The sequence below is a fragment of the Aedes aegypti genome, chromosome 3 (genome assembly GCF_002204515.2).
Source record: "Aedes aegypti strain LVP_AGWG chromosome 3, AaegL5.0 Primary Assembly, whole genome shotgun sequence".
Taxonomy (NCBI): Eukaryota; Metazoa; Arthropoda; class Insecta; order Diptera; family Culicidae; genus Aedes; species Aedes aegypti.
The window spans coordinates 222687382-222975739 of record NC_035109.1 but is presented as its reverse complement, the minus strand read 5'-3'; the positions used below and the strand labels follow the sequence as shown (position 1 = coordinate 222975739).

Below are 288358 nucleotides of genomic sequence, written 5' to 3'. Positions count from 1 at the left end.
GTCTAACTTTCTAATAGATGCTATAATAGTCATGAATAATTAAATAAAATATCATGAAAACAACTTGTTAATCTCATGTGGTACCCTTAACAAAAAAATCAGCAACAATCTGCGGTCCTAAAAAAAATTAACAATGAAAAAAACAAAATTTATTCACTAAGTGTCAAATTTGTGAAATATTTGAAATGTCATAACTTTTTTGTTTATTGGCTTACCATCACCAAATTTTTATGGTAGATAGCTAATATAATGGACCGTTTTCCCTCAAAAAATTACGTTGGTATTCCGATAGGGTTTTGAGATATTTAAGTTTTTGTGACAAAAATGATGTTTTTAATGCAAAAAATTTTTTTACTGTGTGTATTTTTTTTTTTGGAATCTTTGTTTAGTTGTCTAACTTTGTTTCTTTAGTTGTCTAACAATCGAACGAACCGTTCTTGCTGTGCAACTTTTTGAATATTATTGAACCATTTTCACATACACCCTTTTGAAAAGTTAGTCGTGACTCAACTTGAAGATTTGATATCGGAAAATGACGATTTAGATGGAACTGAAAAACTGTGCAAAGTTTCAGATATTTTTGAAATGGTCGATCAGAATCGACTTGCATGCCTCCGTGGAATCCCTCAAATGTTAATTAATCTTAAATTTGTTTTACCAAATTAGGATGATAGTGTTGTCAAATAACACAGAACACCTAGATATAAGAAATGAATGTAATGTTTGGAATGATACTAATAAAGAAATTAAAAAAAAAAAAAAAAATCGACCACGTTCTGATTGATGGTCGGCACTTTCACGACTTCCCAGGACATAGAGTATCTTCGTTCCTGCCACACGATATACACATGCAAAAATGGTCATCGGCATAGTTAGCTCTCAGTTAATAACTGTGGAAGTGCTCATAAGAACACTAAGCTGAGAAGCAGGCTCTGTCCCAGTGGGGACGTAAACGCCAGAAAGAAGAAGACCTATCATGGCGCTAACATCGACTCTGACCACTATCTGGTGATGGTCAAACTGCGCCCAAAACTCTCCATCTTTAACAACGTACGATACCGACGGCCGCCCCGGTATGACCTAGAGTGCCGGATGTCGCAGCGGCATACGCGCAGCACTTCGAGGCTGCATTACCGGAAGAGGGTGAGCTGGATGAAGTCCCTCTTGAGGACTGTTGGAGAACAGTAAAAGCAGCCATCAACAATGCAGCTGAGAGCAACGTCGGGTACGTGGGATGGAGTCGACGGAACGATTGGTTCGACGAGGAGTGCCAGGAGGTTTTGGAGGAGAAGAACGCAGCGCGGGCGGTCATGCTACAGCAAGGTACTCGGCAGAACGTGGAACGCTATAGACGGAAACGGCAACAGCAGACTCGCCTCGTTCGGGAGAAAAAACGCCGTTAGGAGGAGACGGAGTGCGAGGAGATGGAACAGCTCTGCCGGATTCAAGAAACGCGTAAGTTCTATCAGAAGCTCGACGCATCCCGCAACGGCTTCGTGCCGCGAGCCGAGATGTGCATGGATAAGGCTGGGAGTATTCTGATGGACGAGCGTGAGGTGATCGAAAGATGGAAGTAGCACTTCAACGAGCACCTGAATGGCGCTGAGAGCACAGGCAATGAAAGACGGGACAACGGAGGAAATGCCTTCGTCAGTACTGCGGAAGATGGAAACCAACCAGCCCCCACTTTGAGGGAGGTTAAGGATGCCATTCACAAGCTCAAGAACAATACAGTAAGGAGTGCTGGTAAGGACGGTATCGGAGCTGAACTCATTAAGGTGGGTCCGGAGAGGCTGGCCATTTGTCTGCACCGGCTGATAGGCACAATCTGGGAAACAAAACAGCTACCGGAGGAGTGGAAGGAAGGGGTAATATGCCCCATCTACAAGAAAGGCGACAAGTTAGGTTGAGAGAACTTTCGAGCGCTCACCATTCTAAATGCGGCCTGCAAAGTATTATCCCAGATCATCTTCCGTCGTCTGTCACCTGTAGTAATCGAGTTCGTGGGAAGTTATCAAGTTATACCGCAGTATCGACCGAGTAGAGCTATGGAAAATCATGAACGAGAACAGCTTTCCCGGGAAGCTCACGAGACTGATAAGAACTGGCGACGATGGAAGGTGTGCAAAATTGTGTGAAGTTTTCAGGTAAATACTCCAGTTTGTTTGGATCCCACCGGGGACTACGACAAGGTGATGGACTTTCGTGCCTGTTGTTCAATATTACGCTAGAAGGTGTTATGCGGAGAGTCGGGCTTAACAGCCGGGGTACGATTTTTACTAGATCCGGTCAATTTGTTTGCTTCGCGGATGATATGGACATGGTCGGCCGAACATTTGAAAAAGTGGCAGACCTGTACACCCGCCTGAAACGCGAGGCAGCAAAAGTTGGACTGGTGGTGAATGCGGCCAAGACAAAGTACATGCTAGCTGGTGGGGCCGAGCGCGACAGGGCTCGCCTAGGTAGCAGTGATACGATAGACGGGGATACTTTCGAGGTGGTCGACGAGTTCGTCTACCTTGGATCCTTGCTGACGGTCGACAATAACGTTAGCCGTGAAATACGGAGGCGCATCATCAGTGGAAGTCGGGCCTACTATGGCCTTCACAAGAAGCTGCGGTCAAAAAAGATTCACGCCTGCACCAAATGTACCATGTACAAAACGCTCATAAGGTCACTAGCCCTCTACGGGCATGAAACGTGGACGATGCTCGAGGAGGACCTGCAAGCAGTTGGAGTCTTCGAACCGAGTATTGTGTTGATTCAGTGTTATCTGTGTAGATGTTAACTAAATAAATGAATAAAAGGAGGAAAATTTCCAATAAATGTTTAAACAATCAAAATAATATATCTGATGAACCTCAACCATCAACTTCTTTTGACGCGAACTTACCTCCCCTTAAGACATCTGAATCTCACAAAGGTTTTCAAAGATTTGATCCTGATCACTCATCCAAAACTAATAATCTTAAAGAAATCAATATTTCTAATGAACAAAATGACGAAAGTTCGAAGAATTCAATATTGAAAATTTTAGGGGAACTTGTTGATTTTTTGGGATTTAGTGATTTAAAAAAAAAAAATATTGAAATGATTTTACCATTTTTGGCCTCTATTTTGGATAAATTGAATTCATTTGTTCCCCTCATTGCCTCATTTTTCTCGTTTTAATGGCTTTAAACAATAACAATAGTTTGAATATTTTACAATGGAATTTCCGCAGTGTTATTCCCAAAATTTATAGGTTAAAAGCATTGTTATTTTTTTTAATATAGATATTTTTTGTTTGAATGAAACATGGTTAGGAACGTCAAAATTTTTTCGCATTCCGCAATTTAACATAATACGGAAAGACAGGGATTCGTCATTCTTAAGGGGTTTTGATCGGGATTCGTGATAACATTGAATTCAAATATTTAGATTTATCTTTTCAATCACAAGTAGAATACGTTGCTGTTGCTATTAGAAAGGATAAATATGAGTTGTCTATTATTTGTTTTTACATTCCTCCAAATGATATTACCGTGTAATGCCATTAAATATTTAGTCCAATTTGTCCAATGCCCAAAACAAGACGTCAAGATAGTCATCAGAGACGCAAATGCGCAGATCGGGAAAGAAGATTTCTTCCGACCCGTCATTGGAACGGAAAGCATTCATTCCGTTACCAATGATAATGGTCTGCGGCTAGTAACCTTCGCTGCTGCTAGAGGGATGGCAATCAGCAGTACCTACTTCGGACGAAAGAATATCCGCAAACACACCTGGCGAGTGGCGATGCCTGCTCCCAAATAGACCACGTGCTGGTTGATGGGCGACATTTCTCAGATGCCATGAATGTCAGGACCTTCCGAGGCCCTAATATCGACTCGGATCATTATCTCGTTGTAGCTAAAATTCGGGCGCGGTTAACCAGCGTCACGAGTTCCACAACCAACAGAACGCTGCACTTCAATATACAACGCTTGTCGACTGATGGGGTAGCTGCAGAGTACCGTAAGCAACTAAACGAGTAGTTGGGAAGAATTAACGTTGCTGGATACGTCGACAGCCTGTGGGACCCTATCCACGAAGCTGTGACAACAAAGGCGCGGGAAATGATTGGCACTGATCAACGACGAAGACGAAACGACTGGTTCAATGAAGAGTGCCAGAGAGTGACAGACATGAAGAATGTCGCCAGAAGCCGTATGCTTGTTGCCGGTACCCGACAGAACAAAGAACGGTACAGGGCAGCGAGAGCTGAAGAAAAGCGAATCCACCGCAGAACGAAAAGGCAGTACGAAGAAAGTGTGGTAGCTGAAGCTTAAGAAAGCATGAACCGGAATGATATGCGGAGATTCTATGCAACGGTCAATGGTGCGCGGCACAATACCGTATTAGTGCCCGCCATGTGCAATGATCGAGAAGGGAATTTGCTGGCTGTCAGGTGGAAGGAGCACTTTCAGCAATTGTTGAACGGTGAAAATGGAAATGTAGCGAGGAGCAGGATGAACATAGATGATAACGATCAAGCTGTGGATCCACCGACCATAGGAGAGGTTGATAAGGCTATCAGCGAGCTGAAGAACTGTAAGGCTGCTGGGAAGGACGAGATCCCGGTCGAGCTTCTCAAGTACGGTAGCGAGCAGCTTTACCAGTCAATCCACCGAGTACTTCTGAAGATATGGGAGAACGAAGAATTGCCCACCGGCTGGTTGAATGGCCACATCCGCCCTATCTACAAGAAAGGGCACAGATTGGAGTGTGCCAATTACCAGACCAGATGTTTAGCTTGTGAATGATCCTAGGCAAATTCCGGGAGTATAACTTGCAGACTCACCATCTGTTTATTGATTTCAAGGCAGCGTACGAATCAGTGAAAAGAAATGAGCTTTGGCAGATAATGTCTGAAAATGGTTTTCCAGCGAGACTAATTAGGCTGATACATGCTACGCTGGATGGTTCGAAATCAAGTGTTCGGTCGCAGACGAGGTGTCACCCTCGTTCGTGACGTTAGACGGATTGAAGCAGGGAGACGCACTTTTGAATTTACGGTTCAACATTGCACTTGAGGGTGCTATTAGGAGATCTGGCGTGCAGAGAAATGGCACTATTATCACAAGGTTTCACATGCTCCTTGGCTTTGCGGACGATATAGACCTAATTGGAATCGATCGCAGGTCAGTGGAAGAGGCCTTCGTGCCTCTGAAGAGGGAGACAGCGAGGATAGGACTGACTATTAATTCTACCAAAACGAAGTACATGGTTGCAGGTAGAGATAGAGTCAGGCATGGTGCTGTAGGTGCAGAGGTAGTGTTTGATGGGGATGTGTTTGAAGTTGTTGAAGAATTTGTTTACCTTGGAACACTTGTGACATGTGACAACGACGTCTCCCGCAAAGTGAAAAGACATGTTGCGGCTGCGATTAGGGCCTTTTACGGACTACGTAACCAGCTTAGGTCCCGCAGCTTGGAAACGGAAACAAAATTCTCCCAGTATAAAACATTGATTCTTTCAGTGGCTCTCTACGGGCACGAAGCGTGAACGTTGAAAGAGTCAGACCGGGAAGCTCTCGGTGTTTTCTAGCGTAAAGTGCTGCGGACAATACTCGGTGGGAAACTCGAAAACGGCGCAGACGCATGAATCACAAGTTGTATCAAGTGTACAAAGATGCGAATATTATCAAGCGTGTAAAATACGGCAGACTTCAGTGGGCTGGTCACTTAGTGCGAATGTTGGAAGAAATAATTGCGAAAATAATATTCAACAGGGAACCATGTAGAGGTCGGTGGCTTCGAGGAAGACCACGAATACGCTGGCTGTACGCAGTAGAAGAGGACCTGGCGACCCGGGTTGTTAACGTTAATCAACGATTAACGCCGTTAACGTTAGTTTTTCTCGAGATCAACGTTAACGGCGTTTCGTTGATTTTTTAGATTGTTAACGTTAGCGTCAACGGGTTGCGTTGAATTAACGTCAACGAACATCGTTAATCTTATCGTTGATTACTGGGTGACCTGTGAAGATGCAATGAAAATTTTCGATACGATGATAAACAAGTTGTCTCCATGCAAATACCGTAACCAAGGAAATTGAAAATAAAACCTTGTTTACGGGATGCAAGCAGCAAGGGTCAAGATCAATTTTGTACGAGTGGAAGAGAAATACGGACGCGTTGCAAATCCTGTCAATGACGATGAAAGGGGAAAAAATGAAGATCTACCGATTCATGTCGCCAAGTGGTCCTTTCACCGAGGAAATTTTCAAATACTTGACACTGGTTTCCGGGAAGTAAAGGCGTTTTCAAATTATAAATTTTATGGTTGAATGACTGCATGGATAAGGACAAATGAAAATTCTTGCCGCTCACATCCCAGACCAGCAATTGAAATGTGTTGCATAGGCTTGAACATACACATGTGGAAAATCATCTGGTGGTCACGAAGCTATTTCCTGCAAAATTAGTTCATCTAGTCAGTGGCAAAAGTAAGTAACCAAATACTATTTTTCCATACAAAATGCCTATGATTTGGGACCTGTATCTCAACTTCTGGTAGTTCGAATTGACTGTAATTTGAATGCCGAACTACAAATGACCTGAAGTTTTATCTATAGCGAATTCCTTATATTGCATTGCAGTCATTTACCAAAGAGTTCCAGAGGGTTGATCAAAGACAAAAGCAACTGAGAGATTCTTTTACCTAATTCAAAAACGATATGTTCTGGGTGGTTGATCTCCAAAGTTCACCGAAGTTGTTCACATTCAGAAGTTACGTATATTTGCAGAACATACCACTTGGGCATTTCCATGAAACACTTTGGCATGGGGTTTTTTTTTTTCTCGGCCGAATCGTCTGAAACTTTGCAATAGGAAGCACTTCAATACGACTCATATTGTGGCCAAATATGAGCTCAGTAGCTTCCAAAAATCTACTGCTCAAGTGAATCTAATAGGAATAGGATTCGGCTCCTTACCGTTTTTAATCGAATTAAAAAAATCTCGGCTCCTTACTTTTGTATTTGGACAATCCTCTGGAACTCTTCAAAAATGACTGCAATGTGATAAATTCACTAAAATTAAAACCGGTTATTTATAGTTTGTCATTCTTATTTCATGGCAATTCGAACTAAACTGAGATACAGTGCCTCAAAGTTGCTAATTTTGTACGAAAAAACAGGATACAAGCTTTTGTCTTTGACTGAATTAAAAAAAAAGTTTACTCATAATGAAAAAGAAAATGCAATATACTACATGTTTTTTTTATTAAAGTATGAGTACAACAGATAAATAAATCGAAAATTTATTTTTAACTTATTTGCTGTTTTATTTCTTGCCTCTCGCTACATTACATATCCTTCTTGAAACAAACTCTGGGATTTGCTGAAAATTTGGAGTACAAAGTTCATAATTAACGCAAAAAAATTACGTTGACCGTTAACGTTAAATCAACGCCAAGCGTAAACGTTAACGTTGATTAACGGCTCCGAAAAATCAACGCAAAATTCGTTGATCGTTACAATTAACGTCAACGAATCAACGAAACGGCGTTAATCGTTGATCAACGTTAACAACCCTGCTGGCGACTTTCTTTGACGTTCGAGGCAACTGGAGAAGCTTCGCCCAAGACCGACTGGATATGATTTTTCAGTGTGTTTTTTGAAAAATGTTACAATTTTAAGTATAAATTTAGCATACAAAATTAAAAAAAATGTCTTTGGAAAAATACATACGAAGTAAGAATAACTCTTTGCCTTTCGAATGCGGCTTAAAGAGTTTGAATTGGACTTGTAATCACAGAGATATGCATAGAACACTTTTGTATGTTTTTGAGGGGGTGAACCCAAACTTTTGCACGGGAGTGTATGTCTCAGAAATTTACACGTTTCGTTCGAACTGTGCATAACGAATTTCAACAACGATTTCTGTCAAGAGAATCGTTTCATGGAGTTTCCCAAAAAGGCGGATGAGCTGGAACCGAGTCTGGACAGACCTTTTTTTGCGAAGTTGAATATTCATCGGTTGGGGTATGTATCACTCTAATTTGAAAATGAGCGGTTTCGCATGTTGCGAGCCACTCTCCAAAGCGTTGATATTGGAGTTTCTCGCGAGAGGCTATCAATACAAGGCCGCCAATAACTACGCTTCTTCGCTTTGATTAGATTCTTCAGCTTTTTTTTTTCGAGCTTCGGGTACTCTAAATAAAGTTCTGAGGTACCATATCTACGAAAAGCATTAAAGGCAATAATTTTTTCTCGGTACAACTGGGTGCATTCATCATCCCAACCAGGTGTGACTGGTCTTCTTTTCAAGGACGCACTTGGAACTCGTTGTTTTTGAGATTCTAATGCTCTTTTATAAATCAATTCTGTTAGAAATCGAGACTCATCCAACGGGAGAGTGTTGAATGATTCAATACAAAAAGTTACCGTTGATTCAAATGTTTGCCAATCAATATTCCTAGTGAGGTCAAAAGGAACCTGAATTGACTATACTGACCTTTCACTATTATTTCTGATAGAGGTTATTATGGGCAAGTGATCACTACCATGGGGATCATCGATCACCTTCCACATGCAATCGAATGATAGTCAGCTTGAACCCAAAGACAGGTCAAGACGGCTTTCTTTGCCGTTGGATGTAATTCGTGTCAATTCACCTGTGTTCAAAATGTTCAAGTTGAAATCGTCGCATGACACTGTTCGACAATTTTTTTTGTGGAGGGACAGGGTTTATATGGGTCTCGAAGTGCAAGAAAAGTGCAGAAAGAGGCCGTTTTCAAATGATTTGCAGCAACTTTGGATTATTTTTTGATATAGTTTGAAAATTTGGCATTTTTAATCACAAAATGTAATAAGCAAAATATCCATATCTTTTGAAATTCAATTATTCAACCATTGGAATTGTCAAATCGATATTTTTTTTAGCACTGGATGACTTCAGGGAAACGTGCACCATTTCAGCAGAATATTGGCATCAATTTTGTATATGAATTTGGAATGTTAACGATCATTAAGTAAGTATGTGAGTATGTTCGCCATAAAAAATACTACTTTTTTCTATTTCACACATCTGGTCCATTTTATAATAATTATTATAGGTTCAAGAAGACGCTTGATTAGGATTTGATTCTTTGCTCCATTAGATAAAGCAATGAGCAATGCAATTCAGTAACATTTGATTTCAACGACTATGGAAAATTGATGTGTCTGTTATGTTTATATGGGCTGATTGGTCCAATAAACTCTCAACAGAAATACAAAATTTATATAGGTTGGACACTGACATGTAAGTTATCTTACATGCGCTAGCTGGTTTATCAGGAGACGACGTTTTTAAAAAATGTGGTAACATTATTATTTGTGATTTCTTAATATTTTGATAGATGCGCGAGATTTTCATCAGAATATCCCTAGAAAAATTCCAGAATAACATAAAATAGCAACAAATAATTTAGTAATCAACATTGTCTCAGGCAAGCATGAGCTCTTTTTGATTCAGATTGTGCATACTATTCATTTGTAAAAATTAATTTAGTGGTAACATGCCTGCTTCTTGTAAGATGAAACAATTTTTGGTTAAACCATTGCCGATATTTGTTTTATTTTTTGGTTCTACATTTCACATATTTTTCGGCAATTTTAATCAAACTTTCAGTTTTGAGATTCAGAATAAATTTCACAAATAATTGCGATATAATCTAAATGACTAAAACACTTGCTTTTCTATGTCTTCCTGTTTAAAGAAAGAAAAACAGACATTACGTGAAGTTTCGCAAAATTGTTTATCACAAATGTATGGATAAATTGTTTCTTCACTTAATCGAAAAGCATTTTAACTCCTTTAGAGGATATGGGAATAGGGGTTCCTATACGGACACGTTTGGCCTCATATGGGAAACAAGTTTAAAATTAACCTTAATGGACGACTTCTTTAGGTTCCAATATGCTTACAACCAAACCATTGAACAAGAAACTAACGCTCCATTTGAAAGTTTTATTAAAATTGCCGAAAAAATATAAAATGTAGAACCAAAAATAAAAAAAGAAATAGGAAATGGTTTAACCAGAAATTGTTTCATCTTACAAGTAAGAAGCAGGCATGTTACCACTAAATCAGTTTTCACAAATGATAAGTATTGTGCACAAACTGAATCAAAAAGAGCTCATACCTGCCTGAGTGGCAATCAAGTGGTGCCACAAAAAATATGAAAATGTTGATTACTGAATATTGGTTTACGTTAGTCTGTTATTGCTTGGAATATTCTGATAACAAATGGACCTCACGATAGGTAATCTATTATTAATGAGTACCTATCAAAATCTTTATAAAATCGTAAACAACAATATTATCACATTTTTTTTTACAGACTTTGCCATCGGCCCCTGATAAACCGACTAGCTCATGTAAGACCACTTACATGTCAGTGTCCAACCTAATTTTGTATTACTGCTAAGAGTTTATTAGACCAACTAGCCCATATCAACATAACAGACACAATAATTTTCCGTAGTCGTATTCTTGTTGAAATCAAATGTTACTGGATTGTATGGCTCATTGCTTTATCTAATGGCGCAAAGGACCAAATTCTAATCAAGCGTCTTCTTGGACCTATAATAATTATTATATAATGAACCAGATGTGTGAAACAGAAAAAAAGTAGTATTTATATGGTGCATATCCTCATATGCTTGTTTAATGATCGTTAACATTCCAAATTCATATATAAAATGAGGCCAATATTCTTCTGAAATGGTGCACGTTTTCCTGAAGTGATCGAGTGCTAAAATTATTGATTTGACAAATTCAATGCTTGAATAATTGAATTTGGAAATATATTGATATTTTGCTTATTATACGTTTTGTTATTGAAAATGCAAAATTTTCAAACTTTGTCAAAAAATAATCCAAGGGTGCTGCAAATCATTTGAAAACGGCCTCTTTCTACAATTTTCTTGCACTCCAAGACCCATATAGATGCATCCCTGATCCATCCAAAAAATTTATTTTGTCGAACAGTGTAAGTAATAGAAAATGGCCGCTCTATAATCGTCATAAGATTCGCCCTATCCAGTACCATGTGATATCATATCACCCAGTGTTAAAACAGGGGATGAGAGCTTGGAGACTGTATTCCAGAGATGCTGGCGGTTTATTAAAACTCTTGGTGGAATATAAACAGAAACTACGAAAAGATATTAACCCTTTACATTTATTTGGCAAGCAACGATTTCTATGCCTGGATGAGTCGGGTTGGGGAATCTGTAGAATGAATGGCACTTTTAGATCCCTTAAAGCACACCCCGTAATTATCATTTCGATCCTGGCGTATAATGTTAAAATCGTAGAAGTTAAGATCATCTTCAGAAGAAAGCCATGTTTCACAGAGTGCAAATATATCACATTTTTTTAAAAGTTGCCGAACTATTTTTGATAGGTTTCTTGAATCCATTAAAAGGGTGAGGTCATAAATTAAGCGAGAATTGTATGAATTATGGCCTGTATTATTACAAATCACTCTAAGTGCTGCAATGATTACATGAAACATATTCACTACATTTTTTCTCCCATGATTCATAGTTCACGCTTTCATTTACAACAATTTGATAAGATAACGACCTCCCTCTTTTAAGGGCGATTATCCATACCAACAAACTCCGTTCGACTTCGCACAGAAAACACGAACCACCCATTTCTTGCAACTTGCATCCAGCAGCTATAATAACTACTAATTACTGGTCATCTCCTGAAACAGTTCAACTTCCTGTCTGTGGATTTTGCATGACTGGCCCTCATTGCCTCCAGCTGAGCGCTGTTGCGTTGATAGGCTTGTCACTGACTGCAGCTCGCGGTATTAGATAAAAGCCGTCGTCGTGGGAACGGTTGGCGCTTTGCGTAGCCTCAAGATGCAGAACATAAGTAATATGGACCGCTAACAAAAGTGAAAATGAAACGGATATGATCTTCGCAGGTTAGGCAATCCAGTCGATTAATTCTGATTTAGTGGTACTTATCACACGATAAAGATGAAAATTGTATTAATGAGGATATCTACAGGGTTAATCGAGAAACCACCCATATCAGATACTATTTGACAGTCAGAGTGAGAGTCAGACGAAAACGATATTTAGTTTGAATTTTTCAATTATCTTTAAGGCAACGCAATGTTTTGCACTTGCAAATTATATATAATTGCGTAATGATGAACTTCTGGATGAATTTTTGGAGTCTGCCAAACTTCTTTTTTTTCGGCATTACGTCCCCCAGTAGCGTAGCTAAGGGGGTGCGGTGGGTGCGGTCCGCACCGGGCCCCAAATTCATAGGGGCCCCCAAATTGTTATAAGAATTTCATTTAATATTATGATATGGATTTCTAGAAAACTAACACGTAAACAAGCAGATAAAAATTCAGTTTGAAGGTGACCTTGATCGGCAATGTTATTAGTGATTAGAGTAGCCTAAAAACCTATTCAAAATTCATTCTCGATTTTTTTTTGTATTCGGTTTTATTTTGTAATTAAGACGGATCTACCAGATAGGGGCCCAGATAGCCGTAGCGGTAAACGCGCAGCTATTCAGCAAGATCAAGCTGAGGGTCGTGGGTTCGAATCCCACTGGTCGAGGATCTTTTCGGGTTGGAAATTTTCTCGACTTCCCAGGGCATAAAGTATCATCGTACCTGCCACACGATATACGCATGCAAAAATGGTCATTGGCATAGTAAGCTCTCAGTTAATAACTGTGGAAGTGCTCACAAGAACACTAAGCTGAGAAGCAGGCTCTGTCCCAGTGGGGACGTAATGCCAGAAAGAAGAAGAAGAAGACGGATCTACCTAACTGTGCGGGGCCCATTATTGTATCTGGAACTGATTTGGAAGTATGTTATAGACCATGTTCTCAAACTATCCGATTTTCATTTGAATCATAGTTGAACAAATAAATCAGTTACCATCTTTGGAACATGGTTCGTACATATTCAAGACTGGTAATAAATCTCATTTTAGAAGTTTAGTCTCTATTTTAGGAAAAAATTGTCTTTAAAATCACTTTTTTCTTTATTCTGCTTGCAGTGAAACTACTTCGAGAATTTCCAGGGATACCTTCGGAGAATTTTACACGATTTTTTCACAGGTTCTTCAGGAATTTCTTTTGAAATTCCTCGAGGAGATTTACACAAAGATCTCTTCAGGTATACTTCTGGGATCTCCTTCAGAAATATCTCTATTGATTCCACCACCTCCTAAAAAATCTTCCAGCGTTGTTTCAAAGGATGGTCAGAGGGTATTTTTTTGCGATTTTTTTTAAAGACACTACACGTTAATGCTTCCAGTGGGCTATTTGCCCTTTGAAGGAAGCACCACACTAGACAACGGACTAGCATGCAACGCCCAGTGGCACAGTCGGAAAACATTCCTCTCGAAAATTTTTTCGACCTGATGCGGGAATCGAACCCACACTCCTTAGCACGATGCGGCTAAATGCCTCGGTGACACTACCCGTACGGCTACCAACCCCACAAAGCCCACAAGCTCAGGAAATCCATGAGCACTACAACGCTTTTCTTGACTATTTTCATTTCCCCAGTTGTAACAATAGAAGATCTTCCAAAGTTTCCTAAAAGAGTTATTTTAAGAAAAAAAAAAATCATTCTACACTTTCGCTTAGAGGATTTTTCTAGGAAGTAGATTTTTTTTTCTTACAATAAGTTCCTATGCCATCTAATTTTCCTTTCAGGAATTATATAGATTCTTTAAGGCATTCATTCACATTTTCCCTAGGAATTGCTCCCAAAATTCCTTCCGGAATTATCCGAGGGTATATATCTCCAGGAATTCTTCTTCTTTGACCTGAGATTCCTCATAAAGCTTCTTCAGAAATTTCTTTAAAGATTTTTTTTAACATTTCATGCGAAATTACTCCTGCAGTTCTTCCAAACAATTTCTAATGTATTTTTTCAAGTAAAATCTTCATGGCTTCTTCAAAAGTTCATCTGATATTCTATACTACAGCTAATACTACAGTAAATATTCTAGTAATCATCTTAGCAGTTCAATTATGAAATCTCCCAAGACTTCCTCGAGAGCTCAAGAGTTCTCTCAGAGATATTTGTGGGAGTTTATCAAGGGTTCCTTTCAACTTCATCGGGTTTCATCAGATAATACTTTGAGATTTACTTCTGAAATATCTCCCGGATTTTTGAAAAATATCATCGATAATGTCTGAAAAAAAAATCATTGATCTCTTTCTGGAGATATTCCTGAGAATATAACTGGGGAATTCTTTGAAGAAATCTTAATAAAATGTATCTATAATTTCCAGAATAATTCCTGAAAAATCACTGGAATAATTCCTGAAGGAGTTCTCTGGTTGAAATCTGAACGATAATTTTGAAGGAAATTCTAGAAAATCCCTGGAGAAAAATAATAGTTGAAATCTCGAAGATGTTGTAAACGAGAATCTTGATGGACATTTAAAAAATATTGGTAAAATCGATGGATGCATTCCTTGCGCACTTATGATTTTCAGAAATAATCTTTGAAGAAATTCGTGATGGAATCTCTGAGGTGACTTCTATGGTTACCCTTCAAAAAAATTCTACGTTCAATTTTTGAAAATTTTAAACGAAATCTTTAGGAAGTCCGTGAAAATAACAAAATGTACTCCTGAATCATTGGATTTCATTGGGTAATTTATTTTAAGCAAACCTTGGGCAAATTTATCGACCTTAAAGGCAATTAATTCATCAAGAACTTCATAATAAATCCCGAATCAAAAACACAAAATTGAGAAAATGTTCAAACTTTTTTGAATACCTAATTAAAACTTAATCATTGCTTTCTAGCGCTACTTCGCCAGCTAATATTTTTTCTTCCATGTCAATTCACTGGAATTCCTCTCGATAATTTTCAGTAAGCTAATGCACGCTATGTCTGAACCAGACGATTATAAAAATCTAATGTACATCGGATTTTTTCTCACTAGAGTTTAGTGATTGGTTTATATTTTAATAATCGAAAAGTTTTAAAATATTCCATCGGTGAAATTTTGATTTTTTCCGCTTTTTAGCCATTTTTTATACTAAATCCTATGAAAATCACGTTTTCGACGCATTTCAGCCCATACAAAATGTATGAAAAAAATTTCACCGATAGAATATTTTAAAACCTTCCGATTATGAAAATATAGACCAAATACTAATCTCCAGCGAGAAAAAAATCGATTTTAAGTTCAGACATAGCATGTAATGTGTTTCTGAACAAGAATTATGCAAAGAAGAACTGTAGGCTCATTAATTGACATTTTTGCCATTAAACTACTACAAAACATATCAACATAAGTTCCATCTCTTTAGTCATAATTCTACAAAAGATATTTGTTCAATGTTTATTTCAACAGTTGGTTGCACATTAGCGTCTCAAATTTAGACGGCGTTCACCTTAATTTTGAGGGCCCCTATAAAGAACTCCGCACCGGGCCCCAAAAACTTTAGCTACGCCACTGACGTCCCCACTGGGTCAGAGCCTACTTCTCGGCTGAGTGTTCTTATGAGCGCTTCCACAGTTTACAGAGAGCTTTCTTTGCCAATTGACCCTTTTAGCATGTGTAATACATTGTGTATATAGTGTGGCAGATACTCTATGCCACGGGATGTCGTGAAAATTTCTTGTACGAAAAGATCCTCGACCGGTGGGATTCGTACCCACGACGCTCAGCTTAATCTTGCTGAAAAGCTCGTACCTCTACGGCTATCTGGGCCTCTCTGGTCACTCATTATAATTAGCGGAACGAGAATAAAATTGGCTTAATCTAATCACCATATCAACATTTTCTGTAAAACATGCTTTTACCTGCCCCTGTGCAGTGGCATCTCTGATATAAAGCTGCCGAGCAAGTTAATACCATCGCATCGTCTCAGTCCGAGTATTGATTGCAGAGCGCTGCGTTTATGACTAATTATAACGTGGGAAAACTGAACCGTTCGTAGACATTTTTCCATATTTCAGGCTACCATCAACCAATCATGCTCTGCAAGTGAGTCTACAGTAATACCATGCATATTGAATCTAGAGGAAATCGCTGAGCTAAGCCACAGGCGGGAATCTTATCGAGCTCGCGAAACGTGTGATATGCAGAAGGGTGGACACAGTTTGAATCCGTCGCGTTGTCTTGCAGAGAAGCTTGTCGCAGCTACTTGTAAGGGTATGCGTCCTACCATTCGAAACGAAATTCCGCGGAATTTCATTTTAACAATAAGGGAAAATTTCGCTGACATTTTTGGTAACACACGAAATAACGAAATTTTGCGATATATCGATTAAGATTACTGTAGAAAAAATATTTAAATAGAACTACAAATATTACAGAAAAAAATTCATTCCTTTTATATGCGCTAGTTTAGTCTCATTAATATTTGTCAATTAGATTGAAATGGCATATATGGTCATTCAAGAAATTTACAAGAGGTTCCCAGTGCTTCTAGTGGGGTTATTCAAAGATTCCTAGTGGAATTTCAGATAAGCTCATAGAAGTTTTGCAAATGGTCATTTGAAGGTTTCTCAGAAGTAATCTCAAACGTGATTTCAGGAAGCTCACTAGAGATCTCCAGCGTTACTATCTGATTTTTATCCCTGTTAATCGAAAAGAGTTAAGGACAGCGACGAACTAAATTTGGGGAATTCAAAGTCCTGTATCTTTTCAAATAGCTTTATTGCCATTCTTCATATGTTTTTATGTATGAGAACATGCTTCAGAATTATTGTACCATGAGCGAGAGATTTGCACTTTCTATTCAATTTTTGACTAACTTCGTGAAAATCTTTGCCAAAAAATTCGCAACATGGTTTTTTTAATCATTTGCAACAATGAGTCTATGCATGCTATAAAACGTTTGACCTTTACTGTGCACCCTGTTTTCAAGTTACCCGTGAGAGAAAGCGAGACAGCACCAACACACGGCGCACAGTAAAAGTCAAAAGAACAAAAGGATTTATTGCACGTACAGAGGCTCATACTAAAACAGTTTCTTTTGAACTTTCGCCAGCTTAATGATGATTTTCCTTTGCCCACTCTAAATCAATAAGCCTGAAATGTGAAACAATTTGCCGTTGCCGAAGTATTCGACTCAACTGGTAGAAAAGGTACCGATGATTCGATTAAGTTAAGGTGCTCGGGAAGATTTACGAATGCCAAATCCAGTAGTCTACCATTTGCATTTGAGAAGTGATTAACTTGCTGTAGCTCTGAAGTAAACATGGTATGGGCGCGTTAACCGTGGCCAACTCCGGTCGGGTCGAGTGGACTGTATATTTCGGGATGAAAGGAACAACACCACTGATTCTGCTAGTCACTACGCACTACTTTATTTCATTATACTATTTACACTGCACTGTTCACTAGTTACACAACTGTTCACTTTTGGACACTTCACTCGATGTATATTTCGCAGAGGTTAAATCAATACTAACTCACATGGTGGAGCGGTCGCGTATTTATATGATTGTGCGATATTTGCCAGAAAACCATACGCCAGAAAACTATTCGCCAGAAAACCATTCGCCGAAATTCTCCAGAATTGACCAGCCCCTAGAATTTTTTTTTAGGTTGATTGCAATTGTAGAGCCTTAAAAAATGTGTGAGATTATGTTGGTTAATATTCTCAAAAAAGTACAGGGTCTCTTGGACACAATCTACCGTTGACTTAGTGAGTCAGCTTCATTTTATAAAAATATTGATATTTCGAGCATTCAACGATCAACATCAATATTTGAAGTTTTCTAAATATGAATTGAAAAGGCAACACCGTGGGACTAGAAAGAAGAAAATATACAATAGAATAACAATTGCATTCATTAAAAGCTGCTTCACTATGTATGAAAGATACTGCTTACTGATGTAAAGATTTGATATATAGCATGACGGATAGTAAAGTAAGTTATTTTTTAATATATGTTGTCCCTGTAAAATGGTATTATGGTTTGAAAAGCTTCACAAGAGGTTCGCCCTTCTTTTCAGCATAAGCTGTTCTTCAAAGTTTTGTTGCTTCTTATGGACTAATTTATTTATTATTTACGAGATTTCAATATACGTTGCGACTATCGTTCTACAGATGTTATAGCATGAGATTATGATATTTTATAATTATTAAATTCCATCTTTCTGTTTTTTCAGTTTCAATTAAATGTTTTTTTTTGTTTAATAAGTTTTACAGGGAATTGTGGTTTGGAATATTTCACAAGTGGTACTCCCTTCTTTTCATCATAAGCTGTTCTTAAAAGTTTTGTTGCTTCTCAAGGGCTAGTTCATTGGATATTTACAAGATTTCGATATACGTTGCAACTATTTGTGTCGTCCGTTTGTTGAAGTAATGAATGCCTGCACTCGCTAACCAAAGTTACATTTACTATAACAACTTTCAGGAGCTTTTAGACAAATAAGACAGTTGTAAAATTGATAAGAACATCCTATATCTGGAGAATGGAGAATTCTTATTTGCCAAAAACCATGCCATGTCAAGTAGCGGTAAGCAAATTCTCTTTTAACGTTAACTACGTCTTACGGCAATATACTGGGTGTCAATTGAAAATCTAAAATTTTGCGACCGTCACGAAATTATGTAAGATTTTGAACGATAATAACTCAATCATTTATCGATAGATTTTCAATATTTTCCCACCAATCGATCGGAAATGTATACAACAATTTCCTCGAATGGAGAAAACTATTGAATATCGAAAATAAACTATTGAAAATTGGGAAAATGTCGACCCCTTTCTTACGCAACCAATCACGTGCAAGCAGTTTTCCACGCTTTCTTTGCGTTCCGCTTCGCACTATAAAAGCAGACCGATTCCTGCTTCTTCACTCATTCTTCTTTTTGGTGTCAGACTGTGAACATGGTCGGCGAGCAAGTCTCGAGTGCCTTTCGCATTCTCAGCTCAGTTTTCAATGGAACGCGAATGGAACAACAACACGCCGCCGCGACTGAAGCCGCTTGTTGAAGCGCCCATCGTCATCGTCACCGCAAACCTCATCGGGCGAGAAGGATTTCTACCAGTGCGCCGTCAGCTCCTCGCTTCCAGAGGCACAAAGCGATCAAGCGGCGGGAAATCCAGCGTCTGGATTGTGGAATCGCTCAAGATTGCTTAATGGACTCGCGCTTCCAGAATTGGCGCTGCAGGAATCGGGGCGCGAAGGAAAGTTTGTACGAGGTGGCTGAAGAAAATCGACCAAAGCCGCCAAAATGTGTCCGTGTTACGCAAATTCAACAATTCAATCGGCCCTTTTCAGAGCCAACAAATGTGTTTTAAAGAGTTATTTGTGTAATATTCCCTAATGTGTTTACCACATACTTGCTATAATCTCTTAATTCATCTCATAGCATCATACAATAATTGATTTATTACGAATAATTTACAATACGGTAATTTGAGGATGTTTCCGAGGACGCTGCTGCAGTGCCGCCGGAATGCAATAACAGCATAATGCTAATCTTGTACATCCCTTACCTAGTCATCAGTTTCATATAGCCTATTTCCCAGATAAGAAAACGAAGAATTTGAAAGGAGCATCACCTGCTATTCTAAGGGTATAAAGCATCGCTCCTTCGTTGAATTCGGTTTCATTCTGTTTTCGCTTTCGAGCTGGTAAGAGCTCCTCCAAACCTGCTCAGCTCCTCGCTACCAGAGGCAAGCTGTTGATCACCAAGCGGCGGAAAGTTTGTACGAGATGGCTGAAGAAAATCGACCAAAGTCGCTTGTTGAAGCGCACATCGTCATCAGCACCGCAAATCTCACCGGGCGAGGAGGATTGCAACAAGTGCGCCGTCAAAATGTGTCCGTGTTACGCAAATTCAACAATTCAATCGGCCCTTTTCAGAGCCAACAAATGTGTTTTAAGGAGTTATATGTGTAATATTCCCTAATGTGTTTACCATATACTTGCTATAATCTCTTAATTCATCTCATAGCATCATACAATAATTGATTTATTACGAATAATTGACAATACGGCAATTTGAGGATGTTTCCGAGAACGCTGCTGCAGTGCCGTCGGGATGCTATAACAGCATAATGCTCATCTTGTACATCCCTTACCGAGACATCAGTTTCATATAGCCTATTTCCCAGATAAGAAAACGAAGAATTTGAAAGGAGGAGCATCAGCTGATATTCTAAGGGTATAAAGCATCCCTCCTTAGTTGAATTTGGTTTCATTTTGTTTTCGCTTTCGAGCTGGTAAGAGCTCCTCCAAACCTGCTCAGCTCCTCGCTACCAGAGGCAAGCTGTAGATCACCAAGCGGCGGCAAGTTTGTACGAGATGGCTGAAGAAAATCGACCAAAGTCGCTTGTTGAAGCGCACATCATCATCCGCACCGCAAATCTCATCGGGCGAGGAGGACGCAACCAGTGCGCCGTCAAAATGTGTCCGTGTTACGCAAATTCAACAATTCAATCGGCCCTTTTCAGAGCCAACAAATGTGTTTTAAAGAGTTATTTGTGTAATATTCCCTAATGTGTTTACCACATATTTGCTATAATCTCTTAATTCAGCTCATAGCATCATACAATAATTGATTTATTACGAATAGTGGGCAATACGGCAATTTGAGGATGTTTCCAAGGACGCTGCTGCAGTGCCGTCGGGATGCAATTACAGCATAATGCTCATCTTGTGCATCCCTTACTAAGACATCAGTTTCATATAGCCTATTTCCCAGATAAGAAAACGAAGAATTTGAAAGGAGGAGCATCATCTGCTATTCTAAGGGTATAAAGCATACCTCCTTTGTTGAATTTCGTTTCATTTTGTTTTCGATTTCGAGCTGGTAAGAGCTCCTCCAAACCTACTCAGCTCCTCACTACCAGAGGCCAGCTGTTAATCATCTGGCGGCAGATCCAGCGTCCGGAATGTGAAATCGCTCAAGACTTGGACTTATTGGACTCGTGCTTCCAGACTTGGCCCTGCAGGAATCGGGGCGCAAAGGCAATTTTTGTTCGAGATGGCTGAAGATTAATCGACCAAAGTCGCTTGTTGAAGCGCACATCGTCATCCGCACCGCAAATCTCATCGGGCGAGGAGGACGCAACCAGTGCGCCGTCAAAATGTGTCCGTGTTACGCAAATTCAACAATTCAATCGGCCCTTTTCAAAGCCAACAAATGTGTTTTAAAGAGTTGATTGTGTAATATTCCCTAATTTGCTCGAGATGGCTGAAGAAAATCGACCAAAGCCGCCAAAATGGGCCGTTCAGACCATTATGGTGATATCTGTGCTGTAGAGATAACTATAATGGGCCAGCAACGATTCTGTTTTGCGTGTTTATTGAGCCGAACATCACAACGAAGCAAAAGAAGTTCTTCATGACGCGGAATTTATTCGAGTACCAGAAGGAGCACAGACCAATGATCGTGACAGGAAATTTAAACATCGATCTTACCAACCAGGAAAATATCGAGTTTGTGGATTTCATGAAGAAGTACCTGAAACTCAAACTAACTTCGGATCCCTCTAAGCCAACCAATCTCAGCGGTTCTTGTGTCGACATGACCTTCACGCGCAACATTCGGGTGGAAAACAAGAGTTATTATTCTTGTTTCTTCTTTCATCGACCGATTCTTTCGGTGCTACAGTGTTAATCAAACAAACGGCCCTTTTCAGGGCCACCGAATTTTCAAAAAGAGTTATTAAGCATTGATAAATTGCTTTAACAAAGAATCAAAACTACAAACATATATCTTTTCTAAATTCACAAACCATTAAATTCTGGATTATAACTAAAGGAAGGTTGCAATTATGAAATTTGACTATAATACAAATGCAGCAAATTACATGGCGTAATTAACGTCATGCGGTCGTGTCTTGTACACAACCCCCACTGATTTTTTTGAATACTTTTTCATGTACTGAAATTTAGGTGACCATTATTACTAAAAACCTTTTGGTCTATTTTTACCCGAATGTTGTTCCCTCGAATATCATTTCCCCGAACGCAAGATACCCGAATGACACTTTTTCTTGCAACCCATTCTCCCGAATGACCCAAAATTTGTATGGATCGTGGTATTATGATAGAACCACCCTCTTCTACTCCCTCTTGAACGACCACATGGTTCATAGATGCAGTTCAAAATGGATAAGAGACAATCTTCAGAGACAGAGTGGTGAACTAGAAAGAACGATAGAGAAAACAAGAAAACAAATGCTGAGTTCGGAGAAAATTTAAAGAACCGCTGTTCAAAAAAGAAGGGTGCATTTCATATGAACAGTTCATCACCCTGAAATAATCAATGAGTTCTGATAATTATGAGTGCCAAAACATTTTCGAGGAAATAGGCGACTTGAGAAAACGGGGTATTCAGGGAAGTGGTTTTCAGGGAAACGACATTTGGGGTATCGATATTCGGGAGAAAGTAGCACAACCCCAATAAACTGTCCTTTGAAAAGCAAAAATTATCTGGTAGTTGTACGAGAAATTCTGTACAATACAATATTCTGATGAAGAACAGCTCGTGGTGACAGGAAATGAAATTTTCTTTAAACTAGGTAAAACAGCTTAGAATATTGTATCAAAACCTCATAGCCAAAAATTTCGCAAGAGATGTCGAATAACAGTGTTATGTTGTTTCCGCTCTGTGCACTTGCAGAAAGCTCTAAATGAGAAGAACGAGATAGTTACCGTGATATTTATTCAATTTAGTGCTTTTGAACATGTGAACACAAAATCGACAAGAAAAATAATTCTGGGGAATGGTACTTTCTGGCGAATGGTACATTCTGGCGAATGGTTTTCTAGCAGATGTCATTCTGGCGAATAGTTTTCTGGCGAATGGTTTTCTGGCAAATATCGCACAATCATTTATATCAGTGCGTTCGTTTTACTGGCTGCTTGGGCACGTCAGGAGTTAATCATCAATATTAACCTCCTTTTCCCGAGCAGCCTAGATAGCCGCGTAGTGTCGGTAGCGGTTGTTTCAACTGGCTAAGAATTAACACTACGGACTGCCTGTTCCAGTGGTAAAAGTCCACTTCACAGGTGACCCCTAATTTATGGTGTGATGCGTACCGTGCCTAAGAATGAATGGTTAGGGGGGTCTAAATAAAACCTAACCGCAAACGGAGCCTGTGGGGTACCAGGGCGCCCTCCACAGTATTGAGTCCTTCCAGTGCTACCCGGAGCAATGGTGCAGGTGACCTTGTGTTTCTCCGAGATAATCGGCTGCCCTTCTTCAGTCTCTATCTTGAGGCTTAATAAGGGTGGGATTATGAATATGTTGACATTTAATTTAAATTATCACCTATATGGATTCGCATTATGCGTTTTACACAGTGTATTCTGTGCTCTTTCGCCTTTGGCGACTTTAAATAGATACCGATCTGTTTTTTTCGTTGCTGGTCTTTTTCGTGCTGAGATTGCAAAAAGCTTAATCCTGCCTAGTTTGGGTAGTGGCTACGGTTAGGTTAGCTCAGATCAATCTTCAGCATAAAAGAACAGCAACGATCAATCTTTGCAGACTCATGCAAAATGGTGCAGCCCAAGTGGCGCTAGTTCAAGAACCCTACTTTCGTAGAGGGAACTTCTATCTAGGTAACCTTGTGGATCCAGTTTTTGCTACTTTTAGCAAGCTTGAAATGGCAAACTCGCGCTCCATGCCCCGCGCATGCGTGCTCGTTAATAAAGCAATCGTTGCTACACTCATTTCTGAGTTAACTACCAGAGATGTATGTGCTGTCACAATCGATGTTTCTGTTGGTGACCTCAACAGGAAATACGTCTATTGTTCGGTATATTTACCACATGATGAACCATCCCCAACGGATGACTTCAAACGAGTTGTCGTACACTGCGTAACAAAAGGCTTTCCGCTGATTGTGGGCAGTGATGCCAATGCTCATCACATCATCTGGGGCAGCTCGGATATCAATTTGAGAGGCTCCAGTCTGATGGAATACTTAAGTAGTACAGACCTTGGATTACTTAACATAGGCAATCGCCCAACCTTCATGGTTTCTAATAGAGAAGAAGTGTTAGACATAACGCTCTGCTCGAATAGAATCAGTCACGAGTTGACGAATTGGCATGTATCAGATGAGGAATCATTATCTGATCATCGCTACATCTTCTTTGAACATTCAAATGTAACTGCGCAGACTTTGCGTTTTAGGAATCCCCGGTCAACAAACTGGGAACTCTACATTGAATTGGTTGCGACCAAATTTCATGGATATTCTCCGTCCATTGAAAATCCAAGTGATCTGGATGATGCCGTTGATACTACAACATCCTACATTATGGAAGCTTTTGAAGAAGCATGTCCTCTGCGGTCTGTAAAGACTACATGGGGTCCCTCATGGTGGAATTCCGATCTGACTAGACTCAGGAAACAATGTAGAAGGAGTTGGAACAGACGCCGTTCAGCTGGATCAGAGTCGTTCAAGTCAGCTCGCAAGGCTTACAAGAAGGCTCTTCGTTCTGCTGAACGATCCGGCTGGAAAAACCTTTGTACAAATGTTTCCAGTTTGAGTGAAGTCAGTCGGTTGAACAAAATTCTTGCAAAATCTAAGGATTTCCAAGTGAACGAAATTCGCTTACCAAATGGTGACTTTACTTCTTCCGATGAAGAAGTTTTAGAATGTTTATTCAATACACACTTCCCCGGATGTGTGGACATAGCATCTACGGATGAACCAAATGTCTTTTCATGTAGTTACGAGTCTCTGGCCTCGGCTCGCAGTATCGTAACTACTGAATCGATTCAATGGGCACTTAATAGTTTTGCTCCTTTCAAATCTCCAGGAGCGGATGGGATTTATCCTGTTCTGCTCCAAAAGGGATTTGAGTCTATCAAACATGTTTTGAAAAAGCTACTTGTAAGCAGTTTTGCTACCGGGTACATTCCCAAATCCTGGCGTGATATTACTGTAAAGTTTATCCCAAAAGGAGGACGTGCGTCGTATGAGGAAGCGAAGAGTTTTAGACCAATCAGTCTGACCTCTTTTCTTCTGAAATGTCTGGAACGCATTATCGATTATCACATCCGTGATGTTTATTTAGCAAACATGCCTCTTCATGTGAATCAACATGCTTACCAATCTGGAAAGTCCACTGTGACTCTTTTACACAAAGTTGTATACGATATCGAGCAAGCATTCGCTCAGAAGCAATCGTGCTTGGGTGTTTTCTTGGATATTGAGGGTGCCTTTGATAACGTGTCTTTCGATGCCATATTGGAAGCCGCACGAAACCATGGGCTACCTACAATGATTACCAATTGGATTCATCAAATGCTCAAAAACTGACATCTCTTCTCGACATTGCGTCAAGCAGCGATTCGAAAATTGAGTGTTTGCGGATGCCCCCAAGGGGGAGTCTTGTCACCACTTTTGTGGAATCTCGTAGCAGATACGCTATTGAGGCAACTCAATAATTGCGGTTTTCCAACTTATGGATTTGCCGACGACTATCTAGCTCTGATAGTTGGTATGTGCATAAGCACCCTATTCGACCTCTTCAGGTAGTCGAGAGTTGGTGTCGCCAATATGGCCTTTCGGTTAACCCGAATAAAACATCTATTGTTCTTTTTACGGAAAGACGAAACCGCGATGGAATTCGACCTTTACGTCTTTTTGGCACTGAGATTAATGTGACTGATCAAGTAAAGTATGTCGGAGTCATTTTAGATTCCAAACTTTTATGGACAGCTCACATTGATTTCAGAGTCAAAAAAGCTTGTATGGCCTTCGGTCAATGCCGGCGAACCTTTGGTAAAACTTGGGGCCTCAAACCCAAATATATCAAATGGATTTACATAACAGTTGTTCGACCAATATTGGCATATGGATGTCTTGTGTGGTGGCAAAAGGGCGAAGTGAGAACAATCCAATCAAAATTGGGCCATCTCCAAAGGATGTGCTTGATGGCGATGTCTGGTGCGTTCTCTACAACTCCCACAGCAGCGCTCGAGGCCCTTTTCGACGTTGCGCCACTACACATATATCTTAATCAAGAAGCACTTTCTTGCTCTTACCGTTTATGGGTACTGGATCTACTGGAGAAAAATCCAGTGAATCGTAGATCTACACACACTTCGTTGTTTCCACTTTTGGTGAATTGGGACAAAATTGTCCTTGGTCCAAGTGATCTCACAATTGCTTGTAACTTTCCTTACAGGACATTTACCACACAATTCCCTTCACGGGAAGAGTGGACGTCTGGCTATTTGGAAAGAAGTATATCAAACAATATAGTATGTTACACTGATGGCTCCCTTCTTGAAGGTAGAGCTGGTGCAGGAGTATATTCTCGTGAGCTAAGGCTGAATCAGTTTTACTCACTTGGTAGAAACTGCACCGTTTTTCAGGCGGAAATATTTGCTCTTATGTGTGGAGTGCAATCAGCACTTCAACAGCGCGTAATGGGTAAAGTCATATACTTCTGTTCAGATAGTCAGGCTGCTATAAAAGCTCTCGCTTCGGCCAACTCAAGGTCGAAGCTTGTTATCGCATGTCGAACTCAAATTGAGGAACTGAATTCAGTCAACTCTGTAAACCTTGTATGGGTACCTGGCCATTCTTCCATCGCTGGAAATGAATTGGCTGATGAGATAGCTCGCGATGGAGCATCGCATGACTTCATTGGCCCTGAGCCGGCTATTCCAATTTCGAAGTGCTGGGTGAAGTTTCAGATAAACTCTTGGGCGGCAACTCAGCACAAGCAATATTGGAATAGTTTGGAGTCGAGTCGTCAAACAAAATTGTATATTACTGAGCCATCTCCAAAGGTGGCGAAGTATTTAACAAATCTGTCAAAGCAGAATTGCAGTCTCTTGGTCAGAGCGTTGACAGGCCACTGCCGACTCAACTATCACATGGCAAATATTCAGCGTGATGACTCATTTGTGTGTGATAGTTGTGACTCCGATTATGGAACTTCGTATCACCTGATATGTAACTGTCCAGTTTTTGCGCAAATGCGATTCCAATTACTTGGTAAACACTTATTAAGTGAAACTGAATACAGAAGCCTGAATCTTCAGGACATTCTGTTATTCTTAACCCGCTGTGGTAATGAGCTATAGGCTCTCTTTACGCTCATGCGTTTTGCAGTGCCCTTTTTAGGGCGCTGTTCGAACCCATTGTGGTATGGAGCTACATGCTCTCATTTCGCTTATGCGATCTTCCCTCTTCAAGGGACCCCACTCCTATTTCCTCCCATCTTTCCCTTCCCTTTCCTCTCCCATCGGGTAGATGATGAAATAGGCTCAAATATGGCGATGGCACAAATCTCCCAACTGGTGGGGAACGTGCCTTTGGAGCCGGTCTTCTGATACCTGATACCATAGCCAAAAATTTCGCAAGAGATGTCGAATAACAGTGTTATGTTGTTTCCGCTCTGTGCACTAGCAGAAAGCTCTAAATGAGAAGAACGAGATAGTTACCGTGATATTTATTCAATTTAGTGCTTTTGAACATGTGAACACAAAATCGACAAGAAAAATAATTCTGGGGAATGGTACTTTCTGGCGAATGGTACATTCTGGCAAATGGTTTTCTGGTAAATGGTACATTCTGGCGAATGGTTTTCTAGCAGATGTCTTTCTGGCGAATAGTTTTCTGGCGAATGGTTTTCTGGCAAATATCGCACAATCATTTATATCAGTGCGTTCGTTTTCTAGAAGTTTCGACGGTTCTCATTCTCGAAGGTACTCATTCTCAAAACTTCTGGAACAGCACTCACTGACGACACTCTCGTTGTGGATATAGTCACTCACAGGGAACTCACGGCATTTGAGTTCCTGTTGGTAACTCACATGGTACTTACGCTCACTGTTTTCGAGGCTAACTTTTAAATAGGGTCTATAGCGAAATAATAAGTTTTGTTACTAATGATGTATATAAGCCATTTATGCGATTAACGTTGTGCAAACTATTAAAAATATTATAACTAACAAAGAAATGATGATATGAATGATTTTGCGATATTCAACCATCATCTGAATTATTTTTTAGCTGTTTTTAATGAAAAATGGTTAAAAATATTAGACAAATTCAAAAAACCCTAAATCAAAACAGTACCCTTGGAAGTATTTTTTAGCCTGGGACAACTTGGGACAAAAAAGTATGGGATGTGTAAATTATCGCTAAAAAATCAATTTTTTTTTTCAGTGTACTCCCCGCATTTTTCCGACCTAAGGTACGAATTTTTATTTCATTTTATATTTCTAAGATAGCTTATTGAATAAGTTTTTGGACAGTGTATAAAAATCTATATAAAAAAAATACAATTATGCAGTATATTGTACTCAATGTGTATCTTGTGTTTACACTATTTTTTTTATTTGTCTTAAAAAACTCTAACTTTGACATACTGTATCAATTAAAATGTGAAAAATCTTGCCCTTATATTCCTGGAATATCTTAATAGAAGTGTTTACTATGGAATGATGTACAATAAAAACCTATCAGAACAAGTCATTTTTTCGATTATTGGCCACCTGATCGCCCATAGTGCAGTGGCGTAGTCAGGGTGGGTCGAGAAGGGGCCACATTCGGATGCACTTTGAGTCGCACATGTTTACGGCTCGTTCCGTACGGAACATACTCCCCCCGGTTGACACGAAGTTTCAACAGTACGGTTTCGGGTTTGTGGTTCTCCAATGACATTCTCTTCGGTGGGCGGAATCTGGGTCGGATGAGTCGGAATTCTGTCGCATCGCTCTTACTAACGAGCGAGAGTTATTTTTAGACATCGGCTTCGTAACCAAATCGTCTCCTACCAATCACTTATTGGTCAAGATATTTAGTGCGTGGTCGTCGTTCGACGAGATCGGATTACGGTATAGATTTTTTTTTGTGGGCACTTGGAAAATAATATTTTGTTTCTTTTTGAGCAAAATAGCTATTTCGCGAATTCTATATTCCGTTTCATATCGCTATAATTTCCGTATTTCGTGTCGACATTAAAAAAACGCATATCGCATACCCTTATCACCTTTAGCATGCTAATAATAACCATTTCAGATGCTAAGTTTCCTCAGGTGGTTCAGTCTACCCGGCTCGGTATTATCAGCGCCCAATGAGCTGATGGCAGTTTAATGCGTTTCAGATTGATTAAAGCGTATGCGTTTATCATTAGAAAGTTGCAGCATACCTTGATCCTGGAGCAACTGACGACACCTGATGGGATGATGGGTGATGGAATGATATCATAAGTGATGTGATGCTGGAGGGTCAGACATTGAGTACCTCCTCCATTTCTGTAGAATTCGGTTTCACTTTCTGTGGGGTGAACAAGTTTCAGATAAATACTAGTTTTTGAGCATAGCACAATAAATTAACTGAAAAAAAATTAACACGTCAAATTGCAGCCATGGAAGCATAAGCATAAGGGAAAAAGTTATGTTCCGGAATAGACAACCTTCATGCAATCTGTAGGTTTAGTCCTATCAACTTTCAAGCCACTCCAATATAGGTAATCCCTGGTAAAAATTCAGCAGCACATTGAACACAAACTGAAAAATGTTTGGAAGTTATTATATTTTTGGGTCTATTTGTTGATATTTATTGCAGCATTGCTGCTAGTTGACCTAAAGTGGACATATCTGTCTATTTCAGTGATGGTCATCTTACGGCCAGCAGGCTACACGTGGCCTTCGAAACCCAAGAATGGGGCCCGCAGGATACTTTTAAAGGAATGAAAAGTGATATTTTTTATAAGAATAAATACTTCAGTACCGTCGTTGGGGGTGAGAATGGGTCAAAAAAGAATTTGTACGTATTATTTTTTAAATAACTATCGCAAATTAACTTCAATAAACTTCAAATTTGGAGTGTATAATCTTTGATGGTACATTAACAATGGTCCAAAAAATTAAAGAAAAATATTTATTCACTACGGCACTACAAGTAAATTGAGACTAACTGAGACTTACGCTGATGCAGCTCTATAGGCTCACGGCAGAACCAAGACTCCCGGATATCTACACACTTGGAAATAATCATGTAATTTTGTGTCATAAAAGCCCGACATATTAAAGCGAGCGAAATGACACAAAATTACGTCTAGTTTTAGTTTTGCGTCAGGTCTTGGAAGCCAGAATTGTAATTTTACTTGCAAACAACTCGCATCTTGTAATTCCGAAATATGACGTAATTTAGTATAAACATAACCTCAACTCTCAGAATACATACCATTCCCATTTCTTTCTAATATTCTTTATCGATTTCAAATAAGCAATAAGAACACTATGCAAGTATTATAATTTATTTTTCATATGTAGAAACTGCAACACAATTCATATTTCACAGAACGGATAACGAATCACTTTACCTACAGTACACTTTTGTTTCACTACGCGTTAAGGATTCGAAGCGGTGAGGCGATCAAGCCTGCACTCCACACACACGGCACTGATGATGACAATGTGAAAATCAAAAAACAGCAACTCAATTTCTTAAAATTACTTCAGCTAATAATGTCGTAAAATAACTAAGAACGTTGCAACAGCAAACAATCTGTTCAAAACAACACTTTCAACTTGATTCACATTCCCCCGACGAAATCATATGATTGAGTTACCGTTCGTGTAATTTTCTGTTTCTGTGATTTAAAATCAAGTCAGAGGATGAAATATTGCAATGATTCGTTGAAGTTCGTGTTTACATCACCAATGATTCAAAAATGAATCATATTTTGGTTTATGGCACGATTAATTGTGTCAAATTTAGCTATTGTGATATTTTTTTAGTGTGTAGCTCAGTAGCATGAAACCCCTGAACTGTGTCGCAGGGCCGGCATGCTACTGGGTAATTCGGAGAGGCTACGCGGATCTAAGTGTGCGGGAACTATGGTCTTTTTTTGGCTATGGATCTATGCACGTGTTCACTAATTTGACATTTGAGCGGTGCCGAATTCACTGGTTTCCATGGTCACATAAATAACATGGCACTGCTAAAACGTCAAATAGTGAACCCCTGCATAGCTCCATTGAGAAGTGTGTGTACGCAAACAAATTTTCTTGTATAATCTACCAAATCCATGGTAGAATTAAGAACTGCACCAACGATTTTCAACCGACTACAAAAATCTGTTAAGTTTACTATAATCTGGTGAAAATCACTGAGCAGTGCAGTAAATTTGACTATGTCCATAGTAGCATCTACTACAAAGCATTGTATTTCAATCCGAGACACCCACCGTACAACACAGTGTGGTCAAAAGTATGATGCTAAACTTCTCAAATCTAGAATGTTTCTAGTCATAAATACTGCAACTCTGGTCAAATTGACAGAAGAAATTTTTGTTGTGTAGTGATGTTGACTATGTTTTGGTAGAGTTAACAGATTAATGTAGTCGGTTGAAAATCGTTGGTGCATTTCTCAATTCTACCATGGATTCAGTAGTTTCTACAATAAAATTCATTTCAGTGTGTGTTTGGAGGAAAAAGATCAAATTTATTGCAAAACTACTGTGGAGTGTCTATTGTGTGTTTATTATAAGTACGTACCGATGCGATGGCGAGCGCTCGCTGATGACTGCTGATGGCAATGGCGGTTGATGGCGTCGGTTGCTGAGGATCGGGTCTGGTGACGGTGGACAAGTGGAATGGCGTTTCCACTGTGAATCGGCCACTTACGTGACCTAAGCTTGGCTGACGGCGTCTTCCTTCTTTGTCGGAATCGACGGACCACGGTCGAGGCCGTATTGGCCACGCCGAGAAGGGTCCTCCTTTACTTTTAGGGCTCAATGGCCCGAGGATCTCTCATACGCTCGGTAAGAACGAGACCTGAGAGTAGTCTTTTGCGGTTAGGCGGTTGCGGTTTTTGTAGATCGGATACCCATGCGGACATTGAGGATGGCGTATTAATCGCCCTAACAAAACGTATTAAAGGCACTAACAAAAGGTCCTGTTGAAGGCATACAAGAATTAGGGCACTGATATTATGGTGGCGGAATAATGTGGCATACCTGAATGAACGGGTTCAATGTCCTCTCCAACGGTTCACCGAACTTCACAAATTTTGCCACTTAAAACTTGTGTCTCACATGAACTCCGATCAAAAAGTGATCATGGCGATCTAGCTCAAGCCTTACGATTCCCTCCAGTCCATAATTTCCTTGTGTTCCTTATCCTTACTCCATAATTCCATCCTTGGTAGCATTAACATCGTCCATTACCTTGCATGTTGCCTACATTTCCTACCACAGTTGATTTCCACCCAGCGCCCATTTTATCCACAGTTTATTCAAATTACAATTTATGCTTGTCACAAACAATTACGAATTTTACCAAACAAAAACCAAAAAACACTACAGTTCACCCTACAAAATGCACAAAATTAAAATAAATCTAGAAATTCTGTAACTGAACGGTTACAAAATAAAAAATGACCCAATCTCACCCCTTATAAGGGATGACATTAGGTCATTGTAATTGAAATAACTTGTTTTTTTTTTTTTTGAAAAAAATAAATAAAAGAGAGCCATTGCCGGCAGACAAATATTGATGAAATACGATGCAAAATTATGAAATATTTTTGGTTTAGATGGTATCAATCAATTTTCCACACAACGGATCGCCCATCATAATGCAGTTATTTATTCGAATGCAATTATGTTGCAGCAGATGTTTTATGAGTAATATTCTCGCGAGCTTGCTGGCAGCATTACAATGCGCAATCCTTTCGGAATTGATTCCCAAATAATTTATGCACGTCGTTTTACGTCGATTTTATGCCCTTTTGTTAGGTTTTAATGTAAGAGTAAGCGCTTTTTATTCAATAAAAATGGCAAAATAATGATAAGGACTGAGTAAATATTGCATTTAAATTATGGAGCTTAATGTGTTTTTTTTCTCTTTTCCAATGCTGTCGTGCGTTTACGCTTTCCGATGCATTTCTTATGCGGTGTGACTCCGCCTGGTGCAACCTGACGCGATGATAAAAAACTGATGGTTCCGGGGCTGGCTGGAGAGCTGGGGGAGTTCGATTCGATTTAATAAGTTGTCCAGACAGAAATTCGGTGGCGTCCGAGGAAGATCGAGATGAACGCGAATGCCGCGAAAGAGTGCAGTAGAGATGTAAGCTTGTTTTGCTCGAGAAGGTACATTGCATACAGCAGTGACTACCAATTCGCGTTTTATTCATGAGAATCATTTTGCCAGAACAATTTGGGAGGAAAGTATTAGTAAAATAATGTTAGCAATATTAGAAATAAATTTTTATTTTCGTAATGAACCAAATACACTAAAACCTCAATTGACGAATTTTTTTTTATGCTAACTCAATTTACATCACTTATTTTACGAAAGAAATTCAATTTACTATACTAAATTTACGAAGTACATAAATTGAGTATAGACAATTATGTTGGAATTTATTTATTTATTTTGAAGAGGGGATGACGGAAATCGATGTTCGACGCCATTTTGGAACCCAATTCACCTCGCTTTTACGAAGTTAATTCAAGAAAATCAGTACATTGATCCATTTGCTTATATGAAGAATTTAGCAGCATCAGTGGTGTAGTTGCCTCTCACCCCAGTTGGTCGGGTATCAATTCCCGTCGACGCCGTCGGGATTTTCTGAGGCATAAAATCTCTGATCACGTCTTCCTTCGGAAGTGAAGTAAAGCCGTTGGTCCCGGCCCATGTGTTGATGGGTTCGATATGTAGGGTACCAGGTGTGTGTGGAGGCCTTCCTGGGGGTCCGTGTTTAGGCTTAGTACCAGAAATAGGCGTACGTAAAACTACAGCTGATGCGAAAAGGTGTCAGTTGGCCAGAAAAGAAGAAGAGTTAAGATTTTATACCATAACTAAGTATCATCAATATACAACTACTTACATTTGTAGATACTCAGGCCTATATTCCGTGGAGTCCATGGATGTCCAAAAACATCGACACAACTCAATACAATACTTCGTTTAGAGGATTCCGGGGTAAAACTGACACCCTAAGTTTATTGATAGAATTTGTGTACATTCGCTTGTTAAACAAACCTAAAATTGTTGTAGAATCACATATTGGTTATAAATCTATCAATCCTTGCGATCGCTGGATGATATATTAAGGTTATATAGTGATTTAAATCAAATTGATATTTTAACATTATTAGGTGAGACAATTGAGAGTACGGGTAAAACCGACACATGCACTTTGAGTAGAATTCATACGTTGTGAACATCACCATCACATGACATATTTAAAAGAATGCTTTAAACATGACTTTCGACTTTGATGACCCCTTCCTCTAAAGGAGTATACACAATATTACGTAAATTATTTAGAAGAGGCCAAATATCCACTAAATATATGTGAAAATTTCAAATGTCCAATGTATAAAGTTGGGGTGAATACATATGGATATGATTAATTTGTGTTCATGGAATGTTAACGTAGATGAAGTTGTGGCGAATGATGTGTTGTAAAATTAATACTGTTTTATTTTAACAAAACAGAAAAGTGTAATTATTTAGAGATAGTAAAAACTGTCGAAATTCATGGTTTGTAAATAAACAATAAGATTAATTTATTTGAAATCTTTTCAAATTCTATTAATTCTTCAATTCTAAATAAAAAATCCTTCACGCTTTATCAAATAAATTTAAACGTGATAACAAAGATTTTTTTTTAAATACTCAATGATAACTTGTAACAAGTCATATTGTACATGTTAACCATCCGTGAACTTCACTGGAACTCGAAAATAAAGACTCACATAAACTATAGAGAAAGTCTTCCGACAAGAAAGAATCCCTGAAGTTAGATTATGAATCAAAGAAAGGTGTCTATTTTACCCCAAATCAAAGTGTTGATCTTACCCCGAGTGGACATTTATTTTTCAATGGCGTTTTCAGCTGTCAAAAAACCAAAAATTAAGTTCTCCTTCATGTTGCATCAACGTATTAATAGTAAATGATGATGTACACGTAGAACAAATAATGAACAGTTGTAATGTCATTCGAAACACAACAGTTCACAAGTGAAGATAGAGCGTGGTGGAAAATGCATGAAAATCTGCTCAAAACAAGAAAAATCAAAGGGTGTCGATCTTACCTACAGTTTCGGTTTTACCCTGATTACCCCTACTAATACAGATAGTTATTAGAGATGGTCGGATCTTGGGTTTTCAAACCCGAAACCCGACCCGAACCCGAACCCGACGGGTTCGGGTCGGGTTCGGGTTCGGGTCGGGTTTGAAGGCTACAAAATTATCGGGTACGGGTCGGGTTCGGGCTTACAAAAAGTCGGGTTTGAGTCGGGTTTAGGTCGGGTTTGGTGAGAATTGTGAACAGAGTAAAAACCTAAAAGCTTCCATATGCATCAGAAACGATAAATTTACCATCTTTCCAAACTCAGGTTTTTCTTACAAAAAAATTTCGGGTTTTAGGTCGGTTTCGGGTTTACACAGCGAAATTTTTTCGGGTTCGGGTCGGGTCCGGGTTTGCTTTTCAATTATTATCTCGGGTTCGGGTCGGGTCCGAGTTAGAAGAAATAAAATTAGTCGGGTACGGGTCGGGTTCGGATTTGGAAAATGTGAAACCCGACCATCTCTAATAGTTATTAGCCTTCGCAATGATAAAGAACTATCTATTGATAGTTGGTTATGCTTGTAAATCTCAAGACTTATATTCGATAGAGATCTTGGAGGACCTAGAACATCTACACAAATTAATATATAACACACCGTTTGCCGTTAGGGGTCTTTGGAGTCACTTAGAGGCCGTCCATCAATGACGTAGCATTCTTTCACTGATTTTTCACACACCCCCTCCTCCTCGTAGCATATAGTCACAAATTCTTATACCCCCCTTGATAAATAAGTAGCATATCAAGCATCCCCCTTCCTATTTTGAAAACAAAACATTAAAATCCAGAAATTAAAAACAAAGTTTTTAATTGATATTACTAACTGACTGAAACGTCAGGATAATCTGGCGAGTAATAGTTTAATATACCGTAGTGCTCAAAAATCATTTGAAAACAGTTTAAACAAACTTATTTCCTGTTTAAATTACAAAATTTTGATTCCCAGTTTATGTAGGTTGAATATGCATTGTAGTACTTTCGCTGTTGTTTTACTACAACAACGTTAATATTTGAATATTGTATTCTTTTGAAAAATCAATGCTCTTACAGAAAATATGAATAAAACTGAAACGTTTGATAATAAATCTTCGAGCAATTCAGTGGAATAGCTATGAATAAACGAAACCCCGAATTTAGTACTACCTATATCATTTATTTCTACTAGAGTTAAAAAAAAGACACTACACGTTAATGCTTCCAGTGGGCTATTTGCCCTTTGAAGGAAGCACCACACTAGACAACGGACTAGCATGCAACGCCCAGTGGCTCAGTCGGAAGACATTCCTGTCGAAAAGTTTTCCGACCTGAGGCGGGAATCGAACCCACACTCCTTAGCACGATGCGGCTAAATGCCTCGGTGACACTAACCGCACGGCTACGAAGCCCACGTATCCTTTGACAGATAGGGGGACATGGGGCAAGAAGGACACCCGGGGCAAAAGTATCACGTAGTTCAAATCAATTTTTTGATGTTTAACGCAGGATAGGAATAAATTGAGTACTAATTGAGGGTTGTGTAAATATTACAGTTAAAAATGTTTAGTACAAAAAAATTAGATAAAGATATTTAACTCACCAATGCAAAAAACGCGAAATATTATAAGAATGTAAGACTGGAGAACAAGGTTTGACTCCCAATAAATACAAAACATATTTGTTTTTCCGCACAGTTTTGATGATTTTCAATTGTTTATTATAGCTGTGAGGAAATTTTTTCGAAAAAGTTCTTTTGACATTAAGTTTTACATATATAAAAACAGTATGTCTTATGGGGCAAGAGGGACACCGCAATTTTCTCATATAAAATCACATGAACTTTTATTTTTCTTGTTTAATATTGCATCAAATCAATGCTTCCTATTAAATAAAATCAAAATAAACCATCTTGGACATTCAAAATGGTTTTTGAAATTTTTTACTATTATTGTTACAGTCAAATAAGATGAGAACTAAATTAATTTCGTAAAACTACTTTTTAACTATAAGTCAACTTTTATCCCTCCGTTTTTATCTTTACTTACTCTAGAATTTATCGTTTAGGTGGGGAAATAATAATATACAAAATTTGTGGCATTTTGCTCTGGTGGTCTTCTTGCCCCATACGAGTGGCACTCTTGCCCCGTGCCTCGTTGAAAAACCTCATAAGAAGGGACATTTTCAAAAATCTCAAATCATCATGTAAATCTTATATTTTTGAAATCTATCGATAACATCATTTAGAACAAGAGGTGGGCTTGCCCCTACACTGGAATAATCTTCAAAAATTGTGCTAATCAACCATGATTTGAACCTACATATCATAAGGTGTCCTTCTTGCCCCCAGCCCCCCTACGCGTATTTCGACCTCAACTGTAAGGCTGTCTTCAGTGTCGTGTACTAGACTCGACTTGAAGAAATCCATCGTATGCAAACATTATATATTTAAACTATGTATAGTCATAATTCCCTTCCCTGCAAATTAACAGCTCTTACACTGCCGTTCTACGCATATTTGTCCCGCTTTCCATAAGGTTTACATAGAACATGGGACAAGTAGGCGTAGAAGGGCAGTACATTTAAAGTTTCTACATATGAGGTATTAAATGGTATAGTACTAATTTCGGTTTTTCGTTCATTTAACACGTTTGATTCTATGTCTTGTAAGGGGCCGTCCATAAATGACGTAGCATTTTTTCACTGATTTTTTACACCCCCCTCCCCCCTCGTAGCATTTCGTCACAAATGCTGGTACTCCCCCTGGAAAATACGCAGCATATCAAGTACCACCCCCCCCCCCCCCCCTTATATATATATTTTTTTTTTTCCTTAGTGACTGGGTTGAAATAAAAAAAATTCAAAAACCGTGTAAAAAAAAGTAACACCATTTCTCGGCGTTTCATGCAAAAATAAGGTTTTGACGGAAAAAAATGTATGGAAACTTTATTTGCACGGCCGTGAAAAAAAATCCGTGCAAAAACAGAATCGGGTGTACAAAGTTTGATATTAATTACTGACTGAAATGGAAGGATAATCTAATCTAACAGTTTCATATACAGTAGCGCTCAAAAGTAATTTGGAAAAGTTTTAAATAAACATTTTCCTTGGTTTTGGTTTCCAGTTTCATATAGGCTAAATTATATTACTTTTGCTGTTCTTACTATAAAAAACAAGTTTACTATGAAAAATGTGAAAAAAATGATTAGATTGATGAAGCTCGTTACTGTCGAGTTAGGGTCCAATATATTTTATATATATTGAACAAAAATTTCGTTATATTAGAGGATTGTTTTTTTAATTATTCGGTGTTAGGAAATAGTTTTCAATAAAGATGATCAAGAAAATATATTAATTTGAAAAGAATCATCGTTAATATTATCCAATTTCAAATCATTTTAGCAAACAGTGGCCAGATACATAGAAGATTACACTTGAAATATTTGAAATTTTTAGAAATTTTTAACGATTATTATACAAAAACAATAATCTCTATTCATATTTGAGTTAAATTTCATTATCGTTTCCATACTGAAATAATCTTACACAACCTATAATTAAACAGTTAATTAATAAAAATTCTTCAAATTACCGAGTTATTAAGAAAATTTAATGATAGGGCAATTTTGATAACATTCGTATCTATTATCCTCATCAATGTTCAGGCTATTCCAGCAAGAGCATTGATATATCAAAACAAATGATGAGTTGATTTGGTGGAGATCTTCTGCAACATTGAAGGCATAATTCACGGAATAAATATCTTTGTAATATTTGCCAAGAATAGGATGTTTTATTTTCTTGAAGAAATAAAGCCCCAGCAGAAAATATGGATCGAACTAAACCGGCTGACTTTAGGTCATGTTAACAAATGGCAAAATATACTCCAAGTAGTTAAGGCATTGATTTTTTATCAATTTATTAAACTTTTATTTTGTTTATTTAGGGTAAGTGTTCCCTTAGTTGTGGGTGTTCCTATAGTTGCGTTAGTGCCATTTTCACTGACTTTATTACACTATCCACAGAACCGGCACTGCCAATCGACGTATCAGCTTGTTGATACACGGAATAGTTGAAGAGAGCGTTCAAATTGCTTTAAAACTGATGAAATATCACTAAAATTGCTAAAACTTGTCTTACTTGTACCAATAGTTGCGGTAAAGTGTTCCTATAGTGGAGGATCCCATAAGAAAAACACGGATACCGCAACTATAGGAACACAAATTAAAAACATACCGCAACTAAAGGAACGGTGTACCAATAGTGGAGGTATTATTTTTCACTGACATGCCGTGGGTTACTGCGATGAAATCATTTTTCCCATTAAGTCAATGGTCGTTACTTCCTGTTACAACATTAACGTGTGCATTAATTGCGCTTCTTAAATTTAGGCGGTTTAATGAAGTTCTATAGTGCTTAGTACCTCCACTATTGGTACATCTACCCTATAAATGTATTAATCTTAATTTTATAACCCAAGTTTATAAGTAAAAAAAAGAAATTTGATATAAAATAATTGTATGCATTTTTTTTAAGCGCCTTTCTTTTAACGGACTTGATTCAAAATGCTACGTCCACTAGCTAGGACCCCTCCCTCCCCATCGTCACAATTCGTCACAAATTAGTAAATACCCCCTCCCCCCTAAAAAGCTACGTCATTTATGGACGACCCCTAAACAAATGGAAAAACAATATTTTCCAAGTCGCTATTTTTACTTAACTTGTTTAACTTTTAATTAGATTAATTGAAAATAAAAAAAATCAGAAACTAATACAATATAATATTCACATAACTATTCAAAGCTTCATAAAATCTGTTTGATTGTATTTATCAAGAAAATTAAAATTGTTTAGAAATTTTTTAATCTTATCATATCAATGTTTTGAAGTTGAATCATCATTTTATACTTACTTTACTTTTGCTGGCTCTACGTCCTTCAAGACATGACCTGAGCCACAATGTTACGCCAACTCACTCGGTCCATAGCTGCTAACCTCCAATTTCTCGATCGCCCCACACTTCCAAGATCCTGCTCCACTTGGTCAAACCACCTAGCTCGTTGCGCTCCCCTTCGTCTTGTACCGGCCGGATTTGAGGTTAACCCCATTTCGTCCTGCATTCTCACATCGTGTCCCGCCCATCGTACCCTTCCAGCTTTGGCGAGTTTCTGGATACTGGGTTCACTATAGAGTTGCGCAAGCTCGTGGTTTATTCTTCTCTTCCATACGCCGTTCTCATATACACTGCCGAAGATCGTTCTATAAGCACACATCGTTCAAAAACTCCTAGCGCTTGCAGGTTCTCTTCGAGCATTGTCCATGTCTCGGACTATCGGTTCGAGTCCATTGTCTCACGACTTGGACTACCGGTCTTATCAGCGTCTTGTACATGGTACACTTAGTACAGAAGTGAAGTTCACCAGACCGCAAGGTCTTGTGGAGTCCGTAGTAAGCACGACTTCCGGCAATGATACGTCTTAGAATTTCTCTGCTGCAGTTGTAATCCGACGTTATCAATGATCCGAGGTAGACAAATTCGTCCACCACCTCGAACTCATCCCCGTCGATCGTCACGTGTCTGCCTATGTGAGCTCCATCGCGCTCGGTTCCTCCAGTCAGCAGATATTTCGTCTTCGACGTATTTACCTTCAATCCAACCCGATCTGCTTCACGTTTAAGCCTGGTATACTTTTCAGAAACCACCTGGAACGTTCTTCCGAAAATGTCCACTTCGTCAGCAAAGCAGATGAACTGGCTGGATTTATTGAAGATCGTGCCCCGCATGTTGAAGCCCGTCCGTTTCATAACACCTTCTAGCGCAATATTGAACAGGAGGCAGGAAAGACCATCGCCTTATCGAAGTCCTTTGCGTGTTTCAAACGGGTCCGATAATGCACCCGATATCTTCACACAGCATTGCAATATGGTCCAGGAATCAGTTTTACGCGGAAAGATGCATTTTGAGCTTTAGAATGAAACATTAGACAAAAACGGTCTTCTACAAAGTTGTTTGTATTAGTTGAGCCATTTGTTTGGTTTTATTGAAAATTAGGGTGGACCACATTTTCATAGAAATTGTGTAACTAACTTTCTTATTTGTAGAAATTATATTATACATGCTTCAGCAAAGTTGTAGACCATTCAATTTCAAGCAACTTTGCCAAAAAAAGTTTTTTTGTATCTCATAAATTGACCGATTTAGAGCTTTTTTCCTACGGTGACATAGGGTGGTCCGAACAAAACTGGTTTTCTGGCTCTAGAGTTTTCAATTCACATTTCTCACCAAAGTAGTCTATGAAACACTTTAAGAACTTTGAAAAATGCGTAATTTGGTGAGTGAAGAAACTCGCTATCTCCTTCCGTTTAGGAGTTATTGTTGTTTTTCTCTCAAAAACATGCCTACTTTGATTGTGAATATCTCTGATTGGGGCAAACATAAAAAATATCTTTTGACGGCATTCAAAAGACAAAATAAAATTGTATATTATATCAAAAAATTACAGATGTGTTATTTTTGTAACTCGAATAAAACGTCTTGAAAGTCAATTATTTTTTATCACAAAAACTTTAATAACTTTTGAACTAAAATAGATATCATCAATATTTTTGCATGAAAATTTGCGTTTTGTTAAGTTCTAAAAGTCGTTCATAGACGACTTTGACGAGAAAATAATATTTAAAAAACTAGAGTTGAAAAACTTATTTTTGTTGGACCACCCTGCGATGATTAGGAAAAAATGCTCTAGATTGGTCAAATTTTGAGCTACAGAAAAACTTTTTTTGGCAAAGTTGATCAAAATTTCAAGTTCTACCGCTTTGCTTAAGAGCATATACCAGTATTTTTGCAAATAAAAAAGTTGATTATATGATATGTGTGATATTGTGGACCACCCTAGTTTCAAATGACACAGTATGTAAGCTTACATTTTTAGAAACAATTTTGTAGAAGATCATTTTTGTCTAAAATTTCATTTTCATGCCCAAAATGCAAAATAATAAAAAAATACATACTATGAAAATCTTCAAAATAGTTTTAGAGCCCTATCTTTCTTATTTCGGATTTCTCGTCAAAGCGGTCTATGAACGACTTGAAGAACTTAACAAAACGCAAATTTTCATGCAAAAATATTGATGATATCTATTTTAGTTCAAAAGTTATTAAAGTTTTTCTGCTTAAAATCCTTTGTTTTTCAAGGCATTTTATTAGAGTTACAAAAATAACACAACTGTAATTTTTTGATATAATATACAATTTTATTTTGTCTTTTGAATGCCGTCAAAAGATATTTTTTATGTTTGCCCCAATCAGAGATATTCACAATCAAAGTAGGCATGTTTTTGAGAGAAAAACAACAATAACTCCTAAACGGAAGGAGATAGCGAGTTTCTTCACTCACCAAATTACGCATTTTTCAAAGCTCTTAAAGTGTTTCATAGACTACTTTGATGAGAAATTTGAATTGAAAACTCTAGAGCCAGAAAACCAGTTTTGTTCGGACCACCCTATGTCACCGTAGGAAAAAAGCTCTAAATCGGTCAAATCAAGAGATACAAAAAAACTTTTTTTGGCAAAGTTGCTTGAAATTGAATGGTCTACAACTTTGCTGAAGCATGTATAATATAATTTCTACAAATAAGAAAGTTAATTACACAATTTCTATGAAAATGTGATCCACCCTAATTTTCAATAACATCAAACAAAGGGCTTAACTAATACAAACAACTTTGTAGAAGACCGTTTTTGTCTAATGTTTCATTCTAAAGCTCAAAATGCATCTTTCCGCGTAAAACTGATTCCTGGACCACTGTGCATTGTACACTATCCATCGTTGCCTTAATCGCGGTCGATGGTATCATAGGCGGCTTTGAAATCGACTTGAGGGACTTGATATTCGCGACACTTTTGGAGGATCTAGCGCAACATAAAGATTTGGTCTGTCGTCGATCGCCCGTCCACAAAACCGGCTTGATAACTTCCCACAAATCAGCTTGCCAGTGGTGATAGACGGCGGAAGATGATCTGGGAAAGCACTTTATAGGCTGCGTTAAGAATGGAGATCACATTCTAACTTGTCACCCTTTTTGTATATTGGGTATATTATTCCCTCCTTCCACCCCTCCGGTAGCTGTCCGGGCCCATTTTAATTAGTTCCGCTCCAATACCATCCTATCCAGCTGCTTTATTTTTCTTGAGCTGTTTGATAGCATCCTTAACTTTATCTATTGTGGGAGTTGGTACGTCTCCCTCATCCGCCGTACTGATGAAGTCATTCTTCCTGCTGTCTTGATATTCCTCCTTTGCGCCACCAAAATCACCTCACGTTCGTCTGTCAAGATACCACCATCCTTATCCCGGCACATTTCAGCTCGCGGCACAAAGCCTTTGCGGGATGCATTTAGTTTCTTGTAGAACGATACAGCTGCTCCATCTCTTCGCACTCCAACTCTTCCAGGCGGCGCTTTTTAACCCGGAATAGATGGGTTTGCTATCTTCGCTTCTGTTTGTATCGTTCCACGTTTTGACGGGTGCCTTGCTGCAGTATCATCGCCCGCAAACACATTGGAGCATATTTTTAACCGGACTATGGACCGATGAACGAGTTCTCTAGTTTGACGTTTGAGCGGTGCCGAATTCACTGGTTTCCATGGTCACATGAATAACACGGCACCGCTAAAACGTCGAACAGTGAACCCGTGCATAGGTCCATTGGTTAAATATCATATTATTTCTAGTGATCCTTCATAGAGAGATAAGCGGAAGTAAAATGGCATTATTTGGCAACAGACCAGCAGTGCTGATTTTGCTCGGCGTCGAGAATAATATTGTAACACGGACATGACTTCCTCATAGCTAAAAAGTATATTTTGTTTCTTTATAGATCTTTGAGCTACATATCCAAACTAATAAAAAGTCGAAAAAATCAACAACTCAAAATCGCAATGACTTAAATTTAAAAAAGAAAAAAATTTCTTTTTTGTGCTTCATGCAAAATTACTTTTACCGAAATAATTTCAAGCGGATTACATTACTCTTCAAGAAAAGTTCAAAACAAACATAACGCATGTTCGTTTGGCTCACACTTTGACAGCTCTCGCTGCTCGATTGGCTCGCACTTTGACAGAAATGTCAGCTTCCACGAATCTCTCTTATAAAGGGTTACTAATTATTTCCCAAAAGTTCACGATCCAAGCTAAGCTCTACTGGGGCTGCGCGGGCTTCGTTCCGAATAGTTGGGCACAGTACAGCGTTTTTTATTTGTCAATTCCTTTTAACTTTCAGTAGTTACTCTTTCTCTTTGTAGATTTGAAGGTCCTTCGATGTCTGGTACCTAAAATGGTATAACTAAAGTACAATTAGGGGCTGTTCATTAATTAGGTAAGGGGTATGGGGGGAGGGGGGTTTGAGATTTCTTACGTGCCATACAATTTATTTTGGATTTTCATACAAAAAATCTTATCATGGGGGGAAGGGGTGGGTCTATAAAAAATCCCGAAAATTGTCTTACGTAATAAATGGACCGCCCCTTACTGGAAAAACTGATAAATCTATAATTTAGTTTATTTGGGACACAACAAGTTAAACTCCAAAACATATGGACCGATGCACGAGTTCACTAGTTGACGTTTGAGCGGTGCCGTGTTGTTTATGCGACCATGGAAACGAGTGAATTCGGCACCGCTCAAACGTCAAATTCGTGAACACGTGCATTGATCCATAGTGAAAATTTTTGACAGCTCGATCAACAATCTATAGTAGTAATCCTTTATAAGAGAGATTCGCGGAAGCTGACATTTCTGTCAAAGTGTGAGCCAGTCGAGTAGCGAGAGCTGTCAAAGTGTGAGCCAAACGAGCATGCGTTATGTTTGTTTTGAACTTTTCTTGAAGAGTAATGTAATCCGCTTGAAATTATTTCGGTAAAAGTAATTTTGCATGAAGCAAAAAAATGAAATGTTTTTCTTTTTTAAATTTTTGTCAATGCGATTTTTAGTTGTTGATTTTTTCGACTTTTTATTAGTTTGGATATGTAGCTCAAAGATCTATAAAGAAACAAAATACACTTTTTAGCTATGAGGAAGTCATGTCCGTGTTACAATATTATTCTCGACGCCGAGCAAAATCAGCACTGCTGGTCTGTTGCCAAATCATGCCATTTTACTTCCGCTCATCTCTCTATAAAGGATCACTAATCTAAAGCTATGGCCTAAGACAAAACGTGTCAGGTCAAAGTACAAAAACGAAATCAATTGCCTGTCAAAAAAGACCACTTCTTATTGGTCGTTTTGGCAAAGGCCTACTCTCACATCGTTGAGTTGGATTGCAACAGGGCACTTTGTTGCTTGCCCGGCCGTGTTGCTAGTTCATAAATAAGGATTTTTATCAAAAGTTTTAAAATATTTCATGAAATCTTTTTGGGTTCATTCTATTTATATTCGATATTAAGTTTACGGCATGTGCTCTTACAATGCTAAAATAAATAAAAATACCTATTTGAGAGCAATAAATGGAAATTGTGCCAATTTTCTCTAAAAATAGCGCCGGTAATGAATAATAATCTGGTTATATAAAATTATAGCATCTTTTATTGCACTAAATGAATGAAGCATACAAGAAGCAAGAAAATTATGAGCTTTGATATTTGAAATTTTTACAAGATTTGCTTGAAAGGGATACTGGTAGCACTGGTTGTTGTATCGTCAAAGTTATCGACTGAAAAACAACGGGGCAGCCTTAGTTGAGCTGTCACGTCCTGTTCTAGGCTATGGCATACTTAGATCATGCTATAAAATTTGTGGGTGAAAAATGTCAAAATCGAATTACCCCTCGCAGTTTTAATGCCAGCGTAAAAAGTTGATATCCAGTAGAGCAGTTAGATTTTTTTCATAATTTCATCCAAAATTTATCCATCTTTACCACGCGTAATAAATTAATTGATTTAATAACCATGCGTATTGGATTACTGAACAGCTCAATACGAGCGTCCTATTTTAAATGTTTTTTTTTAATTTTAATTATAGAATCTTGATAGTAAACAGATGTTTGTGACAAAGTTTTATGATGGAAAAATTTTATATATTTTTTTTTTCTATGAACAACTTTTGGGCAATTTGGCCATTTATTTTATATCAAATTTGATGCAATAAATATAAACTAAATAATAAGATAGGACATTTTCATTAGTTATTCGCAATACTCCACCAAGAAAAATAAGTAAGTGGAGAGAAATATGGCCGATACTCTCAAAAACGTATTTGATGAACTTTTTTGATTGTGGACCGCGAATATCTAATGAAAATGGCCTATGTTACTATTCAAATAATATTTTTTGCATTAAACTTGATATTATTCTAAAATAGCTACTTCTAGATAAGTATTCCAGATAATCATCATGGTTTAGACTTATTTTAAGATTCTCATTGTATATTGAAATTCCCTAAAACTTTGAAGCTGTGGATGAGTAAAAGTCATTCTTGCTTTGATTTTCTAGTGTTGTTCACCAAGAACCGTTCAAAACTCTTCCAGAGAGAAAAAGTCTATAATCGTCGGGCAAATCTGAACACGACCGGTGGTCTCTCATTGAGAGTGGCGCTTAAGCCACCGAGTATGCTGATAATCTCTAATAAAGTTTAACAAACAGTTACAGTATCATTATAAGAATAAAATTGAAATCTGGCATTTTTCCCTTGATTTTGTTTTGTGGAAAATACTGTACTTTTAAAATTGTTAACTTAAAACAAACATTGTCTGAATACTAAGGACCCATATATATAGCAATTCTTTCAAAAATATGTAGAGGTATGCTAGACGGTTTATTTAAAAAAACATACATGGATTAATTGAACTAGTAATTGTGGTGGCTACCAAGGCGCTGGTAGAAATATTTTAAGTTTCATAACAAAATTTTTGACAGATTGCAAGAACCAATTCGTATTGTTTACGGAGCATTTCTTTTAATTTCAACATAGGATCAAATTAATTGACTTCGATTTCATTTTCCATCCCTCCCCCTCCTCTGGTTATAAACATGCATCCAACTGTACATAATGAAAATGCCAAAGCTACATTCGCCTTCAATGTGTTCCGTTCCTCATTTTCCATTGCTGACCACTGGTTTTACATCATGAGATCAAAAGCCATGCGTAAGCCCAAAAGCTCTGACCGGACCATTGAGGCCCTTTGTCCACATTTTATTTTTCCACCAGTTCAGTCCAGGTTATGCGATCAACGTCTCGCGGTTGTCGCACCTTTCATGTCAAGCACGTTGTAAATTAAGTTAACAACTTGCCCGGCAAAAGGTCAATCGAGTATCAATCAATTAAGCGATTTGTTTGATAAGCCTGTCGTTTCTCTGCCTTCTTTTCGTCCGCCAAATTAATTCTGGTCGAGTTTCCTGGGTAAGGAGCACATCTTGCACCCAACCTTCGGTCGGGAATCGTTGAGACCACAAAATTTTCCGTGCACCACCTTAAACTATGGACCCCGGTCAGGGCGTGTTACTGTTAATCTGTTTTATTTTGTCTGCCTCTTCGCGCTGAATACTTACATTAATTCCCAAAAGGAACTTATTCACACGCAGCGAAGACAACAGAAATTTCATAAAGACCTTCCTTTCACTTCTGGCCTCTTTTTCTGTAAGGGCTTCGCATGGCCATGTGACCAATTGGACAGAGAAGTTGGCCTTTTGTCAGGATCGAATGGACCCCCGAGTTCGTCGATGTGAGAAGTGAAAAGCGGATTTGACCTGGCCAGGATTTAAGAGCATTGCGAGCACCATTAAGACCCTTTTAGTACATAATTTGCTGATTGTTCAGTACGAATCCAGAAGTTTAGCAGACAATTTATTGCACTTGATATACACGGTTCATTAAGCAGTGCCTCGAGTTAGTAGTTGGTAGTCGGAACAGTCGAAGAATTTGATCCTTGTTTTGGATTTCTTATAATTCCATAAAGAAAAATAAATATCTCACGGAGCTTCAAAATATTTCGGAATACAATAAAATACCACATAACATTAACATTACGTCCCCACTGAAACAGAGCCTGCTTCTCAGCTAAGTGTTCATATGAGCAACTCCACACTTATCCACACTGAGAGCATTCATTGCTCATGAATCATTTTTCCATGTGTATATCGTGTGGCAGGTACGAAAATACTCTATGCCCTGGATAGTCGAGAAAATATCCAACTTAAAAAGGTCCTCGGCCAGTAGGATTCGAACCATCGACCAAGCTGGGTCTTGTCATGATTTCCTTTAAACTGATCTCATTGGACGCAACGTGATTCTCCAAATTAGAGCGTCACGCGTAGCGCTCACATTAAGGTGAAACAGTTTGGAATTAACTTTTAAGATTGTAAATACTATATCTACAAAGGCACAAATTAAGAAAAAAAAACAGCATCCAACAACCGTGCATTTTTTATTTTGGCTTTGTGCACTAGCAGAAAGCTTAAAATAAGAAGATCGGAAATGTTTTCCAACTATTTCTCCAGTTTAGTGCCTTTGAAAACGTGAGTACGGGCACAAATTGGCTATTGTGCCGGCCATCTTTGGATTCCGAGATGTTTCCCCTTAAACTCCAAAGAAGACAAACACTTTGCGTACAAAGCCATCATGCAATTAATAGCTTGTCTGACGCTAGTGCGATAAAGCAGTGCACATAATTTATGCGTGAAATTATAGGCTTTCTCGTGAGGTTGATAGCAGAAGCCAGTGAATACAATTTATGGACACGATTCGCGTTCACTACCATTTTTTCTCGAGTCTACCTTTGCTTTTGAAAAATAACGTCTCTATTTGGATCCCGGGCCCATTCAGGACTACCATTCAATCGTTTTGCTGTAGCCCGAGCCGACTGGTCACGAATTGGCTAGAGCTGTTGTGTTTATTGTTAAACTGACTTACATGTAGTGCGAAGTGTATTCAATCACTCAAACTAAGCAATTAATTTTATGTTATTTGGTAACACTTTTATCACTATTGATATCTTTAGAGGAGACTGAGAAGACTCGATCGCCTTTTCTAAATGCGACTGCAACTTTGTAGGTAAATTAAGTTTTGATGAGATATCTTAACAGACTCTTCATTGAACATTATTTTGCATAACCGTGAGTTACAGAATGGTTAAGTATAATTGTTAGGATTTATTTGTTGAAATTGGTATAGGAGCTTTCAGAAAACTTTTGTGACACTTGATCCTGTTTTGAAAACATGTATTGAGGAAAATAATGTAACAGATTATAGTTTTCATAATATTCAAATTTCAAATGAAATGCACCTGTTTAAACATGTAAGAATGACAACTACCGAAAAACTAAACATTACGTATACTTTGCAATTGGATTAAATGGATAATTTGATGTGAAATTTTCGAAAAAGTTTCACGTCTTCTCGGTGAGAATCGAACTCACGACTCGCTGATCTCTAGATAGGTCGCGTTACCCCTACGCCAAGAGTGAACGCAGAAATTAACCTGAATTTGATTTCAGCTCAATAATCACGTAATTTTCTTTTGCAAAGCCTCCTCTTTCGGAAGAATTAGATGCCTATTCAAACACAATGCTATCTATTTATATCCAATGCCTAGCCCGAGTGTGCATTATTTATTGGGAATAGAAATACCACACACAACACGGGAAAAAAATCTGTGGTAATAATAACTAATTAAGCTAACTACGCCCTCTCTTGAAACTATCATGGAAATTCAGACCAATTTACTATGTTTACGATACACCCCACCGCATTACTGGTACATTTGACAGAAACAATTTACAATAATCTGATTCCGACTACAGACATGGTAAAATCAAGCGCATATCTGGTCTGCTGAAAATTTCCAGTGCGAGTGCTTAAATTAACAACCCAAAATGGTAGTTTTTCTCATACAATTTTTTTGCGTGTAAAACATTGGTGACTCCCAGATCCATACCTTATCCCACTGACCCAATATCCTTTCCATGACAACCGTGAAGGTGCAGAGGTGATCTCGGTCTCTAGTAACAACGGTAGTCACACTAACATTCCTTCCCTTCCTCGATGACCGTAAGGACGTGGCCGACGCCGTTATTGACTTTTAATATATGAGCTCTCGATTTGTGCACATTGAAGAATGGTAAGCTAATCCCAAGCCCCATTTATTGATTCCCTGTGCAACTTCGATTGTTCTGGTCAATCACGGAGTAGCAACTACGAATTGTACGGTCATCTATGCTTATGCTGCTTATGCTAATGCTTTAAAATTCGTCTATAAGTGCCATGATTTTAGTTAATAATAACATTTTCAACAATACCGAATATTGTTTGCATGGATGATCAATATCAGCTATAGTTTACTCGACTTATAAGGGCATAAAGCAGTGCCTTCATGTTTGCCTCACGATATACAAATGAAAAAATAGTTAATCGGTAAAGTGACTTCACAGTGAATAACGGTGGAAATGCGAATAACAACACTGAGCTCAGGAGCAGGCCATGCCCTTTTGGGACGTAACACCAGAAACAAGAAGATATCTTCATTGAATCTCCATGGAGATCCCAGTCAACATTTTGGTTAGTAAGGTACAGTGGGGGAAGTGTATCAGTGGGGTCAATATTAAGCATTAATACATGAATATGTTGAATGTTTTCGCACCATTGCTTCGTTTGAGGTTATATTCTTACGCCCACACTGATACTATTGCAAAACTAGTACTGCACGTACACTAACACAAGCAAACTTGTTAGCTTCAAAAATCAATTATTTTCAAAATTGTTTTCCATCAATCAAAAATCCACTGTATCTCTGTCTAAAATCGAATACTATTAGTTTTTTCGACACGTGGTGAGCATTTCAGTTCTAATTGAATGAATCACAATGAAAAATATGTGATTTTTATAAATAAATACAGATATATTCTACATGGTACACTTACCCCTACTTTTCAATGGGGTGGGGTAAGTGGATCAAGTATTATTATTATTTATTGGCATACTGTATACGATAATTTTGAAAAGTTTTTTTATCCGCAGATATTGTTTTCCCTTAACATTATTCATTCCCAGCTTAAATTTGTCAAATTGTCCAAAGAAAATTTGAATTAATCCACCTAAAAGTTTTTTTTAAACCTTTCTGGTGTATAAAAATAATAATTTTAAAATTTACATGAAACTTTCCGTGGTTTATCTAAGCTGAGTTGTAGAAGAGCGAAATATACAAATTTTCCAATTGAAAGCATATAATCGTACCTTATTTGACCATATAAATTGTTCTAGACAGCTGATACAAATTTATTCATAAATAGAATAAAAGGATTTCAGTTTGTTATTCAAAAGTAAATGTAACTAATATTTTTAAATTACAAGTTTTTTAATAAAACATCGTTAGGAATAATCCTACTATACTTCTATATAACTTATGTGTATAAATGGATGAATTGTCTTCAAATTATTCTAGCTACACTATATTTTTTGTTCGAGTTAGTGGGAATCAATGTATAATATATGTATATACATATATCTTGAATAAATAAAGATACTTTTTAATTTAAAAGTATTAAAATGTAACACTACTAGCACTTATTACAAGATCAATAGTAATACCATTCGTACTATACATAATTACACCACATTTGTTTTGAGAACAAAAGTTTGTTATTGGTGATCCACTTACCCCACCATGGTGGGGCAAGTGGATCATCTGGCGCAAATTTTCAAGTCCCTCGTACTGAATACATAACAATCATAAAAAGCGAAATAAATGACGATTTGAAGAATATTAGTCCCTCATTTGTTATCCACAGAAAAAAGTTTGAATTGCATTATTCACGTTAGCTGTACATAACAATGAAGTTGACTTTTGATTTTTCTGTATCCACTTACCCCACGGTACCTTATAACTTTATTTATACGGTTGGTAAATGGCTGGGCATGGCGTACCATTGCACATTGGACCGAATCGACAATTTAGCCGGAAAAAAGTGTTATCTCTGTTCTCGTCGAATTTAGACATTCGATGTCTACAGAGAAGTTATTCGTTATTGAGTTTTGCATTTTTTAAGGAAAAAGTTAAATAGGGTGGCCCATATTTAAGCTAAAATTTTGACTCAAACTTTTTTGTTTGATGAAATTTGTGGCTGCGCTCTTCTGAAAACTTTTAGAAAATATTATTTTGAACAACTTTGTCGAAGACACTTTTGATCTAACTCTTCATTTGAACTAAGTAAATTGATTTTGAAAGTATTAACTTAGGGTGGACCCAAAAAATCAGTTATTTTGATCTAACTTTTTTGTTTTCAGTTTTACGTGAATGTGGTCTTCAGAAGAGTTGCAGAGGAAGTAAAGATACACATTTTTGCTCAACATCGCAAGTTTGTTATTCTTGTGATTTTGAAGTTATAAGCAAATTTAAGTGAAAAACTATGAAATCTTAAGATGCCCATAACTCATGGAGTTGGTTCGATAAAGTTTTTCTTTAAGTGGCATTAGAAAGGCCATACAATAGGCAACTTTTGTTGCAAAAACTGTGAGAACGTATTTTTTGCAAATTGAGAAAATTCACTTCAAAAATCTTCTTCTTCTTCTTCTTTCTGGTATTACGTCCCCACTGGGACCTGCTTCTCAGCTTAGTGTTCTTATGAGCACTTCCACAGTTATTAACTGAGAGCTTACTATGCCAATGACCATTTTTGCATGCGTACAGGGGATAGGCAAAATGATTGAGATAGGCAAAATTTTGCCCAAATTCAAATGCTTATAACTTTATGAAGAATGGATGAAATTGGATGCATCTGGAAGCAGTCGACGGCAAATTTGGTCCAGTTTTAGGAACTTTCTTGGCCATGCATATTGGCTACTGGACACCGGAGATGTTCCGGATTTTCTGAGGACATGTCCAAATGTCATTTTTTCTGTCGCTTGTATTTTTGTGTGGTGTAAAGTTAGATAGATGTTTGCAATTTTCCTAGAAACTAGAACTAATAGGAATGTTCCGAATTGGCCACATCCCCCGGGGCACCTGGAACCTACTATAAAGTGGTTATGGCAGCCGGTGATGCTGGAAATGCTTCGGAAAGCATAACCTTTGAAAATAATGAAGTTTGATGCCCATATTGATATGGTTCCGGATATGTTCCTAATTGACCACTTCCCCCAGAGCACCTGGAACGTTCTATAGAGTGGTCTGTGCATCTAATGGTTCTGAATACGCTGCAGGAAACATCATTTTTAAGGTTGGTGTCCGCTTGGATATAGCTCCGGATAATATTTACATGATTGGAAATACAAACATGACTGACCATGTTTTCCGGAACCAGTTTTACGGAAATGGTCATATTTCTGAAGATTTCCAACCAATCTTAATGCGTCCGGTGGCATTCAACTTCCTTCTTCTTCTTTCTGGCGTTACGTCCCCACTGGGAGAGAGCCTGCTTCTCAGCTTAGTGTTCTTATGAGCACTTCCACAGTTATTAACTGAGAGCTTACTATGCCCATGACCATTTTTGCATGCGTATATCGTGTGGCAGGTACGAAGATACTCTATGCCCTGGGAAGTCGAGAAAATTTCCAACCCGAAAAGATCCTCGACCGGTGGGATTCGAACCCACGACCCTCAGCTTGGTCTTGCTGAATAGCTGCGCGTTTACCGCTACGGCTAACTGGGCCCTATTAGTTCTAGTTTCTAGGAAAATTGCAAACATCTATCTAACTTTACACCGCACAAAAATACAAGCGACAAAAAAAATGACATTTGGACATGACCTCAGAAAATCCGGAACATCTCCGGTGTCCAGTGGCCAATATGCATGGCCAAGGAAGTTCCTAAAACTGGACCAAATTTGCCGTCGACTGCTTCCAGATGCATCCAATTTCATTCATTTTTCATAAAGTTATAAGCATTTGAATTTGGGCAAAATTTTGCCTATCTCAATCATTTTGCCTATCCCCTGTATATCGTGTGGCAGGTACGAAGATACTCTATGCCCTTGGAAGTCGAGAAATTTTCCAACCCGAAAAGATCCTCGACTGGTGGGATTCGAACCCACGACCCTCAGCTTGGTCTTGCTGAATAGCTGCGCGTTTACCGCTACGGCTATCTGCCCCCCCCCCCCCCCCCTCACTTCAAAAATATACTTAAAAAAAACTCGAAATTCGCTTGTAACTCACAAGATTTTAAAGTTAACGGCGTGCTGTCTTCAGCAAAGTTGTAGAATTTAACTAGATCTACAACTTTTCCATACACCAATTTTAAGAGAAATGTGAAACAAAATATGAAGAAATGATGATACGATTCAGATGTAGGTCACCTTATATTTATTACCATAAAACATTAAGTTAGTATATCAGCAGTCGCTTTCATATACTTGATGTTGTAAACTTTGCATGGTATTATGATTTTATTATTATTTTATCAGTATTCAGTGGTATAATCAGGGATGGGGTGCGAAGCAAAGATACACTTTTGAAGTGAATTTTCTCAATTTACAAAAAATACGTTCTCACAGTTTTTGCAGCAAAAGTTGCCTATTGTATGGCCTTTCTAATGCCATTTAAAGGAAAATTTTATCGAACCAACTCCATGAGTTATGGGCATCTAAAGATTTCAAAGTTTTTCACTTAAATTTGCTTATAACTTCAAAATCACAAGAATAACAAACTTGCGATGTTGAGCAAAAATGTGTATCTTTACTTCCTCTGCAACTCTTTTGAAGATCACATTCACGTAAAACTGAAAACAAAAAAGTTAGATCAAAATAACTGATTTTTTGGGTCCACCCTAAGTTAATACTTTCAAAATCAATTTACTTAGCTCAAATGAAGAATAAGATCAAAAGTGTCTTCGACAAAGTTGTTCAAAATAATATTTTCTAAAAGTTTGCAGAAGAGCGCAGCCACAAATTTCATCAAATAAAAAAGTTTGAGTCAAAATTTTAGCTTAAATATGGGCCACCCTATTTAACTTTTTCCTTAAAAGATGCAAAACTCAATTACGAATAACTTCTCTTAAGACATCGAATGTCTAAATTCGACGAGAACAGAGATAACACTTTTTTCCGGCTAAATTGTCAATTCGGTCCAATGTGCATTGGTACCTCGCGTACCTGAAGGAATAAAATAGACCCCTTTGTGCGGTCCTTAGCCTTTTGCCCAGCAACTCCTATCCCTACCTCCTCGCGGTACTGGCCGGGTACGAGTAACCTGGGAAGATCGGGTAACCAACCCCCGGTGGGAACTTTGGTCGTAAGCTGACAGGGAAGGGGGGGGGGTTTGCTTTTGCTTTTGCTTCTGCAAACCTTGAGCGTCTGTACTCCATGTTAGGAGCGGATCACAACAGCGTCTGTTCCCCATGTCAGGGGCGGCTGATCATCGTCCGAGTGCCAGAGAAGGACTCTAAGCTAAACTGTGCACTATGGTCCTCCGAACATTTAGGGGGAATGGTCCTCTGGAAATCTAGGGGGTTGGTGTCAGGCCCTGCAAGCCAGCCGTAAAAAAATCAAGCAACGAATAATCAACGAGAGAATACGAACCGGGACAATCGGCGAAGACCACAGCGACGTAAAGGGACTAACGATTGGAAGCTCGGTACGTGGAACTGCAAATCTCTCAAGTTCATCGGGAGCACACGCATACTCGCCAACGTGCTGAAGGACCGTGGATTCGGCATCGTAGCGTTGCAGGAAGTGTGTTGGAAGGGATCAATGGTGCGAACGTTTAGAGGTAACCATACCATCTACCAGAGCTGCGGCAATACACATGAGCTGAGAACAGCTTTTATAGTGATGGGTGATATGCAGAGGCGCGTGATCGGGTGGTGGCCGATAAATGAGAGAATGTGCAAGTTGAGGATCAAAGGCCGGTTCTTCAACTTCAGCATATTAAACGTGCACAGCCCTCACTCCGGAAGCACTGATGATGATAAAGACGCTTTTTACGCGCAGCTTGAACGCGAGTACGACAGTTGCCCAAGCCACGACGTCAAAATCATCATAGGAGATCTAAACGCTCAGGTTGGCCAGGAGGAGGAATTCAGACCGACGATTGGGAAGTTCAACGCCCACCGGCTGACGAACGAAAACGACCTACGACTAATTGATTTTGCCGCCTCCAAGAATATGGCCATTCGTAGCACCTACTTCCAGCACAGCCTTCCGTACCGATACACTTGGAGATCACCACAGCAGACAGAATCGACCACGTTCTGATTGATGGTCGGCACTTCTCCGACATTATCGACGTCAGGACCTATCGTGGCGCTAACATCGACTCCGACCACTATCTGGTGATGGTCAAACTGCGCCCAAAACTCTCCGTCGTTAACAACGTACGGTACCGACGGCCGCCCCGGTATGACCTAGAGCGGCTCAAGCAACCGGATGTCGCAGCGGCATACGCGCAGCAACTCAAGGCTGCATTACCGGAAGAGGGTGAGCTGGACGAAGCCCCTCTTGAGGACTGCTGGAGAACAGTAAAAACAGCCATCAACGATGCAGCTGAGAGCAACGTCGGGTACGTGGGACGGAGTCGACGGAACGATTGGTTCGACGAGGAGTGCCAGGAGGTTTTGAAGGAGAAGAATGCAGCGCGGGCGGTCATGCTGCAGCAAGGGACCCGGCAGAACGTGGAACGCTATAAACGGAAACGGCTACAGCAGACCCGCCTCTTTCGAGAGAAAAAACGCTGCCTGGAGGAGACGGAGTGCGAGGAGATGGAACAGCTGTGCCGGTCTCAGGAAACGCGTAGGTTCTATCAGAAGCTCAACGCATCCCGCAACGGCTTCGTGCCGCGAGCCGAGATGTGCAGGGTTAAGGATGGGAGCATTCTGACGGACGAGCGTGAGGTGATCGAAAGGTGAAAGCAGCACTTCGACGAGCACCTGAATGGTGCTGAGAGCACAGGCAATGAAGGTCGGGACAACGGAGGAAATGCCTTCGTCAGTACTGCGGAAGATGGAAACCAACCAGCCCCCACTTTGAGGGAGGTTAAGGATGCCATTCACCAGCTCAAGAACAATAAAGCTGCTGGTAAGGATGGTATCGGAGCTGAACTCATAAAGATGGGTCCGGAAAGGCTGGCCATTTGTCTGCACCGGCTGATAGGCACAATCTGGGAAACAGAACAGCTACCGGAGGAGTGGAAGGAAGGGGTATCAGGTATCAGAAGGCCAGCTCCAAAGGCACGTTCCCCACCAGTTGGGAGATTTGTGCCATCGCCATATTTGAGCCTATTTCATCATCTACCCGATGGGAGAGGAAAGGGAAGGGAAAGATGGGAGGAAATAGGAATGGGGTCCCTTGAAGAGGGAAAATCGCATAAGCGAATTGAGAGCATGTAGCTCCATACCACAATGGGTTCGAACAGCGCCCTAAAAAGGACACTGCAAAACGCATGAGCGTAAAGAGAGCCTATAGCTCATTACCACAGCGGGTTAAGAATAACAAAATGTCCTGAACATTCAGGCTTCTGAATTCAGTTTCACTTAATAAGTGTTTACCAAGTAATTGGAATCGCATTTGCGCAAAAACTGGACAGTTACATATCAGGTGATACGAAGTTCCATAATCGGAGTCACAACTATCACACACAAATGAGTCAGCACGCTGAATATTTGCCATGTGATAGTTGAGTCGGCAGTGTCCTGTCAACGCTCTGACCAAGAGACTGCAATTCTGCTTTGACAGATTTGTTAAATACTTCGCCACCCTTGGAGATGGCTCAGTAATTTACAATTTTGTTTGACGACATGACTCCAAACTATTCCAATATTGCTTGTGCTGAGTTGCCGCCCAAGAGTTTATCTGAAACTTCACCCAGCACTTCGAAATTGGAATAGCCGGCTCAGGGCCAATGAAGTCATGTGATGCTCCATCGCGAGCTAGCTCTTCAGCCAATTCATTTCCAACGATGGAAGAATGGCCAGGTACCCATACAAGAGTTACAGAGTTGACTGAATTCAGTTCCTCAATTTGAGTTCGACATGCGATAACAAGCTTCGACCTTGAGTTGGCCGAAGCGAGAGCTTTTATAGCAGCTTGACTATCTGAACAGAAGTATATGACTTTACCCATTACGCGCTGTTGAAGTGCTGATTGCACTCCACACATAAGGGCAAATATTTCCGCCTGAAAAACGGTGCAGTTTCTACCAAGTGAGTAAAACTGATTCAGCCTTAGCTCACGAGAATATACTCCTGCACCAGCTCTACCTTCAAGAAGGGAGCCATCAGTGTAACATACTATATTGTTTGATATACTTCTTTCCAAATAGCCAGACGTCCACTCTTCCCGTGAAGGGAATTGTGTGATAAATGTCCTGTAAGGAAAGTTACAAGCAATTGTGAGATCACTTGGAGCAAGGACAATACCCATAAACGGTAAGAGCAAGAAAGTGCTTCTTGTTTAAGATATATGTGTAGTGGCGCAACGTCGAAAAGGGCCTCGAGCGCTGCTGTGGGAGTTGTAGAGAACGCACCAGACATCGCCATCAAGCACATCCTTTGGAGATGGCCCAATTTTGATTGGATTGTTCTCACTTCGCCCTTTTGCCAGCACACAAGACATCCATATGCCAATATTGGTCGAACAACTGTTGTGTAAATCCATTTGATATATTTGGGTTTGAGGCCCCAAGTTTTACCAAAGGTTCGCCGGCATTGACCGAAGGCCATGCAAGCTTTTTTGACTCTGAAATCAATGTGAGGTGTCCATGAAAGTATGGAATCTAAAATGACTCCGACATACTTTACTTGATCAGTCACATTAATCTCAGTGCCAAAAAGACGTAAAGGTCGAATTCCATCGCGGTTTCGTCTTTCCGTAAAAAGAACAATAGATGTTTTATTCGGGTTAACCGAAAGGCCATATTGGCGACACCAACTCTCGACTACCTGAAGAGCACTTTGCATCAGGTCGAATAGGGTGCTTATGCACATACCAACTATCAGAGCTAGATAGTCGTCGGCAAATCCATATGTTGGAAAACCGCTATTATTGAGTTGCCTCAATAGCGTATCTGCTACGAGATTCCACAAAAGTGGTGACAAGACTCCCCATCCGCAAGGCATCCGCAAACACTCAATTTTCGAATCGCTGCTTGACGCAATGTCGAGAAGAGATGTCAGTTTTTGAGCATTTGATGAATCCAATTGGTAATTATTGTAGGTAGCCCATGGTTTCGTGCTGCTTCCAATATGGCATCGAAAGACACGTTATCAAAGGCACCCTCAATATCCAAGAAAACACCCAAGCAGGATTGCTTCTGAGTGAATGCTTTCTCGATATCGTATACAACTTTGTGTAAAAGAGTCACCGTGGACTTTCCAGATTGGTAAGCATGTTGATTCACATGAAGAGGCATGTTTGCCAAATAAACATCACGGATGTGATGATCGATAATGCGTTCCAGACATTTCAGAAGAGAAGAAGTCAGACTTATTGGTCTAAAACTCTTCGCTTCTTCATACGACGCACGGCCTCCTTTCGGAATAAACTTTACAGTAATATCACGCCAGGATCTGGGAATATACCCGGTAGCAAAACTGCTTACAAGTAGCTTTTTCAAAACATGTTTGATAGACTCAAATCCCTTTTGTAGCAGAACAGGATAAATCCCATCCGCTCCTGGAGATTTGAAAGGAGCAAAACTATTAAGTGCCCATTGAATCGATTCAGTAGTTACGATACTGCGAGCCAAGGCCAGAAACTCGTAACTGCATGAAAAGACATTTGGTTCATCCGTAGATGCTATGTCCGCACATCCGGGGAAGTGTGTATTGAATAAACATTCTAAAACTTCTTCATCGGAAGAAGTAAAGTCACCATTAGGTAAGCGAATTTCGTTCACTTGGTAATCCTTAGATTTTGCAAGGATTTTGTTCAGCCCACTGACTTCACTCAAACTGGAAACATTTGTACAAAGGTTTTTCCAGCCGGATCGTTCAGCAGAACGAAGAGCCTTCTTGTAAGCCTTGCGAGCCGACTTGAACGACTCTGATCCAGCTGAACGGCGTCTGTTCCAACTCCTTCTAGATTGTTTCCTGAGTCTAGTCAGATCGGAATTCCACCATGGGGTCCCTCTTGTAGTCTTTACAGACCGCAGAGGACATGCTTCTTCAAAAGTTTCCATAATGTAGGATGTTGTAGTATCAACGGCATCATCCAAATCACTTGGATTTTCAATGGACGGAGAATATCCATGAAATTTGGTCGCAACCAATTCAATGTAGAGTTCCCAGTTTGTTGACCGGGGATTCCTAAAACGCAGTTACATTTGAATGTTCAAAGAAGATGTAGCGATGATCAGATAATGATTCCTCATGTGATACATGCCAATTCGTCAACTCGTGACTGATTCTATTCGAGCAGAGCGTTATGTCTAACACTTCTTCTCTATTGGAAACCATGAAGGTTGGGCGATTGCCTATGTTAAGTAATCCAACGTCTGTACTTTTTAAGTATTCCATCAGACTGGAGCCTCTCAAATTGATATCTGAGCTGCCCCAGATGATGTGATGAGCATTGGCATCACTGCCCACAATCAGCGGAAGGCCTTTTGTTACGAAGTGTGCGACAACTCGTTTGAAGTCATCCGTTGGGGATGGTTCATCATGTGGTAAATATACCGAACAATAGACGTATTTCCTGTTGAGGTCACCAACAGAAACATCAATTGTGACAGCACATACATCTCTGGTCGTCAACTCAGAAATGAGTGTAGCAACGATTGCTTTATTTACGAGCACGCATGCGCGGGGCATGGAGCGCGAGTTTGCCATTTCAAGTTTGCTGAAAGTAGCAAAAACTGGGTCCACAAGGTTACCTAGATAGAAGTTTCCTATACGAAAGTAGGGTTCTTGAACTAGCGCCACTTGGGCTGCACCATTTTGCATGAGTCTGCAAAGATTGATCGTTGCTGTTCTTTTATGCTGAAGATTGATCTGAGCTAACCTAACCGTAGCCACTACCCAAACTAGGCAGGATTAAGCTTTTTGCAATCTCAGCACGAAAAAGACCAGCAACGAAAAAACCAGATCGGTATCTATTTAAAGTCGCCAAAGGCAAAAGAGCACAGAATACACTGTGTAAAACGCATAATGCGAATCCATATAGGTGATAATTTAAATTAAATGTCAACATATTCATAATCCCACCCTTATTAAGCCTCAGGATAGAGACTGAAGAAGGGCAGCCGATTATCTCAGAGAAACACAAGGTCACCTGCACCATTGCTCCGGGTAGCACTGGAAGGACTCAATACTGTGGAGGGCGCCCTGATACCCCACAGGCTCCGTTAGCGGTTAGGTTTTATTTAGAGCCCCCTAACCATTCATTCCTAGGCACGGTACGCATCACACCATAAATTAGGGGTCACCTGTGAGGTGGACTTTTACCACCGGAACAGGCAGTCCGTAGTGTTAATTCTTAGCCAGTTGAAACAACCGCTACCGACACTACGCGGCTATCTAGGCTGCTCGGGAAAAGGAGGTTAATATTGATGATTAACTCCTGACGCAGCCGAACAACGAGGAGTGGAAGGAAGGGGTAATCTGCCCCATCTACAAGAAAGGCGACAAGTTAGATTGTGAGAACTTTCGAGCGATCACCATTCTAAATGCGGCCTACAAAGTATTATCCCAGATCATCTCCCGTCGTCTGTCACCCGTAGTTAACGAGTTCGTGGGAAGTTATCCAGCCGGCTTCGTTGACGGCCGATCGACAACGGACCAGATCTTTACTGTACGGCAAATCCTCCAAAAATGTCGTGAATACCAGGTTCCAACGCATCACCTTTTCATCGATTTCAAGGCGGCATACGACAGTATCGACCGCGTAGAGCTATGGAAAATCCTGGACGAGAACAGCTTTCCCGTGAAGCTCACGAGACTGATAAGAGCGACGATGGAAGGTGTGCAAAATTGTGTGAAGGTTTAGGCGAACACTCCAGTTCGTTTGGATCCCACCGGGGACTACGACAAGGTGATGGACTTTCGTTCCTGTTGTTCAATATTGCGCTAGAAGGTGTTATGCGGAGAGCCGGGCTTAACAGCCGGGGTACGATTTTTACGAGATCCAGTCAATTTGTTTGCTTCGCGGATGATATGGACATCGTCGGCCGAACATTTGAAAAGGTGGCAGACCTGTACACCCGCCTGAAACACGAGGCAGTAAAAGTTGGACTGGTGGTGAATGCGGCCAAGACAAAGTACATGCTAGCTGGTGGGGCCGAGCGCGACAGGGCTCGCCTAGGTAGCAGTGTTACGATAGACGGGGATACGTTCGAGGTGGTCGACGAGTTCGTCTACCTTGGATCCTTGATGACGGCTGACAATAACGTTAGCCGTGAAATACGGAGGCGCATCATCAGTGGAAGTCGGGCCTACTATGGCCTCCAGAAGAAGCTGCGGTCAAAAAAGATTCACGCCCGCACCAAATGTACCATGTATAAAACGCTCATAAGGCCGGTAGTCCTCTACGGGCATGGAACGTGGACGATGCTCGAGGAGGACCTGCAAGCACTTGGAGTCTTCGAACGTCGGGTGCTTAGGACGATCTTCGGCGGTGTGCAGGAGAACGGTGTGTGTCGCGAAGGATGAACCACGAGCTCGCCCAACTCTACGGCGAACCCAGTATCCAGAAGGCGGCCAAAGCTGGAAGGATACGATGGGCAGGGCATGTTGCAAGAATGCCGGACATCAACCCTGCAAAGATGGTATTCGCTTCGGATCCGGTTGGTACAAGAAGGCGTGGGGCGCAGCGAGCTAGGTGGGCGGATCAAGTGCGTATCGATTTGGCGAGCGTGGGGCAGAACCGAGGATGGAGAGATGCGGCCACGAACCGAGTATTGTGGCGTGAAATTGTTGATTCAGTGTTATCTGTGTAGATGTTAACTAAATAAATGAAATGAACTTTTTTTATACATCACTCTATATGAACCAATACAATCGTATAGAATGATTGAAAAGTGGAGGCTATATGCGTACTTGGCACGACTTTTTCAGCGAGTCTCGAATACGGGACCTCTGGATCAGGTACCGGACACCCTTCCTCTGTACCACCTAGGGTTACATAACTATCAAGTGATGAATGCCAATATAAATACATGTTTCATGTTTCGACACATACTTTGTTGTTTTTTGAGGCCCATCGTCAGCAAATACCAAGTTTGGGAGGCAATTTTTGCGATTTCATATGATGCTTTTTGGATTGATATATGATCTGTCAGTTTATATAATTTAACGTGATTCTATGTAGCACCATTTACGACACGTTTCGTTGTCAACACAGATTGTCGTTTATGAATCGTATTGGGGATTTATATACAACTTGTGTTAACATTGATAACGCTTAATTTGGCATCTTGTGCGATTCTAATTTTGGACGCATGAATATGTGATTTTGGATGCACATTCTTATACGATACGTGGTTCACTGGGGATGCATGTCGTATCGAAATGCTCATTCGTTTTCAATATAAGGGGCATCCTTACCAGAATCATAAATCGTATCACAAGTTATATATTTTTGACACTCACCATACGATTTAAAACTCTGCTAAAAATGTTAAGGCTATTAAATAGTCAATTTTCTTGGGTTGAAGCATCGCTAAGCTTGAAGCCAGTCGAACTGACAGTTTTTACACTGTTTTTCACTGCAGAATGAAAGATAGGCAGATAGAAAATATCACATCGGTTGTTTAAACTAATTAAGCATAATAAAAATACATACAACGAAGCAAAAAATAAATGAATCAATAATTATCAAAGTAAGAAATGGTAAATGGTAACTTTCGTTGGACCGAAAAACGAAGATGAAAAGAATCTAATAAAACATACAAACACAGATCCGCAATCTTTTTTATTTTTTTTCTTCATGCGCAAAGACAACATTTCAGTGAAAGCGATAGGTCAGTGCTTCCGTCGTCTGTCAACCACCATGTGCACTATCTCAACCAGCTGAACTCGCGCGTGCTCAAGAGGTTATCTCCGAAATTTCAATCGTCTACATTTTGAAAGTATTTGGTTTTGCGTTAGGTCAAGAGCAGCCACCTCAGTGTAATGACACAGCGCATCGAATGACGAATTGTTTCATTCCCCTCGGTTATGATTGCCTGAATGCGAGCAATGCATGTAAGCCAATTAGCCGACATTCGTTATGCTGATTGAAAAGATCGCAATCTTTGGAAACAAACGTATCCCTGCCGGATCCCTTTTCACCTTTTTAATTATCATTCGATCTTACTGTGGGGAGGCTCTTCGTCATCTTCCTCCCGTCCCGTTTCGAGTTATTTTCAATTAATATGTGCTCGCCTTGAGTAGGACTGTAGACGCCAACAACGGACCGTGGACGCACATTTAACCCTTTGAATTCCAAAATATGACCAAGGTACGCTCGTAAACAATTTTTGGACGAATCAATGTAAAAATCTAAGGAAGGATTCCTGAACGAACCTGTATGGCAATTTTTACAAAAATTATATTATATTAAACTCACTGAAATCCTGTAGTTCATGACAAAATAATCCGAATTTTCCACTCGAAATACCAGGATTGTCCAAAATTGTTTAAAAGTGTGGGAAGATAAGGATTTAAAATTAAAATTGCATAAGCTTTATAAATATGTATGGGCAATGCCATCCAAAGGGTAAATGAAATGAACAAAACGCTAAAGGAATCATGAATGATTATCCGTTGGATTGCAAACCTACAACGGCACGAAGTGTCCGTCGTATGACAGTGGCCCACAAACGATGGGAAATATTGAAAGCAAACGCACCGACTTAGCCGTCGATAGGGCGAAGACAGAAGGAGTTGCCGCTTTAATCGGGAGCAGGTTAGTATCTTCTTTGCGCGAAGACGTCATTCCAACTTCAGCGCATGGGAGCCCGGAAATCCAGTTTTAATTTCTGGCGTATCTTAATTAATACTACGAGTTTAAATGACAACACCGATAAAAAGGCGTCGGTAAGTTTTTGATCATTTACATTCAGTTCTATATTTGAACGAACGAACAATCTGGATTTATATTAAAAAAAAAACGAGTGTTGATAAATTGACCAAAAACAAAATGACCGCCAAAGACATTTTATATTGAGAATGGCGGCCTCCCAACGAACATCGGAATATCTTTACAACCATATCGCCAATGATTAATATCTACACGGATCCTTAAACTAGAAGAGTTTTTTTTGCGAACTTATGAAAAAAATGGTGGAAAAATACTGAGAAACAGAAAAGCTATCGCGATTTGATTTATTTTTTTTCTTTTGCGATTAAAAATAAAGCTGCTGATAAAGGGATTCAGAACGGGTTTCTTAAGAAATTGTTATAGGGATTCTTTAAGGAGTAAAAGTTTGGAATCAACTTCAAATTTGTGGGCCTCGTGGCCGTGCGGCTAGTGTTGTCAGACATTTAAGCGCATCGTGTCATTGGGTGTGGGTTCGATTCCCACTTCAGCCATTCAAACTTTTCGTCAGGAATATATCTCGGCTGTGCCACGGGAGCATGCTTGTCCGTTGTCTAGTGTTAAGTTACAGTCTGTGCAGCTAAATGACTGAAGACGGTGTCTGTGTCTTTTAAAAAATATTGCACTAAAACTTCAAAGGCACAAATCTCGAGTAGAAAGCATCCATCCAGTGCACTTTTTTTTTTGGATTTATGCACTAGCAGAAAGCTTAAAATAAGAAGATCAGAAACGTTTGCCAACTATTTTCCCAGTTTAGTGCTTTTGAAAACGTGAGTAGGGACACAAGTCAGCAATTGTTCCAGCCAGGACCGCATTTACGGGGAGCCGAGGGGCCATGGCCCCCGGGACCCCACATTTTAGGGGCCCCCATAAATCTTGACAAACATATTTGTAGTTAAACTTTCACGAATAATCAGAACCAATGGAATAGCCCCATACTTTCTTTTTGAAATCGTGTCATATTATTTGATGGATTTTATTTTTTAAATATATAAATATATATATATATATATATATATATATATATATATATATATATATATATATATATATATATATATATATATATATATATTAGGGTGCCAATGGAATGTATGGGAAAAATTTTGCCATCGAATTTCAAAAAAAGGTAGGGCTCAAAAGTTTTGTCTCCTCGAAAAAAGTCCCCATGCAAAATTTGAGCTCAATCGGACTTCATTAAGTGGACCCCCAAAGCGGTCAAAGTTTGGCTTTTTTGACCCATGAAAAATCTCCAAAGGGGGGGGTACATGAAATTTCCGAAATCGAAATTTTTTTTTTGATGCCAGATGTCTTAGAAATGCATGAAACGTCGAGATCTGGTGTTATTTGGAAAAAATTTTTTTTGAAAAAATCGACCTTTTGGGACTTAGTAAATTTTTGAGTTGGGGGAGAGAATTGAATTTGAAATTAACGATTTGAATTCAATTGCTGAGAAATTCAAGGCAATAGTATTGAAACATATCCTATATGATTGTTGGCCACTGAAAGCATATGATATGTGATATTTCATTAGGGTGGTTCATTTACTTTCCATTAGGGTGGTCCTTTTTGTTAAAAAATAAAAAAAAATAAAAATAGAATTTTAATTGAATATTGAAGACAATAGTATTGGAACATCTCTCACATTATCGTCAGCCATTTTCTACATTTAATATGTGGTATTTTATTAGGGTGGTTCACTTATTTTCCATTACGGTGGGCCTTTCTGTCGAAAAATCATAATTTGAATGGGATATTAAAAACAATAGTATTTTATCACCTCTTTCATCATCGTAGGGCATTTCCTTCATTAGATTCGTGATATTTCATTGGGAAGGCTCACTTATATTCAATTACGGTGATTCTTTAAAAAAAATTTGAGTATTTGAATGGAATAGTAAATACAAGAGTAATTAAACATCTCCTATGTCATCGTAGGCCACTGTTAATGTATAATATGTGATATTTCATTGGGGCTATTGTCCTCAGTTTTGCATAAGGGTGATCATTTAATTTGTAAAATATTCTCAACAGATCTAACAAATCAACTTTGTTTGTATAGTTTTGAATCATGATTCTTCATTGGCATGCAACTCTTCGTTAAGCTATTTTCATTAAGGGTTTCTTTTGAATAGTTAAAATAAAACGTTCCAATCATCAGTGAATTCAGTGAAGCACAACTCTAACTGCCATAATCAAAATACAGATAAGAAAGGAATGAAATAATTTTTGACGTATACAAATTATGACAATAGCTTGATGGGCGACGATGAAGGGCAACAAAAGTGTTTAGTTTATATTTTCAAAAGAGATTTTCAGCCTTGGGCTCCTTCATTCCCGAAACAAAAGTACGTTGCCTTCTGCTTGCTATAGTACACGCGATTCGGTTGTGACAACGTAGGTAATTCAAGTTTTGACAATCAGTTCTCGTTTATTCTTCAAAGATGTAACAAAGTTCCTTCTAGAAATTTCGTCGGAATTTCATATGGATTTTTTCGATGGAGTTTTCGACGGAATTTTCTTTGGAGTTTGCTTTGGAATTTTAATCGGAATTTCCTTCGAAATTCCTTTTAAAATTTTTTATTGGACTTTTCTACGAAATTTCCTTTTTTTTCTACGGAATTTTTATCAAAATCGGAAATTTATCCTGAATTTGCTTCGGAATATCCTGTGGAATTTTCTTCGGTATCTTTAGAAGTGCCCTTTTGAATTTTCTGTGGTATTTCCTTCGAAATTTCCTATGAAGTGTCCTCCGGAATTTCATTCTGAACTTTTCATTGGAATTCTTCGAAATTTACTTCGGAGTTCCTTTTTGAGTTTCCTTCGAAATTTGCTTTGGAGTTTCCTTCCGAATTTCTTCTAGAGTTTGTTTCGGAATTTCCTGTGTTATTATCTTTGGAGCTTCCTTCAGAATTGTATTCGAAATATTATTTGGAATTTCTTTCAAAGCATTGGAATTTACTTTGGAAATTCCTTCGATATTTTCTTTGGAGCTTTCTTCGGAATTTCATTTGCTATTTCTTTTGGACCTTTGAAATTTACTGCGGAATATTCTTAGAAATTTCCTTTACAATTTTCTTTGGAATTTCCACAGAGTTTTCTTGAGAATTTCCTTACAAATTTGCTTTGGATATTCCATAGAAAATTCCTTAGAAAATTCCTTAGAAATTTTCTACGAAATTTCCTTTTAACTTCCTTTTTTCATTGCAATTTGCTTCGGGATTTGCTTTGGAATTTTCTTTGGAATTTCCTTAGAAATTCCCTTTTGAATATGCTCTGGATATTTTTCAGAATTGTCGTCGGAATGTCCTTTGGAATGTGCTTCAGAATTTCTTTTGCAATTTTATTCATTTTTTTTTTAAATTTTTTTTTCGGGATTTCCCTTGTATTTTCGAAAGTTTCCATCGAAGTTTCCTTTGGAATTTCTTTTGGAGCTGTGATCTTTTCTTCGAAATTTCCTTAGAAATTCCTTTTTGAATTTCATTCGGAATTTGCTTTGAGTTTTTTTTATGGAATTTCATATGGAGTTTTCGGAAATTCCTTTGGAATTTTCCACGGATTTTTCTTCGGAATTCCCTTGGGTTTTTTTCGGAATTTCCTTTGGAATTTTCTACGCAATTTTCGTCAGAATTTCTTCTGAAATTTGCTTCGGAAATTCCGTTGGATTTTTTTTAGTTTCCTTCGGAATTAACTTTGGGATTTCCGTCGAAATTCCCTTAGGAGTATCCTTTAAAATTCCTTTGCAGTTTTCTTTAGGGCTACTTATCAAATTTTCTTCAGAATTTTCTTAGGAATTCCTTTATTACTTCCTTCAAAATTCTCTTTGAAATTTCTTTCGGAATTTCGTTTGAAGTTTACTTCCAAATTTGTTATAGAGTTTCCTCGGAATTTCCTTTGGAACAACCTTTGGAATTTCCCATGGAGATTTCGAAATTTTATTTAGAAGTATTGATTGGAATTTTTTCCTTTGGACTGTTTTACGTAATTTTCATCGGAATTTCCGTTGAATTTTCGCGGAATTTACTTTGGAATTTCCTTCGTATTGTTTTTTCGGAATTTTCTTAGGAGTATCCTTTGAAATTTCTTTGTATTCTTCGGAACTTCATATCTCATTTACTTCAGAATTTCCTTTGGAATTTCTTCATGAATTTCTTTCAGTAAGTTGCTTCAGGAAGTTATTTTGGATTTCTTTGGAATTACTTTCGGAATTTCCTTCTTCAGTTCTTCAAAATTTTCTTCGGCGTATCCTTTGGAATTTCTTCTGGAATTGCCTTCGGAATTTCCTTTGGAATTCGCTTCGGAAGTTCCTTTGAAATTTCTTATGGAATTTCCTTTGCAATTTCTTTTAGAGCTGGCTTCGGAATTTCATTTCTGCGCAATTTTCGTCCGAGTTTTCTTTGGAATTTGCTTCGGAACATCCTTCAAAAATCCATTCGGATTTATTTTTCTGGAATTTCCTTTTGAATTTGCTTTGGAATTTCTTTCGGGATTTGCTTTGGAATTTCATTTGGAGCTACCTTCGGGATTTGATTTGGAATTTTCTACGTTATTTTCGTCGAAATTTACTTTGCAATTTGCTTCGGAATTTCTTCTGGAGTTTTCTTCGGAATTCCTTTTGGAGCTTCATGCTAAATTTGATTCGGAATTTGATTTGGAATTTCTTTTGAAGCTTTGAAATTATTTCGGAATTTTCTTCGGAAGTACCTCTATAATTTTCGTTTCCTCTGGAATTTTCTTCGGTATTTCCTTCGGAATTTTCTCTGGAATTTCCTTCGGTATTTCCTTTGGAATTTTCTCTGCAATTTCCTTCGAAATATCCTCTGGAATTACCTTCGGAATTTCCTTTGGAATTTCCTTCGCAATTTCCTCTGGAATTTCATTCGGAAATTACTTTGGAATTTCCTTCCGTATTTCCCCTAGAATATTCTTCGAAATTATCTCTGGAATTTCTTTCGGGATTTTCTCTGGAATTTCCTTCAGAATTTTCTCTAGAATTTCTTTCAGAATTTCCTTTGGAATTTCCTTCGGAATTTCCTCTAGAATTTCCTGCGAAATTTCCTCTGGAATTTCCTGAGAAATTTCGTCTGGAATTTCCTTCGGAACTTTCTCTGGAATTTCTTTCGGAATTTCCACTGGAATTTCCTTCGGAATTTCCACTGGAATTTCCTTCGGAATTTCCACTGGAATTTCCTTCGTAATTCCCTCTGGAATTTCCGTTGGAATTTCCTTTGGAATTTCCTTCAGTATTTCCTCTAGAGTTTCCTTCAGAATTTTCTGTAGAATTTCCTTTGGAATTCGCAAAACTAAATTGGAAAGGTCACGAGGCTCAATGCTTGATCTCTGATCCGATCTGATCTGAAATCACGAAGTAGCAAGCGGATTTTGTATGAAACGAGGACTCCGAACTGGTTCAGCTTAGTGAAGTGTTGCATTCCGAATGAAAATCACGCAAAACTTTTCAAAAAGACCTTTCTAACAATGAGAGGCTTTCTAGAAAACTCTTTTGTTGTTAACTAAGTTACCTTTACATTTTTCGTCGAACATTACGCAAATATTATGTAGTAGTCCACACCATAATCTTACGGTCTGTAGATATTAAGGTTGAAATTTTTACAATGATACCATAATCAAGAAAAGTGGACGAGACTTTTTCGAGAAATCATGGTTTCAAACTATACGAAAAATGATGCACCCTAATGGAAAATAAGAGAAACTCCCTAATGAAATATGTTAACAGTATCCTACGATGATGTCGCATATCAAATGGAACTAGAGGCGCATGAATTCAGAGGAATTTAAAGCCTCTCTAAACAAAAATATCACGAATCTAATGAAGGAAATGCCCTACGATGATGAAAGAGGTGATAAAATACTATTGTTTTTAATATCCCATTCAAATTATGATTTTTCGACAGAAAAGCCCACCCGAATGGAAAATAAGTGAACCACCCTAATAAAATACCACATATTAAATGTAGAAAATGGCTTACGATAATGTGAGAGATGTTCCAATACTATTGTCTTCAATATTCAATTAAAATTCTATTTTTATTTTTTTTTATTTTTTAACAAAAAGGACCACCCTAATGGAAAGTAAATGAACCACCCTAATGAAATATCACATATCATATGCTTTCAGTGGCCAACAATCATATAGGATATGTTTCAATACTATTGCCTTGAATTTCTCAGCAATTGAATTCAAATCGTTAATTTCAAATTCAATTCTCTCCCCCAACTCAAAAATTTACTAAGTCCCAAAAGGTCGATTTTTTCAAAAAAAAAATTTTCCAAATAACACCAGATCTCGACGTTTCATGCATTTCTAAGACATCTGGCATCAAAAAAAAAATTTCGATTTCGGAAATTTCATGTACCCCCCCCTTTGGAGATTTTTCATGGGTCAAAAAAGCCAAACTTTGACCGCTTTGGGGGTCCACTTAATGAAGTCCGATTGAGCTCAAATTTTGCATGGGAACTTTTTTCGAGGAGACAAAACTTTTGAGCCCTACCTTTTTTTGAAATTCGAAAAATCGATTTTCATTGGCACCCTAATAAATATATATATATATATATATATATATATATATATATATATATATATATATATATATATATATATATATATATATATATATATATATATATATATATATATCTCAGGCATCACAATCTCATCTGATCAAAGAGATCATCTTCTATGGTTGAAAGATATTATCCTCAATCCAAGAGCGCATTGAAATGATTCTATCTTTCCATCTCGATGATCTTGACACGTCTTGGAAAAATGAGAAAATTTCCGCTGGTACTGGTGTTTACTAACGCAATTTGAGATTAGTTATTCTGAAGCTTTTTCTTGGAAACAATAACATTTTGCGATTCTGGAAAGAGCTTTTTTTAGAACGTGCTGTCTACTAGTAAACTTTAGGCTAATCCTTGAGTATACCAACGAATTTGAAGACAAAAAACGTGAAAAAGAACGGTTAAGGACTAGGTTAGGGGAGGGGATGCGTTGGGCATTTTGGTCGGTTATTGAACTTTATAGAGGTGATAAAAACGTAACAAATATAAGCTTGTATTGTCAACCTATTACGGCCACTTGACTGTTTCCTACCAGAAGACACTTGATACAATCAGTGCACCAGTGGTGAATTTTCTGTTTTAATTAATAATTATCTATTGCAGAACCTTCACTTTTCAGCACTCACATGTGGCTAAATTACCGACACGCGATAGATGATTTTTCTCCAAACCAAAGTAAGACCTAGTCTTAGTCCTGACACAAGTGTTTGTACTAAAATAGATTTGTATCGTACATGGATCAGCAACAAACCTCTCCTTCTAAGGATGTATGAAATAAAAAAACTGCGTTTATTCCAGCAAATACAATAGCAACGGTTTTATTTAATTATTTGTTTATTACACTAATTCATTGTCTTAGAACCATTGATTCCCAAAACAAATATTGTATTTGAGTTTGCCAATATGCGGTCAGATTCTATGGCACGTTGTACTCAGAATTTAGTATGTTCTATGCAGTGAATGAATGAGAATTGAACCCATATCAGTCAAATGCTGCAAAGAAGAAGAAAGAAATAATATTAAAATAAAAATTGGCTTTATTCCAGACATGTCATTTCACTTAATTTCGTTATGTGTGCGAATCTTTCACAAATTTTAGGTACGCTGTCACCGTACCTATAAACCGCGGATTGCTGAGTCGGGAAGATTGTATCGAGCATCAAAAGAGCCAAAGATCTCCATGTAAAGATGATCAAAGAACCCTAGATGATATCTTCTTATTTGATCCATATCTTGCTCAGATGATCGAAAGATGAGATGAAATGCAATGCCTGATATATATGGAACATTAGTTGATGTTTATGCATATAAATTGTAATAAAACTCTTAAAACAAAACATATGAACATTCCGAATGGGATTTTGTTATCTTTAACTTCAAATTTCAAAAACGACTTGGATAAACAAGAAGAGTGTCATCCTTTTGCTTAAATTCCTAAAGATTTCTTTACGTGACTATCCAACTGTAACGAAAGCTTTCTCAACAAAGACTAGGTTCGCATGCAATTTATGTGTGCAAATCAAGTAATAGGACTTAATTATTTACACGCCAATTTTTTTTTGCTGGTAGCCAGCAAAATTTTGCTGATTTTTTGTGTGCTGTAAATCCAGCAATCTATCCAGCAATATGATACATTGCTGAACTTGCAGCAATATATTCTGACAGTTCGATTGCTGGTTTCCAGCAATTTCTTTATCCTGCGCAGCTTGGCTATTGCTGATCAATCAGCAAATGTATAAACACATTTTTTTAATTTCATTCGGATTATTTTTCAAATGAAAATTCAAAACATAATTACAAATGTACTTTTTACACTTCACACAAACTTTATATTTGTACCATTCTCAATATATCTGCAAAATACATGTTGGCTCGTAAAATGATTGGTTCTGGTTGTAAAAACAAAACCGGAGAAGTTCAATTGGATGCAATCTGATACAACTATCTAAAAGCAATGGTATCATGATTATGTCGAATTTTTAAACTAAATATACTAAGATGCTTACCTGATGGTTAAAACTTCCAAATTCAAGTGTTTGACACATTGCTAATTGTTTCAGTAACTCTATTACCTTCTGGACTATCCAGCAATTAGTATCGATGTTACTGAATTTACAGTAAAATCTTGTTTGCTGAAGTAGTATCAGCAATTCATTTTGCTGGAAGGTGAAATGAAAATTTGGTGTGTACCGTTTTGCCTCAAATTCCAAACAGACTCATATTCCGAACACTCGGTTTTTGTATGGCGATTTGGTTGAAATGTTTCGCTGAAATATGTCACCAAACAACAAGGTAATGGCAGTCAATTGCAATTATATTTTAACGTCTCCATTATAATTTATATCGCGGGAGTAGTGATGATTCTTTAGTTTGAGACCAGTAGAACAAGCTCAGATAAATTTATTTGCGAAATTGTTCATTTTAATACGATTTATTCGTGCTGTACGGAATTTGAATCAAGGTGTTTGGAATATGAGACAGAATTACACAGTGTTCGGTATTTGAATCAAAATTTTGTTCCATACTTTTGCATAAAAACATTATTGAAACTAATTAAATCAACATTTTTATCGTTACACCCAACAGCTAACAGTTAGACTTTGCGAAGAAATTAAAATTTACACAAATATCAGCTAATATGCCAATCAGATGCATTTGAAGTCACTGTTGGCCTTAAGTGCTCGGAATATGAGTCAAAACGGTATATATTTATTTTGAAAACTACTCTATTATTCACACTGAAGGGCATGTAGTGTTTAAGTGCCTTATATATAGGAACTTTAGAGACTTCTAGCTTGAAAAAAAAAACAGATCAAAAAGAGACCAGACAGGAACCAAGAATAGACCGAAAATGGACCAAACAGGAAACAGAAAAATGTAAACTAATAGCAAACAGAAGATAAGATTTTGATTCTTCATAATCGAATCATATATCTTTTTTGCAATTTCTCGTGAAATTCGTAGTTATTTTTCATGATTTTCTTTATGAATTTAGTGGGAAAGTTCAGGGATTATTCCGGAAATTCCTGCAGGAGTTTATTAAGTGATTATTTGCAGTGAAATTACTCACAAATTTTCCTTAGGAATTCCTCCAACAATTTTATTTCAGATACTGAAGAACATAATTTTGAATTTTCTAAGAATCTTTAAAGAAATAACCTTATCGATTCCATCAGGAATTTCTCCAAAGATTCTTTTAGATATTTCTCCAAGAAGTCTCAAGTCCTCCAGGATTTTCCAGTGATTCTTCACTTGATTTCCTTACTATATCCTCCAAGAGTTACGTTCAAAACAAAATCTTTGTCAGATTTCCTTAAGCAAAACTGGAGAATTCGTTTGAAGGATAAGTGAAAATATCTGGAAAATAGTTAGTGTATTCTATGGAAAATAATCGGGATAATCACTGAGGAAATTACTGGAGGTAATATCGTTGGAGTGTTCAAGGATTACCTATAGAATATCCTCTAAGCATCCTTTGAAAAGTCACTAGTAGAATATGTGGGCGAAATATTAAAGGAATCTCTAGAAATATTTCTAGAGAGATCCCTGTTTTAGTCTATGAAAGTATTCCAGATGAAAACGCTAGACAAACCTATTGATGATTTCTTGAAATTTTTCTTCGAGACCTTTGATACGAAATCCATGAAGAAGCTGCTAAATAGCTGCGCTAAAGTCTTGAATTTTTCTCTGAAGCCAGTAGTATATTGCATCAGGATTCACTGCAATCGCAATAAGGAAAGAAAAGACTTTAGAGACCATTTTTATTAAAATAGAGACATTGAGACTTTTTGGAGACTTAATAGAGCACAAGTCTCTAGAAAAAAGACTTGCTTCCTTAGGTAAATCTGTATGTTCAACAACTTGAAGATTAAAACATAAATAAAATCTGTATAATTTCAATTAATGTACCAAATGATTTTTTTTTTTTTGTTGAAGAAAACCCAAAAACATTGAATTTAACATATACAATCTACAAATATATGCAGAATATTTAAGAAAACATTAGTTAAATAAATTTAAATTGATTAACGTTCACAATGGAAAACAATTTTTGAACGTTATGAAATAGTTTGACGTTAAAATTTTCTAGTCTATTCTAAAGAATCAAAATGATCTTCTGGGAAAAGGGCCCCCACCAGACAATGGCCCCCGGACCCCCACATTTGTAAATCAAGCCCTGGTTCCAGCCATCTGAGATCAGAGATGTTCATCTTAAGGCGAAGTAGGCCGTCATATAAATTTGTACGCGTCGTTGATGATTGTTGCTAATTCATCTCACGATTTCGAATCAAAGAAAATCAGTTGGTTTTGCACTGACACAGCTGAAAAAGTATCAGCATACTTTATGCATGTTAGCGCGTAAAGTGATACTTTTTCAAGTCAGTATAAACTATCAAGACTGAGTTTTATCACTTTGAAACGAAAGCTGAAAAGTCATTATTGTTGCCAAAACGAATGACGGGCTACTTAACCTTAAACAAACTGCGTGATTACATACACAATCTAATAGTAATCTAAACCTACAATACTTCTGATCAACTAAAGTCCACAGCAACGGTTTCGTGTTTTCAATAACTCCAAATGCCATTAAACATATGTATCTGTAATAATATCATCAAATCAACCAAATCAATCATTTTTAGAACGTGAATACTGTCAAAGGTACATATGATACATCCCAAGGAGATTTAGACTGCAAAATGATGATACCAGAAAGGTTGCAAGAGTTTAAGTAGATGATACTAAATCAAATTTAGTACTATACCATTTAATTTCACTAGAGTTTGTATCCTTTGACAGATACGCGTATTTCGACCTCAACTGTAAGGACTGTTCATTTTATAAAGTGGACACCTTGTGCATGCTGTATCTTTTTAATTTATCAATGAAATTTCAATCGGTTTTCTGTACATCGTTCGACTAGTATTGTACAATGTTGTGATAATTAAAAATTTTCCAAAATAATTAAATTTCACACGAATATGGAACAACGTTTAAAACGGTCGATTTTTGGAGGTTATCAAAATCAATGATTATTAGAAAATGGCTGGAAAATTCAACAATCTATATTTTTTATTTTCTTGAAAGGCTTGCTCTTCGGGAGCATCATCAATCAGAAGCCTGATGGAAAAAATCAAATTATTTTTGGAGGAACAATTTTACAAATATGATAAAATCATTTTTCCCCGATATTTTTAGAGAAAAATTTTTTAAATTTGAAGGGGACCGATATGAGTAGAATTTGTTGGTTCAAAGTACGTCCTGACGGAAGTGCTAATATAGTATTAATATGGAAAATAATTTACGCCTCCATCGAGTTACTTATTCAGTCCCCACGTCACATTTAAAGCACAATAGAAAAACAATTACTTTTTTTTAGAAGACCTTTTGAAGTACATTGACAATTATCAAAATTTGCAACATTGCTATAATAAAATGGAATTTATTTTCCTCATATTATTTTCATAATACGTTATTCTGAGATTACCAATTGAAATATTCAGAGAAAAATGTTTACAATTTGCGGTAGATCGATAAATATGCGTTTTTTTTTTTTTTTTTTTTTTTTTTATCTTTATTAACGAGATTTTTAGCCCTGGGCTAGTTCATCTCGGGACAAACGGCTTTACTTCCCTTCCGAAGGAAGTCGTCACAGATTTTTTTAGTGACTATCTCGGGGATGGGATTCGATCCCAGGTCCTCGGCGTGAGAGGCGTGTGTTCTAACCACTACACCAGGTCCGTCCCCTCAATAAATATGCGTACATGATTTTAAAAGTATGAGACTTTTCAGTAAAACGACCATAAAGTGTAAAAATTATACATAAGACTGTGGTTTAAACTCACGATTTAGCTCTTGATTATACAAATATAGTTTCTTTAGTAGTCTAAACTTGTTTTGAACACGATTTTTACTTTTCTCTTTTGGTGGGAGCGAAAGAATAGTGTATCAGCAAATTTGGCCATAAATGTATAAATCACTAAAGTGACCTAAAGTCAGAGCACGGTGGAATATAATTGATTTTTTTAAAGCTCTACCTTTAGTAGAATAATAAAGGATACACCCATACAAATTGTTCATAAAAATGAGGATTTTTGTTTTGCGAAAAATAATATTAAACTTTGACAAACAGCTTTTCCTAGGAGTTTAAGCATAAGCATAAGCATAGATGACCGTACAATTCGTAGTTGCTACTCCGTGATTGACCAGAACAATCGAAGTTGCACAGGGAATTAATGAATGGGGCTTGGGATTAGCTTACCATTCTTCAATGTGCACAAATCGAGAGCTCAAATTTAAAAGTCAATAACGGCGCCGGCCACGTCCTTACGGTCATCGGGGAAGGGAAGGAATGTTAGTGTGACTACCGTTGTTACTAGAGACCGAGATCACCTCTGCATCTCCACGGTTGTCATGGAGAGGATATTGGGTTAGTGGGATAAGGTAAAGATCTGGGAGTCACCAATGTTTGGTGATGCGAGCCATGATATAATCACGCCTAACCGGATTCGCGAAATAATTCGATAATCGCATTAAACGCCGAACAAGTGTTCGTCACTCGCCCACGCAAGAGCAAGCGACGCGATCAATAGATCAAACACTACTAGCGATCCGCGGCGCTTTTTCATTTCTCTGAGCGAACGACGCGCGACAAGTTTGATCCTGCCCCCATCGCCCGCCCCCGCAGGAGCAAGCGTCAAGGTCGAAGGATCTAACACTACTTACGAACCGATCACTTTTTCACCGCTTCACTACCGACGCGCGACATATTTGATCCTGCCCTCATCACCCGCTCCCGCAGGAGCCAGCGTCAAGGTGGAAGGATCAAACACTACTAACGAACCGATCACTTTTTCACCGCTTCACTACCGACGCGCGACATTTTTGATCCTGCCCTCATCACCCGCCCCAGCAGGAGCAAGTGTCAAGGTCGAAGGATCAAACACTACTCTATTCAAAAGATGTTTTTATTAATGACGAAAACTGAAAATTACATGTATATATTTTAAATTATATGAAACAGGAATAATGCCGACACTTGTAGTGAAGAACTATACATTTTTTTTTGAAAATTACATATGAGTATTACGTTGCATTTTGTCTCGATATGGTACAAGTTTTAAAAAATACGTCAACATTCACAATGTCGAACAATTCAAAAGATAATTTTTAATAACGTATAAAAGAGACAAATATATGTATATTGAAATTGTATAAGAAAAAAACATAATGCCGACACTTATAGTGACGAACCATACAAAGTTTGTTTTAAAATTACTTAAAAGTTACGCTTTCAAGAAAATATGTGTTATCACAAGAATGAAACGAACTCACCAGTTGGTAATCCATCCTCGACTGAACACAAAACTGATACTGACAGCAAAACTTCTTGGCGTCCCGAAAACAAACCGTCTTGCTTGTGCCTTCCAAATACCTACCCAGCAAGACGCTCCAAAACAGAAAAAAAAAATCTTAGGAGCCGAAAACACGCGCGAAACCGTGAGCCAAATCTATCGGACGACGCAAAACCGAACTGTCCTGCTTGGTAGGCTGACCATACGTACCGTATTTAACGGGACAGTACCGTTTTTACCACCTTGACGAGCTGTCCCGTCGTTTTATGCAAAATGCTCGAATTGTCCCGTATTTTGGGATATAGAGAAGGGGCACATAATTTTCAACTCCAGTAAAAAAAAGGATTATAGACCTATCCAATTCCTTGTTGGCCTGACGTTGACCGAAAGCTTAAATGACGTCAAACAAACGTCGATACTTCTCTTTCTGAGGAAATCGACTTGTATAAGATTGATCCTTCGTTGGAATTCGTGGCTCTTTGTTTGTAGACCTCTACAAACAATTTTAAATAAGATTTAAGAGTTTAATCATCTATTTTTCAAGTACCATCAGTGAATTGGTATCCGCTCATGTCCCTATTTACGCTCACTAGTGTAAACATTGATTTTCAGTGTCAAAAAGTAACATTTTTCGTACGGCTATATTCTAGCTACATTATCTTTCAAATAAAGTCGTTCGACATTATTTTCATTTTATAAAATAATTCTTTATATTGAAACACGAGGTCTTGTAGTAGCGTAGTAGCGGCTATTGGATGACTAGATATTTTTGTGTGTTTCAATAACCGCTCATGCAAAATATAAAACAAAATTTTAAAGAGATGTCGATTTTAGTATACAGTCTTTTTTATTGCAGTTGTAGCTACAATTTGACCATAACAAATTTCAGGATAAACAACAAAATTCGAAATAATGCATTTTTTTGTAAGTTCTTCACGAAATCTCTTTACCGTGAGCGGAAATAGAAACACCTAGATGCAGTAACAAATACAATTTAATATTTTTTTAAAGACAGTTTTTTAAATTAATTTATTTGGCCACTAATTACCTATATTTGGATCTACATTGCAACATAAATATAGTAATGATCAACACTACAGTTATTGTATAGTAAACATTTGAACACATAACTTCCCTTAAATGAGTGGAATCTGATGCACTAATGATAGTTATCAGTTTCTCAAACAGAGTTAAACTTTATCTTTTGACAACATATGCTTCTGATTACCTTTTTGCGCTTTTTTGCTTATACGTTTGCCAAATTTTTAGTTAATTTACAGAATAAGGATCGATCTTCATAAGATATTTTTTTAATTAGACTTAAAATATTCCTGATGGAATTAAATACTTTCAGAAAATTGTTAATGAAAATTTTATATGAAAAGGCTATATTTTCCGAACACTAGTCGAAAATTGACTTGAGACTGTTCTACTAAAATTTGACCACAATCATCGATATCACGATTTACTTTAAGCTTTTAAATAAACCTAGAAGCTCTAATATTGAGAAAAAGGGAACAAAAACAAATCACTTTTGCTGTTTAATTTGATTCAATACATATATCGAATCAATCTTTTTATCAATCCATCTTTGTAAATTGTATTGAAGAACAATTCTGTTTTTACTTCTAATATGCATTCGATTGGACTTTTTGTTTAAAAAAGTGTATTTTTCAATAAAATTATGAAGTATTACGAAAAAAAGGTTTATGATATGCTCACCACATTGTAAACAATTTCATTTAAATCATTTTAACCCAGCTTTTAAATTACTTGCATTGAAATGTGTAACGAATTATGTTTAGAAAGAAATTTATAAAAATGCCTTTTTCAGAAATCACTGAATAAGGTTCTTCTAGGTTCTTATGTGTTTATTGAATCATACACAGATGTAGGGTAATATTGGATTTGTAAAATTGTCCCGTGTTTTAAATTGTTCCGATTGTTTTAAACGTACCGTAATTTCGGGTGAAATTGATCACTTTTCAAGGTTTTTCTTGTCTGATTTCTATAATGTTGACAATGCCAAACAACTGAATGCAGGAAAACAAGTATGAAGGTGAGTCTCATTGACTCAAGTACCGAAATTTTCTAACAAATTAAATTTTAGTGCTAAAAATATGTCTAAAATAAAAAATCGGGAGATCTCATTTCGGGGTGAAATTGATCACTTATCAATGCCATTATTGTTAGTTTTCAAAACAACTTCACATAATAAATTTGAGCTCCCTGAATCCGAAAATGCTTGCCAAATTCTTAACAATACAATATTTATAGAAATAATGAATGTTTAAATTTCAAGAATAACGCAGAAAACGCCTAAATGTATGCAATTCCCAAAGGAATTTCTTGATATATTACAGAAATTCAATTATTTCAACCAAATCAACGAATTGGTACGAGTTTTGGTTATGAAATCTAGTTTGGGGATATATCTTTAGTATCCTCAAAAAATTTCAGGATTATACCATGTCCAAATCCTTGTCTAGAACTAGAAGTTTATTGATGTACAAGATTTTGAAATTTTACATTATTTTCATATAAATAAACATTTTTGAATGCAAAAAACTTCACAACACACAATTTGGACATACTTACGACAAACAACGTTCATTCACTGCAGGTTACATTGATATTTGTGCTCCATTACGAAGATATAAAATCGAGTGACACAGTGATCAATTTCACCCAATTTACGGTATTTCGAATTGTCCCGTTTTATTCTTTATTTGTCCCGTTTTTATTCGGTTACCTTATGGTCAGCCTACTGCTTGGGCTTCACGAAGCACTACCCAGCAAGACGCTTGAAAACAGGAAAAAAAAAAATCTCCGGCGACGAAAACATGCGCGAAACCGTGAGCCAAATTTATCGGACGACGCAAAACTGAACTGTCCTGCTTGGGCTTCACGAAGCACTACCCAGCAAGACGCTTGAAAACAGGAAAAAAAAAATCTCCGGCGACGAAAACATGCGCGAAACCGTGAGCCAAATTTATCGGACGACGCAAAACTGAACTGTCCTGCTTGGGCTTTACGAAGCACTACCCAGCAAGACGCTTGAAAACAGGAAAAAAAAAATCTCCGGCGACGAAAACATGCGCGAAACCGTGAGCCAAATTTATCGGACGACGCAAAACTGAACTGTCCTGCTTGGGCTTCACGAAGCACTACCCAGCAAGACGCTTGAAAACAGGAAAAAAAAAAATCTCCGGCGACGAAAACATGCGCGAAACCGTGAGCCAAATCTATCGGACGACGCAAAACCGAACTGTCCTGCTTGGGCTTCACGAAGCACTACCCAGCAAGACGCTTGAAAACAGGAAAAAAAAAAAAAAAAATCTCCGGCGACGAAAACATGCGCGAAACCGTGAGCCAAATTTATTGGACGACGCAAAACTGAACTGTCCTGCTTGGGCTTCACGAAGCACTACCCAGCAAGACGCTTGAAAACAGGAAAAAAAAAAAAAAATCTCCGGCGACGAAAACATGCGCGAAACCGTGAGCCAAATTTATCGGACGACGCAAAACTGAACTGTCCTGCTTGGGCTTTACGAAGCACTACCCAGCAAGACGCTTGAAAACAGGAAAAAAAAAAAAAAAATCTCCGGCGACGAAAACATGCGCGAAACCGTGAGCCAAATTTATCGGACGACGCAAAACTGAACTGTCCTGCTTGGGCTTCACGAAGCACTACCCAGCAAGACGCTTGAAAACAGGAAAAAAAAATCTCCGGCGACGAAAACATGCGCGAAACCGTGAGCCAAATCTATCGGACGACGCAAAACCGAACTGTCCTGCTTGGGCTTCACGAAGCACTACCCAGCAAGACGCTTGAAAACAGGAAAAAAAAAAAAAAAAAAAATCTCCGGCGACGAAAACATGCGCGAAACCGTGAGCCAAATTTATTGGACGACGCAAAACTGAACTGTCCTGCTTGGGCTTCACGAAGCACTACCCAGCAAGACGCTTGAAAACAGGAAAAAAAAAAAAAAAAAATCTCCGGCGACGAAAACATGCGCGAAACCGTGAGCCAAATTTATCGGACGACGCAAAACTGAACTGTCCTGCTTGGGCTTTACGAAGCACTCAAACAGCTTTTCCTAGGAGTTTTTGGAAAAACTATTTAGCTCTTCAACCAAAAGCATTTTCTAAGATCTTATATTTTCATAGCATTGTAGAACAATAGTTGAACGTTGCACAGAAAACTGATTACGATTTTATAAATATATAAAAAAGATATAGCATAAACAAAGTGTCCACTTTATAAAATGAACAGTCCTTAAGGCCGTCTTCAGTGTCGTGTACTAGACTCGACTCGATAAGTCTAGTGGAATTAAATGGTGTAGTACTAAATTTGGTTTTTTCATCTACTTATAGGTATTCTACTAAACAGCTCGAAGATTTATTATTGCAAGAGTTTGTTGCAAAATGGTTGAGAAACAAAGTCCTAGAGAATTCTTAGATTTTTAATTCGATGGTGGGTTGAACGGGATAACAACATATGAAGTCAGAAGTACTTAAACTTACAACATTTTAAATGACATACCAGTTACTCTTGTCGATCGAGCATTCTAGTCGACACACATTTCCATCAAAAACCTACCATCCACCGTAGTTATGATATCCTACTCTGAACCAGCAGCAGCATAAATACAACGTTGAACAATGAAAACAAGGATGAAAATACAAGAAAAATATACGACAGAAACCCTACTGTCGAATGTTTGAGCTGGGGATGGGAACACCCAGTAGGGAAAAAAGTGTGGTTGTTTTTCTTTCATTTTCAGTTTCGTTTTCATTCGCCGTACCTACAGAAACAGTATCCGTTGTAGCCCAGCAGATGGAAATATGCGTGGTTATCTATGTCGGTTAGATAAGATGGGTTGATTTCGAGCGGGAGTTTTGCATTCAATAATTTTTAGTTTATGATTTCTGCTCTGCTCTGAAAGTGCTCATAAGAACACTAAGCTGAGAAGCAGGTTTTGTCCCAGTTGGGACGTAACGCCAGAAAGAAGAAGAATATTTGCTGAAGGTAGTATGATTCTAAGAGGCCTTCCTTAGCCGAGTGGTTAGAGTCCGCGGCTACAAAGCAAAGCCATGCTGAAGGTGTCTGGGTTCGATTCCCGGTCGGTCCAGGATCTCTTCGTAATGGAAATTTTCTTGACTTCCCTGGCCATAGTGTATCATCGTACCTGCCACACGATATACGACTGCGAAAATGGCAACTTAGGCAAAGAAAGCTCTCAGTTTAGAGGAAAATAACCATCATCGTTTTATAAATTTTCAAAACCAGTTTTTTGCTCAAAATCGAAGCAATGCTCAAGAAAAGCTATCATTGCATTTCACTTGCCACCTGAAATACGATGATAGATTTTCATAAGGATTGATTGAAATTTGAACGAAAAAACTGGTTTTTAATTTTTGATGATTGAGTGATGGATTCTTGAGCCTTAAGGCTAAGTAGCATGTCATTCGATTTGGCAACTCAGTCTCGATAGTTTATATTGACTTGAAAAAGTATAACTGTACGCGCTAACATGCATAAAGTATGCTGATACTTTTTCAGCTGTGTCAGTGCAAAACCAACTGATTTTCTTTGATTTGAAATCGTGAGATGAATCAGCAACAATCATCAACGACGCGTACACATTTCAATGACGGCCTACTTCGTCCGTCAGCATGGAGTTCCCTATTAGGCTAATCAGACCTCGGATATTGGGATGGGTGTAATGAAAAGCCTTAGTGATTAACAGTTTATCATGTATATTGTCATAAATGTGCATAGCTGTGTGGGTGAGTGTGCACTGTTCTACTTAAGGGGACAGGATCCGTCATTGATTTTGGAATTTTCAAAAGCAGTTTTTTCGTTCAAAATCAAGAAAATTTACAGGAAAATGTGTTCACTATATTCTAATTTCCAACCAAAACACAGTGAACACATTTTCCTGTAATTTTTCTTGATTTTGAACGAAAAAACTGCTATTGAAAATTCCAAAATCAGTGACGGATCCTGCCCCCGTTAACCGGCCGACATGTTCTGGGATTTCTGGAGGGATGGCGGCAATGTAGACGGCGGAACTTGTTCGGTGGACGTGACAGTGTTAAAAAGCTGAACGGAATGCTGGAAATGGGGGTTTGTTGACCCCCACTTCTAAGAAATACCCATCCTGGGGGTTTTGTCCAAGTGGATTTGTCGTCCTTTAAAACCGGGTCGTCGGCCACAGAGTTCTGCGGACTAGGTCGCTCGGGCTAGCGGCAACTGTTATCGATGTGAGAGGTTTAATCTTGTATTTGCTTATTCGTATATTTTTTTCTTTCTGTTTTGTAATATTTTTTCCCGTTTTTGTTTATAATTGTGGTTAACATTATTTTAAATGTATACATGAAAATACTTATGTTAATAGGGTTTTTTTTTTTATTTCCGTACGGGTTTGGGCCGAAGGCTTATTTGGTCATTTTCCACAAAATTGGCCATAACTCAAAAACGAAAAAAAAAACAATTTCAAAAATTTCAGCGATTGAAGTTTATGAAATAACCTTCTCAAAAAAATAGTTTTGAAAGTTTTCCACTGTTTGGAACATAGTTTTTCCGACTTTTCTTTACGAATTTTCTCAACGGTGGAAAATTTTGTGGAAAACTATTTCCAGTTAATTTTTTTTATTCCTGAGAAAATTTGCTTTCATTTTTATAAAAAAAAAACTTTGTTTCTATGATGCTTGAGTTCTGATTTTTCAAAGTAAGTAGTGTCAGAGGAAAACAAAAAAATCCAACTGAGTTTTCCGGGAAAATAAGCGACCCTGAATTTTTCTCATTTTTTTTTTATTCATATATTGGTGAGCCCTGCCTGTGGAAAAAGTTTCATGAAAATCTGAAACCCTTCGGCCCACTTTGTACGGAAATAAAAAAAAATCCCCAATAGTATGCCTATATTCGGTTGTTGGACATTTACCAGAAAGTCAAACCCCAGAACGACATTCCCCAGAAAACCATTCCCCATTCATTCAGAACCACTCCAGAAGTTTTTAAAAAGTGAAAAAAAAAATTGGTGATTCAGTTTTTTTTTGTCGTTAAAATGTACCTACTGAATTGATTCGAATTCCTAGAAGCTTCGAATTCCGGACACAGACGTCAAATCAGCCAAAATACTATTTTGTTAAAATCATTATTATGGATCTCAAGCGAATAAAATCGGAATTGAGTTCAAAAAAAAACCTTTTAAACGGCGAGTGTTTGCTTCTCTTGTCTCAGGCAAACCATCTAAGGGGCCGTCCATAAACCACTTGGTCATCTATTGAGGGGGGGCATGGTTTGGCCAAAGGCACGGCCCTTACAAATTACAAATTGTTTGTACGGACAAAAGATCACGAAGGGGGCAGGAGGTGCTTTGAAAATCCAAAATAAATGACTACGTGGTACATCGGCAGACCTAACCAAAATCTGTTTAACAATTTTACATCTACTTAACATGATTGTACTACTGTTATTTCCCTGAATATCATTTCCCGGAATGCCACCTCTCCGAATGACTCGTTTCCCCAAAAGACATTTCCCCGAATGACTCGTTTCCCCGAAAAGTGATGCAGTTCAAACAGGTGCAAGAATAGTCATGAAGGACTGGGTGCTGAACTAGAATGAATGATAAGCAATTAAAAGAAGAAGACAACATGGATTATAACGTCATCCTCGACTGAATACATCTTGGCAAAAAATGCCGATGATGGTGAAACTCGAAAGAACCGCCAATGAAGTGAAGAAGGGTGCATATCAGATGACCGGTTCGTTCATCACTTTGAAACACAAAAAGTTATGACAATTATAAGAGCTAAAAACTTTTCGTGAACTAGGCTTTTCGGGGAAACGGGTTGTTTGGAGCACTGGCATTCTGGGAACTGGCGTTCGGGGAAACGACATTTCGGGAACCGACATTCGAGGAAAAGTAGCACAACCGTTTAAGATAAGCTGCTCTTACATATGTCATACTATGTTCATGATCAAACTTGACCCAAGCTATTGGATTTGTTTGTTTTCATAGTTATTCTTCCTTCTTTTAAAATTGGTTGTTCTTTCTAATTGTATTTTCAAAAGGTAATTTGTATACAAAATAAATTGATGGAATATGTTTTTTGGTTTCATAGAATATTCTTCCTTCTTTTGAACATATGCTGTTCTTCCTAGGTTTATTGTCTTCGTAATTATATAGATTAATGGAATACAATTACACTAGAAAATTTCTCTTGTCTTTGGTAACTTCCTTTCATAGCAAAACTAAAGCTACAAAAGATCATAGTGTTTGTGCTTTAAGGTGGCCCATATTAATCAGACTACAATAATATACTGTAAACATTTGAACAGAGTTCATTAACTCTAAGGAGGGACTAAACGTGCTAGAAGATTGTAAGGAGAAAATCGTCAAAAATATATGAAAATTGTCCAAAAGGTTTGAATTACATTCCTGACCATAAGTGGCGCTTACTTACTTACTTATTTGGCTTTACATCAATTATCTTGATAAAGCCTCGCCAACAATGATTCGCCAATTCACTCGGTTCATGGCCGCTTCTCTTCATCCTCGACTGTGACCCTCACTCTCCAGGTACTGGTGCACCTGGTAAATCCACCTAGCTCGCTGCGCCCCACGCCTTCTTGTTCCGACAGGATTCGTAGCGAACACCATCTTTACAGGGTTGTTGTCCGGCATTCTTGCAACATGCCCTGCCCAGCGTATCCTTCCAGCTTTAGCTACCTTCACTATACTGGGTTCGCCGTAGAGTTGAGCGAGCTCGTGGTTCATCCTTCGCCGCCACACGCCATTCTCCTGTACGCCGCCGAAGATCGTCCTTAGCACTCGGCGTTCGAAAACCCCAAGAGCTTGCAAGACCTCCTCGAGCATAGTCCTCGCCTCATGCCCGTAGAGGACTACCGGTCTTATGAGCGTTTTGTACATCGTACATTTGGTGCGGCGGTGAATCTTTCTTGACCGCAGTTTCTTCTGGAGCACATAGTAGGCACGACTTCCGCTGATGATGCGCCTTCGTATTTCCCGACTAACATTGTTGTCAGCCGTCAACAAGGATCCGAGGTAGACGAACTCGTCCACCACCTCGAAGGTATCTCCGTCTATCGTAACACTGCTTCCTAGGCGGGTCCTGTCGCGCTCAGTTCCGCCAACCAGCATGTACTTTGTTTTCGACGCATTCACCATTAGCCCGACTCTTGTTGCTTCGCGTTTCAGGCGGGTGAACAAATCTGCCACCGTTTCAAATTTTCTCCCAATAATATCCATGTCGTCCGCGAAGCAAACAAATTGTCCGGATCTCGTGAAAATCGTGCCTCGACTGTTAAGTCCGGCTCTCCGCATGACACCTTCAAGCGCAATATTGAACAACAGGAACGAAAGTCCATCGCCCTGTCGTAGTCCCCGCCGAGACTCGAATGAACTGGAGTGTTCGCCCGAGATCTTCATGCAGTTTTGCACACCGTCCATCGTTGCTCTCAATCATGTGAGCTTCCCGGGAAAGCTGTTCTCGTCCATGATTTTCCATAGCTCTACGTGGTCGATACTATCGTATGCCGCCTTGAAATCGATGAACAAATGGTGCGTAGGGACCTGGTACTCACTGCATTTCTTGAGGATTTGCCGCACGGAAAAGATTTGGTCCGTTGTCGAGCGGCCGTCGATGAAACCTGCTTGATAACTTCCCACGAACTCGTTTGCTATAGGTGATAGACGACGGAAGAGAATCTAGGATAGCACTTTGTATGCGGCGTTTAGGATGGTGATTGCACGATAATTTTCTCACTTCAGTTTGTCGCCCTTTTTGTAGATAGGGCATATAACGCCTTGCTTCCACTCCTTCGGTAGTTGTTCCGTTTCCCAGATTCTGACTATCAGCCGATGCAGACAAGCGGCCAACCTGTCCGGCCCATCTTGATGAGTTTGGCTCCGATACCATCCTTGCCAGCGGCCTTGTTGTTCTTGAGCTGTTGAATGGCATCCTTTACTTCCCCCATCGTGGGAGCTGGTTGGTTTCCGCTGTCCGCTGTGCTGACGTAGCCATCGCCTTCGTTGTCCTGACCTTCTGTGCTTGTATTCTCTGCGCCATTCAGGTGTTCATCGTAGTGCTGCTTCCACCTTACGATCACCTCGCGTCTGTCCGTCAAGATGCTCCCATACTTATCCCGGCACATCTCAGCTCGCGGCACGAAGCCTTTGCGGGATGTGTTGAGCTTCTGATAGAACTTCCGCGTTTCTTGAGAACGGTACAGCAACTCCATCTCTTGGCATTCCACCTCCTCTTGGCGGCGCTTTTTGTCCCGGAATAGGCGGGTTTGCTGTTTCCGCTTCAGTCTGTATCGTTCCACGTTTTGCCGCGTACCATACTGCAGCATTGCAGCCCGCGCTGCATTCTTTTCCTCTAAAACCTCCTGGCACTCCTCGTCGAACTAATCGTTTCTTGAGCTCCGTTCCACATATCCGACAATGCTTTCGGCAGCGTCGTTATTGGCTGCTTTGACTGTCCTCCAGCAGTCCTCAAGAGGGGCCCTATCGAGCTCGCCCTCATCCGGCAACGCTGCCTCAAGATGCTGCGCGTACGCATTGGCGACATCCGGTTGTTTCAGCCGCTCGAGATTGTACCGGGGCGGGCGTCGGTACCGTACATCATTGATGACGGATAGTTTTGGGCGCAGTTTCATCATCACCAGGTAGTGGTCGGAGCCAATGTTAGCGACACGATAGGTTCTGACGTCGGTTATGTCGGAGAAGTGCCGTCCATCGATCAAAACGTGGTCGATTTGCGATTCTGTCTGCTGAGGTGATCTCCAGGTGTACCTATACGGGAGGCTGTGCTGGAAATAGGTGTTACGAATGGCCATATTCTTGGAGGCGGCAAAATCTATCAGTCGTAGGCCGTTCTCGTTCGTCAGCCGGTGGGCGCTGAACTTTCCAATCGTCGGTCTGAACTCCTCCTCCTGGCCAACCTGAGCGTTCAAATCTCCTATGATGATCTTGACGTCGTGGCTTGGGCAGCGGTTGTATACGCGTTCGAGCTGCGCGTAAAATGCGTCCTTGTCATCATCAGTGCTTCCGGAGTGGCGCTGTATTTGATGAATTCCTAGAATTTTGGATTTAAAGATTCTTCAGTCAAAAAATGAAAGACTGCAAAAAAAATGTCGTTAAAAAAAATGTTTTACCTATAAAAATTATAATTTGGTTTTCCTCGAATTTTGCAGTTAAATGCGTTCACTATTCACTGTTAACCATTTAACTGGATTTTAACACCCCAAAAATCTCTTGTTATTTTTTTTTCTGGGGAATGTCCCATTCTGGGGAATTCTGGGAAATATCAGTTACCCTTAAGGTGAAGATACATCGAAGCTTCAAACTGGTGTTCGGTTCTCCAGTTTTGTGCTCCTGAAAGTTTAAAGTTTGGCTTCGGTTCATCTTCACCTTAAATGTGCGCACCCTGTTTTTTTTTCTATCTTTATTAACGAGATTTTTAACCCTGGGCTAGTTCATCTCGTGACCAACGGCTTTACTTCCCTTCCGAAGGAAGTCGTAACTGAAATTTTTTAGTGACTATCTCGGGGATGGGATTCGATCCCAGGTCCTCGGCGTGAGAGGCGTGTGTTCTAACCACTACACCAGGTCCGTCCCCTGCGCACCCTGTTATATCCTATGAATTCTGAATAAACTAATTGTTTGAATTTCAAACTTACAGTGTATAAGCTCAATTATTTATAACAAGTGCAATTCCTTTTCTCTATCTTTCGTTGCGATTACTTCTTTTTCTCTCGAAGCAAGTTTGGGACTCATACGCCCCTGAACGATTCTCCCGGATAGACCCTGAGGGGGCTAAAGTGTTATTAGCCATTAAAATTTGCCCGTAATTCACTAGCATGTTTGAATTTTGATTTTTTTTTATAGTCTCTCTTAGTGTTAATGGGTTTTTACGCGTTTCCGCTGGTGGTTCGGCTGGTGCTACGCTACTAGAATAATTTTTCTTTCGGTTATGATAAGTGTAATTCTGATGGAAAGTTGAAGCAGTTAATTTGTTGTAATATTTGATAGTGATATTTAGTGCATTTTTTTCTGTTGAGTTGTGAAAACCACTTCGTTTATGAATCGTTGTGGTGTAGGAGTGATTTTTTAAATCCAGAATCAACTGTCCAGTAGGGTGCGGCTTCTTAATTTTCTATTCTAAAACTTTTTTATTTTCAACGTCCACTTCGAATACGATCCTCGTGGGAAAAAGACCGAATCAATCCTTTTAAGATGTTCAATCTTTCTACCGTTGGGTGGTCTTTTGCTTTTACATTTCCTTCACTGAACTCTAACTGTTCTACATTTATGCATTACGTTACTTTTGTATGAGGTAAGGGATGTTTTTATGACATGCAATATGATTTAAATTTCACGGAGGCATGTGAATAATAACAATGGAAAAAAATCTCACGAACAAACTTATTGTTACGAACGGTAACAAAACCTAGACGAATGTTCTTCATAGACACTATAGAAATGCAAAAAAAAAAATACATTAGGAGTAATCAATATATCGGGAGCCGCTGGTCAAAATATGAATTAGGGTAGGTGTACCAGTTATGGACATAATGGTTCCCTACTTCGCCATACGTGATTACTTTCATGTCTTCAAATTTTGAAATTTTTGCTGTGTTGTAGTAGTTAGATTAAAGATAGATCTTGATGTTAAAACATTCAAAAAGATTTAAAATGTGAAAGTTATGAAAATTTAACATATGGCCAAATAGGGAACCACTATGGCCATAACTGGTACACTTTCCCTATTTCTGGATTGACCAATTAAGCTCAACTTGAAAAATATCTCAGTTCAATTGCAGACAAACATTTTTTTGTGAATATTTGATCTTCTGTCAATTGGTAATAATTCAAATCTGTTGTACTAAAACTAAAAATAAAGCACGGAAAAAATGTTCGAAGTAAGCGAATGAGTTCGATGACTTATAACTGATTGGATGAATTAGAACAATTGATTATACTTTTTGATTTGTCATGTAAGCGTGGCGTACTAATGGCCGAACCATGAATTCTATATAAACAAATGCAGAAATATTATTTAATATTAACATGATGTGTTCCCTGTTTTATTTTCATTAATCTGTAAATTCACTGAGTTACTTTTTTATTATGAATTGTGATCTCCTGTCATCCCTTATACATAAAGTGGTGTATTCCATAACCATTCGTAAAATTAACAAGCTATCCAGTTCCTGTATCGCGTACAATCGTGTTAAATTTTTCACTTTCATGACTTGTAATTTGTCACTCCACATTTCACACCTTACTGCACCATGATCGACGCCTTACACCCTCATACATACGACGACTGCTCGGATTACAAATCGACAAACAAATAATAAATCATCTTTCGGATCGAGTAGTTGTGAGTTCTCGTATTTTTTTTCTACGTTTGGTGATGCTGCGTTATTCTCATGTTAACTGGTCAAGTGAGAAATCATCAACAAGCAGAATAAGCAAATCGGGATGGATATTTTTCTCATGACGTACGTCAAATTTAACATTCGAGACGCATGGTGAAACACCTCAATTGCATTGCATTCTTTATTGTGAAGCAGTTAAATCGGAACGAAAATATTGAAAGGCTGCATTAGAAGATTAACTAAAATATTCATCGTTCTTTTTTGATATAGGTATATAATAACAAATGTTTTCAATTGGTATATTTTCCTGACAAATGGAAAAATTCTAATTTTCTAAAAAAAAATTCTTATTTTTTCTTCATACTTGCAAAAATGTTACATTGAGGGTATGCAAGCCAAATGTAACATATATGTAAAATGTCTCCATCTCCTTATTAACATATATTCAAAACTTTGTCTTAAGAGCAAGCTTTTGATATTCAAACAAATTTTCAGGCTAGCCATGTTGTATACTGTAGGGGAAGGGGTGGTAAAATGAACACCTTAAGGATACCATCTTGTTTCCGATAGCAAAACGAGAAATTAGTTCTATCGCACAACATCACAAATAGGGATGTAATCTATAGCAGCGACATGGATTCAGACTAAAATAGCTAAATTTTTACATGTTTTCATCGCTATCAAAAAGCGATGCAAATATTCATTTTACCCGCACTATGTGAGTAAAATTAACAGCGGTTGGTGGTAAAACGAACACCATGCAAAAAACGTGAGCAAAACAAATATTTCTGAAAATTTTCATTGCCTCACCGAAAATACATCTATTAATGATTGTAACCCATTCAAAGAGAATTCTAAAAGTATCAGATTTGACATCATATCATAACGATATTCACCTAACTGAAAAACCTCAAGTCTTCCAAGCTAAAAGTTACGTCAGTTCTAACGTGGTTTTCTAAAATCTTAGTTTTCGTAGATACTTTCACTTCAATTGACCTACGTATCAACTCGAACAGTCAGATTTATGCTCTAAATCGACCGTGCGTGATAAAAATTCATCGAAATTTGTTTTTTCTCGGTAAAAGGCACGGTGTTTATTTTACCACCCCTGTTCATTTTACCACCACTTCCCCTACCAATATGGGCTAGCTGTTGTAATACCAGGAAGAAAGCTCTGCAGAGAATTCAAAATAAAATTTTTAAAATGATTCTGAAGCTTCCTCCATGGTATAGTCCCAATGAGTTACATAGAATATCCAATGTTGAAACATTGGAACAAATGTCAAATAAAATAATTAATAATTTCAGGCAAAAATCGTTACAATCTTCTATTGCCACGATTAATGCGTTATATGTTTAGGTTAAGTTAGGTTAAGTAAATTGAAAACGTGTTTTTTTTTCTCTTATAAGCAGGTGAAATCAACTCACCTGTAAAAAATCTAAACTGCTACGGCAAATGAAATGTAATATGTTGTTAACAAAATGTTAATAAAATCTTCAATTTGTTTTACCAAATTAGGATGATAGTGTTGTTCAGAACACCTAGATATAAAAAATGAATGTAATGTTTGGAATAATACTAATAAAGAAATTAAAAAAAAGCTCTTCGTTTAAAAGCCACTGAACCATTCATAAGACCCGGTTCCCTAAAATGAGTGATTCGAATCGGATCCGTTCACTAAAATGAACCGTTTTTCCCATCTCTAGTAATAACACAGAGTTTACCTCAATTTTGAGAGGCCCAAAATTTGATTTAATTTCGGGCCCCAAAACCCCAATTTTTCATTCAAAATATAGAAGATAATTTTAAGGGAATGAGGTTTATGAACATCATAGAGCAAAACAATACGCTCAACCAGTACTTCAATTGTTCGGTGATATGCGTCCAACATATCAACAAAGACATCTCCTCTTATACTTAATGTGCACCTAACAATGCCACCTGTCCCCGCCAGCCGACTGACCAAACCATGTGGGTTTCCTCCCGCGCCAAGCAGAGATTACAAGCCAAAAGAGAGAAGGCTCTGGCGGCAACCAAAGCAAAGGTAGATACAATACAGTTCCCATTCCGGGGAGCGTGGGTGCACACTGGGGCAGATCGCTGTTTTCGACGGCCAAAACCTCTAGTACTCTGGATATGCACTCTAGAGGTTTGGTATCTTCGACAAAGTGTTTTGGACTAACTTCTACTATATTTTGACACATTCAGATTTGATCTAGATAAGTGGAAACTCATCTAGATCAGTTTTATCTTTTGATAGGAGCGTCCTAGCAAAAAACTTTCTTCTGCAAAGTTGTTCATTGAGGCATTTTTGACATTTCTTCGGAAGACACTTACACTCTATCACTGAGGTGGATTACGATATATGACAATTTAGTAAAAACAGTCAAAAAATCGATTTTGACCATTTTTTCATTAAAAAAATTAATAAAACATTTTTTATCATCAAGTATTAGAAGCTTAATTATAAAAAAGTAAATTTACATCATTCACTAGCAAAATTTTCAAATTTAATTATATTTTTGGTAAAAACAGTCTAAAAATAGTGTGTTACAAAATCCAGGATAATTCATGAAGCGGCAGATGGCGGCAGCTAATTTTTTGTAGTCAAGAACATAAGTTTCATTGTCCTGAAGAAAGAAAAGTGGGGCCACGTGGGGCTTTTTTGTTGTTGTGGTTTGAAAATTTGATGAAAATATGTTAAGAAATGTTTATATTTGTGAAACTTTTCATGAATTTATATTTTTAAATGTATTTCTGAAACATATTGCATGTTGACGAAGTGTTTTGAAGAAGTCATCTCTAAACTGGAATTCCAATAAACTTTTAAACGGAATTCAAGATAATTTGTCCTATATGTGTATCTACCTATCTATCTATCCTTTGATTTTTATTAGAGTAATAGTATTGTGTTTAATAAAAGCCATATTATACGATACCAGTTTGGTGATGACTTTTTCAAATCACTTCGTCAACATGCAATATGTTTTAGAAAAACATTTGAAAAATATAAATTCATGAAAAGTTTCTCAAATATAAGCATTTTTTAACATATTTCCATCAAGTTTTCGAACCACCACAACAAAAAAGCCCCACGTGGCCCCACTTTTCTTTCTTCAGGACAATGACATTTATGTTCTTGACTAGTCGTATACAAAAAATTAGCTGCCGTCATTTGCCGCTTCATGAGTTATCCTGGATTTTGTAAAACACTATTTTTAGACTGTTTTCATCAAAAACATAATTAAATCTGAAAATTTTGCTAGTAAATGATGTAAATTTACTTTGTTATAGTTGAGCTCCTGATACTTGATGACAATTTTTTTTTTTTACATTTTTTGTATGAAAAAATGGTCAAAATCGATTTTTTGACTGTTTTTACTTAATTGTCATATATCGTAATCCACGTCAGTAATAGAGTGTAAGTGTCTTCAGAAGAAATGTCAAAAATGCCTCAATGAACAACTTTGCAGAAGAAAGTTTTTAGCTAGGACGCTCCTATCAAAAGATAAAACTGATCTAGATCAGTTTTCACTTATCTAGATCAAATCTGAATGTGTCAAAATATAGTACAAGTTATTCCAAAACACTTTGTCGAAGACACCAAACCTCTAGGGTGCATAACTAGAGTACTAGAGGTTTTGGCCGTCGAAAACAGCGATCTGCCCCATTGTGGGGTGGTAAAACCGGAGTCGGACTGAGAGAAGAACCCGGTGCGGCACGCGGGAAAGAATAAAATGTCTAAAATAACAAATCGAATGCGCATGGGCAGAACAAGCGCGTCCAAACGAGCAAAAAAAGCGAACGGCTTCGCGGTAGCTGATGGTGACGATGAACATAAAAAATAAGAATAAATTTGTTGCACACAAAAAAAGCGCTCACATCCTCACCAAACACACATTCGCGAACTGGCGGACTGACTGCCCGAATAAAATATTAAATGAATAACATGAATGTGAATAATAGAGAATTTTATCTATTTATTGTTAAATGTTTAAGCAAGGTTGAAACATTTTAACTATAACTTAAATGTACACACTAAGCTCTTACGGTGAATTTCACCGTAATCTCAACAGCTGAACAGTTCGGTGAAATAAAACACCGTAACTTCGTCGGTATTTAACGGATTCCGGTGATTTTGTACGGAATACTGTAAAAATTTACCGTACTCCGTTAATTTATTTTACCGAACTGTTCAGCTGTTGAGATTTCACAGGAATCCGTAAAATAATTTAAGTGTGTAATCTTGCTGTAAGTAAATTAGGACTGGTATCTTCGTCGATGTTCTGAATTCCAAGAAGTAATTCCAACAAAAGCCGTTGACAACAATAGAATAACTATTAAAACAATTGTGCTGACATAAATTAATGCAAGACATAAAGTCATGAATAAATAGTTTTGTAATTGCATATTTTGGTCAGAATGTGTAAAATTTGTTCGTATAGCATAGCATTAACGACTGTACAGAACGTGAGTGGCTTAATATAACAAAAACTTTTGAGATGAATGTATTTTTTATACATAATAGAAATATGCTAAACAAGTATCAAATTGCAAACCTGGCCACGGCCTTGGGAGAAGGGAAGGAATGTTAGTTCATCGTCTACTTAAGGAGATACAGGGAACCCAAACTATTCTCATAGACGTCACGAGATAAGGAGTTTGTGTCAGTAGGGTAGGGTGCCATGAGGGTAAACTCAATTCGACAACAGAATAGATGGCACGGTAATTAAAAAATACGTTATGTTCTACGGTGAATGCGTATGAAAAATTTTGTTGATACAATAAAATCTATTGTATTTTAATAATTTTATTTTATCAGGGTGACAGGACGAGATGCCACGCCATGTGCATTGAATACCATCGCGCACATGCTTGCATGGAGATGTGGTCGAGATTGTTTGGCATTGATGGAGAAAGAGAGCACGCGACACCAATCGTGGCGGCCAAGAGCAAGGAACCAAACTGCAAGTGCAAGTGCATGTGCTATTTGTGAGAATCGAAACGACGCGGCGGCATCGGGAACAGAGAATTTATACATTTGGAATCAGAGAGAGGATGCTCATCGTGTGAGTAGAGGCGCTCATTTCCCCTTTGCTGCGAGTGTGGGATCCCGCGGTATCATTCGACGGATAGTTGAGGGACGTATTCAATAATGAAACAAATATTGGTAGGTGGATTGAAATTGCATAATTGTTCATCGAGTGAATCGATTCCATAACTCTGTACCGGATTTTTCCAGAAAAGTTTCCGAATCTCAGAAACAACTCTTAACAGTTTTTACAGAAATTTATTGAATCAAAATAAATCTTTTTATATATTTTCCAGGACATTCGTATAAAACCACCAGAAAACACACCAAGATAAGTATTCCTTAGCCGAGCGGTGAGAGCCCGCGGCTACAAAGCAAAGCCATGCTGAAGGTGTCTGGGTTCGAATCCCGGTCGGTCCAGGATCTTTTCGTAATGGAAATTTCTTTGACTTCCCTGGGCATAGAGTATATTCGTACCTGCCACACGATATACGGATGCGAAAATGGCAACTTTGGCAAATAAAGCTCTCAGTTGATAACTGTGGAAGTGCTCATAAGAACACTACGCTGAGAAGCAGGCTCTGTCCCAGTTAGGACGTTAATGCCAAGAAGAAGAAGAAGTACTCTATCATTAATTATATTTGTTGCCAATGGGAACATTTCCACTAAGCATTCCGCAGAGCTAGTCTCACCGCAGCGAAACGTCATTGAACTCAAACTAAAATTAGTTGTTTGAAACAGCATGCTGTAAAGTGTTAAAACTTAAAACCATAAAAAGGTTAGAATTCACTTTAATTACAGAACACGAAATTGTTACGAAGTTAAAACTTAAAGCTAGTGAGGTTAAAATCCTACAAAGTATTTAATGGATAATCATGCACTATGCGATAGAGTCCTAATTATATTATCGATTACAGCTAATTTGCGATTAAAATCCAAGATTAGAGGCAAAGAAGAACTGTTATTTGCAGCGTGTAAGTAGAAAACAAAGTCAACATCTATCTAAGCTAATGAAATAAAATATGCAGTTTAAAGCAACACCAAACTACTCATATACAGTATTTATGCTGCTAAAAACCTGGTTGTCAGCTCCCAATTTCTGCTCCCTGCCAACAATATTACTTTTGACTTCAAAGTTTTCTACCGGTTATGGTTCAAAAAATTTCTCTCTGTATTCCTTTGAATATTGTCTACGAATCCATCAAATTTTATCAGAAAATCCAATAGAATATAGCAATACTTCCTTAGTTCCTTAGTTAATCATTCAAGAAAATCCTCCGGAAATTCCTGAACTCTACCAACATTTGTTTACGATAAGTCCCGTCAAAATCTTCAACCACTTTCTTCAGAAAAAAAACTATAAGGCTACATCCCTATGGGGTTGTATTAACTGCTGACGTATGACTGCGATGGTTTATGTAACTGTATTTGATATCGTTCTTGTAACAAAAAGGGATAAAAACTGTTCATGATTTCTGTAAACTGCATGTATTTAAACTAAATTTCTATCAGAGCTCACGAATATAATTAATAGATTGGAGCCAGTGACCAAAATTAATGTTATAGTTCGAATTATTGGATTTTTTATCAAAAATCATTGGAAAACTGGCATTTCTCATAATTTTATCTAAATTTCATATATGTCCGCTAATAAATTGTATAAATGTACACTCCCGTGCAAAAGTTTGGGTTCACCCCCTAAAAAACATACAAAAGTGTTCTGTCCATATCTCTGTGATTACACGTCCAATTGAAACTCTTTAAGCCGCATTCGAAAGGCAAAGAGTTATTATTACTTCGTATGTATTTTTCCAAAAACATTTTTTGATTTTTTTTATACTAAACTTTTACTTAAAGTTGTTACATTTTTCAAAAAACACACTGAAAAATCATATCCAATTTTCTCAGCATTGGATCGACCAAAATGTTGAATCAAAGTGTCATTAGAATCGTAATCTTATTTATTTATTTAGTTGGTGTTACATCAATTAATTTGATAAAACCTCGTTAACGATGTTACGCCAATTTACTCGGTCCATGGCTGTGTCTCTCCAACCTCGATTTTGGCCCACGTTCTCCAGATCTTGTTGCACCTGATCAAGCCACCTCGCTCGCTGTGCTCCCCACCTTCTTGTGCCAACCGGATTCGACGCGAACACCATCTTTGCAGGATTGTTGTCCGGTAGTCTTGCAACATGTCCTACCCAGCGCACCCTTCCGGCTTTCGCAACCTTCTGGATACTGGGTTCGCCGTAGAGCCTAGCGAGCTCGTGGTTCATTCTCCGCCGCCACACACTGTTTTCCTGTACTCCGCCAAAGATCGTCCTAAGCACCCTTCGTTCGAACACTCCAAGTGCTTGCAGGTCCTCTTCCAGCATGGTCCATGCTTCATGTCCATAGAGGACCACCGGTCTTATAAGCGTTTTGTACATGGTACATTTGGTGCGAGGGTGAATCTTTCTCGACCGCAGCTTCTTCTGGAGCCCATAGTAGGCGCGACTTCCACTGATGATGCGTCTCCGTATTTCACGACTAACGTTGTTATCAGCCGTTAACAAGGATCCGAGGTAGACGAACTCATCAACCACCTCAAAAGTATCCCCGTCAGGGATTGAATCCTGAGAAAAATGAGAGAATCGCTCACGTATCGCTCTCTGTAACTATCATAACATGCTGCACATTATGAGAGACTGTTTATCGTATACTGCTACAACTTTGATCAGATTGGGGGGATAGTAGTGTATGATAAAACCCCTCTAAACATGCTCCAAGCCTGGGGGACACTATTGCTATTGGAAGTTCGTGGATTGTTTATCGTGCCAGTAAAGAAAAACACCTATCCCCAACGGTAAACAAGCGAGTAAAATGGGTTTTATCATAGCTCTCTCTTTGGGGCTCTCGCTCGCTGCTTCCATTTATCAGACTTGTTACACCTTGCGATACAATGACGATCGTGGACCGCAACAGATGGGATGTTTTTCTTAGCTTGCTTTGATCGTGCTTCATTCTCAAATGAGAGCGAATTCTGCAAAGCCTGATCCCCGTCTATCGTAACAATATCCATATCATCCGCGAAGCAAACAAATTGGCTGGATCTTGTGAAAATCGTACCTCGGTTATTGAACCCGGCTCTCCGCATGACACCTTCTAGCGCGATGTTGAACAGCAGGCACGAAAGTCCATCACCCTGTCGAAGTCCCCGGCGGGATTCGAACGAACTGGAATGTTCGCCCGAAATCTTCACGCTATTCTGCACACCGTCCATCGTTGCTCTTATTAGTCTTGTTATTTGTAAGTAATTTGTAAGAGTTATTCTTACTTCGTATGTATTTTTCCAAAAACATTATTTGAACTTTGTATACTAAATTTTTACTTAAAGTTGTAACATTTTTCAAAAAACACACTGAAAAATCATATATAATTTCCTCAGCATTGGATCAACCAAAATTTTAAATCGAAGTGTCATTAGAATCGTAATCTTATATTCTTTAAAGAGACCCCACGAAATTTTGGCGGAAAAATCTAGAAAGTATTCAAAATCAATGAAACAGTCAGTCAAGTCATCGTGCAAAAGTTTGGGTTCACCCCTCAGTATGATGCAAATCGTGCAAAAGTTTGGGTTCACCTGAGCCGCACGCACATCATTTTTGTCAATATCTCTGCCGATTTTAATAGTTTAAAGCTTTTTTGAGCGCAAATAATGGCGCGTACATGATTGGTTTTAGATTTCACAGATTTAAGTAAGCTCAGGTGTACCCAAACTTTTGCACGATACACCATACCGAGGGGTGAACCCAAACTTTTGCACGATGACTTGACTGACTGTTTCATTGATTTTGAATACTTTCCAGATTTTTCCGCCAAAATTTCGTGGGGTCTCTTCAAAGAATATTAGATTACGATTCTAATGACACTTCGATTTAAAATTTTGGTTGATCCAATGCTGAGGAAATTATATATGATTTTTCAGTGTGTTTTTTGAAAAATGTTACAACTTTAAGTAAAAGTTTAGTATACAAAGTTCAAATAATGTTTTTGGAAAAATACATACGAAGTAAGAATAACTCTTTGTCTTTCGAATCCGGCTTCGAGAGTTTCAATTGGACGTGTAATCACAGAGATATGGACTGAACTCATTTGCATGTTTTTAAGGGGGTGAACCCAAACTTATGCACGGGAGTGTACTTCACTACATCTGAACATCATAATAAAGCACTTCAGCAATCAAATAGAGCTTTTCAATTTTTATTTTGAAAATGTTGTACGTTTGAATTTTGGTAGGTGTAGGAATATGGAATTGGGTGAATTTTTGACATAAGTTCAATACTTTTCCATTAATCCAAAGACGAATGTAAATGGAAACATTATGTGATTGGTAAATAATAGATGACAACTATTGCCTTCAATGTGGATAAAGTATTTTAAACTCAATACATTATTTAATAGTTTTTTACTAACTTGATGTGAAAACAGTATCCTGTACAAATATGAAATTGGGCCACTGGTCGAATGGACGAAAGTTCCAAATTGTACCGTTGAAAAGATTATCGTGCACTCAATTGGCTTATATTTTAACCACAAATTTCTCTCCTCTCATCTGAAGTTTTTCCTTCTTTTAAATGATAGCTGTTCTTTAGAATTACCGTTTGAAACAATAAATTGTATTAGGGCTATTATTTTTCAAACAAAAAAAATCCTTTTTCTGAACGTCGATTGCTATTATGTTGATACTCCATAGCATAGAGTAATTATTAATAGCTTTTTTTGTGATACATTTTCAATAGAGATTTGTCCTTCTTTTAAAAATTGGCTGTTCTTTTGAAGTTATACATTATAGTGATTTTATACTACTGTAGATACTTGTATCGACAATTATTTATTCTTTTAAACATCGGCTGTTCTTCATAGATTTCATATTTACATCTTCCCTGTATTTCTCTTTTCAATTGAAATGTTGCCTTCTTATATACATCGGCTGTTCTTCATTCTTTAGAGTGTTTATGAGCATTTCAATTGCATTTTTAACAAAGGGTATTCCTGCTTTTTAAGTTTTGCTGTTTTTTGGGCTATGCATTAGAGTTTTATCTGACTGTTGGTTTCGACTGATTTCAATCAGCATCAGCGACTAATAATCATCCTTTTTCTGGAATTACGTTCTAACTAGGGCAGGGTCTGCTTCTCAGCTACTTGAGCATTCACTGAGATCTTTCCTTATAATTTGATCATTTTTGCATTTGTGCATCATTCTTTTTATTTGGATATGATTTGCAACCTAAACCGTGAGAAGATAATTCAAGGAATGCAGGTGTGATGTCGCACCACCGACGACCTGAAATCTACCCATGGTCTGGATTGAGGTTTACACAAAACACATACATTACTGTTGAACTCAGACTCATTTCTCTTAGGAACCACCTGATGGTTTACTTCGAGGAGAGACTATTGTAAATAGCACTTTAACACGTGCCGCAGAATAAGCCTAGACCAACTGCTTCTCTTAGCCTTGAACATTGTTACAGGGAACCAGCCTCGACAGTGTGAACCTATCGAGTGGTATGCACCTCGATGCACTTAGAGTTACATAATTTTCAGGAGAACATAAATCAACTATCGAGTCTCCAACTATGAAAGCTGTATAGATGGTCTACATGATACGGTCGAAGACGCGCGATCCGGGAATTACAATTTAAATTCTCGTTTTGAAATTTTGTACTCACATCGATTGTTGCGCTGTTTTTGATTAGCGTATGCCACGGAGCGCATCTCAAGAAAAACGAGAAACACCAACATAGGTCTCAAAATGTACAGTGCATGGGTGAGCCTGAAAGGAATGTGTCTATTGCACATAAGGCTACAGCACGTACACAGTAATTCTGAATGCATTACGACCTGAAAAGTCTATCAAAATTTCACTCCGAAAAGATCGTTGAAATTGAACCTCCTTCTGCACGGTCTTTCTGAAAATATGCGCGTTTTCGTCACGTCTGTTTTAACTGTAGCGCTTTGGCTTGGTTTAGCAATAACTTGTTTTTTTTTCTACAGAGCCTTTTGTTCGTCCTAAATTTTTGTCCATTCGACCTTTTTTGCCATTCGACCTTTTGTCCATTCGACCTTTTGTCCATTCGACCTTTTGTCCATTCGACCTTTTGCCCATTCGACCATCTGTCCATTCGACCTTTTGTCATTCGACCTTTTTCATTCGACCTTTTGTCATTCGACCTTTTGTCCTTCGACCTTTTGCCATAGATTCTCATTTTGAAATTATATTAACAACCTCCTATATTAATTATTAAATGATAGCTTTGGAAAGAACAGTAGTGATTGACTTGTTCACCATGATTGTGATGAAAGCTCCAGTCATCGCTTTGTTGGTCTGATGCCTTAGAGAAATATTATTCATTGCTTGGCAATGTGATAAATAAAGTCGGAAATATTACTCTGTTAACAAGGGACGAATGACCTTCGGGTTGAAGTCCCCCTCAAACAAACATTCGTATTTTTTGCCTTCTTCTTAACGACCAATCTGGGACATAAGATGATGTCTTGGTTAGGCATTTACATGTCTCGTGGATAGAAATATTAGTCAATACACCCTTTTATGAACGTTTGTTGGTCCTGAAAAGGGCCGATGGTTTTGTTAACTTCGATACTGTCACAGATGAATAGCACTATGGGATGTTATCAGTTGGTTGCCATGGTTAAACGGAAAACCTTTCATTTCAAGTAGAAATCTGGAAACGTAGCTAACTCTTGAAATCTTGTGCAATTTCACATATCCGATGCTCGATAGGCAGCTCCTCGGATCAGCCACTCAGGGGGCTTCTGGTAATGGTGCCTTCTTGACTCACCGTTCTGAGTTTATCACGAGTCGAAATTTGGAAGCGCGGGTTTATTTTGAAATCTTGACCGATTTCACAAACCAGACGCTGGATGATCAACAGCTCAGCAGGCTTCTGGCAGCGAGGTACTACTCGCATCTTTTAAACCCTTAGAATAGCAGATGATGTTCCACCCTTTCGTGCATTTCTCTTTCTGATCGACCAATCTGGAAAATTTTTATGTGCCAATTATGTGTTGAGCTTAGAATCACTAGAAAATCACGGAAAATTCTTCTTCTTCTTCTTCTTGGTATTACGTCCTTACTGGGACAGAGCCTGCTTCTCAGCTTAGTATTCTTATGAATACTTCCACAGTTTTCAACTGAGAGCTTTCATTGCCAAAGTTGCCATTTTCGCATTCGTACATCGTGTAGCATGTACGATTATACTCTATGCCCAGGGAAGTCAAGGAAATTTCCATTATGAAAAGATCCTCGACCGACCGGAAATCGAACCCAGACACATTCAGCATGACTTTGCTTTGTAGCCGCGGACTCTAACTTCTCGGCTAAGGAAGGCCCCCATCCTATCATCTGCAAAAAGCTACCGTACTGTTGTTAGTCTGATCCAGAATTGATCGAAGTTGTGTGCATAGTAGTTCTACGTCAACTCCGAGGTAATATATTTATCCGTTTCCGTGATTTATGTTTTGTGTGTATCCAAAGCGTTTCATAGCGACAATAAGTCACCTACATCTGAAGTCGTCAACCTTTTTGAAATATTTCGATATGAGAAGCTTTAGTAAGATCGGGTTTCGAGCAATGTGCTATTGATGTATTCATTTAGGCGAATCCACCAAACCATTTTGAAAATGAAAGGTATGACGTTTTTCTATACAGGTTAATCCCCCATGCAATTAAATGACTAATGGAAAATTACTGCCTCTCACAAAACACAAAAGCACACTAGAAGATAGTTATTGCGCATTGGATTTTGAGCTCGAGCCAAGTTGACTCGCGGTTAAACGCCCATTTCTGGTGGAGTGTTCAAGTCGTTAAGACGTGTATTTTTGGAAAAGCTTAGTGAACTACAAGTTGTTTGTGAACAATAGTTAGACTAAACTCGAAGAAAGTGCACGATACGTTTTATAATTTTTAAGCAATTTAATTTGTGTTTGAATGTTTTTAGTGAATTTAGTGAGTTATTAGGAAAGTTTGAGAAAGCCTGAAATTTGAGAAAGTTTATTGAATACAAATCAGGTAAGCTGGTAAGCTAAATGACCATAGCTTCGTGCTAATATTTCTGACCGCGTTGAACAGGCCTAGCCCATCCAACGTGGGCGGTTTATCTGGGATTCTTCCTATTTTCCCCTAGTGAAGCCGAGACGGGAACCAGCGTTGAAATAGCCGAGCAACCGTTTTCCCGAATCAACCACGTGCTCGACGACAGTGGTGAGTACAGTGAGCCAAGGAACTCGAACTCGTCGCGCCAAGACGTGTGGTAGCGAGCTACGCAACACCTGCTCGAATCTCCACCAAGCGTGAGGACGCATTCACCTCACTATTATACCTTGGACAGACATCTGATACATATACCATGGTACAAGTTGTCAAGAATATTATTCCAAGGCTATCTTGAATGAAGACAATTATCAGTAAGGAACCCATTTCAAGATGATTGTACCATGATACGTATACCACAAGTGTGTCATAAGTATTACCCACGCACGAGTTGGCCCATGTGACTCCGTTAGCAAACGCCTGGTTCATCGGATTGGATCCTGGCTTCGAACTGCTCGACATTGTTCGACGTGGGAGCAGCGCCGCAGCAAATATTAAGGTCAGACCGTTTAATTTAGATACGATTGCGCAACGTATGAAGAAGTTTTTGAAAACGAATATAGATAGCTCGAAAGTGACGTCACATTATTTGATTCAGAATCGAAATTTGAGAATCAAATTGAATTAGAAATTGAAATTTGTAAAGCTCATTAAATTTTCTTTTGAAAATTACATTTTTTCGGTCCATAGAATTTTTAATAAAGTTTAATAATTATATCGAGTTTGGTAATCCACTCTATCAGACCGTGCTTGTTTATTTTTTTTTTCAATCTCTTACGAATTTGTTCGAGCTCTAATTCATCGTAAGACTATCGCTCAGTATTGTAGAGAGTTTAAATAGTTCAACGTAATTTTCGAAATTCCCTCCTAATAACTACTTGTTTTTTTTTTTTTTTTTTGAATTTTGGTTTGGTTAATTTGCGTCGCGTCGTTTGGGTCAAAGTTGTTGATAAGAACTTCCTACTGAACTGTTTGGACTGCCCTGAGCAGGAGTTCTCATACCGGGTTATGAATCCTTCAATCTGATGGTGGCGCTAAAGCCGTTAGCTTGGTGGAACGGAACGGATTGTTACAAATGTAACAGACATTACCCACATGAATGTTTTTAAATAAATATTTCGCAAAGTCGCGTTTTTTCTGGTCACCCTATTTTGGAATTGTTTCCCCTTAATTAAAAAATCCAAAAACACGTGTATCCTTATTTCGGATAAGGAACCAAATCAGTGTTGACCAGACTCATTTCCCCGAAATTCGAATTGTGAAGCAATGAACTGTTATAACTGTGCGTTGTATTCTTGAGATGGAGGGGGAGGTGGTTGGGCTTGAGTGTTGCACATGGGATCCGACAGTTTCGATCTCGGTAGGCCGCAATTCAAGTTTCGGTGAAATGATTCGCACTCACTCACTCACTCATTTCATTTCACCGAAACTTGAATTGTGGCTCTCTGGGATCAAAATTGATCGTTTTTGTGTGCAGTACCTACTTAAGCTTAACCATCTGCTTTTCTATCTTAGGAGGATAGAGCATGGTTTTAGTAGTTCGTGGCTTCGTAGTTCGGAAAATGTTATTTTCGAGGAAATGAGTCTGAGCAACACTGAACCAAATAGTAAATTTTCACGGAATTCGGTGACCTATGGCTGAATGGCAGTTATGAGAGATTATTGTGAAGAATTCCCACAGATTGCCGGAACAAAAAGTCAAAATCCCTGTTTTATACCAGGAAGGTTTCAAGATGGAGTTGATAGAGAAATGTTATTCCTTGATAAATTTCTGTAAGGATCTCTAAAGTACCGTTTTGATTCATATTACGGACAGCTTCAAATTCCGGACACTCTACTTTGTATGGGAAACGTTTCACGCGAAATGTTTCAATTTTTGCTGTTCAAAAGTTCTCAATTTCAAGGCTCGTTTTAGTAAACTTTTTCCATAAATATCTTTGAAAATTTATAATGCCCAACTACCTTAGATGTCTCTTTGGTGGTTTAACGATTTCGATTGATGATTTGACAGTTCCATTAATGATTATCATGAGTTGTCCGGAATTTGATTCAAAGTGTCCGGAATATGAGGCAAAAATGAGGAAGCGTCCGGAATAAGAATCATGAAAAGGCCACACATTTTGATTTATTTAAAATTAATGAAGTTGTGGAAGCGTGTTCTTCACCCACCGTTCGAAAGTAAAGGGCTTCCGACGCTCGATAGCGCTAAGGAATCATACAGAATGATTTATTTCGTATGCTCTATGCTGGGTTATATTTCCCTGAGTCCTTAAGTGTCCGTAATATGAATCAAAACGGTAGACGATCCCGGATCCCGGGATGTTTACTAAAGATTCCGGGAAACCCAGAACTTTCAAAGGAAGCATCATGAACCTTTAGCAAGCCGTGCAGGTGACACAATATGATGTGATTATATAGAAGCTGCTTACTTCTCCTTCATTACCCCAAGACAGTGGTTTGGAATTTCAATTCAATTTTAAGACGTGATTCACTCATTCTACAGCAGTCGAGAACTGCTTTGACCATCATGAAGAGATTGATCTTGTTCGTATGAGAGTAATAAACTGGAAGTGGCAATAAAACTGGAAGTGTGTTCAAGCAATGCCGCATAGGTTAATGCGTACCTGTCAAAGGTTACAAAATCTAATGTGGAATTAATAATAATGAATTCGGTTTTCATTCACTTATCTTTCGAATAATTGCAAAATACTTACCTCAATGTTGTACACAAATATCAACAAAAAAGTCGCATAAAAAATTAAACTTTAATTCAAATTTAATTTGTGAATCTCACATATTTCATACAATTTATTGAAAAAGCATATTTTAAAATTTTTATTAATCAATATAAATAAAAATGGAGTGATTAAATTAATTAACTCATTACCCGTGGCGAAAATGGACAAATCATGGATGAAATTATGAAAAAATCCACGTGCTCGGCTGGGATTCGAACCCAGGACTCTTGTATGCTAGACGAGTGCTCTACCAAATAAGCTACCGAGACCAAGTGGCTCGGTGATAGTGGTTCCAATAACTTAGAATGTTACAAGTTTCGAATTCAAATGATCTGTGGGGGAGTGGCTCGGTAGCTTAGTTGATAAAGCGCTCGTTCAGCATTCAAGAGTCTTGGGTTCAAATCCCAGCCAAGCAAATCTCTTCAGCCGTTAAAAAAAAGTGAGGCGATCCTGCTATGAAAATGATATGGCAGGATCTGCAAATTTAAAAACGGTTTCTTCAATTAAGACACACACATTTTTAAACTAAAATTTCTCAATCATAGGCGTATAAAACATCAACTGTTTTCCTCATTTGAAACTAAAGTTTTTGAAACTTTAGGTGTTTCTGTTGAAACACAGTCTGGTAAATATACTTTCATAGCTGCCTATTTGCCTTTTCAATGCTCTGGACAGCAAGTCAATTTGCTCCAAACTGACTTGCAAAAATTGACTCACAATAAGTCAAAAAAATTTTGTCATTGGTGACTTTAATGCCAAACATCGGTCATGGAAAAATTCTCAAAGTAATTCCAACGGGAGAATTTTATTTGATGAGTGTTCTCCAGGATATTTCTCAATTCAATACCCTGATAGCCCTACATTAGACCTATTAACATTTTCAAAAATGTCTGAAAACTCCCCAGCCAACCAATACTTTGATTTTTCATGGCGAAATGAACTTCTGGCCAAAATTTCACTCAATTTAAAGTAAATTTAGGTGTGCTTCAAATCAATTATGTGTTTTTGGGCTATTTTCAAGCTTTAAAAAATCATAACTACCGAAAGAAACATTAACATTTATCGAAAATACCTCTACAAGGTAGTTTATCCAATTCTACGAACTTTTGCGGAACACAATTTTATGATTGGAGCAAGTTTTAACATAGTTTGGTTGAGGTTTGTATCTCGAGGTTCTTGAAAATCTCTTTTTTCGGGAAGTGTTTTCACTGAAAAGCATGCGTGCATGAAAATTTCGGAATTTTAATTTCCAGACATGATGACTATGTATATCTTAAAGTCAATCCCGTTCAAAGTTACCATTTATTTAACGACAATAAATTGTTAAAAATAGGTAATTATGAAGCACAATTGTAAATCCACTGTGGGTGAGCCAAGAGCACCACCTTGAGCTTCAAAGAATACAAAAAATGAACACGTTAGCACTGCTATTTCTTAGTCGATGATGATGATTGTTTTCAAATCGTTCTAAATGTTCAGTGAAATACGATCAAAACAATCATCACTCGGAAAGAAAAAGCAATGCTAACTTGTTCAATTCATTCGTTTTCGGTACATGTGTCATGTATGATTTACCTATCATCAGGTTGCGATGCGGTGTTCGATCTTTGGGCATTTTTTTGTAATTTATTGCCTTAAGTCACATGTATGTAAGCTGTTGATGGTCAATGAATTCATAAATGTTTTATGTTTGATTCCCGTTGACTAGGGCCTGAAAAAATAATGTCAATGGGTTTTTTATATACCATACATATTGAGAAAACTGTGATTTCTGGGTACTGTGGAGAACAAATCTGAATCAAACAAAGTTAAAACTCAATTTAATCTTATTAGCGTGGTCAACAAACTTTAACACATTAGAATTAGCTTTCAAATAGTGGTAATAACAAGTGGTTTTGATTTTCCACAGGCTAGTTATGATTTTTCAAACCTTTAAATAAGCCCAAAAACACATTTTCAACTTGAAGCATACTGAAATCTTTATCAAATGAGCTGCAAATTTGACCAGACATTGATCTTGGCATGAGAATTCCGAATACTGCTTGACCGGTAGATTTCCGGACATTTTTTTAAATATGAATAGGTCTACCCTACATGTTTCTCCTCTTCTAGAAATCCATCTACGATTGACTTGGTCTTAACCGACTCTAGTCATCTTTGTAGCCAATTAGTTACTTATGCTGATTTTGATTCTGATCATGTCCCTGTTACATTTCAAATATCCCATGAAGCGATTCTCAATCCTATCAGCTCCATTTCAATTATTTACGAGCCGACTGGAATTTATATAAAACGTATGCTGCCCATACTTGCAATACAGTCCCATTAGGAAAACCATCATATCGAGAAAAACACATCTAAACATAAATGTTGAAGTTTTCGTTACGCCGCTGCTGGCAGTCGAAAATTCTGGTGGCATTACTCAACACATTATCACATTTGTTCAATAACTAAAATTTAGTTAATGCGATTGTTTTTTATGTGCAAATCCAAGATAAGAGCAAATGGGACTCGTTATCCGAGTATTTTTCTCGCAAAATGCAAGTATACCCGCATACCTGGGAGGGAGCCACAGATACTACACACAAAATATTGAACAACACTTTTCCAAATTGCAAGATAACTTCCGCTCACCAACGACAATCAAGGCAGGCTTGGGAAAAATCGCTACTTTTCTTTTGATGTGTACCTGCGATCTTTCTGGGCAAACTTGGAAAAAGGGCCATAGTTTTATGTGCATTTAATTTTAATTTTGATTGGAAAAGAGTAAAAAGATGCGTGTTTCATTACTTTATATTCGATCAAATTAAAAAGTGCTATCGTGGCATTGCTTTTGAGGGTGCAGGAATTGATTTTCAACCGATTGTTGTCAACTTTGTTGAAATGCAAAAATATGTTTTGATCAATTACGCACTTTTTCATGTTTGTCCATTCTTTGAGATCTGGGCTCACAGTGACAGTTCGTGACAGCAGAATCTCGGCTCACCATGACGTGCATAAATTTTGTATCGGTTTCTCCCTCCCAGACCAGTCCTATTACTTGGGACTCGCTTACTTTGTTATCGCGGACGATTCAATTTTACAAGACATTCCAAGACACCGTTCCTTTTGAAACTTTTAGGACTCGCATTTTTTAATCGTAAACGTAATTGTAGTGCTGAAGATTACCCTAGATTGGTTGGGCCGGTGCGACCGATCAACACGAACAATTTTCTGGATCCACTTGCTGTTGATGTTGGATTTGAAACGGATCAAGATGTAAAATCGAGAAGTTCTAGAGGCCTGATGTCAGCGAAGCAGTTGGAAATTCAATAGATATAGATAATCAGTCTCCAGGACCTTCTTATTTTCCGGCATTCGATGTCACATTCAGTTTGACCTACCTTGTCGACTGCATGTACCAATGGCTATGTGCGCATTTCTACGCTGGTATCGAAAGCTTTCCCCTTCATGACTTCGGATGATAAATCTACAAGAGATTTCGTTGTTATAACCGGATCATGATAGTAATGACCGACATGGACTCTACGGGAAGCTTTCTTCTCCAGGATACACGGCAAGATGTGGTTCTATAACTTATCCCGTAAAAGGCTTACTGGGAATATTTTCAAGTAGATGAAAAAACCGAATTTAGTACTATACCATTTAATTCCACTAGAGTTTGTATCCTTTGACAGATACGCGTATTTCGACCTCAACTGTAAGGCCGTCTTCAGTGTCGTGTACTAGACTCGACTCGAGTCGAGTCTAGTACACGACACTGAAGACGGCCTTACAGTTGAGGTCGAAATACGCGTATCTGTCAAAGGATACAAACTCTAGTGGAATTAAATGGTATAGTACTAAATTCGGTTTTTTCATCTACTTATAGGTATTCTACTAAACAGCTCGAAGATTTATTATCAATATTTTCAAGTCAAACAAAAACAACCATCTTTCTTGAATAAAACTGATTTGAACCTCTGTAATTTGTATTATATCTACTTTTAATGTGGTCAAAACTAGGATGTAAGATTACAGAGATCCCTACAGTAATTATAGTAACACTTTTGGTTGAATTTCATCGTAATTTACTAATGGGACTGTTATGCGGGTATATTCAATATGGGACGCACATGGTTTGGTATTTTTTTTTGTATTTTGTCCATACAAAAACACAATTTTAAGAATGGTACCAAGAAGTACACTAAAAATATACACTATTCATGGAGCTAACTCAAATGTGTCGAAAATTGAAATGGGACTGTTATGCGAGTATGGGCAGTATGTTAATCTTGATGTTATCATTTCTTTAGAAACTAAACTTGATATTGACAATGCTCTTGAAACTATAACAAATTCCATTGTTGAAGCCAGGGGCATTGCAATTCCAAAATGTGAAGTAAAATTTGAATCCGTGATTATGGACGATGATCTTAAACTCTTGATCCGTCTTAAAAACGTGAGGAAAAGGCAATTTCAACGCACTCGCGATCCTGCTATGAAAATTACATGGCAGGATTTGCAGAAAGAAATCAAGAAACGTTTTGCACAATTAAGTAACAAAAATTTTGAAAATAAAATTTCTCAAATGGACCCTGGCTCTAAGCCCTTTTTGAAATTATCTAAAATCTTGAAAAAACCTCAGAAGCCAATACCGGCATTGAAAGATGGAAATAAATTATTACCAACTAATTGCGAAAAAGCTCAAAAACTTGCTACGCAGTTTGAAACTGCGCACAATTTCAATTTAGGACTTACTAGTCCAATTGAAAATCAAGTTACTCAGGATTTCAAAAAAAAATTTCAATAAAGAGAACGTTTTCGAAAAAGCCTGGGAGACTGATTTGGAAGAAGTGAGAACTATTATTAAAAAAATCAAAAATATGAAAGCTCCTGGCGATGATGGAATTTTCTATATCCTCATCAAGAAACTTCCAGAAAGTAGCATATCATTTTTAGTTGATATATTTAACAAATGTTTTCAATTAGCATATTTTCCTGACAAATGGAAAAATGCTAAGGTTGTTCCAATTTTAAAACCAGACAAAAATCCTGCAGAAGCTTCTAGCTATCGTCAAATCAGTTTGCTTTCCTCCATCAGTAAACTTTTTGAAAAGGTTATTTTGAATAGAATGATGGCCCACATCAACGAAAATTCAATTTTGGATTCCGCCTCGACCACTCATCAACTTTTACGTGTAACAAATTTGATCCGTTCTAACAAATCTGAAGGCTACTCTACTGGTCTTGCTCTTCTAGACATAGAAAAAGCATTCGACAGTGTTTGGCATGAAGGTTTGATCGTAAAATTAAAAAACTTTAATTTTCCAACATACATTAGAATAATTCAAAGTTATCTGTCAAATCGTACACTTCAGGTTAATTATCAGAACTCCAGATCTGAAAGACTTCCTTCCTGTAAGAGCTGGTGTTCCTCAAGGCAGCATTTTGGGACCAATATTATACAATATTTTCACATCTGACTTACCTGAGTTACCTCAGGGATATCAAAAATCCTTGTTTGCGGATGACACAGGCCTCTCCGCCGAAGGACGAAGCCTGCGTGCCATGTGTAGTCGATTGCAAAAAAGTTTGGATATATTTTCTTCACACTTGCAAAAATGGAAGATATCTCCTAATTCTTCCAAAACTCAACTAATAATATTCCCACATAAACCAAAAGCTCTTTATTTGAAACCTTCAAGTAGACATGTTGTCACGATGAGAGGGGTTCCAATAAATTGGTCAGATGAAGTTAAGTATCTAGGGCTCATGCTAGATAAAAATTTAACTTTCAAAAATCACATTTAAGGCATTCAAGCCAAATGTAACATATATGTAAAATGTCTCTATCCCCTTATTAATAGAAAATCAAAACTTTGTCTTAAGAACAAGCTTTTGATATTCAAACAAATTTTCAGGCCAGCCATGTTGTATGCTGTACCAATATGGACTAGCTGTTGTAATACTAGAAAGAAAGCTCTGCAGAGGATTTCAAATAAAATTTTGAAAATGATTCTTAAGCTCCCTCCCTAGTATAGTACCAATGTTACATAGAATTTCCAAATGTTGAAACATTGGAACAACTTTCGAATAGTATTGTTATCAGTATTAGTCAAAAATCGGTGCGATTTTATAGTGCCACGAATTATGTGTTATATATTTAGGTTAAGTTAATTGATTTTTTATTTCTTACAAGCAGAAGTCATCTGTAAAATTATGAACTGCTATGGCAAATTAAATGTAATATGTGTTTCATAACACACAACACGTAGATATAATAAATGAATGCAATGTTAGAAATAAAACTAATAAAGGAATTACAAAAACATTTTATTTTGTTTAGAGTCAGTTAGCATGAGCTTTTTATCTGTACTAATATGGAACCACTTCATTTTCCAAGATGCGATGTTAAATCAGACTACGCATTTCTACTAAACCCTGCCTCAACTAAGGTCCAGCACGCTAGCCTGTCCGTCTGAAATAAGCATCCTTTCATTGAGTGCTGTCTGATAGGCACTCGACGTCTCCGATGCGTTGTTCCGAGTCGTATGTGCAACGGAAAGCCACTCTCTTCACCCTTGGGAGTGAGCGTCGTCATCATCCCCGACAATTTCGCGACACTTTCACGATTCGCGAGATTCCAACTTCTCCCGCTCGCTCTCTGCGACGTCTTTCAGGGATGTTGGCCGCGAGAGGCTCCTCCAAAAACAACGATGCCAATACTTAAAATAGACAACAGAAAAACAGTTTGTAATGTACTCTTTATCCGTTCGGTCGCCGGTCTCTCCGCAGAAACATTATTATTTTGTTCATCAATGTGCGCCAAACTGAACATTGCAAAAAACAGCAGCCAAGCTGACTTTTCCTTGCATTTTCTTTTGAGTGTTTGAGAATTTTCCCACCCGTTTTCCCGTCTTACCGTTTTTCCGTCGACGAGTTTTTCGCGTTCTGTTTTTCCAACGCGTCGCGACAGATGCACAAAGCACTTTTCCACAAACAAGAATAAATGGGACATAAAGAGTGGAATCGGATTCTGAACTGAGGAAAAAGGAAAAAATCAGCGGAAAAGTGATTTTCTTTTGTTCAGTAGTGAACGATTTTCTTTATTATACTTTTTGAGGCCATCGAGAAGAACGAAACCATCAGGGTCATGAGTGATAATTGATCTAGATGAGGATTTGTGTCGCCTCAAATGCATAAAGAATGCTGTCTGCTGACAAAAGGATTATGTTCTGAGAAATATCCTTGATCAGGAATTCGCTGTTACCATCAAAATAACTCATCCCATCGCTAACATCAACAAAGAACAACGATAAGAATCGTCTATGAGAGTAGCAAAACATGGATGATGTATGCTATGGATATAGAACATAAGGTGGATTTGATAAAAAAAAAAGTCAAATGTGCTTGGAAATCCCCAAAAATGTGCAATGACTATGCACAAACAGAAAAATCTCCATTAAAAATTCATCCCGCAACAGGAACAGCATCAAAAATGGATTGAAGCTTTTGCATCAAGTGCATCTCTCCAAGCGTGGATTCATATCAACTTCATACTACGCAGAAGCTCTGCCAAAAAATGTGAAAATCCTTCCTCCATTCATCACAACTTTTGTTCTTATTTGTTACGTTTTGGAAGTCACAGGCTCGTCAAAAGCTAAACGGTTCGGACATTTTTTTTTTATTTCTCGAAGTGAACAATTTCTGCGGAAAAAAATTGACCATTTTGGAACGAAACTAAAAATGTGTAATTTATTACCCTCATAAGTTGTAAATATGTAAGAAGAAAAGTGTACAAAGTGGAAATAATCGCAAAATATTGGAACCTTTAGACCCATAACTAACACTCGGATTATAAACCCAACCAAAAAGAAAAAAAAAATCATCAATGAAAAGAAACTCTCAAGCAACAACCGGTGCGGAGAGCTAATGCCGAATGTTTGTGCAAGCAAGTCGAAAACAATTTCTCCTGAGAATAGTGAAGTGACAACAAAACTCACAAGCATCGGGCTAAGCGTGGTGAGACCGTGAAACGTGCCCCGAGAAAATATCGATTTTATGTTTTGAGAAAACAAATCAGCTGATAAACTGCGTCGGTGGAGAGGAGGGGCCACGAACGAAAGGACCGGGCGGACTGACGTGAAGGTGAGAATGAATTTGCATTTGCATCCTCCTTGGAATGTATCTTGGGGAGGGGAAGAATTTGGTGTAGTATCGTGCTGCCTACCGATACTACGGGTTCCGTTTTGTTACAAATTTGTAAATATAACTAGTATTATGAACCATCGGTTTTCAATTAAAATAAATGCGGAATTATCTCTAAATTGATCAAATGAACTGCATTATCAGTTTAATTTCATTCACGCGTCACAAGCAAAGGAGACAGGATTGACACAAAGAGTTTTTATGGTAATGATGTATTTTTTCTACAAACAGCAAAAAAAATTTAAAACATTCAATGTCTTCTATTTTCCCGGAAAACTCAAGTGGATTTTCCAAAAATTCATAACTTTAAAACAAAGTATCACAGCGACATGTTTTGAACATATTAAAAATTAATTTAAAGTCTTGCAGTAGGCATAACATGAAACAAAATCCATAAATTTACCACAAAATAAGTGTAAAGAAAAGCCAAAAACCCGTTTTAGAACTCGCGAAAAATCAAAATAGACAATCCTCCACCTCAGAAAAAATCTTGAGTCAGAGAGTATGATTTTGCATTGAAACTTGGATTGTGATTTTCAATACATTTTATGTTCATTCCGTAAACACCGGGATTTTCTGGATGTAAGAGATGATATACCGGAATACATGAAATCTCAAAAATTTCAAATCCCGTGAATTTTTGTAACAGTATCGACATTCTAGTGCATACCCAAGATGAAAACTTACAATCTTGTCTGCACTTTGGATTATTGCGATGTCGACAATGTTCATATTTTTTTCTTTAGCTTAATAATGTGTTGAGAATGTGAATCAAAACATAAATGTACTTTCGCAAATGACTGTTTTTTTAGAATGTTTTCGAGTTAAATTTCCAAAACGAAACGACTTTGTAACGAATAAATGTGCTTTTTCAAAAGATTTTTCCTTCTTTCAGGCATATGGTATCCTTTCATGTAATATTTTTATGATTTTTATTTACGTTTTAACTATTGGGAATTCTGCTTCTATTAAACTTTTCCTTCTTTAAATCATAAGACATACTGATTCCATAATTAAAACCAAATAAAATGGTTGGTGACACTTTTACATAAATCTTCCATTCAATCATGATGTTATTTCTGTATATGTCACGAAAAATGATTAATGACAGCATAGCACTCTGCACTGTTCACCGCGAGCTGTGTAACAAGTCGATGAAACATTAGCACCAAACGCCATTCGGCCAAATGACCCTGAATCTTAACATTTTTCTTCTTTCTTTTTTCTTTCTGTGATAGAGTTGGCCACAGTTATTAACTGAGATCTTCCTTTGATATTTTTGCAAATGCACAGTTGTGTTCAGAATAGTAGTAGTGAAAGCCGATTTCCATACAAAATGCTCAACTTTGGCAAGCTGTAACTTTGTTTCCATATGAGCAATCGGCATGAAATTTTGGCAGTGAACTACAAATATGCTCGATTTCATTATCACAAAATTTGAACATTTTCATTCTACCGGCTAAAAACTTAAGCACCAGGTTAAATCGCTCAAAATAATAGTAGTTTTTCTTTTGTAAAATTTTATTCAGCGACAATATTGTAAAAAAAATGTATTGTTTATACCTTTAAAGCTTGGGTGGAAATGGTTGAAACAAGTAGTGAAGAAAAATTCAAAAACTCAAAATACAGCAGATATTTAAATTATTAAAACTACTATTATTTTGAGCGATTTCACCTGGTGCTTAACTTTTTAGCCGGTTGTGTGAAAATTTTCAAATCTTGTGATAATGAAATTGAGTATATTTGTAGTTCACTACCAAAATTTCATGCGGATTGCTCATATGAAAAGAAAGTTACAGCATGCCAAAGTTGAGCATTTTGTATGAAAATCGGCTTTCACTACTATAATTCTGAACACAACTGTACATCGATTGGAAAGCACGAAGATATTCTATACCCAGGGAAGTCGAGAAAATGTGCTTTACGAAAAGATCCTTGGCCTGTAGGATTCGATCATTCTATCTAGCTGCTCGTTTATTGCTAAGGAGACAACTATAAATATACAGGAAATAAGCAATGATTGAGATAAACAAAATGTTGCCTGAATTGAAATGCTTATACCTTCAAAAAAATGATGAAATTTGATGCATCTTGAAGCATTCAGTGGCATATTTAGTCTAGTTTCAGTAACTCATTCGGCCATGCCTGTTGGACACCGGAAGCGTTCCGGATTTATCTAGGTCATGTCCAAATCACATTTTATTTGTCGCTTGTAATTTTATGCGGTGTGAAGTTGTATGGATGTTAACAATTTTCCAAAAATCTAAAACTAAAGCCTGTCCACGTTAAATTTCGGACACCCAAATAATGGCAGCAAAAAAAAGTTACTCATAATTCAACAAAAACAATTGTTTATTTCAGAATAAAAGAGTTATATCTACAAAATAAACAGTTGACAAGGATGTTAATCCTTCTTTCTGTAAAATTCTCGAACTTTCTGTGATACACCCGCCATCCGTGTCCGAAATTTATCGTGGACAGGCTTTAATTGCAGGGCTGGTAGCAAATCAGTTTTTAGTGACTTGGTTACTTTTTAGAAGCCAATCACTTTTAAGTAATTTAAGCTACGTTTTAGATTAGGCCATCACTAGAACAACTTAACGTCATTATCAAAATATTGAGTCGTGTTTTTTTTAAGTTAATCTTTCATAGGCTTCCACGTAATTTGTAATAACATCTAAGTTATTATTAGTGTAGTGCAGTGGCTCTCAACCTTTTCGGTGTTGCGACCCCATTTGAAGCTTTACAAACGTCTCGCGGACCCCTAAAGATGAATGTTCTGGACATCAACCAAATGAAATAATCCTACTTGTTTGAGTTACCCTACGCCATGAGAGGACTCATGAACGCAGAAGTTAACCTGAATTCGATTTCAGCTCAATAATCACGTGGTCCTTTTTCGCAAAGTGCACCTCTTTTGGAAGAATTAGATGCCCATCCAAACACAATGCTTTCTATATATATATCCAATGCCTAGCTCGAGAGCGCATTATTTTTTAGGTATGGAAATAGCACACTACACTAGCCAGCAACTGCGCTGGCTGAGGTTTCTATTGCGTGGGCTTCCAATGGGTCGCGACGTTCTCAAGCGACCGGTTACGGAACATGAGTCCGTTGCTCGATAAATAGGGTTCATTCACATATTTCATAACGCCGAAAATCACCATTTTAGACACACACCCACCCCTTCGTAACGCTTTTTGTATGAATATTCTAAAAATGTCGTATGAGCCGTAACACCATGAAGACACCCACCCACCCCCTTCAGCGTTATGAAATTTGTGAACAAGCCCATACTTGTTTTTAATTATGAATCGTGGTTTACAGCTAACCAGCCGAGTGGAAGTTTAACAACTACCGAAAGCTAAACATTACATATATTTTGCAATTGGATTAAATGGACAAATTGATGTGAAGTTTTGCGAAAAAGTTACACGTCTTCTCAGTGAGAATCGAACTCACGACTCCCTGATCAGGGACCACTGGTTGAGAAACCCTGGTGTAGTGTAATGGTTTAGATTTTATTCTTCTTCTTGGCATTAACGTCCCCAGTGGGACAGAGCCGGCTACTCAGCTTAGTGTTCTTATGAGCACTTCCACAACGTTTTTGGCGATTCCATTTTTAGGAACAATCGCTAGAACTAGCGTGAGACATGAATCTGCGGTAGTGTCATCCATAATGATACAAATCATTGATTCTAAAAGTAGAGAAACTTACGCATAAACTAAACGCAATTTTCGCAATAACCTCAATTTCTATTAGCTGATGAATGTAAAATAGAGAGGCACCATTCATGCTTTGAAAATGTTCCATCAATAAATAATGATTTGAACTTTTTACGAGAAGGGTCATACCGATCAATGCTACCCCGCTGATCAATGTTACCCCAGATTACGGTACCATAATCCGGGGTAACATTGATCAGCAGGGCAACATTAATCGCTATGACCCACCTCATAAAAAGTTCAATTCAACATTTATCGATGAAATATTTTAATTGCAAGGATGGTGATTGGTTTGTAATTCATAAACTACTGAACATTAAGGTTTTTGCGAAAATTGCGTTGTATTCATGCGTAAATTTTTCGACCTTTGGGAACAATGATTTTCATAATTATGGATGACACAATCAAATATTCATATTTTACATGAATTCTGAAAACGATATGAGCAAAAGAAATGCGACGAATGACAACGAAATGACAACCCGAAAACGATTCCGTTGTCAAAACTTTCATAAATATGATCAATTAAGCATAATTCAGAAATTACTATAATGGATGCAGAGTTTCCTTAGGAAATTGCCTACCTTAATGCGTATTTCACAATTCAAGGTGATTTTAGTTTTGAAATAACTCAAAAAGTAAATGACTTGTGAGAGTTTGGCCTTCATATTCAGCTTCTGGGGCCACGATTTTGGTAAGTAATGATATTTCCGATATTACCGAACGTTGTTTTCATGGATGATTAATGTTGCCCCATATCAGCTAAATGAAAAAATCACTGCAAACATTTCTTTAAACATGCTTCAAACTTTCAGAAAATAAAATACAGTATATAGACACAAGCAATGGGTGCCAGTACATGTTTAAAAATTTAAAAACTGGTAATATAAGCATTTTCAAAAAAAAATTTTCAAGGAACAACCTAAAAATTGATCAATTGTAATTTTATGGCTTTCTCAGTCTAATAAATTAAAACGGCTTGTTTGGCTAAGCCCGACGTTTCGGTCCCGTGTATTGCACCGTGTACGGGACCGAAACGTCGGGCTTAGCCAAACAAGCCGTTTTAATTTATTAGACTGAGAAAACCATAAAATTACAATTGTCCTCCCAGTCGCAACACCATCACTAAAAATGATCAATGTTACCCCGGATTACGGTCCCCAATTTTAAAACCGAACAAAAATCCTGCAGTAGCTTCCAGCTATCGTTCAATTAGCTTGCTTTCCTCCATCAGTAAAAAGGTAATTTTTAACAGAATGATGGTCCACATCAACGAAAATTCAAGATCCATCTACGATTGATTTGGTCTTAACCGACTCTAGTGATCTTTGTAGCCAACTGATTACTCATGCAGATTTTGATTCTGATCATATCCCTGTTACATTTCAAATATCCCATGAAGCGATTCTCAATCCTACTAGCTCCACTTTCAATTATTTTCGAGCCGACTGGAATATAAATGAAACATATATTGACTCTAATCTTGATCTTAACATTTCTTTACAAACAAAACTTGATATTGACAATGCTCATGAAACTTTAACAAATTCCATTGTTGAAGCCAGGAGCATTGCAATTCCAAAATGTAAAATTTGAATCCGTGATTATAGACGATGATCTTAAACTCTTGATCCGCCTTAAAAACGTGAGGAGAACACAATTTCAACGCACTCGCGATCCTGCTATGAAAACTATATGGCAGGATTTGTAGAAAGAAATCAAGAAACGTTTTGCACAATTAAGGAACAAAAATTTTGAGAATAAAATTTCTCAATTGGACATGGACTCAATCAAGAGAACGTTTTTGGAAATGCCTGGGAGACAGATTTGGAAGAAGTGAGAACTATTATTAAAAAATTCAAAAATATGAAAGCTCCTGGCAATGATGGAATTTTCTACATCCTCATCAAGAAACTTCCAGAAAGTAGCTTATCATGTTACTGCTAGGTTGGGCAACACGTGGGCTGCCAGGACAAAGACCTCGGCATGCTTGGCTAAGCAACGGCCCGCCTTTTGAGGTTGGTTGCGTCAAGGACCTCTTTTCTTGGCTAGCGCGATCTGGAGCACCTCTCTGGTCTCAAGGTCGGCTGGAGTTCTCTAGTAGGCCAATCAGACCTCGGAAATTGGGATGGGTGTAATGAAAACTATAGTGGTTCACAATTTAACTTTTATATTGACCTAAATGTACATAACTGTGTGGGTGGGTGTGTAGCAGGGTTGTTAACGTTAATCAACGATAAACGCCGTTAACGTTGATTGTGCTCTGGATCAACGTCAACGTCGTTGCGTTAATTTTCATGGTTGTTAGCGTCAACGTTAACGTGTTTGCGTTGAATCAACGTCAACGATCACCGCTAACCCAAGCGTTGATTTTATGTTCCGAAAAGGTTCTCCGAGAATGTTTCGAAACATCAATAAACTACACGTTTCTATGCTGATACCCCGTATCCATGGAAAATTGATTGAAAAAAATCTAAGTTCACTGTGCAGACACCCAACAATCAGCCTGTTAGAACGTCAGTTTGTGATTGCTTGAGAGAACTTTTACAAATGGCAAAGATTTTCCTAGCAATATTGTATCCATCGTAGTACCTCTCGCCGTTCCAGCAACCCACAGCAATGGGCTGAAACCGTTACCAGACAGCGGCTTCCTTTGCCTCCAGCCAGCACACGGCATCCTTTTTTTACCCATCCAACAATCAAATGTTTCTGAGTGACCGCCCCAGGATGACCCGACTTCTCATTTCCTTATACAAGTTGCCATAATACCCTAACATATCATAGCAGACAAAAGTTTTCATTGCAATCGAAAGTGGCAATGGTCGTAGAGCAGATTTTCCCACTTCCGATATTGTGGAGCTCTAATATAAACAGCATTTTCCACCAAATCCGACTAAGAGAAAGTCAGTTCACATTCCATAAAACCTGCAATGAGATCAAGCTTTTTTTTCTTCTACATAATCGTTCCTGAACATGCCATGTATCAGTGTCTGAGTTGAACAATCGAATATGACAACCAGTATTTTTTTTAGATATTAGAATCTTCAAATCGTTAACGTTAGAAAAAACGAAGTCGTTGACGTTGAATCAACGCTATACGTTAACGTTATCGTTAAATTGTTTTTCAACGCAATCAACGCAAGCTTCGTTAACCGTTACAGTTTAACGTCAACGGATTAACGAAACGGCGTTAATCGTTGATTAACGTTAACAACCCTGGTGTGTAGTGTAGTGTGATTATTGATTATAATTTTACTTAACCGGCCGGTATGTTCGGGAATTTCTGGAGGGATGGTGACACTGTAGACTGCGGAGCTTGTTGGCGGAGCTGACAACGTGGAAAAGCTGAACGGGATGGGGATTGACGCTCGTGGGTCTCCAAGAACGACCTGTTCTGGAGGTTTCGTCCACGTAGCTTTGTGCCCTTAAAAACCGGGTCGTCAGCCACGGAGTTCTGCTGACTCACTTGGTATTGGAGCAGGCTTCGTTCTGGTACCAACCTGGATTCATATGCCCTAGTGGGCTCCAAAGGACTCGATCCGGAAGGAATTTCCTGGATTTAACTCCACGGGCCCTAAATACATAAATATTTCTGTTTAAGGTCTAACCTTTTAGGTTACAGGCACAAGCATACCTGATTCGCATCAATGCTCCTCACTTCACTTATTAGCTTCAGATAATCTTACTTAAATCCTCCTTCTTCAAATATCTTCAGGGTAGTCTGTTCATCTTTCTTTTACTCCACTGAACTCTAACTGTTTTACTTTTATTTATGGCTAATTTTATTGTAGTGTATTGTACTTATTTTTTATATTAGGTGTAGGGGTGTTTTTATGGCATGATAGAATTTAAATTTAAAATTTCACAGGGATATATAAATAATGATAATAGAAAAAACAAAACCTTACAAACTACCAGTCTTATTTTAACAAACGGTAACAATCATTCTTAGTTGATATATTTATAACAATTTTTTTCAATTGGCTTATTTTCCTGATAAATGGAAGAATACTAAGGTTATACCAATTTTAAAACCAGACAAAAATCCTGCAGAAGCTTCTAGCTATTGTCCAATCAGTTTGCTTTCCTCCATCAGTAAACTTTTTGAAATGGTCATTTTGAACAGAATGATGGCCCACAATTTTTGCCAATGAACAGATTGAATCCTACCATGGACATTCGACCACTCATCAACTTTTACGTGTAACAAATTCGATTCGTTCCAACAAATCTGAAGGCTGTTCTAATGGTCTTCTAGTCATAGAAAAAAGCATTCCACAGTGTTGGGCATGAAGACCTGATCGTAAAATTAAAGAACTCCAGGTCTGAAAGACTTCCTGTAAGAGCTGGAGTTTTTCAAGGCACTATTTTAGGACAAATATCATACAATATTTTCTCATTTGAATTTATTGAGTTACCTAAGGGATGTCAAAATTCTTTGTTTGCGGATGACTCAGGCCACTTTCGCCAAAGGACGAAGCCTGCGTTCTATAGTAGAGCTTAGCTTAGCTTAGCTTAGCTTAGACTGACTACACATATCAATGGTTGCTATTCCGTGATTGACCGAAGTCAGTGAAAATGCACAAAGAATCAACTAGAAGATCGGCTGGGATTGGCCATAATCTTCTTCAGTGTGCATAATTCAGTGCCTCTATTTACATGGTCAATAACGGCGCCGGCCACGTCCTTGCAGTCAGGTGGGATTGGGGGAAGGAATGTTAGTGTGTAACCTTTGCTATTTGGAGACCGTGTTTGCCTCTGCATCTCCACAAAGGTTACTGGGAGGGATGTTTGTTAATGGGGAGGATCGTTGGGTCACAGGATTCACTTTGATAAGCGATTAGACCATGATAAATAATTATTGGTGAGATATAAACATGCTAATATGTGAATATAATATTTTCATTTGATATAAACAATATCTATGTAGAGAAAAATTATGCCGACACTTGACGTGACGAACCTTTCAAAGTATGTTGAATAAAGTGAACCTTTCGCAAGTCTACACTCGAAGTGTCGAACCATTCAAAGTTATTTTTTTAATTACAAAAATAAAGGTAAAAGAAAGAAGGTTTTTTGAAAAAAAAAATAAAATTAAGACATAAATAATTTATGAATCAGAGTTTATGTCGACACTCACAGTGACGAACCTTTCATAGTTTGTTGAAAAATCATATTTACGTCTCACCGTTGTAACGATTAAAGGTGCAGTCATACATATTTTAAAGATTAGAAATAGTAGCATGAAACGAGCTCACCAATTGATCCGTCATCCTTGAGCAGCAACAATCCACTTTCAGCTTCACTCGTTTGCTCGGCTATATAAAAGCACTCAGAGAAAACAGGTGCGCGACCCGAGAGGGAAAACAACTGACGACTGCTCGGGCTTTCTTGACGCACTGCCCAGGAGCAAGCGTCAACGTCGAAAGATCAAAAAGGAACTAATCGGACGCGGCACTTTTTCACTTTACTCGACCGACGCGCGACATGTTTGATCCTGCCCTCGTCACCCGCTCCCGCAGAAGCAAGCGTCAAGGTCGGAAGATCAAACGATCACGCCACTTTTTCACTTTCACTCGACCGACGCGCGACATGTTTGATCCTGCCCTCGTCACCCGCTCCCGCAGAAGCAAGCGTCAAGGTCGAAAGATCAAACGGAACTTAACGATCACGCCACTTTTTCACTTTACTAGACCGACGCGCGACATGTTTGATCCTGCCCTCGTCACCCGCTCTCGCAAGAGCAAGCGTCAAGGTCGAAAGATCAAACAGAACTCCGAAGCCTGCGTTCTATAGTAGAGTGCAAAAAAGTGGGTATTTTTCCTTCATACTTTCAAAACTGGAAGATTTCTCCTACTGCTTCCAAATCTCAACTTATAATATACCCACATAAACTAGAAGCTCTTTGTTTAAGACCTTTAAGTTGACATGTCACGATGAGAGTGGGTTCCAATAGATTGATCAGATGAAGATTTTTTTTTGTTTAAGACACTACACGATAATGCTTCCAGTGGGCTGTTTGCCCTTTGAAGGACCACACTAGACAACGGACTAGCTACATAAAAAAATAACTTTCAGAAATCAAATTGAGGACATTCAAGCCAATGATAACAAATATATAAAATGTATGTATCCATTTATTAACATAAAATCAAAACATTGTCTTAAGAACAAGCTTTTGATCTTCAGACAAATTTTCGACAGGCCATGTTGTATGCTGTACCAATATGGACTAGCTGTTGTAATACCAGGAAGAAAGCTCTGCAGAGAATTCAACATAAAATTTTGAAAATGATTTTGAAGCCTCCTCTCTGGTATAGTACCAATGAGTTACATAGAATATCTAATGTTGAAACATTGGAACAAATGTCAAATAAAATTATTGATAATTTCAGACAAAAAATGTTGCAATCATCCTCTTGCCTCGATAAATGCGTTATAGATCTAGTTTCAGTTTAGTTAAGTTTATTGAAAGCGTTTCTTTTTCTCTTTTGTGCAGGTGAAATCAACTCACTTATAAATATTCTGAACTGTTACGGCAAATGATATGTTATGTGTTGTTAACAAAATGTTGATAAATTCTTAACTTAGTTTTACCAAATTAGTATGATAGTGTTTTCCAAAACCATTCCTGCGACAACACCTATCATATAAACCATTATTGAAATATTGCCTTATTTTGTAATGAAAAATGTGTTACAATTGACTATTTCTATCTGTATCGTGAAATATTTTTTCCATTCCCCACTCAAATTCATTTCCGATATGCCATCATTTGCTCATTACTCCAATCATAACGTTGAAACATATCCTGCTCGATAATGCACCGCATGCCACCCACGCTTTCCTATCCACGCTGCCCACTCTCGAAATCCTTCCCGTCAACCCTCAATCGCAACCCCCACCTCCCCCAGCCCAGCTTTGGCCGGAGAGTGAAATTGCATGCGACGGAATATTGGTGCGAGTTAAAAGCAATCTATATTCATCATTTTAACTGAAGGGAGAAGTCCTGAATTGGCCACCCTGCGACTTTTTTTGGTGTGTGCACTCGAATTCGTGAATACATACGCGGTGTTTTTCGCGCACATCCGTCGAGTCGAGCTTGTTATATTTATTTTACCCTTCCTTCCCCTCGTCGGCCACCAATCACCGACCGATTCCACCGATGCCACCGTTTGCTAAGGGTATGTGGTATTCCGAATGATCCCGTCAGCCCCAATCTCCGAAATTTCGAGTTTTCCACGAAACTTCAGTAGGCGAAATTTATGTTTTCCAATATAGTTTCGTTTCGAGTTTCGAGACCATGATCACTAACAAGATTCGTTTGCAAAAATTGTTAACATCAAAATTACTATCGATATATGTTTCATATGTATTCCAGTCGGCTCGTGAATAATTGAAAGTGAAGCTGATAGGATCGAAAATCGCTTCATGGAATATATTAAATGTAACAGTGACATGTTCACAATCAAAATCAGCGTGAATAACTAGTTGACTGAAAAGGTGACTAGAGTCGAAAACGACCATATCAATTGTAGAAGGATTTCTGGAAGAGGAAAAACATGTAGGGCTATCAGAGTATTGCATTGAGAAATATCCTGAAGAGCATTCATCAATTATTCCATGTGTGATGTTTTGCATTAAAATCGCCAATGACAAAAAATGTTGACTTACTGCGAGTTAATTTTTGCAATTGAGTTTGAGGCAAATTAACTTGCTGCCCAGTGTATTTAAAAGGCAAATAGGCAGCTATGAAGGTATATTTTTGCAATTTCTCATCGTAATAGGCGTAATTCATCACGCCAATCTGTCGTGGAACAGCCTACTTTCCTGCACTGAATTATGCAGTTAATGTCATTACGCAACTGAAACCAGTGTTGTAATGATTTATTACCAAACGCTTTCGCATTACGCAACTGTTTTGAGTTGCGTAATTAATCATTACACACATTTTTTCAGAAATTGTAAAATAATGGTGAATGCGTTCCGATATCATATATTGATACCCTCAAGTGATCTTCTATGAGTTTGAAAAAATGTTGTACGCAACTCGTTGCAGAACTATATTTTTACTGCACTCGTCGTAAATATTCAAGTCGGCAAGCCTCGTTGAATAAATGTATAACTCGTGCTGTAAAAATCATCATTTTGCAACTTGTTGCGTAAACTAATATTACCAAGCAGAAACAAGTTTCAAAAACTTTAATTTCAAATGATGAAAAAAGTTGATGTTTCATACGATTGTACCCCGTTTGGCATAAAGTCGTTTGGCATAAGGGTCGTTTGGCATAATGGCCGTTTGGCATAATGATTGGCTTAGAATGAATATCGGCATTTTCGAAGCATTTACCGAGATCAACACCACCTAACCCAAAGCAAATAAATTTCGTAGGTTCTTAATAAGCGTGGTGGTTTTTCAGAGATATTCCAAGCTATGAATGTCAAAAATTGTAGTGACATTAGAGAGCATAACTAAATAAAACTCATGACGGGTCTGGTGCAAGATCTTTTCGGAAAAATAATTTTATCCACATCCCAAGAAGTTAGAGTTTTTAGAGCTTGTTGCGATATACATATCTGAAAATAGTTAATTGGCAAAGTTCGCAGTTATTAATATAGGGAACACTCGTATAATATTTCGCTACAGATCAAGCTCCGTCCCAGTTTGGACGTAACACTTGATGAAAATTACTTGGTAAAAAAAAGGGAAAGTTTATTTGCAAAATAATAAAAGCTCTAATTCATAGATCTATTATTGCCGCGTAAAGCCTGATTTGCTGCTGAAAAGGAATCGCTAAAGAAATTTCGCACCGATTCCTTGCAAAAACTTTCTACAGCAACTCCCATTTGGACTGACATTTCTTTTCAACTGCGTACTGCGATCAGAAAAAATTGTTTCTTTGATCGATTCCTTGCAGGAATTTCCCATGCATCAAGATAGGCCTAGAAATTACTTGTCAGCAGCGAATCAGGCTTAAAGCAAAAATAGCCTATATACGAGAGCAGATTATTTTTCGTAAAAAATGTTTAAGGCTCTAACCCTAACGTAAAAAAATCTTCTTACAGCATAACTCAAATAAACAACACATTATGGAACAAATAAACAACAAACAGTTTGGAACGATTCAATATAAATTTTAATTTTGGAAGTGTACATCAAAAGCACTGTCTATTATGGAAAGAAGAGAAAGTTTGTGACTGAATTAATATTTTTTCCAGCATATCTGGAAAGGAGATCATGTGTTTGCAAAAAAAAAATAGTTGAATATTGTCAGGTTCTAAAATAATTATCATTCTAACATCACGTCTTGCATGAAATGATAAGAAATATAAAAAATGGTATATGTTAACCAAAATAATTAAAAAATAAAATTTAAAACAGTACAAATATGAAGAACAGCCTATTTTTAAAAAGAAGGCATGATGTTTGAACCGATAGAAGATTGGTCGCCAAAAATTATTGTGGCTTAATTAAACAAAAAGACATCAAAAACTGCGTTCAGAATCATTGTGCTACTTTTCCCCGAATGTCGTTAAACCAAATTTTAGTTCCCCGAATGACCCTTTTCCCCGAATGCCAGTCCCCAGAATGACTCGTTTGCCCGAAAAGTGGTGCAGTTTAAATAAGTGCTATAATAGTATTCAGTAGCTGGATGATGAACGATAAAGAACGATAAACAATCAAAAGAAGGAGGTATTCTGTCATTCTCGGCTCACATGTTGGCAAAAATGCTGAGGACGGTAAAACTCGAAAGAACCGCCAATTAAATAAAGAAGGGTGCATATCAGATGGCCAGTTCGTTCACAACCCTGAAATGTATAAAGTAACGACAAGTATGAGTGCCACAAATTTTTCGGAGAAGTGGACTATTCGGGGAAACGGGATATTCAGGGAGCTGACATTCTGGGAAAAGTAGCACAACCCATCAAAGTAACTGCAGTAATCGATATATCTTTTCTCTGATAACTTGAGCAGATCAATGTTATCGATTGCCGCCATTTTGTCAGTTGGAAACAAAGAAATATCCAAAGAATAAAGCTTCAAAAAACAGCCTATGTATAAAAGGTAAATTTTTTTTAAAATTCAAATCAACAGTTCATATGCCAATAATTATAGCTACATAATATTTAGAAACAACATCCAATGATTGAAAGAAGGGTAAATTTGTGTTAAATATATCAAAATCTTCAGTGCAAAAAAATATGTCAATAGCGGAACTGAAAAGAAGAATAAATATATGAAAGGATGGTAATTTCTGGATAAAATACTATTGGCAATAACTTTCCTAATATGCTTTAGTTTATTCAAGATCATATGATTGTAGAATAAAGTGGCATTTTGTATTTTGAATTAATTGTCATCAGAAAGATTCAATAAACGTAAAAACGAATGTCATCTTAAGCAATTCTTTGTTTCAGACTCATTATGCCGAACGACTATTATGCCAAACGACCATTATTCCAAATGACCGTTATGCCAAACGACTTTATGCCAAATGACCATTATGCCAAATGACCTACCATCGTTTCATTACGGTAAACCAAAATGTTTGAATCTCTTTTGAGTTTTGATCCAAGTTTCAAATAAGTTTCAGTAATAACTGATGTAAAGATTGAAACGCGCAACAATTGGTCGACTAAACAAATTGCTTCTTTCAGTCAAAATTTATAATACAAAAACCTTCTTATTTTCTTAATTCATATATTTAAAGAAAACAATGTTCGTTCATTATTTTTATTTCCTAAATCCGAACTGCCGTGTCTTCAGGTAAACCCCCTTCATCAAGCGCATCATAGCCACCTATGACGCTGGGCGAGCTGTTGCTTGTACGGGAGTGCTGATCTAAGCCTTACTTTCAACAACTGAAGGTTAAAGAAAATGAGTTTAAATTTAGATACAACCTTTTGCAACTATGTTCATTAGGGTATCAACTAGTGGATCAATTTTCTATATATTTTAAGCAAATGTTCAATTTTTTTACCCTAAAGCATATATCTAGGGGGTGCCCCGTAAAGTTTTACAACTTTTTTGTTTAAGAGCCAGTCTATTATGCAAGTAACCACCAAGGCATGGTACCAGCAAACCGTAAGGCCGCGACCCAGTGCACCGGACCGTGGCACATTTCATGCTAGGTCAGCAGTAGTCAAATCAGTTGCTAGGGACAAAGTGCAGTATAATATAAAATAGCTGGGTTAGCAATAATATGTTTCAACGATATACAGTATTGGACAAAACATTTGCAACTTTTTCGATTTTCCATACAAAATGACCAACTTTGGTAAGCTATATCTCAGTTACTTATGGACCGAACCTCAGATATAACTTGAATTTTAACATATATTTTTGAATAATTTTTCCAATCACGAGTTTATGAGTAATAACGGTTTAACTAAAGTGTAATTTTTGACGAAAAATTCAAAACGATATATCTCAATATCTGATAGCCTTACACAAAAACTGTCTTGAACAAACTTGTTCATCTCGTTGAAATCTATAACTTTGCTGAAGATACCATGAAGCTATTCCTTCAATATGTTTAGTTATGTCATTTATAAAAAATCGTCAAAAAATTCACTTTAGATAAACCGTTACTGTTTTTAAACTTGTGATTGGAAAAATCATTCAAAAATATATGTTAAGTTATGTCTGATGCTTTGCCAAAATTTCATTCAAATCGGTCCATAAATAACTGAGATATAGCTTACCAAAGTTGGTCATTTTGTATGGAAAATCGAAAAAGTTGCAAATGTTCTGTCCAATACTGTAATAAATCTAATAAACGATTAGTCTCTATCAGAACTCCGTCCGAGTAAGTTTGGTCTTTTTTAAAAACCCAGAAACTCCGTCTCGGATGTAACTTGCAGGAGGACGGACCTGGTGTAGTGGTTAGAACACACGCATCTCACGCCGAGGACCTGGGATCGAATCCCATCCCCGAGATAGTCACTAAAAATTTCAGTGACGACTTCCTTCGGAAGGGAAGTAAAGCCGTTGGTCCCGAGATGAACTAGCCCAGGGCTAAAAATCTCGTTAATAAAGATAGAAAAAAAAATCATCACTATTGATATTATGTAACTTGCATTTTATCAACTATTAAAACATTGAACAGCTCATATGCAAAGTTGATTCAAAACGTCAGAAAAACATCTCACTTGAATGCATGGGAGTCCATGTATATCGCAACATTAATCGCCCTCTAATGAATGAGGACGATGCTCCAATCGTGTCTCCACTCTTCCACCTGACTAAGCTGAAAATGCAGTAACCTTCAACACTTCTCGACGTATACTGACTACAGTACGAATACTATTGTTAGTAGCTTATGTAATCAGTCGGACATCGTCTCATAGATGGGCAACATCGAGCCCGAAACCGGTCGACTAAAAAGGTAATTTTGACTCCTTTTAATCGTTGTAAGAGCAATAAGTGTTGTGTCCTGTCTCACGTCGCGTCTTATGAGTGGTGTCGAGGTTCTTACGTTAGCAAAAACCCCAAGAAATTAAGTGACTCATACTCTTTACCTTTCAAAAAACGAGCATTCACCGAGAACAAAATATAGTGCTTGTAACCATTTGTACGGTTGTGTTCAAAATAACTTTACCGTATAGTTGTTACCAACTATATCTTTTATTGAATTTCAAACGCTAAAGGTCAAAATTTAACTATATTTTAGTTGACTCAAAGTAAATTTAGTTGAGTATACAATCTTTTGCAATATTTACGCAGCAGTTTGCTCTGCTTTATCAACAAATCCAAAAAGATTCGTAGCTGCTTTATCGACTTAAAAAAATCAAAACAAAGTGCGCGTCGACAAACCTAGACTTGATACGTGGTCTCCTGCGTGAGTGCCGGTTATCTTATTTCCATTTGATTTGAAACAATTCGAACGGTTGCTGCTAAGAAGAAAATAGAAGAAACTGCGAGAACATTAGCAAAGGAATTATATCGAGTATGTAGAAAATAGTAGCACTGAGAAGTACTGTTTTCTTGCTTTACGTAGTTTTAAAACCTTCCGAGAGCAGAAAGAATTTGTGTACGCACAGCACGAGGGTACCGTTTTGATTCATATTACGGACAGCTTCTTATTCCGGACACTCTACTTTGTATGGGAAACATTTCACATGAAATGTTTCAATTTTTGCCGTTCAAAAGTTCACACTTTCGAAGCTCATTTTAATCAAAATTTTCAATAGATATCTATAAAATTTTATAATACTCAACTGCCTTAGACGCCTTTTCAGTGATTTGCCAATTTCAAATGATGATTTGACTTGTCTTTTTATGCTTTTCATGAGCTGTCCGGAATTTGAATCATAGTGTCCGGAATATGGGGCAGAAGTAAGGAGGCGTCCAGAATAAGAATCATGAAAAGCCCACACATTTCTATTTATTTAAAATTATTCATGTATCAGAAACAAAATCTTCACCCACTATTCGAAAGCTAAGTGTTTTTAAGGCTCGATAGCGCCGAGGAATCATATAGATTGATTTATTTCATATGCTTCCTGATGGGTTATACTTCATTGAGGCCTTAAGTGTCCGTAATATGAATCAAAACGGTACAATACACACTGACGAAACATTCTTTTATTCCGTTTCTGTTTCCAAAAAAAACTGCATATCACATACCCTCACGCGTTTCCTTGTCGTGCAGATTCCGGTCCGAGTTGGGAAACTCTCCATCCCACCGAACCAAAAGGGTGCGTCAGATTACCCATCCATCCCTTTTTTTTTGGAACGTTTGTCCCCCTTCATATAAATATGCTGCACTGGACACACTCTGCCTGACAGCATAGGCATGGCGTTCGGTGGTGGGGTTTATCGAAATGTTGGAGGCTTTCGAAAATAAAATAATGAAAAATCCGGACGCGGAAAGTGGGAGATGCCCGGTTTGAGCGGGAGTTTTTCATTTTTTTTTTGTTTTGCCGGAATCCTGTCGACATGTGCATGTATTTCGGGAGGTATATAACGGATACGCACTGGGAAATGAAATCGAGTCAAAAGCTGATTAATTCAGCTAGTAATGATAAAGAACTTCTTGTTGAGACAATTAGAAGAAAAGTCCTATACACAGATTCAATTATTAAATCAAACAGCGCCAGGTTTTTCAAAATTATATTTTAATCTCTGATAACATTTCAATCATCAGAAATACAATCGTCATTGCCACAGGCCTCTACGCCGAAGGACGAAGCCTGCTTGTCATCTGTAGTCGATTGTAAAAAAGTTTAGATATTTTTTCTGCATTCATGCAAAAATGGAAGATTTCTCCTAATGCTTCCAAAACTCAACTAATAATATTCCTACATAAACCAAAAGCTCTTTATTTGAAACCTTCAAGTAGACATGTTGTTGCGTTGAGAGGGGTTCCAATAAATTGGTCATATGAAGTTAAGTATTATTTATTTATTTATTTTATTAGAGAGGCTTTAAACCCTATGGTTCAGAAGTTAAGTATCTAGGACTCATGCTAGATACAAATTTAACTATCAAGAATCACATTGAAGGCATTCAAGGCAAATGTAACATATATGTAAAATGTCTGTAGAAAATCAAAACTTTGCCTCAAGAACGAGCTTTTGATCTTCAAACAAATTTCCGGGCCAACCATGTTGTATGCTATACCAATATGGACTTTCTGTTGTAATACCAGGAAGAAAGCTCTGCAGAGGATTCAGAATAAAATTTTGAAAAATGAATCTGAAGCTTCCTCCCTGGTATAGTACTAATAAGTTACATAGAATATCCAACGTTGAAACATACTTTAGTTGGATGCTTTCGACTGTTATGAGTTACAGCGGGGTTTTACTTAGCGGCTTTCTGTCTCAATGGCAATCAGAACTAAAATATTTCTTCTACGCCCAAATTTTCGATTCCCTTGAAAAAGATTGAAAATGCAATCGAAAAGTTAATCGTAGAAGAAATATTTTAGTTCTGATTGCCGTTGAGACTGAATGCCGCTAAGAAAATCCCCGTTGAAACATACGAATAAAATACTTAATATTTTAAGATCAAAGTCCTTGCGAACTTCTACTGCCACGATTAATGTGTTATATATCGAGGTTAAGTTAGGCTTAGTTAATTGAAAGCTTTTTTATACTCTTATAAGCAGGTGAAATCAAACCACCTTTAAAAAATCTGAATTACTACGGCAAATGAGATGTGATATGTTGTTGGCAAAATATTAATAACACTTAATTTATTTTTACCAAATTAGTGATGAAAGTTGCCAATCACAGAACACCAAAGTATAAGAAATGAATGCAAAAAAAGGTCTTGGGGTTCATTCAAATATTACGTAACGCAAAATTTGGTAATTTTTGGACCCCCTCCCTCCCCCACGTAACAGCTTTTGTATGGAAAATTTTAAATTTTTGTATGGACCGTAACACAATGTGAGACCCCCTCCCTCCCCCTGTTGCGTTACGTAATATTTGAACGATCCCTTGTCTACTAAAGCAACTATATTTGTGAGATTTAATCGAATTTGAAATTATTATTTTTACTTGTTATGGTCATTTTATTGAAAAATCTCCCAGTTTTTCAAACATGTATGTACATTGACAGATTTACAACAATTCGTCAACCTTTCCGGATGTTTCAATCAATTAAAATGTTACAAAGTTTTTCGTAGTATTTTGAGAGGACTTTTGAAAATAACACATTTCTCCCTCTTTTAACAAAACATGTTTCTATGATATTTGAGAAACTATTGCTGATTTGATTTATTAGAAGGCTTTTTACTGATAATGCTATTGAAGCACTAGAACTTTTTAAAATAGAAGTGTTTGGTCCATCAATTGTGTCGTTTGATATGCAATGAGTAATCAAGTAATATCGGAAATCCGGTTAGGCAAGATTATATCATGGATCGAATAACACAGCGTAACAAAAATGACATTTTTGCGTGTCTCAAGGATCAAATTATGTATCTTTAGTAGATTTGGGGTTGCTGAATCTGGTTCCATTCTCAGAAATGTTCCAGCACGTCACAATTTTTAGCTACAGGTCACCAAAGTTGCATAAAACACTGGTTTTATTCATGTTTACATGAAATTTAAAGTACGATTTTTCAAAAATTTTTGTGATCTAATCCGCCAAACATGCAAAATAGAACTTGAACTTTCATTTTAGACATAATTTTATTGAAATTGCGCGATTAAGTTTCGATTAAACCGATTTTTTCAACATGCTTGCAGTCTCCATACGAAATTCTTCGTTTCTTCTATATGGCAAAATACAACAATTCTCTAAACCATCAAAAAATAACTTTTCCGCATCGAAAATATTACAAACTTTGATAATAAGTATTGTTATACACATACAGTTTGAATTCTGTGGCAAATTAAGCCAATATATTACCTTACAAGCTGGCAAACTTGCATGCAAGTTGGCTGAAATAGTCATTTTTTGCATTTTCAACAGTCAATATCTCAAAAACTAGACGTGCTATGATATTTCTGAAAACGGCAATGGATTCAGCAACCCTTAATTAAGTGTACAGTGGTATTTTGGTGCTTGAGACAAAAACGTGTTCCGCAGTGTAATCATTATCACCACCTTATCCCACTAACGAAGGCCTGCCAAACCTTTTTGAAGCGCGGGCCAAATCGCAAAAATAATTTTGTGTAGCGACCCATATTACATATAGCAGAAACATTCGCCTTTGTTTTTAGAGAAATAAAGAATCGAAAAACAGATAAAAGCTGCTGAACATCCTGTTAGGTACCGTAAGAGTCTTTTTCGAAATCATGCAATAATCTTGGTCAAGTTATTTTGAAGAATCTCCAGGGATATTTGAATCTTTTGAGATTGATGCCTAGAATTTTATAAGAATAATACACAAAAATCTGCCTGAGTCCCACTAACTATTATTCGAAATCCTGCTTAGGATTTCATGACCAACAATGAGTCAAAATCCTGATCAAAATTTTAGCGTTAGCGTAGTTACGGTATACTTCGTAGATTGCATACTAGGAATATTCATGTGTCATTTGATAATCTCATCTTGACTGCTTTCAGGAGCAAGGCTGGGGAGTAAGCCTTGACCTAATCTTGAACAATATTACCAAAAGCATGAGTACTGCTATTCATGGCCACGTCCATCTTTACCGTAACTTGGGATAGGGGAAGGAAATGTTGATGCAGCACTTACTCAATGAGAGGCCACCGACTCAGCGACGCTCTCATAAGTGCTACGGAGGTGGGGGTTAAGGGGTATAAGGTCACGTAAGGATTCGCCTGAAAAGCTGGTGTTGGACCCAGAGCATTTGTGGTTAGGTGGTAATTCTTTAGTCTTTTGAATGCCGACATTCAAAAGAGGGAAACAAATGTTTTGTTTACAGTTTTGTTGATTCCATTTAAAACGGTTGTGATTTTGTACTCAGAAAATAATAAAAAGCAGAATCGATCCCTCTTGGCACGAACAAAAAAAATAAAAGAATTTCCGATATTAAGTACAATCCCAAAAGACCCGCATAATGAAAAAAAACGCGTAAATTGAACAATATACCGTACTTCGAATAAATTAGAAAAAAAAAATCGAATTGCAACGCAGAGTCAGCTTCGTACCGACGGTTATTCAAGCATACACAAAATCCGATAGAACCGATAAAATATACCGCGATCCGGAAACTTTCATTTGATTGAAATGACAACTCTTTGTCTAAGCATCTGTCCTTAAGGGCATATTCACAAATGGGTGAAGGGGGTGGGTGGGTGTCCTCACGATGTAACGGCTCATATAAAATTTGTAGAATGTTCATACAAAAAGCGTTATGAAGGGGTGGGTGATTGTTAACAATGGTTATTTTCAGCGTTATGAAATAAATGAATGAGCCCTAACCACGTATGTAATCCCGTTCATAGAGGAACAAACTCACCGAATACATCTGCAAGCCTGGAAGATAACGCCGTGTCTGTCAAAACGTCTTGACTTGGACGTCGGCCAAAAACTCTCCCGAAATGATGGAAGAAATATTAACTGCAACTTCACAATCCGCCTTATAATAACAGTCCCTCCAACTAAATTGAGTGAGTTTTGCACGGAAAATAAACATACACTTGCATTTTTCAACTTCCATTTCAATAACTTCACCGTGCAACGCGAACCGGACACAAATTGATCCGGATTCCGTCGCTCGCCCACAAAGGAGCAAGCAACAGATTCAACGAATCAAACACATCTCCCTCGCCTAACACTTGTTTCATTGAACAAAAAGCGTCAAACAAATATTATCACTTCACAAAATGTTTTCTTCAAATCATTGGCCGGGTGGCATAGCGCCGTTTCAATGTCTCTCCGGCCGAATCGAAAAAAAAATAAATCACGTGGCCGAGGTGAAAGCGACAGAAAATTTGAAACACAGCTACTCGCGCGCACAGATTGCTGCGATCAGTCAAAATCCTGATCAAAATTTTGCAAAAAAAAAACATGCTAAAATTAAGTGAGAATTCGGCCCAAGATTTCAAGAAATATGCCTAGGATTTTTGCAGAACCTTGCCCAATATTCATTTTGAATGCTATCCAGGATTTCTGTCAAAACCTCCATTTGCAGAATTTCTTGGGAATCTTGTCCAAAGTTTTGTGAAAAGCTTGGCTGTTTTTTATATAATCCTATCAAGGATTTTGCATGAACTACTCCCGACATTGGTAAAACCAATTTCCAGGATTCTGTTTTTTTTTCTTAAGTAAATTTGTTATTTTAAATCGATTATTGCTTCAGATTACTTATAACAAACTGTGTTTTAATTGCAACTCATTCATTCACGCTCATTCATAAATCGTGTGGCGAGCACGAAGATACTCTATGGCCGAGGTCACATATGTGGGGCCTTTGGGTCAGCGTCTTGTGGGGTTTTCTTTACAATTTTTTTTTTTCGATACTATCTGAAGAAGCAAATCTCAATCAGCATTCCATATATCGATGTAAACATGTACATGTCACTATAATTCTATATTTGTAGTACACACCTTATAAATTTTTCAGCTCAAGGGCTTGCTTCTGCAAGGATTTGATGATAATGTGGTTCGAATGAGACAAAGATAGGGAAAATAAAAGGGTATTCGTAATACCTTAATGTTTCGGATAATGTTTTAATTATCACAAGTGAGATTTGTACTACTTTAAACTTATCATAAACGTAAGTTGAGATCAATGGATATTGGACTGGCCCAGCTTAGTATGAGAGAAAAACAAGTTGTATCATTCCACGGGGCAACCCCAAGGATTATTCTTAGGGTTAGAGGAAGTCTTCCTATGAAATTTCAGCTCATTTGGTCAATGCGCCAGCTGGTGGAGTAACCAATCGAATTGAAATGTCGAAAGAATTTTTTTTCCAACCCCCATGCCCTGTTGAGATTTACAACTTTTTTCAAGGGCCAGTCTAATGGATATAAATGACAAAACCTATTTTTAAGAAATACGGTTTTGAAGTTTTTCAGCAATCGTTCAAATGAGATTTAAAAGGCATTTCAATGGGCAATCGCAGCAAGCCAGGCGCGAGCGGCTGCGTTTTGAATTTAGTGTCACGTTTACCTCGTCTCGCGTTTTTTTTCTCAATTTGGCTGGTGAAATTTAGATTCGGCGGATGGTGCTATGCCACGTGCAAATGTGCTGAGTGAGTTTGTTCTGATCAACATGCGCAAATATTAACCATTTGTCAGCCAGAAAGTCCAACGGACGTATCCTTTGGCACTACCATTTCCATCAACATTCCACTACATCCCGTCGTAGAAGAGAGGTGAGACATGAGAGGTCGTAGAATTCTCTTGCATCTTTCTTAAGTAGGTTTTCAATCAATCATCCTTTCCCATTCCCCAGCTTTCGCAATGACGTGGCCGGGACAGCTCTCGATTATTGGATGATGCGTCAATCTTGTCTAAGAGTTAGAGGTTAGTCCCAAATTTCTGACTTTGGTAACGGACAGGAAGGAGGCAATCCCCATACAATGGTCTAGGACTGTACCACCTACGAATTTGTGCGAAATGCTTAATGCTAATGCTAATATTTTCCTTCGTTCAAATGAGATCCAGTAAGAAGGCCAAAAAATAAGCAAATCTTCTACAAATCATGGCTTTTTTAAGTTGGAAAAATCTGTTAAAATACTATTGGAAAGCTTGAAAATAGTTTAATATTTAAGAACACCGACCTCAAAATCGAACAAAATGTCAGTTCCACTTATTTTGAGCCCTTCAAATGTATTTCAATATAAGGTACCCCGGGACAAGCTAGAATCCGGGGTAAGTGGGACCTTCCGTCATAGCTCATTTAGAAAAAGTTTGTTGAGGAGGTATTCTGCCATGAATCGCAAGTCAGTCCCATCTCTCAAATGTAGGCATTAGGAAAATGGGGTGTGAAGTTTCCAATATCGTTTTCCATACGAATATTAAAAAAATTCCAAAGGATTGGAATATGTTCATTTGTTAATTAAACATTTACAATTTGCTTTTCATTTCGATATATTTCTGAGAAAATAATAAGAATGATCAAAACACGGTTCTTTTTTGTGTTACACGGTGTGGAAATCTGTAGTGTGATTGATATGCGGTTACTTTTCATTATGAAACAATTTGATTTGCTGTTTTTCCTACTTTTTCCGAACAAATCTTATCATTCAATTAGACAGGTGAAAGAGCATTGGAATATATGTTAAAAACTGAACTCGACTCAATTTTGACGAAAATACAGATGGGTTTGGCTTGCGATTCACGGTAGTATTCTTCTAGAAAAATAAAGATACAAATATACGCAATGCATTTAGTTCAAACATTTTTATTATTTTTATTACCATGTGCTCGATGTAACAGTTGTCAATTTAGCGCCATTTTTAACACAATAAATTGCGACACGTTTCACGTCTTTCATCAAAAATAATTGTGTTTTAAATTGGATTACCATAAGTAAGATACAGATTTAAGTATTTTATCATGCTGCTAACAATAAACAGAAATTTTGTTCTCATTTCATATGAAAATTACTATGGTCTAACTCACCCCATAATGGGACAGAGTCTGTTTCTCAGCTTAGTGTTAAATGAGCACTTCTACATTTATTAACTGAGAGCTTTCTTTGCCTAAGTTGCCATTTTTGCATTCGTAAATCGTGTGGCAAGTACGATGATACTCCATGCCCAGGGAAGTCAAAGAAATTTCCATTACGAAAGAAGCCTGGACGGACGGGAAATAGAACCAAGACAGCTTCAGCATAGCTTTGCTTTGTAGTCGCGGACTCTAACCAATCGGCTTAGTAAGGCGCCTACATTTCGGCATATTTTGCAGATTTCCAAAATTTAATTTTGTATTATATTGGTCAAATACACGAGTTGTGTAAACTTTTCGTTATTTTCAGATACAGAAGACCAAAATTTAGTACATCGGAAAATTTATTATTTTTTAAATCTGGTTTGTTATATCTTGACCAATTTCTCAAAAATGTGTCATTTTCACTATGTAATATTCCAACTAATATTTTGAAATCTAAAATGTTGTTTCATAAAAGAAATCAAAAATGTTGTATAATAAAATCAATGAAGTACTTATTTTTTAGAAATTATTTAAACAATATTTTAAAAATTATATAACAAAAACTTATTAAATAGTGCCCAACTTTCTACCGGTTTACGGTACTTTTTTCAATCGCAAGAAATCCAACAATAATTGTAGAACCCAGCGCTGCATTACCCCTGATGTCCTCACTTTTCATCATGTCACAGATTCCAACCCGCAGAGGTAGGTAAAATCAATACTTTGCTGATGGCACTCGCACCAGGAAACGAACCTGACTACCAGCCAGTTCCGAACGACACGTGTGTATGCGCTTTGTAGTGGATCCGATGAGTGTCGTCCTATTGGAAGGGTGCGCATCACATATCAGGAACGAATATCGCGAAAAAATAAATTAAATATTTGAAACGAATAAATTAAGTGGAGCCGGTGCTTGGACTATTTTTGCTAGTTCAAATTCGTTCTGAGTTTGAACTATGACGCCCAAAATTCGGGAAATTCAAGGACTTCTTGAAAAGCTAAAAATGTTGTTTGAAATTGTGAATGTGTATCATAATTGTTGTAGTTCACAAGCTATTCTCTGCGATGAGGTTTACGACACAAACAATGTTGAAAATATAACTCCCGTGCAGAAGTTTAGGTTCACCTCCTCAAAAACATACAAAAGTGTTTTGTCATTATCTCTGTGATAACACGTCTAAGGGGTCATGCACAAATTACGTCACGCTCCAAGGGGGGGGAGGGGGTCGAGCCAAGCGTGACAAGCCTTACAAAATTCTCGGAGGACTCATACAAAAAGTGTGACAAATGGGGGGGAGGGGGTCGAAAAAGTTGAAATTTAGCGTGACATAATTTGTGTACCATCCCTAATTGAAACTCGAAATGCTATGAGTTTTTTTTTTTTCTCAGTTTGATGGCTCAGACCTTTTGATCCATAAAGTGCTATGAGTTATTCTTATATTACATCTCATGAATTGAATGAAAGTTCGAACAAAATACTGGAGGAATTCCTATGCTATTTCTTTATGCGATACTTCGACAAATTTTGTCGTTTAAATTTGATTTTGATTGTATTATATCATATTTCATTCTTTTTAACGTACCGTAATCCGGGGTATCATTGATCAGCGGGGTAACATTGATCGGAATGACTCACCTCATCAAAAGTTTGTATTATCATTTATTGATGAAACATTTTCAAATCATGAACGGTGCTTCTGTTTCTTATATTCATAAGCTAATAAGAGTTAATATTTTTGTGAAAATTGCGTTTACCTTATGCGTGAATTTGTCAACTTTTCGAAATAATTATTTTAATTGTTAAGGATGACACTACCGAAGATTCGTGTCTCACATGAGTTCTGCAAACGACATAAGCAAGCAAAATGTGGTTCTTACTAAAAATGACATCGCCGAAAACGATTCCGTTGTCAAAACTTTTATAAGTATGCTCAATTAGGCAACATTACTGAAATACTGTTAGCAATGTAAAATTCCCATAGGAAATTGCCTACCTTTAGGCGTATTCCGCGGTTCGAGGTGTTTTTAATTTTAAAATAACTCAAAAAGTAAATGACTTGTAAGCGTTTGGTCTTCATATTCGGTTTCAGGGGCCATGATTTAAGTAAGTAACGATATTTTCAGTATTTCCGAACGTTGTTTATATCGGTGATCAATGTTACCCCATATCAACTAAATCAAAAAATCGCATAAAACATTTTTTTTAACATGCTTAAATCTTTCAATAAACAAAATACAGTATATAGTCTCGAGCTATGGGTGGAGTTCTTGTTTTAAAAATATAAAACCTGCAACATTTGCATTTTCAAACGAAATATTGAAGAAACATTCAGAAAAATGATCAATGTTACCCCGGATTACGGTAACAAAGTTGCATATTATTGCTATCTTAATCAAAGCAGAGTTTGCGATTGCGTGCAGCTTGTCATCAACCATACAATTTGTTGAGAGCTAAATTTATGGGTAAAATTGCGTTTATTTTCCCATTATTGCTGGATTTCTTTCGGGTATCTGTATTTTGAGTCCTTAATCGTGAACACGTCATAATTAGTGCACACGCCGAAATGAAATAAGAAACACGGAAAAGTCAGAAAGGAACAAACACGTTTTCTGGATCATTACAACCGTGCATGTGGCCAGCTTATAATCCCATTCAAGTGCCCGCTCATTCATCGGAAACCAGAAATAAACGACAATTTTTCGCTCTGCGTGCGTTTACTATTAGAGTGGCACAGCTTGACCAACGTCTGCTCCAGCTGCTTCCACTTGGGACAAAATTACACGCATGCAGTACATCCCATTCGATGGCTAGGTGAGATTGATTTATTCGTGTTGAAATTTTATACATACACCCTGGGCTCTACACTATAGACTCCGGCCCCTTTGGCTGATAATCGATGAAAAACGAACCGCACCCGATGACTGCGATAGGATGGGCCTGACAGATGAAATTGTGCCCCACGGTGCTCCCTAGGCCGTTCTTATCAGAAAAAAATCTGTCGTTTTCTATGGCTAAGCTGCCTGTAACGATTGCAATGAGTAACTCTACAGAGACTTTTCCGTATCTATAACCTTTATTGGACCTTAGCAACTTTTGGGTACAGTGTAGGTTAAAAATTTCGTTTAGTGTCTCAAGGGTACATAATAATAATGTTCGTATTATTGATTTCGCACATGGATGGAAATGATGCAATGTTCGAATTCAATGAAATGATTTGTTAAAGCCTCTTATAATGTTCAATATTGCTTACCAATGTTTTCTGACAGGTAATAGAAATTTATACGTCGACGTGAGACGAGACTTAGTGGGAGCGTCATTTGGCAGATCGGTTACTACACTGGGAATAGTTGGAGACGGTTCGTTGTGACCAGGGACCTGTACGACGTGTTTCTCCGAACAATTTACGGTGTACATTCATCGGAAACCGTTTTACAAAAGCCACATGTCGTACTTGGCGTTTCCAACGGAAAAAGTTGTGCACATCGATAACCGTACATTGCGCGAATCGGACCAAAAAAAATACTGGAACGCTCAGCGTATCTTCTATATTGCACAGACTTGTGAAGATGGGCATCTCGTTCTTCGCTACACGGGCATATGTGGTAGCTGTGATGGGCTGAGTAAGTTTGATTTGTCTCCCATCATAACCTTCGCGGCTATTCAAAGCATAAGCAAAGCTGTCTACACCGAGCAGTATTCTGGGAGAAACATTATGATACGACCCTATTGGAAGTCCTTCGAGATACTTGTATTTTATCGCCAACGCTTCCATCTCTACAGTTTGCCAAGGTAAAGCGAGACGGCGAACTGTGAGAACTTTCGGTAGTTCGTAGCGTTTGTTACCGCCTGTCAGTCCTGATATCTCTATTGACAACTTTACTGATTCCTTTTCCTCTCGATGCTGATCCGCTGTACAGCCAATGCATAGAGGAGCGGGTTTTCCTTCCAGCTTCAGTTCCTGAAGCAAACTGTGCTCCATGAACGTTTTAGAAGAGCCATAGTCCAAAAACGCATAAGTTTTGATAGAAACACCATGACCGTAGATAACCACCGGAGCATATCGAAAGAGAACTTTTCCTTCAAGGCTGACGTGGGTGTTGCAACTCTGTGAAGAACAATCATCTATGGTGTCATTTTTCTGAACGATTCGCATCGCATATCGCATCCGTTCCTACCACATGGACTCTCCACCTCGCATGCTCCGAAGTGTTTTTGAGACATTTGCGACACAAGCTCCTTCAGAGCCGCTCAGCGAGCGCCAACTTTGAGTTGCTGAAACTTCTCACAATCCGCTGCACTGTTGCAGTCTCCATGACATGTGAAGTAGTCTTTTCCAAATAACTTGGATGCAGGTTTCGACGCAACGTACGTCATCATTGAACGTGATCGTTCAAATCTTATCTTCGAACCGCACGATTCTCTGGCTTCGTTGGATTGAATTTTGTACTCGTAGGAATAGTTACCGCACACGCCGCGTCCACTAACATTTCCAACCAGTACGAAAAGTTTGAGCGCGTAGCAGATGGAAGAGTATGTCGGTGTAACGCCCAGTTGAGTTTTATCGTTGACGGTAATCGGTCGAATCTATGACAAAAGGTCGAAGGACAAAAGGTCGAATGACAAAAGGTCGAATGACAGAAGGTCGAATGGACAAAAGGTCGAAGGGACAAAAGGTCGAATGGACAAAAGGTCGAATGGACAAAAGGTCGAATTGACAAAAGGTCGAATGGACAAAAGGTCGAATGACAGAAAAGGTCGAATGGACAAAAGGTCGAATGGACAACAATTTAGGAAGAACCAAAAACTATACTCTTAAGATAAAAAAGCAAGTTATCACAAGCGCTACAGCTAAAACAGACGCGAAGAAAACTCGCATATTTTCAGAAAGACCATACTGAGGGAGGTTCAATTTCAGCTGGACAACGATCTTTTCGGGGTCAAATTGTGTTAGACTTTTCAGGGCGTAGTGCATCCAGAGTTACTGTGTACGTGCTGTAGCCTTATGTGCAAGAGCCACATTCCTTTCATGCTCACCCGTGCACTGTACATTTTGAGACCTATGTTGGTGTTCCTCGCTTTTTTTAGGGTAATTTCTCAATGCGTCTCATGCGCATCGTCACTCGCGTTGTTCAAAAACAGTACAATAATAGATGTAAAGACAAAATTTTGAAACGAGAATCGAGATTGGAGCTTCCGGATCGCGCGTCTTCGACCGTATCATGTAGACCATCTAGACACTTGCATAATAAGGTAAAAATAGCTGTAGAGACTCTTCGTTACAATGCAGTTGTTTTTCAACTTGGATACCGATGGCGAGCGTAGCACCGAGCAGCGCATGCGTGAATCTCCCCTAGCGCGCGCTTCCAGAATTTTTGTGAACCTAGCGCAGCACACTACGATTTTGATGCGATGAAAAGCGGTTTGGACTCGTTAGTTCATTTATGTTCTCCTGGTAATTATGTAACTCTAAGTGCATCGAGGTGCATGCCACTCTATGTGCTATGTGTTGGGATGCCGAGTGCTGGAATGCACTGCATCTGTCATTCAGATTATACTGAAATTATGGACCTATGCACGGGTTCACTATTTGACTTTTGAGCGGTGCCGTGTTATTTACGTGATCATGGCAACGAGTAAATTCGGCACCGCTCAAACGTCAAATTAGTGAACACGTGCATTGGTCCATAGCATCTATGGACTGATGCACGAGTTCACTTATTTGACGTTTGGGCGGTGCCAAATTCACTAGTTTCCATGGTGACATAAATAACACGGCACCGCTAAAACGTCAAATAATGAACCCGTGCATAGGTCCATGGCGTGCCGCCATGAGTTGACTGCAGAGCAGAGGGTTCGCTCTGCGGAGGCTGGTTCCCTGTAACATTGTTCAAGGCGGCTAGGAGAAGCAGTTTGCCTAGGCTTTTTCTGCTGCATATGTTAAAGTGCCCTCTGAAATAGAGTCCAAGAGTAATATGTGTGTTTCTGTAAACCTCCATTCAGAGCATGGGTAGATTTCAGATCGTCGGTGGTGCGACATCACACCTGCATTCCTTGAACTATCTTCTAACGGTTCGGGTTGCAGATCATCTTCTAATAAAAATCATGATGCACAAATACAAAAATAATCAAATTATCAGAAAAGCTCTCAGTAAATGCTAGTGTATCTGAGAAGCAAACTCTACCCTAGTTGGGACCTAATTCCAGAAAAAAGATGATTATTTTTCCCTGATGCTAATTTAAATCAGACGAAACCAACAGTCAGGTAAAGCTCTAATTCATAGCCTTAAAACAGCAAAACTTCAAAAGAAGGAAAATCCTTTGTAAGAAATGCAATTGAAATGCTCATTAACACTGTTAAGCATGAAGAACAGCCGATATTTATAAGAAGGCAACATTTCATTTGAAAAAAAAAACAGGCAAGGAGTAAAAGTGAAATCTATGAAGAACAGTCGATGTATAAAAGAAGGAATAATCGTCGATACAAGTGTCTAAAAAGTAAAAAATCACTATAATGTATAACTCCAAAAGAACAGCCAATGTTTCAAAGAAGGACAAATCTCTATTGAAAATGTATCAAATAAAAAGCTAATAATAATTACTTTATGCTTTGGAGTATCAAAATAATAACAACTGACATTCGGGAAATAAATCTTTTGTATGGAAATAATAGCATTAATACAAATTATTGCTTCAAACGATAGTTCTGAAGAACAGCTTTCGTTTAAAAGAAGGAAAAACTTCAAATGAGAAGGGAGGAATTTGTGATTAAAATGTTAGCAACTGAGTGTACGATAATCCTTTCAACGGTACAATTTGGTCCTTTCGTCCATTCGACCTTTTGTCCATTCGACCTTTTGTCCATTCGACCTTTTTTTCCATTCGACCTTTTGTCCATTCGACGTTTTGTCCATTCGACCTTTTGTCCATTCGACCTTTTGTCCCTTCGACCTTTTGTCCATTCGACCTTTTGTCCTTCGACCTTTTGTCGTTCGACCTTCTGTCCTTCGACCTTTTGTCCTACAACCTAATCGGTCAACCAGTTCTCGCAGAAGAGCTACGTTATATAGTTGTTCATCGAGACTGCATGCTTTAATTGTAGCCCACATATTCTGAACAGCTATGCCAAAATCGATAAGTGTTTTTGGTGAAGGCATGTTCCAAATCTTGTACGCCAGAGAGTGGATAATGACCTCCGGTCGTCCAAACAATGTTCGCAAAGTTTAAATGACAGCCGGTAGTCCAGCTGGATACAGCAATCGACTGCGGACGGCTTCCACAGCCTTTCCCTTGAGACTACGCTGCAATCGTAGTAAGTTGTCCTCTTCACTATACCCACACATTCTAGTTGTGTTTTCGTAGGTGCACCCCAAAAAGTTCGGCAACTCCTTTGCTACAGCCTGACGTGCTGCTAGCTGACTCCTACTTAACTCGTTTTGTGGTTGCAAAAGGTGAAAGGGACTTACGGTTGGATACAACTCTTGCGATTCTGGATCCATCACTATAGCATCCTACTCATCTTGGCCTGCATCGTCTACTGCATCATCGATTGAATGCATTACCTTCAAACGGTATTCTAGATGCTTCAGTCCGAGAGCTTGTATTTTAGCCAGCCAGGCCAACTGCCGTTCGATGCTTGATCTCCCTTCCACGACGTTCCTTCGAAGTCCACCCACTCTGTTTACTCCGGGGATAGTAGTTGAGTTAGCGTTCGGTGGAAATTGAACTCCCGGGACATGGAGACTACTTGACGAACGATGTATGTTGGTACCTGGTAGAACTCGGATCGTTTGCCTGTTCGGAAGATTTGCAAGTTTTCAAAGGAAGACTTCTGTTGCTGTAATGCCTCTATTTGGTCCGCCTCTTTTGTTTTAAGGTGAAACATTTCGGAATCCAAAGATGGCCGTCACAATGAGCGAATTGTGCCCATACTCACTTTTTCAAAGGTACTAAACTGGAGGAAGAGTTGGCAAACGTTTCTGATCTTCTTATTTTAAGCTTTCTGCTAGTGCACAAAGCCAAAATAAAAAGTTCACTGTTGTTAGATGTTTCCTTCGCGAGATTTGTGCCTTTGAAGTTTCTGTACAATCTTAGAAGTTGATTCCAAACTGTTTCACTTTGAGTAAACGCTCGAAATTCTTCTGCTGTTCTGTCATCATTTGTTGCATTTATTGTACGTTGCATACTATAAAGTGACATGAAATTTGTTGTTATACTGCACAAAACCTAAATCCGTATGAGATATCATTGCGGAAAAGCGTTGAGAATCAATGTTTGCTACTAAGGGATCCATTACTAGCATTGAAACCCTAAACTACGCCCTGGAAAGTTGAGAAAAGATCCTCAACCGATAGGATTCAAACCCACGACCCTCAGCTTGGTCTTGCTGAATAGCTGCGCGTTTACCGCTACGGCTATATGGGCCCCTTCGAAGCTTTTAGCTATGATTTGATTACGATTTTTTCTGATAATTACGGTCTGGGGAGCACCGTGGCTCCACCATAGGTTAGCTCCACTCATGGGCCTCAAGGCTATGAAATGCAGCACCAGCATATCTGGACCAAAGCCCTGTATCGAATCATCAAAGAAGGTAAATTTGTCGTTTGAGGTCGGAAAGTAAGAGTGTCCAAATGAAGTGTGCCCATTTGTGAGAACGAACATGGTCAAATCGTAGGATACGATGACCGAGGATTGCACGCGTAAAGCTACGAATGAACTGGGATAAGATTTGCGACTTACGATAAGCTTTGCACCGCAGGTGATCAGAAACTTTGGTTCGCGATAAAGTAATTGGTTTATGCGTGAAAGTTTGACCAAATGAAACCGAATCGAAGCATTTGCAGAGCAATGGGGTTGTCCTCGGGAACGAAGCAGATTGCACATATTCAAGGGATTCAAGGTGGGGTCGACTGGAAAAAAACGGTATAAAAAAAACTTCATTTATGCCCAGCTCCAGAAATGGTAAATATAAATTGAAGCCCTGAAACTATCGAGATTACAAGTCTAGAAAACCAAACTGTTGATCAAGCTGAAAATGTGACTGAATGATTGCTGACTGATGGCGACCAGCTATTTACAGTAGGGGAGACTGGGTAGATCCTGAAGAATCGGATAAAAAGTAATCTGCACATAGATATAAAAATAATATGATGACCCACAAGAATTCGCTATGTGATTTATCCGAGAATTCTTAGAAAAAGAGCATTAAAAGTATCTTTAAAAACAAAAATCTTGGTTCAAGTTCAGCAACAGGATAACCCGGACAAGGTTGACCTGAGCGCTTTCTATAGTTTTTGATGTCATGAAAAAATTCGTCAGGTGGGAAACACTTCAGAGCTGCCCATTTAGTACTATAATGTTTACGTTTCTTGCCTGTAAAACTAATTATGCACTTTGGGTATTATCCTTTTTTTCTATCTTTATAACCAAGAATTTTAGCCCTGGACTAGTTCATCTCGGGACCAAAGGCTTCACTTCTCTTCCGAAGGAAGTCGTCACTATAACATTTTATTGTCATAAGTAACTATCTCGGGAATGGGCTTCGATTCCAGGTCCTCGGCGTGAGAGGCGTGTGTTCTAACCACTGCATCAGGTCCATCCCCTATTTTCCTTAAGCTATCCATTACATGTAGTCTCGTCTAAATCGTTATGGACGGAAGAGTCATCTCTTGTTTTGAACGTATTTACAAAGTAGGGTGCCGGTACCAATGGTTGTAATGTACCAGTAGATTGGACTATGGAATTAAACGTACATTTTTCGATAAAAATGACATGTGCTATTTTTGGTGGATAGATCGCTTCTAGTTTAGTCGATTTGCAAAATTTCAGGTTTTTATTTTATCAAAAAGTCATATAAATAATGAAGTTTACGTAAAAAATTAGCTCCCTTGCACCAATAGTTGCCGTCGTGTTCCAGTAGTGGATCAACGGATGGAAACAGTTTTTAAAATGGATGTATACAAATGAAGAAAAGTCCCAGAGATGATCTTTATGGTTCATTCGAAAGATAGTAGTTGCTGTTCCGAGGGAAACATGTTAAACCTATGTAAAAATTTACCATTTTGTTTAAAATTCCTTGTATCATTCCCGAACGTCTACTACTGGAGCACTAGCGCAACTACTGGAACACGTGTACCAATAGTGGCTCAAGCGATTTTATGTTAAAAAATTAGTTTTATCACTCTTTTTATATTTTTCCCATATAGTAGAGGTTGAAATCTTTCTGTTGACGCCAAAAGATCTCTGTTAGGGCTATTCGTTATTTTGTTATGATTTTTTATAGCTTAGGTAGTCCACTAATGGCACCGGCACCCTATACCGATCGTTTTACTTTCTAAAAAAAAGTCACTTTATAAACACACATTGAATTTGGGAGCTAATTCTTTCTTAGGAAACATTGTTTTTTCGGTACTATAAATGAGTATCATAATAAAAAGGATTCATAATATTTTTTAATGATGAGATTTTTAGTTCAACAGCTCCACTTCCTTTCCAATTTAGTCGTAACTATTGCTTTTATTATTTGCTAGACGGTCTTCTGGCATAATTCCATCAGGAAGGTATCGAGCGTAGATCTAAAATTTTATTCAATTATGAGCGTTGAACATAACCAGAAGTCATGTTTGTTCATTTCCGTAATATTATTCATTGCATCGGAAATATAATTTGATTTCATGTTTATCCAACGGTGCCCATTAATTTTATAACAACCCATCGTGGCAGAACAACTCATACTTGCACGAATATATTAGCAATTTTTTCGCACGTTGGTATATGCTACCCGGGGAGCACTGACGCATTATCGATTTTCCCTGGAATTTATTTGTTCGTTTTCCACTGTCACGGCTTGTCGGGTTGCACCTCAGTCGCCGAAATAAAATGCATTCAATCGAGTTGCAGGGTGTGATGCATCCCCCACCCCAATCGAACACCCACCCACCAAAGTGCCACAGTACGTAGTGGAAAGAGAGACGTTGCTTCATTATTCCCGACCAGCCATCAAATGGGACGATTTAAAAACGGGCCAACTGCAACTGGCGCGAAGAGTCGAAAACGGCGATGTCCTGTCACCCACACCTCTTCCAGTTCAGGTCCCTGGTACAGTGCGTGGATGATTTTGAGAACAGAAATTTTGACTACACGTCCTCTTCCACTGTGTACATCCAGCTATTCGTGGTCTACCTCTATCTGGTTCACTGCTGAACATTATTTTTGCAATTCTCTCTTCCGAAATTCGCACTAGGTGTTCAGCCCACTGAAGTCTGCCGTATTTTACACGGTGAATAATATTTATATCTTTATTCATTTGATCTAACTCGTGATTCATGTATCTGCGCCACACACTACTTTCTAGTTTCCAGCCGAGTATTGTCAGCAGCATTTTAGGGGCTGTCCATTAATTACGAAATCCTTACGTAATCAATGGATGACTCCTTACGCTTGAGAACACCGAAGCCTTTTTCAACGTCCACGCTGAGATTACCCGTAGAGAGCCACCGGAAGAATCAATGTTTTATACATGGCGAATTTTGTTTCCGTTTACAAGTTGCGGGACCTAAGCTAGTTACGTAGTCCGTAAAAGACCCTATTCGCAGCCGCAACACGTTTTTTTTTCATTTTGCAGGAAACGTCATTTTTATATGTCACAAGTGTTCCAAAATAAACAAACTTTTCAACAACTTAAAACACATCCCCATTGAACACTACCTCAGCACCAACACCTCTATCGCTACCTGCAACTGTCGCTGTCTCGCTCTTTAAATGCACTAACCACAAAGAAAACTCCAACTCCAGGATATCTCATTCTAACCACAAAGAAAACCAGCCATTCTCCTACAGACAGCTACTGACTGATCACTCAACTAGTAACAGCCGTTCCTTTCATTCTAAAAAAATATCTACAATACATACATTAACACCAAGCATAACTCTAAACACTACCACCAATGATACCCGTATATTCTACGTACGTATGCGACACTACAATTACAACACTCCTTCTTAGTGTTGTCGTCCGGATTGCTCCTCCAGTCCCCAAACTCCTCGTCTAGGCACACTACAACTACAGGCTAACGAAAGTGCAATAAACCACTGGGCGTGCGATGCAACTATGCCGAGGGAGGGTAAACCGATACATGGTCGCCGCCCAGCCTACTGGTGGAACTCGACGATTGCCGATCTGCGTGTAAGCTGCTTTCGAGCTGCAGAGAGCCCGCAACGACGGTGAAAGAGCATATCGAAGACCATCGTACAAAGCGGCAAAAACCGCTCTCAATAGGGAAATCAGGCTCAGCAAGAAAGCCTGTCTGGAAGAGCTCTGTCGCAACGCTAATTCAAACCCGTGGGGTGACGCCTACAGAGTTGCAATGACGAAGTTGAGGGGCCCAGCTTTACCACCCAATAAGTGTCCGGAGAAGACGAAGACCATAATCGAAACTTTATTCCCACTGCACGAACCGAGTTGGCTGTCCACACCGTACGGAGTTCAGGATGACGATGAAGCAGAAGCCCAGGTAACGAACGATGAGCTGATCGCGGTGGCAAAAACCTTAAACCCATTAAGGCTCCGGGACGTAGCTTTAATAGCAGCAATCCAAGAGAATCCGGATATGTTCAGGATCGTGCTGCAAAATGTATCGATGAGGGTGACTTTCCCGACATTTGGAAGCGGCAAAAGCTGGTGCTGCTGCTGAAACCAGCCAAGCCTCATGGAGATCCTCCAGCATATAGACCGATATGTCTGCTGGACACAGTTGGCAAAGCGCTGGAACGAGTAATCCTAGATCCACCGTTGACGCCATCCAAAAGGTCGCGAATGCTATGGAGACGGCGCGGAAGCAAAGGAGGAGAGGTAATCGGTTCTACGATGTGGTCATTCTGGACATAAACATTTCCTTCAACAGTGCTAGTTGGGCTGTGATCGCCGAATCGCTACACAGATTGAAGGTCCCCGAGTATCTTTGTAAGATTTTCAGGAGCTACTTTCAGAATCGTACACTGATCTATGAAACAGACACTGCGAAAAGGTGCACAATAATCAAGGCGGGTGCCCCACAGGGTTCTATTCTTGGCCCGACCTTCTGGAATGCTATGTATGACGGAATTTTGAAATTGAGCTTCCCCCGGGGTGTGAAGATCGTCGGCTTCGCGAATGACGTGGTGCTCGTAGTCATCGGTGAATCACTAGAGGAAATAGAGATACTTGATACTGAGACAGTAGACGCAGTGGAAGAATGGATGCGAGGGAAGAAGCTTGTGTTAGCCCATTACAAAACCGAAATAGTGATGATAAACAACCGAAAGGCAATACAGCATGCGAGAATCTCGGTTGGACAGTGTACCATCGACTCAAGGCGGGAAGTCAGACACCTGGGAGTGATGATCGATGATCGGCTGAGCATCAACAGCCATGTCGATTATGCATGTGACAGGGCCGTGAAGGTGATATCAGCTCTATCCCGGATCATGCCCAACAATTAAGCGATCAGCAGCAGCAAGAGGCGACTACTGGAGACTATTATGCTTAATATCGTCCAACGAATGTGTGCTGACGAAGAGAAATGGGACGCGGTAAACAGGACAATCATCCAGCTGATGTCTCTTTTACTACGAAGATGGTGAGATAAGCAGCGGCACTTAACGCAGCGGACAGCACATGGCTTTGAGTCGTTGAGGCAATCGGATTCGTCGGGGGGACCAAAGTAGGCTAAATCCTGCGCCGGGGACTAGACCGAGTAGAGCAGGCTTAGCGTAGTTTCGGTATTAAGTCGTCGGGGCGCCGGAAGTTACTCTCTACCTGAATCGCAGGACCGACATTGACATAGGCTAAATCCACCGTCGAGGACTAGCTGATCGCGTAGTTGCACCGGCTAATGGTCATCAGGGCGCCTTGAACCGAAAGTTTTCCTCCCCCGGAATCGGTATTTGCCCGGATAGCATCGGTTCGAGAGATCTTCCGCCGTCGGGGAAATCTTCGTCGGATATACAGGATAGATCAACCGACTGACTACCGGGTACCTCCATTGGTTTGACCACATTTAATCTGAACACTTTTTAATTTGTACCCCGCTAATTTGCACATCGTTCAGATTAAAAATGATTCAAACGTTATTGATCTCATGGAACGGAGTAAAGTGGAATGGAACGCTGTGGGACAGAACGCACAATCAAAACAAAACCGTTAAAAGAGGTAACCAGATACACGTTTCTAGGGTGACTAGATGTTCAACTTAAAAATGAACCCCGATGGTTTGGCTAAGGTACCGTTCAAATTAACGGGGTGTACGGTATTCTGAGTAGTCCGTAGCGAGTCACCGTCTTATGTCGTTGGGGCACCAGTGAACCGGAAGCCATCCACCAACTGGAATTGCTGGATCGACCTCGGCACTTCACCAGTCAGCAGCAATGAAGCGGGAACAACCGCGTTACGTTAACGGTTTCGGGAGACACTCCTATGTCGGGAATCTTAAGTTCAGACTGTTGTCTTCGCTGATTCCGCAAGCTGTCTTGAGCATGGGCGGATTGATTATCCGTGGTTGATAGAAGTACAGCGGTTCACGAATATAACCTTCGTCTGGGTACCAGGCCATACGTGTATCCCAGGCAATGAAGCTGCTGATATACTAGCAAACCAGGGTCGTCGTGCTCAACAGGCACCTGGTTCATTAGAGAGGGTTTATACTACGGCACGCGAGATGTCGCACTCGACATGAGACAGCGGTAGGTATCGAGCCGGCTTGCTCGATTAAGTATTGTAAGCTTCAGTACTTAATTTTGGAGGTGGTTCTCCAATAACGAGGTCGACTAAAGTGACATTAGCAGAATGCAGCTTCACGCTCATCGGTTATCTGTCTTGTTCGATAAACCGAACGAACACTGTAGAATACACGAGCATTTATGATACTGGTGCGTCCTAGCGAAATGCAAGTGCCTCCTCGATAGTCCCACGCGTTTCGTTTCGTTGGCATCGATTCCGTAGAATGGGCAACTGCCGCAGCCGATCCGGAGGAGGGGAATGCTAATGATGCACCGGTGCATACATTAATATTAATTGAGAAAATGAAAATCAGTTCTGACGCTTGGAGAAACAAAGGCGGCATGTTTGGTGAAGTGGGTGGTGGGAGGTCGAGACAGGTGCGCTGCGGTGGGTGGACCAGGTGCAGGTGAAATAATGAATGTAAATTAAAATAATAAAATTTTAATCAGCTGCCAAAACATAAAATGCATTTCCGATGGAAATTTCAAACGAAAAAGTGAAATTCGAATATAATGATGAATGTGACAGAAATCGTTGTCGTTTGATAACGTATCGATTAAACAGGGGAAAACTCGCAGCAGTTGGAGTTGGAGCAAACATTTTAGCCGATCACAGTGCTGCACAGTGTCCTTTTTTTATGCAAGTCTCTAAAAAGAATCTTTATATTGGAAGATCTCTTTGGTTTGTATTTTAACAGAAATGATCTTCAAAGCCACTTTGTTCCTTATTATGCTTGCAAAATTCTAGAGGCTCCATCAAAGAACCCATTTTAGTCTTATGCACGACTATTCCTCTGGTTTTCCAGGAAGATTCCTGAAGGAAAAGTTTCAGGAATTCTACGAATGATTCCTCTAAAGATGTCCTATGGAATGCTTTAAGGTTAAACAGTTTGGAATCAACTTCTAAGATTGCACTCAAATTTCAAAGGCACTAATCTCGCGAAGAAAGCATCCAACAACAGTGCACTTTTTATTTTGGCTTTTTGCACTAGCAGAAAGCTTAAAATAAAAAGATCAGAAACATTAGCTGACTATTTCTCCAGTTTTGTACCTTTGAAAACGTGAGTAGGGGTATAAGTCGGCCATCTTTGAACTCAGAGATGTTTCACCTTAAGGGATTCCTTCATTCTGAAGCAAATTACCTTGCTGTCCAGTGCATTGAACAGACCAATAGACAGCAATGAAAGTATATTTACCAAGCTGTGTTTTAAAAGAAACAACCAAAGTTTCAAAAACTTTGGATTCAAATGACGAACAAAGCTATACGCCTATAAATAATGATTGCAACTCCCTCACATGCCCCGTCAATTCGATCATTGCTAAACTGAGTTGGGAGCCAGGTTTCAAATAAGTTTCAATAATAACTACTACATGTATGTTGTTGCACCTGGTTACTGGTTCCTTTACCTTGGGTGGATTTCAGGCGATTCGGGAGGCTCCTTCCTCGGAATTAGACCAAGTATTGGGCTGTCTTGTTTGCTCGGGTGAGTCAAGGTTCCAAAGTTTTTATTGAAGACACTATACACTTATTCCATACACACTTTATTTACAATTACATAACACTTTATTACACGTTAAACATTCAATTTACTTTACACTAACATTCAACATTTATTACACTAATTCTAGTTACAATTTGGTCCCATGACCGTTCACTGCTCTAAGCGATTGGCATCTTATGACTAACTTAAATTCTATTTCTCCGTCCCTTGACCTCTTCATAAGTGCATTTTTTCTTCTCTTCCTACACGTTTCGTACACATTGGCCACTGTATTAGAGATCGAACGTAGTATTGGGTTCCCATGATCTGATATACTGTGGTCAGAAAATAGGTTCCACAGCGATGATCAAGGGGTCATCCGATCATATTTCTGGTGATTATTACAACTGTACATACTCCCCCAACCTGAAATTCCGGAATTTCTGAAAATAAAGAATGACCTCTTCGAACACTAAATTGGTGGTGGGTTTTGATCGATTCATGGCTTAAACAGGTTGAGACGATGGGGGAAGAAGGCAAATTTTCTCTACCGCGCGTTTCAACAATCCTGAAGCGGTCTTCAGGGTAACAACTCTAACTACACCGTCTGCCCCCGGATGTACTTCCTGAATTCTTGCCATCCTCCACCGAAGTGGTGGCGTATTGTCTTCCTTAATCACTACCAGTTTTCCCACTGAAATCGGTATTGCAGGCTTCCAACGTTTCATCCGACCTTGCAGTTGAGTAAGGTACTCCATTCTCCAACGCTTCCAGAATATCTGCAGTTTTTGCTGGATCAACTGGCACATGTGCAATCTATTCACCGGAAAATCGGTATAGTCGTGGTCCGGTAATTGCTCAAGTGGAGCACCGATAAGGAAATGCCCAGGAGTGAGTGGTTCCAGATCAGATGGGTCGTCTGACATAGGTGTTAGCGGTCTGGAATTCATACAGGACTCTACTTGGACTAGGAGAGTGCAGAGATCCTCAAATGGAACGACGAGCTCACCTAAAACCTTCAAAAGGTGTCCCTTTGCAGAACGCACTGCAGCCTCCCAGAGCCCACCGAAATGTGGTGCGCTAGGAGGGTTAAAATGCCAAGTAATACCTTCTTTGGCACACTCCGTTACCATTTTTTGACGATGATCGTTGCTACGAAGAAGTTCAAATAGCTGTTCCAGTTGATTTCGGGCACCTACAAAATTGGTCCCGTTATCGGAATACACATCCGTGCAACGTCCTCGCCTGGCTATAAATCTCCTGAATGCTTGCAGAAAGCGGTCTGTCGATAGGTCGGTCACAAGTTCCAAATGAACTGCCTTCGTACACATGCAAACAAATAAGGCCACGTACGCCTTCACAGCTGTACGACGTGGGCCTGGTCGGAAGTATACAGGGCCAAAATAGTCCACTCCTGTCCTGGAAAATGGCCGAGCTACTGTCACTCGAGAAGGTGGTAGCTCTCCCATAAACTGCTCGACTGTATTTGGTTTAGTCCTAAAACACCGTATGCAGTCATGCACGACCTTTCGTGCTATATTTCTTCCACCTAAAGGCCAATACCGCTGTCTCATGGTTGCTAGTAGAAGCTGCGGTCCGGCATGTAGAAGTTTTTGGTGATAATGTTGGAAAAGTAGTCTTGACAGTGGATGAGATGCAGGTACCACAATAGGATGTTTAGTGTTTTCGGTTTCCTGGGAATGTCCTAATCTGCCACCAACTCGAATCACGTTATCCTTCGAAAGTATTGGATTGAACCAACGAAGTGGTGAGCTTCTTGCTACAGCATCATTTTTGCTCAGGGCCGCCCATTCTCCGTCAAACTCCTCACGTTGAATACAGCGTATAATCGCCAATTCCGCCTTGGCACGCTCTTCTGTTGTTAAAAAACTGGGAAATTTGCAGTTCTTCGATTTTTCCAACATTTTTATGAAACGAAGTATGTACGCTGTTCGGCAAATCATATCAGTGAAAGTGGAAAATCTCTTCACATAACTTCTTCCAAATGTTTCTGTCTCAGTTGTAACACAATGTGCACGAGATCTACGAACTTCTTCAACTACTTCTTCGGTTGCTTCATCTGGTGCACCTCCTGTAGATTGATTCGGCCAGAGTTCTCTTTCCCGCTTGAGCCACGGTGGACCTTCCCACCAAAGTTGGTTTTTCAACATTTCTTGCGGTAACAACCCCCTCGAAATAAGGTCCGCTGGGTTTTCAACGCCTTGAACATGGTTCCATTCACAATTTTCCGTTGAACGCTGAATTTTTGCCACACGATTAGCTACAAAGGTGGTCCAAGTAGCCGGGATTGCCTTCAACCATTGAAGAACGCAGGTGGAATCTACCCAAAAGAATGCCCTTGCATCTATTTTTAGCGCGTGGAATACCTTCTCCTTCAGTTGTGCTGCTAACAATGCTCCACAAAGCTCCAGCCGCGGAATTGTTTGCGTTTTCAATGGGGAAACCTTGGATTTCGAAGTTAATAATGCGACGTAGCTTCTTCCGCAGTTATCTGTGCTACGAACATAAGCACAAACTCCATACGCAGCCTTGGATGCGTCAGAGAAGAAATGAATTTGAACATTTGTTGCTCCTGGAAGTACAATACACCGTGGTATGCTGATTTCGTTAAGAATTGGAATTTGTTGATGTAGCTCTATCCACTTCTCACATTCTTTGGCGTCAACAGGTCGATCCCAATCCAGCTTCTTTCCATCTTCATCGACCCAACACCACAAACGCTGCATAAAGATTTTAGCAGTGAAAATGACTGCGCCTATCAAGCCAAGGGGGTCAAACAGAGTGGCTATCATCGACAAAAGTTTCCGTTTTGACAAATTTTCGACCGGGCCGATCTTTGCAATCTTGAATTGGAATTTGAACACGTCCGTTTCGGGAAACCAGTATAACCCTAAGGTCTTCACAGCCGGATCTGGATCCAACTGAACACCATCCTCTTTCGCTACCGCAAGATTTTCGTTTGCGATTCCTTCCTGATGCTGAATTCGAGGCCCATTTCCTCAAATGAAATCCTCCGCTTTCCATCATTTCTTCAAGTTGAACTTGTAATTGTTTTGCCGCTTCGGTATCATCCTCACCTGTCAGAACATCATCCATATATACGTCTTCCAGGATTGCTCTTGCTGCCATAGGAAATCGTTGTTGCTCATCTACCGCCAGCTGCTGTAATGTTCGAGTCGCTAAATACGGAGCGGGTTTCGTACCGTACGTAACCGTGCAAAGTTCGTACGTTTCGGCGCGTTCGTTGAAATCCTTCCTCCACAAGATGTTTTGCAAAACCAGATCCTTCTGGTCTATCCAAATTTGGCGAAACATTTTTTTCACGTCTGCCACGATGAGGATCTGTTTGGTTCGAGCCCGCAGAATTATGGCGCGTAAATCATCTTGGATCACTGGCCCAACCAGTAACACATCGTTAAGCGATACTCCCGAACTCGTCTTACACGAAGCGTCGAATACCACCCTGACTTTGGTTGTTGTACTACTCTCCTTCACAACGGGATGGTGGGGTAAATAGCACCTGTTTGCCGATGTGGGCACATCCACCCTGCGCATATGCCCTAGCTCCAAATATTCCTCCATAAATTTCTCGTACTGATCTCGTAATATTGGTTCTCGAAGTAATCTTCGTTCTATTCCTTGGAGACGCCGAAGGGCAATATCCCTTGATTCACCCAACTGCGCCCGAACTGTATCATCCTTCGGAAGAGAGACTGTATACCGGCCATCAACACCGCGTTGAACCGTGCAGCTATAGTGCTCCTCGCACTTTGCTTCTACCGGTGAGTTGTTGTTGGGAAACTCGATTTCTTCGCAGGCCCAAAAGCGAGATAATATTTCTTCCAGGTTATCTGTAACCGCCATGTTACAGGAAATTGTTGACCCAGGACGATCAGCATTCACCAAACCGGATACCACCCAGCCGAATACCGACTCTGTCAACAATGGGAGTCCTTTCCCTAACTCAATTTCCTTGCCGGTCTTGAAAAACGCAAAGAAATACTGGATTCCTAGAACCATATCCACCGCCTTGGAATTGAAAAATGCTGGATCCGCTAATTCCACGCCTCCGGGAATCTCCCAGCAAGCCGTTTGGATACTTGTGGTGGGTAAATCTGCCGTAACCCTTGGCAAAATGAGGAACTCCATATTCCGAGAAAATTCTGACACCCTCGATTTGATGGTTGCCGTAACCTTATGTTTGACTCGCGTATTTGCTTGTCCTATCCCCAGGACAGATATATCCGAACGCCTTCGTTGGATTTTTAACCGTTGACACAAATTCTCTGTCATAAAATTGCATTCGGACCCAGAATCTAGCAAAGCCCGAGCAGGGAAACTGTTACCTGTTTCGTCTTCTACCAAAACTACCGCCGTAGCTAACAGTACTGACAAAGAACGTTGAAAGGCAGTATTTGAGGAAACCGAATCTGTAGTGGTAGAAGTAGTTGGGTGCGCATTTCGTTCCAATGTCACATTACTCGATTCAGCTTGCGTAGAATTTGATGAAGAGTTACTCTTGGCGCCATCGCCCTTATCCGAGTGGAAACAAACCATGGTATGGTGCTTCGCTTTACAATTTCGGCAAACAAAACGAGAAGAACAGTCAGAAGCCTGATGTCCTCGTCGGAAACAGTTGCGGCATAACGAATGATTACGAAGAAGCTTATCTCGAGCGGACACCGTTAGACGTTGGAAGGATGAACATTGGTATAGCGGATGGGATTCTGAACAAGCCACGCATCGCCCACCAGATGCTTGTACTGCGCTATGACTTGTTCGTGGACCGAAGAACTTCTTCTTGGTAATTGCTGCTGAATCTCCCTTAAGATCAGCATTCCTGGATGGTAGCGAGCCCAATACTCGAATCCGCCTTTGAAGAAATTCCGTGAGGTCCTTAATCGAATCCTGTTCCCTTGAAGCTGAATACTCTTCCCATCCTCGTCGTGTGACAGGATCAAGGCGCGACCCTATGATGTCAAGTAACAGCAGATCCTTGTAATCTTGAGGCTGCACAAGTTGATCCAGGTTTTGAATGATCCTTTCAAATCCTTCCAGTAAGGACTGAAGCTCCGACGCTGACTCCCTTGTCAGCATTGGCAACTTGAAAAGGGCTTGGACTTGGCGACGTTTCAAGAGCTTACTATCATTGTAACGTTTCGTTAATGTGTCCCACGCTACTAGATAGTTTGCTTTAGTAATAGCAAGTGGATCTATCAACGCCTTTGCTTCGCCGGTGAGACATCCCTTAAGATAATGAAACTTCTCGACATCGGGGAGGTCGGTTTTCCAGTGGATCAACGATGTGTATAGATCCCGAAAACTCAACCACTCGTCAATGTTACCACTGAAACTTTGAAGTTTGATTTGTGGGAGGCGGACATGATCCAGCGTGGACTGCGATTGTGATGAATCCATAATACGGGATTGATTCGAAGCGACTTCTTCCACTTCCTTGGCTTTCTCCAACAATGACGTTTTCACCGTAAAATATCGCTCTATAAATTTTGCCCTAACCTTAGAACAATCTTCATCATCATCTGCGTAATCTTCATGCGATTCTACCTCAATAATAGCCTCATTAACAGTTTCCCATAACTCTTCCAACTTATCAACCCTAATTGACACCTGAATGGCTGTGGTATCCTCATTCATCGATTGAGAAAATTTTAGAATCTCATCAAACATTGCCAATGATGAGTTGAGTCGAGTTTGTAACACTCGGAGTGACTGCTCCTTCTTCGTTGAGGCGATTGTCTTCGGCGGCATCGTACGGCAAGATTCGTCCCAGGAAAGTTGAAAGAAAAGTAGTTGTAATATTCCGTATTTCCTACTTGCTTCGGCAAGACATACACTGTAGAGCTTACTGACCTTCACAAAAGATGAACTCCTCCTCTCTACAGGTATGCACAACTTCAAATTGACGGTTGATTCAAATTGATATAGGGAAAATCTCGTTCAATAGGTTTCCAGTACCATGGGATTGCATGAAGAAAAAACATTCATGTAGTATACATCGGAGTCCGAAGCCTCGGCAGGGCATATACTGTCTTAAACTGACCTGAGAGACAAATTTGTGGTACTGGTGTTCCAAAAAACAGAGTGCCGGCTAGTCACGGTAATCACTACTGTTCCTCCTCAATACGTAGAACGTGCAGAGAATGCTCCGATCGGCCCCTCGAAAACACGTTCCACAAAATCAAATATTGGTATCGATCATCCCACGCATACATCACCACGTATCAGTGTTCAAAGAAAAGTCAAAAGTGCCACATGTAGTTTCCGTAGATTCCCAGCATCGGCTGGCCATATACTAATTAGTGCGAAAAGTGTTTGTTCTAACTAACCTGTGCAACTAAATTCTGCAGCTGATGACCAGTGATGCAATGAAGCAGTGGATTCACGTCCGGGTAATGCTCAATGGTGATAGTGACGACGAAAGGGATCGATTCACATCGATGATCAATTGGGCAGATGATGACGTAACGAGATGGCGATCTTTCTCACATCGATAGTAGTGGTAGGTGCAATACTGCTAATCGTGATGAACGTATTCCGTAGTTTGTTTTGGTTTACTCGCCGAATTGGAGCAGTATGAAATCGAAATAATTGGTGGTGAAGATTATCCGAAGATCCTAGAGACGGCTGGACATATATCCGTGAATATTTACCTGGATGAACCAGGGTTTACTACCCAGTGGTTAAACGTTGCCTTCGAAGATCTTCAATGGATATCGGATTCTAGTACTCCCTCGAGTGTCGGTGGAAATGTTGAATGGTGCAGTGATGAATGGCGAAGTGTTCATAGATGGAATGAATGTAGTGTTAGCAATAGTTGTTGATCCTAGCTTCGGCTGGACATAATACTAATGTGTACCCACCTATGGGACCATTAATCGGTACCGAATCCAGCAAGAAGTTCTAAAGTGCTTATTTACGTATTCCAGTGTGTTACTGCCCGCAGCCTTGGTGTCTTCAACGATGGCGATTGTTCGAAGATGCGAAGATGATCGAGATGGCGGTTGATCGGGCGAATATTGAGCCAAAGTATTATGTATGCACCTTGGTTTGTCTTGAATTTGAAAATGTTTATTTTTCCCAGTGCATAATGCAACTTCTTGTTTAAACCTTGTACTCAGTTGAAAAATGAGACGAATAAAACCGCGCGTCGCGAACTAGCCATCCTCTATTAAATTCGCGTTTTGTATCAATTTAGTTAAACAAAAAAGTTATATTTTGCGGTAATCATTTCGTCTTAAGTCCTTTAATTCGGGAAACCACCCACATACACGACAATTTTGGTGTCAGAAGTGGGATCCTGTACGGAATGCGCACGACATGCAACTGCACCACCGAAGTTCAGCAGCCATCACTGGGAGTACCCGAGCAGTCCTTGGGAGCGTATACACGTCGATTACGCTGGCCCTGTGGCAGGTGCGATGCTGCTAATAATTGTCGATGCTTACAGCAAGTGGGTCGACTTAAAAATCACCCACTCAACCACGGCGGAGGCAACTTGCCAGCTGCTTGATGGATTATTCGCTGCCTATGGAGCACCAGTAACACTTGTGTCGGACAACGGTCCACAGTTTGCTGCTGGTGAATTCAAGTCGTTTCTCCAGAAAAGCGGGGTAAAATTCCACAAACTTTCCGCCCCCTACCATCCGGCTACGAACGGTCAGGCCGAACGCTATGTCCAGACCGTGAAGAAGGCGCTAAAGGCGATGGGAACGACGGCCAGCAATCTGCAAGCAAACATAAATGAATTCCTTCAACAGTACCGCAAAGCTCCCCATACCGAAACCGGAGAATCACCAGCAAAGTTGTTCCTGGGTCGTAACATCCGAACTCGACTCGATCTGGTCAGACCGCAAGATGCCCGCACGAAGATAACGGAGAAACAACGGGCAACCTTCGATTCGTCCTTCCGCTCCTTCTTACCGGGACAACACGTCTACTGCCTGTCAGGAAATCCGCGAATGCCCAAATGGATTCCAGGAGTTGTTGCTGCTCGTTTCGGAGATTTGCACTACGACATCGTTTACGAAGGAAAACATTTGAAACGTCATGTTGACCAAATTCGACGTTTTCACAACAACGACAACAACAACAACGAGTGCAACGAAAAGTGCATCCAGCCGTCAAGCGAAGCAAAGTCGAATGAAACATCAGGTATGGCACCTCATCGTATGCACTTTTATGGAGACATCGTGACGTCACAAGAAACGCAATCCGACCAACAATCAACTTCGTCATCGGAATCGTCTTCTGAAGGGTTCGAGACACCAGATGGACGATCAACGCCGAGTAGCAGCCCGGACCGGTCAAGTGAAGGTTCACCACCGGCTCCCCCACCAGGGTTGCGTCGTTCTGTGAGACCACATCGCCCCCCTCTTCGATACTCACCATAATTATAGTAGTTATAAGAGTTTCTTTCTTAAAGGAGGGAGGAAATATTATGTATGCACCTTGGTTTGTCTTGAATTTGAAAATGTTTATTTTTCCCAGTGCATAATGCAACTTCTTGTTTAAACCTTGTACTCAGTTGAAAAATGAGACGAATAAAACCGCGCGTCGCGAACTAGCCATCCTCTATTAAATTCGCGTTTTGTATCAATTTAGTTAAACAAAAAAGTTATATTTTGCGGTAATCATTTCGTCTTAAGTCCTTTAATTCGGGAAACCACCCACATACACGACACAAAGGACGACTGGCTTTGTGATGGCGTGAATAGGCGATCCCAACTGTGCCTCCAATGGCGGTTATCCTTGGTGGATCGATAGGCAAACCGGTGATTTTTGGACGACCTTCCTTCAGTCATCCGGCTCGAAGGACCAAATGTTGCACCTTGTTACTGGTTCCTTTACCTTGGGTGGATTTCAGGCGATTCGGGAGGCTCCTTCCTCGGAATTAGACCAAGTATTGGGCTGTCTTGTTTGCTCGGGTGAGTCAAGGTTCCAAAGTTTTTATTGAAGACACTATACACTTATTCCATACACACTTTATTTACAATTACATAACACCTTATTACACGTTAAACATTCAATTTACTTTACACTAACATTCAACATTTATTACACTAATTCTAGTTACAATTTGGTCCCATGACCGTTCACTGCTCTAAGCGATTGGCATCTTATGACTAACTTAAATTCTATTTCTCCGTCCCTTGACCTCTTCATAAGTGCATTTTTTCTTCTCTTCCTACACGTTTCGTACACATTGGCCACTGTATTAGAGATCGAACGTAGTATTGGGTTCCCATGATCTGATATACTGTGGTCAGAAAATAGGTTCCACAGCGATGATCAAGGGGTCATCCGATCATATTTCTGGTGATTATTACAACTGTACATATGTTATTAGCTGTTGGAAAATTAATAAGCTGGTCCTTTTTAGCATTCAAAAACAAGAATTCTAATTTAAAATATAAAAAATGTTTGGATTCATTAGATTAATCCGATTGCAATTCTATTAGTAAATATTACACTAACTTGCACTGCTTTAGTCATTGTGGGGGTTTTCAATATTGCATCAAACATTTGATTCAATTCTGGTTCCTGTTTGGTTTCTTTTAGGCTTTCTTGGAAGGTTTATAGACACAAGTTCAAAAGGAGAAAAGATCGACCTTTTGTCTTTCGACCTTCTGTCCTTTCAACCATTTGTCTTCCGACATTTTGTCATAGATTCGTCTTGGATCCTGTCCGGTCTCTTTTTGCTCTCCTTGAATCGGTTCAGATGTCTCTGAAGTTCCTACTTTCAAGACAGTCGTTACCTGAAATCTTTTCAAGCAAGCAGATAAATGAGACAGTTAGCAACTACTTACCAATCAAATTGTCTAATCTGAAGCCAATGAGCAAGCCTACAATTAGATCAATAAATTGAAAAGTCACCTCGACACCTACTAGTCAGTAATTACGAATACATGGTAATTACAATCTGCATTTTTAACAGCATCGTATATCTTTGCAATCGGCGGTCGCCTTGTATGGAACTCTAGGATCTGCTCTGAGACGCACAGTGGTCCAGATTAAAAAAATCCTAGTAAAACTTACGCATTCCTAATATGTTACAAATCTCGCCTTATTTATGATCTCGCCCTAAAGTCATCGGTATCCAAGTCTGTAGCTTGTTGTTACTGACCAAATAAATGGATTAACACGTAATTTAACCATACAAAGATAAAGAGAAAATCCTCCTTTTTCTTCCAATGGTGATAGTTTTTAGCTTGATTCACTCACTAAAACAACGAACCACACCTTCGGTTACCAATGGCTTTTAGGACGATATCGTAAATTATACGAGAGGACTTTTAGAAAACCGGACCTCTCTAAGACGGCATTCTTTAGATACTGTCCTCGGCATCGAATGGGACAACGACGAGACTGGATGAGCCGTTGCTGCAATGGATTGGTTTCTATCATGCAGCTGCATGCAGCCACAACGCATTGCCAGAGTCTCAGACGCTGGATTAAAGGGAACGGGACGTCGTTTCAATGACAATAAACAGGGCATAATTTATAGGAAAAATAATTTAAACTGGGAAAATGCGTCGCACGGCATCGTTTAGACGATTTTGTAGGAATCTCGTGCATCCTTGACTGAGCGTGACTCATTCACATATAATGCGTTGCTAATGACTTACCATTATACTTCCAGACAAACCATTAGGCAATAACATTATACTCATGTAACATTTTTTATCTTTTTCGTTTTCTTTATTTAAATACATTTCATCTCAAGATGCCGCATAGGAATCATGACTATTTTTTTTTCAGTGGTCTTTATTATTTTTGAAGTTCAATTTCAAATAGCTTTTGATTTATATTACAGTCATCTCTTCTTTACTCGATATTGAAGGGACCATCGAATTTGCGAGGTATCGAGTTACAGAACACATAACAAATGCAACTGCGATCTAAGGGACCATCGAGTTAGCCATGAAAACCAACTTTTACTATGGTTCTCTAACTCGATATCGAGATACGGAATATCGAGTAAGGGGTCATGCTCAAATTACGTTACGCTCCAAGGGGGGTAGGGTCGAGTCAAGCGTGACAAGCCTTATAAAATTTTGGGAGGACTCATACAAAAAGGGGGGGGGAGGTGGTCGAAAAAATTGAAATTTAGCGTGACATAATATGTATACCATCCCTAAGGGAGAGTTAACTGTACAACAATTTGTAAATTTTGAGATCTTTTACTTGACAGAGGTCACTAAGGCAAAACCTGCTTCCAAGCTTGAAACTTGCACAGTTTTAACTGAGCGCATTGTTCACTAAAGTTACAAAAACGTAACTAAGAAATACAAACTTTCAAATTATCGAAAATTTTCACTTTTGCTAAAAATAGCTTATTTTTTATTTTTTAATATTTTGAAAAGAATCAACTTCACAAAAGGTGTTATTCCACAAAAATGTCTATCTTATGCAATTGAACAATTTTGCAGAAGAGCTTATTGCTTAAAATACTTCCATTCAAAAAAATATTTCAAGTTTCAAAGATTCTTCTGAGTTTTCGCCCAAGAAATTCTCTAATGATATTCCAATAGAATTTTATTAAGTAATTTATTCAAGTGTTGCATTAACATCAGCAATTTGTACAAGAATTCTGCTGAAAAACTTTCATGCGTTCCCCAAAAGATTTTTTTTTTTTTGCATTGGGTTTAGATCAGACCTGCCCAACCTTTTTGAACCGCGGGCCGAATCTCAACAAAAAAAATTTGTGCAGTCTACAATCAAATCCATTTTCATAAAATCAAACGAAAGCAAGCCAATAAGTTTCCGTTTTTTTTTTGCAAAAATTGTAAAAAATATATACTTGCTGTCGACCATTTTTCGAGAGCTGTGCTCAGGATTATGTCAGCAAGCCCAAGTTTTATAAGAATCTTGCTCTGAATTTTATAAAAAGGGAGTCCAACATTTTATAACAAAATTAAAACAGATTTTAAAATGTTGACAGGTTTTTGGTCAGAATCCTCCCTCTCTCTCTAAAAGTCCCGCCCAGGATTCTAACACAATCATGTCCTGGATTTTATGAGAATGCTGCCCAAGATTGCGCAAGAAAGTTGCCTTGGATTTAATGAAATTTTACGCATGATTTTGTGGAAATTAGCCTTCATCCAGCCAACATACTTTTGCTTGCTTAAATCTGTATAACTATTTTGTTTGTTGATGGATTGTGCTGAAATTTTCAGAACTTCCCAAAAACTCTTCCAGTTTAAGGTTTGAAAGTTTATCACATTTTCAACATTACAGTTTCCGAAAACAGCTAAAAGCAACAATAGTAGCTCGTCAGGATCTCGAAATAAGTACAGAAAGTTGAAAAAAAAAATGTTACAAGCGCCCCCTAGCGAATAAATTCCCAAACAAATATTTTACCGCCAGATGGTCCTTGATTTGAGCTTTCTTTGCCAAAGTTGCCATTTTCGCATTCGTATGTCGTGTGGCAGGTACGATGATACTCTATGCCCAGGGAAGCCAAGGAAATTTCCATTACGAAAAGATCCTGGACCGACCGGGATTCGAACCCAGACACCTTCAGCATGGCTTTGCTTTGTAGCAGTGGACTCTAACCACTCGGCTAAGGAAGGCCGCTATGGGATCTTAAGGTATAAAGGTTTAAAAAAATGGTTTGCTAGCGCCACCAAGCGGATGAATTTTCAAACAGATTCTTCACCCCCGTTTGCCCTTTGTTTTGCGGAACGACTTTGCCGAAAACACCAACCGTCTAGATCAGTGATTCCCAAAGTGGGCGAATTCGCCCCCCGGGAGGCGATTTTTAGTCCCAGGGGGCGAAAATTTGTGAAACTGAATTTGGGGGGCGATAAATCCAGAAAGGGGGCGAAAATGCTAGTATGTGACAATTTGAAAATAACGACTCATAATATTTGTGGAAGACACTCATTTTAATGGATGATTATACTCTTGTGCGTTTGAAAAATAATTAATTCCACATCTTTTTTTTGTTTATACCTCCAAGTATGCTATTTCATAATCATATTAGGTACAACTTGACGATTGTCAAAAACTAAATATTTGTGCAATGCATTCAGTTTTTTGTACCTTTTGTGAATTTTAAAACATGTATCAGCAGCCGTAAGTATCCTTACAGATAACGTAGATCTGAATAATTTGTTGTCACAGATACCTTTTCCAAGTTAAAACTAGATGCGAGACAAAAACAAATATTTTAAAATAAATAAAATCAATAACTTTCAATAATAGCATCTTGCAAGGAAATTTTAGGACTGAGCACTAATTTTTCACGACAATTCTATAGCTTCTACGCATTCTAAAATTTCTGAAAAAGAAAAAAATTGAAAAGATGGATTTTCAAATATTTCATTCATGATTTGAAAAGTATAAAAAGGCGTCTTCAGAGTTGTCAAATATCTAACCAAAATTTCTAGAATTTATTTTCACAATTCCAGCAATATCAGGTTTTAAAAAAATTGAATATTTACGAATCTTTAAAAGATTTGAAAAGCAGTAAGTCGACCAAAAGTATATCGATGGGCACAGTTGAGTGAAAACTGATTCTGTAGCCAGTAATTAACGCAAGATGAATGAGCATTTGCAATTATAAGTTACTGATTAGTTGACTATTTTTTATAATTGTCCATTATCGTAATATAAAAAAGATACATATGTTGGAAAGTTTTCTTGGCGTAGAGAAAATGGAGACGATAGATTCAATGATACTGGAAAGAAAGACGATAGATTCAATGAAGTTGGAAAGACCGGATTAAGTGTTTTTAGTGATTTCTGGAAAACGTACTCTAAGCGTTCATAACAACAAGATCCATATATGCTTTAAAATCATAAATGTTTAACATTTTCATCACATATAAAATACTTTACTAGTAACTTAGAAAGTTTGATCATAATCTCAACACAGTATAGCGATTGTTCAATACAAAAATATAAATTACATATTAGAGGGGCGATTTTGAAAAACATTGACCTCCAGGGAGCGAAAGTCAAAAAAGTTTGGGAAGCACTGGTCTAGATCATCAGGAGCTTGAGATATCCATTGAAAGGATGATGTGGCCAACTTTGGAACCCCAAGGCAATCCGGAATAACTCTAGAACCATCTGGACCATATTTCCAAAACATTGTGAACTTCTGAAAATTTCAGCAAAATCCATCAAGAAACATAAAAGCTATGCAAGTTTAAGTGTATTTTAAGCATGCAAAAGTATGTTGGCTGGATGAAGGTTAAGCAGAGCATTGTGTCAGATTCTTGCCCAAGGGAATCTGTGAAATTGCTATCTAGTATTTTCTGTGAATCTTGCTCCAATTTCTATTTGAATCCTGTAAGGTAACCCATTTTTATAGGAAAAAAAAAACAACTTGTAAAAAAAGTGTTGGTCAGGATTATTTCAAAATGTTTAGCAGTATCCTTGACAGAATAATCAAGAATCTGGAACACAATTCTCACAAAACCATAGGCAGGGCATTGAGATTGCACAATTACACAACTACACAATTCTTAAGTTACACTCCACATATTTATTCATTTATTAAAGACACGGACACCGTCTTCAGCCATTTAGCTGCACAGACTGTAACTTAACACTAGACAACGGACAAGCATGCTCCAAATGGTACAGCCGAGAAACATTCCTGACGAAAAGTTTCAATGGCTGCAGCGGGAATCGAACCCACATGACACGATGCGCTCATTGCCTGACGACACTAACCGCACGGCCACGAAGCCCATCGAGCCCCCCATTTGACCATCAGATGCTACTTTGATAGTTTGAAATCCGCCAACTTTAAGGGGGTGCATACCAGCTTGATTGTATGGAGAAAATCGACCAAATAAATGGGTAAAATGGCACTGTAGTCTATAAATTCCTTTAATTCGAAGACTCTCCATTCATTATAGAAGAAACTGCCATAAACCAGAAGATATTTCAATAAGAAACATAAAATTTATAACTATGGAAACAAAAATACGGTTCTCCCTGAAGTTTTTCAATTATTTTCTTCAATTCTTGGCATTAACGTCCTCACTGAGACAGCGCCTGCTTCTCAGCGTATTTAGAAAACTTTAAAACGTACGGAATTCAGTAATTGACGCAATTCGCGCCGAATCGTATTCTGAGCTGGCAGCACCCTCTCCGATTACAATGTTTTTTTTTTTTTTTGAATGTGTAGACCTTGACAAAATAAGCTACTTTGCATACTTAGTTTTTCCAAAATTTATCTAGACTATCAATTGAAAAGGGTCAAACATGTTTTAATATAATCTAAAAACGGTATTTCCTACTGTAGCTAATTGTCTAAATGTTTGAATAAAAATACTGGAAAAAAATATTTTCAAAATTCAAATAAAATTTACACCCCTCCCTCCCCCACCCTAACGATTTTTGCATGAAAAATTTTAAATTTTTGTGTGAGCCGTAACGCTTGAGCCTACTACCCCCCTTACAACTTGTGCGTTACGTAATTTTTAGATGCCGCCTAAGCCAGGCAATTTTGTCTATGCAGTTTACTTCTTACTTTTGTTCTGAAAATGCATGGTATTTTTAAAAATGGGCGCAATCAGCCACAATACAGTCAGGTCTCCTATTAGCCACATGGTTGGGGGGCGTAATAGGAATCTGCGTTAAAGGAGACCGAGGGCTTATGGGATTTTATCACTTTGGGGATGTTGTTGAATATCTCGTGAGCCAACAGAGATTGCACAGTACTGTCTTCGGCGAAATTTTAGTGCTAAGTACGATCTACTTTTAGGACTTGAGGATCATTCTTTTAGTTGACAACTTGGCCGGTAGGGGCGCTTTTTCTGATTTGCACTATATGAGGGATAAGAATGCAAATTTTGTAACATATGATATCTCTAGATCCTGATGCTTTGGAAGGTTGGTGTCTTCGGAATAGTTGACACCATCTTTCTAAGTGGTTAGGCTACTGAGCTTTGCTCAAAACAAAAAAATGTTTGCTCACCAGCGCCGCCTAGTGGCAAAATTTCGAAACTGTCGGCTCAAATAATGTTAGGGGCTGTCCATTATTTACGTAAGGGCTAATGGGGGGAGGGGGGGTCGCGCCATACAATTTATTATTAATTTTCATACAAAAAATCTTACCATGGGGGGAGGGGGGGTTGAAAAACCCCGAAAATTGTCTTATGTAATTAACCGCCCCTTAGCCATTGTGAAACTGAACAAATTTGCCGAAGACACCATCTTTCTAAGTGGTCAGACTACTGAGCTATGCACAAAACAAAAAAAAAATGCTCACTAGCGCCGCTTAGTGGCTAAATACCGAAACTTTCGGCTCAAATAATGTTAGCCCTTGTGACACTGAGCAGCTTTGACGAAGACGCCATATTGCTAAGTGGTCAGGTTACTGAGCTATGGGCAGCGCCGCCTAGTGGCAAAATTTCGAAACTTTCGGCTTAAATAATGTTGTGATACTGAGCAACTATGCCGAAGACGCCATCTTTCTAAGTGGTCAGGTTACTGAGCTATGAGCAAAACAAAAACTATTTGCTCACTAGCGCCGCCTAGTGGTAAAATTTCGAAACTTTCGGCTCAAATAATGTTAGCCCTTGTGATACAGAGCAACTATGCCGAAGACGCCATCTTTCTAAATGGTCAAGCAACTGAGACATGCGCAAAACAAAAATTCCATGCCCACTAGCGCCTTCTGGTGGCATAATTCCGTATCAGAGTGACCACCGCATGTCAGTCCTTGAGCTACTGAACAACTCTTCCGAAGACACCAACCTTCCAAAACATTAGGATTTAGAGATATCATATGTTACAAAATTTTGCATTCTTATCCCTCATGGTTTATATAGTGCATATCAGAAAAAGCGCCCCTACCGGCCAAGTTCTCAACTAAAAGAATGATCCTCAACTCTTAAAGGTAGATCGTTCTTAGCACTAAAACTTCGCCGAAGACAGTACTGTGCTATCTCTTTTGGCATACGAGACATTCAACGACACCCCCAAAGCGATGAAATCCCATAAGCCCTGGGTCTCCTATAACGTTCTGGTGTGTCTTATAGAAGTGAGCGGGCGCATTCAAGCGATAAAATATCGATATTATCTAGAGTAAAGTGGGGCAAAAGTTCTAGTGAGGTAAGAGTTTCTTTTAAAGATTTCTAGCTTAATTCAAAACAAAACTTCTAAATGTCATGGTGGTTCAAATTCTATTCAAGTAAAAGACTTTCACTCCAAATATCATAAAAATCGATTGAGATTTGGAAAAGTTATGGCTATTTGTTGTTTTTCGACGTGAATATTGTAATTTTTGGTCAAACTTTCGTTGCATGGAACCAATTGAAGATAAAATCTTTTTCAATATTTTATGTAAGGGTGTTTCTAGGCCTATCATAAGGATGCTTTGAGGTGTATTTGTTTTTGCATAAATGCTAGGAAACAATTTTTAGTGCATAGTGGGGCAAAAGTTCGAATCAGCGGGGCAAAAGTTCGACCCATGTATAAGCTTGCGGAAAAAAATGCAAATTGCCTAGAATTTAGCAAAATTTGTCTGATCGTGCGAAAAATGTTAACAAAATTTTACATTTCCACTTAGTTTTGCGGAAAAGCACTATTTTTGGGTATATAACAATTAATCCTGTTTTGGGTAATTTTTTGATGAAAATTTAGTGTGTAAAAAAACTACAAATGAACTTTAACACTTCACTTTTTGCAAAAAAAAATAAAATACTAAAATCACTAAGGTGAGCAAATACCTTTAAACTCTAATATGTGTTGCTTATCTTGACAGATAGGCCTATTTCGTCTGCGACTTACAGACTTCTTCAGTGTCGAGTGCTCGACTTGAAGAGAACATCGCATGGATCTATTATTTATACTAGAAAAAGTGTGTGGGTATGTTAGAACTAGATTTTACCTGTAATCGTATACAGGAGGTCATTTTTTAATTGTGTACCTAATCAAATAAAAGGATTGTCAAAATTACAAATTCCTGCTTGTTTGGCAGGTGGTCAATAAATGTGTTTATGTATTGTGTGTGTGAAGGTTAGGTATAAGTCTAAACAGCCAAGAGTACCCATTTCCTTGATCTTTGTTTAGTAATTTATTGTGGTTTTGTTTGAAAATTTCTATGCTTTCCGCTACGTCAAGCTTCCAAGGATTTGAAATATGTCGTAAGAGTTTGATATTTTTTGTGTTAAGGAAATGTTGTTCGTTGTAAATATGTTCTGCAACTTTTGATTTGAAATGGTGTACATGTCCTTTTTCTGTGTCTTTGTGTGCTTTAGTAACTTCTGCTACGTGTTCTTTAAAACGTGTATTGAGAGTCCGTTTTGTTTGTCCTATGTAAATTTTATTGCAGTGGTCGCATGTAATTTGGTAAACGCCTGATTTATATAAACTGTCAATTGGGTCTTTTGTTGAACCTAGGAGAGTTTGGAGTTGGTTGTTTCTACTTTTTTTTTTTTTTTTTTAAAACTTTATTTGAGTGTATTTTAACGCACGAGGGCTAGTTCTACACTATTGTTTCTACTGGTAAAAACTAACTCGAAACCAAACTTTCGTAGGATTGGGCGTAGCTTTTTTGTTTCATCGGTGTAATTGACGGCTATATGTTTGAGTGTTGGTTGTTCTTGTGTCAGAGTAGTAAGTGAACGTTTGTATTGTTCTCGTGTTCTTTTGTCGATGAGTTGTTGTATTGTTTGTCTTGTGTAACCGTTTAATTGTCCTGTTTCAAAAATGTAGTTAAGTTCCTTTCTTCTACCAGTTTCACTGAGGGGGATTGTTAGCATTCGATGTATCATGTGATTGAAGGAAGACATTTTGTGTTGGTGTGAGTGATTTGATGTGTTTGGAATAATACGTTGAGTGTTAGTTGGTTTTCTATAGATTTCAAATGTAAGTGATGAGTTTTCCTTTACAATAAGTAAGTCCAAGAAAGGCAATTTGTTATCCTGTTCCACTTCGTAAGTAAATTCAATGTTTTTGTGAGCCTTATTGATTAAGCATAAGCATAAGCATAAGCATAGATGACCGTACAATTCGTAGTTGCTACTCCGTGATTGACCAGAACAATCGAAGTTGCACAGGGAATTAATGAATGGGGCTTGGGATTAGCTTACCATTCTTCAATGTGCACAAATCGAGAGCTCAAATTTAAAAGTCAATAACGGCGCCGGCCACGTCCTTACGGTCATCGGGGAAGGGAAGGAATGTTAGTGTGACTACCGTTGTTACTAGAGACCGAGATCACCTCTGCATCTCCACGGTTGTCATGGAGAGGATATTGGGTTAGTGGGATAAGGTAAAGATCTGGGAGTCACCAATGTTTGGTGATGCGAGCCATGATATAATCACGCCTAACCGGATTCGCGAAATAATTCGATAATCGCATTAAACGCCGAACAAGTGTTCGTCACTCGCCCACGCAAGAGCAAGCGACGCGATCAATAGATCAAACACTACTAGCGATCCGCGGCGCTTTTTCATTTCTCTGAGCGAACGACGCGCGACAAGTTTGATCCTGCCCCCATCGCCCGCCCCCGCAGGAGCAAGCGTCAAGGTCGAAGGATCTAACACTACTTACGAACCGATCACTTTTTCACCGCTTCACTACCGACGCGCGACATATTTGATCCTGCCCTCATCACCCGCTCCCGCAGGAGCCAGCGTCAAGGTGGAAGGATCAAACACTACTAACGAACCGATCACTTTTTCACCGCTTCACTACCGACGCGCGACATTTTTGATCCTGCCCTCATCACCCGCCCCAGCAGGAGCAAGTGTCAAGGTCGAAGGATCAAACACTACTCTATTCAAAAGATGTTTTTATTAATGACGAAAACTGAAAATTACATGTATATATTTTAAATTATATGAAACAGGAATAATGCCGACACTTGTAGTGAAGAACTATACATTTTTTTTTGAAAATTACATATGAGTATTACGTTGCATTTTGTCTCGATATGGTACAAGTTTTAAAAAATACGTCAACATTCACAATGTCGAACAATTCAAAAGATAATTTTTAATAACGTATAAAAGAGACAAATATATGTATATTGAAATTGTATAAGAAAAAAACATAATGCCGACACTTATAGTGACGAACCATACAAAGTTTGTTTTAAAATTACTTAAAAGTTACGCTTTCAAGAAAATATGTGTTATCACAAGAATGAAACGAACTCACCAGTTGGTAATCCATCCTCGACTGAACACAAAACTGATACTGACAGCAAAACTTCTTGGCGTCCCGAAAACAAACCGTCTTGCTTGTGCCTTCCAAATACCTACCCAGCAAGACGCTCCAAAACAGAAAAAAAAAATCTTAGGAGCCGAAAACACGCGCGAAACCGTGAGCCAAATCTATCGGACGACGCAAAACCGAACTGTCCTGCTTGGTAGGCTGACCATACGTACCGTATTTAACGGGACAGTACCGTTTTTACCACCTTGACGAGCTGTCCCGTCGTTTTATGCAAAATGCTCGAATTGTCCCGTATTTTGGGATATAGAGAAGGGGCACATAATTTTCAACTCCAGTAAAAAAAAGGATTATAGACCTATCCAATTCCTTGTTGGCCTGACGTTGACCGAAAGCTTAAATGACGTCAAACAAACGTCGATACTTCTCTTTCTGAGGAAATCGACTTGTATAAGATTGATCCTTCGTTGGAATTCGTGGCTCTTTGTTTGTAGACCTCTACAAACAATTTTAAATAAGATTTAAGAGTTTAATCATCTATTTTTCAAGTACCATCAGTGAATTGGTATCCGCTCATGTCCCTATTTACGCTCACTAGTGTAAACATTGATTTTCAGTGTCAAAAAGTAACATTTTTCGTACGGCTATATTCTAGCTACATTATCTTTCAAATAAAGTCGTTCGACATTATTTTCATTTTATAAAATAATTCTTTATATTGAAACACGAGGTCTTGTAGTAGCGTAGTAGCGGCTATTGGATGACTAGATATTTTTGTGTGTTTCAATAACCGCTCATGCAAAATATAAAACAAAATTTTAAAGAGATGTCGATTTTAGTATACAGTCTTTTTTATTGCAGTTGTAGCTACAATTTGACCATAACAAATTTCAGGATAAACAACAAAATTCGAAATAATGCATTTTTTTGTAAGTTCTTCACGAAATCTCTTTACCGTGAGCGGAAATAGAAACACCTAGATGCAGTAACAAATACAATTTAATATTTTTTTAAAGACAGTTTTTTAAATTAATTTATTTGGCCACTAATTACCTATATTTGGATCTACATTGCAACATAAATATAGTAATGATCAACACTACAGTTATTGTATAGTAAACATTTGAACACATAACTTCCCTTAAATGAGTGGAATCTGATGCACTAATGATAGTTATCAGTTTCTCAAACAGAGTTAAACTTTATCTTTTGACAACATATGCTTCTGATTACCTTTTTGCGCTTTTTTGCTTATACGTTTGCCAAATTTTTAGTTAATTTACAGAATAAGGATCGATCTTCATAAGATATTTTTTTAATTAGACTTAAAATATTCCTGATGGAATTAAATACTTTCAGAAAATTGTTAATGAAAATTTTATATGAAAAGGCTATATTTTCCGAACACTAGTCGAAAATTGACTTGAGACTGTTCTACTAAAATTTGACCACAATCATCGATATCACGATTTACTTTAAGCTTTTAAATAAACCTAGAAGCTCTAATATTGAGAAAAAGGGAACAAAAACAAATCACTTTTGCTGTTTAATTTGATTCAATACATATATCGAATCAATCTTTTTATCAATCCATCTTTGTAAATTGTATTGAAGAACAATTCTGTTTTTACTTCTAATATGCATTCGATTGGACTTTTTGTTTAAAAAAGTGTATTTTTCAATAAAATTATGAAGTATTACGAAAAAAAGGTTTATGATATGCTCACCACATTGTAAACAATTTCATTTAAATCATTTTAACCCAGCTTTTAAATTACTTGCATTGAAATGTGTAACGAATTATGTTTAGAAAGAAATTTATAAAAATGCCTTTTTCAGAAATCACTGAATAAGGTTCTTCTAGGTTCTTATGTGTTTATTGAATCATACACAGATGTAGGGTAATATTGGATTTGTAAAATTGTCCCGTGTTTTAAATTGTTCCGATTGTTTTAAACGTACCGTAATTTCGGGTGAAATTGATCACTTTTCAAGGTTTTTCTTGTCTGATTTCTATAATGTTGACAATGCCAAACAACTGAATGCAGGAAAACAAGTATGAAGGTGAGTCTCATTGACTCAAGTACCGAAATTTTCTAACAAATTAAATTTTAGTGCTAAAAATATGTCTAAAATAAAAAATCGGGAGATCTCATTTCGGGGTGAAATTGATCACTTATCAATGCCATTATTGTTAGTTTTCAAAACAACTTCACATAATAAATTTGAGCTCCCTGAATCCGAAAATGCTTGCCAAATTCTTAACAATACAATATTTATAGAAATAATGAATGTTTAAATTTCAAGAATAACGCAGAAAACGCCTAAATGTATGCAATTCCCAAAGGAATTTCTTGATATATTACAGAAATTCAATTATTTCAACCAAATCAACGAATTGGTACGAGTTTTGGTTATGAAATCTAGTTTGGGGATATATCTTTAGTATCCTCAAAAAATTTCAGGATTATACCATGTCCAAATCCTTGTCTAGAACTAGAAGTTTATTGATGTACAAGATTTTGAAATTTTACATTATTTTCATATAAATAAACATTTTTGAATGCAAAAAACTTCACAACACACAATTTGGACATACTTACGACAAACAACGTTCATTCACTGCAGGTTACATTGATATTTGTGCTCCATTACGAAGATATAAAATCGAGTGACACAGTGATCAATTTCACCCAATTTACGGTATTTCGAATTGTCCCGTTTTATTCTTTATTTGTCCCGTTTTTATTCGGTTACCTTATGGTCAGCCTACTGCTTGGGCTTCACGAAGCACTACCCAGCAAGACGCTTGAAAACAGGAAAAAAAAAATCTCCGGCGACGAAAACATGCGCGAAACCGTGAGCCAAATTTATCGGACGACGCAAAACTGAACTGTCCTGCTTGGGCTTCACGAAGCACTACCCAGCAAGACGCTTGAAAACAGGAAAAAAAAAATCTCCGGCGACGAAAACATGCGCGAAACCGTGAGCCAAATTTATCGGACGACGCAAAACTGAACTGTCCTGCTTGGGCTTTACGAAGCACTACCCAGCAAGACGCTTGAAAACAGGAAAAAAAAATCTCCGGCGACGAAAACATGCGCGAAACCGTGAGCCAAATTTATCGGACGACGCAAAACTGAACTGTCCTGCTTGGGCTTCACGAAGCACTACCCAGCAAGACGCTTGAAAACAGGAAAAAAAAAATCTCCGGCGACGAAAACATGCGCGAAACCGTGAGCCAAATCTATCGGACGACGCAAAACCGAACTGTCCTGCTTGGGCTTCACGAAGCACTACCCAGCAAGACGCTTGAAAACAGGAAAAAAAAAAAAAAAAATCTCCGGCGACGAAAACATGCGCGAAACCGTGAGCCAAATTTATTGGACGACGCAAAACTGAACTGTCCTGCTTGGGCTTCACGAAGCACTACCCAGCAAGACGCTTGAAAACAGGAAAAAAAAAAAAAAAAATCTCCGGCGACGAAAACATGCGCGAAACCGTGAGCCAAATTTATCGGACGACGCAAAACTGAACTGTCCTGCTTGGGCTTTACGAAGCACTACCCAGCAAGACGCTTGAAAACAGGAAAAAAAAAAAAAAATCTCCGGCGACGAAAACATGCGCGAAACCGTGAGCCAAATTTATCGGACGACGCAAAACTGAACTGTCCTGCTTGGGCTTCACGAAGCACTACCCAGCAAGACGCTTGAAAACAGGAAAAAAAAATCTCCGGCGACGAAAACATGCGCGAAACCGTGAGCCAAATCTATCGGACGACGCAAAACCGAACTGTCCTGCTTGGGCTTCACGAAGCACTACCCAGCAAGACGCTTGAAAACAGGAAAAAAAAAAAAAAAAAATCTCCGGCGACGAAAACATGCGCGAAACCGTGAGCCAAATTTATTGGACGACGCAAAACTGAACTGTCCTGCTTGGGCTTCACGAAGCACTACCCAGCAAGACGCTTGAAAACAGGAAAAAAAAAAAAAAAAAAAATCTCCGGCGACGAAAACATGCGCGAAACCGTGAGCCAAATTTATCGGACGACGCAAAACTGAACTGTCCTGCTTGGGCTTTACGAAGCACTACCCAGCAAGACGCTTGAAAACAGGAAAAAAAAAATCTCCGGCGACGAAAACATGCGCGAAACCGTGAGCCAAATTTATCGGACGACGCAAAACTGAACTGTCCTGCTTGGGCTTCACGAAGCACCTGTTTTTGTGAGCCTTATTGATTGTTTCTAAAGTTTGGGGTAAGATGTGTTTTTTAACTATGCTGAAAACATCATCAACGTAACGCCACCAGATTTCAGGGAGCTGGTTTTTATCTTCTAATCGTTTCTCTAAATTTGCCATAAAAATCTCACTTAAAAATGGAGAAAGATTTTTTTTTTTTTTTTCTATCTTTATTAACGAGATTTTTAGAATGGAGAAAGAGGGTTTCCCATTGGGGCTCCATTTAACTGTTTATATGTTTCATCTCTAAAGGAAAAATAGTTTTCTTCCATGCAAAGTTTAGTTAATTTAATGTATGTACGTACTTGTTTTATGTAATCTGTGCCTTCATATTGACTAAGTAGCCAATCTTCTAATAGGCTTATGGCCTCTTCAACAGGAATGCTAGGGAATAAAGATGAAACTGTTTTGGAAAATTTTGGAATTTCTGGACTAAATACTTTGCAATCTTGTAGGTGGGTGATCCAATAGCTGAAACAATCTCACGCATTTCATTACCAGGTTTATGAACTTTAGGAAGTCCTTTAATTCTTGGTAATGAAGGGTTAGATTCTTTCAGAGAGTTTACAACATTACCCAAAACCGGTTTTGCTTCTTTTAACGCTTTGTCAACACGTCTTATCATTCCTGGAAGAGGATCTGTTCTTTGAATACGGTAAGGTCCATGTTTAATTTTGTTCTGCATTATTTCTTCGTATTTAGATTTATCAAAAATTACAGTAGAATTACCTTTATCTGCTCTTAAATAGAAAACCGGTTTTGTGTTGAGTTGTTTGATTATGTTGTGTTCTTTGTTTTGGGGTGTAGTGTTCGTGTTGCGGATGATGTTGGCGGTGTGTGTTCTGATTTCCTGTATTTGTGAAGTCTGTAAATTATTATTGTTGATTGCTGTTTCAATGTCTATGACTGTTTGTGTCGTGTCAGGTTTTTTTGGTATAGCGTAGGTCAGTCCTTTGTTGAGTAGGGTCAATTGTTCATCTGTGAATTGTTCAGATGAACGATTAACCACTATTCCATCTATGTTATGTATGTTAGGTCTTTGAGAAGGACGTGAAAACTTTGGATTTTGATACTTTAATTTATTAAATTTTTCTAATAAAGATTTACGTTTTCTTTCTGATTCACAAAATTCTGCTAGTTTTACTTTAGTTAGGAAAATTTGAAAATTATCTTGGAATTCTTTTGCTAATTTTAGATGTAGAGAATAGCATTCCAAAGTTTTCACGTTAATTCTACCGTAGAGTGCCTTTATTGATCGTCTCAATAATTGCATCTCTATGTCTTTTATTATGTCCGGGTTCTTAGCTGTTTTGACAATTACCTTGTGACTTACGGGTGTAAGCCTGTGTTTTTTTAGTGTGTATTTTTCGGCAAACTTAAGGGGTCTATTTTGTAAATCGAGCAGATTTATGTGACTCGTCTTTGGACAATGTCGATCAAAGTAAGCATGCATATTTCAGATGTCACCCGTCAACTCCAATAGTAATCCAGTCACATAAAGTGACAACTGTCGAAAAACTCGAGTGACAAGGCCGTGTCGAGTGAAATTTTTGGTCGACAGTGACTCCGGTCGAGTCATTTCGATCGACTCGACTTATAAAATAGACCCCTAAGTTTACGGCTGTTGTAAAGTATGCCTGTCATAAAAGTATCGATATTTTGTGTTTTAGCCAACGAACTTTTGCCCCACACTAGATTCGAACTCTTGCCCCACCGGTGGGGCAAAAGTTCGTTTAAGACAATCAAATTTTAAACGGCTCCATCCCATTACCCCGAACGCCATTACCCCGAACGCCACTACCCCGAACACCACTACCCCGAATGGGTCACTACCCCGAATGCCATTACCCCGAATGGGTCATTACCCCGAACGCCACTACCCCGAATGAGCCATTCAGAAGGCCGGCTCCAAAGGCACGTTCCCCACCAGTTGGGAGATTTGTGCCATTCATCAAAATGTTCATCATATATTTTCCCTTCTTTTATATATCAGCTATTCTTTCGAAATATCTTGTTAGCAACTACCTTCTACTTATTATTTCTGAGAGAGTGCCTGTTTATCAACTCAGTGGGCACCTTCGCAGTTCAAGGGTTCATTAACAAATTTCATGACGCCAAAAATTGCTATTTTTACACCTACCCACCCCCTCGTACCATTTTTTGTATGGAAATTTCACATATTATGTGTGGCCTGTAACATTTTGAGGACAACCCACAACATTTGTTGCCCCCTTCAGCGTTACGAAATTTGTGAATGGGCTTTTAATAAAATAAGCCTTTCTTTTATTGACTGAAAGCTTTCTTTGACAATTTACCATTCTTATGCATGTGCTTCTATGCCCAGGGTTGCCAAGGAAATGCTCAACGTCCATAACCCTCAAAATAGTCTTGCTGAAAAGCTGCGTGCTCACCGGTATTTGTACTTCTTGGTGGTTTTCATACTTCAGTTTTGTTTTTAAACAAATTTATTCCTTTCTCTTGAATATAGGTTGTGCCAAAGCATCACGTTGTTACCCTTCTTTCTTAAATAGGCTGTTCTTTTAAGATTTCGTTGGATAAGCTAGTCACTTATATTTCCATATAGAACAGCTATTTTTTAAAGGAATATGTCCTGAAGGCATTCACTAAAGTGAATCCTGCTATAATTCTGATCAGAAATTTTCCCTTTCTTTTACCTACTTGTATTAAAACAGACTGATCGCTTATGGATTTGCTCACCACTTTTCTGCCTCATAATTTCTTCATTGGCTCGAAAAAAAATTGTGGTTATCTCATCGAAATTCAAATTAATGATACCACAAACCAACGAAAGTTAGAAAGAGTACTGTAGCGGTAATCAGAGGCCGCCGTTTTTCTAACATGTACAAGTGTATTAATGTTTCCTTGCTATAGCGGAATGGGTGCCTATCAGGATGGTCTTTAAGCGGGACTATAGAACAACAGTTGCAGCGACTATCTCAGGGTGATCTTCCATTACCATCGTTTACGAAACAAATTCTTTAAGACGTAGACCGACACTTACACAAATGCGTAAAGGAAGTGGGTACCGACGTCCAATAATAGACTTGACCACATATTATAGCTATCCCTTTCGTAATAAATTTACCCTTCTTTTCGAAATAGGCTGTTCTTCAAAGCATTACAATGTGGCAGTGAGAATCGCACCACAATTAGAGGACAAATCCAAACAAAATTTAGCATGTAAAAATTATTTGTTGAAAAACTAGCTGCTTTTTTAACTTCTAACATATGAAAAATACATCTTTGAGCCAAACTCGTAAAATTCTCATGAGGAATCGTACAATTATCTCCCCGCTCCTTAACTAGAATAAGTCTCAAAATGTTATGAATTCGGGGTAATGGCATTCGGGGTAGTGACCCATTCGGGGTAGTGGCGTTCGGGGTAATGACCCATTCGGGGTAATGGCTTTCGGGGTAATGGCTTTCGGGGTAATGGCGTTCGGGGTAGTGGCATTCGGGGTAGTAGCGTTCGGGGTAGTGTCATAGAGTCATTTTAAACTGTTATAACTAAAAATGGGTAAATATTTTGACAAAGGTTTGTTCAGAAAAATTATAGCCAATATGTTGAAGTTTCACTGTATGGTTTTTGTATTGTTTCAACTGCTACTGCTTTCCTGAAAACTTTGATTATACCACTAAGGTCGAACTTTTGCCCCACCTTACTCTAAGTTGGAAATAGATCTGTATCGGTAAAGAAGAAGCTACAGATCAACTGATTCCGGCACAGTAGTGGCCACGAGCACCGAGTGCCTTAAAAAAAACCTCTTCTGAAAACCCTGTCACCATACTTGAGCCACAGTGATTTCTTTGAGAACTTTAAGATCCATGTAGGAACCCAGAAAACCCCTTTGGGATAAAGTGGAATTCACTTGGATCTTCCTTGGGGGCACTTGGCTGCTCTACAGGAGCTTGCTTTTATGATACAATCAAACCGCCAAGAGTCGGCATTGATACTTGCGGTATTGGACAAGCCATGCATAGTACTCATGGCCTTCTTCTTAGCATCTATAAATGTCAACCATCAAGCCGTTGCTCATGTCTCTAAAGTGATTGTTCATTATTGATTCACTTAAAGTTTGATCAACCCAAATCTCGGTACTACTTTCAAAATAAAGTTTAAATAATACAGTGATTAATCATTCTTATCAGTGCTCGTTTCAATATCGCTTCATTATAGTACTCTCGATTTTAGAACGGTTTTCTATTCGATTTTATCACGCTGTATAAAGTTCATACATTTTACATTGAAAAATTACTCTAAACAATTATAATATATCTCTTATGACCCACCTCCTACGTACTTTTCATTTCATTCGCTCTATTTCTGCAACATAAATTCTTGTTCTTCTTCTCCTTCTTTTTCTTCTTGGCGTTAACGTCCTCACTGGGACAGAGCCTGTTTCTCAGCTTACTGTTCTTATGAGCACTTCCACAGTTATTCACTGAGAGCTTTCTTTGTCAAAGTTGCCATTTTCGCATTCGTATATCGTGTGGCAGGTACGATTATACTCTATGCCCAGGGAAGTCAAGAAAAATTCCATTACGAAAAGATCCTGGACCGATCGGGAATCGAACGCAGACACCTTCAGCATGGCTTTGCTTTGTAGCCGCGGACTCTTACCACTTGGCTAAGGAAGGCTCCCCTGCAACATAAATCTCAAATTGTGATCGAAATTATATAGCAGAAAATAACATTTTCATTTTATCACGCTCCGGTATACCACACCAAAAAATTTTGGATCCGTGCTCAGATACGATAATCACAAGAAATAGCTTTTCATTAATATACAGTTGTATTGAGAATACTAGTAATGAAAGCCGATTTTCATACAAAATGTTCAACTTTGGCTTGCTGTAGCTATGAGCAATCGGCGTGAAATTTTGACAGAATACTACACACAATTTAATTATTACAAAATTGTGTTTTTTTTTTGTTAAAGCAATATAAAGCAAAAGCAAAGCATTGGTTAAATAGTTATTTAGGCAACAAGTTGCAAAATGATGATTTTTTCAGCACGAGTTGTACATTTATCCAACGAGGCTCACCGAGTTGGATAAATACAACGAGTGCTGAAAAAATCGAGTTTTGCAACGAGTTGCCTACAACATTTTTTGCTATTTCGAAAAATGCTATTTCAGATGGATGAAATCTAAAAGCACAAACAAACATTTTAAGAGAACCCACGTGGGCACACATCCATGCGTTGTATCAATTCAGTATTTTTCAATCACGTAGGCTGTGATACAATAGTGCCTACCCATGAATGTCACAAGTTTTCACGCTCCCATCGATATCAGGTAAGACAGCACAGCACAAATGTTGGACTATTCGATTTCAAATCAAAATCGCCAGCCCGTGTGGGGTCGTCCATAAATCACATGGTCATTCATGGGGAGAGGGAGGGTCTGGCCAATGATCACGGTCTATACAAATTTTATAAATTTGTGTTTGGACAAATGACCACGAGGGGAGAGGGTGGCCTGGAATCCCAAAAAACTGATCACGTGGTTAATGGACAGCCCCTGTAGGAATCAGATAGCACAGCGGATCTAGAATCAGATGCAATTATGCTTATTTTGCGCGGCATCTGAGGCGAGACGAGTCAAATGAGGGACAATTGTCGACTCGCTCCCATTGGATTAACATTAGTCGTCTCACATCACCCGAGGTGAGAACGACTCGTCGCGACTCACACGCCGCCCAAATAAGCACAAATGGCATGAAGAGACTGGGTTGTTCGGTTGATGCCTACCAAAACAGTACTGAAAAGTGCTACTTTTTAGCACCAAAAAGAGTGTTTTTCAGTAGGAAAAGTAGGCCGTTTTGTTGATCAATTTCTCAATGAAAAGTTAATTGATTTGCAACGGAATCGCAAAAAAGTAGTTTTCATTATTGAAATACCTACTGTATTAAGAGCTAAAAGGTTTATCTTTACCCGTCGTATACAATAAAATTACGCAATGTACATACGTATCGACAAGCCATTCTTTTACAAATTTTTTGCTGAACAAAAAACTACAAAACAAAAACTGCTATTATTATGAGGGATTTCACCAGTGCTGGAATTTTTAACCAGTGCTTTGAAAAATTTCGAATTTTGTGAAACAAAATTGATCATATTGGAGCTTGACAAAAAATCATAGCGATTGTTCATAGGAAAACAAAATTTACAGCATTCCAAAGTTGAATATTTTGTATGAAAATCGGCTTCCGCTACTATTATTCTGAACACAGCTGTACAGTGTACATATACATACATCATTTTATAATGGAAACCATCGTCAAAAAACGTGCACCTCATCTCGTTTTTGGACGACGGTATCTATATAAAATATTGAATTTCAATATAACATTTTATAATATAATTTACGTTCTCCATACTAAGGAGTCGAGATGCTGCTTGTTCTTTGTTTTATTTATTTATCGTGAAATAAGGAGTAGGAATATGTATTTGACTCGGCTGTTTCTCAGGTGAACACATCAAACATCATTTTATCCAACTCACTTCATCGCCACACGTTACAAACAGCAGAAGCGTCTGAATGCTTCTTATAATGCCTTCTCGATTCGATCGTTCACCCATGCAATTCTTTGTATTGCATTATTGCTTTGTTCTTATTTCATTTCTTCACTTTGCTTCATCAGCGACAATGATGACTGATGAGAAAATAATTTTGAAGGTGATTAACAGCATCTTTGCAAACTGTTTGAGGAGAAGCTTCGGAGCCCCGCCATGACTGCCGTGCACCCACCCATTTCGTTGCTTTGTCCTTATTTTCCCCCATATGTGCATGTCAACCAAACGAAGCCAAGAATCTCATAAAAATACGCAGAACAATAAATTACTTACATCGGCACAAAAAGCACTTTGCATTTTATGGGCCTAGCCTGGACATTATAAAACCTTATCTTTTGAGTGATTGTTAAAAATCTTCGTTCATAACCCAAGTAACACAACATGTCTCATATAAATCACAATGACTTCAATATGACTACTGAAAATGTTCTGTTTCATAGCGAAAAAACTGCAATTCATACTTATATATGACTGGAAAAGCGCAGAAGGTGGAGCTTGTGCAACATATTTTTGTTGTCAGAATTATGTATCATATGGGTTTAGGTATACATAATTATGTATTATACTTTGTCCAACACACCATGAACGCAACAAAATGCTGAGAACTTTTGGTAGTGGAAATGCATTGGATGGTCGACAATGAAAAATGTAAAAGTGCAAACATTGTCAAGCCTTCATTTTTGATTGCATAACTGTAATTGATTAATAACTGTTATTAAACAGTAAATTTATGTGCGAATCAAAAATTATGGTGAAGTATGAACTTTTGCTTTGAAAAAATCAATTCGCCCTTTTAAATCGTTTAATATACATTGTTCGACATCAAGCCAAGTAAATATTTCAAAAAAGAAATCATCACATTTTACAAATCAGTTCATTAGTTTTGTTTTCTACTAATACACTGAACTTTTACTAAACTATAATTACTATTTTGAAAGCTTCAGAACAAAAATCTGATCGTTATGGTAAATATTCAAAACTGAATTGAAAAATTAAAGATGGTCCCTACAGACACACTGCATGACAAATGTTTTGGGAAAAGACAAAAATTTCATTGCCAATCATTTGTCATTTTTTTTCCATTGAAGACAGTGCAAAGTTTTCAGGAACAACTAGTGTGTTCAGCATAAATCGAAGTTTGAGCATGGAAGTTGCTTCTCAAATCTCACGAACCGTTAATGATTTTACTCAAATCTTGAGTGTACCCGAAATAAAATAGTCTAATCAGGTTATTACCAGAAACTATTCCGGCAAAGTTCGTGACTATGAAGTGTTTTCAAAGTATTTATATTTTTTTCCTACATTTTTCACAAAAACGCCTAAGCCCTGCATGAACACAACTGTGAGCGAGTTAGGAAATTTTATTAAACTTTTTTCGTACTAAACAGTGGCATACAACCACCACACTCTATACGCTTCCAATCGCAAAACGCAACATACTGTTAGCCATCTATTTTTTGGTAGCGCAACTAGTCAGATGATGAGAGATTTGATTTTTCACGCATCCATCACATGCCGCTGTGGGGAAAAATGTTTTATTTTCCTGATATAAGACGGTTCACAGTGAAACAGTTAGGCGGAAAAGGTAGGAATATCCATTCTCTATGTTCTACATATGTTTGTTTTTTGTATTATTGCACTACTTTCATAAAAATTGAGATCCGGCTGGTAGGAGCACTTGTTTGAGGTTGGAAAACCGGGATATGTGAGGTTGGTTTCATTGGAACTTTCGCCTGAGCGATTTTTGCGCTTGAATAAAACACGCTTCGGGACATTCTCCGCTTCCCCTAAAAATACCATTGGGTAGATAAATGAATTCTCTACCATTGGATCTCATTCAATTTCATACATAAGTGAAGTAAGCGGAGAAAATAAATATTTTGTTCCGAATGTTTTGAAACCATGAATGAGTTTGACATTGCTCTCGTCAACCATCATCATGACGACAGCAGCACACCCCACCGGACGAATTGTCGTATTGGGAGCGAATTCATTCATATAAATTGATAGATCACACCATATGGCAAATTTGTTGGCCGGCAGTGTATCATCCATGCTATCAAAAGAATTAAATGTCACTTTTGTTGCATTTGTTTTATAAACGACTAAAAAAACTTATATTTGACTGAAAATAAACAATATTTGATTATTTAGAACATGTTGGAAAGGGGTATGTATTATGACATATATGTAACATGAATATGACATATTGAGACCGTTCATTTACCGAAATAAGACATATAAGCAAATACATGTTTTGATAAACATAAGAAGACAAATATAAAACATAATATGGTTGAAACATAGTAAACATAATTAGAACATTTCCAGCAAAATGGTAGATTTGTATTGCAAAACAAATTATATGCCTTAGTAGAACATCTTTATTAAAGTTCAATATTGAAAAGTTTAACAAAACAAAATAGCGACTTACGTGAGACATGACATGTTTTTAAAACTTTCTAGCAACTTTTATAGAACAAACTGTTTATTTTTAAATTTGGATTTATGTTTTCGGTGTTACTTGGGAAGCAGATAACTGTCCACATTCTGATTGATTCTGTATATTTTAAAATACCACTACAAGAAATACTTTCGGAGTAGATCGGTGATAATTGTATAGATTATTTGAACTGAATTTTAAACCAAGCCTGCATGTAGAGCATCAAACTAGTTGTAATACAGATACAGATGTCCGACGCTCACATTCTCGCATTGGACATCTGTATCACAGTTTTTAAATATTTATCTGACTTATTATGAAAGAATTATTCCAATAATACAAATATTTGCATATTTGTTTAGGTAATATTTAAGCATTTTAAGCATTGTCATTTCTTTAACTGTTGAGTAATTATGAGATTTATTCATCCATTTTTCGATTGGATCAAAGCAAAAATAATAGGAGTCTTTAATTCTTAATTTGCAAAAATAATTGATTTTTGAGACAGCATTGTTGTGAATTTCGGTAAACTTGATACAATAAATTAACTCTAAAGCCAAGCCAAAACAAAAAAGAAACCGAAACAAAAAACATAACAAAACCAGTCAAACTTCTTCTCGTCAAACAAGCGCGTGCGATTGAAATTTTAGCAAAAAAAATGTGCATGCATCAAACACCATCCTAATTCACCTTTACTGCACCAGTCACTCTGCCAGTGAGTAATCCGCGATTTTCTGAGCGCTTTGAAATTTTGCTTCACCTCACATTCAGGACGTCTTTCACACAATCTGCATTCGGTTTTAATTACGATGCACGTTTCGCCGATAGGGGAAAGTGTTTCAATATGAACCTATGTATTATTTGGCATGTTAGACAAGTTTGTTCTAAACATCGAAGTTACTGTATCGATTCATATTCGATCTATCAAATAGATTCACCGATTGAATCAAATCATTTGCATCGATGTTTAAACGATTAGATTTTAAGGTTTGTTTGAAATTTATGAAAACAAACGCTTAAAAAGTGACCAAATGAATTGGCATTCTGGTTTTATATCTTTCAACTTAATAACTTTTGAGCTTCATTAGACAGACTAAACATTTTAAGGCTGGTTTCATTGTCCATCAACAAATCCATTGTCCAGTAACAAATTATTTCATCATAATTAACTGAATCAAAGAATCAATTCACTCGATGTACAAATTATCGATTCAAAATCAACGCTAACATGGTCGAATCATGTTTTTGAAGAATGGAACGACATGACGTCAAATTACAGATCCAAAATATTAAACAAACTTGAAGCATAATGTAAGAGGTCTCCAAAATGACTATTCAAGATTTGAAATTCAGACTTTATATAGCACCACTGCGCAATTGTGATCAAGAGAGCACATTATACGGGGTTGAGATTTAAGAATTATGAAATTATGATATATAGTACAGGGTGAATACTAATTCTTGTAACAAACATAGATTATCATACAGAGATTGTATAAATCAATTTAGCAACTAATTCATATTCAATGAAGTAAAGCTTCTAAAATAGCGTAAGTGGTTACATATTAACTTTTCTTACACCAAGGGGGTGAAAACTTACGCCAACTACCTAGAAAAGTTGAAAGTACAACTTTGATCATGTATATCTGCATATCTGCATAGTTTTCGAAACGATTTTCATTTTTCCAGCAATAGAACCGGATACTATCCAAGATTGATTTTTATTTTTAGGTTTTTTGAAATAGATGTGTGTTTGGGTTGTAAAATGGTGAGTCGACAACCAGGAAGGAGCGTCCAACATAGCTCTGGTCCTCGCAAGTCCCTACCTCACGCTTCCACGGGTCTAACGATGACAAAGACCGCCAGCTAAGGGTTGCGTACTTAGCTGGTAGTGCAACCTGGGCACTGTTGTCCTTCTGACATCAGCTAGAGTGAGGGGGTGCGTCCCGAGCGTCTGTTCACCAGGAGGTGCGGCTCAAACAGCGTCTGTTCTGGTATCCAGCGGCTGAGTATGAAATGTTGTATCACGTCAACTAAACTAAGGTGGCAGCCCCATCAACGTGATGTAGGTAGCGCAACCCCGGTAAGGTAGCATACCGAATTTCTCACCTACCACGAAAAATGGAGAAAGAAGAAATAACGAACGATATTTTCGGCAACCGACCTGGCAACGAAATAAGGACTATGAATGGAAACTTGGTACCTGGAATGTCAGGACGTTAAATGAACCCGGACGAGCGAGCCTTTTGGCTCGTGAGCTGCAGAAGGTTGGAGTGGGCGTGGCCGCCATTCAAGAAGTGCGGTGGCCTAGATCTGGAGAACGTGAATTCCGGGCGGTCGATCCCATCGCCAACACTACGTTCAAATATAACATCTACCACAGCGGCGGCGATAAGGCAGAACATGGTGTCGGTTTCATAGTGATCGGGAAGCAGATGAAACGCGTTATGAAGTGGAAACCGATTAGCGAACGAATCTGTGTACTGAGGATACGGGGCAAATTCTTCAACTACAGCCTGATCAACATCTATGCACCGACGAACGACAAACCTGATGACGTGAAGGACGCGTTCTATGAAGGCCTTGATAAGGCCTATGGAGAGTGCCCAAAACACGACGTGAAAATCGTCATCGGAGATGCGAACGCGCAAGTCGGAAGAGAGGACTTTTTCCGTCCGATCATCGGTAAGGAGAGTCTTCACTACGTTACCAATGACAACGGCCTACGACTAGTGACTTTCGCTGCTGCCAGGGGGATGGCCATCAGAAGCACCTACTTTGCACGCAAGGATATTCGGAAGCACACCTGGAGGCATCCAAATGGTGATACTTGCAACCAGATAGACCATATTCTGGTGGATGGCCGACATTTCTCAGATGTCATCGATGTTAGGAGTTTCAGGGGTCCTAACATTGACTCGGATCACTACCTCGTTGTCAGTAAAATTCGAGCGCGGTTATCAACTGTAGCGAATTCAAGACCACAGCGAACAATGCGATTCAATATCCAGCGCTTCTCAGCAGACGGTGTTACAGCTGAATACCACCAAAAGCTGGACGAGCGGATAAGTGAGGTCAATGTGAGCGAAAACCTCAACAATCTATGGGATGCAATCCATGGAGTGGTGAGTGAAACAGCGCGAGAAGTGATAGGTACTGCTCGAAGACGCCCCAGAAGCGGATGGTTCGACGAGGAGTGCCAGAGGGTGACGGATGAGAAGAACGTGGCCAGACGTCGGATGTTAGTGTCTGGTACCAGGCTGAACAGAGAGCGGTACAGGGAAGCAAGATCAGCCGAAAAGCGAATCCATCGCAGGAAGAAAAAAGAGTTTGATGAGAACGTGATAGCCGAGGCGCAAAACTGTATGGAACAGAACGATATGCGACGATTCTATGAAACTGTCAATGGCGTGCGGAGAAAGTCAGCGCCGTCTCCCGTCATGTGCAACGACCGTGAAGGTAATTTGCTGACAGATAAAACGATGGTGGCTGCCAGGTGGAAAGAGCACTTCGAAACGTTGCTGAATGGAGGGAACGATAGAGCATCGGAGAACAGAATGAACATCGACAACGACGGTCAAGCTGTGGAGCCTCCATCTCTAGATGAGGTTAAGAAGGCGATTAAAGAGCTGAAGAACAACAAGGCTGCTGGGAAGGATGAGCTCCCGGCCGAACTTCTCAAGCACGGTAGTGAGCAGCTGCATAGAATAATTCACCATATTCTACTAAGGATATGGGAGGAAGAAGAACTGCCTGCTAGCTGGATGGATGGCCTCATTTGCCCTCTCTTCAAAAAAGGGCATAGATTGGAGTGCGCCAATTACCGAGGAATAACGCTCCTCAATTCGGCGTACAAAATTATGTCACGTATTCTGTTCAACAGATTGAGACCGCTTGAAGAGTCCTTCGTCGGCGAATACCAAGCTGGTTTTCGTGAGGGCCGATCGACGTCGGATCAAATGTTTACCCTGCGACAGATCCTCGATAAATTCCGGGAGTACAACTTGCAGACTCATCATCTGTTCATTGATTTCAAGGCGGCGTACGATTCAGTTAAAAGAAACGAGTTGTGGGAAATAATGATGGAACATGGCTTTCCGACGAAGCTGATTAGACTGATTCGTGCAACGTTGGAAGGATCGAAATCAAGTATACGTGTTGCGGATGAGATTTCCACATCCTTCGTAACCTTAGACGGATTGAAGCAGGGCGATGCACTTTCAAACCTATTGTTCAACATAGCGTTAGAAGGAGCAATAAGGAGAGCTTGCGTGCATAGGAATGGCACTATTATCACACGTTCGTATATGCTCCTTGGTTTTGCGGACGATATCGACATAATCGGGATTGATCGCCGAGCCGTGGAAGAGGCATACGTGCCTTTTAAAAGAGAGACAACGCGAATTGGGCTCAGTATCAATACCACGAAGACAAAGTACATAGTCGCTGGTAGACATCGTGGGCCCATAGGTGATGTTGGTAGTGAGGTGGTGATAGGTGGTGATACTTTTGAAGTAGTTGAAGAATTTGTGTACCTTGGAACTCTAGTGACTTGCGATAATGATGTTACCCGCGAGGTTAAAAGGCGTATTGCAGCTGCGAGTCGGGCTTTTTACGGACTTCGTAACCAGCTAAAGTCCCGCAGCTTACAGACGAAGACCAAACTCGCGTTGTACAAGACTCTAATTCTTCCGGTAGCTCTGTACGGCCACGAATCTTGGACGTTGAAAGAGGTCGACCGGAGAGCTTTTGGGGTCTTCGAACGTAAAGTGCTGCGAACAATACTCGGCGGTAAATTGGACAATGGCATCTGGCGGCGTCGCATGAATCACGAGTTATACCAAGTCTATAACGAAATGGATATTGTTAAGCGTATAAAACACGGCAGGCTGCGGTGGGCTGGGCATGTAGCTCGCATGTCGGAGGAACGTCAAGCTAAACTAATATTCAGCAGAGAACCAGGGAGAGGCCGTCGCCTCCGTGGAAGGCCGCGCACTAGATGGCTTTTTGCAGTTGAGGAGGATTTAAGGTCGCTTAACGTTCAGGGCGACTGGAAGCGATTGGCCCAGGACCGGGTCCAATGGAGAAGGCTTCTTCATTCGGCGTAGATTCAACGCAATAGCAAGGAATTGTTGCCCATCAAGTATCAAGTAAGTAGAAATAGATGTGTCTACCCAAAGTTTTTAAGTAAAAGGGCAAGGATGGAAATCTAGTGATCATGACAAAATCAATTATGCATCGCGGTTGTTCTTTATCATGCCAGCATAGCAACAACGATAAACCATTAGTCATCAAGTCCTAACAACAAACACCGCTCCGCTAAAAATAAATCACTCGGTATGTGTGCCAACGATCAATTGTTCGTAAACCAAAGTTATAACTTTTGGAGGATTTTTACGATTTAATTCCGCGATCTGCCTTTTGGCTATGATACGAAAGTCAATCGGGCATGGTTTGGGCGAAAAATTAGGCCGTATACGCGTTCTGATCAGTCATCAAAGGAGACGAAAGACAAAAAAACAAAACAAATCGCTCACAACCCGTTTATCCATACTTTTGCAGATTGGGATACAATCAGAAGCAAAATTGTCATGACAATCACAGGGCTCAACATTGTTGCAACCTTTTCAACTCGCGATTAATCAGTTATTTTGAACACAAAACCAAATTTGTTTTATGCATGCTGTTCGATATTGTGCCAATGTTTACCAATAAAAAGTTTGAGCAGAAATAGAAATTTTCGATTAAAATTTCTTTTTTTACCTAGAAAACAAAACGAAAATCTTATGTCCTGAATTTGATCATCTGTAAATAAAACTCAAGGCTATGAATGTAGTTTATTCGGTATGCATTTACTTGTTGAAGTTAACTGAACATGTTTGAGCAGAAATATTTTTTTTTGATTACACTCAAAATTTTACTGAATATATATTTTTGGACCAGTTTGCCTGTAATTCAAAATTCAATACTATAACATATATCTAGTTTTTTGATACTGAATTGGTGGTGAATGTCAAATGAAAACGCTTGAGTGAAAAAAATTCCAATTACACTCAAAACTTGTTTTACCCGGAAAACGTGTTTCTTGAGCTTTTTGTCTGTAAATTGAAATTGAAAAAAAAACTATGACATGTAGTCTTTCCTGCATGAATTTACTTCTAGAAACCATTCACTTGATGTGATGTTTAAGTAGAAAAAAATGACTACACTCAAAACTGTGTCCCGAGTTTGTTCGTCTGTAAATAAAAACTCAAAGCTATGACATGTAGTTTTTTCGGTGTGAATTTAATATTTGGATAACATTGGAAAAAAAACTTATATTTTTGATCAATCGACCTGTAAGTCAAAATTCAATGCGATGGCATTTAGCTTTTTCGACATAAAATTGATTGTGAAAATCAAATAAAATTTATGAGTAAAAAAATATATATCAAATTACACTCAAAATTTATTTTATCCAGAAAACGTATTTCTCGATTACTTTTTCAAATCGACATAAGTAACATTCATACGGTTTTGAGAAATTTAATTAAGAAGAATCACAAACTTTCTTCTAAAACTGTTTTAAAATGAATACCCCTTTTAACATTTTTTACCGTGTACACAGCTTAAATTTAGCATGCAATCAACTCGCGTTAGAACTCAAGGTAGTTCCTATCACTTCCAACAAAAATTATATGACAAAATGATAAGCCGTTTCAATCAGTTACTTACGACGTTTTTGTACCAGTGTAAAATCGACTCAAGTAGCGTTTTGTTTTGATTCGTGGTTAAGTCACTTTGTCTCCCATACAACGGAGCGGCGAAAGTAGCGGTTAGATTGCGAAAGTGGAGAATCTTACTTTCGTCGTTTTGTAAATCCGGAAATTAAACGTTCTAAAAGTGAAAAATCGAGATGGTTTAGAGCGGAACGTGTAGAATTTCGTCTGCGAAACACGTAGGATTGATAAAGTAAGTTTGTTAACTGTTTGAATAAGTCTTCGAGATCACTGTACTCATCTATGTACCGATTTCTACAACCAAAATATTTATAGTAGAACTCTAGTGGCGCTGTAGTTACAAAACTGAATTTAACTATTGTTTGTTGAATGCCATAGTGTAGAGGATGATTTCTCGCATACTCTGAGATAACGCCCTAAAAGCCATTGGTAGCCACGTGTGTAGCTCGTTGTTTCTGAGCAAAAGAAAGAATTAGCATCCAAACCAACATCACAGGCAGGTAGATAACGATGCTTTCATCCCCATAGCGTTGTTAAATAGCATCCAAAATCCATTCAAATGCTCAGAAACAACGAGCTACACACATGGTTACCAATGGCTTTTAGGGCGAGATCAGAAGTTATGCGAGATTTGTTTTGGTTTATTAAATTTATTTGATACTTTGAGACCCGGTACTCACGCTGTCAGCTCGTGGTAAACGATCACAGATAAAAATATTTAAATTTCAATGTAGCGTAAACAGAAGAGTATGGTAAAAGTAAATCAAATTCATCTATTGTTACAGCATCACGTTTTATTTTCAACTAAAGATGCTTGAATGTTACATGATCGTGTAAATTTAAAGCGTATTCGATTGAAAAATAAGCGATTTGTCGTTGACATTTAAGTTTATTTTGATGCTCCAAATATGTGCATGGAAATAAATAGAAATTAACAACATGTTTTAGCTGTGATGATAAATGGCCCGCTTTCATTTTAAGTAGGCACTGAGTGCCATTTTTGTTTAATATAACAACGTAAAATTCTGCTGAAAACACCACTCAAATAAAAGGTAAAATATTTATATGTGGCGAACCGAAATCGAAACAGACCCAAAATCAATACGCTTCACACAAACAGTAAAACCGTCTACTGTTAATTTGAGCTATGCACTGAATTCATTAGTGCATTCATTACATAGTTGATTCATAAGCTCAATTACTCATATCAATGGGGCTAACAACAGTCGATCATTTAGATCAATATGAATAACCATACATCTTGTACAAATTTCACTAGAACAAGTTCTGTAAGGCGTATTTACGTTTATCTCACTGTCAGAGAATTTATTTCTCGCATAACTTGTGATCTCACCCTAAAAGCCATTGATTATCTAGTGTGTAGCTCCTTGTTTTTAAGCAAATGAATGGACCAGGATGAAAACTATCATCACTGGGAGATAGAGGAGGATCTTCTCTTCACCGTAGCATAATTGAATAACGTTAAAATCCATTCGTTTATTCGGTAACAATAAGCTACATACAGTTTTTTTAGTTTTCTAAGTAGGTATAATACAAATTTATAACGATTGATCTTATCATTTAATACTATAAATAATCATAAGACGATCCAATTATTTGTTAAATTTCTTACCTGGTTCTAGAATTATGCTGGAATTATCTGATAAACAATAATTAATATCAAAATTTGTTCGAAAATATTCACATGCATGCAGTGTTTTATTTTGTCAATATCATTCAATTTATCTGAGAGAAAATTGAAGTATATTCTCCACACCACCAAAATCAATATCCCAAACAATCGTTCTCAACGATACAGCATCCAACCGGTGAAACACGACCGGTAGAACATTTTCACATTATCCACCCATTGCTCTCGAGAAAAAACGTTAAAAGCGACGACCGGTTCTCTCGATAGCACCACTTTTTCTTTTGACATTCAACCACCCACCCGCCGGAAACATGTACACACGTTCAATTTTTGCAAAACAGGAGCCTCTTTGATGATTCTCGTCGAACATAGGGTAACCGTCCTATTATGGAGGAATTAAGCACGGTGTTGAAATTTAAATCGTAGTTCAGTGTCCAAAACCTAAATATTATAATATTTTACAATGCAAAGTGTTAAAACTATCCTTTATCGAGAGTATAGTAAAGTAAAAAAGTAAATTTTGGAATCAAACATACATTTTTTTAACATAAATCTGAAGCTCTTCCGCTGTCCTATTATTGCGGTATTTCGTCCTATTATTGCGGTAGTGCCGTCCTATTATTGCGGTATACAAGAAATCATAGATTTTATTACATTCAGTATAAATGCAATGTCACACAATGTTCTGGCATTAAAACTATGCTCCCTCCAGGTTAATGACACTGCACGGTACTGTCAGTTTGTGTGACTTTGGACATATCTATAAAGAAAACTAATTCATTACTTTACGTCACGATCCGAAAACAAATCAACAGAATCGAATGATTTTCTGGTGGTTTCGTCTCTTCTTCCGTCGTAGCTGGACAATGTTAATGTAAATAGACAAGGTTCTTCCATCTGAGACCAGACTAGTCGCTATATAAGAAATGTATTTGTTGACTCAAGTATAACCACAATTAAAAATATTTTTTCACTAGTTTTCACCAATCCAATGCAATTTTTAAAGATTGCTTCCTTGCGATCATCTTTTATCTTAGTTTTTCATCGCATATTTGGCATGTGTTACGAATTTCAATCAGTTTACGTGATTTTTCGGTAAAACATCGATTTTATTTACAATATATTTGTAAATAAGAGCAACTATAGGGTAAAAATGAACATAAACCTTTTGTTTGACTAAATAAATGTATGAATAACTCAAAATTATGTCCCTTATTAGTATCCTAATAATATAATTAATGTTTCCAGCAATTACATTTAAAATGACTATTGAAATAACGATTTTTTGAATGAGATTTACAGATACCGCAATAATAGGCATAAAGCTATTTTCATTGTCCTATTATTGCGGTATATGCTTTTTCTCAAAAATATAAAACTTTTATTCAAAATTCAATATCTATCATGTAACTACATCCATACTGAACTGATATACCCGCTACATACAATTGTTTTGGTTCTACACTTAAAATTTTAAGCTTATGAAAACCCGCCCGTAGATAGAGAGACTGGTTAAAAATATAGGCTTTTCTTGATGCATCATTTAAAACTGTTCTTCCAACGATCAAAATCGTTTAATTTTCAAAGCTTTTATCTGGTACAGCTTGGGAATACTATAGGCTTTCATCATCATCGATAATATCCATAGGAAATAGAGTTTTCGATTGATAATGAGGGTTTAACTCTTATACCGCAATAATAGGGAATACCGCAATAATGGGCAAATTACCCTAATTATATTTTAACGCGAATTCCCAAATAAAACGATACGGGGATGGTGTCCACCTCCCCCTGTTACGATCACACGGAAAGTGCTCATAAATGCAGATGCACACTAGGGTGTGACTTAAAACTGAAAACTGTGCGATCTTCTGAATTCTAATCACAGATAAAAAAGAAAGCTCGAAGTTTGAGCCAAGAATATTAAGATTAAAGCAAAAAGATATTTTTTTATTTTTTAATGCTTGTTCTCACTTTTTCCAAATCAGTCTTCCAGGGATTTTTGAAAACGTTCTCTTGATTAAGAATACTTTCAAAATCCTGAGTAACTTGATTTTCAATTGGACTAGTAAGTTCTAAATTAAAAATATGCGCGCTTTCAAACTGCTTAGCAAGTTTTTGAGCTTTTTCGCAATTAGTTGGTAATTATTTTTTATTAATTGAGAAAAACGTATTCTAACTTGTTTTTTTTTTCAGATCCTGCCATATAATGTTCATGGCAAGATCGCGAGTGCGATTTGATTTGAATTTGATTGAGGAGAGCACACAAACTTTTGGTTTTGAGAATGTTTTTGAGAAATAAGCCGCACCCTAACGCACACACACGCTACCCGCTACTATAGGATGAACGCGGCGAATTTCGCGACATCATGTCCATTTACTCTGGTCCAGTTCACCCTTTTCCATCCAACGTGTATTTATTTGTGTATATATCTACATTATGTACATCAGGCGAACCGATAGACAGGGTGGGAAGCTGAACAGATGCACAGAGCGGAGAAAAATCATGTGTGCACTGTAGGCAGAGTAGATACGGTGGTAGCCAAAATGACCCTTCCTCTCCAAACGCCAACCATATGAACTCACTGTGATAAGCAGTATCCCTTTTTCCGGCAGCATCATACGCAAAAACATATAATAATAATTCGAAACGTTTTCCGCGTTTCCAGTTAAAAAGTAATTAAACAAATGCAATGCGCATTGCGTGCACATTACTCAAATGCTTTTTATTGTCAATTTTTTCGCTACAAGAGTTCAAATGACGAAGTTAAATTAATTCGAAATGCTGGTGAAAATGATTAATGAAAAATAAGATGGTGTCATTAAATTTATGCAAAATTAAGTATGACTGTAGCAAGGAAAACATAAATATTAAACGCAAACAGATTTTTCACAAAACAAAATGTTTAAAAGGTTAACACTTTGGTGTATCTAATGAAAAACAGATTTCAAATGAATTCAATACCATCAGACTCTTTTAACATGAGTGGTTGATTATGGAACAATACAAAATATAGATTTTTTGTATTGCTCAATAAATCTTATCAGGCATTTGTAGGTTATCAAACAATTCATTTTTTAATACAAAATTGTTTTAGAAGTCATTGAAAACTTGTTTCCTATAAGCCATAAAAATTCGTTCTGATTTCCAAGTTGTGAAAAATACATAAAATCATCATAAAGGCAGAGCAGGGTATTACACGGTTGAAACAACTCAGATTTATGTAGAACCGCGTTTCAGCACATGACTGCTTGGAATTTTCAAAAAGATTTATTTGGTTCAAAAAATTCATTAAAATGTTTCTTCTTTCTTTTTCCAGCAATACTAATCTTAGTTAGAGTAATTAATTACTCATTCTCATGTTAAAATATTTGAAAGCATTTATAAGAATGATTTTTTTTTAAATTACAGATCTCGCATATGGGCGTTTTACAATGGGTAAGTTATTATTGATTAATTTTATATAACAATAATTTTCTTTATGACTCTGAACAATTCCAATAGTTACCTTATAAAGAAAAAAATCGACACAGATTTAGTAGAATTTAATGATAAATTGGGGCCTTCCTTATCCGAGCAAAGCCATGCTGAAGGTGTCTGGGTTCAATTCCCGGTCGGTCCAGGATCTTTTCGTAAAGAAAATTTCCTTTACTTCCCTAGGCATAGAGTATCATCATGTATCATGCCACACGATATACGAATGCAAAAATGGCAACTTTGGCAAAGAATGCTCTCAGTTCATAACTGTGGAAGTGCTCATAAGAACACTAAGCTGAGAAGCAGGCTCTTTCTCAGTGAGGACGCAAATGCCAAGAAGTAGAAGAAGAATGATAAATTGATAAAATAATACAAAATACATTCCGAATACTGCAATTATTGAAAAAAGGATACGAAAAATGTAACATACCTAGTAGCAAACAATATAAAACGTGAATATGTTGTTTATTAGGATACTTTATAACTTTAATGCAAAACATCGCTCATGGAGCAATAAACAAAGCAATTCCAATGGGATAATTTTATTTGGTGACTGCTCTTCAGGATACATCTTAATTCAATACCCTGACAGCCCTACTTTTTTTTCCTCTACTAGAAACACTTCTACGATTTATTTGGTCCTAATCGACTCTAGTCACTTTTGAAGCCAAATGATTACTCACGCTGATTTTGATTCTGATCAAGTGCCTTGTAACATTTCAAATATCCCATGAAGCGATTCTCAATCCTATCAGTTAAACTTTTAGTTATTTGCGAGCCCACTTGAAATGCATATGACACAAACATTGATACTAATCTTTATGTTAACATTACTTTGCAAACAAAACTTGATATCGACCATGCTCTCGAAACATTAACAAATTCCATTGTTGAAGCAAGGGGAATTGCTATATCTAAATGTGAAGTAAAACTCGAATCCGTAATTATAGACGATGATCTTCAACTCTTAATCCGACTTAAAAACGTTGGGAGAAGGCAATTTCAGCTTACTCGCGATCCTGCCATGAAAATTATGTGGCAGGATATGCAAAAACAAATTCAAATAGTTTTCCTCAATCTAAACTTTTGAGAATCAAATTTCTCTATTAGACCCTCTAAACACTTTTGGAAATAATCTAAAATTTGAAAAAAAAACTAGCGTTCGAAGCCAATTCCATTGTCCAATTGGCATTGAAAGGAGGAGGAAAACAAATTTTTACCAACTAATTGCTAAAAAGCTCAAAAGCTTGCTATGTAGTTTGAAAACACTATTGGCGTAGCTAAGATTTTTTTTGGAGGAGACCTAGGGGGGGGCAAGCAAATATTTGTTTTACAGATGTAATGTCGGTCACAATAATCACGATTTTCACAAATTTCATAGTTTTAACAGATTTGCATTGAATTTTTTTATTTCTTATTATTATATTTGTATCAGCAATTTTCGCTACGAAAAAGCTTCATTTGTTTTGTAATCCAGTCAAAAATCCTTCAAGAATTCTAGCAAAAAAAAAACTCACCAGTAGGTGAATTCCGGCGAACAATTTCTTCGAAGAGAAGAAATTTTCTTCCATTACGCACCAGCAAGAAAATTTTCTTTTCTTCGAAGAAAAAGCGCGCCGGAATTCGCCTACAGGTATGTCCTTTGTGATTCTTCCACGAACTTTTCAGGTATTCAACCATGTGCTTTGATGAGATTCCTCTGATAATTCCTACGGAAATTTCTCCATGAAATATTTTCGTACTTTTCAGTACTTTCTCCAAGAAATTCCTTACCAGTGTTCACTGAGTTTGTCCTGGGAATCCCAAGGAAAATCATTCCCAGATTTTTTGATCTCAGCAGAATATTTCTCGAACAATCTCTATCGAATTGCTTAAAAAATCTCTTGAAGAATTCTGCCAGAAAATGCATTAGAGATTCTTTAAATCATTTCTCCTGAAAGGTCTCGTACGTACTAATTACATATAAATTGCAATTGTTAGTATGAAGTGTTCATTAATAACTATTTTTAATGTATTCGAATCCTCTGAGCAGAATCTCAATAGAGAAACTTAAAAGTAGATTGGAGAATCTAGTACCTTTTAATTCCACCCTAAATGCTTATCTTTGACAGATACGCGTATTTCGGCTACCACTTGCAGTCTTCTTCTGTGTCAGTTACTCGTATCCCTCATTAATACGAGTAACTGACAGTGAAGAAGACTGTAAGTGGTAGTCGGAATACGTGTATCTGACAAAGATAAGCATTAAGGGCGGAATTAAAAGGAAAAAGGTACTCCAATCTACTGTTCATTAATAATTACTTTATAATAACTGAGGATTTCTTCAAAATATGGTACCCAAAATTCTAGGTTTCTCACCAAAAATGTCTTCAAGATCACTAAGCAAGTATTCATTCTACGAATTCTTGAGAGTTTACCAACAGTTTTTCCAACTTTGCTTTTGAAGTTCTTCCTAAAGTTTCTTTACTTTGGGGTGAACCCAAACTTATGCACGGGAGTGTACATAATTTCAGACGTCAAGCTGTCGCGGTGAGATTTATCAAATTTGCGAACATCTTTTCAATATTCTCAATACGAGATCAAAATCGGTTCGATTTGAGATATAATTTTGACATTTCTATATGCCCGTCGTAGTGTATCCTTCTTAGATTTTGATTGAATAGATTAGTTTCAAACTTCTCCGTACTAGAGCCGTTTTATAGAAAAATAGTTAGCATTTTAAAGAAGGCATATAATTCTCATTTAGTAAAATGTCCTTTATGCGAAACACCCATGCCTAAAATTATGAAAAACGTCCTTATGTAAAATTTCTTTATGCAAAATGTCCAATCCCTATTAAAACGAATGTTAAAAACATGGCAGATGTGTTGGCTTGGCAGCCTTATTTATTGTTTTACTTGGTGTTACATCCATTAGTTTCATAAAACCTCGTTAACGATGTTACGCCAAATTACTCGGTATATGGCTATGTCCCTCCAACACTCTCCAGATCTTGTTGCACCTGATCAAGCCAGTTCGTTTGCTGTGTTCCACGCCTTCTTGTACCATTCGGATTCGATGCGAACATCATCTTTGCAGGGTTTTGTCCGGTAGTCTTGCAACTTGTCCTGCCCAACGACTGACGTTGTTATCAGCCGTTAACAAGGATTTGAGATAGGCGAACTCGTCAACTACCTCGAAAGAAATTCATATTATCCGCGAAGCAAACAAATTGGCTAGATCTTGTTAAAATCGCACCTCGGTTATTAAACCTTCTAGCGCGAAGGTTTCTATACCATTACCCGGAATACCATTGCCCGGAATGCAATTTACCGGAATACCACTTACCGGAATGTACCATTACCCGGAAAAACCATTTACCGGAATGTACCATATACCGGAATGCACCATTACCCGGAAAGCCAAATTTTCCATTTTCGACGACCTTTTTCAGTACATTTGTGTACAATATTTATTCTCTTTCATTGATGCTGAGCACAAATTATGTCGCTAACCATGGACATTCTTGCCTCGGTTTCCATAAACACTTTTTCAAAAGTGATCTTCAAACAGCTATGGATCAAATATGTTTTTCTTTATGCCGGCGTTACGACTCAACTAGGACAAAGCTATTCTAGTAGCATTTCTACAGTTTATAACTGAGAGCCTATGACAATCGATCACTTTTACATTCGTTCATAGTTTGACAAGTATGTAAGTACTTCAGCTCTGAAACGTCGTCAAGTTTGCCAACCAGAAATAATTTTGAACCGGCGGTATTCAATACTACCAACCTCAGCTTGATCTTTCTGAATAGCCTCACTTTGCCGCAACGAACATTACGATACCAAAATTTAATTTCACATGTCATTTATTTGCGATTAAATTAGAAAAGAATCGCCTGATATGGTGCAGAGCTACTTGGGCACTTCCATGATTCACTTTGACATGGGAAGGAGGTTTTTCTCGATAGAATTATCTGAAATTTTGCAAAAAGAAGCACTACAGTACGACGCACATTGTGGCCAAATATGAATTAAGTAGCTTTCGAAAAACCCCACTGCCGAAGTGAATCAAAAATGTCAAGAATAGGATCCGGCTCCCTATAGATCGAAAAACTATGTCTTCAAATTTGGGCTATAAAACTAAACATTACAGGCAAGAATAAAAATAATGAAAAGAATTTTTTGTGTTATATATATATATATATATATATATATATATATATATATATATATATATATATATATATATATATATATATATATATATATATATATATATATATATATATATATATATATATATATATATGATGTCAAATATTACCGAGGTCAATATAAATCGAAAAAATCGCCTTTATTGATAGGTAGGGTGCTTTGGAGTAAATGGAATATCCCAGCATTTGAAAATGTTTGGATTTATGATAATTTTCTTATCCCCTTCTTATATGGAACCCATCTAGACTGACATGACGAAAATCGCTGCGAAATTGCGTCGTTGTGAGTTAGACACGCTCATCAAACTGTGCATGCAGCGCATGTCGCTGTCGCCGTAAAAAACACGCCTTGATTTAGGGGAGTCTTTAGGTTTGAGGAAATCTAAAAAATCAAGACGAAACTAAGAGTGTCTCGGTGATCGAGAGTAGGGACACTTTACGCCATTGTGACGTCCATCTCTGGATTCCGAGATATTGAACCTTAATAGATCTACTTTTCCTTTGAATTTCCTTGATTGTGCTATTTTTCTACGAATGTCATAACTCTGAATGTCTGTACCCCGAATCCAGTATAATAAACTAGAAAGAATAGTAAGCAATCATAAGAAGAAGGTATTTGGTCATTTTCGACTAAACATATTTTGCCAAAAATGCCGAGATCGGTGGAACTCGAAAGAACCGCCAACCAAATAAAGAAGGGTGAATATCAGATGACCCAAAATGGGTTATTCTAGAAGAAGGGATATACGAAGGATTTGCATTTGGTTGATTGACGTTTACAGAAACAACATTCGGTGAATTGACACTCGACGAAAAGTAGCACAACCAATCGTGTTAAAAATTCTAACCATTGCTTATTTATTAACATTAGGACACTTGGAGAACTTTATAGACGGTCGAATGTCGAAAGTAAAATTACATAGTTGTAGCCAAATTTAGCCAGTTCAGCCAAGACAAGCTGAAAGGTAAGCTGAAAGAACAGCTTATTTTTAAAAGAAGGGTGAATCATCTATGAAATGCAAATATATGAAGATGGTGCATATTGACATGATCAAGTACGAAGTATCTTAGACTCCTCTTCAATGCTTATGTTTTTTGAAGGAAGAACATCCCCTGTTCATTATCGTTGGTGATCATTTAAAATATTTCAAGTCAAAATACTGACCTGAAGTACCGTAAAACGGTTAAAAGGACGTTATTGAAAAAGGCGAGAAATAGAGAAATAATTTTCCGGTAAATGGTCCTTCCGGGTAATGGTTTTCCGGTAAATGGTTCATTCCGGTAAATGGTCTTCCGGTGAATTGCATTCCGGGTAATGGTTTTCCGGGTAATGTCGGAGAACCGCGCGAAGTTGAACAGCAGGCCCGAAAGTTCTGGAGGATTTGCCGTACAGTGATGATTTGGTCCGTCGTCGTTGATGAAACCAGCTTGATAACTTCCCAGAAACAAAATTTGCTACTAGTGATAGACGACGGAAGATATTCTAGGATAGCACTTTGTAGGCGGCATTCAGGATAGTGATCGCACGATAGTTCTCACATTCCAGTTTGTCGCCCTTCTTGTAGATGGGCGCTTGCTTTCACTCCTCCGGCAGCTGTTCCGTTTCGCCGATTCAGACAGGTGGCCAAGCTCTCCGGGCCCATTCTGATGAGATCAGCTCCAATACCATCCTTACCTGCTGCCTTGTTGTTCTTGCGCTGGTTGATGGCATTCTTAACTTCCCTCAAAGTGGGGGCAGGTTGGTTTCCTTCATCCGCTGTGCTGACGTAGTCATTCCCTCCGCTGTCGTGGCCCTCTGCGGCTGTGTTATCCGTGCCATTCAGGTGTTCGTCGTAGTGTGTTTCCACCTTTCAATCACTTCACGTCCGTCCGTCAAGATGCTTCCATCTTTATCCCTACATATTTCGGCTCGCTTTTCGGGATGCGTTAAGCTTCTCGTAGAACATTCGCGTTTCTTTTGAACAATGCAACTGCTCCATTTCTTCACATTCCGCTTCTTCTAGGCGAAGCTTCATGTCCCTGAATAGGTGGATTTGCTGCAGCCCGCGCTACATCCTTCTCCTCCAAAACCTGCCTGCATTCTTTGTCGAACCAATCGTTACATGTCGGACTCCAGAAGTTCGCAACGTTACCTCGAGATGATGCGCGTATGCGGTGTACCGATACGGGAGGCTGTGCTTAAAGTAAAGTGCTATGAATTGCCATGTTCTTAGAAACGGCGAAATCAATCAGTCGTAGATTGTTGTCGTTCGTTAGTGGGCGCTGAACTTTCCAATCATCGGTCTGCACTCCTCCTCCTGGCTTACATGAGCGTTAAGATCTCCTATGATGATCTTGACGTCGTAGCTTGGGCAGCGGTCGTACTCGCGTTCGAGCTGCGCGTAAAATGCGTCCTTTTCATCGTCAGTGTTTCCGGAGTGAAGGCTATGCGTGTTTATAATGCTGTCATCAATTCAGTTTTTTATTCAATAGTTTTATTCTGACAACTATTACTTTTGACCCTTGTTTTGCTTTGTAGCTTTTTTTTACTCACCGCTTACTCCCACACCAAGCTTATCAAAACTTATTTCAATAGCAGATGGAAATAAAATTACTTGTGACTACTTCTCGCATAACTTATAATCTCGCTCTTAAAGCCATTACCAAGTGTGTAGCTTTGTGTTACAGAGCAAACGAATGGATTTACACGTTATTAAACAATGCTTCGATGATCCTCTATCTTTTTATTCGATCATTCTCTATCTCCCAGTGATGATAGTTTTCATTTTGATCCATTCATTTGCTTTGAAACAAGAAGCTGCACACTCGATTACCAATGGCTTTTAGGGCGAGATCACAAGTTATACGAGAAATTATCACAACTGGAGATAGAGAAGGATCTTTTCTCCATCGTAGCATTGTTAACTAACGTATAAATCATGCCTTAAAATTCAACCAGAACCCTGATTCGAAATGCTGCATAAGATTTTGCAAAGCTTACATCCCGGAATGAGGAACATGCGAAAATCTTGATAACAATTAAGTAAGAATTCTTTCCAGGATTTTTCCAGAATTTTCCATAGCGTTTCTTCAGAATTTTGCCTAACACTTATTTCGAAATCCTACCTTGATATGTTTGAAAATTCTTTTCAATCAAATCGTGTCCAGAACTGAAATTAAATCCTGTCCAAGATTTTGCGAAAAGACTGTTTATTTATTTATAATACTGTCACGGATTCTATGTTTATCACTCTCATAAGTTGGTAACATTCATTTCCATGAATCTGCGAGAATATATGGGTAATTTTGTTTTAAATGTAGCCTTTTTATTACTTCTATGCAAGCATCATTAACGAATTGTTGAAAAAAGGCATGGTTGAACAATGTTGTAATCCCAACAAGTTTAACAATATAATTTCGAATCTCGGTTTTGGGGTAACTTTAATAATTGGTTTGTAAACACGTGAAATCGACCACCTAAGTACTGTTTGGCATCATTGCAATTGAAACTGAATTGAAAAATGTTTAGCTCTTGTGTAATTAAATGGTATAGTACTAAATTCGGGTTTGTTTTATTCATAAGTGGAACAGCTCGAAGATTTATTATCATGTTTATCTGTTTGCCCATCAGTTCTACTTCTTCGTTATCAAATTTTGAAAATTCATGTACCTGTATATCGTACTATAATCTTTCAGTGAACAACGGCGAAAGTTTCATTTTCTCGGACGACATAACTGATCTTGGACAACGTCTACCGAGTTGAGACTTTCCTCGCATATTTATAGATTTGTATTCTCCACTTTTGAAATTCAATTCTTCTGGTGACGTTTGCAAGACGTGATGCAGTTCACATGTATCCGTTACCGTGTAGAATATTTATATTCTCAACGTACAATCGTGTTTACTCTCAGTCGTATCGCTCAACACTCCTCCACCAACGCATATTTGTTACTTTACACACATACAGTAATGGACAAAATTGGAGATTGAAGAACCGGTTTTGTTGTTCTCTGAAAATATAAGTAATAAAAAAAAAATGGAATTGTTTCACGTATTCATGACCCATGATTTTCGTTGGTTAAAGTAAAAAAAAACATTTTTTATTGTTTTTGAGATTTTGTCACACCCCTTGGTTTAAACTCAAATGTTTGGGTATATTTTGTTTTCCGTGTCCCTTCATATTTGGAACAATTTTTAAAATTAAACTTTAAACATGTTATAGCCGTTATTTGATCTGGAAAAATTGCTAAAGTAGTTACAAGAACATGCTCTTTTGTATTATTGAATAAAAAGAAGAATTTATTAAACATTTTAGGACCCAATTTGCAGGTTTTCTCTTAGCTTTGTCAAGTTAAAAACGATTATTCAACAAATAAAAATAGAAAAAAAAGACTGGAAGAATAGAAAAAACTGAAAAAATGGTTAAGACTCTTATTCTACAAGTATACAAAATACTATATATATGCAATGTATTAATTTTTAATACCTACATTTTTTCTGGGAAAAAAATAATAAACGTCCGTTACTGTATGCTCTTAAAACCAACGTGTCATTGACTCTTGAGTATTGGCAAATCATCCGCTTTCTGGACTGAAATCAAAAATCAATTCCGAACATGAACGCTTTTAGTTTCAAACCTTTCTACACGAAATTGTGGGAGTCAATCTGTAAGCTTCTCTGAGGATTATTTGTTTATTTCGGAATCGGCACAACAAGAACGATGTCCTCCTTCAAACGTCGCCGTCATCTGTGCACAGATGTTTACTCGCGGACCCAATTCTGAATGTGAAAATAAAGAAACGGGATCACACCCTTGGCGCTGTCCCTTGTTCGTGGCGGCAATGGCAATGAACCAAACGGACAATATTTTCTTGCAGTTCAAGAATCGAATAAAAATGCAGATCCCATGCACGTTTTCAAAGCAACAAACGTACCATGAATCTACCATCCATCACTGATGATGGGGTTGAGAATCCGGACCAAGGTTAATATTTTTCACCGAGAGTCGATCCTATGAGAATGCACCTAACTTAAAATTATTGATATTTTTTTTAGACTTTACCTTCAATGTTTCAATATTGGATATTCTGTGGATGTACACCAGGGAGGCCGCTTGTGAATCATCTCCAAAATTTTAATTTGAATGCTCTGCAGAGTTTTCATACTAGCTCACAATTACTAGTCCATATTGGTATAGTAGACAACATGGCTGACCTGTAAATTTGGTTTATGATTAAAAGCTTATTTTAAGAATAATGTATCGATTTTCTGTTAATAAGTGAATACAGACTTTTTAAATATTTGTTACATTTGACTTCAAAGTCCTTAATATGATTTATCAATGTTCAATTATTGCCTAGCATACATCCCAGAAACTATACATAACTTCACCTAAACATGCAATTCTAATACCCTTCTCATCGTGATAACATCTTCTTCTTCTTCTTCTTCTTGACATTACGTCCTCACTGAGACAGAGCCTGCTTCTCAGCTTAGTGTTCTTATGAGCACTTCCACAGCTATTAACTAGGGGCTTTCTTTGCAATTGTTGCAATTTTCGCATTCGTATATCGTGTGGCAGGTACGATGATACTCTATGCCCAGGGAAGTCGAGGAAATTTCCATTACGAAAAGATCCTGGGCCGACCGGGAATCGAACCCAGACACCTTCAGCATGGCTTTGCTTTGTAGCCGTGGACTCTAACCACTCACTCGGCTAAGGGAGGCCCCGTAATCGTGATTACATGTCTACGTGAATGTTTTAAATAAAGAGCTTATGATTTTGTGGAAATATTATAAGTTGAGTTTTGGAAGCATAAGATAAAATCTTCCATTTTTGCAAGTATAAATCTACCATAGTTATCACGCAGGATTTGTCCGTCAACAGAGAAGCCTGTGTCATTCGCAAACAAAGATTTTTGATATCCCTTGTAGTATTGTATAATATGATATAAAACAACACTAGAATCAAGGGTGGTTCGGCCAGATGGGCCTTGTCGATTGGGAGGGTTGGATTTTGGTTACATAAGTTCGGCTCCATACCTGACTCCGGTGTTAATGTCCACTAACACTACCACTTATTAAAAGTGGATTAACTTGTAACTATTAAACATCTTATTACTTTTATAAATACTCTTTACTTTTTTGAACTGATCCGGATACTTTGGCGGTTGAAGTTGAAAAAAAAACTATATCATCCTTCGAATCCAGTAGCTAACCCCCAAGAACCTCCTTTCCCATTTCTAAGCCACTCACTTGTCAACCACTCTTCTCCTTAATTCATTCTAAACTTCCAATGCCCACCATATCCTTCTGTCATTCCATAGTAGGGGAACTTACGTATCGTCGGCAGCCTAAGCAGCTGAACTTTTAAGAAGGCAATTATACACACCAATTGAGCACAACAATCAACAGGAGACACCTGAACTACACTTGAGCACTCTTCATTTATCAATTACTATACACAAAACACTTTTTGTTCTCTAAATCATCTATTTTTCCTCACCAAAGTCACGAGGCACTTGTTCTTTTATCGGCAATGCAATTACTATTGTCGGCAACTAAAATGTTCTCTTCGGCAACCCAATACTGTACAAAAACTATGTTATGTATTGGTAACTTTTCGTATTTGTTGACAATGCCTGAAATTAAACGTCATTCATTTTGTTCTACTTGTTGAAAGGGCCAATGCACTGTTTTTTATTTTCTCGATTTCATGCGCTTTTCGAATAGCGCCCAACCCGTTGATTTTAGCAATATATTTTGTTCGAAGAATTTTCTTGGTGTATTGAAGCGCATCTTTTGATGCAAAAAGTTTTGTGATCAATCCACCAAGCACTGAGATAGAAAAACTATTTTTTCAAAACATTTAGATAGACATATGGTGTCATCGACCAAATTTTAGCATTGGCAATTTGAAACAACTTTTTCGAAGACACGATTTTTCTATCTCTTATACTTTTGAAGATATATGCCGTTGTATGTGAATGGCCCCTAAAAATCATATTTTTATCATAACTTTCATAACAAGATTTTTACCTATTATTACATTTTCTAAAAAATTGTTTGTCATGGAAAAACCCGTGTTATTGCTGAACATATCATCACCCTATCTTTTTAGGTAACAAAGATATTGATGAACTACTCTTTTTTTTTTAAAGGATAGTTTGGGTCCCTATAACTGGCTTCGGCGCAAAATGACGCAAACAACTCTTACAAATCATGAAAGTACCATATCGCCCCTTTCGGAAGTTGATAAAAACTTTTGTCTACAAACGTCTTTGCATGGGTTTTTACCTGAGGGGTGCGGTCTCGAATATTTTGGTCTTTCGATTTGTACACAATTTTTTCCACCAGTGCTAACCATTGTTTGTTTGGTTGTCTAGCAGGAAACCATTTTTAAGGTGCACACTTAAAATACTTCACACAAAGATTTTACAGTTTGATGCTGGCTATAAGTCCAATAAATCAACTGAATCGGATAGTTTCTGACCTAATTTTAGTTTAAAATATATTTCACAAATATCTGAAAAAAAAAACATACGCATCAATAAGACCAAGTAGAACGTTCCTTCAACACTTTTAAAAGTTGATAGTCTTTGTGTCACATAAAATGAATAATTTTTTTAGCGTGACTAAGTAATGACCCCACACTCCTAGGCATACTCGGATCATTTTGATGAAAATTTAGGCCCGACAGCAGCCTGGCTGGTTGTTGATATCCAGTTCGCACCCCCTAGGTTTTTACTATCAAACAAATAAGCCGAATTCGACTGATAATTCTTTCACTTTAAGAGATAGAGAGGTGCGATAATCATCAAAAACACGAGTTTTAAGATGTTTAACAATTTTATAGAAGACATGAAAATTGTTAAAAATCTTGTAAATGAGTTACGATTTTTTTACCATAAAGTACACAAATTTGTATGAAAAAACTCGTTTAAAATTCTTTTTTGTTCATAACTTTTTACTTAAACTTTTTACATTTTTCATGTCTTGTTGTTAAACACATTAAAACGCGTGTTTTTACTGAACATTGTACCTTTCTATTTCTTAAAGTAAAGGAATTATCGGTCGAATTATTTGTTTGATAGTAAACACCCATGCAAAGACGCTTATAGACAAAAGTTTTTATCAACTGCTGAAAGGGACGATATGGCACTTTCGTGATTTGTAAGAGCTGTCTACGCCATTTTGCGCCGAAGGCAGTTATAGGGGCCTAAACTACCCCTTGAGAAAAGAGTAATTCATTAATAACTTTTTTACTTCAAGATAGCGTGATGATAAGTTCTGCAAAAACATGGGATTTTTCATGACAAACAAATTAGTAGAAAACGCAAAAAATGTTAAAAATCTTGGAAAAAAGTTATGATAAAAAGTATGATTTTTAGGGGCCACATACAACGACATATATCTCAAAAAGTATAAGAGATTAAAAATCCGTGTCTTCGAAAAAGTTGCTTCAAATTGTCAATTCTACAATTTGGTCGAAGACACCATATGACTATCTAAATGTTTAAAAAAATATAATTTTTCTATGTCACTGGTAGGTGGATTGATCACAAAACTTTTTGCGTCAAAAGTTGCCCTTTAATATACCAAGAAACTTCTCCGAACAAACTATATCGCTAAAATCAACGGTTTGAGCGCTTTAAATCGATAAAATAAAACCAGAGAATGGCATAAAACTCGGAGCGGTGCAAAATATGCATGTGCTGCACCCGACTTTTGCGTGCGTCTCCTGTTTTTTTTTTGAGTGACACAAAAAAGGGTGCGAGTATAGCCGCAACTGTGTGAGAGACAAAAGATAGCTCCAGTTCTACTCCTTAAAACTCTTGGAGTAAAGCATAATGTGCTTCGTTTGGTGCTTTTCATTGAAACCATAATCGAGAACGAATGTGACTGACGGCGGTGTCGAATCATTTTTTGCTTACTCTACTCTTCAAAATCATTTAAGGATTTATTCACAAATTTCACAACGCCGAAAATGGCCATTTTCGACACCCACCCACCCCCTCGTAACGCATTTTGTATGAATATTTTTCAAATTTTGTATGAGCTGTAACATCTTATGGACACCCCATTAAAGTCAACAATAACAATAAAATTTGAATTATTGAGCAATTCTCGCTGAAACCAGGCCGCCATCAGCAACTATCGTTAGAATTCGCTAGTATCGCTAGTATACGCTAATACTAAAGGGTTATACTACTACATAACATCAAGATGGCGTCAACATCCAAGATGGCCGTCAGATTGTTTCATCTTAATTAATGCTCTTATTCTTGCTCGACTCTAAGAAACCACCAGCGATTGAAAACATGTTTCTTTGTTTTTTTATTTATTTGGTTCAATATCTTCAACACCTATGGTTGCACAGATTGTGACTTAATCTAGCGTTTCCATGTCAATTAGTTGACAACGGTCTTCATAGGCCGGTAATTCAATGGGATTGGACCACGGTAGACGACGTAACGCGTATCTAAGAAACGATTTCTGGACGCTCTCTATGCGATGGCACTGTTCGTTATGATACGGTGCCCAGACTTGGACAGCATATTCCAAAGTGCTACGCACTAAGGAGCAAAAAAGAGTTTTTAAAGCATACACGTCGTTGAAGGCAACTGTGTTGCGCCGGATGAAACCCAATAGTGCATACGATTTGGCTGTGACGATAGAGATATGCTCGTTAAACTTAACTTTAGAGTCAATAACGACACCAAGATCCCAAATTTTGTCAACACGTTCCAATTGTTCACTGTCGAGTCTGTACGGGAAGACGAATGGAGAGCGCTGACGACTGTAGGATATCACCTTGCATTTCGAGATGTTCACTTGCATTCCATTCCTTCCGCACCAGTCCAAAACCATGTTCAGATCTTCCTGAAGAGCACAGCAGTCCAACGGTGACAATACGGTACGGTAGATTTTTAAGTCATCCGCGAACATCAAACAATCACAGCGAAGAAGACTACAAATGTCGTTGACGAAAATTATGAAAATTAACGGGCCAAGGTGGCTGCCTTGTGGGACTCCGGAGAGAACGGAGAAGGTATCGGAATATGCGTCGCTAATTTTTACGTAACTCTTACGATTAGTTAAGTACGATGACGTCCAGTTGATGATCCAGTCGGACAAAAAAATATATATTTTCATTGATTGCACTCGCCATATACGTCAAAATCGTAGAACATGATTTAGAAAACCGTTCATTTCATAGGGTAAATACCATTGCTCACCTAGTTTAACCAGTAGCCTAACTTACTCATTCTTTCTAGCTGGCGTACGAGGGGTCCATCAATTTGATAAAACCGAAAGTTTTAGCACATATTTACAAGCTATCAGTGACATAAAATTGGAATTCTAACGATCGATGCCAATGGCGGCCTGGTTTCAGCGAGAATTGCTCTATTGCAAGTCAGTTTGAAGCAAGTTAACAAGTAGTTAGAAAAAGCAAGCTATGAAAGTATATTTAGCAAGCTATGTTTCAACAGAAACACGCGAAGTTTTGAAAATTTTAGTTTCACATGTCGAAAATTGTGTATGTCTCATACGCCCATGAATGAAGTTAGCAACCCCTCCACATGCTCCGAACAGTCGATCATTGCGATAAACAAAAAAGTTTGGATCTCTTCAGAGTTCGGATTCAGATTTCATGTAATTTACAGTAATAACTGCTAAATGTATGTTATTAGCTGTTAGAAAATTGAACAGCTCTTTCTCTTCACTATTTAAAGAACGAATGTTCCAATTTAAAATATTTTAAACAAATATTTGGATACATGGAGGGAGACATTATACTAGAAGTAGGTACATTTTCTAAAGATTTTTATGGTTATCCGTTAATTAAGAAACGGAATAGGAGTTTCCTACGGCGACAGGGATTTTTTCATAAGATTTGAAACAATAAGAACGGATATCCTTAGGAAAGCAATTTAAAGGGGAGGAACTGAAACCGCCCGTGCCACAATATCGGCATAGCAGTTTCTTAAGGTAAATCCTTTCGAAATTAAATTATTCGAACGGCTACCCGAGGGAAGAAAATTAGTTTGTTAATAAACATGATTATAATTTACCTGATGAGTGTAATTATTAAACAAGTGATCATAACTGAAAAATGAGAATTGTTGGAGATTCTACCTGGAGAAATCCGGTTACGGAAAACATTGCCGTTCATGTGCCCAGTACGAGCCCCAACGATTCTTTTGCACGAAGTGTAATCCCAAAAGTTAGACTAATGATTGCCCCGCAATTTGCGCAAACAAATTTTCTCGTAACTTCTTTCACAAGACAGACGCCCTAAGCATGAGAAGAACCTCCAAGTAAACCTCCAAGGAAAATCCAAGTAAATCATTTATTCCATCCTTGATTCCTTGCGATTTGGAAGGAAACTTGATTCCCCTAATGGACTTCAAGATCTCCTGCCTAAATCCTCCAAATTTGGGACAACTGATAACAATTGGTTGCACTCTTTGTTCCCTCATTTGGTGACATTTCCACGTTTAGTGACAGTTCAAAATCCCAATTTTTTGGAAGGAAGTTGTGAATTCAGAGATTCACCCTTTCTTTTGTTCGTGGTTGAAACCATGTAAAATTTAAAGCATATAAATGGAGGAATTGAAAAAGTTACGGGAATTTTCCAAATTTAGTTTGTCACAGTCCTTTAGTTATCTATATTTAATTATACTCAACATTACATTCCAATGAGAATCAATCAATCAGCATCGACTATAAATTTTGAAGGCTCCGTTATTGCCCTTTATCAGCGTCTTCAATGAAACCTTCCATTAAGGCCTACCTCAAAAGGATTAAATTGAGCCATTCAGAAATGGATGATAAATCCTTTTAAATCGTTGCACTGTGCCCCCGTCACCTACGGTGTCAATCCGACGCAATGCAAGGACACGGCGTGCCTTCTAGCTTAGCGTAAAATTTCATTGCACTTTGGCATGAGTGACACAGAAAATGCAATTTTTTTTTGTCAATGCCCTCTCTGTGTGTCGTTCAGGTGTATCGTCTTACTTTGCAACACTCCATACATCTGGGGAACAGCCTCAATAAAGGAAAGTGTCGGCGCACACTGGGGCAGATCGCTGTTTTCGACGGCCAAAACCTCTAGTACTCTGGATATGCACTCTAGAGGTTTGGTATCTTCGACAAAGTGTTTTGGACTAACTTCTACTATATTTTGACACATTCAGATTTGATCTAGATAAGTGGAAACTCATCTAGATCAGTTTTATCTTTTGATAGGAGCGTCCTAGCAAAAAACTTTCTTCTGCAAAGTTGTTCATTGAGGCATTTTTGACATTTCTTCGGAAGACACTTACACTCTATCACTGAGGTGGATTACGATATATGACAATTTAGTAAAAACAGTCAAAAAATCGATTTTGACCATTTTTTCATTAAAAAAATTAATAAAACATTTTTTATCATCAAGTATTAGAAGCTTAATTATAAAAAAGTAAATTTACATCATTCACTAGCAAAATTTTCAAATTTAATTATATTTTTGGTAAAAACAGTCTAAAAATAGTGTGTTACAAAATCCAGGATAATTCATGAAGCGGCAGATGGCGGCAGCTAATTTTTTGTAGTCAAGAACATAAGTTTCATTGTCCTGAAGAAAGAAAAGTGGGGCCACGTGGGGCTTTTTTGTTGTTGTGGTTTGAAAATTTGATGAAAATATGTTAAGAAATGTTTATATTTGTGAAACTTTTCATGAATTTATATTTTTAAATGTATTTCTGAAACATATTGCATGTTGACGAAGTGTTTTGAAGAAGTCATCTCTAAACTGGAATTCCAATAAACTTTTAAACGGAATTCAAGATAATTTGTCCTATATGTGTATCTACCTATCTATCTATCCTTTGATTTTTATTAGAGTAATAGTATTGTGTTTAATAAAAGCCATATTATACGATACCAGTTTGGTGATGACTTTTTCAAATCACTTCGTCAACATGCAATATGTTTTAGAAAAACATTTGAAAAATATAAATTCATGAAAAGTTTCTCAAATATAAGCATTTTTTAACATATTTCCATCAAGTTTTCGAACCACCACAACAAAAAAGCCCCACGTGGCCCCACTTTTCTTTCTTCAGGACAATGACATTTATGTTCTTGACTAGTCGTATACAAAAAATTAGCTGCCGTCATTTGCCGCTTCATGAGTTATCCTGGATTTTGTAAAACACTATTTTTAGACTGTTTTCATCAAAAACATAATTAAATCTGAAAATTTTGCTAGTAAATGATGTAAATTTACTTTGTTATAGTTGAGCTCCTGATACTTGATGACAATTTTTTTTTTTTTACATTTTTTGTATGAAAAAATGGTCAAAATCGATTTTTTGACTGTTTTTACTTAATTGTCATATATCGTAATCCACGTCAGTAATAGAGTGTAAGTGTCTTCAGAAGAAATGTCAAAAATGCCTCAATGAACAACTTTGCAGAAGAAAGTTTTTAGCTAGGACGCTCCTATCAAAAGATAAAACTGATCTAGATCAGTTTTCACTTATCTAGATCAAATCTGAATGTGTCAAAATATAGTACAAGTTATTCCAAAACACTTTGTCGAAGACACCAAACCTCTAGGGTGCATAACTAGAGTACTAGAGGTTTTGGCCGTCGAAAACAGCGATCTGCCCCATTGTGCGGCGTGTGGGCGCTCGTAAAAAACTAAACTTCACAGCTCACGGCTTGTCTGCATTCTACGGTCTTGCATTGGTCAGTGTGTGAAGATTGTCTCGATGCACTTGTTGCACTTTTCTCCGTTTGCCTTCCCTCCATTGCACTTTAGATGGTCTCTTTGACGTATAAATTTTTCGTGACAGCCGAATCACGGTAATTATGTATCTTGATTAATGCTTTCCTCCTTGCGGTGCCTTTGCGTCCCTCCATCCAAGATCTCATCATCACGGTTCGACATCTTGCCATTGGCCACATTGGATTAAGTTATTGCTCGGTCAGACACCCTGGCCTACAGAACCTGCACAACTGTAAGTTTCGTACTCGCGAGACAAAATGAACTTGCTTTACAACACAAGGAACGAAAACAGGTTCGCACGCATTTCGTGTGTCCGATGCGAGCCCGATAAAAACTCTTAAGCGTGGCCGAGAGGTGCAGGATTAATTGGGCGGCAAGTTCAAACGGACAAATCCTGGAACTGCTCCGCAACACGGACAGAATATAGCGTGTTTTGTTTAATTGATACATTGAAAAAAAGGGTTTTGACGTGTTCCAGAAATGAGAGTCTCATGCTTATGCTAACTCTTCGGGAACCTTATCATTTCGTTGGACATCTTGGTTTACTGCCCATAACTGCATATTTGTAACATTCGACAAAAGTAGGCATTGAGTAAATGGGATACCAAGTTTGCATTTTAATGCAGTATGGGAGCAAACCAAAATTTCAAAAAAAGAATTCAAAAGTGCTTATTTGAGGCTGAAATTTTGTACAACTCATATCGCATACTAAGTGAATAGTCAGAAAATAATTCTGATAGCAATTTCATTGCTATCTCATTATGAGGCTCATTTAAAATCTCAATGTGACTGTTATGCGATTATATTTACCAATGTGACAAAACAACTTGGTATTTTTTTTCGAATTTTTTAGAACAATCTCACAGATTTTAGTAAGTCGATCGAAAGTATTTATCATTTGATGACTCTCCATGGTATTAACTCCAATTTGTTAAAAATGTCGAATGTGACTGTTATGCAGTTATGGGCAGTTTATTTTTGGGGGATTTTTTTTTTGCATAGGCTTGGGTTCAAAGAATATGACATAGCTCGTATTTTCCGTGCCTCTAGCTCAAGTTCTTAGGTTCAAGTAAGGAAACAAAGATTGCAGCCAATTGTGGTCAGTTGTTCCGAATTTGGAGGATTTAGGCAGGAGATCTTGAACTCCATTAAGGAACTCAAGGTTTCCTTCCAAATTGCAAAGAGAGGAGCGTTTTGCCGGAAATTCTTAAAGAACACGAACTTCTTCTCAAACATCTTGAAGAGAATAAGTACAATTGTTTTACTTATGACGGCAAAACTGGTCGTCTTGAACCCCACTCAGTACCGTCGGTGCCAAAAGTGGGGTCATGGAACAAAACATTGCCGCATGGATGCAATATGCATGATTTGTGGAGGTTCTTCTCACGCTAAGGACGTCTGTCCTGTGAAGGAAAAAACTAAAATGTTTGTATGCGAAAATTGCGGGGGCAACCATAAGTCTAACTTTTGGGATTGCCCTTCGCGTAAGTGAATCGTCGAGGCTCGTGCCACGCTGATAAACGGTGATGTTTTTCGTTTCTGGAGTTCCCCTGGTAGAGAATCAAACAATGCTCATTTTTCAGTTAACGATCGCTTGATTAAGAATCGTACCCGTCAGGTGGATTATAATCATGCTCATTCACAAACTAATTGTGGTCCGTCGGGTAGCCGTTCGAATATTTTAATTTCGAATTGATCTACCTAAGGAATACCCTGTGCCGATATCGTAGCAGGTAATATAAATTCCTCTCCTTTTCATACTACGAGTAACCGTTCTAAATGTTTCAAATCAAATGAAAAAAAAAACATGCCGCCACAGGAAACTTCTGTTTTGTCTACCAAAAATTCTAACGGAAAATCATCAGGTAATGTACCTACTTCAAGTAATATATCTCCCTCTGATTTTAATTTTCTAACTGAACAATTGAATCAAATGATTGATGCAATGTTCAAAACCAGTACTATGACTGAAGTAGTACAAGTTGGTATGAAATTATCCCCATTTTTTCTTCTTTTACTGACATGTTCTCCTGAATTCATGAAGATTGAGACTTCGCACGCTATGTTTTGGATAAAAAAAGGACTTGTCCTCAAAAGAGCCCTGGCGGAATCGCATTTATAAATTTGGCACCCTAGTGACCCCAGTACAACCCGGAATGTCTGAAAGTCAACTGAGGGTAAGACGTAAATGCTCCCTAATCAGTGATTTACCGCACATAAGCGTTTTTTGTTTAACTGACTGAAATTACAAAGGCTCAAAAGCTTCAGAGCATTACGGAGCCAGTTTTATATTATTATATTCATGAAATAATTTTTATACCGCAATAATCTGAGTACCCAGGTGCTCAAGCTCCGATTTAACATTTTCTATTTCCGATACAAGACGAACCAGCAAAGGGCTGAAAATCTAGTAAAAAAAAACACAATAATAATATGAAATTTCACTTTACTTCAAAGAATGCTTTAGAAACTTTAGCTTTTGATTGTGTGCTGCCGTCCATCTTCTTTTGCTGAATCTTTCATTCCGAGATCGATATTTTTATCAAGTCTAACTCTGTTGGACAGTACAATCTATATTAATGTTATTTTAATGTGAGGCGTGTGCGAACACAAATTGAATTAAAAGAATGTAGCTATAATAGAAGCATGCTTCTATAAAGCAAAAATTATCAAATATTATTTTGTTTTATTGAATTCAAAATCGTAGCACTTTCAGAGCTTGATTTTTCATGTCTTACTTAAAAATCATATTCCTATTATAAGCAAATGCAAAATTTCAAGTTCAACATATATCATAGCTAGAAATGGGAATTTTCGGGATTCAACAACAATAAAATTGTTTGTGGATTCTGTGCAACTTTCAGCTTTGATTTCCGAAATATCGTAAATTGTTCTGTAATATAGTTGGATATTAGGCAGCGTCCATTTATTACGTAACGCTAAAATTTGAAATTTTTGAACCCCCCCTCTCCTCCGTAACGCTTTTTGTATGAAAAAATTTCAATTTTTTGTATGAGCCGTAACGCTTGAGCCACAAATTATCTGTGCTTGAGCCAACTCCCCCCTCCCCCTAGAGCGTTACGTAATTTGTGGATGCCGCCTTATGCTAGTCAACCATTAATTGGTATGAATCCTATACAAACTATTATTTCTTAGCTTTCATCTCAACCAGGTCGAACATTGTGCTTATCAAACTAATTATTACCAGCCATTATAACCAATAACGAAAACCAAAAAAATGTACTAGGGTAAAAGCACCGGTTTTGGCCAGCCTAAGAGAAAATGTCAATAAAAATTAAATGGGAAGCCGTATTTATGCTACAAATATGTCAGATGCAAGCTTTCAATCCATTTTATGTGTATAAAATATCAAAACTGAGATAAAACCATTTTTTCGCTTTGAAAATTCCGTTGGTCAATATAGGCCAACGGAACCAGTTTCGGCCAGAGATTTATCTTCGGTTCCTAAATTGGCCAATCGCATTGATTTCTCATGAGAGTGGTCAAATTAGGAGGCCCTGGCCAAATTAGGTGTATGGGAGTTAAAATTACAAGGAAAATTAATTGTTTTTCTTATGTTTTGAATCAATTTGGACGAGTAAATGAATGTAGCTATATCATGTGAATGTGATCTTCAAAAGGTTTCATGTTGATTGGCTATGTAAAACGGCGTATAATCCCCTGTGTTTACAACTGGCGTATGGCCAAAACCGGAGCTTCTACCTTATTGGAGTTTTCTCCTTTTTTCTAAGCTGTGTTATTTAACTCTCTACTTAGTATTTTGGCTCATGCTAAAGATAAAAAAAATCTTCTTCGGGTGGTTTGTAGCTATAAGATAAGTAATGATTTTTAAGACAAACATTTGAAATTAAAATCTGCAAGTGGTTTTGCAACGATGTTGAAATCCATGAATCGGAATTAATAGGACTCGATAGAAAAAAATCAAACTGCAAAGGAGAAACTTGAAAATATATGACAGATAGTTGAACACAATAGAAAAATTAAAGTGTGGAAAATATTTGAGGTAAACTTTGCTATTAACCTTGTAACCAAATATATTGAAACGTGAGTACATAGGTTCACAAAAATTAACCAGCATACTATGCTACAAAAACAATTTAGTTACATGGTCACATTGGCTCCGTAATGCCTTAAGGTGCTAGAGCCTATGTAATATCAATCAATTTTGAAAAGTTCTTGTGACACGTAGGTGCGGTTTAACACTGCCATCATAGGAACATGATTTACGATATTTGAATGCTTCTTTAATCTATTAAGACGAGTGCACAAATAATATTTTTGCGTGTCTCACGGATCCATTTATATGTCTTTAATAGATTTGAAGTTGTTGAATCTGATGCCGTATTCAGAAATGTTTCAACACTTCACAACTTTAGTTACAGGTTGCCAAAGTTGTGTAAAACACTGGTTGATTGATGACATTGATTGACATTGATGTTTACATGAAATTTTAAGTACGATTTATCAAACTTTTTTTATGATCTAATCCACCAAGCATGCAAAATAGGACTCAAACTTTTATTTCAGATATCATTTAGTTCAAATTGCACGATAAAATTTAGATTGAATCAAGTTAACCCATAATTATGTAAAAAGCGGTATGTTGATGCTTGTGTTGAAAATGTGTTCCGCAATGTAATCTGACATCACATTTAACTACAAAAAAAAATAAAAAAGTAATGCTCGCCAAATTTTTGGATCTATGGACTATACTGTATTGATTTCAAAATGTTTTCAGATTTTTCTTCTTTATTTTTTGAAATGTTCCTCAAAGAATATAGAATCCAATATTACGTCGATCTAAATACTTACGAAATATAATTAACTAACTGCTTAGAATAAGCCACATAAAGTTTCAATTAAATAGACATATCATCAAAACACTTTTGTATGTTTTTAGTGGATGACCCCAAACTTTTGCACGCGAGTATATATCCATATTGGAATTATCGAATCTTATTAAGACAGCTTTTATAAAACAAAACGCTAAAAGAGCAAAATTTTTGAGCTCATTTTTAAGGAATTTTTCAGATGAGGGATTCCACGGAGGCATGCAAGTCGATTCTGATCGACCATTTCAAAAATATCTGAAACTTTGCACAGTTTTTCAGTTCCATCTAAATCGTCATTTTCCGATATCAAATCTTCAAGTTGAGTCACGACTAACTTTTCAAAAGGGTGTATGTGAAAATGGTTCAAAAATATTCAAAAAGCTGCACAGCAAAAACGGTTCGTTCGATTGTTAGACAACTAAAGAAACAAAATAAGACAACTAAATAAAGATTCCATAAAAAATACACACAGTAAAAAAAAAAATTTTGCATTAAAAAACATCATTTTTGTCACAAATGTCTCAAAACCCTATCGGAATACCAACGTAATTTTTTGAGGGAAAACGGTCCATTATATTAGCTATCTACCATAAAAATTTGGTGATGGTAAGCCAATAAACAAAAAATTTATGACATTTCAAATATTTCACAAATTTGACACTTAGTGAAATTTTTTTTTTTTCATTGTTTTTTTTTTAGGACCGCAGTTTGTTGCTGAATTTTTTGTTAAGGGTACCACATGAGGTTAACAAGTTGTTTTCATGATATTTCATTTAATTATTCATAACTATTATAGCATCTATTAGAAAGTTAGACGCGATCCAGTGTTGTGATCTAAAGTCTTGATAATGTCATATTTTTTATTGTACGTAACTGAAGAAAAATTCTCTCAATAGTGTTGAAACCTTTTGATAAAAGAAACCTATAAGAAATCTAATATTGAAGACAAAAGCTACAAAAAAAGTTTTCTATACAGGTATACGACTAGTTTACCTGATAGGTACATACCATGAACATACTCACGAAAAAGCTAAAAATATACTACCACTATGGTTATAAAAGATTTAATTGTAAAATTTTTCTTCAGTCAAGCAAACGACACCAAACTAGTCAGTAAAAACTTAAAAGTGATTTTGTTTATTAAAATCTAACGAGCAACATGAGTAGTCGCTTTCTCAACTGTTGCAGGCCGTTTGCAGAAAAAAAGTGTTCGAAAGAGCTACGAAATCTCACTGAAAGCACCGAAAGCAGGAATTACTAGATGCACCGACAACAACTGAGGAGTTACCAGAAGTACCAAGTGCAGATAGTCTTGCCACGGTACCATCAGCGACATCTGTTTCAACAAATCAATCAGAAGATGAGTGCATCCAGAAGGTCAACATCGAACGCTTCAACGAAGGGATAGCTGGAATAAAAGTGACTCCGATTAAATGGACGAAGATGGTTTACGTCAATTATCCCGAGAAAAAATACCGTGAAATCAACGAAGCTGTACGAAGAAACCTCTTCAAATTAGGACCTGAGGATGTGGAAAATACAGACTACGATGAGGTAATTATGAATATGAAGGAAAGGTTCTCGAATCTAGCCACGACAAGGAAAGAAAAATTATTGATTTTGTCGATGCTGCCAAGCTCGTGGTCTATTCAAGACGCCATTGATGAGTTCAAAACCAATAGAAATACAGCAAAAGAGGCAAAACAATTCAAAAATAACTGTCTTGCAACCAAAAATGCTAGGTCGAGTACTTCATTAACAGATGAGACAAAAGAAAAAATAATTCAATATTTTGAAGACGATGAAGTAAGTAGAGCTATGCCTGGCCAAAAAGATTATGTATCTGTAAAAAAAAAGATGGAAAGCGTCAAGCAATCCAAAAACGATTAATGATGACTACTTTGAAAGAAGCGTATACACGCTTCAAGGAAATTAACGAAAATATTAAGGTAGGTTTTTCCTCATTTGCAAGCCTTTGTCCAAGGCAATGTAAGCTTCTATCCAATTCAGGAACACATAATGTTTGTGTGTGCACAACACACGAAAATATTAACCTAATCTTACATAGTTTGAAAAGAATCAATTTATCAAAGGATATTAAAATGTTAACTGGTAGTCTTTTGTGTGAAAATACAACATCAAATTGCTATCTACGATCTTGTTCGGATTGTCCAGATTCTTCATCATTGGAAAATACTTTATTCACTGAGTTTGAAGAAAATTATATTGATCAGTTATCATTTGAGCAATGGGTGACCACGGATAGGTGTGACCTAGAAACTATTGTAAAACCTGTAGATGAGTTTGTGTCATTTTTTTGCTTGAAATTAGAAAGTTTAATTCCTCACGACTTTATTAAAACAGAGCAATCCCGCTTTTTAAAAAATACGAAAAATACATTACAAGATGGTGAATTTTTAGTCATTTGTGATTTTTTTTGAAAACTATAGCTTTGTATTGCAAGATGAAGTGCAGTCCCATCACTGGAACGTACAACAAGCTACAATTCATCCATTCGTTATTTATTTCAATGGAAGTACGCAAATTGAACATTTTAGTTTTATTGTAATTTCCGAAGATTTAAGACACGACTCAGTATCTGTAAATTTGTTCATTGCCAAAATGATTAACTTTTTACGCGTTGATAAGGATAAAGAAATCAGAAAGATATATTTCATGTCTGATGGAGCAGCATCGCAGTACAAAAACCGTAAGAATTTTTCGAGCCTATGTCAATTTAAATCAAAGTACGGAATTGATGCAGAATGGCATTTCTTTGCTGCGTCACATGGCAAAGGTCCTTGTGATGCTATTGGAGGAACCATAAAGCGCATGGCCACAAGAGCAAGTTTAGCCAAAGAACGTGAGCATCCAATTAAAACTGCAAAAGAACTATTTGATTGGGCGAATCGCAGAAAAGAAGAAGATTTAACAAAATTTTCATTTTGTTTTACTACTACTGAAGAGTACGAATTAACGGCATCAGAGCTCAGCGAGCAATATAATAACGCGAAAACGATCCAAGGAACCCAAAAATTTCACTGTTTCATTCCATTGTCAGAAAATAAAATTAAAGCAAAACTATACTCGAACTGTACTGATAATGATGCAAAAGTGTTCGATATTGTAAAAAAATTGAATAACAATAAATAAATAAATAAATAAATAAATAAATAAATAAATAAGTATTAATAAAATGTTTTCATGATCTCATAACGCATACCCAAATCCAAAACTTTTAAAGTTTATATATAACATTTAGAAACTCATCGATCATACTCTAAAAAAATATCCTGGTAAAAAAAAAATATTTTCGTGTAATCTGTTAATTCATTTTAATTTATACATATATACATATACATATAATATTTATATATATACATGATATTTATACATATAATATACATAATACTAATGAATACATGAAAACGACTTGTTTAATTCACGCAAGGCCCTTAACAATAAAATCAGCAACAAACTGCGGTTCCCGTAATAATTTACACCGAAAAAAAAATTTTTTTTTCTACTAAATGTGAAAATTGTGACATGTTTGAAATGTCATAACTTTTTTGAATATTGGTTTACCATCACCAAATTTTTATGGTACATAGCTAATATAATGGACCGTTTTCCCTCAAAAAATTACGTTGGTATTCCGATAGAGTTGAGATATTTGAGTTTTTGTGTCAAAAATTATGTTTTTTAATGCAAAAAAAATTTTTTTTTACTGTGTGTTTTTTTTTTTTTGGAATTTTCATTTAGTTGTCTAACTTTGTTTCTTTAGTTGTCTAACAATCGAACGAACCGTTTTTGCTGTGCAGCTTTTGAGCTTGAGCTTGAGCTTGATTGGCCGCCCGTGGATGCACTCCAGTATCGCCAGATCAGCTGCACTTACACAAGGAACCAACCGAATGACTGCTTGGGACTAACAGGCATCCTCAGTGTATAAGTGCTGGTGATCTTCTATTTTTAGGCAACAATGGCACCTGCCACGTCAGAATGCAGACCAATGAGGGGAAGGGGGAGGAATTGATGATGCATTTGAACTGACTCCCACGTAGACCGTATATTCCACTGCATCCACGTCAGTTCATGCGGGAGTATATGGATTGGGGGAAAGGCATGGCAGAGAGGTTTGCTTTTGTGGTTAGCAGACTGCCTATGTATCAGGCGTAAGAATGGCGTGCGCGTGGAAGTAGGAAGCGTTAGGGAAACGGTTTCTTGTCCGTCTCTGGTTCTAGCGTTTGCTATGAACGAATAGTTTGAGTGTGATATATTTAGAATGGAAGATAGAAGCAAGTGCGAGATACACAACTACAAAGTACGAGGAAAGGGACGGGCCTGGGATTGATCCCATGACCTTCTGCATATGAAGCAGAAGCGGTAGCCATCAGACCACCAACCCCGTCTCGTTTTTGCTGTGCAGCTTTTTGAATATTTTTGAACCATTTTCACATACACCCTTTAGAAAAGTTAGTCGTGACTCAACTTGAAGATTTGATATCGGAAAATGACGATTTAGATGGAACTGGAAAACTGTGCAAAGTTTCAGCTCAATAGAAAAAAATGAATTAAAAAATTTACCAAATTTTGGTGCTGTTGCTTGGAATCACTCAGATGTTGACTTGACTACAATCTCACATGGAGCTAAAATAATTACAAACAAATTGATGAACATCTCTACTCACATCCAACGGTTTAGGTGTGTGGTCTTTGTGTGATTACATCGATTTTACCATTATAAAATTAAACAAAGCCTTTCTTTATACAGTAAATTCGGGTGTAATTGATCAGTAGGGTGAAATTGATCACCGTGTCACGCGATTTTATTTCTTACTAATAATGCACCAAATTCATTGTAACCTATATTAAATGAATGGTGTTTGTCCTCAATAATGTATATTTGTGTATAGTGAAGTTTTTTGTGTCACAGAATGTTTATTTCTATGAAAATAATGCAAAATTCCAGAATCAAGTTTGGTGTGAAATTGATAGACATCCATAAACTTCTAGTTCTAAACAAGGATTTGGACATGGTGTAAGCCTGAAAGTTTGTAAGGATTCTAAAAATATATCTCCAAAACAGATTTTACTATCAAAACTCTTACCAATTTGCTCGTTTTGTTGAAAAATTTGATTTTCTGCTACAAAGTAGCGAAATCCTATGGAAATTGCCTACATTTAGGCGTTTTTCGCGATATTCTTGAAATTTTATTATTGATTATTCCCATAAATATTGTCTCGTTAAAAATTTGGTAGGCATATTTGAATTCAGGAGGCCCAAATTAAGTATGTAAAGTTAATTTCAAAACTAACAATAATCACATTGACAAGTGATCAATTTCACCCCGAAATGGGATTCCCCGATTTTTAATTTTAGAGCTGATTTTTGGCACTAACATCATATTTGTTATAAAATTTCGGTGCATAAGGCAATGAGGTTCACCGTCGTACTTGTTTTCCTGCATTTAGTTGTATGATATTGTTGAAATTTTAGAAAGCATACCGAGGAAACAGTGAAAAATGATCAATTTCACCCGAAATTACGGTACCTTGGAATGAGATTTGAATGGAAAAGTGAAACGGTTATTATTCATTGTTAAGGTGGTTATTTCGACATATAAAAAATGATAATAAGAATACAATTCAAGTTTATGATGTGTACTTATAGAAATTTATTGTCATTATTATACAATTATCAGTTTGTATATATTATTTGCATCCCACGCTTATCTTTTTCGAAAACTGTGCACTGATTTCGTCAATATCATTACCAATGCTATCAACCTTTTGCTGGTGTGTATCCTGCTTTTTCTCTAATGGTCGATCCCTGCCTTTACCATCATCCTGCAAAGTTTTCTCCGGAGCCATCTTGGGCTCCTCGCTGGAATATTCCGACTCCGGAACAGGCCCACGATACTCTTTGAACGATGATCTGTCCAACGGAATGTGATCCTTCTTGCGATTCGTTTGGGGTTTGCTTTGCTTCCTGTCCGAATCCAGCTCCCGGTGCCGCTGATGTTCCTGGCGGTAGAACTTTTGTTTGTCCGAAGGTCTCAGCAGAGTTGCTTTACGTATAATTTTGGCTGATTTGCAGTACTTCTGCGGGTTGTACGCCGGCACAGCAGAATCGTCCCAACACTCGTCGTCATCCTGAAGAGATTTTCCAGGCCCCTGAGTCGTGATGGATTCATGATAGATCAGCTCCGGTTCATCGTTCTTGTAGCTGCTGTTGGAGCTCGAAGGTCCACTCGCTATGCAGTATTTGTACAGATCGAACGTTGCACGATCTGGACAGCTATCCAGGTGAAGCTTCAGCTCTGGTCCAGGAACAAGGTGGATCGTATTGAACGGACAGGATACCAATTTCTTGGAAGCGTTGTTCTTCCTGCACTTGAACATATGGCGTTGCATAGCATGAGGCAAGATGCGGTGCGAACGATTATATGGACATTGTAGAAGCTCTTCAAAGTGAGACATTGCTGGACTAATCACACAATTAATCACACTTAACGTTAAATAAACGATTGACGATTGAGCACTGAACCAGTTTTGCCACTGTTCACAATATATGCGAGCTGTAGGTATCAAAATGACTGTTCCTACGCGGAGCTTTTCAACTGATGGGAAAACAAATGATAATATATGAATAGGTTTCAAATGTATTCGTACCAACAAGTTAAGCGCACATCGGTAGGCATACAACACTTCTTTATTGTTTTGGGAACACGTTATCCTACTAGGGTGGCTACAATTACACAAAAAAAGTGTCAACTATATTAAAGGGGAAACTGTGGAGTTTTTTTCTAAAACTGGAAGCTTCTTTCTAATTCCGGCTGTAGCTCTGCAAATGTTAAATAGATTTCTGCAACAGTTTTTTCATTAAACATGTTTTTCGTGATGAAAAATAACAGAACAATTATGAAATTCCGTTTAGGTATTCAAACTATCATTTATCCAATGACAAGTCATGACATGAAACAGTTCTTGTGTTACGAAATATTTAATCCAATGTTGATGGTATTGAAACCTCAAATGAAAACAGCTGTTTTAAAATTTTAGATTAAATTATGAAAAACATGATGGTTTATAAAATTGGGGAGACTTAAACGAAGTGGGCTACCGTGTTGTTTCAAATTATGGACATTTAAAGCCATAGTGAAATATAGCTCAGCAAAAATCATATGAAATAAATTATTCTGCATGATACCGTTATCAAGTTATTAACTACCGATAACGTCATCAAGCTATTAACACACTTAACTTTCGAATTGTAAGTGAAAATTTGGATTCTACAACTTGGATTTACTTAACCTTCTTTCTGTGCGAGAAAAAATCTGTTGTTTGTGCCTTGGGGTCGTATTGACTCCAAATCCAAATTGTGATAGTTTAACCACGAATTTTCAATCGATTTCTTCTGTTATAATCAGGTTTTACTTAACCCGTACACTGTGTTTAATTTTCTCGATTCCATGCGCTTTTTGAATAGCGCCTAAACCGTTGATTTTTGCGATATAGTTTGTTCGGAGAAGTTTCTTGGTGTATTAAAGCGCTGCTTTTGATGAAAAAAGTTTTGTGATCAATCCACCTAGCAGTGAGATAGAAAAACTATTTTTTCAAAACATTTAGATAGACATATGGTGTCTTCGGCAAAGTTGTAGAATTGGCAATTTGAAACAACTTTGTCGAAGACACAATTTTTCTATCTCTTATACTATACTTTTTGAGATATATGCCGTTGTATGTGAATGGCCCCTATAAATCATATTTTTATCATAACTTTTTTCCAAGATTTTTAACATTTTTGCTGTTTTCTGCAAAGTTGTTTGTCATGAAAAAACCCGTGTTTTTGCTGAACATATCATCATCCTATCTTTTAAAGTAACAAAGTAATTCATGAATTACTCTTTTTTCAAGGGGTAGTTTAGGCCTCTATAACTGGTTTCGGCACAAAATGGCGCAGACAACTCTTACAAATCATGAAAGAACAATATCTTCCCTTTTAGCAGTTGATAAAAACTTTTGTATATAAGCGTCTTTGCATGGGTTTTTACTATCAAACAAATAAGCCTTATTAAAACGAATTCTACTGATAATTCTTTTACTTTAAGAGATAGAGAGGTGCGATATTCAGCAAAAACACGCGTTTTAAGATGTTTAACAACTTTGTAGAAGACATGGAAAATGATAAAAGTTTAGGTAAAAAGTTATGAACAAAAATGATTTTAAACGAGTTTTTTTATACAAATTTGTGTACTTTATGTTGAAAAATTCGTAACTCTTTTACTAGATTGATAGTTTATCGACAGTTGCCACTCTATGTGACTGAATTACTATAGGAGTCGACGGGTGACATCTGAAATATGCAAGCTTACTTTGATCGACAATGACTACGGGCGAGTCACGTGAAATCGCTCGAATTACAAAATAGACCCCTAAACCAGCTTAAAAGCCTAAGCAGTGGTGAAGAAAGAGAATTAAAACGGTCTAGCATCCAACAAGTCTTCAGGACATTAAGGGCCCTATTTTATAAGTCGAGTCGATCAAAAACGACTCGACTGGAGTCACTGTTGACCAAAAATTTCGCTCGACTTGACTCTGCCACTCGAGTTTATCGACTGTTGTCTCTCTATGTGACTGGATTAGTATGGGAGTCGACGGGTGACATCTGAAATATGCATGCTTGCTTTGATCGACAATGACTACAGGCGGGTCACATAAATCTGCTCGATTTACAAAATAGACCCCTAAGTCCGAATGGCCACATACAGTTCATTTCAAACGGTGCAAAACTATTTATTTATAATGTTGTCTATCAGATCTTAATGATTTATGCAAATTAAAATGATTGCAATTGGAAATAAATAGAGATAACTTCTCATGTCCCAAAAAATAGCCCTTTTTTACCCGACTTGACCCAGAGACCCACCGGAATAACTCCGGCCACAGAAATATCCCCGAGTTCTTCTGGCCACTTTTGGAAACTAGATATGTGAGCCAGTATACTGACAAAAAACCATTTGAATCCGTTAAGTATTCGCTGAGTGGTGAGTTAGTTCGATTTTCTACCACTAGAACTAGTGCCTTCTAGTCGATGACGAAATAAAGACCTTCATGTCCCTTGCAATTGCCCAAAATTTTATGGCACATAAGGTAAATATTAAAGCAAAATCTAGAACGCCGTGCAAAATGTAATGCGATCTGTCAAACTTGGGTACCTTTTGCAAGGGTCCGAAAGCAGTACTAGAAACGGTACCCAATCTGAACCCGAGTGGGACAGACCAGTAGAAGCATTAGCCGTAGAAGGTCAATGTCGCGACTGTTCGTGTGACCAACATCTAGTTTGCCTCGCTCTGACAGTCTGAGTACCGGGTCTATAAGTGTGAAATCAATTTTTTCAACCATAATAAAACATTCTCTACAACATGGCACTAAACAAACAATCAAAAACTTCAATAGTAAGTATTAATAAAATACTTCTATTATGTGATAACAGCGCCACTAGCGTTCTACTACTTATATTTCTATTGACAGACCTGTTCTAATGGTAGAAAATCGAACTAATCATCGCGCATAGAAACTAATCAAAGCGCATTGAAAGTTTCAAACTGGTATATTGGCCGATAAATCGGTAAAGTTGTTTATTAGATCGAGGGCTATACGCTGCATATTTAATATATGTTCAACATTACACTATGGGCGATCAGGTGACCAATAATTGAAAATATGACTTATTCTGATAGGTTCTTCTTGTACATCATTCCATAGTAAACACTTATGTTAAGATATTCCTGGAAAACTAGAGCAAGATTTTTTGTAGTTTCATTGATACAGTACGCCAAAGTTGAAGTTTTTCACAAAAAAAGATAACTAAGTGCGAATACAAGGTATACGTTGGATGAAATATACTGCATAATGGTATAATTTTCTACATATCTTTATACAGTGTTCAAAAGCTTACTGAAAATGCTATCTTATAAAAATAAAACGGATTAAAAATTCGTACTTTAGTTCAGGCAGATGTGAGGACTACACTGAGAAAACTATATTCGATTTTTTATCTAAACTTCACACATCCCATCCTTTTTTGTCCCAAGTTGTCCCTGGCTAAAATTCATTTTCAAGGCTTTTTTTATGTAAACTAAAGAATCGATTGAGCTGCACATTTTTGCACTTTTTTCACTTAGGGCTAATCGACTTTTTGTCAATATTTTTAACAATTTTCCATTAATATCAGCTTAAGATTATTCCAGGGAATAATTGAATATCGCTAAATGATACATATTATCATAGCTATTTTGATTCTAATATTTATATTGGTCTTAACAACGGTAACTGCATAAGTGGCCTATATGAATCGTTAAAAAAACCCTTATTTTCGCTTGTAGCGAAACAAACATAAGTCTCGAAAATTTGTTTATTGAAAACAAAACATCAAATGTGTATCACAAAACTCTTATATTGGACATGAGACGTCAAACATATTTTTTGCCAACAACTAACATCAATTTCAAGGTAAAATCTCGATTGAGTGATTCCTTGTAATTTTTATTCTATCCAGTTATTCAATAATAATACATTAATCATTAAAAATTTACCCTTCGGGCTGTCGCGCTACTGTACTTTGTACAACAGCTTTGATTTACATGTTATCATTTTACAACAAGGATATCTAGGGTAACGGTCGTATTTTGGACCCCCTAAGGAAGTGATTTTAGTTTTTTGTTCCAATTAATAAATTGCACAGCGTAACCAATTCAAAGAACATGCCAAAATGTAGCAAAAAGCTTCTTCTACGAGATAAAAATGCCCATACAGTCATGTAGGATCCGAAAAACGTCGAAAATAATTGAATTGTGAAGCACTGTCTGTCATTATTTTGGACACACCAATACATTTTGGACCCTCAAAGTATATATTTTGGACCCCTGGCATTTTTTTATCGTTTGGCTACAAAGTCCACGATACTGGTTGTATAATATGCTTGCCCATAGTCTAATCAATCGATTGACAATGGAAAACCGAAAAAATCTACGCTTTTAGTTCATAAATTTGAAAAAAGTTTAATTAGTCTGATCGTGTGAAAACTGTCACCAAAATTTTACATTTCTACTTAGTTTTGCGAAAAACTGGTATTTTTGAGTATATTACAATTAACCCGGTTTTGGGTAATTTTTGATGAAAATTTAGTGTGTATTTTTCGTCAAACTTAAGTTTACGGCTGGTGTAAAGTATGCCTGTCATAAAAGAATCGATATTTTGTGTTTTAGCCAGCGAACTTTTAACCCACACTAGATTCGAACTCTTGCCCCACCGGTGGGGCAAAAGTTCGAATTAAACAATCAATTTTGAAACTGTTATAACTAAAAATGGGTAAATATTTTGACACAAGTTTGTTCAGGAAAGTTATAGCCAATATGTTGAAGGTTCACTGTATGGTATTTGTTTTGTTTTAACTGCTATTGTTTTTCTGGAAACTTTGATTATACCACTAAGGTCGAACTTTTGCCCCACCTTACTCTACCCACAGCTTGCATGCAACTTTTTCATGTTTAAAATTCAAATTTAACAATTCTACTAATTTACTAACAATGAAATTAAATACATTTAAACAATCTACTAACATTGATAGCATATACTAACCCTGTACTAATCCAACACCACTGAAAACTAGAAACGTGACAGTATACAAATAAAAATTAGCACGAATTAAAAAAAAGACTAATAATTTGTAACAAACGGTTACAAGTGTTCCCATATTATGATTTGTGGGATCAAGCCTGTTTAGTTCCTCATACTGATTTGCCATCAAGAGCCAACGTTCCAGATACATATTAGATATGTTACGAAGTATTTTCACTATCTAAAAGCAATCCAAGCACGATTTGGGCAATGCTTTATATTTAGTCTTAGTTTTTTTTTTATTTTATTCATGTTTATTATTAAACATCCTTATCTTTTATAAAATATCAAATTTCCAAACAAAATCACGTGTCACATAAAACTCGATTCCATGTCAATTGGCAAGACACTCTCAGTGAAGGCAATATCCATCAATTACGTAGAGCTAAAATTAAATCTTTCAACAATTTTGGTCAAAAAATCTGTGCATTTGCTAAAGATTGAAATTCGAAAACTGTCTGGAGGAGATTTTTATTATTAATTTCCTACGTTCGTCAACCGCAAACGCATACATCATTTTATCCGACCAATCAGTGAGTTCAATGGACGATTCTAAGGATAAATTGACGTACACACCAGGTCACTGTCATAGCAACCTGGTTTATACGCTAAAATAATCCGAATAAACACTCTGCAACCCGAGTATTTCTTCAGATAGTTAGGTGTATGTGCTCACGTCAATACGTTTTCCTCTAATTGTTTGAATATTTCAGACCATATTAGCGCTGTTCGCATGTCCAAGCTGTGTATGATTAGCTAAATAATCCATATTAATGAAAAAATGCATTTTGGTCATATTGGCGCTAACGTTGGCTATGCAAATATGAGCAGTATACTAAAATAAACGTTTGAAGTAATATGATCCTTGAACATGTTTCTATATTTATTATGCCTAAGATGATTGACTATTCATGATAGTTTTACATTTGTGTTTTTTATGTTTCGTTTTTTACCCTTAAAATAACTTCATCGATTGCAAAAACATGAAAAAAAAAGTATTTTTTGTTTCAATAAAACACACTTCTGATGAAATGTTTCACCCTACCCTTTTCGCTATCAAAGTCCAAAGATTCCAATAAATACTACTAGAGTGATAAGGTTTCATGTTTTATCTACTGCTAAATATTAAGTTAAGTCAAATGTGTTTTTTTTTTTGAGGAGCAATTTCATAATCTTTTTTGCAAATATCTGAATACATGCGAATTTCATAGGAAAAATCAATAGAGATCTTTGTTAACAAAATGTCAAATGGTTTTGAAATCTCGACACAATATCTAGTTTCCATGAACATCTAATAGGGTAACCAATATATGTTTGACCTCTATATATGCTGGGCCCCCTAAACCATTTTTGAACTAATTTTCCCGTTACAATCAAAAGATCAATTCAATTTGCCAGTCATTTGGAAAGATAGGACTGTTTCAAACTTGCATAAACCGTTTGTGCATAAAAAATGTCTTTATTATGACTAAAATTAAATTATTTATTCCAATCGGATCATACATACAATCGTTTTACGCAGAAAATTAAGGCTACTGAAATTTTTCAATTGTAAAACTAATGTAAATCTTCATTTTGGCATGTTCATTGCTTGCTTACGCTGTTACATAAAAACCCCAGAATTATTCTAAATTATTTACCATTTGGTGTTGGTGGTGTCTTTAATAAAGCATAATAATACTAATAATAATGAACCATTTTGGGCTAAAATTTGTTAGGTGGGAGGTTAAAAGTTGTCGGCGAAGATGAAATTCCACATACATTTTGTATGCGATTGAAAATTCAAAATTAAAAAAAAATTCCCAGAAAAAATATTTTTAAACGTTCATATGTTGAAAATTTGGACAGGATTCTAAACCTCGTCAAAAAAAAACTTTGATACATGCAACATTGATACCACTGCGGAGCTTTTTTTGTCTCAAGCACCAACGCTATTTACTTAAATTAGGGTTGCTAAGTCCACATCCAAACGTCTACTTTTTGAGACATTGGCTGTCGAAAATACATAAGAGTGCGGCAAAAGTTCGAGTGAGACAAAATTTCGTTTAAGATAATCAATTTTGAATCTGCTATAGCTAAAAAATCGGTAAATATTTTGACATGAATTTTTTCATCAACATTGTAGCCAAAATGTTTAAGGTCCACTATTCGGTATTTATTTATATTCAACAGTTATAGTTCCTCTGGAAATATTGTTTATTTCACTAAGGTCGAACTTTTGCTCCACATTACTCTATTTAACGATTTCAGTCATGTTTCATACAAGTTTATCAGCTTAGAAAAATAGAGAAAATAAGTATTTTATACAACTTTGACAGCCTGTGAATGTTGATGTGCTGGAACATTTGTCTCCAAAAAATTAAGTGATTACGTGGATGTTGGTTCATCTCAATAGCTGCTCCTGTACTATTTCTCACAGAATTTGTATAAACCGTTAAGGGGGCAGGCCGTCATTGATTTCGGAGTTTTCAAAAGCAGTTTTTTTGTTCAAAACAATCGGTTCCATACAAATGAATTGACCTTATTCTATGATTCAAGATGTTACAAAAATAATTTGATATGCTTATCTTGAAAATCATGGTAATTCTTCAAAAAGTTTGCAATTTTAAAAAGCTTGTGCAAGATTTCTTGAAAACACTCTCAAATGATGTGCAACAAATGTTGCAATTTTCGATTTACTATGGCTTTATTTGCGCATTTTCCAAAGTACATTAAAATTTTATATTTTTTTTAACAGTGGATCAGATTATCAGATCAAGTATAACGAGTTAAAGATTGTCTTTTTTGTTATCAACAGCTCCCAACAATTTCAGAAACCACAAAATGTTCCCAACGATACTCTATATCGAATTATTATTCATATAATTCAACATCTATAAATTGTTGGTGCGATTTATTATTAAAATTATTTACATACGCGATTTTTAACCAATTGTACCAAATGTACAGGATATATAGATGTTTAGTTTCGAATGTCATTTCCATAAAGTTGCCAAAATTCAAAATTCATGTTTTGCCCAACATTTGTATCAATGATTTTACAAAGTACATTCTTTAGATATTACGTAGGAGTTTAACTCCAGCCCTAAACAGTTTCCTTGTAAGTTCTCCCATATCTTTCTTACAATTCTAATGATAACAATAGTGTTATGTTGGTGGTGATTTAATGGTGGCCCAAAGGCGATGTAGGTTTATATGAAAATTACTATGGAGAAATTTTGAAAAATGTTCCAAACACGTTAGTGTTGATATATAAATACCACCGAAAAAGCTAAATATTTCATAGACTACTATTATTATCGTAAGGATGGTAGAGCAGGTATGAGAGATCGGATTTTCAAACTATTTTTATTCTTGAATCGCCCTAGTGCATCTTGCCCCTTCTACCCCTAATGTGTTATCAACTGATCCAGACCCAATACCAAATCTCGATTACTTTTTCAAATCGACGTAAGTAACTTCCATACAGTTTTGAGAAAATTAATTCAGAAGAATCACAACCTGTCTTCTAAAACTGTTTTAAAATGAATCATCTTTTTCACATTTTTTCGCCGTGTACATTGCTTAAATTTTGCATACAATAAGCTCGCATTTAAAAACTAGGGAGTTCCTGTTATTTCCCACAAAAAGTTTATTACAAAATGATAAGCCGATTTATTCAGTTACTTTCGACGTTTTTGTACCAGTGTAAAATCGGCTCAAGTAGTGTTTTGTTTTGATTCGTGGTTAAGTCACTTTGTCTCTCCATACAGCGGCGCGGCGAAAGTAGTGGTTAGGTAGCGAAAGATGAAAATCTTACTTTCGTCGTTTTGTAATTCCGGAAAGTAAACATTCTAAAAGTGAAAAATCGAGTTGGTTTAGAGCAAAATGTGTAGAATTTCGTCTACGAAACACGTAGAATCGATAAAGTAAGTTTGTATACTTTTTTGACTTGAGTCTATTTGAATAATTTTTCGAGAAATAGACTTTTTCGAGTACTGCTTCGATTCGTCATAAAACCGGAAAGCACGGGCAAAAAAGTCATTGAGCTTGTAAACTTGTTTTCGTTGTTCCAAATAGCACTCCAATGGATTGCCGCCAATCACAGTGCTAACGCCACGCAGTCAACCATGCCATGTATTGCACTTTTTTATACTCTACGATATATATACAACAATCGCTCGCCGATACGAATACGCATGTGCATTTCAAATATTTGGTATTTACATATAAACTTTAATGACTCCATGACTGATGCATCCGTCCATCCATCCATCCACCCACTCACATGTACGTCACATCGATCCAAGCAGCAGCGATGAAAGCCAAAATAATTCATCACAAATTCTGAAATCGTTGGTAGGTATATTTTGATTAATTTTTCATGCACCACTGGCCAACGTAAATACCTAAGGACAAAGGTGCAATACAGGTTGGCATGAGTGCACAGTAGCACATGCACTTTTTTTTGGGGCTCGAGCTCAAGCTAATAACGATAAAAAAAAACAGAATACAGGATAAATATTAAATATTCGTCATTCATCGCCTGAAGTCCTCTGATGGAGACTATCATCACACACGGAGCGACGGGAGTGATGTGTTCGACGCAGTTTGTGGTGAGCCTCGCAGGAATAAATCCTATTTGCTGACAATATGGGGTGACACAAAGTTGAATTACAAGCGACGCATGACAGCTTTCTCAAAAGCTTACTACATACCTATGTAATTTTACATCATGAGAGGGAAAGTTTGAACTTGATAACTGAAAGTAAAATTGTGTTTTTTTTTTTCGATAGATAGATCCCCAATAGCATTCAAAGTTTTCTGATGTTAATCCCTAGTGAACTTTTTTGTACAATTCTGGATAATCAAGATGTCCAAGGAAGAAATTTAGTGTTCAATTTTGGCAAAACTCGTGAAGTAACAACTTGTCGAAAATTCTTCAGGAGATCATGGCGCAACTTGGTAATAAATTCTTTTCTGAAATTCTTATCGTAATACGCTGTTTTTGATCACGCCATTCTGTCATGAAACGGCCTACTTTTCTGCACAGAAATATGCAGTGTGGTAATAGTCATTACGTAATGAATATTACGCAACGTCTTTTTCATTACGCAACAGTTTTGAGTTGCGTAATGAATCATTACATAACAATTTTCAGAAAATGCGAAATAATGGTGAATGCATTCTGATATGGTTTCTGATACCCCCAAGTGGTCCTCTACCAAATTGCAAAAAAAGTTGTACGTTACTCGTTGCAGAACTCGATTTTCACAGCACTCGTTGTGATTATCCAACTCGTCAAGGGTCGTTGGATAAATTTACGACTCGTGCTGTAATAGTAGTTTACGGAACAAGTTGCAGAATGATGATTTTTATAGCACGAGTCGTAAATTTATCCTAAGAGGCTTGCCGAGTAGGATAATTACGACGAGTGCTGTAAAAATCGAGTTCTGCAACGAGTTACGTACAACATTTTTTGCAATTTCGTAGAAAACCACTTGAGGGTATCCGAAATTAATATCGGAGAGCATTCACCATTATTTTACAATTTCTGAAAAATTGTTGTGTTATGATTCATTACGCAACTCAAAACAGTTGCGTAATGAGAAAGCGTTGCGTAATGAATCATTACAGCACTGGTTTTAGTTGCGTAATGACTTTTCCCGCACTGCATACTTCAATGCAGGAAAGTAGGCCGTTTCATGACAGATTGGCGTGATGAAAAATAGCCTATTACGATGAGAAATTGCAAAAAAGTCATTATTCTGCAACTTGTTCCGTAAACTACTATTAACGTTCAACGCTCCGTCATCATCGAAACTTCAAAAGCAGTTTTTCTGTTCAAAACTAAAAATCATTCGATTGCCGGAATGCTGGACATTCTTGCTACATGCCTTGCCCATCGTATCCTCCCAGCTTTGGTCACCTTCTAGATACTGAGTTCGTCGTAGATTTTGGTACGCTCGTGGTTCATACTTTGCCGGCTCACACCGTTCTCCGACACTCCAGAGGAGATAGTTCTAAGCATCCGGTGATCGAAAGCCCCAAGAGCTTGCAGCTTCTCCTCGAGCATAGAGGGCCACCGGTTTCATGAGCGTTTTGTATATGGTACATTTGGTGCGAGGACGATTCTTTTTTGACCGCCAGTACTTCTTGAGTCCACAGTACGCACGACATCCACAGATGATGTGGCTCCGTATTTCACGGCTACTGCTATTATTACCCGTCAACAAAAATCCAAGGTAAACGAATTCGTTGACCACCTTGACCACCTCTAACGTATCCCCGTTTGTCATCACACTGCTTCCAAGATGAACAGGCTTGCAACCTTTTCAAATGTTCGGCAGACAATGTCATATCCACGAAGCACAAAAATTGACTGATCTGTGGAAAATCGAACCCTAGCTATCAAGCCCTGTCATCCGAATAACACCTTCAAGCCTTCAATAGGACAGGAGAAGTGGTTCACCTAGCGTGAATTTATAGCCAACCAATCGTCCGTCGATTCCATTGAACATACCCAACATTGATCTTAGCTGCACCGTTGATGGCTGCTTTCACTGTACTCCAGCAGTCCTCAAGAGGGGCTTCATCCAGCTCACCCTCTTCCGGTAATGCAGCCTCGAGGTGCAGCGCGTATGCCGCTGCGACATCCGGTTGCTTAAGCAGCTCTATGTCATTACGGGGCGGCCGTCGGTACCGTACGTTGGTAACGACGGAGAGTTTTGGGCGCAGTTTAACCATCACCAGATAGTGGTCAGAGTCGATGTTAGCTCCACGATAGGTCCTGATGTCGATAATGTCGGAGAAGTGCCGTCCATCAACCAGAACGTGGTCGATTAGTGATTCCATCTGCTGTGGTGATCTCCAAATAAGTTAGGGTGGGCCTGAAAAATTGATAGCTTAAGCAGTTTTTAAGTGATACAGGCCCACCTTCTGGTTCGTTACCTTAGACAGATTTTTGGGGGCCCAGATAGCGGTAGCGGTAAACATCTTCAACAAATAATTTTCCTACTCCCAACTCCTTAGACTCCGCTTACTGTGATCTATATAATATTAATACATGTATATTCAATTTTTAATCACTTTACATACATTACATACATACTTTACATACAGATATTTCGGTTGTTCTTTACCATATAAATTTCGCTTTCTTTACCATATAAATTTCTGTTTATTATGAATATATCCTAGAGCAGTGGTTCCCAACCTTTTTGAAACTGCGACCCCTTTGAAGGTCTGCAACCATACCGCGGACCCCTGAAATAAATATTCTTGAAATGCAAGGCAATGGAAGCATCCAAAGATCTCATTATAAATATGAAGTTATTCGCAACCCAAAAATCACGTCTGTAATCCACCACATATGAAAAAAAATTGCTAAGATCATCAGGATCTAGTAAATATCATGTCAGGAGTCTATCAAACATCCTTCCATTCCATGCGATCTTGCAAAAATCGAACCAAATAAACAGGTATTTGAAAGGAATGCAATTTGTCGAAGATATTTTTAGGAGTGCAAAGAAGTTTCTTTCGAGAAGCATCGTACACGGATAAAAATCTGATCCCCTCACCATGATTTACAAATCATGAAATTCATAAATTGGTTAGGTCACAACATCAGGATCACAAATCATGGTTCCTGGAGTCATAATCATGATTCCTCATAAACGTAACATCCAGTGTGGAAACACTAAGCGGCGCACTTTGTTTCATCTCATTCGTATTGACCAGTGGTAGAGTACGCGACTTACAATCGGAGGGTTCTTGGCTCGATTCTCAATGAATGCTATTTTTAACTTTTTTTTTATTTTGTCGATCATTAACGGATGTGCGACTCAGCATTTTTGGCATTTGAATCATGATTCCGAGCAATCAGCAACAAAAACCTAACGCGTGTGTTGCGTTACGGCAATCTGACTCATGATATCATGAGTCCAAATCATGGTGTATTTTCATTAGATGAAAACACACTAGAATCATGATATCATGAGTCATAATCTTGTTTTTGGATTTTGATTTCTACCCATGTAAGAAATTTTCATTAGGCTTGAAATATTTCTAGCTGAGAAATTTTCAAATCCAAGCTGTTTTGTAAATTTTAAGAAACTTTCTAATTGGCTTCTTATGAGCTAAATAATGATCTTTGCAAAAAGTCTTAATGGAATTCACCAAGATTTCTCCAAAAAGCTTGTCAATTATTCATCAAGAACTTTCGTAGAAATCTTTCATAGATCACTACTTAAAAGCCATGATGATAGATTCGAGAATGTTTCGCCGATGGTTTTAGTGAAAATAGCAAAGAATGTCGAATCGGTGCAATTCCAACAATAATTTGTCAAGGATCTTCCGAGATTGTTTTTTAATGATCTCGCCAGAAATCTGGCAAGGATTAAGTCAATATAATGCAAGATTTTTTCCTTATGAATACCTCTAAGGATTTGGTAAACTCACACTAAAATCTCAATCAATGAGCCCTCTGCAAAGAAAAACAACATTCGAACTTTGCCTCACGAATCTCACTATTGAGCAGTGGTGGAGGTATTCGTATCACGAGGCATCTTACAAATGTAAACCAACGCAAACTTGATAGATTCGCGAACAGGCTTGGTGTGAGTAAGCTCACACCCGTCTGCTCGTGAGAACATATCAAAAGAAATCGCAAAATGTTTGCGAACATTTACTCGCGAGTAAATGAACAAAAAGTGATTTATTGTGGTTATTATAGACGAATCAATTGTATATCTATTTTTCCCGAAAGCGTAATTGACTCTTAACAGCTCCGAACTTGTTCACGAATCACTTTATCTTCGTTTGTTGGCGAGAACGACAGATGCGAGCAATTCAGCACACTGAGGCTCAGGAGCAATTTATTTTGTTTTTATTCCCGTTCAGCAGACATGTTCATTATTTCCCAACACTGCTATTGAGCTTTTCATGCCAAACCCAATTATGTCATGACTCCTGCACGAACAATCTCTCAATCATATCTCATGAAAATTTGAGATTTTGTTAACAGTGAAAAAAAAAAACAAAACCGGTGATTGGCCATTGATTAGTTCTCACTCAAACCAGGAAGGACCAATTTGGATTTTAATCTTTAATTGACGGAATGACATTGAATCATTAGCAATTGCATAAATATTTATTTTAAACAACGAAAGATGAACCTACTAATCATAAACTTTTGCGAGCAAACGAGACAAAAAAACCAACATTTATTTGCAATGGCTTCGCGGACCCCTTGAAATGTCGTCACGGCCCCTAGGTGTCCGCGGACCACCGGTTGAGAAACCCTGTCCTAGAGCGTTGATTTTTTATGAACACAGTCAACCCTCTATAAATCACTATTGAAGGGACCATCGACTCATGGAAATATCGAGTCATGGAACAGCAATGCTATGGAAAACTGCTTTAGGGAACCATCATAGTAACCGTGAAATTTGATTTTTAGTATGGTTTCATGAGTCGATATCGAATTATGGAATATCGACTCATGGAGGTTTAACTGTACTTTGTATTAAACACTTTTTCATTTAAAAACATTATTTTCAAAAAAAAAAATTGATCTCTTCGAACAAAATACGTCCTCACGGTTTTTTCACCCTAATTAGATAAAAGGATTATCTTTACAATGCCAACAAAAGATTGAAAATCCTTTTTCGCCTTTTAAAGATAATAACATTTGAAAAGAACCTTTTTTTCGAAGAAAATCTCTAATAGCTCTACAACCATAAGATATAGCGCAGTAGTTTCTTCAGCAAAAAGTTGCGCAATCGAAAGTTCTAAAAGTGCTAAAAGTTTTTGTAAGAAATTATCGTATAAAAAGTTATCAAGAAAAAAATGATTTTTCAGATCCACCCTAACATATTTGTTAAAAAAAATCATAATTCGCGAACTATTGGAGATAGAAATTTGGGTTCTTCTGCAAAGTTGCTCTAAATAGATTGTTCTAATACATTGTAGTACATTGTATAGGGCTAAATGCGTAAGAAAAAAAGCTTGTATTCTGATCTCGTAAACCATTTAGGCCACCCTAATTTCACATCACTGGAAAAAATGTCTAAACAATATGGAGAAACTTTTCCGAAGATACCATATATCTAAAACTGGCAGATTAGGCGCAAACATTTTTGTCTTCCTAGATATGCTTTTGGGATCAATGTTAGATTTTTTAGAAATGTCGAGAAGCTTGGGTAGGGGAGAATTGCAAATGAATTTCAAATTATACCAATAAAATAGATGATTAAATATCAAAATTTGTTATTTTTCTATTTAAAACTAGTGGTCCCGGCAAACTTCGTCTTGCCATCAAGTAGGCTGTTGAAAAACGCCATGCAAGTCCCGTGTAGAAAATGACAGATTAGTACTCTTCCGTTTTCCCCACTATTCCGAAGAATTTCCTAAACTTTTTTTTCGCACAAACACGTCGGAGCTCTGGACGAATTCAACAGTGAAAGAATCATGTAAGTCCAATCACCCGTTCTCAAGCCATTTCGTGACATACAAACACCATTCCATTTTTATTTATATAGATAAAAGGTAAAACAGCAAAAATAATAACTCTGTATAGCATAAACATATCTCATTTTGTCATAGTTATAACAGACCAATAAAAAATACAGACAGAAGCTCTCGAAAAAAAAAGTTATGATTTATATATTGATAACAAAATAATAACAAATAAACTCTCACATATGGATTGTGGAGCCTTCCTTAGCCGAGTGATTAGAGTTCGCGGCTACAAAGCAAAGCCATGCTGAAGTTGTCTGGGTTCGATTCCCGGTCGGTCCAGGATTTTTTCGTAATGGAAATATCCTTGACTTCCCTGGGCATAGAGTATCATCGTACCTGCCACACGATATACGTATGCGAAAATTATAACTTTGGCAAGGAAAGCTTTCATTTAACAACTGTGGAAGAGCACATTGAACACTAAGCTGAGAAGCAGGCTCTTTCCCAGTCGGAACGTAATGCCATAAAAGAAGAAGAAGAAGTGTGTGATCTTTTGTTTCTGTTGCATGCTCTTGTGGGGCGAGCAACGGAATCAAAATCAATAGTTCAGTTCGCATTGTGCGAGTGTGAAAAGACAGTTGACGTAGTCGAGGATGGATTACCAACTGGTGAGCTCGTTCCATACTTATGGTAATACATTTTAATCGTAGCAACGTTACATTTGTTTAAATTTGTTTAATTTTCACACAAACTATAGCTGGTTCGTCACTACAAGTGTCGAAATTAACCCTTATTCCTGTTTATATAATTTTCGTATACACACCTTTTTTCGTTATTACTGAAAATAACCTTTGAATAGTTCGAATGTCCACGTACTTTTTTAACCTTCTTCCAAGATCTTCTCACCGCGAGTCAAAAATGCAAAACTAGTTCTAAGTAGGAATCGTATTTTTGCTCCTTATCTATGGCTCGCATCACCGACCAGAGATGACTCCAAGATCTTTTTCCTCAAGGACAAGCAGAAAGTCCCATCTCTTTTTCATTTGGATCGAAGTGCAATTCTAACAAGTATCGATCAATCACGGAATAGCAAATATTGACATGTACATTCAGTCTAAGCTATGTTAAGCAAAATTTGGGCTATAACCTATAATAAAACCTGCTGTGTTATCGGATTTTTATTCGGTCAGATTGTCTTAAACTCGTTAGTAAGACATACTTATATACAAAGCATATTGTTGGAAAATATCGGTTCAGTATCTTTAAAAACACCGCACAGTGGCGCATGGCCGGACAAAACCTCAAAAATTCATGTTCTCAAAATCACTCGTTCCCATTTGAAAGCGTAGTTATGAGCCTTAGTTTTGGCTATAATTATATAATTATTAACATATCAAGTTGTGATTTGTAGCAAAAAATGTTTTACACAATTTTTCTCCATAATTTTGGTAAATTGCAAAACTTCGTACGTTTTATGTGAAGTGTTAAGGGAAAATGAGCCACTCACTATGAATCAGCAAATCATCCATACTTTCAGACGTGCAATAGTTTTTCTTGCCCCTTTTTGCCCCTAGAGGTGAAAATTCCATTTTCATTTTTCATTATAATTTATCGATTTCATCATTCAAATCTATATAATTTGTTATAATTCGTTTGAAACTTCAGTTGAATTTCTAAAAGTAAGTTGAATTTATTCCTCTAGTGCAGGTTTATGTACAACTTTCTGCCTTACAACAAAAAAATTGTAGTAATAACCTTTGATTGGATAAAAAAAAACCTAATTTGCACAAGTTTCACTAGAAAAACAAATTTTCGATTTGACTGTTATTTCTCACGGGATGATATCAGGTATCCAAGATAATTAATAGATTACCATTATAAAGCGATTTGAGACGTATTTGAGGTTTTGTCCGACCTTTGTATGAAGGCCCGCCACTGTGCACCGGCCGAAGTGTATCAGAAGTGCCGAAAACATGATTCATCTCTCTATGTTTACCTACTTATGTTTGATTATAATAAATTTATAAAACATGAAATAGGGAGGCGAATCCTATTCTTGGTACTTTTGATTAACTTCGATAAAACTTTTTTTGAAGCTTACTGACCTTACATTTAGCCTCAATATGCGTCGTACCGAAGTACTTCATTTTGCAATGTTTCAGAAAATTAGACTGAGAAAAACCCCCCATGCCAAAGTGAATCATGGAAGTGTCCAAGTAGTGCTTTACCCTATGAGAAATAAAATAGGAATATAACACAACGTAAAACTGCAATGAGAAGTCATGTCACTGTTGACCAGAATTCTGCTGATTAAACCCGGATTGTGTAGACACCAAATTCTGATGGCACAGCGTGCGTTTCCAAGCGAACGAAACAGGCAAACCTGAGCTCACCACACGTGCTGACATCAACAACAGCCGAAACATACGCATGGAGCAAACAGACCCAACAGGCAATTAAATTTCAATAACGAATCGCTTCACTGCTTCCGATGCATTTCCCACCGACCAACCATGATGCACAATACGACAGCCGAAAATTGCACCTTAACGCCCTACAGTGACCCATCGCTTCGGTATCATAAAACACAGCACGCCAAATCGGTGCACAGGACGAGGACACGGGCCAAGAGAAAGAACTCCGGGTTACAGTCTGGCAGATTCCGAACCGAGACACAGTTGTCCAGATTTTTAAATTTATGGCAAAATTTACGCATTCCTGCTTTTGGCGTTATGTCCATAGGGCAGAGGCTGCTTGTCAGCTTAATGTCCTTAAGATTACTTCCGCAATTATTAACTGAGAGCTTTCTTCGCCACTTAATCATGTTTCGAATGAATTAGTATACCGTGTGGCAATCTCGGAGATATTTGATGCCCAGGAAAGTCGATTCAATTTCCTTTACGAAATGATCCGCGACCGGTGGTGTTCGAACCTACCATCGTCAACTTGGTCTTGCATGAATAGCTACCGCTACGGCTATCTACGCATTCCTTAAATATTTATGTGCATGAAATGTGTCGTGGAACATAATTTAGAGGATTCTATAAAGAAATACCCGAAAATAAATTACCCGAAAACCATTTACTCGATTTTTTTTATAATACTGTGAATCAGATATCACCACCTAGCTTCCAAATAGCTCAACACAATATTTTAAGAGCTGAGCGTTAATTTTTGCTCGACTATATTTTAGTTTGATTATTGTTCTAGCTGTTACGTCTGTTTCTCTGTGGTTATAGAGAAGCTGACCTTTTTTACACAATAATTTAATAATGTCAACGATTGATGCAATAAAATCCACATCCTGGAATTGTAATCTAGGCAAAATGAGTTGTCGACCAGAAAACAAATATGCTGAAAATTATATTAGCACAGGTATAAAACCAAAATTTGATGGAGGTCAAAAGAGGGTTTGGAAGTAAAAATTTAGATTTTTTGTCCAAACATGATGAAAACCAAATTATTTTGCTATTATTGTACATGTACATATTCTGAACTATATATCTGATATTGTAAATGAATGTTTGACATTGTTTTCCCCTTTTGTTTGTAAATTGGGTTTTGCCAGCTTTTTAAAAGCCTGGACCTCTGTGCGAGGCAAATTCGTTGGTTTCCGCTTCAGTACCAGCTTTTTTATTATATTTCACTCGAGCAATCGTTCGTCCAGATTAATGAAATAGCACGTAATTATTGGAAGGCTCTCGCTTATGTGCCCGCTATTCCTCTCACTGCTACCTGGCTGTTCAGAAGCGAGGCCGTATATCATTTTTGATTGGAATAAATGGTCCCAAAAAAATAAGGAGCAGAGCACCCTGATAGTTGGCGGTTGCGGTTTCATTCATTCGTAACCAAATTTACACCAACTGTGGCGAAACTCCCGCAGAGTGTGACATCCGAAACGGGTGCTGCTAATGACAACAACGGTTAATGGCATTATTCCACTACACCCGGGATCAGCAGAAAGGAATTCAATTTTCGAGACCCCAAAATTAATACTCGCGTAATTAATTAGGACTTCTCGATGATTTAACGAACTGAAAAGAAATAATATGACCCAGCGCATTTTGAAGGATTGTTACTTTTTTATAGTGAACTGATTTGGAATTTTTCCTTCCACACGTTTGTGTGTTTCCGCAAATTTTTATTTTTGCGCATGGATTTTTTGAAATACCTTGAGAAATAGTTTTCCATAGTGATACTCATGCATGGTGCTTCATTTACCATTATCTATCTTCTATATATATGAATAAAAATGAAGTGGTGTTTGTATGTCACGAGATGGCTTGAAAACGGACGAAAGCATTGGCGTAAGTTTTTCAAAGTTGCATTCGATTGCGATGGAAAAGGAATTACATGTTGTTTACAACAGCCTACTTGATGTCAAGACGAAGTTTGCCGAGACCACTAGTTATCTGAGAGAGACTCGCGAAGAGGAAAAATTTCGACGTTATGTGCAGCCCAGATTCCACTGTCACGAAACGTCAAATGCAGCCCATCGTTTCTATGGCTGAAAAAGTGAAAAGTATTATATTCAAAATAAAATATTATTAAAAACCTCAGTCAGTGGAGCAGTTTTTTCTAAGATGCTGATAAATCTAAACACAAGACTAGTTACTTATAATGTCTGCTACGTTTGCTGGCATGAAATTTCACTCAAAATGCCGTTTATGCTCGGGTGTGATGCAAACGCAATAGTTTTTTGATGAGATGGTCATGTAAGAGCTAGAACGGCTTGCGCAAGAGATTGATGTAAACATTGAGTGGAATAAGAGAAAAACTCAGCAATCGTCGAAAACGAATACCGTCTCCGCGTGTCTCGTCTCAGCTAGTTATAAAATAAAAATAGTAATCAAAGCTATAAACGCAAGATGGTTTGTATACTAATTCTACATCTCTGTGCAGATTAAAAAAAAAAGCGTTAGTCGAAATTTTGAGTTACGTCCTTTTGAAGCAAAACCGGAAAAATCGATGATTTTAATTGCGTTCACAAAGTATTTCAATACGGGAGGCTGTTTTGGAAACTTTCCAAATACATGAAATCGTTTAATATTATGAAGGATTATTATAATTAACTCTTTTTATACAGGCTCAAGGGCTATGAGGCAATACGGAGCCGATTTCATTTTGTAATTACAGTCAATGTAAAAAAAATATTTTTTCAAAGTTTTATATTTTTTCTGAAAAGTTAAAAATTTTAGACTTTCATTTCATAAAAAAAGATTGGAAATCGGTTGAGCGGTTCGAAAGTTATGATATTTTTTAAATAAAAAATTTAATGCACTGAGACCTATAGTGTGTGCAGTTGAAAAATGACTGATTTTTTATTTTCAAAAAAATATATCTCAAAAACTTAAAAACATACACGAAAATTCTAAAAGCGTGCGCAAGGCGATGTGCTCCCGAGGAGACTCGTCTCATGCGCTGCTCGGCGCTACGGCTCACCATCGGTATCCAAGTTGTGAAACAACTGCTTAGTAACGAAGAGTCTATCTACAACTATTTTCGCCTCATTATGCAGGTGTCTAGATAGTCCACATGATATGGTCGTAGACTCGCGATCTGAGAGTATCGATTTCAATCCTCGTTGAAAATTTTGTCAGCATTTCAATTATTGCGTTGAATTTTAAACAGCACATGTGAAAGAGCGCATGAGACCGCATTGAGACTTACTTGATACTTGATGGGCTACAATCCGCTACGTTGAATCTACGCCGAATAAATAATTCTTCTCCACTGGGCTCGGTCCTGAGCCAATCGCTTCCAGTCGCCCTGAACGTTAAGTGCCCTTAAGTCCTCTTCAACTGCAAAAAGCCAACGTGTGCGCGGCCTACCACGAAGCCGACGGCCTCGTCCGGGTTCTCTACTGAATATTATTTTTGCTTGTCGTTCTTCCGGCATTCGTACCACGTGACCAGCCCAACGCAGCCTGCCGTGTTTTATGAGCTTGATAATATCCACTTCTTTATATACTTGGTACAACTCATGATTCATGCGACGCCGCCAGATGCCATTTTCTTGTTTACCGCCGAGTATTGTTCGCAGCACTTTACGCTCAAAAACTCCAAACGCTTTCCGGTCGACCTCTTTTAACGTCCAGGATTCATGACCGTATAGAGCAACCGGAAGGATAAGAGTCTTATATAGCGCGAATTTTGTTTTCGTCTGCAGGCTACGGGACTTAAGCTGGTTGCGGAGCCCGTAAAAAGCCCTATTCGCAGCTGCAAGACGCCTTTTCACCTCGCGGGTAACATCATTATCGCAAGTCACTAAAGTACCAAGATACACAAATTCTTCCACTACTTCAAATTTTTCACCACCTAGCACCACTTCACTACCAACGTCACGATTGGAACCACGCTGTCTACCAGCGATCATGAACTTAGTTTTGCTGGTGTTGACGGTAAGTCCAATCCTCGCTGTCTCCCTTTGAAAAGGCACGAATGCCTCTTCTACGGCTCGACGATCAATTCCGATTATATCGATATCGTCCGCAAAACCCAGGAGCATATGCGACCGGGTGACGATGGTACCGCTTCTTTGCACGCCCGCTCTCCTTATAGCTCCTTCGAGAGCAATGTTGAACAATAGATTCGAAAGCGCATCTCCTTGCTTCAATCCATCTAAGGTTACGAAGGAGGTTGAAGTCTCATCCGCAACCCGCACACTTTATTTCGATCCATCCAACGTTGCACGAATCAGTCTAATCAGTTTCGCCGGAAAACCGTGTTCTACCATTATCTGCCATAACTCATTTCTCTTTACTGAATCGTACGCCGCCTTGAAATCAATGAACAGATGATGTGTCTGCAAGTTGAGGGCACAAATCTCCCATTTGCAGGGGAACGTGCCATTTGAGCCGACGTTCTGAAGGTAAACATTTGATCCGTCGTCGATCGGCCCTCACGAACACCAGCTTGGTATTCGCCGACGAAGGACTCCTCCAGCGGTCTCAATCTGTTGAACAGAACACGTGACATTATTTTGTACGCCGAATTGAGGAGCGTTATTCCTCGGTAATTGGCGCACTCCAATCTGTGGCCCTTCTTATACAAAGGGCAGATGAGGCCCTCCAGCCAGCTAGCAGGCAATTCTTCTTCCTCCCATATCCTTAACAGAGTACGGTGCAGCATTTCGCACAGCTGCTCACTACCGTGCTTGATAAGTTCGGCCGGGAGCTCGTCTTTTCCAGCAGCCTTACAGTTCTTCAGCTCCTTAATCGCTCTTCTAACCTCATCTAGCGTCGGGGGCTCCACAGCTTGTCCATCGTTGCTGATGATTAATCTGTTCTCAGACGCGCTCGTGTCCTCTCCGTTCAACAATTGCTCGAAGTGTTCTTTCCACCTGGCAGCCACCAAGATTTTGTCTGTCAGCAAGTTACCTTCACGGTCATTGCACATGACGGGAGACGGCGCAGTTTTTCTCCGTACGCCATTGACAGTTTCGTAAAATCTCCGCATATCGTTTTGTTCGATGCTGTTTTGCGCCTCAGTAATGATGTCCTCTTCATACTGCCTTTTCTTTCTGCGGTGAATTCGTTTCTCGACTGCTCTAGCTTCCTTGTACCGCTCTCTATTCTGCCGGGTACCAGACACTAACACCCGACTTCTGGCAACATTCTTCTCATCCGTCACATTCTGGCACTCCTCATCAAACCAACCGTTTCTGGGTCGTTTCTGAGCAGTACCTATCACCTCTCGCGCTGCTGTGCTCATCGCACTGTGGATAGACTCCCACAGATTGTTGAGGTTTTCGCCTAAGTTGTATCCCCTTATCCGCTCATGAAGCTTCCGGCGGTACTCGTCTGCTACACCTTCTGTTGATAAGCGCTGGATATTGAAACGCAACGGTCGCTGTGTTCTTGTGTTCGCCACGGTAGACAACCGTGCACGAATTTTACTAACAACGAGATAGTGATCAGAGTCGATGTTTGTGCCTCTAAAGGTCCTCACATCGATGACATCCGAGAAATGCCGACCGTCCACCAAAACGTGGTCTATTTGGTTGCAGAGCTCGCCATTTGGGTGCATCCAGGTGTGCTTTCGGATGTCTTTGCGTGGAAAGTAGGTGCTGCTGATGGCCATCCCTCTAGCTGCAGCAAAAGTTATTAGCCTTAGGCTGTTGTCATTGGTGGCGGAGTGAAGGCTCTCCGTACCAATTATAGGGCGGAAAAAATCCTCTCTTCCGACCTGTGCGTTGGCATCCCCGATAACAACTTTTACGTCATGTTTTGGGCACTCTCCGTAGGTCTTGTCGAGACAATCATAAAACGCATCCTTCGTGTCGTCGGGTTTATCGTTTGTCGGCGCATAGATGTTGATCAGACTGTAGTTGAAGAATTTGCCCCGTATCCTCAATACGCAGATTCGTTCATTAATCGGTTTCCACCGCATAACACGCTTCATCTGCTTCCCGATCACTATGACGCCATGCTCTGCCTTATTGCTGCCACTATGGTAGATGTTGTACCTATTTGAAAGCTGTGTTGGCGACGGGATCCACCGCCCTGAATTCACGTTCTCCAGTTCTAGGCCATCTTACTTCCTGAATAGCAACCACGCTCACTCCAACCTTCTGCAATTCACGAGCCAAAAGGCTCACTCGTCCGGGTTCATTTAACGTCCTGACATTCCAGGTACCGAGTTTCCAATCATAGTCCTTATTTCGTTGCCAGGTCGATTGCCGAAAATATCGTTCGTTATTTCTCCTTTCTCCATTTTTCGTGGTAGGTAAGAAATTTGATATGCTACCTTACCAGGGTCGCGATACCTACATCACGATGGTGGGGCTGCCACCTTAGGTGTAGCTGACGTGATACAGCATTTCATACTCAGCCGCTGGATGCCAGAACAGACGCTATTTGAGCCGCACCTCCTTGGTGGACAGACGCTCGAGACGCACCTCCTCACTCTAGCTGATGTCAGAAGGACAACAGTGCCCAGGCTGCACTACCAACTAAGTACACAACCCTTAGCTGGCGGTCTTTGTCATCATTTGACCCGTGGAAGCGTGAGGTAGGGACTTGTGAGGACCAGAGCTATGTTGGACGCTCCTTCCTAGTTGTCGGCTCACCATTTCACAGCCTGCATTGAGACACATCTCAAGAAAAATGAGGCGCACCAAAATAGGTCTCACAATGTACAGCGCACCCGTACGCTAGCAAGCAATGAGCCTCCTGCACCTAATGCTACAGCACGTGCACAGTAACTCTAGTCCCGATTTTAATTCCAAATGCTTGACACATGTTTTCTTAATCTTTAAATGTTTTTTTATTGGTTTAAGTCCAAAATAACACATCTTTTTTTTTTTAGATTTTGCCACACCTCTTGGTTTTAACTCAAATTTTGCCTGCCGTGTCCATTCCGAAATGTCAGATATGAACAACCCCAGTGTTAAAAAGTTAAACCCCTGTGGTGATGCGTACGTGTCTTCGTGTGTTTTACGTCAAAAGCAAGGTATTTGACTTCAACTTATCCAAGAGTGTATTTCGTGGTAGAATTAAAGAGATAATATTTAAATTATGTAGAACCCCAACTAACATTTAGTGCAAATGTAAACATTCTCTAAGCCCTCTTTATACGGCTTCATGCTGAGTAAAGGCGCTGTACATACGAACGAAAGCTTCTATGCGATCGTTTTACCAACAAATCTGGCGAATCTACTCAGCTATTTTAAAGCTGTGTAGGCAGCTCTTATTCATACCGATCATTGCTCTAACTCGACAGTTATACGACATGTAGCTGTGTAAACATCTTCGGAAGGCGCTTTCTCAATTATTTCGCAACTGTTGAATAATTTTTATACAGCTTCGCTGTATTATCGACTAAATATTATTTCCAAGCTGTTTCACAGCTTCCTGAATTCATATCATAAGTATCTGAACGTTACACAATTAAAGTATCTGCCACCGCCTGGAATCGATCTCACGATCTCTGCATCCACAAGTCTCGACGTTGTCCTTGCTGCCACCACAGTATATATCGAAGGCAAAGAAAACACACCGTTTTGTTCTACATCGAAAACGGTTCATATAATATTCTATAATGACGGTAAAGGATGTTATAGCCACGCTTACACCACTTCATCAGGCTGTAAAAGGGTGTGAAACGTCAAACGCAATGTTTACATCCAACAGGCTGTGTAGATTTGTGATAGAGTGAAACTACTGCTGAAATAAGAGTGCGCGATGATTTTCGGTGATTATCCGGCGGAGTACAACCCGAAGATCCACGGACCTTACGATCCTGTCCGTTAATACGGCAAGCCGGATACGCCAGGTGAAGTTGATCGAATTGGGTGCTTGGTTTGGCCACCGTGACAAGAACCCAAGGCTGCTGCTGGAGTCGTGAGCCGTGTCTTTTGGAGATGGCAACACAAGTACTGAAAACCCAAGCGGATGGGAATTGCCCCGTTCTTCCAGGTCAACGTCGGCGGAATGGTGTTATTCTATGCCAAAATGAAGCAGCGCAGGAACTACAAGTACAACTATACGAAGGCCCCTGGAAGCAGGGCAGTGAGAAGCGAATGAAAGTGCGATCCGCGGAGAATAATTTTGGCAGGATCTGGAGGGTGGTTCCGGCTTGTGGAAGATAGCAATTCGGCATGTATTGACAGACGGATGCTGGCATATAGTGAAAATCTGCTTGTTCGGAGAGTAAATTACATAATTTGCGAAAAATAAAACGTGAAAATATAGCACAAATTTCGTTTTTCCGTTAAATGATGGTCACTCCTCCTGTGTTGATTCTTCGAAAATTAAGTATGAGGTTAATGGAATTGTAATAGATGCGTCACAAGTTGTTGTTTTACAGCTTACAGCTGTATATTCGCTGTATAACTAACGATGAAGCGCTTCTTAATTATATATTGAGTAGCATAACAAATCATATTGTATAGAAGCAGCCGGAATAATAATGGGAACTTTTATTTCACACCATTTGGTAGCTACTTTTTACAGTGTTGAGTTACAGCTAAGTGAAAGCAGCAAAAGCGATAACTGATGAAGTCTATTCAGCTAATATTTGTAGCTGCAAATCGTTTGCGATACAGCTGTATTAACGCTAATTGTTCTATTTTTGACAGCTTTCAATTTTTGCTGCGTTCGCTGCTTTAATTCAACTTTTATACAGCACAAAGCAAATAATCTTGGCTTATAGCGCTAAAATTGTTAGTTGGGACAGTAATTCAGTCAGTGTGACTTCATGTCAAAGACGGTGGAAAATAAATAAATACCCTGTTTAAAATAAACACTGAATATGAAGGATTATTCTTACAAAACCATGGGCAGAGAAGTCAAATAAGAATCTGATAAAATTTTGAGCAGAATTCATTTGAAATGATACACAGCAAATTCAAATATCCCTGGACAGGATTACAAAATAAATCTTGAAAAAGAATCCGGCATAATGGTATGCATTTTTTTTTACAAAATCCTGCGAGAATCTTCATTTAATCCTAGGCAAAATTCTCGCAAAAAATTGGTCAGCATTCTCACAGGATGAGATGAGGTGATGATTCTTTTTGAATCCTGGTCAAGACTGCCAATAACAGGTGGAATTCTGACAGGATTCTGACTAAATACTGTTGCTGAAATTTGGCCCGCCGGGGAAGATTCAAATATGACGTCCATCGTTTTTCGGGATTTCTAGACCTCCCCTCCCCCCTCTGTCACGCTTTTTCCAATACCTAATACATGCACTGTCACACTTTCATAGACACCCCCCCCCTCCCCCTAATGATGGCCGTCATATTTGGATGACCCCCGTTTAAAAAGGTTGGCAGGCCTAGTGGCTTCAGTTTGCCATCTAGCATACATTGTTGAACAACTCCTTAACAACACTTACCATCCTTTCAGCTTGACCATTACTATCTGGATGGTAAGGAAACAGTACATAAGCTTCAATACCATGGTTTTCTAGGAAATTTCTGTATTCAAAACATCACCCTGGTTATAAATTGGGAAATGCTTTTTTTTGAGCTGCTTTCCATTAGATCAACGAATTCCAAGTAGGGTAAAAGCACCGGTTTGTTTTTCTTATGTTTTGAGGCAATTTGGACGAGTAAATGAATGTAGCTCTATCATGTGAATGTGATCTACTGAACACAAAAGGTTTCATGCTGATTGGCTATGTAAAATGGTGTATAATCTCCTATGGCTACAACTGGCATATGGCCAAAACCGGAGCTTCTACCCTAGTATAAATGAGGTGCAGATGATACACAGTTTGAGTTATTTTAATGACTTGCCTAAAGATTTTTTTTTCCTTGGTTAAGAGAGAAACCCAACCGGATAAGTTTCTGGCTGAAATAGTAAGATTCATGAATTTTGGATGACCAAACAAAATTGCTAATCTCGTCTCCGTTTACTTCAACGGTTTAAGCTAGAATAAACATTCTTGTATTTTAAATTGTTTATATTTTTTCCAAAACTGCAAAAAAATCGAAAATCCGTTCAAATTTCGCGAAGTTATCGCGACTTACTAAAAGGCACAGACAATGTATCATTTTTAACACATAAAGAAGGTTAGGGAAATATAAACCTATTTGTGGTTCCGTTAGTTTTAAACGTCATGATCGTTTCTGTTAGTTTTAAACGTCATGATCAAATTAGTCCTCAATTCTTAAGCATGCCAAGAACTTACGCTTGCTGGTAATTACAGAAAAACTGGTAGACGCCATCGTCGAAAGCGCCAGTAGCCCATATATGATATAATGAACCCAAGTTATATTTAAACCATTAGGGCGTCTGTATCAGTGATAGAGGCAATAGTAACGGACTGAGGAATAAAAAATCGCCAAAAAATAACGGAAGGTCGTTTTCTATATTTGAATATGTCATTTGAAAGCTGTTCTGTTCTATTTCACGTAAAAAATAATCTTGGAATGATAAAATCATTGAATCTTCTAAAAAATCATTTCCTCCATTACTGGAACATGTTCCAGTAATAGTGGTATTTGCTAACTTGTGTTCCTATAATAGTGGTTTACATTGATTTCCCATTGAGACTCACTATTATAGGAACGACCCACTATTACTGGTGCAAGGGAGCAAAAAAGCTAAGGTTTTTAATTGTTTTCTACTATTTCCTTACTGATATCCAATTTTTTTTTTCACTTTCATATTATTTCAACAAGGGTCATGTTAGAAAAATACACATAAAAATATACATTGCTTATAACACGCTTGAAACGGCACTACCACTATTATTGGGACACACACTACCACTGGATCAGCCACCCTAGCAATTTATATATTATTTATTCAATCATACAACTTGAACGAATCGATTAAATAAGATATGTTATATTCTCCTTTCAGATTGTTACTTTTAAGGCAGAACAACACGGCAGAATGGACATCTAAAATGGTGGCTTGTTGCTTGCTTCCCCGGAGTTAAGGACTACTGCAGCACATTTTTCGTTCCTGATTTGCTCTTGTTTGCAACGCTTCAAACTGTGAAACAAATATCTCCATAATGGCAATCAACTTCTCCGCTTCATTCGCTGCATGTCTTGCTGCGGGTCTCAAGGTGCCTAGGCAGATTATGTACTGCATATCGCAGGATACGCCCTACGTTCTCTACAAGGATTCACAGGAAGCAGTTGAACGCACAGCTGCCCTCGGTGGTCAATGGGGTGGTGAAATGTATCCAGCATTGCAGCAAAACGCCCATATTCCACCGCACAATAACGGTTCCCATCAGATTGCGGTCCCCCATCCGCAACAGCAAGTGGCTCATCAGCCCCAGCATCAAACTCCCAACAGCCCACCAAACCACCAAGACAACCGACCCCAGCAACCGGGTGAACAAGCCAACGGCCAGCTACACAGCCCAGCGACAAGTCCCTACCCACAGAACCACGGCCCTGAAATGGATGAAGCGATTATCAAGGTGAGGTCTAACTCGGATAACTAAAGCATTCAGCAGATCAGGGCCAACAGATGAAATAATGAAACACAACTTTTTTTTACAATTCGTTTCAGGCTCAAAACATGCAACAGAACGTCCATGCGCCGCAGAATGGACAGGTGAATCAAGTACAATCAAATGGACAAACAACTTCACCTTCTCAAAATATCGAACATACGAACCAGCATACAGTTCAAAACGGACCAAATCAACCTAGCCAAGCTTCCCAACCACAACAACCACCCGCCAATACGGGATCTGGTCAACAACAGCAGTCTCAACAACAGCAACAACCACAGCAGCAATGCTTCCCGGAGTCCGGTCAACCCGAACTAAGCTATTACGCTCAACGCCATCATGGGCCACAAGGTGCAATGCTTCCACCCCCAGGATTCACTCCTTTACATCACTACTTGAACAAGTCTGGCGTCCTCACGGGGATGCCCTCCGGAATGGAACAGGGAAACCCTTTGGAACAATACGCAATGCCTGAGCTGCTCCATGGGAACCAAAATCATCATCCCACCGCAAACGGAACGCACAAATCTAAAGGTTCCGACCTTAGGCTGTTCAAATGTCTAACCTGCGGGAAAGACTTCAAGCAGAAGAGCACCTTACTGCAGCACGAACGGATCCACACCGATTCGCGTCCTTACGGGTGCCCTGCCGTGGAATGTGGCAAACGTTTCCGGCAGCAATCGCACCTGACCCAGCATCTGCGCATTCACGCCAACGAGAAACCATTCGTGTGTCCATTCTGTCAGCGAGCATTCCGGCAGCGAGCCATACTGAACCAACACATCCGAATTCACTCAGGTGATAAGCCGTTCGGGTGTCCGTATCCGGAATGTGGCAAAAAATTCCGTCAAAAGGCCATTTTGAATCAGCACGTGCGCACCCACCAAGGCGAGAGATCGATATCATTGATTATACTTACTTTCGACTTTCTAATCTGTCCTATCTTTTCCGGTGCTTCTGTTGTTCAAAATTATGCTTTCTTTCTTCTAATATAACTACTTGCTCGTTTGGAAATTGGGGAATAATTTAAACATTCTCAAAAAATTTCTGCATTTTTTTTAGCATCAATTTTTTTTTTCGCAGACCAATCGCAACTGCGTTTTTTTCAAGAATATGCAATTTTTTTAATAGAAACAATTTATATCACAATAATTGGTTGTCTAAAACGGCTAGCCCGGCTCTCCGCATAACACCTCCTAGCACCAAGGCACGAAAGTCCATCACCTTGTCGTAGTCCCCTGCGGGATCCAAACGAACGGGAATGTTCGCCTGAAACCTTCAAATAATTTTGCACACCTTCCTTCGTCGCTCTTATCAGTCTCGTGAGCTTCCCGGGAAAGCTGTTCTCGTCCATGATCCATAGCTCTACGCGGTCGATACTATCGTATGCCGCCTGGAAATCGATGAAACCTGGTATTCACGACATTCTCTAAGGATTTAACGTACAGTAAAGATCTGATTCGTTGTCGATCGACCGTCAACGAAGCCGGCTTGATAACTTCCCACGAACTCGCTTACTATAGGTGATAGACGACGGAAGATGATCTGGGATAATACTTTGTAGGCCGCATTTAGATTTGTGATCGCTCGGAAATTCTCACAATCTAACTTGTCGCCTTTCTTGTAGATGGGGCATACCACCCCTTCCTTCCACTCCTCCGGCAACTGTTCTGTTTCCCAGATTGTGCCTATCAGCCGGTGCAAACAAATGGCCAGCCTTTCCGGGTCCATCTTTATGAGTTCAGCTCCGATACCATCCTTACCAGCAGCTTTATTGTTCTTGAGCTGGCGAATGGTATCCTTGATCTCCCTCAAAGTGGGGGCTGGTTGGTTCCCATCCTCCGCAGTACTCAGAAGGCATTTCCTCCGTTGTCTCGACCTTCATTGCCTGTGCTCTCAGCGCCGTTCAGATGTTCATCGAAGTGCTGCTTCCACCTTTCGATCGCCTCACGCTCGTCCGTCCAATCCTGCATCCTTATCCCTGCACATCTCGGCACGCGGCACGAAGCCGTTGCGGGATGCGTTGAGCTTCTGATAGAACTTGCGTGTTTCTTGAGACCGGCACAGCTGTTCCATCTTCTCACTGTTGCCGTTTTCGTCTATAAACCTCCACGTTCTGCCTGGTCCCTTGCTGCAGCATGCGGTATGTAAGGCTGGCTGTGAATATATCATTTTACGGATTACGTAACCAGCTAAGGGACCCGCAACTTGAACAGGGAAACGACATTCCTACACTGTTGCTTGATAAAGGCTTATCTGACTTCATAGATCCATTAATTCGTTAACAACTCCGCTTAAACACCTCGCGCCACCTTTATTGAACAACACTGAAAAGTTTTTCGAAAACTAAATCAGTTTTCAATAATAATGCAAAGAAAGCAACGATGAATGGAAGCATGTCTAAATGAAACATCATTGTCAATTTGCCCTGTATAAAATGCTTATAAAAGACTCTCTAAGTACATTTGTTTAATAACAAGAGCGAAAAAAACAACAATCAATTAAATTTAAACCAGTGAACTATGAAAAAAAAACATACTTAAAGAATGGTTTAAGTTCAGTCAGTTGTAATCATTTCATTAAAACAACAGTAACAATTCCATACTAGTTGAGAACCGTTGGCCAACCTTTTGAGCTTTTTTATAAGTTCTTTCAGTGCTATTGTAAAATTTTAATAAGGATTATATTACAATTTTAAGTCAAAAACTTCAAATCAAGATTTTTTGAGATTACTCCTAGTGATTATTTTAAAAATTGGTCCAGAGGTGCAGAATGACGTCAGAAACCTAGCCCTGTGCTCAGATTTGATGGACAACGAGGTCGATATCATCGTATACCACTTGAACTCGATGAAAAGGTGATGTGTTAGGACATGGGATTCATGGAATTTCTGAGGGATTTGTTGTACAGTAAAGATCTGATCCGTTGACGATCGGTCGTTATCGAAGTCGGGTCCCACGAACTAGATTACTACAGGTGACGTTCGATGGAAGATGATCTGGGATTATACATATTATCCCTTTCCAGCTACTTACACTGTTCGACAAAAAAAAATTGGATGGATCAGGGACGCGTTTATATGGGTCTTGAAGTGCAAGAAAAGTTTAGAAATAGGCCGTTTTCAAATGATTTGCAGCACCCTTGGATTATTTTTTGACAAAGTTTGAAAATTTTGCATTTTTTATCAAAAAAAAGCGTAATAAGCAAAATATTATTACATTTTCAAATTCAATTATTCAACCATTGAATTAGCCAAATTAATGTTTTCTAGCACTAGATCGTTTCAGGGAAACGTGTACCATTTCAGAAGAATATTGGCATCATTTTTATATATGAATTTTGAATGTTAAAGATATCTTCATCAGCACCAGTGTCGATAACGAAAGTCAATGGTACACCGCCAACACTGATTTTAACGGTTCGTTTTCCTCCGAGATGAAACAGGTCAAAAGCTTCACTTTCTTTTGGATCTGCAACTTGTTCATGTACTTCCCTGACGAATCGCTTCTTCTTATTCATTTGGGGAGCTTGTATTGGTCCAGTGTTCTTCTTTTTCAGGATACAGCATCGTGCAAAATGTCCAACCACTCCACTGCTCTGGCACTTTTCGGATTTCGCCGGGCAAGCAGGATCGTTTGATTGATGACGGGTACATCTTGGGCGGTGTTGATGTTTAAAACGGGGTTGATATTTCTGGGTGTTGATTTTCAGGATGGATTCGTCACATGTATCAGTTCGGAGGGGTCTGGTTTGGGGGTGGCTTCAATTTCCCAGGTAGCTAGTTGGTGATCCACAGACTCAAGTGTTCGATCAACTGCCAACAACTGGTTCAAAGTGTGGTCCTTCTCTAAGCATTTCCTTCGGAGCTGTTGATTTTTCGTTGTTGCAATTACCTGATCTACTATCACGCTATCTGTCTGGTCACCAAGATCGCAGTAGCTTGCTTGTTTCTTCAGACGAATGTCAAACGTGTCAAGTTTCTCGCTTGGGCTAGGCAGCATCTGGCGGAACTTCTGTCGTTCGTACGTTTTCGAAACCCTTGTAACAAAATATTCGTCCACCAATTGCACCGCAGCTCGATAACGATTGCCCAGGATGTGCTCTTCGTCGGTCTGAATCTTAGAGATGATTTTCCGCACATCTGGTCCACCATACAGCATAAAGGATTTGAACTTATCTTCATGGTCCTCTACGTCCTTCCACGCTAAATAAGCATCAAAATGCTCTCGCCATTTTTCCCACCGCAACAAAGTTGGACCGTCGGCATCTTCATCAAACGGCGCAACTAGCGGGCTTATCTATTTAGAGGAACATGACTTTGTATTTGTAAAATATACCCACGACTGGGTATCACAAATTTCAACGATAAATTATGGTGTAACGGAATATTTCACACAGGCTTTTCCTATTAGTTGCTCAACCTTATACAACCAAGATCCTTAAGGTGTCTTGCTCAAAATGCTCATTGCACTATTCTCTGCTCAACCTTTCATTATGAATCACCCTGCATACTTGCCAGATTCCATAACTCTTGGTTTCTTGCTATGAGAATTACCATCAGTCCAGAAAGGGCTTATTGAAATAAGAGCATCAAAGAATGACCTCTTCAATTCCAATAATCACAACCACTCTTCTTTCGACCATGGTTTATACGTTTCTATTCACGGAGACGTTCAATAAAGTGGTGTCGCCACCTGTATTCCGGGTCTAACAAAATTCACAGTGCATGGTCTCAGAATTGATCCTTTGCTCCGGGTTTCACAAAATAAAAGTTAGCGTACATCCCTAAAAGCAGCATCACTAAATCTCCATCACAGTGACCATCCCTAAGAGTACCAGGTATCTTTCCCCATGGGGACAGCCTTGTGATCCGTTATACCAACATCGAACTTTATACTTACCATTGGCCAAGCCATCGGTGTCGATTTTCCAAATTTTCCTATCGTCGCCAAATGTAGGAGAGAAAACCAGTGTTGATTGCTTGGTGGTTTGAATACTAATGAATATTTATTCTCTGTCATCAATCACTACAGTTGGTCAAGGCTACTAAGATTGACCTAGCTTACTGAGATCCTACACTATTCAACAATATAAAGACGGTTTAAATTACTTGTTTATTTACGAAACTACAGGTTGTCAAAGTATTTCTATTTTTCTATTTATTTTTTATTTCTTCTTTTTTTGGAGCAGGGAAAAGCCCATTGGAGGTGAGCTTCTTTTAAGCATCTTCCTCCAATAGGCATAAAACCTCCTCATCTTTTCGTTTATATAGTTCACATTTTCATTTTTCATACAATATGATACACTTTCCAGTGAGCATAGTCGCTCTTTTAAGGAAGTGAAATTTGATGGTTAATGTTAACCTAGGTTTACAAATTTCTGATTTTCTTGGCAAGACATTAAATGTTGGCGATGGTGGAGTTGGGCTGATGTGGGCGGTTGCTGATGGAGGGCAATGGCGGTTGGTGGCGAGGCTGGCGGTGGCTGGCGGAGATATAAGAAAAATTATGGCAGGTGAATACTTATATATAAACACATATAAGGGAAGGAGGGTGGAGGCGCATTAACGGAGGTAAGAATTAACGTTTTCTTTCAAATGATTTCTCAATGAAAATTTGAACTTATTGAGAGTTGCTGAAGTTTTACAAACGGTTGGTAGTTCGTTGAACAGTTTGCTTCCTGCATATTCAAATCTTCTACGGCCGAATTCTGTATACGGTCTTCCCAATGATAGGTTTCCTTCGTATCTTGACTCTCTGTTACGAGCAATTCTCCTGAGATGCGTGTTATGATGCGTTGAGGGGTCGCTGAGAATTTTCCGTACATGCAACAACATTTGGAACGATTGAAGAGCTTTCACTGGAAGAATCGAGTCCGTGTTCCGTGTGTAGAGTGCGATAGTCGGGTACAGTACTGGAAATCCGTGTATTATTTTCAAGCATCGATTTTGAAGTACTTGAACCTCTTTCAAAGTAGATTTGCTGGCCGACCCCCAGCAGGTCACCAGATATTGCAGTCTGGAGTGGAACAATGCGTGATACAACTTCATCAACCATTTTTTTTGGGATACACTCGGCGATTCTTCGGAATATTCCACAAATAGAGCTTAGTTTGTTTTTCAGCATGTTTACATGGGCATTCCATTTCATTGTACTATCCAACAAAAGACCAAGAAACGAATATTCTGCTACTTCTTCTATCACACATCCCCGAACTTCCAAGATATTGCGAGCTGGAAGCCGTTTACGAGGAGAGTGAAAGATCATATACTTGGTTTTGCTGAGGTTCAGAGACAGCAGATTTGCGCTGAAAAAATCTTGCAGTAGAATGATGTCTTCCTTGATTTGCCTTTGCAGATTCTCGATGGAGTTGGCTTCATACAGCAAAGACGTATCATCGGCAAAAAGCCTCAGTTTACCATTCAGTGGAAGTTTAGAAAGATCATTGATAAATAGCAAGAAAAGAATGGGGCCTAAATTGCTACCCTGTGGCACCCCCGTTTTCATTAATCCAGGAGGACTTTTATATCCTGCTATAGCGACAAACTGACGACGATTTGTTAGGTAGCTGCTCAATAATGATTTTGTAACTCCTCTGAATCCCATAATTTCTAATTTTTCAATTAGTAAGTGATGATCGATTGTATCAAATGCTTTTTTAAGATCAATAAAAAGCGCGGCAGAGAGTCGTCTGCGATCTAGTGAATCGTAAATGTTATCAACGAGATCACTACAGGCTGTAAGTGTGCTGGATACACTCCGGAAACCATATTGATGATCGAAGATTAGATTGAAGCGTTGTGCAAAGCTGATGATCCTTGTAGCCAGCAGTTTCTCCAATATTTTATCCATTATGGATAAACAAGATACTGGGCGATAGTTGTTAAGATCTTTGTTATTGCCTGATTTGAATATGGGCACCACCCGAGCAATTTTAAGACAATCAGGATACTGACCAGTAGATATTATTTCGTTAAACACATCCGTTAGCAAACGAGCGAAGAACGAATGGTGGGTTTTGATAAAGTTGGCTGGTATATTGTCAGGGCCAGCTGATTTTTTTGAGTCCAAGTTATGAATCATGATTGTAATTTCACTGATCGTCGTGGGATTTATGTATAGAGAATTTCTTTGGGGAACGAGCGTACCAAACTTGCTGATGTTTCGATCACTATTGATTTTGGCTGCCAAGGAGGATCCTACGCTACAGAAAAAATCGTTGAAAGCACTGCAGATGTGGCTGTTATCGGAAACTAATCGATCGTTCACAGATATCGCAGATATTTTGTTGATATTTGGCTGCTTTCCTAAATTTGAGTTGACGAATCTCCACGCAGTCCTGGCGTCAGCACGTTCCAGTTGCTTGTAGTAGTAGTCACTTTTACATTGAGCTTTCTTCCGCTGAACTAGTTTCGATGCATGCTGAAGCGTTTCTTTTATTGCAACATCATCAGGGTTACGGTGATATCTGCCTAACGCATTTTCTTTTATACGAATCAGTCTTATCAGATCGTAAGTCATCCAAGGACAGTGTCCTTTTAGTTTTGTCTTCAAAGTCACTTTCTTAGTGCATTGAGTTAACAGAGAATTATATGTTCTAATCACGTGCTCTAGTTTACCGTTTGCATCACAGTCGAGCGGAATTTGTGTACTGTTTTGAGCAAACAACTCATTCAAACGTGCGTGGTCTATAACATTTTTCGTGAAAATTTGTTTACTGACTTCATGCCGGAGTTCTACGTTTGTTACAATGAAGCAATGATCGCTCAAATCATTGTAAACTGTCTCGTTTATTATGTTATCTACAATCTGGCCTGAACATACAACATGGTCCAGAATGTTGCCACTTGCCTTTCTGGTAACCATGGTGTTCGTCAAAAATGCATGGTATGATTCCAAAAGCCGGATGTATTCTAACGCAATGTTATTTGTGACAATGTTTACAGGAACGTTCATATCACCAAGTATCAAACGGTCATGATTACTACTACCTGACGATAACATAGTTTCTATTTCCGAGAAGAAGCGCCTTGCATCAAAACTTGGTGGTCTGTATACTGCGTGTATTTGAAGATGTCTTCCCTTGGTTTGAAGTTGCAGATGGATGTGATGAAAGCCATCCACATTTCTGTTCGAACAAAGATCATAGTGCATATCTTGTCGAACAAATAACGCCAATCCCCCATGCGAACTATCTAAGTAAGAGTCACTAAGGGCGTGAACCATTTGGGGTCTTCGTTTAACTTTAGGTTAAAATTTGACAGTTCGGTAGTTATTCGGTAGAAAAATAACTTCGGGTTCGACCCATTTGGACGTTTGACAGATGGGTGGTTATTTGAAGTGAGTCATTTCTAAAGTCTCGCATAGCATTTCAGAAGCACTTATGAACGTTTTGCACTATTTTTTTTTAGCCCAGGTATAACTTATAGTAGTTTTTGAACACAAATCAACACTTTATTAGATAAAGTATGCTTCAAAAAATTATTAATTTAATTGATTTGCCTAAATTAATTAATATTAATTTCGTAAAACTCAAAATATTTACGCTGTAGAAACGAATATAGATAAGTCCTTTTTGAATGTTACTCGACAAATAAAGTTCAATCCAGAAAAAGCAAAATTGAGAAAAGTTTCAAAAAAAGCAAAATGATTTCCTACGATGTAATTTTGTTGATTTTCGTGATGTTTTTGTATTTCTTCAAGCCAAAAGATAACTCAGCGGAAATGTTTTTTACATTGCATGATGCCGTCTCCCAGAACCGTAAGTTTAATTTATTTGTTTTAAAATGAAATTGTATTGTTTGATTTGTTGATATGGTTTTGTTTTCAGGGAGTAAAATATGCTGTAAAATGTCCTGGATCCAGAGTAATGACGGAGATTTTGAACTTTAACCCTGTCGCGATAAAAGAGCACCTCAGAGTATCAGCAGCCGTTTTTCAAAGAATTTGTCAGCTAGTTCCGGAAAAGCAATCTGGATGGGAAACGGAAATAGATGTAGCTGTTTTCCTTTTCTGGTTGGCTACTGGAACCAGTCGTCGGGTGGTTGGCGCAGTGTTTAATGTTCCTAGAAACACAACGAAGAGGATCTGTGACAACATGTTGAATTTCATAATCAACATTTTGATGAAACAAATCATCAAATATCCGCGAGAAGAGGAATTAGCAAACATTGCCTATAAATTTTGTAATCGAGCCAGAACACCGATCTTCGACAAAGCTGTAGGGGCGATTGATGGTTCCCACATTCGTATTCAGTGTCCGACTGCTTTACATGACCAGTACATCAATCGCAAATTGACCTATTCGATCCAGTGTCAGGCAGTTTGTGACAGTAATTACAAATTTCTAGATATTTGCGTAGGTTACCCAGGTAGTGTTCATGATACACGAGTACTGTATAACAGCTCGTTATACTATAAGAGATTGTATCCTCCTCCTGGATACTACCTGCTAGGGGACAGCGGTTATCCATGCAGCTTGAGTCCAATTGCTATAATAACTCCATTCAAAGAAACAGGTGGACAAAGACTTCCTGCGATGAAAAAGCGATTTAATAATCTCCACAGTAAAGCGCGCAATATTGTCGAATGTGTTTTTGGACAGATGAAAAACAGATGGAGAAGTATTTTTAATAAAGAATTAGAACTGAAAATAGAAAATAGCATAAGAACAATCGTTGCATGTTGCGTTCTACATAATATCTGTGTGGATATGAATGACATAATGGAAGCTGATCTGGACGTAGAAGAACAAACACAAAACATTCGGAATGAAGCGGACTTTCAACCCGTTTCCGACACAAGTGAAGGGATAGCTTTTCGTTTAGAGCTTTTAAACAAACTGGAAAACATAGTATTGTACAACTCTATGAATAATTGATATTGATGTAAGCGGACTTTTTAGTTGATAATAAAGAAATAAAAAGTATACAGTTCAATTCGTTTATTTCCAGTAATTCATTTAGAAAAACAGTTTAAAAGTTCGAATTTTAAAGACTTATTCCGATTCCGAGGAACTGGAGTTGTCGAATGAAGGAACGGAGATGTTCTGTGATTCTGCTATCGACTTAAGCAACATAAGACAATTTTCCTGTTGGGAGTAACGCTTCTTTCGTTTTTTCTGCGACTGCATCATATTTTCCGGCTCTTCTGTACCAGGGCTGTCACGGGTTCGTCGGTACCCTGAAGGACCAGCTACAGGCGAAGACGTTGCCATTGGTACCGGCTCATCGGAAGACGATATTTCCGGATCAAACATAATGTACTCACTTATGTTGAAGTTTTCATCATTGCCAGCTGTCTCCTGCGCGTTTCCGTTCAGGCCATCGACTTCCGGCTCTGGTTCAAAAACAATGCAATCACTTAAATTGTCGATTCCTTCACTTACTTCCGGCTTCGGTTTTCTCTGTGAGTTTCTGATTACATCGCCGTTACTGTTGACAACCAACGGAGGATAGCATGTATACTGAGTGGACATGAACTGATGCATTTTATTAAAATGTACCCACTGATCCGCTCTCAGCTCACCGTTCTCTGTTGAGCCTCCTGTTTTTTTTTTTTTTACTTATCTCGTTTATTTGGCAGGCTCAGGTGCCTCCTGTTGGGGGTGCGATAAGTTTCTAGAAAAAAGGTAATAATTAATGCTGACTTATTCCCCAGCCATGACATTCAGATTACCTTGTACTTTTTGGCCAGGTTGTTCCATTTGGACTTAATTTGCTCTATGGAATAGTTTTGGAGTCCTGATGTTTCTTGTATGGTGCTGAAAGTTAATAATATTAGGTAAAATGTGTTAACGCTTCCATATGAACACTTACCGCCAGGCCTCCTTTTTATCGTAGTTTTTGCTCGTGAACAAATGGCTGTGTTTTATGCGGCCACTGATCAAGTATGAAACTTCGATGTCACTCACTGTAAGAGTAAAATTAGTTATAAAAAGCATACCTAGACAATAATAATTTTAATAATACTTTTTTCGCTTTCTGATGCTTGCCTTCCATCGTTCTGATATTCGCGAAACTTATAAAAACAAAAACAAAATATTTTTTCTGTCTCACTTCTGGCCGCCTACTGTGCAGAAAATGAAATAACTATCGAAGTGTCAAAATCAACCATGCTCAACAGCAGGGTTATTTTCAACCGGAGGGGAAATAACTACCGAACTGTCAAATTTTAACCAAAAGTTAAACGAAGACCCCAAATGGTTCACGCCCTAAAGGGACTTTTTTCAGATGTAGCAGGTTCCCGATGTCCACAGTGACCAAATCCGGATCTCCGAGAGGGTTTCTAGACATGTGTGCCTTTCATTTAAGTCTAACAGAACTGAAATCGATCAAGACACTGATTTTTACGAGCTGTTTGAATTTTCGGGTCGATTTCACAATTTGTAACTTTTTTCATAGAAGCTGCCCTAGGAGTCATTAAAATCATTTGTTTCAGCAAAAATAATATTTCCCACAAAAAAAAATTGTTAGAAAATTTCAAATTGCTAAGTTATTTTAATCAAAAGTTACATTGATTTAAGTTTTGAAATGGGTCGAAAAAGACCCAAGGTCCTTACAAGAAAATGAAAATAATGAACATTGCTATTCCCGGCCACGCCCATCTTTACCGTAACTTAGGTTGGCTATGTTCCAAATGAGACATAATGCCAGAAACAAGGAGAGGTAAATCTTCTATTATTAACCCATTAACTTAGTTCATGCTTTGAAAATGTAGATAATTTGTGAAGCAATTGTGGGATTAATAGAAATTATAAAAGGTTTTCATTTAAACATTAATCTCTTTCTCCTCTTTCTGGTTTTATTCGGATGCTTTCTATTTTTACTAACATCATCTATTCCATCTCATACAAAATTTCAAAAACAACTCCCATACATTGGCCAAACACTTTCGGAATAAAATCTTTTACTACAAACGAATAAAAAAATCTATCAAATAAACAAGCTCTATTACCAGAATTTATAATGTATCCTAATCTTGCGATATTTGCAGACGTCTCCCCTCATTTGATTTTCAAAAATGGACCACACGCAACGCTGTGGCCTCAGGACGTCCCGTACCCACCGGAACAGGAAGGCCAGCCAAAGGACGAACAAACTTTCGGCGACGAGGCATCCCAAGGAACTCCCGAATCTCGGGGGTGCTTTTCGCCGGAAGGAAACTTACAATACCCCTCGTACTTCAAGGATACCAAGGGTGTAAATCATTCAATATTCGGCAACAACATACCCTACCTTGGCAAAGTGCCCAACGGAGGCAAGACGATGCTACCGGACGTCATCCAACATGGACGTTCGGCCGGTATGCCGTTGTACGTGCGTTGTCCCATTTGCCAGAAGGAGTTCAAACAAAAGAGCACCCTGTTGCAGCACGGTTGCATTCATATTGAATCGCGACCGTATCCATGTCCGGAGTGTGGTAAGCGCTTCCGGCAGCAATCCCACCTGACGCAGCACTTGAGAATACACACGAACGAGAAACCCTTTGGATGCCCGTACTGTCCGCGGTTCTTCCGGCAGCGAACGATTCTCAATCAGGTAAGTAACTTTCTTCGGTCAAAACGTCCGAAATTCATTCAGACGCTTTTAACGTCAGAGCACAGAACAATACAAATGTTCCCTTCATTCGTTTCAGCATATTCGAATTCACACCGGCGAGAAACCTTACAAATGCGCGCAATGTGGCAAGGACTTCCGTCAGAAGGCCATCCTCGATCAACACACGAGAACCCACCAGGTAGTTGTAAAATTATGGATTGAAGTAAAACTGATACACAAAATCATCAATCGATGTCAATAATGTCACACCTTCTCAAGAAGCTGTAAATTTTAGACCAGATATTTAAACAGCAAAAAATGCAATCAATACCTTGCTTTGGACCCCGACTCACAATAGTAGGGTAATTAATGGCTTTCTCATCGTGATTCACATTTCGTTTTGTGATTTTCTTCGGACCGATCAAGCGTCAGTCTTTGGTCGGTTCTTGCAGACGCGTGTGAACCGAATGTTCCAAAATTCAGACACTCATTTGGCAAAACGAACAATGCAAACTTCAATCAAAAGATTCCTTGGTTGCATTGCGCCTACAAGTGCATATTGGAAACGGACGAAATTCGCGAACGTCCACGGATCATAATTTATAACATTCAGGAATTTGTCCAGCATGATCAAGTGGGAAATAACTGGACCAAGTTGGGATCTCACGAACGTGAGTGTGCAAAATTTACATCATCAATCATACCCGGCCAGTGATTTGAATTGGAATGAAAACAAATCTCAACTGATGAATATTGCATGTTTATTACAAGAAGAAAAAATACTCGTTTTGAAAACTTGATGAGTCAACAATTAAGAAATAAAAAGAGCTTATTTAATTTTGTTGTCTCCCTCTAAAAGCGTACCGTAGTTTATGGACGACCCTTATCGATTCAAAAAAATGTCGAACGCTTATATTTATAAAACAATGACGTCATGGCAGATTGTTCAGAGAATTTGTGGAGTTAACCAAAGCTTCTTAAAAAAGAGCTCATTAGAAAATTTTATTAATAATCCGTAATAAATCTTGCGAGAATTTGCAAAAAAAAACATATTTTCTAGCTCGAAAGGCCAAAGGTTCTTCTTCTTTCTGGCATTACGTCCCCACTGGGACAGAGCCTGCTCTCAGCTTAGTGTTCTTATGAGCACTTCCACAGTTATTAACTGAGAGTTTACTGTGCCAATGACCATTTTTGCATGTGTGTATCGTGTGGCAGGTACGAAAATACTCTATGACCTGGGAAGTCGAGAAAATTTCCAACCCGAAAAGATCCTCGACCGGTGGGATTCGAACCCACCGGCTATCTGGGCCAAAGGTATTTCCGTCAGATTCATTAATCATATTAAAGCAATTTTTTCCAGATTAAAGAACTTCTTTAGAGAAAGCTCAACATATTTTCTTCCCCAGTAATTCTTCTAGATATATTTTTTTCTTAAATTCTACAAGGAGATTCTTCAATAACCACTGCACGGACTATTTCATCAATCGTTCCTAGAATCATCTTGAATTTCTCAAGCAAGTTCCCAACAATAACTTGAAGTTTTTTTTGGAAACACTCTAACAAAGAGCATACTTGGAAAATATAGGAATTCCTCCTTAGAAGACAATTATTCTAAGATGGCAACTTTAGAATTTGTTCCACAATTTTTCAATAAACTCCATCATGTAGAGGGTGTTGGAAAATATAGACCCAAAACGACACCTAATTCATGTGGCTGATCGCGGTTCTCAGAAACTTCCAGATTCCACAGAAAAAAAAACTTCAAGGAATCAAATGGTGACAGTGTTATTCAACGGAATCGTGTAGAAGTTCCCGTGTTGCCCCAATAGGGTAAAGACTGTTTATTTTGATCTTAGTCTTAGTAGGCAAAAAGTGCAGACAACAACCCTTCGAACATTCAGTTTATCTGTGCTGGCCGCCTAGCGGCGACACTGATGTGTGTATTCCTTTCACTGATCGCGCTACGCTGGATTCTCAAATTTCTCAAATGGATCATTAAAATAACCAGAACGGTCGCTATGGAAAGCATAGATAGCGCCACCGTAGCCTTGTGTATTTGACAGAACAGCAATGCTGTCACAATGTTAATCCCATATACAGTGGCGCCTTTGTTTTGATGCGGTGAGCACCTGCAAAAACTACATTCAATGATCCATTTCAAACACAAGCGCATGGAAGAATGGTGGTCGGTGAACTGTCAAAACGTATGGGAAATAATGAAAAACGTAAATTACTTGCAATTAGGAAACTGGATCGAAAAAGTAGTGATCAGAAATCAAGCGTAATATGAATACATAACTTTTTGTGTTTAGTTCATCTTCCATTGTGCTTTCTTTGCCTCAGGATTTCGTTTTTACTACCACTGAAAAAGAGTCATCTATTGCCTTTTCAGTTTTGAATATCGCCCTATTTGCCCTAAAAGGTATTCTGAAGCTAACTGAATGTATTTCTTATGTATTAGTATAGTATGTCGTCGGTACACTAATCCCGGGGCAAAACGATCACTGGGGCAAATTTGATCAGGTCGATAACAAAATATATTTCCTCCCAAGGATGCGGAAGGTTTCGTAGGCATCACAGACATGCCTTGTTTTCTAGTTCATAGATGTCTAATGATGTTTTTGAACTATTTCATTTTTATAAGGGTCAGTTTTGCATAAAAATATTCACACTTTTTGAAGGTGTAGTAAGCAATACAGTTAGAATTGTCGGTGCTAAACAATCCACTGGTGCTATGCCTAAGGGTCCACTTTAAGTCTTTAAAATGGTGTGTAAGCTTAAGTATGAACTACTGTACTCATTTTTGATATCATACAGCATTGCAAGTAGGGTAACGTATATAACTTGGACATGCATATAATTTGGACAGGCTGCTTGTTCTATGCTCATTTACAATGAGATGATGAGGAATTTATGTACGGAAAATCATGTATTGCATTACTAATACACCATGCTATTTAATAATGATGGCCAATTTCATAACAATTACAAATTGGCTTCAAAAATATCAAAACTGTAAATTGTATCAAAAGAACACCTGTGAAACCTACGAATGCAAGAGGATGTATGTTTCAAGAACATACTTTAAACGCAATAAAAGCGCTCAGAATAGGCATTCATAAAAAGTTTAAAGGCGGCAATATGATAAAATATGCCTAAAATTGAAACTAAGTTCATCTAAAATCTTAACCTTAGTATATAAGGCATATTACAGGTGGTGTCCAAAATAGATTACGGTTTTTGTTCAGTTGATATAGTTTGGCCATCTGATGAAACGCACTGGAATGTCGCATGCATGCATACTTGCAGGCGTATTTCGTGGATCTGATGATATTTGCTTGCATTACATGAAATAATTGATTATCACTAATATACACATCCAATAAGCGAAAAAATGCATAAGTCACATGTAAACTCTTCAAACATTATGATATGATCGTCCTTTTAAGAAACCATTGAATAGATAGTGAGATAACGCCCCTGTCCAAATTATATTCACATAAGGGTGTCCAAAATGTATATTTGATGTCCGAAATGCATAACAGACAGGCAATTAAAAAACGCTATGTTGGCACCTAATGCTACAGTTTGTAAGCTTTTTCTCTCCAGAAACTCAGAAAACAATGATACATTAAGCATATAAGTATCATAACATAATAAAATATTATTATCTAAGGCAGTTAATCGATCGCCGTTTCCAGACATATCCTTAGCCTGTCCAAAATACATAATTTACCCTATAGTGTTTTGCTCATAAAACTGTTTATTTTCAAATAATGTGCTTATCTTAAGGGAAAATGCCTACATTTAGGCGTATTAGGCAGATTTTCAAACTTAAATTTTGCAATAAAATGATCAAATACTCGAGTTGTAAGAATTTTGACATCATTTTCAGATTCAGAAGACCCAAATTTAGTAGATGGGGAAGTTTTTCATTCTTAAACCTGCTTTGTTATATGATGATCAATTTCGCTTCAGTGTGTCACTTTATTTTTTTTATATTAAAACAATTTTTATGATATGTTAAATATTATTTCATGTAAAGTCGATAAAATAAACTGATAAAGATCAATGGAGTAATGATTTTGTTTTATTTGACAATATTTGAGTTCTAAGAGATTACTCAACAAAAAGTTGTAAAATAGTGAGCCCCCGAATTACGGTAACAACATAGAACACACTTCATTTAGTTGCAAACGCTCAAAGAGCTCGTTCTGTCCCATTTTGACCGAAAATGTATTTTTTTATATTAAAAAGTATTTACAACTGATTGTGGCTAGTATTTTTCCGTCGTAGAATCATCTGGAGATTACAATATATCACATTTAAACTGGTTTCGGTGACTGAATGAGTCCAGAGAATCTTGAAGTATTTTGATAGAAAAATTCTGTGAATTTGCCATTCCAATTTAGGTTGCAGATAGTAACCAAATGGTATCGAAACCGTAAATTAACCTATTTTCTCTTGAGCACGTTCAGGAATTACACCCGGAATCCCTATGACCCATTACACGGTGACGTCATCAGAAACCCGCTATCTGTTTCTCCTTTGAGAAACCTGAAAACACTTATAACCTTATTTTAATAGAAATAATATATTAATAAATCAATATGCCTAGATTCCGCTGCGATAGTATCGATCTTTTTACCGTAAAAGAAAGATTTTTCCATAAACAAAACGATAGTGTAGTGTGTATTCACGTCACGTGATTTTTTTTGTAGGTTTTGCCCTGAGAGAGAGGAGACAGCTGGCTTAGATTGCGAGCTCCCAAAAGTCATGGGAACCTGTCATCAACTGTCACTGAAAAACCGCACATTCGAAGGGCAGAGCATGAAAAACCGTCAAAATTTGGCCAAACTAAAACTGGACGTAATTGAAAATGCAGGTTGATTTCCTATGCTCTCGCATATACAATCGTTGAATGTTTAAATATTGTCGATTGGACTCAAATCGCCATTAAAATTTTTCAGTTTTTGAACCGGTTTGTGCTCTCCGAACCATTGTGCACAACCCAAACATGAGAAGAATCCAAGAAAACAAGCCAGTTGTCTTGTCAGTGAGCTGTCTCCTCTCTCAGGTTTTGCCTTCTCAGGAGTCTGGTTAAACCAGAGGGGCGACGTCCTACTTTTTCACTATGGTATTTGACAGATCAAGTTGTGCCTCCTTATCAGGAGCACTTGTAAGTTTTTCGAATGTTTACCTTCCTTACGAGGGAGAACAGTACAAAACGCATGGAGCGCAACAAAATATGTTAGAGCTGTTAAATGATACAAAGCTAAAGAAACCCAAATCTTTCGTAGGATAATCAAACCACATACAATAGACAAAACAGAGAAGTATGAATCGATTTCTTCAGAACGGCACGCGAGTTATGCGTTGAATTTGTGTGTCGTGGTACATTTCTCCTCATTTACCCCAGCTTTTTTGTTGATGTTGTGGACAATGCACATTCGTGTGGGTGAGCTCTGCTATCGTTTTATAAGAGACAGCAAAAAGAGGTGCTCGTAGCAATCCCCTGGGTTAAACATTTCCCTAAAAATCATGTGCCGTATATACGCATCTTGCTATCGTTTTTTCCATTTTTTGTGGTAAAAAATACGATTTTATTATTATATCATATCTAATAAAAAAATAGTGTAAGATTACCTTCAATTGGTCAAAACCTACGAAGAATTAACGTGCTCGACTCACTACCGTTTTGCCTATGAAAAAAAAAATTCTTTTGCAGCAAAAAAAGATCGTATCGGCATCCAGAGATATTAAATTTTAAGACATTTTTTTTACAAAAAAGTCCTCTGTGCGTTGTTTGCAAGTTTTATCAAAGATCAAAAGAGAGAGAATTTCGACGTGAAATGAACTGTTTAGTAATTAGGGTAAATCGCCTATTGTTGAACGGTCAAAATGCTCGTTGAACACGCCATAAGGAATACACGGGCTGTTTAACAATAGGCGACATTTTTAGCCGTTCAACATTAGGCGACTTACCCTACATCATTTAAATCAATTACTTTAAAAATGTTTTTTTTTCTAATACTTTTAAATTTTATCTAGGTTTTCCTTTTTAAATTGCTTCTAATGGTTCTCGTGGGATTCTGCCATGAGTAACCACATCAAATCTAGATTCCTCTAAAATCCCAGAGTTTCAGAGTGCTGATTTACTCGCATCAGTCGTGCTCCCAAGTAATCCCAAGTGATCCGTGAACGTGTTCGGAGCTATTCAGAGTCAATTGTTGTGGGCTTCGTGGCAGTGCTGTTACTGTTACCAAGTATTTAGCCGCATCGTATCAAGGAGTGTGAGTTTGATTTCCGCTTCAGTCCGGAAACGTATTTCGACTGTTCCATTGGGCACAGCATGCTAGTCCGTTGTCTAGTGTGGTGCTTCCTTCAAAGGACAAATCGTCCACTGGAAGCATTAACGTGTAGGTGTCTAAAATAAAAAAAAAAATGTGTTTGTGGAAAAAAAGCTGCTTCCCCTCCGAGATTTATGGTTTTCGAGGGTTTTTGTCTAGAAACTGATAATTTTCTGTCAATTTAATGGTTAAACAATCAATTTGTCTGTCAAAACCGTAATAAATCACACCTTGCTCGATTACTCGTGAGTAAACGTTCCCGAACTTGTTGCTATTTCTTTTGGCATGTTCTCCCGAGGTTGCGAACGGTGCGGACTTACTCACACCACAGATAACAGACGTTGAAGTCCGACTGTAAAACCGTGTAAGACTATTAACGGTCATTTTGAATGGTAACACAAGTAGCAAGGGTTCGTTCAAATATTACGTAACGTAATAGGGGGAGGGGGGGGAGTCTAAAGTGTTACGGTCCATACAAAAAAATAAAATTTTCCATACAAAGGCTGTTACGTGGGGGAGGGAGGGGGTCTATAATTGGCAAATTTCGCGTTACGTACTATTTGAATGAACCCCAATATCGTGATGGCGCTGTCATCGCTAAGTTCCCATGACGATGTCAGTGGTGAATATGAAATATTTCAAGATACTATTATTCACCACTGATTGGCGCAATTCACTGTGTGGCGGAGCTAGTGATTGCAAGGAGCTTCAATTTGAATATTTACACAGGTTTTCAGATTATTTGTTCTAGCATAAACATCTGTTATCTGTAATCACACCTAGCCTGCTCGTGAGTCTATTATGTGTGTTACGCGTTGGTTTACACTCGTGAGCTCCTTCGTGATGCGAAATTTTTTTCGAAATGCTTAGGACTCATGAAAAAATCAGTGCTTCGACAGTTCTGGGAACTTCTCTAAAAGCTCTTCTAGAGATAACCTACCTTCAAAAATTACTTTAATTTTCTTTCGATTATAAGAAGGCAGGCTCCAGAGGCACATTCTCCGCCAATTTATTATTTATTAAGAACATCTTCAAGCATTAATAGAGTTTATCTATGAAATTTTACAAGCATTCTTCTTGTATTCTATAAGTAATTTTTCTATAACTAGTGGCCCCGGCAAACTTCGTGACATATTAGTACCTTCCCGTTTTAGCAATTTTTCCGAAAACTTCCCGAAACTTTTTCGTCGCACGAACACGTCGGAACCCTTCAAGAAGACAACAGTGAAAGAGTTATGCAAATTGGTAGTCCCGTTCTCAAGCCATTTCGTGACATACAAACATCACTCCATTTTTATTTATATAGACTAGAGTCCCGGCAAACTTCATCGTGCCATCAAGTAGGCTGCTGAAAAACGCTATGGTTCGCCCCATACAAAATGACAGTTCCGTTCACTGTCGTTTTTCTAACTTTCCTACATTTATGAATGTTTGCCCTTTACTGGCATATATCAGATTTGCTGGTATGTCTTTGACACATACTTTTTGAAAACTTGTAATCAGTGTGTGGCACAGGCACAGTGTGTGGTTGATTGACAAATTGAGACAAGAATTCACAAAAAAAAAATGTTTTAGAAAATAAAAAAAAAATACCTAGTTGTTTTGTCACATTGCTAATTGGACCTGCATAACAGTCACATTGAGATTAAATATGAGGCTCGTAACGTATTAGCAATAAAATTTCTATCACAATTATTTTCAGACTTCTTCTTCTTGGCATTAACGTCCCCACTGGGACAGAGCCGGCTACTCAGCGTAGTGTTCTAAGAGCACTTCCACAGTTATTAACTGAGAGTTTTCTTTGTCAAAGTTTCCATTTTCGCATTCGTATATCGTGAGGCAGGTACGATGATACTTTATGCCCAGGGAAGTCAAGGAAATTGCCATTACGAAAAGATCCTGGACCGACCGGGAATCGAACCCAGACACCTTCAGCATGGTTTTGCTTCGGACTCTAACCACTCGACTAAGGAAAGCTATTTTCAGACTATTCAATTATTTACTTTCTCATCCTATGTTTCATTCCGGTTTTACTGAGAAGGAACACAAAAAATAAACAATAGAATTTAATTCGCACCGAGATCGAATCTCATCCTCAAGATAGTCACTTATGAAGCACGTCTTTCCAAACGCCTTCTAACCAGAACCAAGCCTCTCTGCCATAAAAAATACCTTACCCTTTACCTTCCCGCATGAACATGCAGGGGTATATCCGGTCTGCATTCTCACGTGACAGGCGCCATTATTGCTTAAAAATAATAGATCTTCAGCACCAAATGGGTATTCCAATCCAATAGATTATAATCAACAATGGCGCGGAAAATGGATAGGACAGGTAAGAAATGTCCTACGCACAAAATATCTTGGTAGGACAGTCAACGGATTGTCCGACCCATAATCCAACAAGAAGTGACATCATTTCTACAGAATTTCTACAGCCAACTCTGTAAATGTTCTTTTATAAATGCAGTGAACACTCTTAGAAATCTCTCTTGACAAATTAATGGAATATCCATAGGGAACTCTCGGAAGATCCTTGAAAAATCTTTGGAACAGTTCGTGGATTATTCCAAAACCTGTCGCATCGTGTATTGAGTACACGCATCTTGAACAAAGCTCGCTTGTCATTTCATTACTTTCGTTACTCCCTTTTACTATGAGTATAGGTATTGTATTCACCGAAAAAAGCCAATAAACCTTGTAAATTATGGATCACTAGTTAGAAGTGCAAATATTCGGTATTTAAAATTATCAATCAAGAAAAATGTTTTCCAAAAAAGAATTCATACTAAATCGAAGCGAACGAGCAAGTTTTATGCTATAAAATTAGAATTTTACCACCTGGGAGCTTATGAATAAAGGGACCCAGATAGCCGTAGCGGTAAACGCGCAGCTATTCAGCAAGACCAAGCTGAGGGTCGTGGGTTCGAATCCCATCGGTCAAGGATCTTTTCGGGTTGGAAATTTTCTCGACTTCCCAGGGCATAAAGTATCATCGTACCTGCCACACGATATACGCATGCAAAAATGGTCATTGGCATAGTAAGCTCTCAGTTAATAACTGTGGAAGTGCTCATAAGAACTCATAAGTGCTCATAAGCTGAGAAGCAGGCTCTGTCCCAGTGGGGACGTAACGCCAGAAAGAAGAAGAAGAAGGGAGCTTATGAATGCTCACGGCACTTCTTACAGAAAACGACCATATAATGATAGCTGTGTGGTACCAACTAAACATTTGTAAAATACACCGTTATTTGGCGGTTGAATGTGGTGCTTAACATTACAAATGGTAGAAGACAAATAGTATAACGTAGGAAAAATATGTTATACGTCAACGTTTATATTTTGAGCGAGTTATCCGATGTTGAACGCCAAAGTGATCCGTAACTGTGTTGGCATGGTATAAACATTGCGATGTGCCACGAACTGTTCTGGTTCACGAACTGATATCGGTTATCTATGAGCCCATGCATGCTATAAAACGTTTGACTTTTACTGTGCGCCCTGTTTTCAAGTTTCCCGTGAGAGAGAGCGAGACAGCACCAACACACGGCGCACAGTAAAAGTCAAGAGAACAAAAGAATTTATGGCACGCGCAGAGGCTAATGTTCATGTTTATGCATTAACTATGAATTGAATTGTTATCGTTTACCAAGACGAATCCTGTAAACAAACAACCCTTTCCCATATCCAAAATGCCAGTGTTTTCTTGTGAAAGTGCAGAGGATTCATCGACTTCCTTACAGCAAGTAACATGTCAACATTTCCTTCCCATCCCCAAATTGGCCTGTATTCGGATGCAGCCGGCTGAGAGCATCAATACTTACACATTGAAGACGCTATTGATCCTGAGTAGCGTCTGTTGGTTCTCTGTGTACGCACAACTGTTCTTGCAATAACGGAGTAGCGACTGCGGGCGATCAATCATGCTCATGCTCTCATCCTATGGGATGAGTAATAAAGATGAACAATGAAACAGTTCATCTAGTTAATCGGTGTTCTAACGTTAATAATGTGTTTGTTAATAAAACCCATTGTAATTGTTGTGTCTCAACTGTCATACAATTGACGGATTGAATATTCTGGAACTGGAACCTACATACCGGCAAACGATCGATGCTGATAGGCGGAAAGGCGTAAGGGCAGCGAGCCTAGGCAAAGCTAGTAGCCACCGAATCAATAATATGGCGTGGCGTTCGACATCGATTTTAAACATTCAAAGTGAGCTTGCGACAAGCTCTGGAAAAATCTGGATAAAACTTCACAGAAATCTTCACAATTTTCCCAAAGAAATTTCTGGATGTGTCTCTGGAAAAACTCCTCACTTGGATCGATTCGATGCCCATCATCAGGGCGAATACTATCCGATATCAAGACGACCGGGAGAGATGTGTAATTTAAACCATTATGGAGCAAAATTTAAATTTTTTCATACAAAAAACTGATATATCCATGTAGGCCAGACTAAATATACTAACATTTTCATTTCTATTCCTCAGGGCGATCGTCCATTCTGCTGTCCAATGCCAAACTGCCGGCGACGATTCGCAACGGAACAGGAAGTCAAGAAACATATCGATAACCACATGAATCCACATTCATCTAAATCGCGCAAACTTGCAGCACTGAACAATAACAACAATAACAACAATAATAATAACAATAACAACAACAATGCAAACAATAATAATAACAATAATGTTATTATGGAGCAAAAAGTGTCACCGACGTTCCTGATGGACAAACAAACCAATCTCATCCAAAGAATGGGACCGGTAAAGCATGAACTGTACTTCCCGCAGTGCTACGGACCTGCATTCAACCAGCAGTTTGTGGCCGGAGCAGCAGTAGTTACGTCAAATCCATCAGCCACGGTTAATGGCAACACTGCTGTGCCCCCCACTTCCAGCGTTCCACCAACGACGGCCGTCAACGGACCCACAAATCCGAACTCCCAACAGACACATACAACGGCAACGGTGACGGCTGTTCCGGCCTCGGTAGCTGCCGTTATCACTGCACCAACTCCACAGGCCATTGTGGCACAGTGACACCCAATGGGTGATCAGGGAGTACCGGGGTCAATACCGATACCACCGCCAACCGGTCCACCTGGACCACCTGCCCTAATAGCCATCCATCATTGAACGGATGGAACAGACCGCAATCCTACCCAACTCAACAAATAGCACTTTAATTCACCTTGCGTGCTGATTTAGTGCTATTGTAGCCATATAATAGCACTATAAGCCCAAAAAACGCGAATTAGAGGGCTTATGGTTTCTTGGGTAGACATACATTCTCAATTATCAGAAATGGTGTTTGACATAACGTGGAATGTAGTAACATCTCGAATAGAAGCTACCTATTCAAACACAACTAACAGTTCTGTATCAATCAACGTATCATCAAGTGGGTTAACAGAAAATGAAACAGTGCGAACTTCGGTTTCTGGAAAAACTGATATATCAAGTAACGAAGCATACAAGCAATTTCATAAGACAAAGATATTGGTGCAAATTTTTCACTTTCTAATGATAAACGGACAAGACTGTGATCATCACAATCGCCCATTGTGACTACACATCATCAAACCTGTAACCAGGTTAGCAGATACGAGACGTAAGCCCCCAATATTCACCGGGTGGCGAATAGGAATCGAAACCAAAGACTGACGACTGTTGGAAAGTGAATCGCTTTTTACATGTGGAAACAAATCGTATACGACAAGAGCTTTTAAGATATTGTAAATTAGGTGGTGAAAAATTTGCACAATAGCTTATGGTCAAAAACTTTTTATTTAGAATGAAGTTGCAATCTGATGGTGACGTGAAGAAATATATGTGTCTAGATTTAAAAGAGAACTGACAAGTCAAATTCAGCTGGATTTCTGAAACCGTAAGAATCCTATCAAACTAAAGCAGTTGTTACCAGTAAGATAAATGCCAAATTCAAGTATACATATGAATTTTGACTTTCCCGCTAAACTCAACTGATACCCAAAAGAAAATGATTTTAAAAGAAATTAGAAGAGGGTATCATTCACATCTATGAGATTAAACTCAGTAATGTTTAAGGAACAAGAGTGCCTAGCTGTTGTACATTAGAATGTTTTCCATTCGATTTCCATTGCCATGAACGAGAGGAATAAACACCCAGCTTCAAAACGCAGTCAAAACGGTTAATAAAAATATACCTCCACTACAAACAAAGAGAATGAAAACGACTGTAAATGAACAAAACAAATCTAACTAAAAATAGAGCAACTGAGGAAACAAAACATAGTTATATAACTTCCACAATAACAAAACAGATGGTGCTATTTTTATTATAAACTTTTTTAACAGTGGAAAACTTTATTAAGTAAATAACAGAACAGAAATAGTTAATTGATTAAAACAATTGATCACATAATCAATACAATAGAAACAACAAAGCATAACAAACAATAAACAAAAACAATAGGAAAATTAAGTTATACAAACTCAAACACACCAGTCAACAATAGCTAAAGCAAACTAGAACAATATGAAATGCAACTTTTATTGTTATATTTATACCCGCCATTGAAACAAAACCACAATAGAGCCAATGTGAATGAGCAGACACCCGCTGAACAAGCAACACAACAGAGACTACAATCAAATATTTACCGATGTTTCCTTTCTTGTCCTACAATATACAATAGATCGTAACATAGAGCAAAGCAAACAATAGTTGAAACGAAACACAATGGAGTTTTAAGCATACTTTATTTATAACGTGTTTACTTTCTAAGGGCAACGGCAGAGAATGATATTTTCTATTGTTTAACTAATTGTTTTCTCTCATACTTATACTCGCAAAGCAGAACTTACACACAACAAACCCTCTCAAAAGCAACAGAGAATCATACGCCAGAACAGCTCTGTTACAAAAAGGAGTGATTTCATTTTTGTTATCAACATCACAAAGCAACGTACCGGTAATAGGCAGAAATTACGCAACACGTTGTCAGCTAACTAAGCATTAGGTAAGGACATACATCTCTGTGAAACGGTACGTTCACAGCCAGCAACACAGAAGTGGGCGTTTATTCCTAGCGTAAACGAAGCAACAGCAACTCGGAGGAAACGAATGGGAAAACTGAAACCTAGTTGTAAGGGATTCCATTTGCCATGAAGAAGAAGGAAAGCAACAGTGGGCTGCAGGGAATCGAATTTACCAGAAGAAGTTCGATGTGAAATGCTCAAGTTGATTACAAGAAAAGTTCAATGATTGAAACAAGTTCATTTAGTAAGGCTATTGCACATTAGTGCACATTAAACACACTTTGTTTTCAGCAATTATAGATTTCAAATGCGATAGAGTATAGTGTCAGGATGGTTTTCAGTCTTGCCGAAATTGAAATACTGTTAACGTTCAACGCTCCGTCATCGTAAACATCGTCATAATTGAAACTTCAAAAGCAGTTTTTCTGTTCAAAACTAAAAATTATTTAGAACCTTTTTCAGGGACTTTGAAGTTGTTTTTTTTCGCACAATTGGCTTAAATTTTCAACACACTATTGTTACCCATTTTGACAAATATTTCATCAAAGACGTCAAAGAACAGGAAACCTCAAAGTTATATACACACTTAGATTTTTTCACGTGCTCGGCTGTGCGAATCTCGTTTTCCCGATTTTAACCGAGACTCAGCTAACAAATTTTCCGGTTGCTTATCAACAAAGCACGATTTACTTATATGTACTCGGCTTTTATTTGCTGAGATCCCAGGTAATATGTTTGCCGACTACTCGGCTGTGCAGATCTCGGTTAAAATTAGCCAATATTCGGCATTCTGAATTAAGTGTGTAGCATTCACTGAAGGTTTTATTTAAAACCGGGAATTTT

At 38.2% G+C, this 288358-nt stretch overlaps 2 protein-coding genes across 3 annotated transcripts; one reads left to right on the top strand and one right to left on the bottom strand.

The window, feature by feature from the left end:
* Window positions 1-115005: 115005 nt before the first annotated feature.
* LOC5570813 (zinc finger protein 629) lies at window positions 115006-287180 on the top strand. 2 transcript variants are annotated; one of them, XM_021849850.1, is made up of 7 exons: window positions 115006-116380; window positions 202676-202702; window positions 260990-261563; window positions 261656-262397; window positions 273593-274137; window positions 274235-274336; window positions 284984-287180. In XM_021849850.1, the coding sequence occupies exons 3-7, from the start codon at window positions 261147-261149 to the stop codon at window positions 285533-285535; spliced, it is 2358 nt and encodes a 785-aa protein (XP_021705542.1). In that variant the 5' UTR covers window positions 115006-116380; window positions 202676-202702; window positions 260990-261146; the 3' UTR covers window positions 285536-287180. The 2 variants fall into 2 exon arrangements, with proteins under 2 accessions (XP_021705542.1, XP_021705541.1); XM_021849849.1 differs by having other exon boundaries at window positions 274235-274339.
* On the bottom strand, window positions 231201-232189 carry LOC5570814 (gametocyte-specific factor 1 homolog). Its single transcript, XM_001653271.2, has one exon. It carries the CDS (start codon window positions 232030-232032, stop codon window positions 231265-231267), a length of 768 nt encoding a protein of 255 aa, XP_001653321.1. The 5' UTR covers window positions 232033-232189; the 3' UTR covers window positions 231201-231264.
* Window positions 287181-288358: the final 1178 nt, after the last annotated feature.

What these genes read in the sequence shown, in the direction of transcription:
- LOC5570813 (XM_021849849.1), top strand. Translation starts at nt 261,147, where the DNA reads ATGGCAATCAACTTCTCCGCTTCATTCGCTGCATGTCTTGCTGCGGGT. An exon ending in AGCGAACGATTCTCAATCAG is followed by an intron (nt 274,138 to 274,234) that starts GTAAGTAACTTT and finishes CATTCGTTTCAG; the next exon opens with CATATTCGAATTCACACCGG. An exon ending in ACACGAGAACCCACCAGGTA is followed by an intron (nt 274,340 to 284,983) that starts GTTGTAAAATTA and finishes TCTATTCCTCAG; the next exon opens with GGCGATCGTCCATTCTGCTG.
- LOC5570814 (XM_001653271.2), bottom strand. Translation starts at nt 232,032, where the DNA reads ATGTCTCACTTTGAAGAGCTTCTACAATGTCCATATAATCGTTCGCAC.